The sequence below is a fragment of the Dysidea avara genome, chromosome 5 (assembly GCF_963678975.1).
Source record: "Dysidea avara chromosome 5, odDysAvar1.4, whole genome shotgun sequence".
In the NCBI taxonomy this organism is placed as follows: domain Eukaryota; kingdom Metazoa; phylum Porifera; class Demospongiae; order Dictyoceratida; family Dysideidae; genus Dysidea; species Dysidea avara.
The window spans coordinates 7,073,529-7,361,886 of record NC_089276.1 but is presented as its reverse complement, the minus strand read 5'-3'; the positions used below and the strand labels follow the sequence as shown (position 1 = coordinate 7,361,886).

General features: G+C 37.7%; 6 protein-coding genes and 1 long non-coding RNA gene across 35 annotated transcripts; 6 read left to right on the top strand and 1 right to left on the bottom strand.

The window, feature by feature from the left end:
- The first annotated feature begins 2,633 nt into the window (after positions 1-2,633).
- LOC136255344 (neural cell adhesion molecule L1-like) lies at positions 2,634-71,882 on the top strand. 2 transcript variants are annotated; one of them, XM_066048082.1, is made up of 21 exons: positions 2,634-2,769; positions 5,031-5,297; positions 24,269-24,535; positions 30,492-30,734; positions 43,207-43,452; positions 48,287-48,523; positions 49,614-49,910; positions 50,127-50,435; positions 50,511-50,813; positions 51,861-52,042; positions 53,596-53,713; positions 53,783-54,025; positions 57,107-57,199; positions 57,443-57,754; positions 57,838-58,158; positions 60,013-60,333; positions 61,680-61,794; positions 61,949-62,234; positions 66,552-66,718; positions 66,774-66,924; positions 71,757-71,882. In XM_066048082.1, exons 1-21 carry the CDS (start codon positions 2,685-2,687, stop codon positions 71,781-71,783), a joined length of 4,590 nt encoding a protein of 1,529 aa, XP_065904154.1. In that variant the 5' UTR covers positions 2,634-2,684; the 3' UTR covers positions 71,784-71,882. The 2 variants fall into 2 exon arrangements, with proteins under 2 accessions (XP_065904154.1, XP_065904155.1); XM_066048083.1 differs by lacking the exons at positions 2,634-2,769; positions 5,031-5,297 and adding an exon at positions 23,702-24,004.
- On the top strand, positions 16,448-17,822 carry LOC136255383 (uncharacterized). The gene is made up of 2 exons (XM_066048145.1): positions 16,448-16,844; positions 17,067-17,822. Exons 1-2 carry the CDS (start codon positions 16,530-16,532, stop codon positions 17,448-17,450), a joined length of 699 nt encoding a protein of 232 aa, XP_065904217.1. The 5' UTR covers positions 16,448-16,529; the 3' UTR covers positions 17,451-17,822.
- Positions 71,883-86,071: 14,189 nt separating the features above from the next.
- LOC136255385 (uncharacterized) lies at positions 86,072-88,283 on the top strand. 28 transcript variants are annotated; one of them, XM_066048152.1, is made up of 7 exons: positions 86,072-86,738; positions 87,022-87,126; positions 87,177-87,242; positions 87,348-87,428; positions 87,532-87,607; positions 87,746-87,816; positions 87,876-88,283. In XM_066048152.1, the coding sequence occupies exons 3-7, from the start codon at positions 87,204-87,206 to the stop codon at positions 87,939-87,941; spliced, it is 333 nt and encodes a 110-aa protein (XP_065904224.1). In that variant the 5' UTR covers positions 86,072-86,738; positions 87,022-87,126; positions 87,177-87,203; the 3' UTR covers positions 87,942-88,283. The 28 variants fall into 28 exon arrangements, 8 of the variants coding, with proteins under 8 accessions (XP_065904224.1, XP_065904220.1, XP_065904223.1 ...); XM_066048148.1 differs by having other exon boundaries at positions 86,073-86,456; positions 86,521-86,743; positions 87,022-87,242; XM_066048151.1 differs by having other exon boundaries at positions 86,073-86,743; positions 87,022-87,118.
- Positions 88,284-123,169: 34,886 nt separating this feature from the next.
- On the top strand, positions 123,170-149,923 carry LOC136255406 (uncharacterized). The gene is made up of 3 exons (XR_010700888.1): positions 123,170-123,321; positions 149,500-149,612; positions 149,685-149,923. It is a non-coding gene; the product is annotated as an uncharacterized lncRNA (long non-coding RNA).
- LOC136255388 (uncharacterized) lies at positions 144,727-146,082 on the bottom strand. The gene is made up of 3 exons (XM_066048156.1): positions 146,024-146,082; positions 145,759-145,847; positions 144,727-145,105 (listed from the first exon to the last, which is right to left on the bottom strand). Exons 1-3 carry the CDS (start codon positions 146,065-146,067, stop codon positions 144,912-144,914), a joined length of 327 nt encoding a protein of 108 aa, XP_065904228.1. The 5' UTR covers positions 146,068-146,082; the 3' UTR covers positions 144,727-144,911.
- Positions 149,924-154,192: 4,269 nt separating the features above from the next.
- Positions 154,193-155,453, top strand: LOC136254953 (cytochrome c oxidase subunit 1-like). The gene is given in 3 exon segments (XM_066047672.1): positions 154,193-154,436; positions 154,438-155,093; positions 155,138-155,453. Coding segments are annotated over 3 exon segments (1,167 nt in total). The 5' UTR covers positions 154,193-154,241.
- A 3,854-nt stretch (positions 155,454-159,307) lies between these two features.
- On the top strand, positions 159,308-277,371 carry LOC136256605 (uncharacterized). Its single transcript, XM_066049588.1, has 64 exons — positions 159,308-159,407; positions 161,861-162,109; positions 162,191-167,440; positions 171,679-171,867; positions 171,922-172,113; positions 179,135-179,323; positions 179,382-179,573; positions 180,774-180,965; positions 184,345-184,539; positions 184,587-184,784; positions 186,766-186,954; positions 187,014-187,205; positions 190,927-191,115; positions 191,174-191,365; positions 191,417-191,608; positions 202,323-202,456; positions 203,309-203,656; positions 203,731-204,415; positions 204,471-204,667; positions 208,510-208,852; positions 208,906-209,157; positions 209,212-209,577; positions 209,634-209,786; positions 210,525-210,656; positions 210,710-210,832; positions 210,884-211,003; positions 211,056-211,175; positions 211,246-211,362; positions 213,078-213,266; positions 213,326-213,514; positions 226,040-226,324; positions 226,375-226,647; positions 228,024-228,086; positions 228,138-228,413; positions 228,757-229,019; positions 229,557-229,797; positions 229,851-229,948; positions 230,844-230,951; positions 232,417-232,498; positions 234,522-234,632; positions 234,763-235,042; positions 237,708-237,771; positions 238,716-238,787; positions 243,076-243,208; positions 247,489-247,653; positions 248,097-248,157; positions 248,210-248,315; positions 248,423-248,475; positions 248,524-248,650; positions 254,327-254,427; positions 255,120-255,231; positions 255,276-255,432; positions 255,497-255,563; positions 255,613-255,679; positions 255,727-255,824; positions 256,726-256,852; positions 256,905-256,946; positions 257,951-258,007; positions 259,316-259,364; positions 260,944-261,069; positions 261,115-261,314; positions 266,811-266,843; positions 276,893-277,018; positions 277,066-277,371. The coding sequence occupies exons 1-61, from the start codon at positions 159,308-159,310 to the stop codon at positions 261,303-261,305; spliced, it is 15,423 nt and encodes a 5,140-aa protein (XP_065905660.1). The 3' UTR covers positions 261,306-261,314; positions 266,811-266,843; positions 276,893-277,018; positions 277,066-277,371.
- The last annotated feature ends 10,987 nt before the right edge of the window (positions 277,372-288,358 follow it).

Genomic DNA, 288,358 nt, shown 5'->3' with positions numbered 1-288,358 from the left:
GATAGTCACATGAATTCTTTGTTTTTTATTGCTTGGCATAAAATCTTCCCTTTATAGTGCACTTCCCTGTAAAGTTACCTTCACAATGCATTTATGCCAGTGACAGTGGCAAAAAAGCTTGTCATTAAGTACTTAATGACAAGCTTGGCATAAACTCTTTTCTTTAGGGTTAAAGAATGATTGGCGTAAAATCTTGTCTTTAGGCATAAAGACAATATTTGTCATTATACGCCAATGTATGTATGACCTACGTGTTGTAGACGTTGCTATACTGATCAGTCTATGCCTCTCGTCACGCTGTGACTAATCCTACTAATGAATTTCCAGCAAAATGTCCTAATTCTACTAGCGGATGTCCTAATTCTAGTAGCGAATGTCTTAATTCTACTAGCGAATGTCCTAATTCTATTAGCGAATGTCCTAATTCTACCAGTGAATTTTCCTAAACCAACTAGCACACTACTACAGTAGATTCCTAACCCATTTATATAACTAAATCCAAAACTGGGAATCGATACCCACAATTAAATCTACCATGCTATGCTATAAAAGCAAAGTAAGTAATTTGGCGATTGTGGCAAGGCTTTGAGGATGCCACATTTGCTTTATATGTTTCCAAATCTGGCAAAAGTATTTTTCAAAATTGGCAAGTTTTCTGATTACAGTTTCCAAACTTTGCCAATTTAGTGCTTTCAAAAATTGGCAAAATTGTTCTTTCCAAACTGGACATATTAAAATTTGCCGAATGCGGCATCTCAACAACCTGATTCGGATGGTTCAGACGAAACCCCCTTTCAGAGGCAGAATTTTTTTAAATTACACCAAATCTTACAGCCCTGGAGCTCTCCAGTAGCTACTTGTCCACTGGCGCTCCCCTGTACAACTCTTGGAGTCACATCACATTAATGCTGAACCATTGCAAATCTTATCTATTGCATCGCGTGATCAATTGTGCGTGTGATGCACGGGGCACGAGTGAAATGATGAATGACTGTTCAATGGTTGGTTGAGACATATTACAAGGCAGCGGCTGCTAAACTTGAGTAGTTGTGTTACATTTATGACCAGTGTGACATTCTGTTTTTCATAAAATCAATTCAAAATCCATCCGATCATTTCAACATCCGGACCTTCATCAAATTCTGTCATCATTTTACCAGTCTAAGGTCTTCTTCCAGTAACAAACTTGAACATGTTTTACATTATCTAATCAACAAAGAAACTTCTACTTCAACAGACTTCCTCAAACTTTCAACAGCTTACCAGTAATTGACCTAACTCAACCCTTTGTTACCATTAAATTTCTACTAACTAAAATCCTATGGCAGCATTTTATGAGAAACTTCGATCCAGCCAACCAGCATAGTTTCCATTTTACATGTCCTTGTAGCATCTGCTCCAAACATCCCAAGCCACCCAACTGTGATACACTTAGCAGCTAATTGTAATTATGATAAGTACTTAATTTGAGTTATGGGGTCTACTTACCAGATTACCTTTAGTGCAATTGCGCACGAACTCACTTTTATTGTTGTGCAACACTGTACACCTGTAACATTGCACTATAAAGCTAAATAATTGAATTAAAAATACATGTGTCAGGTTAGCACAAACTGTGAATTGTTGATGTATATTTTCCTGATGAATGGTTTGTTTATTTGCTACGGCATGTTGTGGGCAGTTGATGTCTCGAACATACTGGAGTACAAGTCTGCAAGTCTGAAATTATTGACCATCAACAGGAGGACCAGCTGAGAATAATGTATATAGCTGGAAAGAATTAGTATTGCCAACTAGGGGACTCGAGTGTGGAGGGCTTCCGTGTGGTAGGAAATTGAAGTTGGCTGTCAGTATGCTGTCTGGAAGAGAAGATTTTTACAATAGGTTTATAGTTTCTATAAGCAGCAGTGTGTAGGTTTTAGCTAGTTAGATGCACAAACAGCACCTTTTAATGTTACTGCCTAAGGGTACATTTTTGTGTATGCATCATTTTCGTTCAAACATGGTCTAGGGGAAGCACCCAGGCCTTCCCCTTAAGACATTCCACTACGCTCCTGATCTTGTATAGCTACATATAGCTATAATAGCACATTTTCTACTTGACTGGAGGCCACTATACTGATAGTGATGTTAGCATTTCAGTGATGTTACACAATGGCGGATCCAGGATGGGGCATTTGGGGCAAATGCCTCCCCTCCATTCAAGAAATTGCATACACTGAAGATCGAGATACTCTAATAGAGCAGTCGATTACTCTAATAAAGCAGTCACAATGTTCATGAGGCAGTGTAGCTTACCTATGAAGCTATAAATAGGATTTTATTTTACATAACAGACGGGATATATTTGGTAAAGGATAACTAGCTATTATTGTTGTGACCTTTTTTTTTTTTTTGGTCTTCAACTGTTTTTCCAAGTGTTTTTCAGCAAGGTGCCCCCCCTCTTTCCAAACTCTGGATCCGCCCGTGCTACATGCGTATTCCTCCACGGTTTATTAGCTCCTCTGCATGTGTTGTAATATTTACAGCTCATACATGTTATCTTCGATACACTGGCGCAAGATTACCGCATCACACTATGATTCATTATCGCCGCGGCGAGCGTCACTAGATTACTTTATAGGAATGAACATTATAGTCTAGCTACAAGTTCGTTGAGTCAGTGGAGTTCTTCCAAACAAAATATGACTTTCTTCAAGGCAAATTTTGCTGTTCTGCTCATATATGGCTGGCTAATACACCGTGGACAATCTATCGTCGGATTGCCTGGTAAGTATATGTGAGGGAGCTATATATACTACGTAATAGCTAACTAACAACGAGTATTCTGGACATCAGTGAGGAGTAGGGGCCTACTAGAAACACGGGTCAGTCACGTTAGCCAGTGAGTGCCATGCATGATATTGATGCATTTGACTTGAGTTGACTTCTGCGCCGAAATGCATGCAACCGTCACTCGTGGCGCTACATAATCTGATAGTATGTTTGCTCGAAGCACATGATTGGCCGCCCAAAAGTTGATGCCAGGCAGGAATAGGTCTCGCCTGCATGCATGCATGTAGACTAATACCTACGTATCTAGAAACTAATTTATTAAGTGCGTATGGTGTAGCTAGCTGTGGCAGATGGCGGCAGCTGAAGGTTAACCAATACAGTATAGCTACGTAATTAAAAGTTGTAAGGTTTCACGACAATTATAGTTAGATAGTGAGGGCATATAGGTAATGCCTTATACTACTATACCTATAAGGTACGTATATGGTGAGGGTAGCTCCGACAAGTTATTTTAACACCTTCTAAATGAAACTGATCTCATTGATAGGTATTTCTTAATGAGTTGATAGGTATCTCAGTTGATAGGTTGATAGGTATTTCTTAATCATATAATCCAATCATGCATGTTAATCTTGTGTAGTCATAGCCAGGTCACTTTGTTTTTGTATTTGTGCAAATATGATATGCTCTAAATGTGTTGTACATAACATGTAGCTACTCCCAGGTTCGGAAGCAACATTGTTTTGGTCGAGCAAATTTCTTTTGGGTTGACACAATATTATCTCCAACCTAGTCAGTTTCCACGAATGGACTGTTGATACAAAATATTGGTCAGGCTCTTGCTTGGGCTACCTGGGTGGTTCACCCAGCCCTAAATCCTGTGATGCATGTAATGATAGTTCAGATTTGCATCAGTAGTTTGCAAATGTGAACTATCATCTCCTACACACATCATATACCTCACTGAAGTATAATTTATGCTCATCGCATTAAGTTTTAGAGTTTATTACATATGCACAAACTGAATATACATTTTATATTTTATTGTCGTGTATGATAGTACATTCGAATCAAGATAGGGAGAACAGCATGCATCCTGCAGTAAACAAGAGTCATATTTCATCCCTAATTCAAATTGTAGTCATCCAATAATCAAGATTGTAATTTTATAATAACTGGCTTTACAGCACATCTGTTTGAAGCACTATGTATTTTTAGTTTTCAAGGACTAGTAGTAGTTATAGACGATTACTGAAATACTCATCTCTTAATTGGAAAAATAAAAACATGCGATACACTGTATCAGTAGCTATCTATACAGCATGAGAGAATTATAGCTATGCACTTATTGTTTAAGTAAAGTAAAGTAAAAGTGGCTCATAATAGCTACCATCACTTGTCCAATAATTAGCAGCAATTGCATGCATATATCAACAAGCATGCCAAGAAACTCTCGTTAAAAAGCAATTTATTTATAAATCAGATTTAGTTTAAGTATTGTGTAATCCATGTTCAGTGATCCAAAGTTTATTATCCATACCACAACAAGCATTTAAGGTAATACAAATTCAGAGTTAAAATTCATTAGAAAAGAATGTTATAATTGTTTGGGTAAAACATGTGATGATTGTTCTGATTACTACTAAAAGCATTCATTACCAGTCCATTATCAGATACTTTTAAGTACAATTGTTCTGATAGGCTGTTTCAAAAAGGCTATTTGTGTGGTACACATGCATTGAAGAAATCCCAATTGCTTATTTTGTAGGAACAATATGTCATAATAAAGAATTACCGCGCATCGTATTTAACTTTTTAATACTAATTACAAGAAGTTTACGCTCATTGCTCTCCTTTTCCTAGATCTGGATTTCATGCAATCTAAGGTATAATAATTATCATTGATTATGTAGAATTCATTATACTCACTAATAGTATGAATACAATCTGGTTCTATACTATATAGCAAAGTTCTGTCACGTGACTTATACATCCGATGATGTGATAAAAAGTGAAGAGAATCTACAGTATATAACAGTACTAGCTAGATGATGAAAGATGCCTTATATGTTAAGACAGTACAGTATGCAATATATATGTACAGGGACCTAGACACAGGGGTAGCATAGCCACAGAGTGGTTAGTATACAGGAGCCCTGGAAAGGCTTACACTAATTAAATTGCATCACCAAAATAATTATTTTAATAAAGTTCACATCAAATTTGCATAACATGCTGTGTATTATTTCTAACAGCTGCTATTTCTATGCATCCAATGGATCAGTTTGCTAATATTGGTGACAATGTTAGCTTTACATGTGAAGCTACAGGAGGCTTTGGTCAATTCACATATGCCTGGCTTTTAAATGGTGTTGTATTGATGGCTGATCCTGGACATTTATCAGATGTCAACACCACCACTTTGATGATAACTAATGTCACAGCTACTGATGAGGGAAATTATAGTTGTTTTGTATCTGATGGAAATACCAATCTTACCTCTAATGAGGCTACTCTGTTTAGTAAGTCTGTTGTACGAAACTTCAAAGTGTATTCAAGTATCTTTGCCAATTCAACATAGTCACATTTTGCATAATATAAAATAAATCAATGATGTGATTATGGTCAGTTTGGTGAGTAAATGACAAATTCAAAACTTGTGTGTAAACATTAGATTGTTGCATACCAGTGTATTTTAATACGTGACCAGATTTGTGGAAAGGAGTCTTCCACGCACATCCAATTTACCAACTTTGATGATCCATAGCTTCATATATGTTGGAAAAGCTATCACCTTGAAATTTGGACAGCTTAGCATTAGCTTGTATACCTTAGTTATGGTCTTCCAAGTTTATATATAGAATTGGATGTCCGTAAAAGATCTTTCTACAAATCCAGTCACATATAGTAAGACATCACTTGACAGGTATTCAGATTTCTCACATGTTACACAATATTAAGTAGTTATTTAATGTTAACTGATTTTGCAATTGAATTTAATACAGTTGCTCCATTCAATGCTAAGGGAATTTGTAGCTAGATTTTTGACAAACTGCTACAAACAGTTTTCCTAGTTTTACAAACTGTTTTCTAATAAGTAATGAGACAATTTTGTGTTGCATTAGGTGAACACATTCTTTGAATACTTCATAATCAATGGTCCTTGGGAAAATAGATAAAACATCAGATAGCAATGCTGTAAGTAATAGTCCATTTTCAATATATTACTAAAGCATGCAATTAAGTTTATGGCTTCTTGGTTGCTTTATGTAAACTGAAAAAAATTGTCTCCAATGCATATAGCTATATTTTGCCTTCTCTTGTGTGCAGTCATGATTGATGAGTATTATAAAACTTTAGAAAGTTCTGGACTGTTCATGTTAGTAGTTTGTCCTAGGAGTTCATCAAGTCCTTTGAAGTTACTGTGTAGCTACCACAGAGCATGAAATTAAATGACCATGAACATATCATAAAGCAGTGACAAACCCATACTGTATCAAAGAAAAATGAGGTCTCGAAAGGAGATGATGACCTTAAGAGCCTATCACTTTAGCTGACTGCTTTGAAAAGGTAGTAGTTGTGATATAAAAATGTTTTGAACTTAGGCATGGTGAAGAGGTGGTTTTTACAATGAGGTGGTCTTTATAAAATGTGAATATGAAATGGTCTTAGTAATAAGATCATGAAGTATTCCTTAGCCATTTTGGGGATCTAATTACAATGTGGTGTTTGTGCAGAGGCGGCCACTAAAAGTTATCAGTAAACTTTAGGATATTCTTGTTTTATTTAAACAGTTATAGTCAAGTAAAAGGTTTGTTGATTGGTGTCAATGGGACTGCACATCAGTGACTTCTGCTGAAATATACAATGTCCCTTGAGTTGTACCCTTCATGTTGTAGATCAAACCATTTAACACATTATTATTATTATATTTATTACTGTGCAGCAATCAAAAGATTATAACGCACAGGTGTGATCATAAAAGTTACTTAAATTATTACAAAACTCATTAGGGGTAGAGGCATTAATTTCATCAGCAGGGAGTTGGTTCCATAATTTGATGTTGGGTGAATATACAGCTTATTGCATCATCACTTGACTCGATGTGTTTTGGGAAGACATGCACTCTCTCCAGGGGCGGATTTAGGATTTATAAAAGGGGGGGCTAACTCAAGGTACTAACTAGTCTCTTGGGTAGAGGTGTGCGAAGCACACTTCCCTATGGCTCTCTGAAGCATTTTGCTAATGGAAAAGTTTGGGTAGGTACAGACAACCAAGTACATGATGCACCCCTCTCACTTGCACAACACTGAATGGGTGCATGTTAGAATAATAATGTTGAAAGTGGAAAATTTTGAAATTTGAACAATACAAGGTTGAATCTGAGAGCATTTTCAATGGGAATTGTGTACCTGAATTAAGTATTGCTGTACATATTAACTACACAAGTAGATGCATGAATGAAGCCCTTTAAACAGACTAATGCACTTCATTGTATGTATAAGTGCAGGCAGATTTGGAAAAATTCCATAACAGAACCAACTACATGTTTCCAGTGAATGTTCTATTAGAGTAGTTAGCTGACTGCTCTATTAGAGTATCTCGATCTTGTACACCTCCAATGTTGATCCGGGTCCTTGTTGCATAAACTTTAGCATAAATCCACTGATAATACCTTGGAAAGATGTTTATAAGGTGGTTTTATGAGTATTTGCATCATTAGTGATCATATAATTATGCTAAGACAAAATTTCATTATAATACTCAGCATATTGATCTAGTAAAGCCTAAAATATGAAGGGGGGGGGGGGGGGGGGGGGGGGACTTCAGCCCCCAAAGTCCCCCCCTGGATCCGCCCTTGCTCTCTATTTTTTATCATACACTACGATAGTAGTGTATAGTAGGGACCACAAAGGAGTAGGCATGATCCACAAAATAATAGACTATCACCCAAAAAACTGTCTCAATTTCCCCGAACGATGATCAGGCAGTATTGGTTAGTTGAAACTAAGCCCAAACAAGCTTTCAGATCGACCCAAAACGCTTTCAACAAGTTGCTACGGAATTTTAAAAATAATAATTGTGACTGGATTTTGGAAAAACGATCCAAATCGCACATTAGAAGTTTCGAGATAAACGGTTTTAAAGAATTGAAGCCAGCATAACTCTCCAAGGATAGCAAGCACGCGTATGAAATTTACACAAAAGATGCATCAATCTGTTACCTTTCAAGCCACTTCCAGTACTTGTAGCTGCTTGTACAGTTTCCCGCCAAATAAGATAGAAAATCTGAGCAGTTGGACGAGCGAAGTAGTATCACGAGTGCTCACAAAGAGGTGGAGGCTGGGGGGTAGAGGCTGGGGGGTGGCGGGGAGGGCAAGAGAGAGATAGACCTCAAAATGGAGGCAGGCCACGATTGGAGTCCAGACACGAGATTACAGGGCTGTGCTGGCTCCTTAGTGGCTGATATGTAGCAAAATCTACAGAGAACACGTCTGGCCAACATTACAAGGCTGTCCACCGAGGGGTCCGCCACGCTTTAAATCTAATTTATCTGAGATTCAAATCTCTTAGAATCCCCATGCAATCTACAAGAATCTTCTCAAATCTCCGAATCTCTGTGAAATCTGCCAAATCCATTAAAATCCATGGAATCTTTAAAATCTTCCTAACCTTCGTGACAATCTTTTACAATCTTTAAAATCTCGCTGAAATCTTTGAATCTGAGACTACCACAATCAAATCTTAATCTTCTTGTTAGTAAATTTCAGTAAACGTTTGGATATTTTATTCTAGCTCTTGCTTGTTAACACGTATTCTTGCACCTAGGCCTGTTCGTCCACGCGTACTGTGCGATTATTGGGTTCTTGCAGTCTACGTATATTGCCAGAGATATAGCCAGTTGTTCCCGAGGTTGTTTCTTCTTCGCAACGCCTTTAGCTACTTGACAAACTCGTTGGGACAAGCTAGTTAGTGACCCTGACTCGGATCTTTGTTAGGTGAGTCTACATACTGAATTCACACCTGTGAAAAGAGTGAGCATGGTGCATGTACGGATTCATATTGCTCCTGACATAATAGCCAAGATAAAACTCCAATAGCTAACAGCTACATCTCTTTAGTGAGCTCTTTAGCTAAATCAGGAGTAGCTAGCATGTCTCGTCAATATTCACATTCTTGAAAATCATCATGCAGTAATTATAATCAACACATCTCAATCTCTATATTCTAGATATAGTATAGACCTTGATATAGACTAGCCAACATTCATGCGACAAATGAAAAGTGTAGCTACACATGTGGGATCCCTGCTTTTAGTGATGCGAGTAGTGATATTTGCTATGTAGTTTAATTTGTTATCCCACTCATATGGGACCTCAGCTGTGAAGGCTACACTGTTAAAATTCAGGTGTACCAAAAGCACCTTTAGGGGTGTCCAGTTGCATGTTTAAAAACAACTCCCTTCAGGTGTTAGAAAAGGGTGCTGTGGTGACACTTAGAGGGTGTGAAAAAAGAGTGCTAAGGTGCTGCAAGAAATATAACACCAGAGTGTAAAAGTGCTACAAGAGGTGTAAGTCCAGGGTGTGTGGTGCGGTACACTGTTAATTTCCAACACTTTCGTGGGGGTGGATCTCCTCCTATACCTTCATTTTCATTGATGATATATTTAGGAAACACATATTATGACCTGTGAAATACAGTAATTCAACATGATTACAAGTACACTTACTTGCTTGTCTACACTTTATATGTAAGTTGCAATTTGTACTTATAACGTAACTACCAAAGAAACTTTTAATTGTGGGATTTCATTCACAGAAACATCCTTGCAGGTGCAAAGGGTGTTCCCATTACACCTCATCAATGAAATATAGTTGTATTGATTATCATAATTATACAGAAGTGCAGCACTTCATGCATAGTAAACAAATTTCCTTTAGCACAATGTAAAAGCATTTATGCAGCTATTGTTTGGAAAACCAATCCATATTAATGACCGAATTTGACAAAATAAGGCTTACACGCACATCCACTTTATGACTTTGAAGTACCATAACTCATTCATTATGTAGGAGTATGCCATTAGTTTCCAATTTTGAACTGGTAATTTACTATGCTATGGAAGGACTTTGTGCAAATGTTAGGCCAATAGCTTGCTGAGTAGTCAAGTTACAGCTGGTTAAAGTCAGAAAATTGGATGTGTGTAAAAGCCTCGTTTTGTCAAATCCGGTCACATATTTATTGGTTTAGATTTAAAATTGCCAAAGCACACATATGAAATTACACCAGAGATGCATCTATTTATTACCTTTCAGATACTTGAGTATTCCTGCCAAATAAGAAAGAAAATCAGATAACTTTAATGAGTGAGCTAGCTAGCTCACTACAGTAAAATGCATATTTGTGCATATGTGATGAATTAGATAATGTCTTGATTGGTGTTCAGGGGCTGTTTACAGCACAGTCCACAAGTGCAGTCAGCGACTAAATGTGATATGCATGAAATGTACTTAGGTGGGGTAAGTAATATGTAGGAGATAATAGTTCACATTTGCTATTTAATGAGGCAAATTTGAACTATCATCTCCTACACATCACATACACCACAGGAGTTCACACTATGTACAACATGTTTGGAGCATATCGCATACACATGACACTTCTTTTGTAGTGGAGGTAGAATCACAGCTGCTCACAAAGGAGTGGAAGGTGGGCTGTAGAGGAGTGGGAAATAAAGACTGCAATTGAAATCCAGACATGCATGAGGTTACAGAGCTGTGCTGGCTCCTAAGTGCCTGGTATATATGCAGCAAAAGCAATTATCAACACAGAATATTATGTTGGGCAACTAAAATAGGCCATTCACCAATTCCTGTCAACCCAAGACAGTCAACCTTACCAAGGCCAGAAATTTCCATTAAACTTTTCACACCACCTGCACCATTAAAGCCAGCGTCAAGTAGTTTGAGCTTAAAACCATGAACTAGTATGGTAGTATGGCAATACTCTGGTATTTGATTTTGTCTGATGTGCAATTTGTATCAGTTTTGTAAAATCTGATACTGTTAATAGCTACTATTATATTTCACTTGAAACTGCAGGTGTTTATCTTGCATGATAATTCAGGGCAGGTGCTGTTGTCATGGGGGCCGATAAATCACTTGGCCCATAAATAAATTGCAGTCACGTATTTCTGCCACATTTCTAACAGTGTTAGTAACTGTATGCGATTACATGTACATTACACCCTATCATGAGGTGTTAGACCTCTGTTTAGGGTTTCCAATGAACAATTAAGGGTGTTTACAAAATGGTAACACCCAACAAGTGTGACTATAAACCTCTTATGGTGGTAATTATTTTCAAGGGTGTTGCAACAATACCCCCTTGATTTTTAGAAAATCATAGGTGTCATGGTAGCACCTAAGTTTTAACAGTGTACTGAAAGCCTTTGTCAGTATAGGGAGTCAGAGACATGCTGGCAAGAAGAATACAGAGAAGACTAATAATCCTTGCTATGGCTCCATAACCATAGGCACACGTCTTGATTGTATGTGGCTGTGGATCAAGTCACAACACGGCTGGCTGGAGTCTCTGAAATCTTAAGGTTTTGGTTACAAAGAATTTGCATGCTTTTGAATATTCCTGCACTGGTATCTTGTGCCAGCATCCCACAACATTAAGCTCAGGTATGAAAGCTTAGTCCAATTATAATTAGCTATGTAGCAACATGCACTATGTAATGTGTAAGCTTAACTCTACCATGCCAGCAAGTAATGTGTCCAAATGATATCACACTCTTAGCTGAACAGATTCGAGCAGATTAAATTACTATCTCATCTATTACTGGTTAGTGAAAGATAACAGGAGATGAAGCAGCAACCTCAGGAACTATCCACTACCAGTTTGGAAGTTGATATACTTGCGCTGAACGCATGAACACATCTGATACCTGATACCTTGAAATGCATGAACGCATCTGATACCTTCGCTTAGCTGAGTTTATGTACACATGTATATACATACAATTTACAATACACGCACAAACTTTAACAAGCATGCTAGCTAATAATTTATATCTCAGTGGGTCAATGTCCATATCACTTTGCTAACTCAGGTAGACAGTTGCACTACAAGTTATATTATATATAAGTGTGGAATCTATGTGTAAAATCTAATTGTGTGGTATCTTTGATATCATATTATTCCACATTTGCTGAAGTCAGCTACACCATTGATATGCTGAAGTTCCTGTACACAATTATCGAGACAATTATGCAGTCCAACTGTCAGCAGTTGCAAGAGATGTCTAAATAATGATATAGCTAAAATGTACACAACTTGCATGGACATGGCAAACATGATGATTTTAGACATAGCTATTATTTGATGCATACAGTACTATAATACAGCTATACATGTGCGGCATGAAAATCTAGGGCAAAGTAGTAGTTAATAATAGTATAATTAAGCTTTGCCAACTCTAGTGTGAGATTTACTGAGCTTATGTGCGCATGCAGGGCTATTTGATTTGATTGAATGCTTTAGCTACAGTGACTAGCACTGAAGTAGTTTGCTATGTCACTATCTTGGTTGCTCAGTACAAATGAAGTATGTACAACTAAAGATCTAGGCATTTTTTCATCACTACTGAGATCACTACAAGGAGAGCTAGCTCTTAGTCATGATTACTTACTATGTGAGGTAACTGTATAGATGCATTGGGAACAGTTCCATTAGCTGTAGGCTAACTTGCTACGTGTCAGCGGGCAAAGCCGCCAATTTAACTAGGCTAATTAGCCACATATACTAAGCTCTATTGCTGGTAGTATGCAGTATTGCAATAGCTAAAGAGTAGCCCCTTCAGTAGACTCGTACCTCGACTCATACCAGGCACAGAATACGGCTCCACAGCACTACAACATAGTATTTCAAATCTTAACTGAAATCTTAAAATCTTGTAAAATCTTTTCAAACCTCAGTCAAAATCTTGAATCTTTCTTAAGATTTCTCAAATCTCAAATCTAAGTACTGCGTTACGGACCCCTCGCTGTCCACCGATTCTTGCCAAGCCAGGTCCTTCACAAGGCCTGAAACCGCCATTTGGGCACTCTACACCACCCAGAAAAGACGTCTATTAAAACCAGCCTCGTGTAGTTTGAGTAGTGCTGAGGGTCAAAACTTGTGGTACGATAGTGTAGCTATCCACTGGTGGTGTTAGTTTGATTTTGCCTGATGTGCGATTTGGTTCGGTTCTGTAAAATCTGGTCACAATTTATTTAACGTAATTTTCTACTGACTGAGTAAGTAACTGACTGACTGACTGATGCCTTCAGACAAGCGTAACTCGATAACGGCATGTAACGGCTAAGGCTACGGGCTTGATTTTTTCACTGTTTGACGTCACTTCAGCCTGACAGGTGCCTTTTGGCATACCGCAGTACGTACAATGCATTCTTTATGGACTTGCCAGTGTCCTCCTTTGCGTCCCATTCATCTTTGCTGACAGCGAAAAGCGAGGCGAAAAGTATTAATTTGGCGATAGCACGTGATGGCTTCCCTTCGTAACGGAAACCGCCTGTATTTGTCATAGTTGCTATTTTGATATCAGAGGTGCTTTTCAAACAGTTCTTGATTCATGCTGCTGTGTAACGGGTTGAACATAGCCGACAATGAAGCGTAATGGATACTTTACTTTTCAGACGATAATTGATATATAACTGGGGCTGGCGGCACCATTTCTTTTGGTATGCATGGATTGCAGAGGTGCTTTTCGAACAGTTCTTGATTTGAAATGGGTTGAACATAGCTGACAATGAAGCTTAAATTGCGTAATGGATACTTCACTTTTCAGACAATAATTTTGGGGGATACGGTGCCATTTCAGATGCGGTAGCCATATAGCTATGCATGGGTTCACCAGTCATACTTATTATTTATAAAAAAAAGTTAACAAACAATACACAGAAAAATTTGGAATTTTCAACTAGAGTAGGGACTATAGCACATCGATAAAAGGTACTGAAACAAGCTGGAGTAGTGCACGATATTAAGGCCAATCCAAATAAATTCTCTGTTTCCCGTCCACCACCCGCATCTGGTTACTGTTAGCTCTAAATATTCGTATTCTTCCATTATTTTTCGGTTATTCTTGCATACTGACAGGCTCAGTAAAAGCATCTTGAAACAGTGTAAGCTCATGTGTCAGCAGTGCTATCAAGTTGACACATCGATAAACACAAACTTAAGGAAGGAAGGAACGAGCTAAGCATTCTTTTAAGCAGCCTTTTATGGTTGTGCCGGACAAAAAATGGCTTGAAAAGCTGCCAATCTTATATTGAAATAATGAAAATGGACTCCCCACCCGCATGCAAGTATACCTGAGTCCAGGACGGGAAACAGAGAATTTATTTGGAATGGCCTAAATCAAAGTAAAACTTTAAGAAGTGTGCATAAGAAGTGTTTTATCCCTACTGTGCATTTCTTGAGCACAGTAGGGATATAACACTTCTTACAGTTTTACTGTGATTTAGTATCGTGCACTACTCCAGCTTGGTTCAGTACTTTTTATTTATGTGCTATGGTCCCTACTCTAGTTGCAAATTCCAAATCTTTCTGTGTACTATTATTATGTACTCTTGGCTATAACTATTTAGATAGAACAGTGTAAGTAATCAAGGAGATGGTATGAAAGGAGTCTGAAAATGAATGATAGTTGATGATCTCTGTGAGAAAGACTGCCAAACTAGGGCTTCTATCAAAACTCAAAGGCTTCTGGTAAAATGACTTTAGTTAACAACATACTGTATATAAAAACAATAATATGGAAGTCTTCAGACTCCATGGCTACAGAGAATGTATTGTTCAATCTTGCTGACAGCAGCTGAAAATATGAGAAAATTTGAGCAAAATGCATTTGAATGTATAATTACGTGGAATGCAAAGCTACTATATATTAGAAGAATATGCTTGAGGACACATAAACTTCCCCTTCAAAATGTGCAAACAAAAGTAATATTTAGTACTTTAATAAATCACTACAGTATGACTTCTTTTAATAGCAACCTCTCATCTCATTAGTGACCAAATCCCATGGTAAAACACAGCTAAAATGCAATTTATGGCATCATTTATAAGGCTTCTTTGTTATAGAAACAGATTGAGGCTTCACTGTAATTGCAAGCACACCATACAGCCTTTAACATATAAATTATCACATTTTGTGTAATGTGCAAATCTAACAAAAATAACTTTTTGGCATATTAAGAGAATAAGTAACAATTGCTGGAAAGCAAACAGAAACAAAATCAATAATAGAAACTATCTGCATATATACCACTTTAGCGTGGGCGTTCAAAGGCGCCGCTCGGTGTTTAACTCGCATATTGCCCGGGCAATATCATGGGAAAGCGGTTTGCCAATGACTTTGATACCCAGCCAGTTCAAAGAATCGATGCGCTTTGACTCATTATATTGAGCGACATAGAGCTTTGTATTGTGGGACTCGGTTTTGTAGAGGTTGCTAAGCTTAGTACATAGGCTAAGATAGAGTAGTTGGTTGTTACTAAAGGATAATGAAGGCACAAAATAATTGTTTGGGCGATTGTGGATGCGTATTTCTACCCACCGCGTATCAGCCTTTGAACAGACCACGGAACAGCAAAGCTACTACTGCTACGTTGAAATAGGTTAGTAACTTACAGTTCTAAGTACTTAACTTAATATAATAACTTACTTACTGTCCCAATAGCGAAGTTAGTTGGCTTAACTTAGTACAAAAATGATAACAATATAAACTCCATCCCACAATCGCAAGTTTTCTAACATTGCGTGTTGAAGCATAGTAACGTATTAATGACGTTTTAACGTATGGACAACGTTTTGATGGCTATTAGCCCACACTATTTAAACCACAATCGATCTTCAGATGCTACTGTATAAAACAAATGGGATGAGTTCTCATTAGTTCTTTCACCTATTAGGTGAGTGTGCCCCAAGTGATATATATCACTTGTACCATGGCTGCTTGGGATTTTGCTGACATATACACCCGCAGCCCTCGGGCCTGCGGCCCTCATGCTTTGGGTGTATATATCAGCAAAATCCCTTGCAGCCATGGTATAACTATTACATATTCCTGGATCATTTTAATAACCTGTTACTTAGATATAAACTCACTTAATTACCTCATTAATGACTCTTTTTCATTGTAATAACATCGTGTAAGAGAAATTAGTTATATATTTTGCAGTCCAGTTTCTACGAGAATTGTCACACATCCAATGATTCAGACTGCCCAAGTCAGTGATAAGGTTGTTTTCATATGTGAAGCTGTTGGTCTACTATAGTGATCACCTACATAGGGTTATGCAATGGCACTAAATTGGTGGATAGTACTGGACATATTTCAGTTCAATGTAGGCATCATGTGAAGCTATTATATATGCTCCAAAAATTCAGCGTTATACTTTTGAGCAGTGCTCAAAAAATCACCTATTATGCTTTTGAAAATTGCCCATTATTCCTAAAATTATGCCACCATAATTGGCTAATAATGCCAGTTTATTGTTGTATCAGGCCATTTTCCTTGATGTTTATGCTTCAAATAGTCTTGAATTCTTTAGCTGGTTGCTGTATTAGAGTATTTCATTTCAATGTGACCGCTTTATTAGAGCATAGATAATATACACCCCCATGGATTGGAAACAAATAAGCGCCACCTGTTCTAGGCTAGTTTCGCGCCCCCATTCAATATGGCGGTAAGCTATGAAATAAATTACAAAGATATTTTACGGGATGTTTATGATTCTGAGGAGCTGAAGATTGATTCCCAAAGAAGCAAAAGTATCGCGAAAGTTATTGATCAGTTGTGCGTGAGTGAGAACACCGCCTTCAGCGACCTGTTCAGCTTAGTTAGCAAGGAAGTAGAACAGAAAAGGAAGGAACCAGCTGCTATCCGTAATTCGTTTCAGGCTTGCTATATGTATCAGGCTGAAAGATTACCTGTTGTGCTGCAGCAGCTTGGGAAGGAGCAACAGGGCAGTATGAATGACTCTTTACTGTGGCAGGTAAATGCACTCAGTATTGCATGCTCAATCATAGCCTTCACTGCGTCCTTCTATTCACACGTTATCTATAATCTATTGGTAGAATCAATATCACTTACCCAGCTAGACAATAAGTGGCAGAGCGACTGCTTATTATCATTGCTTTAAGGTTTATGCATGATGTCTTTATTGGTGTTGTTGTTGTATATACTATTGATGAAATCAATGTTGTTACAATTGCAGATGATTATTGAGAGGCTGTTTATGGGTGGCAACGTGGAGCAATCAGTTGAAGAATTGTCTGGTGACCAACGGGAATTTTCGGTAATTGAAGAAAACGCTATATACCATGCTGCTGGATACGTCATCAGAAAGTTGATTAAGAAGTTCAGGAGGAACGGTGGTGAAAATGCATATATGGATACTGCTATATTGTTGCACATGATTGGTGAGGGCACTGTTGGAGATGTGCCTGATAGTACTGACTCATTCCTTGATTACGTAAAGGTATGGACAAACAATATTGACAGAGGAGGATTGAGCCATGCTTCCAATGATGCACAGATTTTTTGTTGCTTTGGAAACTGCTTTTTACCACCTTCTGAAGAGTGGCGAACCCAAGGATAAGATTATTAGTGGGATCATGACTAATGCCAATGTGTTGTTTCTCTGGGAAATTGCTACAGACTTGCCAGAGGATAAGTCAAGACAGTCATTACTTTTGCTCCAGGAAGTAGTACAGCTATGGTACAGCATGAGAGGCTTCTCAATTGCCAACAATTTGCTGGAACAATATAAAAAAGCCATGAAAACTACCACTAAAGGAAGAAAAGGGATTAGAAAGGAACTACATTAGTTTACCTGTTACAAGTAACTGAATTTCATTAAATAATACAAATTTTAAGATCTAGTTGTCATGTAAAGTGGTTTCAATTAAGAATTGATTATAACATAATTATGTACTTCATAGCTTGTTATTTAATATTTTGTTAAATGCAAGTGGTTTATTACCAAAATTCGGTCCAAACCTGCAAACCGATCCTTGTCTGGAGTGAAGATTAGTGAGTTTTTGTTTTACAGCATTATAAAAAACAATGAAATGTCCATGTTATTTATTACTTGACAATTCTTCGACGTTTACACTTGGTCATTGGTCTAGACAAAGGGGAGGTATTTACAGGATAACTCCTTTTCTGTGATATATTACTGCTGCCACCAAGAGCAAGTGACTTCTGCACCATCAGGGCCTGGGTGTTGTGCATGAATTGTGTAACAGATGGATTGTCACTGCGGCCTCCTCGAGATCTCTGTTGGCCAAAAAAGATTTCCACAGAGTCTTGGTTGAAACGTTCAGTGAGAACAAATTCCATTCCATGTGATAGGAGCACTTTGATCATTTCATTCAATGAGTGCGCTATAAATATGGAGTTACTAAAAATGAAATTCTACAGGTGAACTTACCACATATCTGTAGACCTTCAATTGTTTGATCTGGTAAAAGACACATCTTCTTGGAACCATCTGGTATATCTTTGTTATTCGTAACCCACTCCTTCCATTCATTCAAGTAAGTTATCAATGTCTCTTCCAACCACTGCAAAATTCTAGTAAAGCTGTTTTATACTTCACTAAGTTTCACCTGTAGTCTTGGATCATCCACAGAATAAAATGGGTCTATGTCTAGATTTTTTTTAATCTGACTTTCTTTTGTGGAACGGGTATTACAAATATCAAAGAACTTGTTAAAAGTTCGGCAAAACTTCTCCGTTTCAACTGTGTCGGTAGTTGTCAATTTCAGCTCTCTCATAGTCTTGAACCCCTCAGCAACAGTCTTACTTAACACCTGGAAATGCATAGCAATTAAATAACTGGACCATACATATGTACATACTTGAGCAGCCAGCCTGACATTCATACGTGAATAAGAAGTCAAATTTAGGTGCTCCCTTTTGAGGTGGCCTCCAACTATATATAACCCTGATTTATCCACTGCCTTCTCATTTAGCTCCACTAAATGTGCCCATTTAATTTCATGTCCTTGGTTCTGGAAGAGATAGTATCACAGATATTTGCATGGTTTATTAAAAATAGAATAGCATATGCTTACCACTAAATTTCGTGTTCTCTTAACTTGGGAATTATACCAAGCATTTCTCACTGTTTTAAGTAAGTGAGGAGCATCTGCTATGAAGTAAATAAAGCTACCGGGTGAGGAAATATTTGGTGCCTTGTAGGTGACTCCAGATTTCTGATGAACTAGAATCTTGTGTAGCCGAAAAAATTTACGATTACAAGACGCTCCATCAGCTACAACTGAAATCACTGTTAGACCAACCATCTGCAACATTCGGATAGCTCTCCATACAAGTGGCATAAGTTTCTCAGCTGATACTCCTAAAATGGTTCATCAACAACAATAGTTAATTGATATAAGTATAGGTGATGCTTACCTTTTGTAGCAAACTGTGCAATTGGCAGATTGAGGTGAAAAGTCAACCCTCTTACCATCATCGTCATCATGTGTGTAGCCACTTCTCTCTTATCCTGATTTAGCCGCTTGCATTTCTGCTGCAGTTCATTGAATCGCACATTCAGGCTCTCATCACCATAGTCAATGAATCCTGTGATATCTCCAGTCACCTTGTCAAACACTAAGTCCTCTCGGATTTTCATCTCATCAAAGGCCAGAACTACAAATCTATATAAACAGTTAAATAGTTATTGTGCATAAGGGCTATACACAAACCTTTCACACTCAGCCATCTGATCCACCTTTGCTTCCACTTTGAGATAGTTGAACACTTCTGCATTAAACCCTGGTTTTAGTTTAATCCAGTGAGTGTAGTCACGTAAAGTTCTCTGGGAAGGCAAACAAACAAACCCTGAATCCCTCATGATTTCATAGGTTTTACTGGATGTCAGCATAATGTTTAGACACCATCTTATAAATAAAGGGTGCCAGCGGACACCATTTTTGTGTGTCTTACTTGCTGCAACCTATTAAGAAGATTACGTGACTAGATATATATCATTTAATTACCTGCTGCTCCCAAAAAATTCGTTTAAACTCATCTTCCTCAACAACAGAATGAATGTCTGCTACTTTTTCCAAGTCTCTCTGCAATTGTGCATCTACAGATATTCCATCAGTTTTCACTATTGTGCTTAACTTTGATCTTAACTGTTTCAGTTGCCGATTTTTCATCTTAATGCTTTTTCTGAGGGAAATCAAACGGGCTGTCTTCTGTGGGGTTCTCAAAAACCGAATATTGGTGTACAGTGATGGGACACCTGTAATACATCTGCTTAGCTTACAAGCCAGTGCACGAAGGTTATTACGAAATTGATTGCAGGGAACACAAATTAAATCTTTAATTAGTAGATGACATTTCCAGTGTCTAATGGTGCTGTTGTACTGGATTCCTCCAACTTCTACAAAAAAAGACTCATCTAAGAATGCCATCTGTTCACCATTCCTTGATGAAAACCTTCCCTTCCTTAGACAGGCCAAAGTGACAAAACGCTCTTCATAATTCCCAGCGCAAATATTGGCAGTAGAGATTGCATAAATGGTGTTCACAACAAGCTCTGGAGTCATCATCAGTGGTAAATTGTTCAGAATTTCAGATTGTGTGGGAACTAAATGTCCGCCAACATAAATTTGCCAAGTAAGATCGGTGTTTACTAATAACAAACGTAAAACTGTCATCGGCTTGTGAGGGGAAGGCTGTCGAACAACTTCAAAGCATCTCAATTCACTGTTCGATACATAGTTCAAATACCAATTGTCTGGAAGCCCTTTAGCAACAACTGCTTCGTGACATGAGTCCAAGGATTCCTATATACCATATAAAACGTCAGAGTTATATGATTGAATCTGAGAACTGGTATCCACACACACAATTTTTAAAATGCATGGTGATAGCTTACAAACAGATGGTGCAAATAATTTCAGCATTGGGAAAATCTGCTAGCTAAAAGTTTTTAAAATCGTAAAACTAGCCCCAATTTTTGCATAATTGCCCCAAAACTCCATTTGAACTTACCAGAGTAGATGGTATAGCTGCAGGGGAATTATCTAGTTCAGCAACAATTTCCAAGACGATATCTTCTAAATCTGAGGGGACCTCAGGTGACGACTCCTCTAGTTCAGTATCATCACTTGATGCAGCTGGCTCAGGAAATCCACTTGAACCGCTATCTAAATTCAAGGTGTTAGTACATGTTTTCTTCCTCTTCCACAATGTATTCTTGCGTCTGCGCCCAATCCGAGATATACTCCTGGATCCTTTACCACGCTTCTTCCTCTTTCCAGACATCAGTTCGGGCTAATAAATCAATGTTGAAAGGTTAAGCATACCACAAACACAGAAATTTTCTAAATGGAACCCATTGTGTTGTAATACGTTAGAAAAACATGCTAATACAAATGCATTAGTTTTAGGCCACAATATAACAATTAAGAAATAATCCACAGAAATTTCAGAGCCCTCAGAAGACTAGGCATTGAGTACATGTGGTGACAAAATCCAGTGCATAAAATTTTGAAGCAACACAAAACCGAGTACAAAACAGCTTGAAACATACATTAAGCCATGCGTTACAACAACACCGTACTACATATAAGCGCAATTTTACAATGTAAACCTTGGTTTGGCTGATTATGTGGTGACAAAAATGACTCACCACAAGTCGACTATAAAAACGCGCCAGTAATTTGCGGCTTACACAGCCAAACAATCCATAATACCATCTATAATAACAGTTGGTAGCACTTCTACGTGTTCATAGGTTGATACGACCACAATCCAGAGTTTTCATTTCTTGGCGCGCGAAACTAGGGTGGAACCGCCGTTTTCTATAGAAACTAATACGCGCACGTGATTTGTTTCCAATCCATGGGGGTGTATATTATCTATGATTAGAGACAATAATATTCAGTGACTGCTCTATTAGAGTATCTCGATTTTTAAACCAGGCGCACGCCCACAGCCGGCAGAAGGCCGGCTGTGGGCGTGCGCCTGGTTTACTGTAATTGTTTCCGTAAAAGTGTGTGTGTGTAACTATCTATCTACCTATCTACCTATGTTTGTCCGTACGCACCCACGTGAGCAAAATCGTTTAATAACGGTAAAAGCAGCTTTTACGTAAGAAGTAAAAGTGAAATGAAGTCTGTATTAAACTTCTGCACAGGTGAACTTTGCTCTGAGGTGGTTTCTTTTCGGCGGACTGAAATACGGGTGTGGTGACTTTCCTCAGACTACCTTCCCCTTGAGGTTTTCAGGCATTTAGCAACTGAAAAACAACGGTGCAGGCCTCGTACACTGCCAGGAATAGCCTATTGCTTCGAGTTGAAAGGGGGCGTATCCCTTACGTACGCGAACGAAAATGAAGAGCAGCTTTGAGGCTTTGTCGAGGGAATTTGTGGGAAAAAACACGTTAGTCACACTATAAAACAGTTTAGAAGATAGTTTTGTGCGTAATATGTTGGTTAAAGCGGTTTATTTAACAAACGCTTCCTTAGCAGTGCATAGCAACGTAATTGAACGAATTACGAATATTTCATGAATTACGAAATACGAGAAATAGCTAATTATATTATCAAACTACCCTATTGTAAAGTAGTAATACATAGTTGGTTAATTCATAGTAGTATATACTGTCTATAGTTATTCCAGATGAGTTAGCTAGCTGCTTGGCGCCTGGTTTTTAGAAGTAGCACAACATCAACTTGTTTAAACGGAATTCTGCAATTTTCAACTGTTAAAGCTTTATAATCATCTCAAAATGCTAGCATACGTAATTCCTGATTCCCACACATACCTATTATTCCCGAATTATGCTGGCATAATCGTCGCATCCCTAGTTCAATGCTGACAATAACTGGAGGAACCTTGACTGAATGGGGATCTTACATGTGTATGGCCTCCAACAACGAAAACAATGCTACCTCAAATGAAGCAGTCTTATATGGTAAAGTGTTTAATTATAGCCAAAAGCCTTAAATAATTAATCAGCTATCTTTATCAATGAGATAGTTGGTTGGACAATTCACCTAAGAATTTCTGGTATTAATTATCCATGTAAAATAGCCAATTGCAAGCTGTGAAAACAGCTGCACCTTTCAAAATATCCATGGTTGAAAACAACACGTGGCTGATAAGAAATGACTGCAGTAATGTTAATAACTATAATGAAAGAATAAATATCACTTCTTTTTTATTTGCAAGTTCCAAGTTTCAGCATAACTTATATAGAACCTACTTTTATCCTTTTCTACAGGCACAATAGTGATTATTGAAGATGCATGCGTTACTGTATATTTTACTTATTGATTTGTATCACTTTAATTGAACAGATTTCAAAGTTCAGTTACCTGTTTCTGACTTCCTGTATTCACAGGCTTTAGTCTTCTCACAGGTCCCTAGTGGGATAGCATTTAACTAGACAGATGCAAACAGCATCGTGGGGCGAGCCTGAACATATTTAATGGGAGTATGCATAGCAGCAATAGTGGTCATATACAAATCTGATAACACAACGTAAAGCATAAGCAAGCAAACAAAACTATTATGTAGAAAAATCAATGTTATTGTTGTGTGACTGATTCATTATTTTACATACTAATTCTGCCTTCTCTGCTGCAAGATTGTGTCCCTTTGCCGAGCATATCTTGTTCTGAGTATTCTCTGTTTCTCCTTCGTCTTTCTTCAGCTTCTTCTGGTGTTTCTCGGTCCCTTCTCAATCTGTACAGCTGTCTCCTTCTTCTAAGCCGTTCTTTTGAATTCATTTAGCCAACCTTAGGTGATTTTCATATTCACGCGCTGATAAACGTGTTTCATACGCTGTAATCTACGTCGTATATTTCTCCGTGACATGGTCGATGAGACGAACATATATGGAAGTGCTGTAATCTACTTCGTATATTTCTCCGTGACATGGTCGATGAGACAAACATATATGGAAGTGCTGTAATCTACTTCGTATATTTCTCCGTGACATGGTCGATGAGACGAACATATATGGAAGTGCTGTAATTTACGTTGTATATTTCTCTGTGACATGGTCGATGAGACGAACATATATGGAAGTGCTGTAATCTACATCGTATATTTCTCCGTGGCATGGTCGATGAGACGAACATATATGGAAGTGCTGTGATTTACACCGTTTATTTCACGGTAAGTCCATTTATTTCAGGGTCTCCTTCCGATTTCTTCTGTAGTTTTTTGGGCATGGTCGCTGAGACGAAAGTTACGTGGGCGACTCACTACTGTGGGGCTCGCTCAGGCTCGCCCCAATAAAATGGATATATTTGCACTGTGATACATGCATACATTTCCTAATGAAGTGCTCTAGAAAATTCTTAATCTGTGCCAATGTAAATGTGAATTTAGTGCATGAATATGTTAATTGTGTTACTCATGTCACCCTGTTTTTCACAGTATCTCCGAATGGCACTGTTGAGGTTACTCCTAACAATCCAGCAGTGGATCACTTGACTGATAATGTCACATTTACATGTCGATCAGATGGTGGTCCCAACCTCATGTACACCTGGTTGTACAATGATGCTACACCAAACAATGATGATATTGTGATCAATGGTAACCAGTTGACAGTGAACAGTGTAACTTACCTCCTTGGGGGAACTTATACATGTGTCGTAAGCAATGAGGCTGGAGAAGGAAGGGACAGCAGTGTCCTGTATGGTAAGAATAAATTTGACAATGTTCACTACCTGTGTTGAGTTATATAATCCAAAGCAAACACTGTATATTTACTTTTTTGTTGTAAAATAATTTTTGTATGCAAAACTGTTTGTACATGAAAATGATTGAACTACTCTAATAGAGTAGTCATTCACGTAAATCATGCAAAATTATTTTAGCATAAAAATTTTTTGCACAAAAATAAAGTGAAATATGGTAAGCTGTAGAAATGAACAAGTGAACTTGTCTAATTGCTGCTAAGAACTAATTTTAAAACAATTTGTAATTTAACTAAGATGGAGTTGAGAATTAGAGTTGTAATAAAGGTACTCTGTTCTCAATGAGGATCTCTTCAAATTAGCAGTACACAAATATCTTTCTTGAGTAATTAGCTAGTGTACAAAATTCACTTAGCAAGGATGCGGTTGAATAGCCAAAGTAATTCCTCTTACTTGCATTGGTGCTACACATAATGTCAGATTATGCTCTGGTAATAGATGAGAGGTTCACCACTATATTTACAATTATATGGATGTAGCACAAAGAGTGTATAAGCTATAGATATGTCATGCCCCAAAGTGTAACCCTTTAAATATCTAGATCAGCAATTGTGCATATTGGCATTAAGTTAAGGGCATCCATATAATTAATATGTACCTGTAAAAAAGTCAATACAAAAATTGTGTTCTTGGTATTGTTTCTTGCAATAAAGATGACAAGGAGAAAGGTAATATAAGGTGAAAATGGATATTTGTTGGGACTCCAAAGAACACGTGCCATGTGTGTGTGTTATGGTTATTGTTACATAAAATGGAGGCTGTGCAATATGGCACACTAAAAAAATACATGTTTTGATATTTTTATAAACCAGGCACACTCCCTGACTGCATGGGTGTGGTTGGTTGGTTGGTTTCAGACATGCAAAATTTGTTTTCTGAAAATTGTAAGTGTACACATAGTTCTTTTCTGTCCAAACCAACACTTGTACAGCTTATAAGCTTATTTTAAAAGCAGCCAGTGAGAGTGTTTTACTGTAGAAACCCTGTATTAAACTTATTCCAGTTTGTAAGCTTTACTGTGAAGCATACGCTTCATGCCATTCGAAATACTAGTAAAACTGACGTATGAATACATGTAAACAGCTTCCTAATAAACTGGGGGTACTGTAACTGTATTATAATGACCAAATGGGCCTTGCAAGCTACCAGAAATTGTATCCTTTCTATTGAAGGAGTGTCCCACTTGGAAAAGGAGGGGGGGGGGGGGGAGAACAGCCCGAAGGCTTTGTAGAGAGAACTTGTTTAAGATAACACCTACTATACAATAGTTTAGGAAATAACTCTGGGTGTTGTTTATAGCTGTAGTTAAATAGTGTTATAATGTAACTCCATGTATTTCTTAATTCTTTAACTGTCAATTTTTCATTCTAACTCAAGCAAGTCACTATAAATCTATTGCTTGTATTTAATGAACTATTGCCATCATAAGTTACCATTGCGATGATGACAGATACTCTTGTGTTTCTCAGTTATATGCTCTTCCTGTATGGGGCACATCTAGTTTAACATCTTGCTGCAATGTTTGTGCAATCAGGCAATTAGAATTGTACTTGAGGTCTACAAAAGTATGAATAAGATTATGTTTCTAACAGTTGCCATCATCTTGAATGGCTGCCATTTGATTATTATTACTTTTTTATTATTTATCTGATTTGTCAAAAAAAGACAGGGTGACACCAAAAGGCAGAGCCTGTACAAGGGTGTTTCCCTAGAGTTGCTAGTGTAGTACAGTGCGCTTGTTATGATACATCACAAGCAGTATTCCAACTATTTTGGATCCAATCATTTATATTAGCTCATAATGAAACCACACTTTTATCATATCTTTAATTTCAAGACATGTTTCTAAGTTGGAAACATCAGCAGCCTACTTTCACAAGAAATAATATTTTGAACAATGTAGCCTTCTGAAATTAAATCTGTCAGCAAATTTTCCTGGAGTTTTCAAAACCACATCTGAATGTTTTATTTGTGATAAGTAACTGTTCTATTAGAGTATTTGACTGCTCTATTAGAGTATCTCATGCACCAGTATAAAGGAAAATGCATACTGGTCAAGTTATTGCTGTTTATGTATATCTAATCAAAAACAGCCAAGCTGTAAAAAAAGGTGCGGCCCCCAAAAAGGCCATGGTGAAAAAAGATGGGAAATCCAAGGTGGCGGCCAAGAAATGGCTGTGATGGTAGGTTAATGGTTACATTTTAATAACAACAATTCAGGTGAATTTGGTGCCAAGACCAAGCGGCACAAAATTCACCTGAATTGTCGTTATTAAAATGTAACCATTAACCTACCATCACAGCCATTTCTTGGCCGCCACCTTGGATTTCACATCTTTTTTCCCCATGGCCTTTTTGGGGGCCGCACCTTTTTTTACAGCTTGGCTGTTTTTGATTAGATATCACTTCTTTTTGTATTTGTATACTGCAAAGCCAGCCTATGGCTGGCTTTGGGGCTTTTTTAACCCACGTGTTTTTTTCTTTACTACAGGAAGAAGAAAATAACTTAAAGAAGAATTTTAGTACTTCAATTATTTTTGATTTTATTAATAATTATACAAATTATATACATATGTTTATTACAGGCCCATTATGCCCCACAGGATACTTTTTTGCAGCTGATCTCTCTACTGGGTGACTTGAAATGTAGCTGAACTAAATACAGGATGGTTTCTTTGTAGCTGAACTCTCTACAAGGTAACCTCTTCTAGCTGGTCTCTCTACAGGGTATTTTGTTTCTAGCTGAACTCTCTACAGGTGATTTGTTTGCAGCTAAACTCTCTACATGGTGGTGTCTTTGTAGCCAAACTCTCTACATGATGGTTTCTTTGTAGCTGAACTCTCTATAAGGTGACTTCGTCTAGCTGAACTCTCTACAAGGTGATTTTTTTGTAGCTGAACTCTCTGCAGGGTGATTTGTTTGCAGCTGAACTGTCTACATGATGGTTTCTTTGTAGCTAAACTCTCTACAAGGTGACTTCGTCCAGCTGATCTCTCTATGGGGTGATTTGTTTCTAGCTGAACTCTCTACAGGTGATTTGTTTGCAGCTAAACTCTCTACATGGTGGTTTCTTTGTAGCTGAACTCCCTACATGATGGTTTCTTTGTAGCTGAACTCTCTACAAGGTAACTTCTTCTCTATAGGGTGATTTGTTGTAGTTGAATTCTCTACAAGGTGGTTTGTATGAGGCTGAACTCTCTACATGGCGGTTTCTTTGTAGCTGAACTCTCTACAGAGTGATTTGTTTGCAGCTGAACTCTCTACATGATGGTTTCTTTGTAACTGAACACTCTACAAGGTGACTTCTTCTAGCTGATCTTTCTACAGGGTGAATTGTTGTAGCTGAACTATCTACAAGGTAACTTCTTCTAGCTGATCTCTATACAGGGTGATTTGTTTGTAGTTGAATTCTGTACAGGTGGTTTCTTTGTAGCTGAACTCTGTACATGATGGTTTCTTTGTAGCTGAACTCTTTACAAGGTGACTTCTTCTAGCTGAACTCTCTACAGGGTAATTTCTTTGTAGCTGAACTCTCTATATGATGGTTTCTTTGTAACTGAACTCTCTACAAGGTAACTTCTTCTAGCTGATCTTTCTACTGGGTGATTTGTTTGCAGCTGAACTCTCTACATGGTGGTTTCTTTGTTGCTGAACTCTCTACAAAGTGAATTCTTCTACCTGATCTCTCTACAGGGTAATTTGTTTGTAACTGAACTCTGTACAAGTGCGTTTTTGTGGGTGATCTCACTGCAGGTTGATTTGTTTGTAGCTGAACTCACTAAAGGGTGATTTTGCTTGTAGCTGAACTCCTTGCATTGTATCTAGTTTCTAGCTGATCTCTCTACAGGGTGATTTGTTTGTAGCTGATCTCTCTACAAGTTGATTTGTGTGTAGCTGATATCTCTGCAGGTTGATTAATTTGCAGCCGATCTCTCTACAAGGTAATTTGTTTGTAGCTGAACTGTCTATAAAGTGATTTATTTGTAGCTGATCTCTCTGCAGGTTGATTTGTTTTAGCTGAACTCTCTACAGGGTGATTTGTTTGTAGCTGAACTCCTTACATTGTGTGTAGTTTCTAGCTGATCTCTCTACAAGTTGATTTGTGTGTAGCTGATCTTTCTAAAGGTTGATTTGTTTGTAGCCGATCTCTCTACAGGGTAATTTGTTTGTAGCTGAACTCTGTACAAGGTGCTTTTTTGTAGGTGATCTCAATGCAGGTTGATTTGTTTGTAGCTGAACTCACTAAAGGGTGATTTGCTTGTAGTTGAACTCCTTACATTGTGTGTAGTTTCTAGCTGATTTCTCTACAAGTTGATTTGTGTGTAGCTGATCTTTCTACAGGTTGATTTGTTTGTAGCCGATCTCTCTACAGGGTAATTTGTTTGTAGCTGAACTCTGTACAAGGTGCTTTTTTTGTAGGTGATCTCACTGCAGGTTGATTTATTTGTAGCTGAACTCACTAAAGGGTGATTTGCTTGTAGCTGAACTCCTTACATTGTGTGTAGTTTCTAGCTGATCTCTCTACAGGGTGATTTGTTTCTAGCTTATCTCTCTACAGGTAGATTTGTGTTGATTTGTTCATTGCTGATCACTCTAAAGGTTAATTTGTTGTAGCTGAACACTCTGCAAAGTGTTTTATTTGTAGCTGATCTCTCTACAGGGTAATTTGTTTGTAGCTGAACTCTCTCCACAGTGACTTGTGTGTAGCTGAATTCTGTGTAGCTGAATTCTCTAGAGAGTGACTTAATTGTAGCTGAATTCTCTACAGGGTGCATGACTTGTTTATAGCTGAACTTTCTTCAGTGTGACTTGTAATGTTCTGAATCTCTATAGTGATATATTTGCTTAACTCTTCAGATGGTGACTTGCTTCTTGCTGAACTGTCTATAAGATTAACTGTTTGCAGCTGAACTCCCTACAAAATAACTTGTGATGTAATAAAATTCTATAATGGAGTAAATAAATTAGCCGAATGCTCTATTAGGGTGACTGTTCTATTAGAGTATCTCGATCTCGCATTTGCTACACGGAGTTGGCTTTAGAATCATAACTCAGTGGTTTGTAATCCGATTCTTCTGTACTACTGCAAGGACTTTCTATGAAGATTATTCCAGCTATACACCGATTTTCAGCTCATTGCTCTAAGCGGTTTGCCTAGTAGGCGTGAAAACTAATACTTTTTTATTCATAAAAATCGATTGCGTAATTGTGACACAAGTTGGGTTTTGTGTCATATCTCCATGGTCTTTATCTCGATTCCTTTCAAACCACCAAAAGGCACTCCTACGATGGTTACTCCATCTACATAGCAATTTTCAACTCATTCCATGAAGCGGTTTACCCTGTAGGCGTGACAACAAATCGATCTTGTTTTACGCGAATAATCGGTCATAACTCCTGAACCATTCATTGGATTTGTACCAAATTTGATGCTAGGATGCGCCTTTGGACTCCCTTTCTGTGTGCCAAATTTCAAGGCGATCGGAGCACGCGTTTGCTTGTTATAGCAATTTTTGCAAGTGTGCGAAAAGACGAAGAAGAAGAAAAAAAAAACGAAGAAAAAAAAACGAAACTTTGGCAGTTCGTATCTCGGAAATGGCTGGAGCGATTTCCTTCAAATTTGGAATGTAGCCTCCCCTGGCTGGCGGGCAACTGTGTAACAAATTTGGTTCTAATCGGATAAGTGATCACTGAGATACAAAGGTGTGAAAATGACGTTTTCGTTCTTCCTGTCAATATACTCACGGGTGTGGCGCGCCGGCTTCTTGGGCCGCACGACACACTACCGTGTGTCTTGATACTAGAGATTACTTGTTAGCAAATAGAAATTAAATAGTGCAATAATATGGCTTGGCCAACAATGTAGTAACATTCATGTGTTTTGCTCACTTTGCAGTTAATCCAATGATCACGACTCATCCAATGTCACTGTTAAGAGGAGTTGGAATTGGTGTTATTCTAGATTGTCTTGCAGTAGCTTTTCCTTCTCCATCCTACAACTGGTCTACTCCAAGTACCTCCACCAATCTTATGACAAGTAGTATTATGTTCACAGTATTGTTCAGCAGTTTTGGCAACTACACTTGTACTTCCAGTTCTAATGGTGTAGTGGCTATATCTCATACAGCAGTATTAACTGGTAATCATCTTTTTATGCGTAGTATACTTTGTTAATGCATACTTGTAAAATCTGTTTTGAAAATAGGTACATGACTTAAGGTAAATTGTTGATACAACTGAAGTCATCTATTCTGCATTTTGTGCTTTAGCTCTGAACTGTGCATTCACACACTAGTACATGTTTGCATATACGTATGTATATAACCTGTGCCAAAAACAGCCCAGTTGTAAAAAAAGGCGAGGCCAAGAATGCACAAGTACATGTTCATGGAGTAACCAAAACACATGATATCAAAATCTGGCCAAGACAACATTTACAGTATAGGCACTTTTGTGCATTCATTTTCTATATGCTTAACAATATCACATCCAGCTAGCTGTACATGTGTGCTTGTAATATAAACAATACTACTGAGATGATAAAAGATAATACACTTCATTGTTACCAACATTAATTTAACTAAAAATTTACAATTGGTTTCTACTTGGCCATCTTTTTATTTTAATATACAGTGCAAAAAGATGGCCAAGTAGAAACCAATTGTAAATTTTTAGTTAAATTAATTTTGGTAACAATGTAGTGTAATATCTTTTATCATCTCAGTAGTATTGTTTATATTGCAAGCACACATGTACAGCTAGCTGGATGTGATATTGTTAAGCATATAGAAAATGAATGCACAAAAGTGCCTATACTGTAAATGCTTTCTTGGCCAGATTTTGATATCATGTCTTTTGGTTACTCCATGAACATGTACTTTTGCATTCTTGGCCTCGCCTTTTTTTACAGCTGGGCTGTTTTTGGCACAGGATATCACTACTTTTTGTTGACTAGAGAACACACAGCTAGGTATTATATTACATACACTGTAAATCCAGAAGTGTGAAGGTCACACTGTTGGTATGACTCCTGCGGTCGCTTAGTGCTATAGGAGACACTGCATGTATGCATGCATAACTTTCCGAGGTCTGTAACAATGTTGTCACTGAACCCCATCTTCAGCCTCTTTCTGGTGAGACCCTTCAATACAAAACAGCTAATCGTGATGATAACGCAAGGCTTGACATTGCAGTTAATGGTTTTTGGGGAGGACGATTTGAGAGGTCATACTTTTATGTCAGAATTTTTAACCCTAGTGCACCCTCAAATCAACCCCTACACTCTGCATACCGACGTCATGACAAGGAAAAGAGACGTGAATACCAACAACGGGTTCATGAAGTAGAGAATGCCTCATTTACTCCCTTAATTTTTACTACTACTGGTGGAATGGGTGATGCTGTTACTCAGTTTTATAAGAGATTGGCCAACCTTTTGAGTGCAAAGCACAGTCTTTCCTATGGAATAGTGATGGGATGGCTGAGATGTAAATTGAGCTTCTCTTTGTTGAGGTCTGCAATTATGTGCATTCGCAGTGCCAGGTCCAGTTGCGCTGTCCCATTGCTGAGGTACCGATTGCTGTACAGGTCGCTGAGGCCCATATGTAAGATGATTTGTTTTTGTTTATTATGTTCTGTTTTATCTTATGTCATTAATTTGTAAAAAAATAAAAATAAAAAAATAAAATAACAGCTTCAGCAACAGATTAGCTAGCTAAATTAGTAGCAAAAGCTTCCAGGTTCAGTGTTTAGAAGCACTACTAAAAGTGACTTGCTCAGAGAAAATTCATTCAAACTGAAAATAATGTTCAAAATCCCACAAGGACTCACGTGATATCTCGCGTGATGTTTCACGTAAGATAAGAACCGGCAAAGTCGAGGCTACAGTCTTAACTGTTCTTGCTGAAGCAGTGGGTTGGTGATATAACTAGTGTAGTCGAAATCTGTGCGTGGCAAGTGGAGCCGAATCAGCTTCGAGTTGTTGCTGAATGTATGCCTCGGAATGGACATGAAACCTGACGGCACTGAATGCATCACACTATTCTCCAGCAAATTTCCCGGGTAAGTTCGTGTATAGTTAAGTCATTGTAAACAGCTATATAACTACCGTCGTATTTTTAGACAGGAATCTCACATGCCATAGTAGCTTCCTGCAGGGGAGGATACGGGGGGGGGGGGGGGGGGGTCAAACTTCGGGGGGCTCTTGATCCCCCCTCCAAAAATTTTTAGTATGCCAAGATCGAGATACTCTAATAGAGCAGTCACTCTAATAAAGCAATCACAGTATTAGAACAGTGTGTAGTGAGCTATTTAAGGATTTTTATGTACTTTATCAGTTATAAATGCGTGGTTGGTGAGGTGGGCAGCTATTGTCAACTGGCTGTGACCTTTTTTTTTGGTCTCACCTTATCAAACCAGAGACGATGTAGTACCTCAGTTCATTTTTGACTCCCCCTTTCTATAAGTCTGGATCCGCCCCTGGCTTCCTGATTATATACTATGCTTGTGCATGTAGGCCAGAGCAAGGGGGTGTCACTCAGGCACTTGCTGTAGGTCGATCTGCGATCGCGGTCAAACTCTAAGTCAACGATCAAGGCCACAAAATAGCTCTTACAGTGGGTCAAGGGTCAAGACAATACGGAAAATTTGAAACCCACAATCGAAACAAAAAAAAAGTCGCGTAATCCGCAGCTGGACGAGTCGATTTCAATGCTTCTCTTCCCGCTGCTGTTTCCCTTCAAGACTGCCTCAAAAGTCGTTGTACCGTGGCATATAACGGTACCAGTAAAGGCCAGTCCACTTTACTGTTGTAATCAGCTAATTTTTGTATCTGTTTTCCTCTTAGTGTGCGCTAATTAAATATCGTCGTACCTACCAATGTCTACGTCTGGAAATCCCAAGAAAAGACCGTACTCAGATGTCTCTCCAGATAAGTCAGCACTGATACTTAGTAAACCACTTGATGTTTGTGGTAAATGTAATAAGAAGTGTACGTCTGCTAAAGGTGAGTCAATTCAGTGTGATCTTTGTGGCATGTGGGCACATGCCACCTGTGAATGCATATCTCGTGAACAGTTCAAGACTGTTAAGTCACTTTCTTCACTAAGTAACTTTGTTTATTACTGTCAAGTTAATGAGTGTGCCAGTCGTATAAAGAATATCACAATTGACTGGATCCAGTCTCATGTCTCACCACAAATTGAATCCATTGTTTCAGATCTCACCAAAGAGCATCTCTCAAAGGAGTATTCAACTCTACAAAAAGCTGTGTCTGACTTGTCTGCCAAGATTGACAATCTCCAGGCCCAAGAACTAGAACTAAGTAGCAAAATTACTAATACTTCCAATGTCATTGGAAAGCACCCCAGTAAGTCTGCTGTGACATCCAATGATCGCAAGTCTAATATTGTAGTGTTTGGTGTTGAAGAATGTCCTCAGAATACTCTAAGGAGTGCTCGTATAGTTAGAGATACTAAAGAAGTATCAAAGATATTTGGTAGCATTGATGTTCACGTCGAACCAAACCAAATCCTGGACTGCTTTAGACTGGGAAAATTTAAGTCCCAACAAACCAGACCCAGACCGATCCTTGTGAAGTTACACCGTGCAATCGATGCAGCTACCATTCTTGCCAACCGAAGCTCACTGGCATCTCCAATATTTATCAAGCCTGACTTGTCACCTACTGAGCGAGCTATCGAGTCCATCTTACTAAAAGAAAGGTGGTCTCTAATCCAGAATGGTCACTCAAGAAAATCAATCAAGCTTAACAGTCAACGCAGCTGCATTTATCTCAACAACCAACTGTATGGGAAAGTTATCAACTCCCAATTCCAACGTTCTACACAGACAATTCCAACGTTCTACACAGACAATTCCAACTCCACAAAACACAACTTCCCATCCTCAACAGATGGACCAGTCTCCACTAATCAATCTCAGTTCACCAAATCTAGTTACCTCTGATCCCTCCCAGTCAACCACCACCACCCAAGTCAGTAGTGACAAGTGACTAGATCATGTCTGTCTAATCAACATACGTAGTATAGTAAATAAGTTTAAAATTTTCCAGGACTATGTTTATTCAAGATCCCCTGATGTTATAGGAATAACTGAGACCTGGCTGTCTAGCAAAATTTATGATAATGAAATTCTACCCTCGAACTATTCACTGATTCGCAAAGATCGTGGCTCTCGTGGTGGTGGAGTCATGCTAGCTGTCCATAATTCCAAATCATACAAAGTTTTACCTTCTCCTCCTTGTTTAGAAGTGCTTTCAGTTAGTATTGGATCAAGCTCTTCAATTATCTACTGCTTAGTATATATTCCCCCAAACTCCCCTGAAGAGTACTTAATAGAATTTTTTAATTATCTACAGTCACTCAACAGTGCTACTGATAACTTACTACTTCTTGGTGATTTCAGTTTTAGCGATGTTAATTGGGACTCCTTGTGTGGCCTTTCTCCTGCCTCAGCCAAGTTCTGTGATATTATTTTTAATTTGAATCTTTCTCAGCTAATCTGTGAACCAACTCATATTGCTGGAAACATGCTTGATCTTATTTTAACAAACATTCCCGATCACATATTCAATGTAAATGTTCATTCTGTACCACCTCTGTCTATTCCCTCAGATCATTACATAATAACTTTTGATGTGCAAACTCTCAATCATGATGTACATAACCAAGCAACAACATCATTTGACTTTACCAAAGGTGATTACAACAGTCTCTGCTACTTTTTAAGCAATTCTGACTTCTCCCCTTGCCTTGAGTCTGACAATATTGAACATGTGTGGTGCTACATCAGTGAACTTATCAAGGATGGGATAAAACAGTTTATACCCACTGTTAGAGTCAATCGCTACAATCAGCCTAAATGGTTCAACTCTTCTATTAGCCACAATATTAATCGTGTTCGAACTCTTAGACGTAAATACAATAAGCATCCCTCTGAACAGAATAAATTCAAACTTGAAAATAACGAAACACTACTCCAAGCTGAAATAAGCAATGCTAAGGCTGACTATGAATCTACTTTGATCTCTAACTTTTCCTACAGCAACTCTAAAATCTATAAGTACATTCGAAGTTTAACAAATTCCAATTGTATTCCATGTTCTGTTTATTATGACTCCATCTCTGCCAACTCTGACTCAGCTAAAGCCTCCCTTTTCAACAAATATTTTTATTCAGTATTCACCAAACCATCAAGCCATCCTGTCCCCCCTGATGACATTGATCATCATACTATGTTATCCGAGTTTAATATATCTGATAGTGAAGTACTTAACGTTCTTCTTAATTTAGATACCACCAAAGCCATGGGACCTGATGGAATACCACCAATTGTTTTACAAAGGTGTGCCACAGCCCTTTATCAAACTCTCTGCTATTTATTTAATTTAACGCTTCAGTTTTCATACTTGCCTAGAGACTGGAAAGTCCATAAGATTGTTCCAATTTTTAAATCAGGTGATCCCACCTCAGTGAAAAATTACCGTCCAATTTCTCTACTCAGTAATACATCTAAAGTTCTAGAACGTATCATCTACAACAAAATGGTTGATCACATTTCAGCCTACATCAACCCTGCTCAGTTTGGATTTATGCGCAATCGGTCTACTACTCAACAGCTACTTCTATTTCTACACAATGCATTTTCTTCTCGTGACCAATTTGATGCCATCTACTTAGATATCAGTAAGGCTTTTGATTCGGTTTCCCATTCTTATCTATTGTCAAAACTTCATAACTTTAACATTTCAGGTAGCTTGTGGCTTTGGCTTCAAGCCTACCTTAGTACCAGATCCCAGTTTGTTTCTATTAATAACTGTTATTCTGATCTTTTATCTGTTGAATCTGGGGTACCCCAGGGCAGTATTCTCGGTCCACTTCTCTTTATCATGTTTATGAATGATCTACCTATTACTGACAGTGAGGCTTTACTCTTTGCAGATGACACCAAATGTTTCAGGCACATTAAGACACCTCCTGGCGAACAACTGTTACAACGTGACATTGACAACCTCTTTAGCTGGAGTACATCCTCTAATTTACATTTTAACTCATCTAAAAGCTGCCATTTATCTGTTAACTGGAAGTCTCCTACATCATATACTATTAGTGGTAACATAATCATTACTAAACAATCACATAAAGATCTCGGAGTTACATTAAGTGATAATCTTGAATGGAAAACTCATCATAACATTATTTTAAGTAAAGCTTATAAGACATTGGGTCTTGTACGAAGAACCTTCAGTTCATCTATACCACCACTGACTAAAGTTAAGCTATACGTATCTCTAATCAGGTCTCAGCTCATGTACTGCTCCCCTATCTGGCGTCCATATTTAGTGAAAGACATCAGTAACCTAGAACATCTTCAGAGACGAGCCACAAAGTATATTTTGAACGATTACATTTCCGACTATAAAACTAGACTTCTCAAACTAGAGCTTCTCCCATTAATGTACACCTTTGAACTTTCAGACATCATGTTTTTCATCAAATCTATAAAAAATCCAACCAGTAGTTTCAACATTCACCATTTCATTCCCTTCTCTACCAGTACCAGATCAGGAGGCTTCAAATTACATCACAATCCCTCCACCACTAACAAGCAACAACACTTTTACTTTGTAAGGATCTGTCGCTTATGGAATGCACTTCCATTAATTAACGTTAATCTGTCTATTGACACTATCAGGAACAGAGTCAAGTCCCACTTCTGGAATCATTTCATTCATAACTTTGACCCCCTCAACCCCCATACACTGCACTACCACTGTCCCTGTAGTCGGTGTGTTACTGATCATTTCTCGATTAACTACACACTGTTTTAGACAATTTATCATGTGTTCTTTTATTACTATTTTATAATTACTACTTTTGGCTGTAGGAACAAGCCTACAGACCTTTAGTACACCATGTGTATTGTCAATTCTTATATCTGTGTGTGTACCTAAGCTCATGCCTGTATGTGTGCACTATAAAGCATTAATAAATAAATAAATAAATAATAATAAAAAATAATAAAAAAGGAAAAGAAACTATACGTAGCTACTATCAAGTTTACGGAATTATACGTAACTCACAAGAAGTAAGGATCTCCAAGAAGATGTTTTATTGGTCCACAGGCATTTCGCCGCAATTATAATGATTTTTCTCTCCCAGCTGCTGGTAGCACACACTAAAAAAGTATCATACTAGGTTACAAGTGTAGGTGCGTATAGGAAAATAGAGAAATAAGTGGAGGTCAAAAGTTCAACAAGACACGCTCAAGTCACGATGATAAAAATGCTGCAAGTCAAAGGTCAAGGTTGGTCGAGACTTTGACCGCGGTCGCAGATCTACCTACAGCGTGAGCCGACGTGACACCCCCTTGCCAGAGCCTCGTAGCTGGCTTGTTCTAGCTACGTGGGTCAGACCGCGAACAAGTTGAGCTGAACCCTGAGCAGCTAAAGATGAAAGAGGATATTTTCTCAACATTTCAACCAACCAAGATGGTTGGTGATGATAACAAAGATGTCAAGAGCAAACAAGTGCTTCCACCAACAGTTCAGGAAAGACTAATAGGCTATATCCTATAATGTATGGTGAAAACTTTGGCTATAAATAATGTGCCAGGCATTTGAATGATTAGCGGGTAAGTCAATACTACAAATGAGTTAATATTTTGAGGACTCAGCTCAATGCGTACATACAGTAGGCCATAATTGCTATGCATCAATTGATTGATGTGATAATAATATAAGCAGATCTGAGACAACCATGGATCCTACTATATAGTAACTGGGCAGATATATAGAGTTATGTATACTCTGATATAATTGTTGAGTGTTGTAGTTTGCAATAGTAAAAGCTAAATTAACCATTTTAGACAGCTTTTTGTGATGTTGAAGGTGTCAGGCAAACTCCAGTTAGGGGCAGGCAATAAAAGATTATTTTTTAAAGCAGGATAGGAACATGCTAGGCCCACAAGGTACAGGCTTAATCTACTTACCCCAGTAGATGCACCATATTATATATAATGCACATATCAATGTATCGCCGTACTAATAGTCCAGTCATTTTACTGTTTAACCTTTACCTAATTGCAACAAAAACAGTTTCAACTGTTTCTGGTACAGAAAAATGTGCTTTACAACATATCAAAAGTCTTGGTGAGTCTCGTGAGGGGAAAGTGTTTTTTTGTGACCTTTTATGGCCATTTTTAGTTATTTTCAGTTCTACTTCATCTGTGCATTATCCAAACCACTCAAATTGGGTACAAAATGATTGGTCTTACCATAAGCAACAATTTGATACTTGTTTGGTGTCCATAGCTTAATCTGTTTCAAAGTTATAACCATTTTACCTGTCACTTTAGTTTCGCCCACGCATATAATTGAATTTTGTTAAAGCAATTTCTTTCTGGATTAATGATACTTTAACCATGGCAGGAGACAAGTTTTCATAACAGAGGGTCATGATGAAACCTTATATATATATTGTTACCATGGAAACACATAAGTGTGTACTTTTGTATACTTATTGTGATAATTATTGTAAGATATCAACAACACTTCAGATGATATGCATTACGGAGGATGTACACAACTGAGTCTAAAGTAGAATGAGTGCAATACAAATATATTTACTCATATCTTCATCATTATCATCATCATCATCATTGCTTTTGATTACTTCTGAATTAGTACATCCCGACTCTCTGTATTTGCCACAAGCAACAGAAAACGTTTTGCTTACTTATTAATTTATTTTTACTGTGCAGACAGCAATTGCCGATGCACCCAGGGAGTGAAAGACATCACATTTACACAAAACATACAGCAAATGATTAGATAGACAATAAGCAATTGGTAAATGTATCTACGTATGTTTTCTGATTCTATGAGACAGCTACTGGTAACCTGTTCCAATCTTTGATTGTTCTCGAAAATAAAGTGTTGGTAATAACTGGACCGTAGTGGGTTGGAAAAATTGGTGAGTGTGGTGGTGTCTGGTGGATTACTGATTTGACAAGAAATTTGGTGGAACAGATAATCCTGATAAGTTGTTGATCCCTTCATAAAATGTTTGCAGTTGATCAATTCTTTGTCTAGATTCGAGTGACAGCCAATCTAAATCTCTAGTAATTATAAATCAATAACACTGGTAAGTCTATTAGATAGTACACTCAGCCTGACAGTCACATCTGGTTATGCTATCATGCCAGTCTGGAGTCTCAGTCTACTTTTTCTTCCAATAAATGTGCAAAAAAGCTGAACATCAAGGCTATAAATGAGTAATTGGGTCCTTTCTCTTCATGCATTCCTTGGCTGTGATACTACCTCACACCTGTATGGTATCATAAAGTGCACATATCCATCAAGTCATTTGAGAACAAGCCAAACCTGTAATGTTAAAGAGTCAGCTACCCCTGAAGAAATTTCCGTTGCAGAACAAACATTAGATATTTTGTACAATTTGACACCTGGTGAGTCACTAAAATTCTGTGCCACAAACATATCAACAAAAATTTGCCACAAACGCATCTTTTACCCATCCATACAAAATGCTAAGTTTATTTTCAAATATTTGAGTGAAGAGGTAGCTGTGGCAAAATGAACCCCCTACAATGGGCATGAAACTCCATTACTTTCTGATTTGCCACAAGCACCAAGTGAGGCTGACTTTAGCTGGCAGTATGAAGTGTACAACTGCACATGCAAGAAGCACAATGTGAAATGCTCTGTTGCTTATGGAAAGGCCAGGATGTACTAATTCAGAAGTACTTGAAAACAATTCTACTTTAAACTTGCACCAACTCAGTTGTGTACATCTTCTGTAATGCATATCATCTTAAGAATTGTTCATATCTTACAATAATTACAATAACTGTACAAAAGTATGTACTTATGCATTTCCATGGCAACAAATACATCTAAGGTTTCATCATGACCCTCTGTTGTGAAAATGTGTCTCCTGCCATAGTTAAAGTATCATTAATCCAGAAAGAAATTGCTTTAAACAAAATTCAATTATATGCGTGGGCAGGACTAAAGTGACAGGTAAAATGGTTATAACTTTTGAACAGATTAAGCTATGGACACCAAAAAGTATCACATTGTTCCTTATGGTAAGACCAATCATTTTATACCCAATTTGAGTGGTTTTGATAATGCACAGATGAAAAGAACTGAAAATCACTAAAACTGGCCATAAAAGGTCACAAAAAAGCACTTTCCCCTCACAAGACTCACCGAGACTTTTAATATGTTGTAGAGCACACTTTTCTGTACCAGAAACAGTTGAAACTGTTTTTGTTGCAATTAGTTAAAGGTTGACCCATTTTTTTGGCTAAAATGACTGGACTATAACCCCCCCTCCCCCTCGGGCATATATAGGGCTATAGTGGGCACAACCGAATGTTAAATGCCCCATGGTAGGACAAACCTATTGTGTCAAATCCCCACCATTGGCTCCAGTTGCAGTGTGGGGGATTTGACAGCGTAGAAAAAATACTTGGGTGTTTAATGAATGATTGTCAAATACCCCATAGTGAAGCAGCAGTTTCATGTCAATTCGCCTTGTAAAGCCCCACTTACAGGCATTACATCCAAGGGGGGAACACATTGGTAGGTGCATAATGAGTTTACATGTTAAAATTTAGTCTGTCTTGCTTTTTTCATGCTTATAGCAGCTAATGTGCTTGTTCTCAAACAATCAGGACTGGAAATACTACAAATTGTCTTCTACTTTTATCTATCAACTATCCAATCACTGCTAGTTTAATTAAAATTTCCTTTGCTGTTGTGTAACTTGTTTACCATTATGCTATAACCATTAGTCCCTCCTAGTTTATATGTCTCCTAGCAACAAAAATTGTTATGTCAACAATGTAGGTGAGAACCACAAAACAAGTCAAGTAATATATTCCAAAATTGGTCATCAACTGCTGCAGTATGCTGAATACATCTTGAGAATGGCTATGTGGGATGCTCACTTTCACAATAATCATAATAGTGGAATTAAGTATTTGTTGACATGTTAGTCTGACTATATGATTACATGGTTTTAGTTGCTGTGCCTTACCATACTGTATCCCTTTCTGTATATGCAGGGTGGATACTGATGTTGTGACTGTTGGCGGGTGAGTTTATGGTCAATGGACAAATCACGCAAATGGTGGCGAAAAATTAATATGTGGTAGCTACCAAGACCCCACTACTATATTATGAACTCTTGGTGGTAATTCATAGCCAAACGCTAGCGTATCTGGCTTCTTGTGCTATTGTAGTCATTTTTTTAAATTTTATGGGATCATTATAATGTAATCGTTTACTATTACAGTACATTCATGCTATCATTAAAGAGTTTCGGTCTATAATTGTGGGTTACTGAAAGGTGATGCGCTGATGCTGGCTTTTTAAGTGAACACTGAAGTTTCACAGGCACTGAAGGGCTGGGGCGGGATTAAAGACGTGCACGGGTAATGTAGCAGTAAATTACTTCCAACTATATCACTACAGTGGGTATGAAACAGCTATGTACGGCCCTGCATGGGCGGAGTCAAGCTATAACGATTCAGTGCAGGCATACCGTGGCGAATTTAAAACAAATCAGTGACTGGACTCACAATTAAACCAAGAGTTGACAGCACAATGAAATCAGCCAGCGCTCGCTATGGCTAACCAGTAACCACTTTCACACTGTTTGGGTTTGGCCGAGGCGGGCGCCTCACATCTCAACGTCATGGCGGCAAGTTTGAATTTCAAAGAGCACAAAAGCGATCTCATAAACCAACGAACAATTCTTAGCGAAATTAAATGTACCTGATAGCCGCAGCCTTTTTACAATACGACTTCATGGTTGAAAGAAAATCGCTTCAATGGGAGCGATGCGATGACGAAGAAAATGAAAAAAAGAACGATGCACATTTGAATAAATAATTTAATTAATACATTTACAGTTATAATTTTTAAATCAGCATCCATAGTAACCAACTAAAGTTACTTTGTGTGTACTTGGTATAATATATATCAGTAGTTGGTGAAAGGATTGTTTATAGTACAGTAGGACCTCGATTATCCGAACCCTGGATTATCTGAACAGTAGCGGTGACTGTTCTATTAGGACATTTCGTCAACAGGTGTATGTTCTATTAGAGTATTTTGTCACAGGTGTAAGTTCTATTAGAGTAGTTCAACAGAGCTCTGTATATAAATCAATGGGCTTCACAAATTCACTTATCTGAACACTTTTGTGATTCAGCTGGCACACAGGTGTTCAAATAATGGAGGTCCTACTGTATAATTGTATTGGTTTGTAGTCACAACACTAGTCAGTTTGCATTCAACTGGCCCATTGTTCTAATAACTCTTATTACATGAACCAATGTGAAGCTGTTAAAATGCCACAGATTTCTATCCAAAAAGCACTTTGATACAAGCGAGTTATGAGGCTTTAAATTACTGTATGTCATACATTTAGTATGGACAATTTAGGTGCGCCAGTACATAACCATGAGAGTGAGTTTCTCTTTGTGGCAGGCCAGGTGAATTCAAACTGACTATAACTATGCACAACATTGTGTATGTAGTAAACTGTGTTACATTTTAGTATCACCTAGAGGAAGTGTTTTTATATCACCATCGAACATCCTAACTACTGTAAACTCCACAGTGGAAATAACATGCACTGCTCAAGGAGGTCCCAACAATTTGTTTGAGTGGAGGAGACAAGGAGTGGTCATCTCTAATGATTCTGTGTTATCAATTCCAATGGTGACTGGTTCTGATGGTGGAGTGTATCAGTGTATAGTTAGTAATGCTGCTGGAAGTGATACTGCTACCACTACAGTTACTGGTATGCCTGTACATATACTAGATAGACATGTATTGCACAGGAATAAAACTTTTGTGGACAAATTCAAAGTTACCTTTTAAATAAAAGAGTACAAATGCTCACACTGGTGAACCCATTATAATAGGTATGTAATAATAAAACAGATATAAAAGAGCAAACTCATATCTATGGAGAAAAGTGCAATAGCTGCATGTATAGGAGACTTTTATCTAATGCACGGTCACCTGCAGCTGCTAGCATATGTTTCAATGTAATAAATCTGCTCTATAAAAATAGTTTTTTACTGAAGTACATTATATACCTGTATACCATCTGGTGCTTTACACCATTGATCATCTTTATAACATACTTACACTGTACATGTCCGTTAGTCTTTCAAGCACAAACTAATAACAAATCCAGTAGGGGTGCATGTTCCTGTCCCCAACATCCTATCCTTCACAAATATTCATATATACAAGATCTCTCAAAATTCCAGAACACACATGCAGTCACCAAAATTATAAATCCTCCAAGTAGCTACATTCTGATTACAAGTTGATGCTGTATTTTTAAACACAGGTACCAATGCAGTTAATACTATCCAAATAGGAAACATAATGCAGTACTGTGCTATAATTTAGCTGGATAATTAGTAATTTGTCAATTTTGTAATTCATGAATTATTTTGTAACTTATAAATTATTTATAATAAAGTAATTATGTTGCTAAGGAAGCATAATTTGTACAAATTATTCACAAAAGTAACTGTGTATATGTGACCCGGTCTGTGAAAAGGGCTCTTATAGCCTTTCCAATTATCCATGTTTGGCTAATCATAACTCCTAATCTACTAAAGCTATCACCATGTAATTACACCCACAGCTACTGCCAGGTTGGGGTTGTTGAGTGACCAAATTGTAGGCTTGTACCATATTCACCAGTCAAGTTATGGGTTACCATATATATGCAATTGGAAAGGCTATAAGAGCCCTTTTCGCAGACCGGGTCACATATCATGTTTTATAATTGTTTAGAGAAAGTTTCAAGGCTGCCCTTAATTTTCATTCACATGAGTACAGGAAACATCCCACTTCACCTTGAAGAAATTTATTATTCTTTCGACGCTAGATTATGCTATGTTGTAATTATAATTTTTGAATGGGGAGTCCACCCAGTGACCCAATGCTAATTTTCAGTGGAGCCCTGTGAGCAAAAGGAGAAAAGCACAACACACAAACATAACTATAGATACAACACTGATATTAAATATGCACACACACACACACACACACACACACACACACACACACACACACACACACACACACACACACACACACACACACACACACACACACACACACACACACACACACAAAGCAAATACAAAGAATTTATATTAATGCCAATACAAGTAGGTAGCCTCCACAACAGTTGATTGCCACAGAGCACACCCATGATAATATAAGGACCTTTTCCCGTATACACACTGAGAATAAAGAGATGATTGACATTACGGCCAACATGACCAGTCACACCTTAAGAGTATCAAAAATATCTTGTAAATATGATGGAGAAAATTTGTGCATGGTATTAAAAACTTAAATAGTGGCATGGTATCATCAATGCTCTTTAAAGTAAAGGATAATGGAGGCAATAGATGATGGCATTTTCTTAGCAAACATGGAATGCACTCTTTTAGTTATACTAGTCACCAAACAATGTCACAATAATCAAGTAAAGGCGTCACAAAGCAGTAAAAAATACACAGAAAACTACTGGTGGTAGTGACCCATAGCAAAGAATGGAGGCAATTCAAGATCTTACTTTAGAGACCATATTAGAGATGTGTAAGGTCCAGCACAGTGTAGGGTCAATTATTACTCCTAGGTATCGAACAGAATCTACTTGAGCCAGTAAACCAAAACATTAAGCACTTAATTTACAATTTTCTGTTGACATTGAATTGGATTTGACAGTGTTTAAACTCAGTCGAGAACTGCACAGCCCACAAGCCACAGCATTCAAATCAGACTGCAAGAATGTCTCAAGTCTGAATGGCTACAGTGCAATTCAGCACCATCAGCATACATAATGAATGTTTGATGACAATTGACAGGTCATTAATGCACAAAGCAAAAATCAAGGGGTCCTTGGGGCACACATAATGTAAAATTTCATAGTTGACGGAATCAAATGCCTTGACTAGATCTAAAAATACAGCACCAGTATATTTGCTCTCATCAATAATAACATACAATAACAGTGAACACTAGAGGTGTGTGATGACAAATTTAGACATATCTCAATATTTTTTTAAAAACTTATCTCGATTATCTAACATATCTCGATAATTAAAACAATTATTTGTTGTATTTAACTGTCAATATTTTAACCAATAAAGTGAGAAAATTGCAATTTTAAGAGCACAAAAAAGTGAAAAATGTTAGTTATAACAATGTTTCCAAGTAGTAGGAGAGTTGGAGCCCTCAAGAGGTGTGTACACCATCAGATATTCTTTGGTATACGAATAATTTACAGAAGTTCACTATTATCTAGGTAAATAAACCTGTCATCCTTAAGTCTTACAATATCACGGTAATCGGATATATCTAGATAATCGCACACCTCTAAATAACACATCCTGTGTGGAATAACCAGAATGAAATCCTGATTGGTGAACGGTGAGCAAAAAGTAGATCATTTATCAAGGTGTAAAGCTATTTGATTGTGTAAAACATATTCTAATACCTTGGTGACACAGAAATTGGTCAAAATTGAGACAAACTAGTACACTACTTACAAAGTTACACTTGGGGATAGGAGTCACACTCAGAGTCACAGTACGGTAGAGCATCATAGTGCAACAATTGTGCACTTTTTGATACAATTATGAACCTAAGTTGTACTCCTTGTGACATATATTCTTTGATATAGTTCCATTACATATTTGACCTTTAGTGATCTTTACAGCCATTTTTGTATTGAAAATTCATCATTTTTTGACTTATGATGCATCATTCTCCACAGTTTCAAATTAAAGGTGCTGCTAAAATGAACTACTTGGCTTTTATTTGAAGTCAATAGGCAGGGGTGTACCGAGGGGGTTTCCAGGGGTTTGAAACCCCATTGGATTTTACACAGTACTTGAAACACTAAGAAATTGAAGCTTCAGGTTTCCAGAATCTGAAATCTGTCATGGAACAGGACACATTTTAAACTTTTTAAATAATAGTTTCTACCATGATAGCAACACTTGCAGCATTGTTCTGATTCTGAATTATGATTTTGGTGAAAAGCTCGAGATACTCTAATAAAGCAGTCAGGTAATATAAACTACTCTAATATAACAGTCACTTAGCTGTAGTGGAAACCCCTTTTCAAAATTCCTGCGTACGCCCTGATAGGTGATTGCATTCCAAAGTTATGATCATTTATATTAGCCATGAAATTCTATGAATTACTTGACCGTTATTTGCATTCCAAGGGGAAAGGGTTTCATGACCTATAAAAATGATCATAATTAACGTTGTAGTGGAATGAGATACTAACTTCAAACAAAAGTAATATAGTTCTTAGATCAACACCTTTATTTTGATACCATGTTTTAACAGTGTAAAATAATGCCTCAGGGAGATGAAGACAAAAATGATTAATTCTCAATGAAAAAATTGCTGTAAAGGTCACCAAAGGTCAAATCCATGATGGCACTATATCAAAAAACATATGTCACGGGAGGAGCACAATTTGTGTGGAAAGTTTCATAATTTTATCATAAAATGCATAAAAATTAATGCTCATTTTTGGTTACGTCCACTAAAAAGGGACCAAGGAACACTCAATACATTTCTTGAGTAATACATTGATAATTCTCACCATATCAGAATCTCTGATGAATTGAGCTGGAAGACCATCAGCTCCAGTAGTCTTATGATTATCCAGGTTGGTGATAATTGATGACACTGTCTTCTTCAAGTCTTTGTCTTGCACTTCTTTTATGATTTTATACTGTACTTATATTTGCTCTGAGTTAGAATTTTGTAGTCTCTGTACTTGATTAAGAATAAGTATGCCATATCAGAATCGGCTGAAACTTCTTGGGCTGTACTCTCTGTATTGTCATTTTATCCATTGATAAAATAGATTATTAACATGAGCAAACTTCTGAACAGGTACATACGTTTCTATCCTCTAAATGTCTCGCAACAAATTCAGTAGCAGCTACAAGTTTTATGCTCATGTAGCTAGCCAATAGTAAAAGGCATTTATAATGTCTTCAGTAATTCACTTTGCACATATTTCAAGCTGAAACAAACTGATAATCCGCCACAGAGTGAAAGCTTACCTATTAATACTGGTGTTGTACAGTCTTCATTTATTATAGGCTACCTTTACACAAAAGTTTTGCTCACATGGGTGGAAGGACACAGTCACAGACATACATACATTCACAGACACACAGACACACTTGCATTTTTCCCCAAATCAATTACAATAACAGTAAACAAGTGCACTCCCTGCAGCCAGCCTTTGACCAGCTGTGGAGCATGCACCTGATTAAAAGATTCCTAGTAAACACAAGTGAAATATATATACAGTAGACTTAGTAAATCAAAGATTTAATGAGTCATAACTGTTTTTTGCATGCTACAATTGTGAGTCACACACAGTCTAGAATTGGATCATGAAAATTACCAATAGCACTAATCTCTATATCCGCATTTAGGGTCTATACCCCAGAAATCCTGGATCCACTCCTTATAATAACTTATCAAAATAAATTATGGTGATACTAATGAGTTATGTTGCTGCTAGGCTGTGTATATTTTGGATGCGTTCTATTCTTCTACAGTTTCTCCATACAATGCTACAATTACTGAAGTAGTAGTCATCAATATGGTCACCTATACATGTTATGCTGATGGTGGTCCTGGCAATACCTATGAGTGGTTACAACTAAGGGACAATTCAGTAGTGTCTTCTATGCAGGAACTGATACTGGACAGTACAGACCCATCAGATGGTGGTGACTATCAGTGTACCATCACTAATAATGCTGGTGATACCACTATCATGACCACTATTAATGGTAAATATACTATATATGTATGGCTAGTACAGTTTGGCAGTACTTAATAGTAGGATTCACCATAGCCAGGAATGCGCCCACAGCTGGCTATCAGCTGGCTGTGGGCACACACTTGGTTTCCTGAAATGGTTTTTGTGAAAATGTGTGTGTATTATCATTATTATTACTATCATATTAATTGTAAATCTCATAAATGAGTGTAATACAATTAGGGACCTGCTGATTATGCCTTTATTATACCTATTATGCTTTTGAGCAGTGATTAAAAATTTTGCTCAAAATTATGCTCACCTTTATGCCTCAGTTCCTATGTTTGCTAATAAATGTGCACTTTATGAGTAAATAATAAGTGGTTGAAGTAAAGACTATATAGATCTTTGCTTGTCAAAATGCATTTCAGAGAAAAGATCGACATACTCTAATAGAACAGTCAGCTGCCTGATTCTTCTATTAGAATTACTGAATGTTCTATTAGAGTATATCAATATTTCTGTGATTTGTATTTTGACACAAGCAAGTATTTACAGTATGGCACAAGTATTCTGACTATTATTTTAGCACTGTCCTCAATCGGCTGGTCCCTAAATACAATATATTAAATAGTTTCAGTTAATGATTTTAGCATGCTCTACAGAGCAATCACAAGGGGTAATTTGTTCCATTTGCTGATTGATCTTGGGAAGAAACTAAACGTGTAGGGGTCCATGGTGATTGAAGGCATTACAAATTGATGCTGTTTCCACGGTTGACTCTAGGTGTTAATGTGGTATGGGTAATTCAACAAGCTTGTAAACAATCTTGAAAAACATTAAATGTAATTCCTCATGCTGCTGCCTGCTGATGGATTGCAAGTTAAGTGAGTTGATCATGGCTGACAGGGTGCTTGTTTGGTGGTAGTCTGACAACACACAATGGGCAGCACATCTTTATCTATTGTATTGGATGAAAGTGGCATCATAATATTTTCTGCAATTTAGCACTTTTATTTACTATCATAGTCAGTTATTTTCTTAATTAGAGTTTATATAGTTACATGTATAAGCTGTGTTATTGGAGCCTGATATTATTACTGTTGTAATTGTCTTTTTAGTGGCTGCAGTGATAGTGGATAGTCCACAGACACAGAATGTCACAGCTGGACAATCATTCATGCTAACATGTAATGCCACAGGTTATCCAGTTCCTACTATAGAATGGAGACAGAATGGCACATCCTATACCATCAGAGACCCATCGGTGATCTCAATTATACCAACAGATGAACTACGATCTAATAGTAGTGTTATCACTGTCACTAATGCTACTACTAGTGATACAGGGCTATACCAGTGTGTGGCTACTAATGTAGTAGGTGCTGACATAGAGAATGCTACAATTATTGTACAAGGTTAGCAAAGCTTAGTTCAACCTTTTACTTATTTTTATGGATTTCGGTTTCAACTCAAAGAATGACATATCTTTATACCAAAAACAACATTGATTGAATTATCATGCTAACCCATTTCAGGGTTATCAGTTAAATTATCACTACTTCAACTTTTGGCATCTATTATATTGTATTGGTATACTTTGTTTCTTTCATGTGTATTATATTGTGTTGCAGATTGTCCTGATCAACCCATCAATGTTCAGTTTTTAAATGTTACTTCACGTGGTCTCTTCATTAACTGGACTGAACCACATGACAATAATGCTCCAGTTACTGGCTACAATACCACCTACCAGAATCCTGATTGTCTGGTAATGGCACCTAATGATCAACCACAAGATGTGACAGTGACTAGTATGGAGAAACAAACCATGATCACTGACCTTCATCCTGGGGAGAATTATAATTTTATTGTGATTGCCATCAATGATATTTGTCCCAGTGTACCCAGTGTACCAGTTAGTGTTAGAACAATGGAGGAAGGTATAGTATGGTAGCTAGTATATATGTGAGATTCAAAGGTATTTTCATTTTGCTATTTCAACCATTTTTTCTCAGCTCCTGCTACTGCTCCAATGGTGGCTACTCCAGTCCCAACTACTACAACTATTAATGTAACATGGAATGAGTTAGCATGTCAAGATCATCATGGGGTTATCACACATTATGAAGTACGCTACAACACTTCAGACTTTAATGAAGATAGATCACTAACACTCAACACTACAATGGGAGATGATACCAGTTTGTTAATAGAAGACTTAGAGGAGTTTGGTAACTACACTATAGAAGTGAGAGCCCATACTGCAGCAGGAGCTGGTCCTTACAGTTCACCTATGAATGTACAAACATTACCAGATGGTAAGTGTATAATAAGTTTATCATGTTAATTGAGTTAATGGAACTTCTTCATTTTTTTTCTTATTATTATTTTTCTTCCTCTTTTCTCACACTTACAAAAACTGCTATAAAATGCGAACGCCAGTTAATGGAACCCAAATAATTATGATAATGTGTGTTATAATTGGATCATAATTGTAAGTGGCACAAGTGTGATGTTAGTTTTGTATATAGTTTTGCTTAAAATATGTTGATACGATACATATATGTAACCAAATTTGTAATAAAAGTGACCACCATAGGTGCTTTACTATTAAACTAAACAATTTCCACACTGAACTAGTTAAAATGATATGAAGCCTATACAGCTGCTTCCACCTTGCAACTGCATGTGATGACTTATAATAGAGCCAACCTCAACAAATAATATCTAAAATGGTGAGAAACTTTAAAGGCATTATTTGTAGGCACCAACCTATTATGCTTTTAATTTTGCCTATTATGTTATGCTGCAGTGCTAAAAACTTTTGCCTATTATGCTCATAATTAAGCTCAAACTTTTTGCTACAGTTCCCATGTTTTGTTACGTTGTAATGGATAATGATAAACTTTGGCTTATGAACAACTAAAATGTACTCGTTGTACATTAAGAATTTGGCTACATGGTAAACTATAATAACAGTCATGTCAAATATCTGCTTAATGCCTTATGAGTGGCATCGACTGTTCTGTTATTGCAAGTCAACCTTTTTCTGTGGCATGCATTTTTGCTTACAGTATGACAATTATTCTGCCTATTATGCTAGCATTATGCTTGATGCTTTCAGGCACCTATTATGTGCAAAATTATGCCAGCATAATAGGCTGGTACCTAATCATCTGTACTAATAAAAGTTCCATCTTGTTGCCAGGGCTTGTGAATTGACACACTGTAAAGTTTTAACACATTAATTTAAAAGCATCAATTGCCTATGTACATACTCTGACTTGCTTTCCAATATCCAATCACATAAATTCATACATTCTTAATATATGTAATTATACATGTACTTTTATCTGGTCCAATAGTTCCCACTGGTAATGTAACTGATCTAAATGCAACGAATATTGATCCTACTACAGTGGAACTCAGTTGGGGTCCAGTCATGGCTAGAGAACAAAATGGGATCATATTATCATACAACATCTACTATCGACAGTATGATAGCACATCTAATGTCTACATGATGATTATTAATGTGACAGAAATGGTATGTAATTGCATGTGTAATTACCAATACTGTATTTAGTTAATGGGCAAGTAAAGGAACATGTAATGGATGACAGTTGGTTTGCATAAACACCACGAAATACACTCTCAAATTTTTCCTTTACCATCACAATTTACCAGAGTTAAGTAGTCTGCTTTTGCAGCTGCTTGGAGAGCTCTATGAGCAATCTGAGCTGTGATAGAGCTCTTGCTAATTCATGGAGATGGCTATGCAGCTTCATGCTGCTATTGAATGAAGACCTATACTATTAACAGTTTGGTTATATTTTTAAGCCTTAAATAACATAGCCTAACTATTTACTGGACTGGACTACTGGACTGGATTACTGGACTGGATTACTGGATTCACATAAAATTTGCTCAAACACCTTATTCAACCACTAAACATGTATACATAAAATAGTATATCACACATGGAGGGCTCTCCATGTTTTGCCTTGTATATTAGAGGCACATACAGCTAACAGTAATTTAGTTATACAGTAGTGATCTATTAAATGGCATGACTTCATAAATTAATTGTTTGAACTCTTGATGTAGTTAATTTTTTAAATATTTGCAGCCTTAATTAATACCTTCCAAGCTGCCATGTGTACATTGGGAAGTGCCATTTCTCTTAGTCAACTGTTACAGTAACAGCACTCATTGCTATATTTACAAGCATTACAAACCAAAGAGCCAACAAAACAGCACAAGCTACTGAAAGGCTATAGGTGGTGCTATACTGTACATGTATTATCATTTCTTTTTTTGCATAATGTAAATGCATGGTGTAAAACTTATGCCAATGTGTGCTATTTTTTTAATGAAGGCTGAGAATGCATTAGTATACCTATTTGAAAAGTTGTTGCTCAGATTTATTTTGCAACAAACTGGGTCGGTTGGTAGGCAAAAAATAACAAAAAAACAGCTAGCTAATCTCAGACATATTTATCTTTTAAAAGTATCAGTAAGTCATGCACATACTTTCTAGTTACAAGCTACATAGCTAGCTACTGTTAAGGAAAATGTAGCTAGTAGCTCAATGAGTCATGGATGGTACTGAAATAAACCAAGAAGTAGAGGTATATATAGCTAGCTACACTTGGTTTTAACAATTAAGTTTTAAGGGAACTACACCTATAAAGATAAAACAGTATGCATGCACAGTGCTTGTATCATTGCTAGCAGCAGCCAAATTTTTTTATGACAAACTACACTGAGGTTTTACTATAGTGCAATTTTTGTGAGTAATGTGCAAGTTTTATATATGTCTCATGGTGAATGGTGTTGATTTCTAAATCACTATACATAGCCTAATGCATCTCTGTGCATTCCATAATAACCCTTTTCACATTGAGCCTCCCTCAATACATTGAAGTCACAAAAAGCTATAATCTAAAATGATGGATAACTTGGCTATTGGCTATTTGTACAGTAAGGCTAAATTTGCAATTTCATTTGTATGTATACGTATATGGTGTTTTGAGGGTGATGGAATTTTTTGGTAGCATACAACATCATAGGAATAACTAATGGTGACTTTTTGCATAGGAGCATAACATCACTGGTCTGAATGAGTTTGAGGTGTACATATTTACAGTAACAACAAATAACCAAGTTGGGGAAAGTGATGTCAATGGTACCACCATGATTATGACTGATGAATCAAGTGAGTCTACTTGTTTTATACACTGTATGTACGTAGATGTTACTTGTTCTGTTACATATATTGCTCTAGTTCCCAGTGATCCAGTACAGAATGTGGTAGTCACAAATGTCACTGATGATACCATTGCTGTGATGATATCCTGGGACCCTCCATCAGATCCTAATGGATTTATTCGTTACTATCGTGTTGAATTTCAACTAATACTTGATGGTGGTTGTGGGGATGATCCATCAGATTCTGAAGTGATGAATAGCTTTGCAAACTTTAGTGGAACCAGTGAACCCCCTACTATGGTTACATTAACTGGACTGGGTTAGTAGAATGTACAGCGAAGCCTCGTTAATAAGGCCACCTATGGAACCCATGATAAGTGGCCCTATTACTGAGGTGTTCCTATTATCAAAAACCCCATTAATGCAGTCATAAAACAAAGTGGTCTTATTATCAAGGTTTTCAACAAACCGGCAACTGCCTAGTTGCTGTAACAGCAATTTACAATTGATCTAAACACACTATGTAGATTGAGTTTATCACAGAGAAAGGTATGAACATGCACTGTACCAATTATTCCAGCATTACTTGAGACATAATGGTTGGAAAAGCATGAAGTACATGTATACTGCCAAAATAATGGGTACAGCTTTCAGTAGTTAAAACATGCACTTAAGAGTATAGCACATTTTGCAGTGATACCTTGACAGACTGGGCACTCAGCTGGCCTCTTTACTGAGGGAACATTGTATTAGTTTTACCAGTTTGGTCCTGTAGTATGTGGCCAGTGGCCTTAACAATGAGGTGGCCCTATTAACAAAAAATTAATAAAAATTTAATTTAATGTAATATAACAGAAAATATATTTGGACTTGCTGGACCTGGCCACTATAATGAGGTGGCCTCATTACTCAGGTGGCCACTAATTGAGGTTTCACCGTACAGGTAAATTGAAATGGTGCAACTTTTTGGTTTTAAAAGGTGGACAATAAATAGCTGCACTAGTCATAAGGCTAAAAAATATTGACATAAATGCAAATGAATTTATATCACTGCAATCAATTCTGTCATACTCAGTTGATATCACATCTCTTTCACACCAACCATTGCACTGTTTTCAGCTATTTTCCCTTTGTATATGCAAAGCCTTTATATCTGACTAATGATATGTTTCCTTAAATGTGGATAAATTAAGCTTGTGCAAGATATAGTACTGTTTATGCAGTAATATGCACGTTGCAAAAATCATAAAAGAGGATTTAGACAATAAGAAGATTCGACTAACTTGAAGGTACATATATCACTAAATTGGTTTAACACAAATGTCTTGTGAAATTACTCATTATTAAATATTTTAATTCAGTCAAGGCAGGTAAGTGACTGATACATGAAAACTTGTTTGGTTCCTGTACGAGAGATTACATGTACATTATCACTTTTTTTTCAGAAGATAGAATGCTTTGCTTGCAAGCATGCTCCCTACACAGTACATAAAAAACTTTCCTGATAAAGGTCCAAGCCCTCACCCCTCACACTTACAGTAGGCTGCAAAAAAAAGTTTACGTTTCGTAATTGTAATTACGCTGTAGTAGCGTAATTACGAGTTATGCTCTATTGGTAACTATGAATATTATATAGTTATACAACAAGTTATAATGCACTCGCTGCGGTCTGCAGCAGTGCAATATACAAATTATGGCACTGGCGGTGCCTTTGAACTTCCCACGCAGAATGGTACATATTGTAAATATGGTTGGTGACAAACTACTTTTATGCAAAATTACGGATTATGGCCAAAATGTAATTACAGTGCAAACATGGTAATTACTTAGTAATCACACCGTAATTACAATTACGAAATGTAAACTTTTTTTGCAACCTACTGTATATTAAAAATATCAATAATTACAGTAACAGTATGCATAACCAACTGAACTCACTTGATGTACGTAAGGCCACTGACCCAGAGTACCAAAAAAGTTTCTGATATTTCTGAAGTTATTATATTAGCCCATATCATCCCTATTTTCAAATAAAAGATCACTCAAAGCCATTCACCAATCTCTCAGTATTAAGCAACCTTCTGTTCCGCAACCTCCAATTCTACATGATGACACTCCTCTAACTGTCATTGATAAACAGAAATACTTGGGAGTAACTTTTGACAGCAGGCTAATATGGTCCTCCCATATTTCAAAGATTTGTGGGAGCATGTCATATTATCTGATGTTAATCAACTCTCATGTTAAGTATTTACCTTCCGCCATAGTGAAGATGTTGATAGAATCCCTAGTTTTTTCAAGATACACTTATGGCTTACCAGTGTGGGGACCTGCTATTAACAGGGACTCTATGTCTTGGTTGCAACGTATGCAAAATAGAGCTGTGCGTATGACGCGGAAGTATGACCATGTGTCACAGTATAGAGCAAACCTTGGATGGCTTCCCATGTCTGAGTTTGTACAGTACCGAACTATTCTCACCATGTATCTTGGTGAGGGTATCAGCCACCAATAGACTTTGGTCGTAAACATTCCTACAGAACTAGATGTTTATCTTGGCTTGCAGACATTTTTCGATTCAAAAAGAACTTTAGTCAGCGCTTCTTTCAGCATCAGGCTACAGTGTGGTGGAATTCACTGCCACCTAATTTATTTGATGGTATTGCTAATTTTCATGACGGTCTGCTCAAGTACCTACATGACTTGTCTTAATTGTTTGTTCCTTTTTGTAATTTAATATGGTTGTAATAGTTATTTATGTATATTTGTTGAGTGTAGTTTCGTTTGCTGTGTATTATATGTACTCCAGTATGGAAGAACGGCTTTGCTGAGTACTGAGAGTTTAAATAATCAATCCATTAATCACTTATCTCTATTATAAATAAAGTATTAGAACATTCTGAGACACTTTGAATCTACAGTAATAATATCCTACATGAATCTTAGCATGGCTTTAGACATAACTGATCATGTGAATGTCACTTACTCTCATTAGTCCATGAAATGTTGCACAACTATGATAAAAATGATTAGCTAAAACTGGAAAAAATAGTTTTGCAGGAATAGGAATTAGAGTGACCTAAACAACAAAGTTAAAAATGAAACACACTTCTATAGTGTATACCATGAAAGTTGGGGCATACAATTGATAGAGTTTCCATGATAAAAAAACACTGCAAGGTCTTTTTATCTGGAGCTCTGTTCCCCTTCACATTCTATAGCTGTCATTTTGTGCTGCATGTTTGCTCTGTCATTTCTTATACGATGTTACTGTATCCTAGTACTGTCTGAGAGAATCTGTGTTGAACCTTTTTTATGTATCTGTGTGGATGAACTGTGGAATACAGCACCATTACATCATGTGACAATCACATGATTATTTAATGTGTTTTATTTTTAGTTGGCAACAGACAGTACAGATATTCAATATTTCCTGCCACTTCTGTTGGTGAAGGTCCTCTTGAGAATGGCACTTTTTTAACAAGAGAAGACAGTAAGTAACTTTCCAGTATTTCAAAATTGTATGTCTGTATTGTAGGCAAAATTTAACTGCAACATTAATGGTTGTTCTATCAGAGTAATGGAACATTCTATAGGAGTTCATTAAAAACATACATATTAATGATGTTTCAAACTTTACAGTCATTCAAATACCAGATGGAGATCCCTATTACATATGCATGCTACATCATTTATCTTGTATAGCTACTACTTGTATACTTTTTAAATTCTCCAGCTCCACTGGCACCCAATAACCTCACAGTAAACTATCCTGGGATGGTTCGTAACTCAACTACCCTGGTGATCACTTGGGATAGATCATCATGTGATCGAGGTGTCCTCTCTGGTTATGAACTCTGTTATGTCCCAACCTCAGTGGGTGATTGTGTTAGTAATGGAATGAGAGTGAACGTCACTGGTCCTGATACACTGTGGTACACTATTAATGATTTATCTATTAATACTAACTACAGTGTTGAGGTGAGAGGAAGGACTGGAGCAGGCCTAGGAAATCCTGTAATAGCTGTAAACTCCACTGATGAAGATGGTACGTTTGGTCAACTAATGCTACAGTTAGTATGCACTATTATGTAGTCTTACATGTGTATTATTATTGTTTTCTTTTTTCAGCTCCAAATTCAGTTGTAGATTTACAGACAGAGTTCACTCCATTCAATGGCAATACTGGGTCTTATGTTATCACTTGGACACCTCCATCACCAGATAATGGATCATATTATCAAATTTTGTATTACTCATTCTCTTCAGCTTATACTATAGGACCATTATATAATGGCTCATCTAGTATCATGTTGGGCCAAGGACAAGGAAGTTACAATGTCTCTAATGCTCTTTACTATACTAACTATACCATCACCATCACAACTGTTAATATAAAGTACAATATCAGTAATGGACCTGTCCAAATTATGGATCAAACTTCTAGTTCAGGTACAATCCATATACTAGGTTGTATTTAAGTGTATACCACACCACATCAGTAGATCAACTGAATATCACTTTAGTGCATAGTCTGGTGTGTAGTTACTATACAGTGCAATGTATGCTGAATAATTGGCAAGTAATAATAGTTGGGAAATGCAATTGACATTATTTGTATTTGGTGGTGTAACAGCCTGGATGATGATTCGAATGATGACTCATTTGCATGAATGTCCCCATTCTGCAGTGAAACACAGGGGCATGCCAAGGAGGGTTTCCAGGGGTTTAAGGAAACCTTTACTAAAATTGTCAGTAGCAAGCAAGCCCAGGCCATAGTGCTGCTGTTGATTTGTTTGCAAACAAAACATAGCCTAGTATATACATCAATTTACACTATTATAGTGGCAGATCCATGCAGGTGGTGAGGGCACAGCCCCTCCCCAAAAAAATGGTTATGTAGTTGCAAGATATAGATACTCTAATAGAGCAGTCAGTGAAATACTCTAACAGAACAGTCACTGCATGTAACACTTAAAATCCTCTCAGTTGCAAACTTGCATCTGCAGCAATATCCCAATAGCCTGCTAAGATTTTTTTTTTTTGCAAATGAAATGTACATGGTCCTTTGTATGTGATTCTATATGGCAATTTACTTAGGTTCTTAACCAGACTACATAGGTACTCTCACTGTCACTGATTACCATAGTTCTTGATATACTGGGTAAAGTATATTGTAACATTAACTGGTACCCTGTAGCTGTAGCTAATCTGTTGGCTTTAGAACAAGTCATATTATACACATATTTTACTGCACGATATTGAAGGAGGCAACACAATTATAACTGCTACAGTATAATTATATATTCTTTAATATAATACTACAATACAACTACATCAAAGATACAAAGTGTGTGTGTGTGTGTGTGTGTGCGTGCGTGCGTGCGTGTGCATGTGTGTGTGTGTGAGAGAGAGAGAGAGAGAGAGAGAGAGAGAGAGAGAGAGAGAGAGAGAGAGAGAGAGAGTGAGATCAGGCAAATAATTATATAGGTCAGTTCAGTGGCTAAAATTGATTTTATATGTTTATGTATATTAATTTATTATGTACCAGCCAGACTACTGGCTTTTGAATTAAGTTGTCATCAGCATCTGGGGGCTGTTCTCCCATCTACTTTCCAGTGGAAACCCCCTTTGAAAAATCCTAGGCACATTGCTGAAATGTTTTGCTGTATTAGCAGGGCCATTCTCAACAGCATACAGTATATTTTCCTATTCTGTTTTGGGATGTACTTATCTCAATCAACACGAAACAGTAGTTCCAATAGTTAGAGCATTAATTCTAATGATAAATCACATGATTTGAAGGTCAATACTTGGTGACTGTTACACTGCTATATAGCTATTGTAGCTATACCATTCATCGCTTTGATCAAAATTCCCCAGCCATTGCTACAGTATACCCAGCAGTGATTGGGTAATTGTATGACACAGCTGAAATAGTGACCTTTGATTGATTACTTTATCCAATATATAAAACAATCATTAAAATGACAATTCTAAACATTAATTTTGACAAACATTTGTACTGGTTGTTTAGATAAATCGATATAGTAACTCTTTCTTACCAAGATCAATATCAGACTGGAACAATTTAGATATGGAAGATCTTGACAGTATAGACTTACTTACTTTCAAGAACCGTATGCAAAATGCATAGACACTAAAATTTTGTTTTTGTACATTAGCGATTTACCCAATGGGTTTTGCTAATCAATAATAATAATAATAATAATAATAAACCAATCCACAAGTTTTAGAATTGTTACATTAGTGTACTATGTATTTTCTTCATTGGTAAATTTACAGCACCTACAGCTATTCGTGACCTCGGTGCTGTGGCATCTTCCTCAGAATCAATTTACATCAGCTGGAATCATCCTCAGTATCCCAACAGTCAATTAACACAGTATATCATATATCACAGAGCCAACCCACCCATGATCCAAATGTCACCTAACATTTTAAATGATGACTTTATGGTTGTTGAAGTATCTGTGGACATGCTCAGTCTAAATCTGTCTGGATTAGACCCCTTCACAAATTATGCCATTCACGTGTCAGTGAGAGGAGAAGGAGTTAGTAATGCTCCTATAGAAACAGAGATCATCACCAGAACTAACTCAACTGGTAAGTCACTTAAATATAATTTAGATTGATGTTTGTAGGGCTATGAGAAAACCTTCATGCACGTACGCACATCTTGATAAGTGTCAACAGTGAGAGTGACTACAAACTACTACCAGCTCAACCTCATACAAAAATAATCATCATTTCAAGGCATTCCAATCATGGTCCTTTGATGCTACCACAACTTCTCTTTCTCATATATGTGACACAGTCTGTCTTATAGCCCGTGTCAGCAGATTTGATTTTTCACCCAGGACACAAAGCTACATCAATAACCTATCTAATTCTACAATCAAAATCAGCTAGACTTGAGTGGTCTGGTTTTGCTGGCTGCTTTTCCCAAACCCAGTAGTAATCCATACGTGCAGTGTGGGGCCTTAATGGAGCTATGGTCAGCCTGGGGATGGCTGTATGTGGCTGTACAGCTCTGTGGTGTTGAATAAGTACCTCTTCTGTGAATTTCCTTTCATTTTAACCAATTTTGATACCTGAATGGCCCAAAACGTGACCTAATTCATCCCTACACCTTCCTTTTGAATTTTGAACATCATCTTGCCCGCCTTCCAAGCCCCCCACCTCCCACCCCTTTTGGAGCTTTCCTGATACAGTCAACCTCAGTTTAATAACTATCTAAAATGGGGGGGGACCTAGTTGTTGGCTACTTGCACAGTGGATGCTTTGGAAGGTAAGGAATTAGTGTAAAACGTGTGAAAATTTGGTACACATAGCTTCAACCATTGGTGAGCTACAACACGCTAAATACTTAAAAACCGGCATTTCTCAATACTTTTAAATAGGCGATAAGACCGGTTTTTCCAGACTGGGTTACGTATATACCATCTGTCTGCTACATTAATTTAGTGATTATTGAGAAGGTAATCGTTGTAAGAATATAATGTCAACAAATAAATGATTATATGTGACCGGGCCTGCGAAAACAGGGCCTGTAGGCACAAACTACACCCCGTCACTCTACAAGCAATATCTCAGTACTGCAAAAGAATACTCATATTCTGTAACTTACATCATAAAGCCAATTCAATGCTGAACAAGAGCTGAAAATTACATTGCCATAACATAATGGTACAAAGAGTTGTGGGTGACAAAATTTCGAAAAAGTAGGCAAAAATCATGTGCCCACATGCCCTATTTTCTCAGGCCCGGTCACATATGGCCCTTTAGATGTAGACCTTCATTTTACCACTGAAATATATAATGAATAAGTGGCCCATAACATTTGTACTGCATCTGTGTGTATGTTCTGTTATAGTTGTGGTACCACATGTGTATGTGTTTTCCATTGTCATGGAAATTATGTTGCTTGTTACTGAGTGCACTCATTGCAGCACCTCCTGCTCCAATAACACCTCCTCCTACATTATCTCCACCTCGTGCACCTACTGCTACCACTATCACTGTAGTACTACCACCACCTCATCAAATTGAAACTGGAGAGCTGAAGTGAGTTGCTTTATAACACTGTTAGTGTGCGTGATTGCATTGTGGTTATTATGACATAGGAGTTTTGTGTAAAGACTTGCTAGTACTTTAATTACATCTGTATAATTTACAACCAAAATTATACCTAGGATAGTAACAGTGCTTTATGTTTTAGCATGTATGGAGTTGTGGTAGTATCTGGAGATGAGATTAACAACACTCCAAGGGATATTATTACTGGGAATAATGATCAGCTACCACCTCCTTATCCTGGGAGAAATGGTGTCTATACTGCAGCAGTGTGGAACAATATAGAAGATGTACCATTAACATTTGTTGTTGGTGGTGGAGAGATCACTGTAGGACCTGATGGAACAGAATATGTCAACAGAAGATTATCTGAGAGAACTTCATATGGAGTGTTCCACTATGCTAGACTACAATCTGAAACTGAACGTGTGGTAAAAATATGTGTAGTATTACGTAAGGGTTATGAAAGCTGCACAAAAATTGATCAGAAATCAGTTTCACAATGCCTTCTTGGTACCTTGGTAGTATTGGTTAAGCAAGCCCATAAGTGCCTTCAGTGCAATCCAACTACAAATTTTTTTTTTTTCAGTAGGATATATTCACCTCAGTTTCAGTAATTAGGGTATGCATGTATCATAGTTCTGTATAGTAGGGACCACAAAGGTTGGGCGCAGCCCATGAAAAAATATCACCTAAAAACCTGCCTCACTTTTCCCTGATGACGATTAAACAGCATTGGTTAGGTCAAACTATAAGCCCAAACAAGCCTTCGGATCAACTCGAAATGCTTTCAACAAGTTGCCATGAAATTTTTTTTTTTAAGTTTATTAAATTGAATTTTCTACTGACTGACTGAGTAATTGACTGACTGATGCCTTCAGACAAGCATACCTCGAAAATGGCTAAGGCTATGGACTTGATTTTTTCATTGTTTGACGTCTCTTCAGCCGGACATGTGCCTTTTGGGATACTGTAGTACATACAATGCATTCTTCATGGACTTACCAGTGTCCTTCTTTGTGTCCCATTCATCTTTGCTGATGGCAAAAGGTGTCAATTCTTGATTTATAATGCTCTGTAACAGGTTGAACATAGCTGACAACAAAGTGTAATGGAGACTTCACTTTTCAAACACTAATTAGTAGCTGGGGCGTGTGGATCCATTTCTTTCTTTTGATGTGGTATGTGTGGGTTCATCAGTCAATAATTTTATTTTACACAAAAAGTTTACAAATACACAAAAAATTGGAATTCTCATCAGAGTAGGGACCATAGAACATCATAAACAGTAATGAAACAAGCTGAAGTAGTGCACGATATTAAGTCACAGTACACAGGAAAAAAAGTGACATTTCTGGACCAAAATTCAGCATGGAAATGTACAGGAAATGTCACTGTTGAATGTACTATATCAAACCTGGAGTAAATCAGTATACTGTAAATGTCACATGTTGTGACATTTCCTAAAACATTTGAAATCTCATGTGTCTGGACATTTCCTCTGCCAAAAATTTGACATGTTAGATTTCCTACATGTATATTCAGAAATTTGACATTTATGTGAGATTTCCTAAGTCACAGAAACGTGACATGCAGTGAGATTTCCTATAGTATTCAAAAAGTTGACATTTACATGAGATTTCCTAAGTCAAGGACACATGGCATGTAATGAGATTTCCTATACTATTCAGAAATTTGACATTTACATGAGATTTCCGTAGTCAAAGCACAAATGGTATACAGTGAGATTTCCTACACTATGCAGAAATTTGACATTTTTTTACATGAAATTTCCTAAATCATGGATACATATGGCATGTAGTGACATGTCCTAAACTAAGCAATTTTTCACTCATTATATTTCGAGATTGTCACTCCAATTATTGCTGTCATACCTGACTACTGTAATACTTTACAGGTTAGGATAAGGCCTCTGTGTAACCTGAAATGCAATATGCATGGTACATTATAGACTCCACCGTAGGCCAAGGACACATAAGACACATCATGTAAATTTCAAGAAAGCAGGGCACACGATTACCGTGAGATATTTACACGAACAACTAACTCTAATAGAACACACACCTAAAACCTACCATTAAAATTATTCTTTTGTAAAAAGAATCTCACGATACAACAAAACCTATGGTATATTGCTATTCTAAGTAAGTAATCCCTGTTATATTTTAGCAACACCGCATGAAATTTTGCTGAAAATGTCGTATTCTTCTCCTTCTCCTCCTTGGCATACTAGTAAGTGTGAGCCACCCATTTTTTACTCTTACATCTTAGACTGCGATAGTTCCACAGCCTTGGATTTACTCTCACAAGTTCTTTGGCTAGGTAAGTTTCTTCAGTACAAATCTTGGAACTCCACCTCTCTTACAAGAGCCACCTTAAGTAATTTTCTCAAAATTTGATTTACTCCCTCTTGTGCTTTATGGGACAATCTTTGATATGTAATTAAACATATGGAATAGTTTCACTTAATTATAATCTGCCGTTTTCTGGGAAGTGGTGAGTTAATTTCCATAAGTGCGCTCACTGATAGAATAATAACGTTGCCTATGCTAATTGCTAATTTATTTTGTGGTATTTAGAACCCTTTAAGTTGGTGAACTCGGTGCAAATTTGGCTGTAAGCATCAATGCTATGTGAACATGATCAGTATGGTGAACTCAATGAACTTGCTATCACATGTTATTCTCGAAAGTGTTTGTTATTCAGTTGCTATTTAATAATGGGTCAAAAGTAGCTAATGCAGCCCACAATACAGTTTTGTTTGTGCATTTCAAGGGACAATCCAGTATAATAAGAAGTTTGGGGCCACATTCTCACCTGCTGGAAAATGTACTTTACTCAATCTGTTCACTGATGGTTTTAATGGTGCCTATAGAAGCCATACCCTATTGAGGTTGCAACACCGACAAGTACCTGCCTACTTGTACTAAACTACATCATTGGTTTTGCAACTTCATGTCCCAAGGTATGATGCAATACACACAATAACTGTTTAAGCTGTTTTGATAACCAAAGGTGGCTTGTATATGAAACTATTAGCTTTATGCATTGATTTTTTTCCTTGCTCAGTGACAAAAATGTGTGATATCCTAAAACGGAAACAGCCTTGGGGCTGTAAAAAAAGGGTGCTGCCAATCAAAGTAGGATCAATCAAACAAGCTTATTCAACATGACTGGTAAGAACAAGGACTGATATCAAGTTGTGGCCAAGTAAATGCAGTATTACCCATTTTCTTTGTATCTAGCTATAGCTATATAATAAAACTAGAGCAAATACACATGCAACTGTTATTAAACTGTCATTTGGCCGCTTTTTTGTGGTGTGTGATCTTAAAAAGCAGCCAAATGACAATTTAATAACAGTTGCATGTGTATTTGTTCTAGTTTTATTATATAGCTATAGCTAGATGCAAGAGAATAGGTAATACTGCATTCACTTGGCCACAACGTGATATCAGTCTTTGTTCTTAACAGTTGTTTAACAGATTGATCATGGAATATCTACTTGGCCATAACTTGATATCAGTCCTTGTTCTTACCAGTCATGTTCAATAAGCCTGTTTGATTGATCCTACTTTGCTTGGCAGCACCCTTTTTTTACAGCCACAAGGCTGTTTTTGGTTTAGGATCATATTTGCTGGACCTTTCCTACAGTAACAAGAAATGTGATAACCCAAACCCACAATGAAATAGTATCTTGGTAATATAGGTTCTTATACATTTTTCAAACTCTACTATAGTAGGTAAGCTAGCTAGCTAGTTGTAATATACTAGTGCTGTCTGTTTTTTGCTATTTAGGAAATGTCCATGAATGTCATGTGTCCTGAACTGGTGGAGAGGAAAATGTACATTGGCACCATACTGTACTGTGTTTAGGAAATGTGATGATGACACATGACATTTCCTACACAAGAAATTTGCATTTTGACTCCACCTATTCTGAGTGCAGGAAATGTCAAGAAATTTCTAAAAATTAGATCTTTCCTGTGTTTCAGTAATGTCACTAAATTGAATTAAGAAATGTCAAGAAATATCATCAAAATCCTGGTATTAGGGAATGTCTTGGAAATTGTGCTCTATACAACTTCAGGAAATGTGCAAATTTCATGTACACCGGAAATGTACATTTACTGGGGATTTCCGAATACCTGAAATGCAGCTTTTCTTCCTGTGGTAAAACAATAAGAGCTACTGTGCATTTCCATTATGGTATCTTGGGATACACACTTCTTATTGTTTTACTGTGATATTTCCATTATGGTATCTTGGGATACACACTTCTTATTGTTTTACTGTGATTCAATATCGTGCACTATTCCAACTTGCTTAGTACTTTTTATCAATGTGCTATTAAAATAGTCCCTGCTCTAGTTGAAAATTTCACAATTATTTTTTTGTGTATTGTTCAGTGAAAATTTAATTTTATGATATGTCTGGCACTATTCTTTCTTTTGAAACAGTATGCATGGGTTTACCAGTCATACTTACATTACAAAAAAATAAGCAATAAATCTCTCTACATATTTCAGTCAAGGCTAGGGAATTAAACGTCCTTTAATGTATCTGCAGATGTAGGCAACCTCCCTTGTTTCATTTAAATTTTTTATAACCATTTAATATCCTTGGAAACCACTTTTTTATGCCCCTGCATTACTTGATACCTACAGTCCACCACCTTATCCACCAACACAACATAATTCAGATGATGTAATGTGTACATATTACAGGAGGATGGTCCACTGATAGTGGATAATGATTACCTTGCAATGGTGAGGACAGCTTCCTCAGATGATGATGACAACACAGCTGGGATAGCAGTTGGAGTTACTATTGCTGTCATTGTAGTGATAGTAATAATAATAGTTGGAGTGGTTGTATTAATATGGTACTACCAGTAAGTACAACTGATTTAAAAACTTATATTTTTGTCAGCATAAATGGTTCCACAGATACCATAGTGAGAAAACAGCTTACCAAGGAGAAGTAACATACACCACAGAATCTGATGTTATGATGATGAATCCTGTAGTGGCACCGACCTACAATGTTACAGGGCAAACTTCTCCACAATTGGAACAAAGAGACGGAGCCACAGTACAGGTACAGCCCTAGGGGGACGTCTGGATTCAGTGCATGGAATGGAATGGTGGACTGGAATGGCGGAATGGACTGGAATGGTGGAATAGAACGGTACTTACGTAATTTCAATTAGTGGTCACCTCTTTAAAAAGACCACCTCGTTACAAAGATCGCTTTACTTTAATATCTGAATTGTTGTTTTAGGACAGTCTTATTGATGAATTGTGTGCCACATGTTATGTCTAGAAAAGCCAATGATATCTGATTTATGATACAATACAGTAATAGCTATATACCCCATACAAAAACAGATTGGCTATACAAAAAAATATGTGTCCACAAAACTAAAAGCAACTGGAAACTAAAGAGCTAATATCTAGAAATGAATGTTAATACAATATACTGGCAACTAAGTATAATTTACAATAATCTTGGTCCTTTATCATTGACTTGTGCAGTCTGACTGTATTCCTAATTAATTCCCTGTAAATCTAATAGGCTAGTAAATTGGTACCTTTCTCAATAGTCCGTCCGGCATTGTAGAGGAGAAAAAAGGCGGCTAAATTACTAGCCAATTAGAGTTACAGGGAATTAATTAGGAATGAAGCAAGACTGTAGGAGTCAATGATAAAGGACCAAATTTTTAAAAATTATAGCAAGTTATTTGTCAGTATTTCTTGGCCTCACCCAAATAATAGCTCCTTTAGTTGTCAGTTACTTTTAGTTTGATGGGGACATCACTTTTATACAGCCAAACTGTTTTTGCAGAGGGTATATTGCTGTATTACAAATCAGACATCACTCTGACTTTTCTAGGCATGTGGCGCACAACTGATCAGTAAGACCATTCTATGGGGATACACTCTAAAACAACAAAGATAGCAACATTTTAACATTAAAGTTAAACGGTCTTTATAAAGAGGTGGTCTTTGTTAAAGGTGGTCTTTATAAAGAGGTGAACATCAATTGAAATTACCAAAGTACCCTTCCATTCTACTGAATCCAGACACCCAGCCCAAGGGTGGAGTTGTTTACAAATCAGATACAAACTGAATGGGTGTGTTCTGACTGATTTGTGGCATGGGACGTGCACAGATCAAAGGGGGTAGTTGGAAAAAGCGGATACAGTCGGACACGGACGCGGACATTTTCAAAAAGCACTTTTACATTTATATAAGCTATTTTCGAGGTTATTTTTCATACCTAATGCTGTTTTTACAGCAGTTTTCACTTCCAGACCCAGGCGTCGATTTTTTCATAGCACTTATCCATTTATAAGCGCACGTGCGAAGGATAGACTAGCACTCTATAAAGACCATTGTAGTGTTGCATACGTGCTCTAAAAATCTAATTCAGAATCACAGAGATTAATCTAGCATGTCCCAACTTAATCTCGTAGGCCAGGTCCTTGAAACCCTCAACACTCGGTATAAGCGCCTGAACCTTATACTAAAAGGCGTAAAATTGTGGTTTGGCCTGCTAAGCTAAGTTGCATGGGGCATACAAGCTAATCTCTACAACTGTATAACTCTGTATTAGACTTTAGAGCATGTGTATAACACTATATGGTCTGTGGAGTGCTGGTCTAGTCCTTCGCATGTGCGCTTATAAATGGATAAGCGCTATGAAAAGATCAACACCTGAGTCTGGAAGCGAAGACTGCTGTAAAAACAGCGTTAGGTATGAAAAATAACTTACATAAATGTAAAAATGCTTTGAAAATGTCCGTGTCTGACCATATCCGCCTTTCCAACTCCCCGATCAAAGGCGCCCATTTGTAACAAGACTGAATGCAAGGCTAATATTGGCTACCGCTGATCGCTGTGTACAAGGCTAATATTGGCTACCGCTGAGCGCTGTGTACAAGAAACGATTTTACTCACTAATTACTGTATTGATTGGTAGCGCATTTGTTATGCGCGATTGGAGGTGCCATCATCGATGCCAATCACTCCAGCCATTGTGCCGCTTCGCATAATTTAGACGGGTGTAGTTGAAGTGTCTGATATTCATAGTTGAGTAGTGCGCTATAATAACCTTGGTTAGGCCACTCCAATTGGTAATTATGTTTCTGGTCCTTTGAAAATCAGTTTTAGGTGCAGGCGGGCGGAATTCAGCAACAATGAAGTGACTGCTCAATTAGAGTTTTTTTGTGATTTACTGACTGTTCTATTAGAGTATATTGATCCGTACTATACACTCTGCCCATTTCTTGCATGTTTTCACTGATAAAATACAAATTATGGCACTTATTTAGCATACTTGTGCAGCCCAATATTTGTTTCTGAAATCCAGGTTTTTCAACTAGCTGATGCAGGTATTTTACCCATGTATTTCTGAAATTTCACATTCTCCAAAAAAGGATGTGGGCGGTGGACCAGAAACATAATTACCAATTGGAGTGGCCTTAGCTTTCTAAAAAAAATTATTGGCGAACGAGCATGTGGTATAGCCAATACCAACTCAGCCCAGCAGTTGTACTGCTTCCCATTCATTCAGACGAGTGCCTTGTTGCGTGTTCATTCGTTCCAGTGCAATTTACCTCCTTGCCAGTCCTTGATATTATTAGCCTTGCATTGTGACTTCCTGTGTTGGTCTGGTGTTTAGTTTCATTTGAAGTATTTGAACTAATTAGTGGCTATACTGTGTGGCCAAAAGGAGGTACTTAGCCATGTTACAATTATTTGTAAACTGGTTTACAACTGATTTGTAACACTGGCGGCAGCCTTTGATCTGCCCACGCACCATACTACAAGCTAGCTTTGATAATGATACACATATTAATCTTAACATTGATGTTGCTGACGAGAAAAAGGTTGGTTTATGCTGATGTTACTAGGAAAATTATCATACAGTACAATAGTACTGTATAATAGGGATCACAAAGGAGTAAGCGTGGCCCACAAAATAATATCACCCAATAAACAGCCTTAATTTCTCCTGACGATGACGAAGTAGTATTGGTTAGGTACAACTAAGCCCAAAAAAGCTTTCAGATCAACCTGAAACACTTTCAACAAGTTGCTACGGAATTTAAAAGAAAATTCATTTAACGGAATTTTCTAGTGACTGACTGACGACTGATGCCTCCAGACAAGCATAACTCGATAATGGCTACGGGCTTGATTTTTTCACTGTTCGACATCGCTTCAGCCCGACAGGTTCCTTTTGGCATACCACAGTACGTGCAATTCATTCTTCATGGACTTACCAGTGTCCTCCTTTGTGTCCTATTCATCTTTGCTGACAGCAAAAAGTGTTGACTTGGCGAAAGCACGTGATGGCTTTCCTTCATAACGGAAATCATTCGTATTTGTCATAGTGGCTATTTTGATAGCAAAGGTACTTTTAACAGTTCTTGATTCGTACTGCTGTGTAATGGGTTCAACATAGCTGACAAAGAAGCGTAATGGATACTTAACTTTTTCAGACAATAATTGATATAAGTGGGGTGCACGGCACCATTTCTTTCGGTATGCGTGGATTGCAGAGGTTCTTTTCGAACAGTTCATGATTTAAAATGCTATGTAACGGGTTGAATATAGCTGACAACGAAGCGTAATGGATACTTTACTTTTCAGACGATAATTGGGGAGCACGGCACCATTTCAGATGCGGTATATGTGGGTTCACCAGTCATAATAATCATTTACAAAAAAATGTTAACAAACAAGTATACAGAAAAATTTGTAATTTTCAAGTAGAGTAGGGACCATAGCACATAGATAAAAGTACTGAAACAAGCTGGAGTAGTGCACAATATTAAATCACAATAAAACAACAAGAAGTGTTATATCCCTACTGTGCTCAAAAGAAATGCACAGTAGGGATATAATACTTCTTATTGTGATTTATTATCGTGCAATACTCCAGCTTGTTTCAGCACTTTTATCAATGTGCTATGGTCCCTACTCTAGTTGAAAATTCCAAATTTTCTGTGTACTCGTAAGTTTAGTTGTATGTGTTCAAGTGGCAGTCTGTTTGCAAGTTTATGTTGGGCAGCTACCTTTGACATACATAATAGTAGTATTTGCATAAGACAATAAATATTGCAGTTCACACATTTTGTTGTAGAATGAATTTCATATGGAACAATTGTGCAAATTTATTTAAACTATTATATTAGCTACTATACTAATCAACTATGTGGCTTACTGCTTTTAATGCTGTAGCTATTGGCTTTCAACAGCAAAGCATAAATAATGTGGCTGACTTACAACTGAAGGCGCTAGGCTAGCTGCCACTATTGCAGAAGATAAAAAAATAATCTAATAGAATTATAGTAACAACAAATAAATTTTGTTTAGTGTAAATTATACAAGTACTGTAGAAGGAAATATTAGAACTGTTAAGTTCAATATCATAAACATAAAAACGTAGTGAAACAACAGAAGTCATCTACACCTACAGATATACTATAGTAGGCATTTAATCCCCATGGATATAGTAGAGAGGATGACCAGCTGCATCCCTCTCTAAATGTCCTTCCAACACATTCCACTTCAACAATACATACTGTACATTGCATTTGCTGTAGCCTCAAAATGTTCTGAATTTGTTATTGGTAGACACTTACACTGAAAGTCCAAAACTATATACAAACAACAATCCTACAACCGACATACGTGCACTTATAAGTTTGAATATTGATTTGCACTGAAATTACCATAAGGTTGCGTATACCACACACATTAGATTTGTAGTTTGATCAGAAGGACACATGATCAGTTTTTGTAAATTGGTTAGCATCCATAGCATCATTTCAGCTGTGAATGTATGTAGTAAATTGCATGTACTATGCCACGAATACAGCTATATGAACTTTACTGTAAAAATATGCATTTTTATTGCAGGAGGCTGAATCAAGTGATGCCCAGTGATGTGAATAGTATAGCAATAACTAAAAGTACAACATTGTAGCTGTAGTTATAATACACAGTACATATAACTATGTTTGATTCATTTCTTGAATTTTATGATACTACATCATTGGTATACACAAGTGAATACTGATCAATAAATATCAAGCATGAATGACACTGCTTGAAGTATCTTAGTTTACTACAGTGGTATATCCCCAGTATATGGAACAGTTAGTTGTTTGTTATTTTAGTAGTTTTTCAGTAAACCCGCATTCACTGATGTTTTACTGAGAGTTTAAAACTTAGTAAAATAATTATGTTCCATATACTTAAGTTTACTGACACTTTACTATCAGTATAACTACAGTAAGGCATCTTAACAAATTAGTAAACTAAGAACCTTCAAGCAGTGTGAGCAATTAAGTCTTTTACATAATTTATGAGGACATATAATTATATGGTATCTAATGGTCAGGATACCAGTTTGATGCTCAAACCTGGTAAATTATTAATGGCAACTGCTTGTTTATCTAGCTATCCTAGCTCTTTGTTTGTCTGTACTAGGAGTTGCATATATACTGACAAGTTTTTAAGGCTTTATCGTTTGTCCAACAAGATGATTTTCTGAAGCAGCCAAAGAAATAAATATTAAATTAATTATGGGTATATTTGTAGAACTATAGTTTCCCATTAAAAGTATACAGTGTCTACCGAAATGGCTATATGTTATGTGATTGGTCAAATGACAATGACCAAGGCCATAGGTCAAACGTTATCTCAACAATGCTATCAAGAAAGACATATATTTAGATATTGCAAACAGTGAAAGTGACAAGTATCACTCCTTGAGAACTTACAATGGAGGTTGCACAGAAAATATGTAAGTTTAACATGCAATAGTTAATGATTGATTGATTAATACAAATGCTATTGGATAAAACACAGGAAAAATGTTAATTAGCTGATGATGTGCACACAGTGGTTGTAGATGTTAAACACTTGCATCTCTGTATACCATGAGTGAAATGCATTTTTAGTTTCCATTAAATAAGGCTATCACACTACATTTAGTGTTGTAATCACGAAAACACAATGGCATTAATTCTAGATCTGTCCTGTAGTGTAATTTAACATGGTGACTACTCCATTGTCTCACTGACTCCATTCAAGTTCAGTCGCATCCCTACACTGAGTACTCGGGTACAGCATGCCCTGAAGCTCTTTACATACCCTTCTGCCTGTAATAAGAGAAATCTGTTGATATTAGATTGACCCAACTTGGTATGTTGCCATTGATCAAGACACGATAGTGTGTCGTGCGGCCCAAGAAGCCGGCGCGCCACACGGTGAGTATATCAAGACACACGATAGTGTGTCGTGCGGCCCAAGAAGCCGGCGCGCCACACGGTGAGTATATCAAGACACACGATAGTGTGTCGTGCGGCCCAAGAAGCCGGCGCGCCACACCGTGAGTATATTGACAGGAAGAACGAAAACGTCATTTTCACACCTTTGTATCTCGGTGATCACTTATCTGATTGGAACCACATTTGCTACACAGTTGCCCGCCAGCCAAGGGAGTCTACATTCCAAATTTGAAGGAAATCGCTACAGCCATTTCCGAGATACGAGCTGCCAAAGTTTCGTTTTTTTTTCTTCGTTTTTATTTTCTTCTTCTTCGTCTTTTCGCACACTTGCAAAAATTGCTATAACACGCAAACGAGTACTCCGATCGCCTTGAAATTTGGCACACAGAAAGGGAGTCCAAAGGCGAATCCTAGCATCAAATTTGGTACAAATCCGATGAATGGTTCAGGAGTTATGACCGATTATTCGCGTAAAACAAGATCGATTTGTTGTCACGCCTACAGGGTAAACCGCTTCATGGAATGAGTTGAAAATTGCTATGTAGATGGAGTAACCATCATAGGAGTGCCTTTTGGTGGTTTGAAAGGAATCGAGATAAAGACCACGGAGATATGACACAAAACCCAACCTGTGTCACAATTACGCGATCGATTTTTATGAATTAAAAAGTATTAGTTTTCACGCCTACTAGGCAAACCGCTTAGAGCAATGAGCTGAAAATCGGTGTATATCTGGAATAATCTTCATAGAAAGTTCTTGCAGTAGTACAGAAGAATCGGATTACAAACCACTGAGTTATGATTCGAAAGCCAACTCCGTGTAGCAAATGCGAGATCGAGATACTCTAATAGAACAGTCTCCCTAATAGAGCATTCGGCTAATTTATTTACTCCATTATAGAATTTTATTACATCACAAGTTATTCTGTAGGGAGTTCAGCTGCAAACAGTTAATCTTATAGACAGTTCAGCAAGAAGACAGTCACCATGTGGAGAGTTAAGCAAATATATCACTATAGAGATTCAGAACATTACAAGTCACACTGAAGAAAGTTCAGCTATAAACAAGTCATGCACTGTGTAGAGAATTCAGCTACAATTAAGTCACTCTCTAGAGAATTCAGTTACACAGAATTCAGCTACACACAAGTCACTGTGGAGAGAGTTCAGCTACAAACAAATTACCCTTTAGAGTGATCAGCTACAAACAAAACACTTTGCAGGGTGTTCAGCTGCAACAAATCAACCTTTAGAGCGATCAGCAATGAACAAATCAACACAAATCTACCTGTAGAGAGATCAGCTAGAAACAAATCACCCTGAAGAGGGTTCAGCTACAAAAAAAAATCACCCTGTAGAGACATCAGCTAGAAACTAGACACAATGTAAGGAGTTCAGCTACAAGCAATCAACCTGTAGAGAGTTCAGCTAAAACAAATCAACCTGCAGAGAGATCAGCTACAAACAAATCACCATATAGAGAGTTCAGCTACAAACAGATTACCTGTAGATAGATCGGCTACAAACAAATCAACCTGCAGAGAGATCAGCTACACACAAATCACCCTGTAGAGAGATCAGCTAGAAACTACACACAATGTAAGGAGTTCAGCTACAAACAAATCACCCTGTAGAGAGATCAGCTACAAACTAGACACAAAGTAAGGAGTTCAGCTACAGGTAAATTACCCTGTAGAGAGTTCATCTACAAACAAATCAACCTGTAGAGCAATCAGCTAGAAACAAATCACCCTGAAGAGAGGTCAGCTACAAAAAATCACCCTGTAGAGAGATCAGCTAGTGGAAGCCTTGTTATATGAAATCCGGTCACGTATAGAGAGTTCAGCTACAAAGAAATTACCCCGTAGAGAGTTCAGCTAGAAGAAGTCACCTTGTAAAGAGTTCAGCTACAAAGAAACCATCATGTACAGAGTTCAGCTACAAAGAAACTACCTGTACAGAATTCAACTACAAACAAATTACCCTGTATAGAGATCAGCTAGAAGAAGTTACCTTGTAGATAGTTCAGCTACAACAATTCACCCTGTAGAAAGATCAGCTAGAAGAAGTCACATTGTAGAGTGTTCAGTTACAAAGAAACCATCATGTAGAGAGTTCAGCTGCAAACAAATCACTCTGTAGAGAGTTCAGCTACAAAGAAACTGCCATGTAGAGAGTTCAGCCTCATACAAACTACCTTGTAGAGAATTCAACTACAACAAATCACCCTGTAGAGAAGAAGTTACCTTGTAGAGAGTTCAGCTACAAAGACACCATCATGTAGAGAGTTCAGCTACAAAGAAACCACCTAGTAGAGAGTTTAGCTGTAAACAAATCACCTGTAGAGAGTTCAGCTAGAAACAAATCACCCCGTAGAGAGATCAGCTGGACGAAGTCACCTTGTAGAGAGTTCAGCTACAAAGAAACCATCATGTAGAGAGTTCAGCTGCAAACAAATCACCCTACAGAGAGTTCAGCTACAAAAAATCACCCTGTAGAGAGTTCAGCTAGACGAAGTCACCTTATAGAGAGTTCAGCTACAAAGAAACCATCATGTAGAGAGTTCGGCTACAAAGACACCACCATGTAGAGAGTTTAGCTGCAAACAAATCACCTGTAGAGAGTTCAGCTAGAAACAAAATACCCTGTAGAGAGACCAGCTAGAAGAGGTTACCTTGTAGAGAGTTCAGCTACAAAGAAACCATCCTGTATATAGTTCAGCTATATTTCAAGTCACCCAGTAGAGAGATCAGCTGCAAAAAAATATCCTGTGGGGAATAATGGGCATTTAATAAATATATGTATACAATTTGTATAATTACTAATGAAATCAAAAATAATTGAAGTACTAAAAGTCTTCTTTAAGTTCTTTTCTTCTTCCTGTAGTAAAGAAAAAAACACATGGGTTAAAAAAGCCCCAAAGCCAGCCATAGGCCGGCTTTGCAGTATACAAATACAAAAAGAAGTGATATCTAATCAAAAACAGCCAAGCTGTAAAAAAAGGTGCGGCCCCCAAAAAGGCCATGGTGAAAAAAGATGTGAAATCCAAGGTGGCGGCCAAGAAATGGCTGTGATGGTAGGTTAATGGTTACATTTTAATAACGACAATTCAGGTGAATTTTGTGCAGCTTGGTCTTGGCACCAAATTCACCTGAATTGTTGTTATTAAAATGTAACCATTAACCTACCATCACAGCCATTTCTTGGCCGCCACCTTGGATTTCACATCTTTTTTCACCATGGCCTTTTTGGGGGCCGCACCTTTTTTTACAGCTTGGCTGTTTTTGATTAGATGTATATTTACAAAATAGCTGACACCCTTTTTTTCATCAAATCACTCCAACAGATAAGTTTAATATCTTGAACTAGGTCTACTTCAATACTGGATCTTTTGGCACCAACTACACCACAAGACAGCCCATACAAATGCAGCTATGAACTCCTATTTTTTTGCCTACCTAGGCTATGGAACTCTGCCAATAGTTGATCACACACAATCATTAGCTGTGATAAAACAGAAATTTCTAATCATTTTGAATTCTTAGCTAACTTTGACAATTCTACTTGTTGTTTCCATTACCTTTGTCCCTGTTCCCGTTGTTCCAAGAATCCTGCATCTAACAATTTTAACCACTTGTAAGTATGTAGATTATTATTTAATGTATGTTAGGCTATCAGTGTAGGTGGGGTCTATTCTACAGAACAGAACGGAATGATGGACTAAACCACAGAACGGAATGCTTTCTCAAATTGAAGCTTGCAGCTTACCATTGCTGTACAGGTTATCGGTGACACCTCCAGCAGGTAATCAAACATACCACAAGAAAGATAAAATGAATTTAAGGATCGATTGTGGGTTCTTGTTGGTTGTCATTAGTAACGAAGTGCTAATTGTGACTCAGTGTGTTCATCTTCGGATGTATCAAGTAGGGAACTTATACATGACTTGTTTTTACTAGTATGTGAGTTGTTTTTGATTACTTTGACTTTAGAATGTACAGTCTGGCCCAGTCTTTCTAATTGGCATAAATCAGTATAGCTATATGTAGCTACACTACAATGGAAACAAATATGGTGACAAGCTGAATCAACTCAGTCTAAGCAAAATCTAAAGGAATTTTGTGCAGTGCATGAGGAACAAACATTCAGATACTTCAAGGAAGCTATATCATTAACAGTGTAGTGGACAAATGCCAGATATCTCAGCCTGAGTAGTGAGTTGAATCCAGAATGGGGTCTATTTTACAGAATGGAATGCTTCCTGAATCAAAACTTGCAACTTGGCTAGCCACTATCATTGCTGAAATTCCAGTGGAACCTCCAGGAAAATGGAATAGGATAATATTAGAATATTAATAGTTGTCTCATGCAGTGATTATTCTCCTATCTGATATCAAGCAGGTCTCTTCAATTCATTTATTGCTTGACCAAGGCAAGTTTTGTTACTACAATACAGTATAGCCAATTAGATGTCAGTTATTTCTGCTGATCTTGACAAGATAAATACTAAATAGTTACCACTCGTTTTCTTCAGTTTCAGGGCATATAATATCCACAGAGAAATTAACTAAAAAGTTACTGGTGACAGGAAAAGGCTAGTTGATCATGACTTTATTCAGTCTAAAAAAAAAACAGAATAACGATTGATCGAGTGAGGTATCACTTTCAGATGACCAGCGATGAGATGCATGAATTCATCGAATTTTTAATTTGTTGTGGTTAGAGACATTAAATATCCAAAAGCAAACTGACTGTATAATATTAATTCACTTTCTTTATATTTTCTCAATTTTGAGCCTGTGTACAAACAATTAAATTTTTCTTAGTCAATAGAAATCCTAGAATAAGATAGGAGAAAATTTATCTTTGTTTACCTATAACAACTTCTACAACTTCAAAGGAAAATGAAGAAAGCATACAGACAAATCAATAAAATTAGTACAACTACAATAAGGTGATACAGATTTAAATACTTAATATGAATTAGAGCCTTTAGATAATTGTTGTTTAATTCCAAAGCAAAATTGTAGATGGAAAAAAACAAAGACTGGTGAGATCTTGCAATTGGTTACTTAACGACAGTGGTTGGAGATTAAAAGAGTGGTAACTTCTTGTTCTTGAATATGTTGCAAAGTGGAGGTACATATCAAAATGGGATATCAATTTCATTATGAAAAATTTGTATACATAAATAATCTAGCACTCCTGTATTCATTTGTCCTCCACTTAAATATGCTACAACAGTGTCGGTACATTGGCAGTCTACCTTGAAATCTCAACTCTAGAGTAGATCCAACACAGAGCAGCCTGCACTGTAACAAATACATGTGATCCCACTGTAATTTCATGGACCAGCTGGACTGGGAATCACTTGAAAATAGACAAACAAATTTAACCTGTTTTGTTTGAAGTGAAGCATGTGAAATGTTACACTTACATAGGATTCTTAGGTGGTATGTAATCAATGTGAGTGTTCCATTTCAGGTCTGACTAGATACATTGAAATTACACACACATCTTGGTCCAAATCACGTTTGCCTGGTGGCTATGGGCATGGTTTCACATGCATAGAAGGCTTATAATTGAGATTTGGAGTTTTTGGCACTTAGCCTGATTCAAGGCTAACAATCAGACACATTCTTGAATTTGTGCAACAGAAAAAAATCAGCCCACTATTGAATACGGCATTAGTCCACTGCACCGGCTGTTAATAACTCCATGCATACACTTCAATGATGTTTGCAGAATATAGCCTCCTTGCAGTCAGCCAAAATATTTGCTCCTCACACACTACCCAAAATTCTTCAAGTTTTAATTCAGCTGGCTCTTTCCTGTTACCAGTGTCTTCCTGCTTGCTTTATTTGTACACTGACTTATGGCATGAAAAGCTGCCCCAGACTGTTTTCTAAAGTCAAAACAGCTCACATACTATTAATTACTTTGGTAAGAACAAGTGCCCTTCTTGATATATCCGTAGATGAACCATGGATGAACATTACTGATACAGCTTGTCCCACAATTAATACTTCGTTACTAATGACAACCAACAAGAACCCACAATCGATCCTTTAATTCTTTTTATCTTATGTTTAATCACCCACTGGAGGTGCCACTAATAACTTGTAAGGGCAGTTTCACCAATGGTAAGTTGCAAGTTTCAATTTGAGAAAGCGTTCCGTTCCGTGGTTTAGTCAATCATTCCGTTCCGTAGAATAGACCCCACCATCAGTGTACGTAGGTCACTGGTAGACCCTCAGAATTACTATTCTGTAAAGCACTGTTATCCAGACACACGGTAGTGTGTTGTGCGGCCCAAGAAGCCAGCGCACAACACCCGTGAGTATATTGACAGGAAGAAAGAAAACGCAATTGTCGCACCTCCGTAGCTCTGTGCTGCCTTGAGGAAACAAGACGATGTTTGCTGTGGACATGCCCTCCAACTTCAGCATTCCACATTCCAAATTTGAGCGAAATTGCTTCAAGCGTTCCCGAGATACGTGACTTCAAATATTGGCTTAGTTTTTTCGTTTTTTTTCTTATTATTTTTCTTCCTCTTGTCGCACACTTACAAAAACTGCTATAAAACGCGAACGCCATATCCGATTGCCTTGAAATTTGGCACACAGAAGGCGGTATAAAGGCGAATCTCGGTACCAACTTTGGCCTGAATACGATAAACAGGCAAAGCATTATGAGCGATTATTCACGAAAAATAACACCAATATGTTACCGGGCCTGCGAAAACAGGGAATGTGGGTACAAACTACACCCCATCACTCTACAGGTCATATCTCAGTTCCGGAAAGTATATTTCCATTCTGTAACTTGCATCATGATGCCAATTAAAATCATGATGCCAATTAAATGCTTACTACGCGCCAAAAATTGCAATGCCATAGCATGATGGTACAAAACGTTATGAGTGATGAAAGTGTGAAAAGTAGGCAAAAATCATGTGCCCACATGCCCTATTATCGCAGGCCCGGTCACATATGTTGTCATGCCTACAGGGTAAACTGATTGTAATTTTATACATTTAATTTTAAATGTTAAGTTGTACCTATACTTTTTCTGGCTGTGGGCAACCTTGCCTGCATTAAAAAGCAGTTAAAATAGAATAAAAAATAAAAATAACCGCGTATGGAAAGAAGCTGAAAATCGGTGGGTGAATAGGTTAACTATTGAACCTCAAACCTTTTGTGGTTTGAAAGAAATCGAGCTAAAAACCAGGAAGATACAACCATAGATAGTAGAATATATTATCTATGATACAAGGAAAACACCAACAGTGTGTAACAATTATGCAATCGAGATTAGCTAATAAAAAAATGACTACTTCCACGCCTACCAGAAAGACCGCTTGGGGTAATGCTTTGAAAATCACTGTACAGATGGAGTAATCATCTTAGAAAGGCTCTTCAATGGTGCAGAAGAATCAGACTTAAAGCCACGGAGTTATAACACGAAATCCAACTTGGTGTAGCAAGTGCGAGATCGAGATACTCTAATAGAGCAGTCATGCACCCTAATAGAGCAGTCACCCTGAAGAGAAATCAAGAGATCAGCTAGAAACAAGTAACCTGTATAGAGATCAGCTACAAACAATCCACCCTGTAGAAAGATCAGCTAGAAGAAGTAACCTTGTAGAGAGTTTAGTTACAAAGAAACCACCATGTAGAGAGTTCAGCTACAAACTAGTGACCTTGTAGAGACATCAGCTAGTAGCAGTTACCTTGTAGAGAGTTCAGCTACAAACAATTCACCCTGTTCAGAGATCAGTTAGAAGAAGTTTTCTTGTAGAGAGTTCAGCTACAAACAAATCACCCTGTAGAAAGATCAGCTAGAAGAAGTTACCTTGTAGAGAGTTCAGTTACAAAGAAGCCACCATGTAGAGAATTTAACGACAAACTAGTGACCCTGTAGAGACATAAGCTAGAAGAAGTTGCCTTGTAGAAAATTCAGCTACAAAGAAACCATTCTGTAAAGAGCTCAGCTGCAAACAAATCACTTATACAGAATTCAGCTACAAACAAATCACCCTGTAGAGAGATCAGCTAGAAGAAGTTACCTTGTAGATAGTTCAGTTACAAACAAATCACCCTGTAGAAAGATCAGCTAGAAGAAGTCACCTTGTAGAGAGTTCAGCTACAAAGAAACCACCACGTAGAGAGTTCAGCTGCAAACAAATCATCCTGTAAAAAATTCAGCTACGAACTAATCACCCTGTAGAAAGATCAGCTAGAAGAAGTCACCTTGTAGAGAGTTTAGTTACAAAGAAACCACCATGTAGAGAGTTCAGCTACAAACTAGTGACCTTGTAGAGACATCAGCTAGTAGAAGTTACCTTGTAGAGAGTTCAGCTACAAACAGTTCATCCTGTTCAGAGATCAGTTAGAAGAAGTTTTCTTGTAAAGAGTTCAGCTACAAACAAATCACCCTGTAGAAAGATCAGCTAGAAGAAGTTACCTTGTAGAGAGTTCAGTTACAAAGAAACCACCATGTAGAGAATTCAACTACAAACTAGTGACCCTGTAGAGGCATCAACTAGAAGAAGTTACCTTGTAGAAAATTCAGCCACAATGAAACCATTCTGTAAAGAGCTCAGCTGCAAACAAATCACCTATACAGAATTCAGCTACAAACAAATCACCCTGTAGAGAGATCAGATAGAAGAAGTTACCTTGTAGATAGTTCAGCTACAAACAAATCACCCTGTAGAGAAATCAGCTAGAAAAAGTTACCTTGTAGATAGTTCAGCTACAAACAAATCACCCTGTAGAAAGATCAGCTAGAAGAAGTCACCTTGTAGAGAGTTCAGCTACAAAGAAACCACCATGTAGAGAGATCAGCTAGAAGAAGTTACCTTGTAGATAGTTCAGCTACAAACAAATCACCCTGTAGAAAGATCAGCTAGAAGAAACCACCATGTAGAGAGTTCAGCTGCAAACAAATCACCCTGTAAAAATTTCAGCTACAAACTAATTACCCTGTGGAAAGATCAGCTAGAAGAAGTCACCTTGTGGAGAGTTCAGCTACAAAGAAACTACCCTGTAGAGAGTTCAGTTATAAACAAATCGCCCTGTAGAGAGATCAGCTAGAAGAAATTACCTTGTAGATTGTTCAGCTACAAACAATTCACCCTATACAGAGCTCAGTTAGAAGAAGTTTCCTTGTAGAGAGTTCAGCTACAAAGAAACCACCCTGTAGAGAGTTCAGCTACAAACAAATCGCCCTGTAGAGAGATCAGCTAGAAGAAATTACCTTGTAGAGAGTTCAGCTACAAAAAGAAACCATTCTGTAAAGAGCTTAGCTGCAAACAAATCACCTGTACAGAATTCAGCTACAAACAAATCACCCTGTAGAGAGATCAGCTAGAAGAAATTACCTTGTAGATAGTTCAGCTACAAACAATTCACCCTGTACAGAGCTCAGTTAGAAGAAGTTTCTTTGTAGAGAGTTCAGCTACAAGCAAATCAATCTGTAGAAAGATCAGCTAGAAGAAGTCACATTGTAGAGAGTTCAGCTACAAAGAAACCACCATGTGGAGAGTTCAGCTGCAAACAAATCACCCTGTAGAACATTCAGCCACAAACAGATTGCACTGTAGAAAGATTAGTTAGAAGAAGTCACCTTGTAGAGAGTTCAGCTACAAAGAAACCATTCTGTAAAGAGCTCAGCTGCAAACAAATCATCTATACAGAATTCAGCTACAAACAAATCACCCTGTAGAGAGATCAGTTAGAAGAAGTTACCTTGTAGACCGTTCAGCTACAAACAATTCACACTGTAGAAAGAGCAGTTAGAAGAAGTCACCTTGTAGAGTGTTCAGTTACAAAGAAACCACCATGGAGAGTTCTGTAATAAATATATGTATTATATTATAATTGTACATTTACTGATAAAATCAGAAATATTTAAAGAATTTAAAATCTGCTTCATCTTTTCTTCCTGTGGTAAAGAAAAGAAGATAGGTTAAAAAAGTCCCAAGGCCGGTGTCACAGTGATATATGTTTCCCCGGGTAACGTGTTTCCCACACACATATCCCTAGGGATCCGTGTTTCCTCGCACACATATCACTAGTGATCCGTGTTTCCCACCAAAAGTTGTCAGTGATATGTGTTTCCCATAGCGATTTTTTTAATATTTCACCACACACACGTATCCCTAAACTGTTAAAACAGTTGGTTGGAATGTCATCCCAAAACAGGGATAAAGTGGCTGACACATATATAACTATAGTTAGCTAACTAGCTATATAGCTACTATATAAGTTAATACAATAATTATGCTAGCTAGCTATACTAATAATCAGAACTATAGTCATTTAAAATAAACTTTGTTGCTCTTCTCTGGACCTGCTCAATAAGTGTGATGTCCTTGACAGGGGCGGATCTAGGATTCATAAAGGGGGGGCTAACTCAAGGTACTAATCTCTTGGGTAGAGGTGTGCAAAGCACACTTCCCAGCATGCAAAGCATGCTGGAACTAGGGGGGTCTGGAGGCATGCCTCCCCAGGAATGTTTGAAAAATAGATGCTAAAATACTGCAATTTGGAGACATTCCCACGTAAAATTCATAATATTTTCTGCCTGTAGATTATATCCCCCCCAAAACACCTTTGCTGTAAAAAAAGGCACGTCCAAGAAACTACAAGTATCTGTAACCCAATGTAAAACAGATAAGCTGTAGAAAAATACTCCATGAAATTAATGGGTAACTGAAAGAGCTGATATCTAGAGCGGCCAAGAATCAATAATGTTACTACAGCTGACTATGATTACCAAAGAATACCTTGGCTGTAGAACAGGTAAATAAAAGTAACTGGTAACCAAAACAGCTGATATCTGAAGCGGCCAAGAATAAAAGTTAAGTTGATACAACTTACTACAACTATAAACTTGTAACATTGAATCTTAATCATTTAACTGTGTTCTATACATTCACCCTTGCTACATTCTAAATTAATTCTTTGTAACTCTAATTGGCTGGTAATTTGGCCGCCTTTTTTTTCTTTACTCTGACTATTGAAAACTTTACTCTGACTATTGAAAAAGGCAGCCAAATTACCAGCCAATTAGAGTTACAAAGAATTAATTTAGAATGTAGCAAGGGTGAATGTATAGAACACAGTTAAATGATTAAGATTCAATGTTGCAAGTTTATAGTTGTAGTAAGTTGTATCAACTTAACTTTTATTCTTGGGCGCTTCAGATATCAGCTGTTTTGGTTACCAGTTACTTTTATTTACCTGTTCTACAGCCAAGGTATTCTTTGGTAATCATAGTCAGTTGTAGTAACATTATTGATTCTTGGCCACTCTAGATATCAGCTCTTTCAGTTACCCATTAATTTCATGGAGCTTTAAATTGGGTTACAGATACTTGTAGTTTCTTGGATGTGCCTTTTTTTACAGCAAAGGTGTTTTTGGGAGGGGATATCACTAATTTTTGTCAGTTATATAATTTACAGACCCAATGTTAAAGCCATGGAGGGTGTATGATGAATTCTGCCTTGTAGAGGTGTTGCAACCAAACAGAAATCTGCTGATAGGTGGTGCGCGTATAACACACATTCTTTTAGTAGCTATTAATTTTTCCTAGAACAAGGGCCAGTGGAAATTACTGGTGATGCCAAGCAATAATGGCTACAGTCAGGGTAACCAAAGATGTGTGTAAAGCACTTATTTGCAAAGCATGCTTTTTTAGATGATATTGGGAAATGCCACCATCTTGAAATAGCAACTCTGAGATTGCATCTGGGATCTGGGAGTGTTTTCAGACAGAGATGTAAATATTCAGCTATATTGTTCAATGACTGTTCTATTAAAGTATTTTATTGCCTGACTGTTCTATTAGAGTATTTATTGCTTGACTGTTCTATTGGGGTATATCAATCATTCTGTACTTGTCAATGAATAAAACCTGCTATGACCACTGCCATTGTGCCATGAGGATGACCTATCAACTTGGTTTTCCACTCATAGAGTTAGATGCTTTGCTAAGGATTATGAAAGAGATCACAAACATCGTACTATTATTTTTATTTCACTACATACAAACACACACTTACATCATATACAAGCACAAGACGCACACAAAATGTGCAAACACTATACACACATGTTCACAAACATAGACCACATATTGGTTGTACTCAAGTTAATATCACATCTCTTGTGAAATGGTCTTGTAGGAGAGATGGTAGTGCCTTTACTTGGTGCTAAAAAGTTCTTGCAGAAAAGAAAATTGTGTTGTTGATACTGTTTAGTGCAGGTTAATTACACATGTCACTCCATATTTAAGCCATGAGGATATCCAAGCAAGTGTTTTTGGTGTTGCGACTGATGTTCCAAGTTAGTTGTATGTGTGTTTAAGTTAAAGTTAAGTTCATGAGTGCCTGCTTGTTCTTTTACAGGTCTCACTTAACCTTGTGTCGTCATGCAGACATCTGAATATTGTGCAAGCTCTGTGGAACAACCCCAACTCATATACACAATCATTGACAACCGCAAACCACATGCATATGTACATTTAACCAATCTGTTACAAAAGTTGAAAGCCACAACATAAGCTCATACCAGCAAACCACGAACCACATTCCAGCAATTTGTTACAAACTTTGTTGCACAATGGTATGTGCATAATGATTAATTAATGAAAGCCACAACACAAGCTCCATGGTGCATTAATGGAAATAAATACGTTCCACCTGACTGACAATTATCACGTGACCTATTTAGGGGATATCCCTTGGAAAGACCCTGCACAGTAACACTTTAAGTGAAAAAACACTTGATACGTGATTTATATTATTATTGATGGCAGTCCATGTCTTGAGGGAGAAGTATAATATTATTAAACACTAAAATACATTAAAGTACGAGTACCGCATTGTAGAGCCATAACTGAGAACAAGTTCCACTTGACTGACAATGATCACGTGGCTTACTTAGGGGAAATCTCTTGGAAAGTCCCTGTAACACCTCAAGTGAATACACGTGATACACGGTTTACATTAATTATTGATGGCAGTCCATGTCTTGAGAGGACTGAATACTACTAAATATTTGTTGTATTGTAACTGGATTTCAATGGAGTGGCGAAGCGTACTTAACTGATTTGAAACTAAGATACGTAGAGTCTACACCGTTTGAAGAAGAACGTCTAGTGGATATTAAAGAGTCTCCGGCGAGAGTACTGATGTCCTCAGCTCTTCGTGGAGGTTCAGTTATGAGTAACGAAAAGGAGTGGAGGTTCAGTAACAAAACGAGGAGTGGAAGTTCAGTAACAAAAGAAGGTCCAGGAGTGAAGAACTAAGAATGAGGCTAGTGTACAAAGTGCCACATGTATTCACACTGATTGACCGCGTGTATACGATTGGTTTTTAGACTGTCAGACGTATGCACTGACTAGTGCAAGTTCACTGAGACCAAGCTGAAAACTTCTGTGATGGTACCAAGTTGAGTAGCAGCAAGTACCAATATTTTCCTGCTTGAAATTATATCTCATGGATGGATTGTCAACAAGGCGTACTCGTACAGACCAAACAGCTTTCAGTATTGTCACTGTAGTGCCAATTTAGAAGTCCTGGAACTAGGTGGAAGACGTAAGGTAATCTACATGATGCTTGTACAAAAAAATACTCTTTCACATTGCATACTGGTCTTTATGTACAGTGAAACCTGTCTAATCAGGACACTGTGTAGTAAGGTCACTGCTGGGCCAACTTGTGAATCCTTAAACGTATTACCTCAAGGGTGTGATGAATTTTGAGGTCCTCAAATTTTGTATTACCTCAAGATATTATGAATTCCCCAAATCTGTCATTTACATAAAAAGGGACAGATTTTGGCTGTATTGTATTTAATGCCCGCCTGTCAATTTTACAGGTACAGGGTACTTGGTCATAGCATGCGGTTCTCTTACTAGCAGTGCTACATACATAACTTGGCTAGAGCTGCTCTAAACTTGGCAACTAAGATCAAGGTTCGGGGGTACGTAGACAAAGGAATTTTATAATGTTATGTAGTTCTCAATTGTCAAGTGTACGTGGACTGTACACCAAGTGTGCATGGACTGTAGTAACATCAAGGACGTTGTGGATCTTCAGGTCAGCAGTGCTACATACATAACCTGCTCTAAACTTGGCAACTAAGGTCAAGGTTCAGGGGGTAAGTAGACAAAGGAATTTTATAATGTTATGTGTGTTCTTTAGTTCTCAATTGTCAAGTGTACGTGGACTGTACACCAAGTGTGCGTGGACTGTAGTAACATCAAGGACGTTGTGGATCTTCAGGTCAGCAGTGCTACATACATAACCTGCTCTAAACTTGGCAACTAAGATCAAGGTTCAGGGGATAAGTAGACAAAGGAATTTTATAATGTTGTGTGCTCTTTAGTTAGTTCTCAATTGTCAAGTGTACGTGGACTGTACATCAAGTGTGCGTGGACTGCAAGGACATTGTGGATCTTCAGGTCAGTCTGTGTGTATACTAAGAAATTTTTGTATTACCTCAAGGGTGTGATGAATTTTCAGATCCCCAAATCTGTCATTTGCGTAAAAAGTGACAGATTTTTAGCTGTATTGTATTTAACGCCCTGTCAATTTTACAGGTACAGGTACAGGGTACTTGGTCATAGCATGCGGTTCTCTCACTAGCAGTGGTACATACGTAAAGATTAAGGTTCGGGAGAGTAATTTATATAGACAGAGGAATTATATAATGTTATGTGCGTTCTTTAGTTCTCAATTGTCAAGTGTACGTGGATGATGAGGCCTGATAAGATCTTGGCCTTATATCTCAGTTGATTACAATCTTCTGAATTTCCAGGATGAGGCGTACAGTTGCGATGGGACTAACTACAATGGAACCTGTCTTAGCAGCCACATGTATGGAAAGGCCACCTCTTTAAAAAGACCAGCTTTAAATTCCCCTAGTGAGAAGTTTATACACTAATTTACCTGTCTAAAGCAGCCACCTGCCTATTAAGGCCAAGAAATCTTGGCCCAAAGGTGACCGGCTAAGACGGTTTCCACTGCATCCCATTTTATTGTCAGAATTTTATTGTTAATGACACAAACAATTAATGTGATATATTTTGTTATGTAACTTGTGTATTAATTAAATGACATGCATGACGAAAGCCACAATGGGAGTGACTACTTGCTATTAGGGTGGGTAATGCTATGTAGCTAACAAGCTGGTTTGAGCACCACCAGAACACACAATCAATACACCATGTGTGGTGTGGCAACAAGAATTATGCTTGGAACACCTTCTCTAGTGACACTACGTTCTTGACGCTTTCACACTTGTTTATAAGACATCTGCCAATTATCAATGCACGCATGAGGCGTGGCACTAAATGGAGTTTAAAAGATTTCTGCATAAAACACCTTCCCTAGGGAACTTACGGTTCTACACATTTTTACAACTTGTTTATCAGACATTAGGGCTTGTGTCCACATCATGTCTTTAAAAGTTATTGTAGGAATTAGAGATTTGATCAAAGAAAATACACGTATGAACAAACCAGGATTAGATAATGTCAGTGCTAGATGGACTGTACAAACATGGGTAAGTTGACTGGTATAAGGTGACACTAGGTGTAACACAAGGTTGAGAAATAAAGCGAAATATGTCTAAATACGCATTTAATACCGGTCGCAAGAAAACTACTACTACTACTACTACAAAAAAAGATTTTTACATTACGTAACGCAATACAAACCTATAGAGAGATGTTGCATAATTCAGGGCTAATATTGCAAAACCGTCCCTACACATAAACAACTCACAGTAGTGGCCACGCGTCTTAATTGGGCGTGTGCTTTGTAGTTTCTTGGCCACGCGCCTCACTACCGTGAGTCTTGATTATCACATCAATCAATTGATGCATGGTAATTATGGCCTACTGTATGTACACATTGAGCTGAGTCCTCAAAAATATTAACTCATTTGTAGTATTGACTTACCCACTAATCATTCAAATGCCTGACACATTATTTATAGCCAACGTTTTCACCATGCAATATAGGATATAGCCTATTAACCTTTCCTGAACTGTTGGTGGAAGCACTTGTTTTCTCTTGACATCTTTGTTGTCATCACCAACCATCTTGGTTGGTTGAAATGTTGAGAAAATATCCTCTTTCATTTTTTGTTGTTTTCTCAGGGTTCAGCTCAACTTGTTCGCGGTCTGACCCACACAGCTAGAACAAGCCAGCTATGAGGCTCTGGCAAGGGGGTGTCACGTCTGCTCACGCTGTAGGTAGATCTGCGACCGCGGTCAAAGTCTTGACAAATTTTCACCTTGACCTTTGACTTGCAGCATTTATCATCGTGACTTGAGCGTTTCTTGTTGAACTTTTTACCTCCACTTATTTCTCTACCTATACGCACCTGCACTTGTAACCTAGTATGATACTTTCTTAGTGCGTGCTACCAGCGGCTGGGAGAGAAAAATCATTATAATTATGGCGAAATGCCTGTTGGACCAATAAAACATCTTCTTGGAGATCCTTACTTCTTGTGAGTTATGTATAATTCAATAAACTTGATAGTAGCTACGTATAGTTTTCGATTGTGGGTTTCAAATCTTCCGTATCATCTTGACCCTTGACCCACTGTAAGAGCTATTTTGTGGCCTTGATCGTTGACTTAGAGTTTGACCGCGGTCGCAGATCGACCTACAGCAAGAGCCTGAGTGACACCCCCTTGCTCTGGCCTACATGCACAAGCATAGTATATAATCTCAGGAAGCTACTATGGCATGGGAGATTCCTGTCTAAAAATACGACGGTAGTTATATAGCCGTTTACAATGACTTAACTATACACGAACTTACCCAGGAAATTTGCTGGGAGAATAGTGTGATGCATTCAGTGCCGTCAGGTTTCATGTCCATTCCGAGGTATACATTCAGCAACAACTCGCAGCTGATTCGGCTCCACTTGCCATGCACAGATTTCGACTACACTAGTTATATCACCAACCCACTGCTTCAGCAAGAACAGTTAAGACTGTAGCCTCGACTTTGCTGGTTCTTATCTTACGTGAAACATCACGCGAGATATCACGAGAGTTCTTGTGAGAATTTGAACATTATTTTCAGTTTGAATAAATTTTCTCTGAGCAAGTCACTTTTAGTAGTGCTTCTAAACACTGAACTTGGAAGCTTTTGCTACTAATTTAGCTAGCTAATCTGTTGCTGAAGCTGTTATTATGCATGCATGCATACAGTGTCTCCTATAGCACTAAGCGACCTCAGGAGTCATACCAACAGTGTGACCTTCACACTTCTGGATTTACAGTGTATGTAATATAATACCTAGCTGTATGTTCTCTAGTCAACAAAAAGTAGTGATATCCTGTGCCGAAAACAGCCCAGCTGTAAAAAAAGGCGAGGCCAAGAATGCACAAGTACATGTTCATGGAGTAACCAAAAGACATGATATCAAAATCTGGCCAAGAAAGCATTTACAGTATAGGCACTTTTGTGCATTCATTTTCTATATGCTTCACATTATCATATCCAGCCAGCTGTACATGTGCGCTTGCAATATAAACAATACTACTGAGATGATAAAAGATATTACACTGCATTGTTACCAAAATTAATTTAACTAAAAATTTACAATTGGTTTCTACTTGGCCATCATTTTATTTTAATATACATTCTTGGCCTCGCCTTTTTTTACAGCTGGGCTGTTTTTGGCACAGGATACTTATATACTCTATAGTAATTGTACTTTATTTACCTTGTAACAGCTCTGCATGGCATGCCATGGCGATGGGTAAACAGCTGCTGGGCGAGCATTAATGTTGGTCACTTGACTAACCTTTCTTATGTGCCCTTGCTCCTAAGATGCCAGTCCGGTAGAAGTTCTTCGCCTCCCACAAACTGATGTTTGTGGTGGTGGTTTGGTAAATGTACTTTGCCCTGATTGCCATGATTGGTTCTTTAAAATAATTTCTTTCTAGTTTTTGAGGTCAAATATCTAAGGCCCTAAACTTCTGAAACAATTCTCGATACTTGGGCCAGGAAGGGATTTGGCATCCAGAGGCATTCTGTGTGCCAAGTACCTTCCCTTAAGCCACATCTACGTTGGCAATATACTTATAAGTATATGGCAACCATCCTAATTGGGCGCAGTACTATCACATTCCTCCTATCAGGAATGGAGATGCTGCAAGTGCAGCTAGAGCTGCGGGTAAGCTCTGCGTCAGAGTGGCACGACCAGCATTGCCACCATGTGACAGCATGCTGATGCACCCTCTGACATGTGTGGAGCTGACCCATGCTCATGAAGGAGCATGGAGCCAACACTCCAGCTGAGAGACAGCACAAATGCTAGGCTGGAGCTCTCTGTGCGCAAGGTGGTTGATGGTGCTCCCTGAGAGCGGCCCCATCAACACCGCCTTGAAGGAGCTGACATTGACCTATTGGGGAGTCGCACATCGACGCTCCTGTTTGAGTGGAGCTAACCCATGCTCGCAAAGGAGCATGAGGCCAACGCTCCGGCTGAGAGACAGCACAAATGCTAGGCTGGAGCTCTCTGTAGACAAGGTGATTGATGGTGCTCCTTGAGAGCGGCCCCATCAACACCACCTTTGAAGGAGCTGACATTGACCCATTGGGGAGTCGCACATCGATGCTCCTGTTTGTGTGGCCTAATCTGTAGCTAATGAATACAACACAAGTTAGCCATACATATATGCACATATGCATCTGCAGTAAGGTGGAAATACACAGCATAAAATTACCTATTGAGCAACGGTATATGGAAACATAAATTTGTAACAGTGTACCCCATGACAGATTGAAGGTGTGAGGTCCTGATATCAGAAGCACATTGTAATTGCTTTATTTGCTATTATTGAGATTGATTGATTTATAGCAGTTCCGGTACTACCAAGCCAGAGGTATGGCAGTAGGTATGAAGAGGGGGAGGGGGAGGTGTTTTTGTTGTCAAGCGTTAGCGTCAGCTTCTACTACTCGATTACGTGTTAGTGCACATGCGCAAAGTCACTATTCCTATTAGTGCACCTCTGTTCTAATTAGTGCCCGTCGATCCCATTTGCTGTCACACTCTATGGTGGATTGTCTGGTGCTGCTGTCGTTCTCAACATTAACTAGGTTTAAAGGTATTTTAAACATTATTTAATGTTGGTCACTTGACTAACCTTTCTTACGTGCTCTTGCTCCTAAGATGCCAGTCCGGTAGACGTTCTTCGCCTCCCACAAACTGATGTTTGTGGTGGTGGTTTGGTAAATGTACTTTGCCCTGATTGCCATGTTTGGTTCTTTAAAATTATTTCTTTCTAGTTTTTGAGGTCAAATATATAAGGCCCTAAACTTCTGAAACAATTCTCGATACTTGGGCCAGGAAGGGATTTGGCATCCAGAGGCATTCTGTGCGCCAAGTACCTTTCCTTAAGCCACAAAAGGAGACCCTCCGTAACTACATAGAGAGGAGTTGTTTCCTTTACCCAAGTATCAAAGTTCCTGTGTGAGTGCCTGGTATCCAGATGCAGAGGTATGGCATCACCCACAACTGATAACATGTATCAAGACACACGGTAGTGTGTCGTGCGGCCCAAGAAGCCGGCGCATAACACCCATGAGTATATTGACAGGAAGAAAGAAAACGCAATTTTTGCACCTCCGTAGCTCTGTGCTGCCTTGATGAAACAAGACAATTTTTGCTGTGGACACTCCCTCCACCTGCAGCATTCCACATTCCAAATTTGAGCGAAATCGCTTCAAGCGTTTCCGAGATATGCGACTTCAAAAATTGGCTTAGTTTCTTCGTTTTTTTTTCTTCTTATTTTTCTTCCTCTTTTCGCACACTTACAGAAACTGCTATAAAACGCGAACGCCATATCCGATCGCCTTGAAATTTGGCACACAGAAGGGGAGTATAAAGGCGCATCTCTGCACCAACATTGGCTGGAATATGATAAACAGGCAAAGAGTTATGAGCGATTATTCACGAAAAATAACACCAATATGTTGTCACGCCTACAGGGTAAACCGCGTATTGGAAGAAGCTGAAAATCGGTGGGTGAATAGATTAACTATTGAACCTCAAACCTTTTGTGGTTTGAAAGAAATCGAGCTAAAAACCAGGAAGATACAACGAAAAAACCAACAGTGTGTAACAATTATGCAATCGAGATTAGCTAATAAAAAACGACTGCTTGCCACGCCTACCAGGTAAACCGCTTGGGGTAATGCTTTGAAAATCGCTGTACAGATGGAGTTATCATCTTAGAAAGGCTCTTCAATGGTGTAGAAGAATCAGACTTAAAGCCACGGAGTTATAACACGAAATCCAACTTGGTGTAGCAAGTGCGAGATCGAGATACTCTAATAGATCAGTCATCCTAATAGAGCAGTCATCCTAATAGAGCAGTCACCCTGAAGAGAATTCAAGAGATCAGTTAGAAACAAGTAACCTGTATAGAGATCAGCTACAAACAAGTCACCCTGTAGAGAGATCAGCCACAAACAATTCACCCTGTAGAGAGATCAGCTAGAAGAAGTTACCTTGTAGGGAATTCATGCAACTATAGAAAGAGATAATCAATGATTCAGCTAGAAGAAATCACCTTTTAGAGTTCAGCTACAAAGAAACCACAATGTAGAGAGCTCAGCTACAAAAAAATCGCCCTGTAGAGAGATCAGCTAGAAGAAGTTACCTTGTAGAGAGTTCAGCTACAAAGAAACCATCATGTAGAGAGTTCAGCTGCAAACAAATCACCTGTAGAGAGTTCAGCTACAAACAAATCTCCCTGTAGAGAAATCAGCTAGGAGAAGTTTCCTTGTAGAGAGTTCAGTTACAAAGAAACCACCATGTAGAGAATTCATTTACAAACTAGTGACCCTGTGGAGACATCAGCTAGAAGAAGTTACCTTGTAAAGAGTTCAGCTACATAGAAACCATTCTGTAAAGAGCTCAGCTGCAAACAAATCACCTGTACAGAATTCAGCTACAAACAAATCACCCTGTAGAGAGATCAGCTAGAAGAAGTTGCCTTGTTGATAGTTCAGCTACTAACAAATCACCCTGTAGAGAGATCAGCTAGGAGAAGTTTCCTTGTAGAGAGTTCAGTTACAAAGAAACCACCATGTAGAGAATTCGTTTACAAACTAGTGACCTTGTAGAGACATCAGCTAGAAGAAGTTGCCTTGTAAAGAGTTCAGCTACATAGAAACCATTCTGTAAAGAGCTCAGCTGCAAACAAATCACCCTGTAGAGAGATCAGCTAGAAGAAGTTACCCTGTAGAGAGTTCAGTTACAAAGAAACCACCATGTAGAAAGTTCAGCTACAAACTAGTGACCTTGTGGAGACATCAGCTAGAAGAAGCTACCTTGTAGAGAGTTCAGCTACAAAGAAACCACCATGTAGGGAGTTCAGCTAGAAGAAGTTACCTTGTAGAGAGTTCAGCTACAAAGAAACCATTCTGTAAAGAGCTCAGCTGCAAACAAATCACCTGTACAGAATTCAGCTACAAACAAATCACCCTGTAGAGAGATCAGCAAGAAGAAGTCACCTTGTAGAGAGTTCAGCTACAAAGAAACCGCCATATAGAGAGTTCAGATGCAAACAAATCACCCTGTAGAAAAATCAGCTACAAACAAATCACCTGTAAAAAGATCAGCTAGAAGAAGTCACCTTGTAGAGAGTTCAGCTACAAAGAAACCATCATGAAGAGAGTTCAGCTGCAAACAAATCTCTCTGTAGAAAGTTCAGTTAGAAGAAGTTACCTTGTAGAGAGTTCAGCTACAAAGAAACCATTCTGTAAAGAGCTCAGCTGCAAACAAATCACCTGTATAGAATTCAGCTACAAACAAATCACACTGTAGAGAGATCAGCTAGAAGAAATTACCTTGTAGAGAGTTCAGCTACAGTAAAAAGAAACCACCATGTAGAGAGTTCAGCTGCAAAGAAATCACCCTGTAGAAAATTCTGCCACAAACAAATTGCCCTGTAGAAAGATCAGTTAAAAGAAGTTATCTTGTAGAGAGTTCAGCTACAAAGAAACCACCATGTAGAGAGTTCAGCTAGAAGAAATTACCTTGTAGAGAGCTCAGCTATAAAGAAACCATCATCTAGATAGTTCAGCTGCAAACAAATCACCTGTAGAGAGTTCAGCTACAAACCAATCTCGCTGTAGAGAGATCAGCTAGAAGAAGTTACCTTGTAGAGAGTTCAGTTACAAAGAAACCACCATGTAGAAAGTTCAGCTACAAACTAGTGACCTTGTGGAGACATCAGCTAGAAGAAGCTACCTTGTAGAGAGTTCAGCTACAAAGAAACCATTCTGTAAAGAGCTCATGCAGCTGCAAACAAATCACCTGTACAGAATTCAGCTACAAATAAATCACCCTGTAGAAAGATCAGCTAGAAGAAGTCACCTTGTAGAGAGTTCAGCTACAAAGAAACCACCATGTAGGGAGTTCAGCTAGAAGAAGTTACCTTGTAGAGAGTTCAGCTACAAAGAAACCATCATGAAGAGAGTTCAGCTGCAAACAAATCTCCCTGTAGAGAGTTCAGTTAGAAGAAGTTACCTTGAAGAGTGTTCAGTTACACAGAAACCACCATGGACAGTTCTGTAATAAATATATGTATTATATATATAATTTGTACATTTACTAATAAAATCAGAAATATTTAAGGTACATCTGCTTCCTCTTTTCTTCTTCCTGTGGTAAAGAAAAAAAGATAGGTTAAAAAAGTCCCAAAGCAGGCCATAGGCCGGCTTTGGGGTATACAAATACAAAAAGAAGTGAAATCTAATCCAAAACAGCCAAGCTGTAAAAAAAGTGTGCGGCCCTCAAAAAGGCTATGGTGAAAAAAGATGTGAAATCCAAGGTGGCGCCCAAGAAATGGCTGTGATGGTAGGTTAATGGTAAAAATTTTAATAATGACAATTCAGGTGAATTTTGTGCGGCACCAAATTCACCTGAATTGTTGTTATTAAAAATTTTACCATTAACCTACCATCACAGCCATTTCTTGGGCGCCACCTTGGATTTCACATCTTTTTTCACCATAGCCTTTTTGAGGGCCGCACACTTTTTTTACAGCTTGGCTGTTTTGGATTAGATTATATTTACATGATTATTATGTACATTCATACAATTTGAAGTCTGCACTTGGGTAACTCCATAGTATGTATACACTAACAAAAGAAAACTGTTTGTGTAACACTTTAGTTGTACTACTGATTCCCAGTAGCAATTGACTTGGAGAGTTTAGCTACCTCAGTGGGTGGAGGCCGGATATATCGCTGGAAGGCATTGCTTCTCCAGTGACCTAGCATCTGGATGTGGGTGTCTGAGATGTTTTCCAGTGATGCCGAGGTTGCTGCTCCTATACAAAAACTATGGGTATTATAGTGGTGCCTGTTTAACTTCAGTTTCCCCATAAGGCTTTGGAGAGCTGAGCGGAACATAGAGTTTGTCCAGCCTTTTCCTTCCTTGGTGATGATAAGAGGGCCCGGGCGACTGATTCGTCTTGCCAGGTAAGATAGCACTGCTATAACTGGACAAATAGTTGTGTCGGTGGCACCGACGTAGACTTGTGCACCTTGTTTGAATGGGTCCGTCTTTGACTGCTTGAGAAACAGTTGAAGTAGACGGGGTTTGGTTCTGTTGTCAACCGTGACATCTTGAAGTGAGAGGTGGCGGGATGAGTTGTATGAGCCCTTTGAGGGGATTGTGAATTCACTGACTCATAGAAAGCCGAAGAAGGCAAGACAGCACATGGCCCACAGGGTGGTGTTGTCATAGGTGGGTTGTTTAGACAGGAGATGTCTGATTTTTCCGAGTAGCTGAGTGGTGATTGGGAGACGCTTCCTCCTTGAGTGAACATCAGCCTGACGCTTTTTAATGCCTCTCAAGATGAGGTGAAGCCGGGATGTCAGTTGTTGGCTAAAATGGCCGTGCAGTCCTTTACAGATGTGCAGGTGTCTAACTGCTGATAAATACACTTTAATGGTTCCATGGGAAACATTGGAAACTGCCAGGTGTGTTGTAAACAGCGTCAGAGCACCTTCGGATGCAGGGAGTGGCTTAATTCCTGCTGCCTTGCAGAAGTGAAGATATCTTCTTTGACCAGCCATGTAGGTGGATCTGCTTGACTTGGACAAGCCAGTTCGCAGGAGCTTTTGGGCTTTGCTGAGGAGCCCACGGATGTGGGTATTCTGCTGGTGGCCACCTATAGGTGAATGACCAGCAGTGATCTAAAACATTCCCCATGACAGTGTGCCCTTATGCATTTTTATTTTATTTTTTTTTAAATTTATTTATTCTGAATAAGCAGTGTGCACTTAATACATTCTATTATTAACATTCTCAATGAACAGTATGCAATCATACATTTGGGAACAAGGACACCGTGCGGCTAAGTGCAGTATACAGTTATAACATACATTGAGTTATGTGTGAGGTGTTTGTCTTGTGCATTCAGATCACTAGGAGTGGATCTGCAGTCTGTTCACGGTTCGCTTGAAGTGGCGCAGAAAAGAAGGTGAAGTCCAGTCCTGCTTTTGGGGTGATACCAGTTTTAAAAGGGGTGTTGGCATCGTCACAGGGATTCTGGAGACATGAGGGTTTGCCTGAAGAAATTCCATTGCTTTATTTCTTGAGAGCTGGTCCGCGGCAATGTTTACTGCTCCAGGGATATGGGAAGCAACTACTCTGATGTCGAAATGAGCAGAGAAGAACCAGAGACATCGCAGCAAATGCATGGTAACTGGTTCCTTGGAAGAACCTTTGTTAATAGAATCAACGACGCTCCGGTTATCGCACTTGAATTCTACTCTGTAGCCAGATAGTAAAGGCCCCCATACGGCACAGCTTTAAACTATTGGGACAAGCTCCTTGGTCATGATGTCCCTTCGTGACCACTCGTTGCACCACGCCAATTGCATCCACTGAGTCCCAAAGACTGCACCGCAGCCCCAGGTTCCTGATGCATCAGTGAGTATCTCGTGGTCCGGGAGAGAACAATTGAAGAAGCTGCGACCATTCCAAGAAGAGGCAAAGAGGTGCCACCATCTTAAATCAGACTGGAAGGCTGTGTTAAGGCGAGTATAATAAGACAGACGCTTGAGGCGAGCTGCTGTGCGGTACATTCTGGATAAGAATGTCCTCCCTGGGGATACTACCTTAGTAGCATGCTGTAGAAGGCCCACCAATGAAAGTATCACTTGGAGGCGGATTCGTTGTAACTTGTCATCAGGCAAGCATGCCTGCATGCTTTGGGAGTCTAGTGTAATCCCTAAGAAGGTCAAGCAATCTGAGGGTCCCTCAACCTTCTCTAAAGCCAGGGGAATTCCCAGCATAGAGCATATATCCTTGATCTCAGATAGGTGATTAGAGCATGTGGGGGACTGCGGGGGGCCCATCGTCAGGAAATCATCCAAGTAGTGGAGTACTGGTGTGACCTACTGTTGTTCAAGTATCCATGACAGTAGATCCGCCAGAACATTGAATAACTTGGGGGCGGACCTGAGTCCAAAGGGTAGGCAGGTGTCAATAAATATGTGCTGATCCCATCTCATAGCTAAGAGATGGCGGTCTGCTGGGTGAACCGGTAGAAGGCGAAAGGCACTCTTGATGTCTACTTTTGCCAGCAGTGTGCCCTGGCCAATCTGCTTGATATGTTCAATTGCCGAGTCTACCGTAATGTACTTCAGGGAACACAACGTCTTGGGGATTCCTACATTAACACTTCCCTCGATAGGATGAGAGAGGTCGACTATCAGCCTCCACTTGTTAGGCTGGTGGTTCTTAGGGATGACCCCAAACCAACTGACGTGTGCCTGTGGGACTACGGATTTTGGAAAAGGGACAGCTACACGTCCGAGTGCCATTTCCTCAGTCAGATAAGTCTGCACTACGTCTGGGTGCTGGAGTGCACAGCTTAAATTCCGTTTAGCTGACTTCAGTGGTGTTGATTGATCTCTAAAACCGATACGAAACCCCTCAGTTAGTCCAGTGATGAAGAAATCCACTAGTGGCCTGTTTGGGTGGTCTGTCAACATCCTTTTCCAATGGTCTACCCTCAGCAGTGTAGAGATTACTGTGGCCCCTGGTGGAACTCTTACAGTGGCTGGAGTTCTGCCCAAGTGGGATGACCACGCTGAAATCCATTTTTCATAGTTGCAACGCACGTCTTCAGTGTGGACTGCAATAATGTGCTCCTCTGTCATCACTACAGAGGGGGAAGATGGCGATATATACGTGTATATATATATATATGTATGTGTATGTAGCTACTAATTGTATGTGTGCATGCTTGTGCTAATTGAATCTGGATATCTAACATTCTCATGCCGATGCAGCAACACTCGTGCTTTTTTCATATTTAGGTGGATACTCAAATTTAATAAGAAACTATGAAACAAACACAATAGCTACCTAAAGTGGTGTGCTGTGCGAGTAAGCAGAATAGTTCCAGAAAAAACAGACAAACAAAAAAAACACACAGTCATTAGTAAGTTGAGTACTTTACAGCATCAGGGGTCGTCTTTCAGCTTGCTTGTTTACACGTTGGGTAGCTGGGCATTGGGATGCCTTATGCTGCCTATCTTGCTACTTGGGGCTGTGAACACATCTGTAACACACGTGTTCATAACGGCAAGTTGTCTGAGTGCACCCATTGGGGCTATCATTCCAATCTAAGCAGATTGCCATTTTGATATTGTTACAAAGCACCAAAACCTAGTTCTAATCTTGGTTCAAACTAGCTGGCCTTCACGTGAATCCGACCAAATTTATTAGGGTCACACTATTGAGTTAGTGGTTGTGTGTTGTCTTTAAATGGATTTCAAAACTCTTCATGTTTGTATCAACAGTATATATAAACAAATTTAGCAAAGGTAGATCATTCTAGGATGATTGGTTGTTTGATTGTACTATTTAATGCACGCCCAGCTGCTGTTTATCTATCACCGTGGTGTGCCATGCAGAACTGTTACAAGGTAAATAAGTACGATTACTATAGAGTATATAACTAGTTGTACAATGTGCAAAAGATAAATTTTGCTTATTCTGTTATTCCGCAATTCCATTATTCCGTATTTTACTAACTCCCGTCCAAGGAACGGGCTACCAAAGTCTCAGCCTACTGTGGTAAGTAGTTTTGAACAGGACAGTGCATATCTTTAAATGTCAGCATACTTGTATAATAACAAATACACGAAAATTTTTTTGGAATTTTCAACTAGAGTAGGGACCGTAGCACATCGATAATAAGTACTGAAACAAGTTGGAGTAGTCCATGATATTAAATCACAGTAAAATAATAAGAAGTGTTATATCCCTACTGTGCTCAAGATACCATAACGGAAATACACAGTAGGGATATAGCACTTCTTATTGTTTTACTGTGGTTTAATTCATGGACTACTCCAACTTGTTTTAGTACTTTTTATTGATGTGCTATGGTCCCTACCTACTCTAGTTGAAAATTCCAAAATTTTTTGTGTACTTGTTTGTTAACTTTTTTTTGTAAATAATTTTATTATGACGTGAACCCACGCATACTGCATCTGAAATGGCACCGCACGCCCCAGCTATATCAATTATCGTCTGAAAAGTGAAGTATCCATTACGGTTCGTTGTCAGCTATATGTTCACAGAATTTCGAATCAAAAACTGTTCGGAAAGCACCTCTACAATCTTCGCATACCAAAAGAAATGGTGCCGCGCATCCCAATTATATTAATTATCATCTGAAAAGTGAAGTATCCATTACGCTTCGCTGTCGGCTATGTTCAACCTGTTACACAGCAGTACGAATCAAGAACTGTTTGAAAAGTACCTCTGCAATCAAAATAGCCACTATGAAAGATACGGACAATTTCTGTTACAAAAGGAAGCCATCACGTGCTACCACCAAATCGATACCTTTCGCTGTCAGCAAAGATGAATGGGACACAAAGGAGGACACTGGTAAGTCCATGAAGAGTGCATTGTACGTACTGCAGTATGCCAAAAGGCATCTCTCGGGCCGATGCAATGTCGAACAGTGAAAAATCAATCTCGTAGCATTAGCCGTTATAGAGTTACGCTTGTCTGAAGGCATCAGTCAGTCAGTTACTTACTCAGATTCCGTAGAATAAAAAAAATTAAATTCCATAGCAACTTGTTGAAAGCATTTTGGGTTGATCTGAAAGCTTGTTTGGGCTTAGTTTTACCTAACCAATACTGCCTCATCATCATCAGGGAAAATTGAGGCTGGTTTTTGAGTGATATTATTTCGTGGGCCATGCCTATTCCTTTGTGGTCCCTACTATACAGTTACTATCGTACTGTATGATAATAATAATAATAATAATAGGAATTTTACAAGGAATTTGAAACAAGCAGAGACCATTACTTAAGATCATCACTCAAAATGTTAATTTAAACCCCATGCTAATTGATCCCTAATTATTATATGATCAGGAATATAATGTGTATTTCAAGTGGTCACTCTTCTTGTTTTAGAGTTACTGTAGCACTACAGATGCAATACACATACGTACCTTCAAAGGCTCTAGTGCTAGGATATAGATTGGTACTTTACCCTTCTTCCCAGCCACACTACTTGCTGACCATTTATATTGGTGACTAACTTGTGGAATGGTCAGGGCTTTACTGAATCCTCCAATTGGCTGTAAAATTTGAAGTCTGAAATCATCATGGCCAAATGAATCACTGAAGACAGAACATATTTCCCTGAATATTTTTAATTCATCCATGTCTGATGAAAGTTTGATTTTTCCCATCAGCCCATGCTTAGCCAAATATTGCCTGTGCCGATCACCACGTGGGATGGGAATACAGTTACCAGTCATCTTTTTTCTATACCATTTTGGTAAACACACAATGTCTCTTTCATAGGTAAAAATCCTTTCCTGTTTACACTTCTTCTTTGCTGGTTGCCTTGCAAGAAACGATGAAGACATACTTCTCCTACAATAATAATAATAAAACATATATCATAATATACTACAAGACCTCAACATGTTGAGTACAAAAGTAAACTATAATAGGCTCTACATTATACTATATACAGTTAATGCATGAATTATAGTAGAGCCTAAAATTAAGACTTTACAATGTCCTGACAAAATGTCAGAACAAATTCAAAATGGTCAGACACATTTCACCTTGGTCTGCACAGATACACATGTGTAGTGTTGATAACTGTTGCATACAAAAGCTACAAAGTGCGAATCGACACAATCAAGGTTGACAATGAAGCAGTTATCATCCGGCTACTCTAAGAATATTATCACGAGTCCACGTGTGCTACAACGTGTAGAAGGCCAAGGTGTAGAGAAAACTCTCTGACATCCATGCACACTACATAGCTACATGAGCAGTGCTGGTGTTTAATGCTTGGTTTCTGTCCCCGGCATTAAAATGTTTAATGTGGATATCAGTTAAAGACTTAAAGCTAACGTACAAAAAATTACAAACATGTATATAATATGTGTGTGTGTGTCATAGCTAGCTACTAAGTTTCAGCATAACCAGCTGAGCTGGAATAAGTTACGTCAACAGTGGCATATCTATACTCTCTGGGTTGGAGCAAAAAAAAGGTGACAGCCTGCTGACAATGGCAGCCCTCCATCAACTATATAGTATACCGTATAGAGGGAAACTTTGGCGGGGGAAAACTTTGGCGAATTTGGCGATTCGCTACAAATTCGCCAAAGTTTAACCCGCCAATTGCTCATAGCACCTGAGATTAGCATCTTTGTAGCTATGGATTGAGCTTGAATTCGCCAAAGTTTATTTCGCCAAATGCGATTTAGCTTGCTATTCGCCAAAGTTTACCCCCACCAAAGTTTCCCTCTATACGGTACTAGTTTGCTACACTGTTGCCACTTCTCTGAATAGTGTGACTGCTTTATTAGAGTAATTGACTGCTTTATATTCTTTGGTAGGGCACAGGCTTTATTAGAGAATTGATTGCTTTATATTCTTTGGTAGGGTCCAGGCCCACCTAGGCCTACCCTTATAGGTACACCACTGTATGTCAATCTCTGTCACTGAGGAGCAGCTAACCATTGCCACGAATAGCTTTTGGCAATTTGTATACCCTAGTTATGTGTTGGTGACCGTACAAATTAGTGCTGAAACAATTGTTCGGTTATTTGACTATTCGGTTGATATGACACTATTCGATTTGTTAACACACTATTCGAATAATCGCTAGCACTTTGTACACTGTATTCAGAAGGAAAAGTCAACCTTGAAACTTAAGATTGTGAATGAAGTAATGTGTCTATGCTGTAAAAACTCTATTTTAGAAAAGATACTGTAGAAATAGCGCTTAGGCTTTAGCTACCTTGCTCCCTAACTAAAGATTTCAGCACTTATTCAATAAAAGTATCAGCTTAAAGAATAGTCGAATATTCGGTCATTTAGTTCACAACCATTCGAATAGTAAAAATTGCTATTCGTTTCAGCTCTAGTACGAATAGCGCGTAAGCTGTTCGTATGTAGCATCATGAGAATACCTTTATTGCACTGCCGTACGAATAGTACAAGGTGATTTCATAGCTATTCGTATGTGACCGTACTAATAGCACTCGAGCTATTTGTACATGACCATACGAATAGCTAGCAACGGCCTTAAAAATAACCTTATCAAGACACACGGTAATGTGTCGTGCGGCCCAAGAAGCCCGGGCGCAACACCCGTAAGTATATTGACAGGAAGAAAGAAAACGCAATTTTCGCACCTCCGTAGCTCTGTGCTGCCTTGATGAAACAAGACGATTTTTGCTGTGGACACTCCCTCCACCTTCAGCACTCCACATTCCAAATTTGAGCGAAATCGCTTCAAGCGTTCTTGAGATATGCGACTTCAAAAATTGGCTTAGTTTTTTTTTCTTCTTATTTTTCTTCCTCTTTTCGCACACTTACAAAAACTGCTATAAAACGCGAACGCAATATCCGATTACCTTGAAATTTGGCACATGAAGGGGGTATAAAGACGCATCTCTGTACCAATTTTGGCTAGAATACGATAAACAGGAAAAGAGTTATGATCGATTATTCACGAAAAATAACACCAATATGTTGTCACGCCTACAGGGTAAACCGCGTATGGGAAGAAGCTGAAGGTGAATAGGTTAACTATTGAACCTCAAACCTTTTGTGGTTTGAAAGAAATCCAGCTAAAAACTAGGAAGATACAACGAAAAAACCTACAGTGTGTAACAATTATGCAATCGAGATTAGTTAATAAAAAACCACTACTTGCCATGCCTACCAGATAAACCGCTTGGGGCAATGCTTTGAAAATCGCTGCATAGATGGAGTAATCATCTTAGAAAGGTTCTTCAATGGTGTAGAAGAATCAGACTTAAAGCCACGGAGTTATAACACGAAATCCAACTTGGTGCAGCAAGTGCGAGATCGAGATACTCTAATAGAGCAGTCATTCTAATAGAGCAGTCATTCTAATAGAGCAGTCACCCTGAAGAGAATTCAAGAGATCAGCTAGAAACAAGAAACCTGTATAGAGATCAGCTACACACAAGTCACCCTGTATAGAGATCAGCTAGAAGAAGTTACCTTGTAGGGAGTTCATGCAACTATGGAAAGAGATAGTTCAACTAGAAGAAATTACCTTGTAGAATTCAGCTACAAAGAAACCACCACGTAGAGAGTTCAGCTACAAACAAATCGCCCTGTAGAGAGATCAATAGAAGAAGTTACCTTGCAGAGAGTGCAGCTACAAAGAACCATCACGTAGAGAGTTCAGCTACAAACAAATCTCCCTGTAGAGAAATCAGCTAGAAGAAGTTACCTTGTAGAGAGTTCAGCTACAAAGAAACCATCATGTAGAGAGTTCAGCTGCAAACAAATCACCTGTAGAGAGTTCAGCTACAACCAAATCTCCCTGTAGAGAGATTAGCTAGAAGAAGTTTCCTTGTAGAGAGTTCAGCTTCAAACAAATCACCCTGTAGAAAGATCAGCTAGAAGAAGTCAACTTGTAGAGAGTTCAGTTACAAAGAAATCACCATGTAGAGAGCTCAGCTACAAACTAGTGACCTTGTAGAGACATCAGCTAGAAGAAGTTACCTTGTAGAGAGTTCAGCTACAAAGAAACCATTCTTTAAAGAGCTCAGCTGCAAACAAATCACCTGTACAGAATTCAGCTACAAACAAATCACCCTGTAGAGAGATCAGCTAGAAGAAGTTATCTTGTAGATAGTTCAGCTACAAACAAATCACCCTGTAGAGAGATCAGCTAGAAGAAGTTACTTTGTAGAGAGTTCAGTTACAAAGCAAACTAGTGACCTTGTAGAGACATCAGCTAGAAAAGTTACCTTGTAGAGAGTTCAGCTACAAACAAATCACCCTGTAGAGAGATCAGCTAGAAGAAGTTACCTTGTAGAGAGTTAAGCTACAAAGAAACCATCATGTAGAGAGTTCAGCTGCAAACAAATCTCCCTGTAGAGAGATCAGCTAGAAGAAGTTTCCTTGTAGAGAGTTCAGCTTCAAATAAATCACCCTATAGAAAGATCAGCTAGATGAAGTCACCTTGTAGAAGTTTAGTTACAAAGAAACCACCATGTAGAGAGCTCAGCTACAAACTAGTGACCTTGTAGAGACATCAGCTAGAAGAAGTTACCTTGTAGAGAGTTCAGCTATAAAGAAACCATTCTTTAAAGAGCTCAGCTGCAAACAAATCACCTGTACAGAATTCAGCTACAAACAAATCACCCTGTAGAAAGATCAGCTAGAAGAAGTTACCTTGTAGAGAGTTCAGCTACAAAGAAACCATTCTGTAAAGAGCTCAGCTGCAAACAAATCACCTAATAAACAGAATTCAGCTACAAACAAATCACCCTGTAGAGAGATCAGCTAGAAGAATTTATCTTGTAGATAGTTCAGCTACAAACAAATCACCCTGTAGAGAGATCAGCTAGAAGAAGTTACTTTGTAGAGAGTTCAGTTACAAAGAAACCACCATATAGAGAGTTCAGCTACAAACTAGTGACCTTGTAGAGACATCAGCTAGAAAAGTTACCTTGTAGAGAGTTCAGCTACAAACAAATCTCCCTGTAGAGAGATCAGCTAGAAGAAGTTACCTTGTAGAGAGTTCAGCTACAAACAAATCACCCTGTAGAAAGATCAGCTAGAAGAAGTCACCTTGTAGAAAGTTCAGTTACAAAGAAACCACCATGTAGAGAGTTCAGCTACAAACTAGTGACCTTGTAGAGACATCAGCTAGAAAAGTTACCTTGTAGAGAATTCAGCTACAAAGAAACCATTCTGTAAAGAGTTCAGCTGCAAACAAATCACCTGTGCAGAATTCAGCTACAAACATATCACCCTGTAGAGAGATCAGCTAGAAGAAATTACCTTGTAGATAGTTCAGCTACAAACAAATCATCCTGTAGAAAGATCAGTTAGAAGAAGTTACCTTGTAGAGAGTTCAGCTACAAAGAAACCATTTGTGACTGAATTTGACAAAACCCGGCTTCGACGCACAAAACTTCGTTAGGATATATGGCGATTTTAAGTAATCATTGTGTAATAACTTCCCAGTGCCTACAGCTGTGCAAACAAAATTTGCACCAAGTATGCATCTATTTACTAGCTATCACTGAGTGGGTGTATACATTTCTGATATCCAAAATTAGCCCTGTTTTGGGTAGCTTTTCTCGAGTGGGTAATAATATCACAGGTGATAGTAATAGGGTGGGAGGGTGGGGGTGGATGGTAGTCTTAATATACGGGTATAAAATGGAGTAAGAAGACGATTGGAATCCAGAGGCCAAGTTTGGGCTCTCCATGGCCCTCAAATCACTCCAAATTGACCGAGAACACTATTGGTGAGCTCTCTGTGAAGTCCCAGCTCACTACACACCATCATCACAAAGCCATGGCCATTCAATGGCGCCAATCTCCCACTCGTGGCTTTGACAGGGTCGGAAGAAAGCTGCCACAGAAACCAGACTTGCCAGTCCCGAAGGAAGTACAGTGTGGAATGTGATAGTGTATTAGGCCAGCAATCCATTTCTGGTAAAAACGTAAGTTTGATTTTGTGTGTGTGGAAGCCTTGTTATGTGAAATCCGGTCACATTTTGTAAAGAGCTCAGCTGCAAATAAATCACCTGTACAGAGTTCAGCTACAAACAAATCACCCTGTAGAGAGATCAGCTAGAAGAAGTTACCTTGCAAATAGTTCAGTTACAAACAAATCTCCATGTAGAGAGATCAGCCAGAAGAAGTTACCTTGCAGAGAGTTCAGCTACAAAGAAACCACCATGTACAGAGTTCAGCTGCAAAGAACTCACCCTGTAGAAAATTCAGTCACAAACATATTGCCCTGTAGAAAGATCAGTGAGAAGAAGTTACCTTGTAGATACAAACAATTCACCCAGTAGAGAGAGCATCTAGAAGAAGTCACCTTGTAGAGTGTTCAGTTACAAAGAAACCACCATGGAGATTTCTGTAATCAATATATCTATTATATATATAATTTGTACATTTACTGATAAAATATTTAAAGTACATCTACTTCATCTTTTCTTCTTCCTGTGCTAAAGAAAAAAAGATAGGTTAAAAAAGTCCCAAAGCCGGCCATAGGCCGGCTTTGGGGTATACAAATACAAAAAGAAATGAAATCTAATCCAAAACAACCAAGCTGTAAAAAAAGTGTGCGGCCCTCAAAAAGGCTATGGTGAAAAAAGATGTGAAATCCAAGGTGGCGGCCAAGAAATGGCTGTGATGGTAGGTTAATGGTAAAAATTTTCATAACGACAATTCAGGTGAATTTTGTGCCAAGACTAAGCGGCACAAAAATTCACCTGAATTGTCGTTATTAAAATTTTTAACATTAACCTACCATCACAGCCATTTCTTGGCAGCCACCTTGGATTTTACATCTTTTTTCACCATAGCCTTTTTGAGGGCCGCACTGTTTTTTTACAGCTTGGCTGTTTTGGATTAGATATATACAGCTTGGCTGTTTTGGATTAGATATATATCTAATCCAAAACAGCCAAACTGTAAAAACAACAGTGCGGCCCTCAAAAAGGCTATGGTGAAAAGAGATGTGAAATCCAAGGTGGCGGCTAAGGTAGGTTAATGGTAAAAATTTTAATAATGACAATTCAGGTGAATTTTTGTGCCGCTTGGTCTTGGCACAAAATTCACCTGAATTGTCATTATTAAAATTTTTACCATTAACCTACCATCACAGCCATTTCTTGGCCGCCACCACATCTTTTTTCACCATAGCCTTTTTGAGGGCAGCACACTTTTTTTACAGCTTGGCTGTTTTGGATTAGATTTCATTTCTTTTTGCATTTGTATACCCCAAAGCCGGCCTATGGCTGGCTTTGGTACTTTTTTAACCTATCTTTTTTTACCACAGGAAGAAGAAAAGATGAAGTAGATGTACTTTAAATATTTTATCAGTAAATGTACAAATTATATATATCAAGACACACGATAGTGTGTCGTGCGGCCCAAGAAGCCGGCGCGCCACACCGTAAGTATATTAACAGGAAGAAAGAAAACGCAATTTTCACACCTATGTAGCTCTGTGATCCCTTATCCGATTGGAACCAAATTTGCTACAGACGTGTCGGCCAGTTATGGTAGTCTACATACCAAATTTGAAGAAAATCGGTCCAGCCATTTCCGAGATACGAGCGAACAACATTTAGTTTTAATTTCTTCATTTTTCTTCTACTTCTTTTTCTTCATTTCGCACACTTCGAAAAATCCGCTATAAAACACGAATGAGTGCTCCATTCGGGCTGAAATTTGGCACACTTGAAGGGCTCACTACCAACTTTGGTAGGAATCCGATGGACATTCACGGAGTTATGATCGATTATTTGCGTAAAATTTGGTCGAAGGTCTGTCACGCCCACAGGGTAAACCCAACTGTGAAAAAGGTGGGATATAATATGGTATTTCCAGTGGCTTATTGAATACAAATAAGCCTTAATATAAACCCTGTATTATACTCATGTTATACTTTAGTATAATGCGTACTATACTATTACATATATGGTTTCAGTTTATTTACCACATTACCTAAAATAGCTTATATCAAATATAATGCCCACACTATACCATCACATACATGGTTTCAGTATGTTTAATGCGTTAACTAAAGCCTTACATGTGATTGTTAGTATACTACAGGTTATATCAAGCTTTTTTGTATTCAATAAGCCACTGGAAATACCATCTTATATCCCTTATTTTTCATAGTGCCCCTTGAAGGAATGAGTTGAAAATTGCTATGTAGATGGAGTAACCATCGTAGGAGTGCCTTTTTGTGGTTTGAAAAGAATCGAGATAAAGACCATGGAGATATGACACAAAACCCAACCTGTGTCACAATTACGCAATCGATTTTTATGAATAAAAAACTATTAGTTTTCACGCGTACCAGGCAAACCGCCGAGAGCAATGAGCTGAAAATCGGTGTGTAGCTGGAATAATCATCATAAAAAGTCCTTGCAGTAGTACAAAAGAATCGGATTACAAACCACTGAGTCAGGATTCGAAAGCCAACTACGTGTTGCAAATGCGAGATTGAGATGCTCTAATAGAACAGTCACCCTAATAGAGCATTCGGCTAGGTTTATAACTTCCTCCATTAAGGAATTATATTACATTGCAAGGTATTCTGTAGGGAATTTAGCTACAACCAATTAATCTGATAGACAATTCAGCTACAGGCAAGTCACCCTGTAGAGAGTTCAGCTGCAAACAAATCACCCTGTAGAGAGATCAGCTAGAAGAAGTCACCTTGTAGACAGTTCAGTTCCAAAGAAACTATGCACCATGTAGAGAGTTCAGCTGCAAACAAATCACCCTGTAGAGAGATCAGCTAGAAGAAGTCACCTTGTAGAGAGTTCAGCTACAAAGAAACCATCATGTAGAGAGTTCAGCTGCAAAGAAACCATCATGTAGAGAGTTCAACTATAAGCAAATCACCTTGTAGAAAGATCAGCTAGAAGAAGTCACCTTGTAGAGAGTTCAGTTACAAAGAAACCACCATGTAGAGAGTTCAGCTACAAACTAGTGACCCTATAGAGACATCAGCTAGAAGAAGTTACTTTGTAGAGAGTTCAGCTACAAAGAAACCATCATGTAGAGAGTTCAACTACAAACAAGTGACACTGTAGAGACATCAGCTAGAAGAAGTTACCTTGTAGAGAGTTCACCTGCAAAGAAACCATCATGTAGAGAGTTCAACTATAAACAAATCACCTTGTAGAAAGATCAGCTAGAAGAAGTCACCTTGTAGAGAGTTAAGTTACAAAGAAACCACCATGTAGAGAGTTCAGCTACAAACTAGTGACCCAGTAGAGACATCAGTTAGAAGAAGTTACCTTGTAGAGAGTTCAGCTGCAAAGAAACCATCATGTAGAGAGTTCAGCTACAGTACAAACAAATCCTGTAGAAATATCAGCTAGAAGAAGCCACCTTGTAGAGAGTTTAGTTGCAAAGAAACCACCATGTAGAGAGTTCAGCTGACCCTGTAGAGACATCAACTAGAAGAAGTTACTTTGTAGAGAGTTCAGCTAAAAAGAAACCATAATGTAGAGAGTTCAGCTACAGTACAAACAAATCCTGTAGAAATATCAGCTAGAAGAAGCCACCTTGTAGAGAGTTCAATTGCAAAGAAACCACCATGTAGAGAGTTCAGCTGACCCTGTAGAGACATCAACTAGAAGAAGTTACTTTGTAGAGAGTTTAGCTACAAAGAAACCATAATGTAGAGAGTTCAACTACAAACAAGTGACCCTGTAGATACATCAGCTAGAAGAAGTTACCTTGTAGAGAGTTCAGCTGCGAAGAAACCATCATGAAGAGAGTTCAGCTACAAACAAATCACCCTGTAGAAATATCAGCTAGAAGAAGTCACTTTGTAAAGTGTTCAGTTATAAAGATACCACCATGGAGAGTTCTGTAATAAATATAATCAAGAGTTCATAATATATAATATTTATATATTATGAACTCTTGATATAATATTATGTATTTTATATCATATATATAATTGTATACATTTACTGATAAAATATTTAAAGTACACCTGCTTCATCTTTTCTTCTTCCTGTGGTAAAGAAAAAAAAAGATAGTTTAAAAAAGTCCCAAAGCCGGCCATAGGCTGGCTTTGGGGTATACAAATACAAAAAGAAGTGAAATCTAATCAAAAACAGCTAACCAAATTCACCTGAATTGTCGTTATTAAAATTTTTACCATTAACCTACCATCACAGCCATTTCTTGGCCGCCACCTTGGATTTCACATCTTTTTTCACCATGGCCTTTTTGGGGCAGCACCTTTTTTTACAGCTTAGCTGTTTTTGATTAGATAATACATATATTGATTACAGAAATCTCCATGGTGGTTTCTTTGTAACCGAACACTCTACAAGATGACTTCTTCTAGATGCTCTCTCTACAGGGTCAATTGTTTGTAACTGAACGATCTACAAGGTAACTTCTTCTAGCTGATCTCTCTACAGGGTGATTTGTTTGTAGCTGAATTCTGTACAGGCGATTTGTTTGCAGCTGAGCTCTTTACAGAATGGTTTCTTTGTAGCTGAACTCTCTACAAGGTAATTTCTTCTAGCTGATCTCTCTACAGGGAGATCTGTTTGTAACTGAATTATCTACAAGGTAACTTCTTCTAGCTGATCTCTCTACAGGGTGATTTGTTCGTAGCTGACTTCTGTACAGGTGATTTGTTTGCAGCTGAGCTCTTTACAAAATGGTTTCTTTGTAGCTGAACTCTCTACAAGATAACTTCTTCTAACTGATCTTTCTACAGGGTGATTTGTTTGTAGCTGAACTATCTACAAGGTAATTTCTTCTAGCTGACCTCTCTACAGGGTGATTTGTTTGTAGCTGAACTCTCTACATGATGGTTTCTTTGTAGCTGAACTCTCTACAAGGTAACTTCTTCTAGCTAATCTCTCTACAGGGAGATTTGTTTGTAGATGAACTCTCTACATGATGGTTTCTTTGTAGCTGAACTCTCTACAAGGTAACTTATTCTAGCTGATCTCTCTACAGGGAGATTTGTTTGTAGCTGAACTCTCTACATGATGGTTTCTTTGTAGCTGAACTCTCTACAAGGTAACTTCTTCTAGCTAATCTCTCTACAGGGAGATTTGTTTGTAGCTGAACTCTCTACATGATGGTTTCTTTGTAGCTGAACTCTCTGCAAGGTAACTTCTTCTATTGATCTCTCTACAGGGCGATTCGTTTGTAGCTGAACTCTCTACATGGTGGTTTCTTTGTAGCTGAACTCTACAAGGTGATGTCTTCTAGCTGAACTATCTCTTTCCATAATTGCATGAACTCAATACAAGGTAACTTCTTCTAGCTGATATCTCTACAGGGTGACTTGTGTGTAGCTGATCTCTATACAGGTTTCTTGTTTCTAGCTGATCTCTTGAATTCTCTTCAGAGTGACTGCTCTATTAGAGAATCTCGATCTTGCACTTGCTGCACCAAGTTGGATTTCGTGTTATAACTCCGTGGCTTTAAGTTCTACACCATTGATGAGGCTTTCTAATATGATTACTCCATCTGTACAACGATTTTCAAAGCATTACCCCAAGCGGTTTATCTGGTAGGCGTGGCAAGCAGTCGTTTTTTTTTTTATTAGCTAATCTCGATTGCGTAATTGTTACACACTGTTGGTTTTTTCGTTGTATCTTCCTGGTTTTTAGCTGGATTTCTTTCAAACCACAAAAGGTTTGAGGTTCAATAGTTAACCTATTCACCTTCAGCTTCTTCCCATACGCGGTTTACCCTGTAGGCGTGACAACATATTGGTATTATTTTTCGTGAATAATCGCTTATAACTCTTTGCCTGTTTATCGTATTCCAGCCAAAGTTGGTACCGAGATGTGCCTTTATATCCCCCTTCTGTGTGCCAAATTTCAAGGCAATCGAATGTGTTGCTCGCGTTTTATAGCAGTTTTTGTAAGTGTGCGACAAGAGGAAGAAAAATAAGAAGAAAAAACACAAAGAAACTGAGCCAATTTTTGAAGTCGCATATCTCGGGAACGCGTGAAGCGATTTCGCTCAAATTTGGAATGTGGAATGCTGCAGTTGGAGGGCATGTCCACAGCAAAAATCGTCTTGTTTCATCAAGGAAGCACAGAGCTACGGAGGTGCGAAAATTGCGTTTTCTTTCTTCCTGTCAATATACTCACGGGTGTTACGCGCCAGCTTCTTGGGCCACACGACACACTACCGTGTGTCTTGATATATGCAAGCACACATTGTATAAAGTCTATTGTAGGGCTGCACCAATTCTAGTATCGGTATTGGTATTGGGCTGATACTGCTGTTTTCATGAAATATCGGAATCGGCCATTATGTTGTTGCAGATACCTATTCTTATCACGTGCGAGAATAAAATAACGTTCGTTTGTACTTGCTTATTTTACTAGCACAGTGGACGCTTAAAAGCATCAAGTATAACACCAATAGCTACCAGCAAAATTACTGATCTATGCTGAATCCTACGTGTGAAAACACTGCACTCAGAAAAAGATCGATATACTCTAATAGAACAGTCAATAACCCTAATAGAGCAATCAGGTAGAAGTGACTATTTCAGTATTAGAATATTTTGTAACACCATTATGATATTATCTACACTTCTCCAGAAGAATACTGGAATATCCACTGGTTTGAATTTCAGTGACTTCCTTCTTTGTGAATCTTGATTGGCTACTTCATTATAAACATGAACCATACTGAAAACGTGTACAAGAATACCATGAAATTCACTATAAAATGAATGTGTGCACTATGAATGAAGTAGCTACTTTAAGGCACTTGGTATTGGTACTTGTACTTGCAGATACGTCCCAGATGAGTACTTGGTATTTGAAGTATTGGTAAAAAGTGGGATCGGTGCAGCCCTAGTCTATTGTAGTGTAGCTAATCTTCAGACACAAAATAATGCACATACCGATTCCTTTTCACTAGTAGACCGGCCAGGCCTATACTCATTGCAAAGAACCAACCAAAGGTTTTTTTGAGTTGTTGAATGTTTTCCAAGGTGATTTTAGGTGTGCATTCTATCCCTATTATGAACCCGCTATCGTGGTTCGTGATAGGTGACTAACTTTATGCATACAATGTGAGTCTTACCTTCTGTATTCCTGCATAATAGGTAGTGGAGGAGGCAAGGGAGGAACTTCCTCATCACTTGATAGTTGCTGTCCGCCACCAGCATAGCTGCGTGACCTAGATCTATTATCCACACCGATCCCACTTCGATCGGTGAAGTATTGGTAAAGGATCGGTGAAGTATTGGTAAAAAGTGGGATCGGTTAAATTCTGCATCTTGCACTTCACACCGACCACACGTGGCAGCACCTTCCAGCTGTACACCTAAATAACCGCGCGAACTCACGTGGAAAACGTACAACCACAATCGAAATTAAAAGATAGTAAATGTCTTAGCTGTTTAGTAAATGTCATCTGTGTTTAGTAAATGTCTTAGCTGTTTACTAATAAGGCATGTTTTTTTGGGCATACCTACTTTCTGGGACGGGACGGGACGGGACGGAACAATTCCGGAAAATGCTACATTACTACTTTACGGGACGGGACGTAAAAAATAACGCTCTATTGGACTATCCTCTGAACTGACAGATTGAGCGACCTTCATGTACCAATAGTTGGGCCACCACTACGCCACATCTACCGGGAATGTAGCCTCGGTAGCTACTTCGCTAAAATATAACTCAGCGCAGGGCGCGTGGAATAACATGAATAGCGAAGCACGTGTTGACACCTGTAGGTGCAAATTAAGCTCATGGCCACTACTACAACAAATCAAGCAACGAACATAATGCGATATTATGGAGCCTACCGTTCCTGTTCCTTACTGTAGAAGGCGTTGTACGCCCTATACCATAGATTATCGATATATAATCTATGCCTATGCTACCAACGAAGCGGTCAGGGATTCTTTAAGGAATTAGTGGAAGTGACTGGGGTTTGTTGCACACCACCAGTCAAACCAAAAGGCGGAGACGTGTCATATACGTTGCTCAAAGCGAGAGACACATAAGTAAGTAGCTTGGTAGTCGTGTTGGTGGCTGATTAACCCAGCATCCCACTAGACAAGGTGCATTATGCACATCATAAAATTATTTAATTATCCTAGCTAAGCAAGCAGTTATCTACTTATGTTGATTTAGCAAGAGTTCATAACATAAGACCAGATAAAGTTGATTGCTAGTTTCCTGTCTTGGGTATTTTTTTAAACAGATGCAGGTGGGAGGTATATACATTTTCTAAACGAATGCAGGCGGGCTGGAGGTATTGATTCATTATGGAATAAAAAATCAACACTGCTAGAATAGAGCGCAGATTGTTGCACAACAAAACGAGCATATCTACATAGAACTTTATTTAGGTACCATTTATAAATGACATGCAAGAACAATAGCTGAATTAGGAGTAAAATTTCCAACAGATTATCTGCAGGTGTAGGTGACCTCCCTTGTTTCTTTAATTTTTATTTCTAAAATCCCAAATTTTTGTTTGTTTGCATTTTAAATAATATTGCAGTGCCTAGTGAGCCTATGCATAAAGAAAGAACAGTGCCAGACTTCGTATTTTTGTGTGAATGCATGCCTCTACTATCAAATACTGACTCAAAAGTGACTGGCCATTCACACTCTCCAGCTATCAACCTCCTTTTGTGACAATGTTACAAATGATATGGACAATCTTTATTTACAAAACCATAAAGAATCTATCTCCACGGGCACTACCACCAATCAACCAACCAGCCATCAAATTGTGCTGGCATGATTGGTGCAGGCTTGCTGCTGCTCCATTTTACATAGTGGATATGATGAATACAATACTCCTCATATTGTTGTATACCACAATGGACTATTATGCATGCAAGCCCTTGGCCTTTCAACCTTGTAAATTGGTAACCAAATACCGATACAGAGTGATAGAGGAGCTAATTTTATTTTTTTAGCTATACGATAGCTTTTAAATCATCATCCCAATCCCAATATTTTATCACCAACAATGGAATCCTTTACCAAGTCCTGTGTAATAGATGTGAAATGTCCAGAGTAACTATAGAAATTTTATGTGGGACACCTTAATTCTTTAGCTACATACTTACGTGCACTATCAGTCATACTGAGCTGGTGAAGCTCAGTATAGCTATAAATGAATGACATCGGATCAGATTTACACAACACATACTTACTTATGTGTCTCTCATGTATGAATGGCGGTGTACCTGCTAAGGTTACTCCCAACTCCTTTAGTTGAAGAATTGTTGCTACTGTACCGTATGCGTATGTCGTGTACCTTGTGCCAGCAATAAGGCATAGGGATTTTATTTATTTATTTATTGTTTGCTTTACAGCATACATACAACAAGATACATACAGTATAAACATTATTATAGTATGTTCACGTTGAGCTGAATCCTCAAAAACATTTAATAACTCATGGATGCAATTACACACGATCTTGAAATTTGGCTCATTTGTAGTACTGCTTGATCCGCTAAAAATATTTCAAAATCTTGTTGTTCAAATGTTTGACATAATATTTACAGCCAATCAAAATTTTCACAATACATTTCCTATGGAGAAGCCATATAAGTACAGTGTCCATTAGAGCCCTTTCCCGAACTTGTAATGGAGCCAAACTGTACGTGTCTGTTGTTGACACCTTTGCCGTTACCAATAATCATCTGGTTGGCAGAAATGTTAACTCTGTTGAGAAAAAATCCACTTTTAATTTTTAGCTGTTTTTCAGTGTTCAGCTCAACATGAACATACTATAGTCCTTAAAATCTAGTGTATGCTAAAGGTCCACTGGCATCCAGTGCCAGTGGCCAGGAGTAAGTAGTTATTAAGATTAGTTATAGTTACTTATATCATATTATATAAAACTCATTTAAAGCAATGGTTACAGATGATCAAAGTTGGGAGGTTTGGGGGACTTATTACAATTACAACAGGGACAAACAAAAGAAAAAGTGCATGCATTGTCAGGATCAAAATTTAGTTCAAAATGATTCCATAGAAAGTTTGTAAGTTTGTACTTGATAGTAGGTAGGCTAAGATTGTAATTTATTATTGGTAAAACATTCCATATACGAGGGAGTCTGTTGAAATAGAAGTTGCTGCTGGAAACATTAGTACTTCTTAGGCGTTGCAGTTTATAGCTAGATCCTGATTGTGTGTTTCCTGAAGTGAATAATGATATTATAGTCAGTGATATTAAATGCATTTGTAGGGGTTTTAAGGTTTTTTTACAGATGTCCAAAACATACATTAAAGGCAAAATTTTGAGCTCAAGTAGCTAATCGAGATTTATAGTTGCTGGTATAGTCATTCAATATGTACTTCATTGTGCGATGCTGAAGCTGTTCTAGTTGTTTGTTATCTTTTAATAAATATGGTTTCCATAGTGTTGAACAAAACATTAATTGGGATCTGACTAGTGCTATATCAAGACACACGGTAGTGTGTCGTGCGGCCCAAGAAGCCGGCGCGTAACACCCGTGAGTATATTGACAGGAAGAAAGAAAACGCAATTTTCGCACCTCCGTAGCTCTGTGCTTCCTTGATGAAACAAGACGATTTTTGCTGTGGACATGCCCCCCAACTGCAGCACTCTACATTCCAAATTTGAGCGAAATCGCTTCGCGCGTTCCCGAGATATGCGACTTCAAAAATTGGCTGAGTTTCTTCGTTTTTTTTCTTCTTCTTCTTCTTCTTATTTTTCTTTTTCTTGTCGCACACTTACAAAAACTGCTATAAAACTCGAACGCGTTATCCGATTGCCTTGAAATTTGGCACACAGAAGGGGGGTATAAAGGCGCATCTCGGTACCAAGTTTGGCTGGAATACCATAAACAGACAAAGAGTTATGAGCGATTATGCACGAAAAATAACACCAATTTGTTGTCACGCCTACAGGGTAAACCGCGTATGGGAAGAAGCTGAAAATCGGTGGGTGAATAGGTTAACTATTGAACCTCAAACCTTTTGTGGTTTGAAAGAAATCGAGCTAAAAACCAGGAAGATACAGCGAAAAAATCAACAGTGTGTAACAATTACGCAATCGAGATTAGCTAATTTTTATTTTATTATTATTATTATTATTATGCTTGCCACGCCTACCAGGTAAACCGCTTGGGGTAATGCTTTCAAAATCGCTGTACAGATGGAGTTATCATCTTAGAAAGGCTCTTCAATGGTGTAGAAGAATCAGACTTAAAGCCACGGAGTTATAACACGAAATCCAACTTGGTGTAGCAAGTGCGAGATCGAGATACTCTAATAGAGCAGTCATCCTAATAGAGCAGTCACCCTGAACAGAATTCAAGAGATCAGTTAGAAATAAGTAACCTGTATAGAGATCAGCTACAAACAAATCACCCTGTAGAGAGTTCAGCTACAAACAATTCACCCTGTTAAAACATCAGTTAGAAGAAGATTTCTTGTAGAGAGTTCAGATACAAACAAATCACCCTGTTGAAAGATCAGCTAGAAGATGTCACCTTGTAGATACTTCAGTTACAAAGAAACCACCATGTAGAGAATTCAGCTACAAACTAGTGACCCTGTAGATACATCAGCTAGAAGAAGTTACCTTGTAGAGAGTTCAGCTACAAAGAAACCATTCTGTAAAGAGCTCAGCTGCAAACAAATCACCTATACAGAATTCAGCTACAAACAAATCACCCTGTAGAGAGATCAGCTAGAAGAAGTTACCTTGTAGATAGTTCAGCTACAAACAAATCATCCTGTAGAGAGATCAGCTAGAAGAAGTTACCTTGTAGATAGTTCAGCTACAAACAATTCACCCTGTACAGAGCTCAGTTAAAAGAGGTTTCCTTGTAAAAAGTTCAGCTACAAACAAATCACCCTGTAGAGAGATAAGTAAGAAGAAGTTACCTTGTAGATCGTTCTGCTACAAACAATTCACCCTGTAAAGAGATCAGCTAGAAGAAGTTACCTTGTAGAGAGTTCAGCTACAAAGAAACCATCATGTAGAGAATTCAGCCGCAAACAAATCATGTATAGAGAGTTCAGCTACGAACAAATCTCCCTGTAGAGAGATCAGCTAGAAGAAGTTTCCTTGTAGAGAGTTCTGCTACAAACAAATCACCCTGTAGAAAGATCAGCTAGAAGAAATCACCTCGTAGAGAGTTCAGCTTCAAAGAAACAATCATGTGAGAGTTCAGGTACAAACAAATTGTCCTGTAGAGAGATCAGCTAGAAGAAGTTACCTTGTAGAGAGTTCAGCTACAAAGAAACCATCATGTAGATAGTTCAGGTACAAACAAATCACCCTGTAGAAAGATCAGCTATAGAAGAAATCACCTTGTAGAGAGTTCAGCTACAAAGAATCTATTGTGTAGAGAGTTTAACTACAAACAAATCACCCTGTAGAAAGATCAGCTATAGAAGAAATCACCTTGTAGAGAGTTCAGCTACAAAGAAACCATCATGTAGAGAGTTCAGCTACAAACAAATCGGCCTGTAGAGAGATCAGCTAGAAGAAATTACCTTGTAGAGAGTTCAGCTATAAAGAAACAATCATGTAGAGAGTTCAGCTGCAAACAAATCACCTGTAGAGAGTTCAGCTAGAAACAAGTCACCCTGTAGAGAGATCAGCTAGAAACAAGTCACCTTGTAGAGAGTTCAGCTAGAAGAAGTAACATTGTAGAGCTACAAAGAAGCTACCATGTAGAGTTCAGCTGCAAACAAATCACCCTGTAGAGAACTCAGCTACAAACAAATCGCCCTGTAGAAAGATTAGCTAGAAGAAGTTACCTTATAGGGAGTTCAGCTATGAACAGATCACCCTGTAGAGAGTTCAGCTACAAACAAATCACCCTGTAGAGAGTTAAGTTACAAAGAAACCACCATGTAGAGAGTTCAGCTGCAAAAAAAATCAATCACTCTGTAGAGAGTTCAGCTAGAAGAAGTCACCTTGTAGAGAGTTAAGCTGCAAATAAATCACCCTGTAGAGAATTCAGCTACAAACAAATCACCCTGTAGAAAGATCAGCTAGAAGAAGTTACCTTGTAGAGAGTTCAGCTACAAAGAAACCACCATGTAGAGAGTTCAGCTGCAAACAAATCACCTGTAGAGAGTTCAGCTAGAAACAAGTCACCCTGTAGAGAGATCAGCTAAAAACAAGTCACCCTGTAGAGAGTTCAGCTAGAAGAAGTCACATTGTAGAGAGTTCAGCTACAAAGAAACTACCACGTAGAGAATCCAGCTGCAAACAAATCATCCTGTAGAGAGTTCAGCTAGAAGAAGTCACCTTTTAGAGAGTTCAGCTACAGAGCAACCACCATGTAAAGGGTTCAGCTGCAAAAAACTCAATCACCTTGTGGAAAGATCGGCTAGAAGAAGTTACCTTGTAGAGAGTTCAGCTACAAAGAAACCACCATGTAGAGAGTTCAGCTGCAAACAAATCACCTGTAGAGAGTTCAGCTAGAAACAAGTCACCCTGTAGAGAGTTCAGCTAGAAGAAGTCACATTGTAGAGAGTTCAGCTACAATGAAACTCCCATGTAGAGAGTTCAGCTGCAAACAAATCACCCTGTAGAGAACTCAGCTACAAACAAATATGCAGTGAAAAAGATCAGCTAGAAGAAGTTACCTTGTAGAGAGTTCAGCTACAACGAAACCACCATGTAGAGAGTTCAGCTACAAACAAATCACCTGTAGAGAGTTCAGCTATGAACAGATCACCCTGTTGAGAGTTCAGTTAGAAACAAGGAATCCTGTAGAGAGATCACCTAGAAGTATCGCCTTGTAGAGTTCAGCTACAAACAAATCACCTGTAGAGAGTTCAGCTACAAACAAATCACCCTGTAGAGAGATCAGCTAGAAGAAGTTACCTTGTAGGGATTTCAGCTACAAACAAATTACCCTGTAGAGAGTTCAGCTACAAAGAAACTATTCTGTAAAGAGCTCAGCTGCAAACAAATCACTTGTACAGAATTCAGCTACAAACAAATCGCCCTGTAGAGAGATCAGCTAGAAGAAATTACCTTGTAGATAGTTCAGCTACAAACAAATCACCCTGTAGAAAGATCAGTTAGAAGAAGTTACCTTGGAGAAAGTTCAGCTACAAAGAAACCATTTTGTAAAGAGCTCAGCTGCAAACAAATCACCTGTACAGAATTCAACTACGAACAAATCACCCTGTAGAGATCAGCTATAAGAAGTTACCTTGTAGATAGTTCAGCTACAAACAAATCTCCCTGTAGAGAGATCAGCTAGAAGAAATTACCTTGTACATAGTTCAGCTACAAAGAAACCACCATGTAGAGAGTTCAGCTGCAAAGAAATCACCCTGTAGAAAATTCTGCCAGAAACAAATTGCCCTGTAGAAAGATCAGTTAGAAGAAGTTACCTTTTAGAGAGTTCAGCTACAAAGAAACCATTCTGTAAAGAGCTCAGCTGCAAACAAATCACCTATACAAAATTCAGCTACAAACACATCACCCTGTAGAGAGATCAGCTAGAAGAAGTTACCTTGTAGATCGTTCAGCTACAAACAATTCACCCTGTAGAGAGAGCAATTAGAAGAAGTCACCTTGTAGAGTGTTCAGTTACAAAGAAACCACCATGGAGATTTCTGTAATCAATATATGTGACCGGATTTGCGAAAAGGGGTCTTCCACACACATCCAATTCCGTAAATGTTGGAGACCATAACTCAGTGTTCAAGTAACATATTAACCTGAACATTTCACCATGTATTCAGCTATAGTGGTGCTCACCACTGCCCAAATATCAAGGCAATAGCTCTTTCCAATCTGAAGTTATCAATTGTCAAAGTTGGCAAATTGGACCCCTTTTTGCAAATCCGGTCACATATGTATTATACAGTATATATAATTTGTACATTTACTGATAAAATATTTAAAGTACATCTACTTCATCTTTTCTTCTTCCTGTAGTAAAGAAAAAAACATAGGTTAAAAAAGTCCCAAAGCTGGCCATAGGCCGGCTTTGGGGTATACAAATACAAAAAGAAATGAAATCTAATCCAAAACAGCCAAGCTGTAAAAAAAGTGTGCGGCCCTCAGAAAGGCTGTGGTGAAAAAAGATGTGAAATCCAAGGTGGCGGCCAAGAAATGGCTGTGATGGTAGGTTAGTGGTAAAAATTTTAATAACGACAATTCAGGTGAATTTTTGTGAAGCGGCACAAAAATTCACCTGAATTGTCATTATTAAAATTTTTACCACTAACCTACCATCACAGCCATTTCTTGGCCGCCACCTTGGATTTCACATCTTTTTTCACCACAGCCTTTCTGAGGGCCGCACACTTTTTTTACAGCTTGGCTGTTTTGGATTAGATAGATGTTTCTTGGTTGAAACAGAATGTTGTAATAATCCTAACATCCGATAAGCCTTTGATATTATGAGTTGGTGGTGGGGTCTCCAGTCTAAATCTGATGAGATAATGATACACAGATCTCTATGAGTAGTCACTTTGGATATAACATTGTTGCCTATACAGTAGGATGTTTGCAGGTGAGGTTTAAGGACATGGATGGCAGGTTCCATAAAGTTATTCAATCAGGTTTAACTGATGACCTTTCATCTGTATTAAATCATAATCATTCGTTTCAGCTGTGTGCCATGTGCTCTCTTAGCTAGCACCTGCAGGTGTGAGCAGGTGCACAACACGTGCTTTATTATTTCACGTGGCCTCGCGCTGAGTTATATTTTAGCGAAGGAGCTACCGAGGCTACATTCCCGGTAGATGTGGCGTAGTGGTGGCCCAACTATTGGTACATGAAGGTCGGTCAATCTGTCAGTTCAAAGGATAGTCCAATAGAACGTTATTTTTTACGTCCCGTCCCGTAAAGTAGTAATGTAGCATTTTCCGGAATTGTTCCGTCCCGTCCCGTTCCGGAAAGTAGATGGCGCCCCATAAATTCCTTCGTGTCATGGGTAGTGTCTAGTGTTTATCTGGCATAGCTACAACCCATCGGAGCGGCATGCATACTACTGTAGCTACTGCAGCTAGTATGACTTTCAGCAAAGGAACTTTTGTTGTTGTTCTCGTGTATGGGTGGATATTACGCCAGGGGAATAGCCAGAGCGGGAGCGGCCAAAGTAAGTTGATATTGGTAGTTAGATGCTGTATTAAAACAAAATGGGTAGTAGTTACTGATTGGTAGTCATCTGGTTCAGAAACATTTGGTAGTAAATCTCAGTCAGAAAGGTACTATAGCCACTGAGCTAACCAGTCACTAAAATTGTACGGGGGAAAGGCATTGGTTCTGAGAAGCTACTGATCCACTTCAAATGGGCAGTGTTACTGATAGCTACGTAGCTATCTCCGGTAGCTAGATGGTAACTGAGTGTACCTTTTGGGCAGCGGAGGTAGGAGATGACGTCACAACAATTGCGTGACTCGGATTTGAGCGTACTGTACATTTAGCTAAGTAGTTCTAGTAGCTTCTATTCCACTAAATCCCTACCGCATCAAAGTAAAAAAAAGTAGAAGTATATGGTAGTTTAACCTCGGGAATGGTCCAGTAGCTACATGTTCAATTGAAAGAAGTGCTATCAAAAAACAATATATTGAAGCCTTACACATAAAACTACAAAGCCTTACTGACACATTCTTTGTGAACTTGACTGCTTCAAAGTGTGGGATAGAAGTGTACGATACCATAGATAATGGAATAATCTACCCCAGAACATTGTTAATGCTCCCACATACACTGAGTTTTGTAATGATTTGGACACTTATAATTACACCTGTGCATTATAATCTTACATGATTCCTGCACAGTACACAATATAATAAAAAATAATAATAATATTGCAATGGTGACGTCATTTCTGTAAAAACTAGTAATTTCGTGTACGGACAATCCTCATGGGTTTGATTGGTCTTGGTTACGGGCTCAGAATCAGCCTTGCTTCACAAAATATAACCTTCATACAATCTTCAGTCACTATGGCTTGAGCAACCATAACAAAGAAGTTCCAAGGCAAACTACCGTGGTTTGATAACACTAATAGTGAATAGGAAACTGTTGGGGTAAATTCAAGAAGAAACAAAGTATAGTTGGTGAGATATCACCACTCAAAGTCCCTACCCATAACGAGGATTGTCCATAGTGACATCACCATTGTGAATCCCTACTTGTACTATATTATCTATGACGATATCCTATTCGTGGTGGGGTAAACTATGAAACTGGATTTATTGTCAGAAATGGTAATTCACTTGTGTAGAAATCATTTCATGTGTCGAACTTCATTTAGTTTTAGCTACAATGAACTTTGCAAAAGAGGTGTTAGTCTCTTACCCATTGTAGTTAAACAAACACTACAGATGTAACATTATCTAAATACTTAGTTTTAGCCATTCCATCACCTGAGCAAATCACTCATTTTGTAAGTTATTGCATGATACCCTACACATGTGAAATTACCTTACTATAATCATCCATATCTCCTAGCAAAAAAAAGCTTTGGGTGCGAAATTTCACTTTAGGCCACATAACTTAATTATTAGTTTCTCATCCTCCTGCACTCAAAATACTAGTGTGGGAGGGCAGACTTTTATTTTACTTTTTACTAACTATATCCCTTTGGCCCCTATGTGAATAAAGAAAAGTGTTCCGTTAAACGCAAAAGCCAATATATTGGCTTTTGTTACACACATGCATTCAAATACACACATGCATTCAAATACACATATCTCGTAAACGAAATATCCTATGAATATACGGTTTGGACCACGCTACTCTGTGGTTAATGGGTAATATCCTAAGCTTTATGCGAACATTGTAACATGATTGAGCGTGAAATAAGGCCAATATGCGTTTGAAAGAATTTTCGGCCATTTTAAGACGATAATTGCTATGATACTACCTATCATAAAGGAGAGACGGAATAAAGAAGGTTAGTAAAAGTTATATGATGTTATAGATCTATCCTTCGTGAGCAGTTTAACACAAACCACGAAGGAATAGGTTGTTCCTACATGGAATAACAGGAAACCAAATTTATGTCAAAATGCGTATTTTCGTAAAATAACTTTCGTTTTTAAGAACCAAAGCCAAAGTATTGGCTTTAGGGGCCAAAGGGATATAGGTTAATTAACTAGCTAAAATGACTGAGAATGCAGTTTTCTTAGACTGGTCTAGCAAGGTACCAACTTCAAAAGGTGTTGGATGGTTGCACTAAATCACCAGTGGTGCAAAAAATCTTTGATGAAGTAAGAAAAACGGCGATGCGGGCAGGGATGAGAAACTAATAATTAAGTTTATGTGACCTTAAAGTTGCTTTATGCAAATGTGCAAAAATGTTTCAGTTAAACATTTGCTGAAACTTTAATAGGTTTCCTTTGCATATGCCCAAAAGGCAGAGGTAGGACATGATGTCATAATGTGCATGATTTTGCATAATGCAATTAAATTCCAATGATAATTATATGGTGTACCAGCTACCTGCATCATTGTAGATGCCAAAGTCGATTGCATTTATTGACTAAGAATAATAAACAATAGCACAGGTACTTAAAAATAAGATCAGAATATAATGCTCTATTTTGTTATTAAATTGAAGAAAAGTACCATGAACACTTGATTTAACTATCAGAAATATATTTTAGATAGTGGAATTATTTGTCAACAAAGTGATTTGTCACACTTGTTCACTCAGAGAAATCAATGTATTAGCTACTACCATGTATGCTATGAAGAGTTGGTTTGTTTTACATTAGCTAGACAGTAAATTGTCCACATATTTGGACTGCTTCAAAATATCAAGTTAAAACTTAACACTAGACAGATAAACACCAATGCAGTGCCTCATTTTACCTATAAAAGCGATAAAAGGATTCTGCAAGTTCTTGCAAGAAATGACGATGTCTTAACTCCTGAAAATCTCCTGCAGAATTTTGTAGGGTTCCTGCAAAATCCTGCAAGAAATGACTATAGTTTTTTGTGCAATATTCTTGCAGAATTGTATTGCCTGGGATGTGCCCAAAAGGTAGGTCTTCCAAAATCAGGTCAGAGTGTATGTTACTGGTTGAACTAACATAATTATTATGCATTGCAGTACTTGAACGGGTGGAGATACTAAAATTGAGGCAATTCAGTCTCAGGTACAGTATTTATTTAGCACACTTGTTTTTAAGTGTGAGCGCTGGTAGAAAATGATTAAGAAACACAGTAGGTAAAGTGTGACTGTATACTATAACGAGTAGCTAATAGCTAGCTAACTCTTGTTCAGTGATCCATTCTAATTGAAAAAAATCTTTCCAGAGCAATGAGATCATGTGTGACATGGAGACCACTCACTGTATGTGAAAATTCTGGGTGTATAGGTATATATATCTACTGACCCAGTACAGCTATACAACCTTGTGCAGCTTTAATGTCTTACAGTTACTGAAGTGAACCATTGGAATGCCATATAATACCTGTATGGATGTAAGGTTAAATTTGATATGATCACTTTAAGGTAAAAGAAGTCTGTACTATGCATGCTCATAAGAATATACCAGCACACACACACACTGTAACTAGTATAAAGTGTGCTAGTAGCCATGACAAAAAATAATTATAGTATCAAGACACACGGTAGTGTGTCGTGCGGAAGCCGGCGCGTAACACCCGTGAGTATATTGACAGGAAGAAAGAAAACGCAATTTTCGCACCTACGTAGCTCTGTGCTTCCTTGATAAAACAAGACGATTTCTACTGTGGACATGCCCTCCAACTTCAGCACTCCACATTGCTAATTTGAGCGAAATCGCTTCACGCATTCCCGAGATATGCGACTTCAAACATTGGCTTAGTTTCTTCGTTTTTTTCTTCTTATTTTTCTTCCCCTTGTCGCACACTTACAAAAACTGCTATAAAACGCGAACGCCATATCCAATTGCCTTGAAATTTGGCACACAGAAGGGGGTATAAAGGCGCATCTCTGTACCAACTTTGGCTGGAATACGATAAATAGGCAAAGAGTTATGAGCGATTATTCACGAATAATAACACCAATATGTTGTCACGCCTACAGGGTAAACTGCGTATGGGAAGAAGCTGAAAATCGGTGGGTGAATATGTTAACTATTGAACCTCACACCTTTTGTGGTTTGTAAGAAATCGAGCTAAAAACCAGAAAGATACAACGAAAAAAACAACAGTGTGTAACAATTACGCAATCGAGATTAGCTAATAAAATAAAGACTGCTTGCCACGCCTACCAGATAAACCGCTTGGGATAATGCTTTGAAAATCGCTGTACAGATGGAGTAATCATCTTAGAAAGGCTCATCAATGGTGTAGAAGAATCAGACTTAAAGCCACGGAGTTATAACACGAAATCCAACTTGGTGCAGCAAGTGCGAGATCGAGATACTCTAATAGAGCAGTCACCCTGAAGAGAATTCAAGAGATCAGCTAGAAACAAGTAACCTGTATAGAGATCAGCTACACACAAGCCACCCTGTAGAGAGATCAGCTAGAAGAAGTTACCTTGTAGGGAGTTCATGCAACTATGGAAAGAGATAGTTCATCTAGAAGAAATCACCTTGTAGAGTTCAGCTACAAAGAAACCACCATGTAGAAAGTTCAGCTACAAACAAATCGCCCTGTAGAGAGATCAATAGAAGACGTTACCTTGCAGAGAGTTCAGCTACAAAGAAACCATCATGTAAAGAGTTCAGCTACAAACAAATCTCCCTGTAGAGAGATCAGCTAGAAGAAGTTACCTTGTAGAGAGTTCAGCTACAAAGAAACCATCATGTAGAGAGTTCAGCTGCAAACAAATCACCTGTAGAGAGTTCAGCTGCAAACAAATCACCTGTAGAGAGTTCAGCTAGAAGAAGTCACCTTGTAGAAAGTTCAGTTACAAAGAAACCATCATGTAGAGAGTTCAGCTACAAACTAGTGACCTTGTAGAGACATCAGCTAGAAAAGTTACCTTGTAGAGAGTTCAGCTACAAAGAAACCATTCTGTAAAGAGCTCAGCTGCAAGCAAATCACCTGTACAAAATTCAGCTACAAACAAATCACCCTGTAGAGAGATCAGCTAGAAGAAGTTACCTTGTAGATAGTTCAGGCACAAACAAATTGCCCTGTAGAAAGATCAGTTAGATGAAGTTACCTTGTAGAGAGTTCAGCTACAAAGAAACCATTCTGTAAAGAGCTCAGCTGCAAACAAATCACCTGTACAGAATTCACTCAATTCAGCTACAAACAAATCACCCTGTAGAAAGATCAGCTAGAAGACGTTACCTTGTAGAGAGTTCAGCTACAGTGTGCAAAGAAACCACTATGTAGAGAGTTCAGCTGCAAACAAATCACCCTGTATAAAATTCTGCCACAAACAAATTGCCCTGTAGAAAGTAGAAAGATCAGTTAGAAGAAGTTACTTTGTAGAGAGTTCAGCTACAAAGAAACCATTCTGTAAAGAGCTCAGCTGCAAATAAATCACCTGTACAGAATTCAGGTACAAACAAATCACCCTGTAGAGAGATCAGCTAGAAGAAGTTACCTTGTAGATCGTTCAGTTACAAGCAATTCTCCCTGTAGAGAGAGCATCTAGAAGAAGTCACCTTGTAGAGTGTTCAGTTACAAAGAAACCACCATGGAAATTTCTGTAATCAATATATGTGACCGGATTTGCGAAAAGGTACCTTTTCCACACATTTGACATACCAGCAAACAAAATGATGTAACACTTGACTCCTTACACTGATTAACTTGCTCTTAGTATCCAATTGTAGCCAGAAACTGTAGCCACATTCAGTGAAAATTGCAAGCATGTGTATGCCATGATCAAAATGTTATGAAGCTTTAAAGTTCAAAAAATGGGTCAAATTTTGTGTGTGAAAAAGGTACCTTTTCGCAAATCCGGTCACATATGTATTATATAATTATATATAATTTGTACATTTACTGATAAAATATTTAAAGTACATCTACTTCATCTTTTCTTCTTCCTGTGCTAAAGAAAAAAAGATAGGTTAAAAAAGTCCCAAAGCCGGCCATAGGCCGGCTTTGGGGTATACAAATACAAAAAGAAATGAAATCTAATCCAAAACAGCCAAGCTGTAAAAAAAGTGTGCGGCCCTCAAAAAGGCTATGGTGAAAAAAGATGTGAAATCCAAGGTGGTGGCCAAGAAATGGCTGTGATGGTAGGTTAATGGTAAAAATTTTAATAATGACAATTCAGGTGAATTTTGGTCAATTGGCACAAAATTCACCTGAATTGTTGTTATTAAAATTTTTACCATTAACCTACCATCACAGCCATTTCTTGGCCGCCACCTTGGATTTCACATCTTTTTTTACCATAGCCTTTCTCAGGGCCGCACACTTTTTTACAGCTTGGCTATTTTGGATTAGATTTCACTTCTTTTTGTATTTGTATACCCCAAAGCCGGCCTGTGGCCGGCTTTAGGGCTTTTTAACCTGTCACTTTTCTTTACTACAGGAAGAAGAAAAGATGAAGCAGGGTGATTTCTTTGTAGCTGACCTCTTTGCAAGGTGATCCTTCTAGCTGATCTCTCTACCGGATGACTTGTTTGTAGCTGAACTCTCTACAGGGTGATTTGTTTGTAGCCGAACTCTCTACAAGGTAACTTCTTCTAGCTGATCTTTCTACAGGGTGATTTGTTTGTAGCTGAATTCTCTACAGGGCAATTTGTTTGCAGCTGAACTCTCTACATGGTAGTTTCTTTGTAGCTGAACTCTCTACAATGTGTCTAGCTGAACTATCTACAGGGTGACTTGTTTCTAGCTGATCTCTCTACGGTGTAACTTGTTTCTAGCTGAACTCTCTACAGGGTGATTTGTTTGTAGCTGAATTCTCTACAAGGTAACTTCTTCTAGCTGATCTTTCTACAGGGTGATTTGTTTGTAGCTGAATTCTCTACAGGGAAATTTGTTTGCAGCTGAACTCTCTACATGGTAGTTTCTTTGTAGCTGAACTCTCTACAATGTAACTTCTTCTAGCTGAACTCTCTACAGGGTGACTTGTTTCTAGCTGAACTCTCTACAGGGCAATTTGTTTGCAGCTGAACTCTCTACATGGTAGTTTCTTTGTAGCTGAACTCTCTACAATGTAACTTCTTCTAGCTGAACTATCTACAGCGTGACTTGTTTCTAGCTGATCTCTCTACAGTGTAACTTGTTTCTAGCTGAACTCTCTACAGGGTGATTTGTTTGTAGCTGAATTCTCTACAAGGTAACTTCTTCTAGCTGATCTTTCTACAGGGTGATTGTTTGTAGCTGAATTCTCTACAGGGCAATTTGTTTGCAGCTGAACTCTCTACATGGTAGTTTCTTTGTAGCTGAACTCTCTACAATGTAACTTCTTCTAGCTGAACTCTCTACAGGGTGACTTGTTTCTAGCTGATCTCTGCAGGGTGACTTGTTTCTAGCTGAACTCTCTACAGGGTGATTTGTTGGTAGCTGAACTCTCTACAAGGTAACTTCTTCTAGCTGATCTTTCTACAAGGTGATTTGTCTGTAACTGAATTCTCTACAGAGCAATTTGTTTGCTGCTGAATTCTGTACATGGTAGTTTCTTTGTAGCTGAACTCTCTACAATGTAACTTCTTCTAGCTGAACTCTCTGCAGGGTGACTTGTTTGTAGCTGAACCCTCTACAGGGTGATTTGTTTGTAGCTGAACTCCCTACAAGGTAACTTCTTCTAGCTGATCTTTCTACAGGGTGATTTGTTTGTAGCTGAATTCTCTACAGGGCGATTTGTTTGCTGCTGAACTCTCTACGTGGTAGTTTCTTTGTAGCTGAACTCTCTACAATGTAACTTCTTCTAGCTGAACTCTCTACAGGCGACTTGTTTCTAGCTGAGCTCTCTACAGGGTGATTTGTTTGTAGCTGAACTCTCTACAAGGTAACTTCTTCTAGCTGATCTTTCTACAGGGCGATTTGTTTGCAGCTGAACTCTCTACATGGTAGTTTCTTTGTAGCTGAACTCTCTACAAAGTGACTTCTTCTAGCTGATCTATCTACAGGATGACTTGTTTCTCTCTACAGTGTGATCTGTTCATAGCGGAACTTTCTACTGGGTGATTTGTTTGCAGCTAAACTCTTTGCATGATTGTTTCTTTGTAACTGAACTCTCTACAAGGTAACTTCTTCTAGCTGATCTCTCTACAGGGCAATTTGTTTGTAGCTGAATTCTCTACAGGGTGATTTATTTGAGCTGAACTCTCTACATGATGGCTTCTTTGTAGCTGAACTCTCTATTAGGTATCTTCTTCTAGCTGATCTGACTACAGGGTGACTTGTTTGTAGCTGAATTCCCTACAGAATAACTTGCGATGTAATATAACTGAGTAAATTATAAATGCAGCTGAATGCTTTATTAGGGTGACTGTTCTATTAGAGTATCTCGATCTCGCATTTGCTGCACCTAGTTGCCTTTCGAATCATAACTCAGTGATTTGTAATCCGATTCTTCTGTACTACTGCACGAACTTTCTATGATGACTATTCCAGCTACATACTGATTATTAGCTCGTTGCTCTAAGCGGTTTGCCTGGTAGACACGAAAACTAATAGTTTTTTATTCATAAAAATCGATCGCGTAATTTTGACACAGGTTGGGTTTTGTGTCATATCTCCATGGTCTTTATCCCGATTCCTTTCAAACGACAAAAAGGCACTCCTACGATGGTTGCTCCATCTACAAATCAATTTTCAACTGATTCCTCCAAGGGGTTTACCCTGTAGGCGTGACAGACCTTCGACCTTATTTTACGCAAATAATCGGTCATAACTCCGTGGATGTTCATCGGATTCCTACCAAAGTTGGTACGAAGATCCGCCTTAATGAGCCCTTTAAATGTGCCAAATTTCAGCCCAATCCGAGCACGAATTCGTGTTTTATGGCGAATTGTGTGAAATGAAGATGAAGAAGAAAACGAAGAAATTAAAACGAACTTTTGTTCGCTCGTATCTCGGAAATGGCTAGAGCGATTTTCTTCAAATTTGGTATGTAGACTCCCCTAACTGGGCGGCACGTCTCTAGCAAATTTGGTTCCAATCGGATAAGGGATCACAGAGCTACATAGGTGTGAAAATTGCGTTTTCTTTCTTCCTGTTAATATACTCACGGTGTGGCGCGCCCGCTTCTTGGGCCGCACGACACACTATCGTGTGTCTTGATTATGTACACTTGTTAAATTAAGTAGGGATTTGGAGATATATCATATTGACATTACCAACTTCCCACATGGGTGTCCCAAGCAAGGTTATACTGGTAGCTACTAGTCAAAGTTGCATATACTACCATAGTTTATGGTACATCATAGAATTATGTGCAACACTTAGTTTATAGGTGCTGGATCTAACATCATAGCAGTAGCTAGATATGAAACCTGCAACTGCAACATAATGGCTGATCAGAAAGTCAATATTACTTCAAATTGTCTACCCTCACATCAGATAATGACCTACTGAAACCATGGGCTTATATAGGGTCCGCAACGTGAAATTTCGACCTCCGAGAATCAACTACCAAACCACCCACAAATGCTAGGCTAGGTATCACTTAGAAAATGCCAGATTGGAGTTATTTTTCATTAACGTCTTGTCGTGAAAATCGGCGAATATGCTTACAAATTACGAGATTTTTTGCTATATCTTCAAGGAAATATCTTTTAAAGCTACAATACGCACTCTCAACCTTTCTTACTAACTGTACTCTAAACTAAAACCATCAGTGGCTGCATTGTCTGGAGCAATTTCCAGCCGCAGCATCGCGAAAATGTAATTTCGGACTCGAAAAAAGTTTCGATGCCACTGGAGCACACAGTAGCGATGCCAAAGTAACCCTCCCAGGTAAAACTGGTCTGGCATGGGCCCAACTTCTACCACACCAAATATCATCGAATTCCAAAATTGTTTGCCATCTGGCTGAGCTCGACGGCTATCAAAAATTCGTCAAAAATGCCGATTTTATTCACTGACGGAAACTTTTGCTAGCCAGATGTGCTAGTTTACTTCTCAAAAGCTTGCTAGACACATAGCCAGTAGCTTTCATTCATAGGGTTGGTGTGGCAGCTCTTCTAGCGACCTCAAAAACCGCCAAATGCCGATATCCACGAATTTTGCCGATATCGACCAATTTACAATGCGTTAAAGAAATCTTGCACACCAAACGTGATGCTTTGCCTCTCTAAAATCATGCTGCATCCTTGTTTAATTATATTCGTCCATATGGTGGCACTGGCGGCTCTCTTATGGAGGCCAAAATCCATCAAAATGCCTATCTCACCATTTGTCATTAGTTTTAGGAAGTTTTACAGGTCAAACATGCTGGTTTACTTCTCTACATCTTTACTAAACGTTTCAATCACCTTCGTCTGTGTAGGCACCTTTCTTCAGTCTCTTGAAAATGTCAGAGCACGCCAATTAGGCGAAACCATCAACACCATGCACTTACTGTTTATTTTGTTTCATTGATTCCACGAAAATCCAGCAGAAATATTACATAACCCAACTGGAGTTATAGTCTAGTTTTAAATATCCACTCTTCAGAACTCTACACGAATGGAAATTTAGATTGTGGTTTTTGATAATCGGAATTTGCATTTCGGTGATCATTTATATACAAATGTAGAGTACAATATTTAGAGCTAGACTAACTCCATTTGCGCTCTATTACATTTCTGCTGGTTTTCCTGTCATTCTTGCGTGGAACCAATGAAACAAAATAAGCATTAACTGGTATTGATGGTTGCGCCAAATTGGCGTGCTCTGACGTTTTCAAGAGACTGAAGAAAGGTGCCTACACAGACGAAGGCGATTGAATGGTCCAGCAAGGATGTAGAGAGGTAAACCAGCATGTTTTACTTGTAAAACTTCCTAAAACTGATGACAAATGATGAGATGGGCATTTTGATGGATTTTGGCCTCGATAAGAGAGCCGCCAGTGCCACCCTATGGACTAATATAAATAAACAAGGATGCAGCATGACTTTAGAGAGGCAAAGCATCACGTTTGGTGTGCAAGATTTCTTTAACGCATTGTAAATTGGTCGATATCGGCAAAATTCGTGGATATCGGCATTTGGCGGTTTTTGAGGTCGCTAGGAGAGCTGCCAGACTAACCTTAGGAATGAAAGCTACTGGCTATCGGTCTGGCAAGCTTTTGAGAAGTAAATTAGCACATCTGGCTAGCAAAAGTTTCCGTTAGTGAATAAAATTGGCATTTTTGACGAATTTTTGACAGCCGTTGAGCTCAGCCAGATGGCAAACAATTTTGGAATTCGATGATATTTGGTGTGGTAGTAGTTGGACCCATGCCAGACCAGTTTTACCTGGGAGGGTTACTTTGGCATCACTACTGTGTGCTCCAGTGGCATCGAAACTTTTTTCGAGTCCGAAATTTCATTTTCGCGATGCTGCGGCTGGAAATTGCTCCAGACAATGCAGCCACTGATGGTTTTAGTTTAGAGTACAGTTAGTAAGAAAGGTTGAGAGTGCGTATTGTAGCTTTAAAAGACATTTCCTTGAAGATATAGCAAAGAATCTCATAATTTGTAAGTATATTCGCCGATTTGCACGACAAGAAGTTAATGAAAAATAACGTCAATCTGGCATTTTCTAAGTGATACCTAGCCTAGCATTTGTGGGTGGTTTAGTAGTTGATTCTCGGAGGTCGAAATTTCACGTTGCGGACCCTAGCTTATATTAGCGGCATCTTCTCCACTCAGAAAGGGCACACTGGCTTACCAAAACAACCAAGCATATTATGACATCTGTGTGTGTCCATTGTGAGACTATTAATTATCAAACAATTACTGTGTGTGCAGCATACGACTGCATGGATAGAAACTTTTAGTGCCTGAGGCTCTTTCTTTCCAACAGTCTAGAAAATGTTTTGCGCAAAAAGCAAAGTTAGAAACTTACTATAATCAAGAGCGGTTTTAGGGGGGTTTCCTCTGAAATAGTGCACGCCCCTACGATTCGTCTGGGTGATAATAAATTACAAAGAGCTTTACATACTGTATTATATTATGGGTTTTTCTATTGGCAAAACTTCATACTCTTTGAAATCACCTTCACAGTGTTCAAAACTACCTAGTGACTTTTTTTTGGTCTTCAACTAGTTTCATGTATTTTAATTGATCTTTTAATTGTGGTTGTGCAACCACTAGATGCTGTGGTTAGCCATAAAAATGTACAGAAACCATTGGGAAATGGACAACCACGGACAAAATCTATTGTCACATTAAATCTAATGGAAATATCCAAGTTTTTGAAGTAGCACTGTAGACTACATTGATTTCTACGCCCTGTGGTGTTTGTCTGCTGTAAATACGCTAAGCCACTAGCGAGTTATGAGCCAATAAAAGTGATAAAAAATGTTTTCTGGAGATGAAACACACAAGCAGCTGCTTGTTATTCTTGTTTACCAGACATGCAGTACAAAAGCAAGCCTTACTATCACCTGGATGATGTATCTGGGCTCCCTGAACACGCGGGTAGTGATGAAAGCCAGAATGGAACAGAACGGAACCAATAGGGGCATGCGCCAAGCTTTTGAATCGTTTTAAACTGATTATGCACTGTTTCCAACTTTCACACAATAACTATAATTGTGCTAGAATTAGTTTGCTTCTGCTATAGACATACTAGAAGTCATTTGCTTGATGGCTCTATTTAATGCCCACTTCAAGAATGCGTTGTACAATCGTCTAAGCTGAACAATGATCATTTAGCTAAATTGTTAAACTATTTTAGGGTTTCCACTCAAAATAGAAAGATGCTCCATTTTGTTGTTTCTAGAGATTTTCACACAGATTTAAGGCAAACAAGTGCTAATTTGTTATTGGAATGTTTGCAGCAGTCGCTATCAGCACAATTTTAACATATGTAAATATCCAAAAAAATGGTCATGTGACCAAAAATCTCTTCATGTATGATTTCCACTGCAAATAAGATGATGCCTTAGCCTTTTGCATTGTTTCTGATGATTTTCATGCAGGCTGACCTTGAGATAAAACACACAAGTGCTAATATATTATTAAACTGTCTATTACTTTCAATACATCTATACCAGTGCAGTTTTAACTCTAAATCCACAAAAGTGGTCACGTTGCCAACAATCTCATTACAGCTATAGCTAAAGGATGTGCTATAGCACCTAAGGCAAGAAAATACACTAATTGTGACTTCAGTCACCCTAAAATACAATGTTTTTCTAATAAGATGTCCAATTTAACTATTATGATATTTTTGGTCACATGACCACTTTTTACATGTTATTGTGTGCTAAACTTTTGCAGATACCCAATGCCACAAGGAATCCAATAATAAATTAGCACTTGTTTGCTTTATCTTAAAGGTGAAAATCACCAGAAATAACAAAAGGAAGTGCCTTCCTATTTTGAGTACTATTTTTTGTATGCACTGTTAATATAACATAGCTACTGCAGTTTGCTAACTCGTAAATCACTGCCAATAATGGTAGAATTATAGTTGCTTCAGAAAACCAGCGACACTTGTACTAAAAAGGCTTGAATACCGCTACAACATGAAAAATACTATAGTAGTTTACCTTTTGGAATGGTAAGGAAGTACTTCTACAACTAAACTGGATGGATTTATTTACACACACTTTACCACGTGGTGGGCATTTAATAGAACTCTGATCGAACGATTACTAGCACGCCTATAAACAGAAACAAACTAATTCTAGCACAATTCTAGTTATTGTGTGACAGTTGGAAACAGTTTTAAAACTTGATGCACGCCCCGATTGATTCCGTTCCATTCCGGGTTTCAACAGTACCCCTGCAAAATCTGACATTACGAGCTGTAACTCTCAGAAGCCTTGATCCTTTATCACAATACTGGAGTTCAACCTTCCTCTGTGAGTAAGGCCACTCCAAAATAATTCATTGTTTCCCGCCCACATGCAGATTCTCTTCCCGCATGGCCATTCATTATTGCTGTCAGCTGAACATTTTATTCATTATTTATCCTGTGATTGCATAGCAGTATCTAGTTTAGCATTCAGAAAGCCCATTTAGTTAGCTTTTCACTGTTCAGGTTCTTAGTTTAAATATTTCTACTGTATTCTTACCTGTAAGTTATTTATGAATTTCGAAAAGAGGTGGAAATATCTATAATGAATAATGGATAATGAACCACCCGCCCGCATGTAATGAAATGGGAAACAAGGAATTTTCTTGGAGTGGCCTAAACCTTCACCCAAAAGCATCAGTAGTTTGATTGGTGACATAGGTTTCCTGTCGCTGTATCATTTGAGCACAATTTTGGGCTCCAAAAATGGGTTTTTGTCTACGGACACCAAATGATTAATAGTCCAAACTTCCTCACACCACAGTAGTAATCATCCATAAACAAAGAAGTCACATACGAAGTTTGATTGAGTTGTGACATCTCTAACCATCTGGGTGAGCGTGATATAGGGCAAAATTTGCTGGTAATCACACCTTTACTACATAACTTGCCCACTCAACAGTTTAAAAATTGATATCTCGGTGTAAAACAACTGTATGATCCATGACGTATAACTAATAGTGAAGTTATCGTCGCTGCAATTCAGCTACAAACTCACATAGCCTAGTTCAATCAGGCTCATGTGACTAGGCTTGGGTGTGGTCAGTAATGATACACTGGCTACTTTTATTTGTTTATTATTACTGGGTAGGCAATATTTGTATTAAGGAATAAAATCACAGTTGTCGTAGCACTGCATAAGACATCAAGTGTTTAGATGGCAGAAATTACACAAGCTTAATTGTAATTTCCTTAGCGCCATTAAATTTTATTTTACGATTCCTGACGACAATAACCTTATTTCTAGCCGTACTTAATTTTTATTTTTTTTACAAATTAATGACATAAGATAAAACAGTACATAATAAACAAAAACAAATTATCTTAAATATGGGCCTCAGCGACCTGCACAGCAATTGGTGCATCAGCAATGGGACAGCGAAAACTGGACCTGGCACCGCGAATACACATAATTGCAGACCTCAACAAAGAGAAGCTCAATTTACATCTCAGCCATCCCAGTGGCGTAGCTACCATTGAGGCAACCAAGGCAGCTGCCCCGATAAAAAATGCTCAACGATTCAGGCTGAGCAGGCCTGAGTTTTGGCCCCCTATTCAAACGTTACTATAGACAGTATTTAATACTGTACCACACAGATAGAATCTATGGCTGTAGTACTAAGCAGGGCTGGAGCCCACAGTGACACAGTCTGGCATTGGTTGGACCACTTTTCAGCTACTTGGATTTGTATGAAAAAGATCGAGATACTCTAATAGAGCAGTCATCGTAATATTCTCTAATAGAGCATTCGGTATAGACTATAGCCACTGTTCTCATTACACTGCATGCTTGGTCTAAATCATTTACATTTACTTTTCAAAAGTTCCAGTGAGTCAACTGCATGGCATTGCATTGGGCTAATTGATCATGCATATCATGCATTAGCAGTTACAATCAAAAATAGCCATTTCAAATCATATACCGTACGGAGGGAAACTTTGGAGGGGGGGGGGGGGGGGGGAATTTGGCGAATCAAGCAAAATATCACTGTTGGTGAAATAAAATTTGGCGAATTGTTAGCAAAGCGCACGCCGTATTGAATTAATTAGATCACTAATCGCAGGGCCTGAAGCGAGAACTGGAGTGCAACGCCTCTCAGCGATTCGGCGCCTAGTGTGACGTGGAGTCAGCTACCAACAAAAAGATAATACTATATAAACAGTAGAGAATATCGTACTTAACATGGTAGGACTCGCTATACTTGTCATGCCCGTTTCGAGGTGAAGTTTGAGGAAACCACGTGTACAGTAACTAGCTACCTAGTGAGGTAGTCGAGGCAGGCTTGGCTCTGGCGTAATGCCTGGCCCATTATCCCTTGGTCGAGTAGAAAATTGATTAGTTCGAGGCTTGGTTTGGTTTGCTATTTTCTTCGCCACCAAAATATTTGGATGGGCGAATTTATGGTCAATCGCCAAATTCGCCAAATTTTAACGGCGCCAAAGTTTCCCTCCATACAGTATGTTCAAAATTTTCCTTGAAAGAGCATGCTACCAGACTCCCTAGTTTGACATGCTTAGCACATACAGTTGAGCATCATATGAAAGAAGTAATCTCTGACATAAATATCATACCAGATCAATAAAAGTTATAGTGTGCATGACTATGACCTCTGTTGCAGTCCATGGATGGCTTGACCACTCAAAATATCTCCGGAGTAAGTCATTTTTGTGTTGAGTACAATTAAACTAACATAGTATACATATATAAGCTGGAGCATTGCTTATGACATGTAGAAAACGCTCAGAGTATTCTAAAACAGTTTCTTCCATCCAACCCTGTAAATGCTGTACCACCCATGCTTGAAAGTGTTTGTGATCAGTTGAGTCAGACCCTCTCAATTAGGTCAATGTATAAACTTTGCCTCGGTAAAATGTTTTCCTGGCTACGCCACTGCATCCCATCACTATTCTATAGGAAAGACTGTGCTTTGCACTCAAAAGGTTGGCCAATCTCTTATAAAACTGAGTAGCAGCATCACCCATTCCACCAGTAGTAGTAAAAATTAAGGGAGTAAATGAGGCATTCTCTACTTCATGAACCCGTTGTTGGTATTCACATCTCTTTTCCTTGTCATGACATCGGTATGCAGAGTGTAGGGGTTGATTTGAGGGTGCACTAGGGTTAAAAATTCTGACATCAAAGTATGACCGCTCAAATCGTCCTCCCCAAAAACCAATAGCTGCCTTGCGTTATCATCACGATTAGCTGTTTTGTATTGAAGGGTCTCACCAGAAAGAGGCTGAAGGTGGGGTTCAGTGACAACATTGTTACAGACTTCGGAAAGTAAATTGGCAGTTAGATCACGCACTTCATTATGTCTCAGAGAAGGAAACCCACTCTTTGGGCAAGACAGAGCATGCTCTATGGTAAAAGAGTGACCACAGGCACAGGAAGTAGGGCAGGCAGATGGTAGCCAATGATAGCGAAGCACAATTGCATCATGAAAAACAGTTTTATGAAGCACAAAATTATGTGACTTCAATGAAGACAAGAGAGCCAATTCAATGCACCCTTCTCCTGAGCCAACATGACTGAGGAACGCATGCTAGGAGGAAGTTCATCGAAAAAGTGATTGGCAGATTGAAGTTGCTCTTGATGGCTCCTAGAGTGAAACTTGGATCGCAACTGAACCTGTGCATCAAGACAGTCACCTAGTTGATGTACCTGAGAGATAATCAAGCCAACGAGACCAGCATATACTTCTACAGAGCAGGAACGCTGCTGTGACACAACAATCAAAGGATCAAACACACCAAGGCCTCCTAGCCGCACAGACAAGGCAAATAGCTTTCTCTCAACATCACCAGGGATAGTTCGACCCAATAGACTAGGAAGGAAAACAGATTTAACAAAATGTTCAAGAGGAAGGAAAAGCCGTACTTTAGGGATTATACAGTTGTTTTACATCAAAATTTCTATTTTTAAGCAGTTGAGTGGGCAAGTTATGTAGTAAAGGTGTGATTTCCGGCTAATTTTGTAGTGGTGTCACAACTTAACCAAACTTCATATGTGACTTCTTTGTTGATGGATGATTACTACTGTGGTGTGAGGAAGTTTTGGCTATCAATCGTTTGGTGTCCATAGACGAAAACCCGTTTTTGGAGCCCAAAATCATGCTCAAATGATGAAACCTACCTTACCAATCAAACTACCAATGTTTTTAGGTGAAGGTTTACTCACAGAGGAAGGTTGAACTCCAGTATTGTCAAGGACTCTGAGAGTTACAGCTCGTAATGTCGAATTTTGCAGATATATCGATCGATTTCTACCCCAAGAAGGCAATGGAATTTATTGCCACTGCAACTGTATTCAAGTGAGAGTTAGCAAATCATTTTGAAGAAGTCGAATTTTTACATTGGAAACCCTATCTGTCGTGAAAGCTATAGTACTGGTACCCGGCGAGAACCAGAAGGGCGGACTGAGAAGGTTTTATGCTAGTTGACGCAGCCCGCAGTTCTACAGCACGCGTATGATGTCGCAGTTGGTTGTGTATTTTGCGTTGTATTTTCTCGTCCTTGAAGCAAGACACCGTGGATGTTATCTTAAGAGAGTTGCTGTTTTTCGCATTGAAGAAGATCTTTTGGGCTTGTTGGGAGAGACGGTGTTTTTGTATCGATCGACGGGACCACCTACCGTAGTGAGCGTTACAGAATGGAAATACACTTGGCGTCGCTATCTCATCATGATATTACTGCTATGTGGAGACATTTCCGTTAATCCAGGTCCATCTAGTGTTGATTACCCGTGTGGAGTTTGTAACTGTGAAGTATAGGACTCGGACCCAGCTGTCTGCTGTGATTTTTGTGATTTGTGGATTCATGTCTCTTGTGACCAGAAGATTACACTTTCAGAATATCAGGATATGGTGAATCAACCGTCTGAAGATTCGTGGATATGCTCAGTTTGTGAATCCAGTATTGACCGATTGTCTAAAGTTAGTAGTTCAACACCTTGTAATTACTTATCGTGCATTTGTTTTAATGCGCAAAGTATTTTGCCGAAACGCTTTGATCTTATTGCGTGTTTGTGCACGCATCACTTCGATATAGTGGCAGTTACTGAGACTTTTCTTGACTCATCAATTCCTGATGCTCATATTATTCCATCTGGTTATACTATTTTTCGTCGTGATCGTAATCGACATGGTGGTGGTGTCTTGGTTTTGATTCGCAATTCAATCACTGCAGTTCATCGTAAGGGCTTAGAATGTGATTGTGAGATGTTGTGGCTAGAGTTGCACACTTCTCGAGGCATTATTAATTTTGTGACTTATTATCGACCACCTACAGCTACAACAGACTCGCTACGGGATCAACTGCCCGTCAGTACCTAAAGTCGTCTTGACACTCAAGACGACTTGAGTGAATCTTATATTCGCGATCTAAAATTTTGCGATTGACTACCTCGCGCGTTTTATCGATATAATCAATAGTTTTCTCTGAGCACTTCTAAAGCCTCAATACAATATCGTAAGTATACTATGGCTTCAATTTTCCGGTTTCTCAAGACGACTTCAGTTTCTCAAGACGTCTTGAGTTTCTCAAGACGTCTTGAGTTTCTCAAGACGACTTCAGCTTCTCAATACGTCTTGAGTTTTTCAAGACGACTTTAGCTTCTCAAGACGACTTCAGCTTCTCAAGACGACTTCAGCTTCTCAAGTCGACTTCCGCTTCTCAAGGCTACTCGAGTTTCTATAGATGGATTTTAATGGTGGATGTTTTATTAGAGTATTTGACTGTTCTGTGAGATAGAATATTTAGACTTTGAGCAGTTTCTAATATAATTTTTATTTCCTCTCATTGATTCTTCAATAAAGAGATTGGCCATTCCCCTTACTCTTTCCACTGCCCTTGTATGAATTGCACCTGTACTAAACATCTACTAGCTTGCACATAGTAAAATTTAGGGGGAGGGTGGTCTTAGCAGAATAGAACCTTGAATATTATAATATACACACCTTGCCAATATACAAGCATTCTCTAAGTGCGTACCATTGCATGTCTAATTTGCCATGAAATTATTAATGCTAGATTTTGTCCCCTAAAAGTTCACATAATTATATTTCTTTGTAGGCCAGTGAATAAGTGTTAATATCAGTAACCAGTAATGGCTGAATTTGCTACCTTGCATCAGCCTGGCAACTATATACCAGAAATTTTGCTACACATCATACAATAGACAGTTGAGTTGTATCATTATTTGTTAACTGTGCTCTAAACATTAAAATATGAGTGGATGCCATTGCTTATTCAAATTGTAACAAGGCTATATCTCCTCTCCAAAAAGCTGAACAATTAAACTAGTGTATTTACATCTGAAAATTTGCTAACAGCCAGAAATAGATGACTCTCTATATATACAACACAACATCATCTGCAAATAGTTTTAAAGCCAATGAAGTTACTTACAACATTCTGTAAATCATCTATGTATAATATGAGCAAAAGAGGGCCAAGTACAGAGCCTTGTGGCACTCCTGATATAACAGGGAGCCAGTCGGAATAGCTACCATTGATGACCACTCATTGGTATTGGCAAGTTAGAAAAGATCGAATCCATTGCAACAACTGCATGGCCAGTGATGCCTAATGAAGTTTAAGACATGAGGCACTGAGTTGCAAGCTGTAGCAAAGTCCAAAAAGACACAATGAGTGGTGCTGTGACATTCTAAATATGAACTCTAGACATGTATAACAGACAACAGCAGGGTAACAGTAGAATGGTTATCACAAAATCCAAATTGATTATTACTGATACACCCAGACTTCTCTAAAGAAGTACATACATACTGTCAATAGACATCACCATAAATTTTGACCAACTTGCCTCAGACCTAGCCTGGATCTAAAAACGCACCTGTATCATATTGAGTATAAGCTCCTTTAAAACATTGTGAAGGGCACTGTTTACCATGTTCTCGATTTAGTCTTAAGCAAGCCATTAAACCACACAAAAGCCAGGGCCCTCCAACCTGGTAGCGTTGCCACTACTTTTTATGAACATTTTAGAATTTTTTCTAGGGAGTCACCCTAAAGAAATAGTACATAGAGGACAGGGACGGATCCAGAGCTTAGAAAGAGGGGGTGCACAAGGGTAGTAGGTATATATGAACAGGGTATCTATGGGAGAAGCAGCGGGGGGCTGTGTCCCCATAAGCTATGGGCTATAATTTATAATACTGAAATTCTTGTACAGAGTAGTTTTTGTGTACAAATATCTGTAGTAGTAAATTATGCTTTCTGACTGGTATTTGTTAAACATGAGTTTAGTGTAGGGACAAGTTACACAGTGGTGGTTTCCATGAGTAGTTTACAGTATGACTATAAAGTGTTTTGTGTCGTATAGTTATGGTATCCAAAGGACAGCCAATGCTCGATATATACTATCATTTGCAGCACCATGTTATAGGCACACTTGGCCTCATAATTTTTGCACTTAGTTGATTCTCTATAATTGCAGGTGATAACCTGTTTTAGTTCTATTAGAATACTTGATTGTTCTATGTATTAGAGTATCTCGAATTTGAATGAAATATTTCTTTAGTTTGAGGATGGTGAGTAGACACATTCTCCTTGTGCCCCCTACACCATCTTTGAGTCCATTAATGAGTTGCTTTGGTTGAACAGCATTAAACCATGCAATATTTAACATGTTCAAGTATTGGGAATGGTTCTAATGTGTATGAACAAAGGTCCAGTGCATCAGTACACTGGAATTCTTGGCTGCTCAACACACAACATATTACTATTTGTCTTGATTTTCCATCTATAATTTGTGATTTAACCATGTCATTGACCTACGTACAATTATAGATGTATATAGCTGCTACAAGTATGATGCTTCCTTTGAAACCTGCAACCACTAATTGTAGGAAACCATATGCATTTATTCCCCCATAATGACAAGATAAAAAGTGTAGTATAATTTTAATGTGATAATTTCTTACTTGCAGCACAATTTTACTAAACATGTTATATAGCTATGTATTTACAAATCATGGTGACCATTATGTTTGCAAAATAATAGTACGCTTAGCGGATTGTACAAGAATTATTGCAGGCAATGCTCAGATGCTTATGCCATATTAAATTTTAAATTTTCATGACCAGCTATTGCAGCATCCAGTGCCATTTTAAAATGGTGTAGTCTTCAGCTGTGAACACTCCCTTTGGAAGTGACAACTCCGAGCCGCATGTACCAATGGCTATTGCACCATACTCATCAGGTTCATCAAATTTTATCATGACTTTCTTGTTGTAGGTGCTAGCACTCCCTGTTATGCATTCCATGAATTCCTTTAGTCCTGTAATAAATTATTTATATATACATTGACACATAAGATATTATAGTATGCATACAAGAGGCTTCAAGGTATATGTTATGCAAACCAGATGCTAAAGGGGGCTAGCTAGTAGTGACCAAAAGACGAGTTGAAAGAGACTTTGGGCTAATTGTAAATAGTAATGGGGCTAGCTCTAAATCGCAACATTATAGCGAAACTTGAGGCTATTGTGCATGCACTATGTATGTGTGCATAAGCATACATTCAGAGTAAGTACCTATTTAAGATACATAGCTAATACATTTTTTAGCTTCTGAATCATAATACAAAGTATCTATCAAGTTACACGATGGTGCGTCGCACGGCCCAAGAAGCCGGCACGCCACACCAGTGTGTTATTAACAGGAAGAACGATAATGCAATTATCACGCATACATAATCTATGCATCTTGCTTTTATGAAACAAGAAGATTTTTGCAATGGAAATGCCCTCCACCAGGGGCGTAGCAACAAATTTTAAGTGAGGGGGCTGAGAGGCATGATAACTGTTTGATACAGCTTGGGTACATGCAAAGCATGCGTGCTCTATCTAGGATGGGGTGTGGGGGCACGACCTCACAGGAAATTGTAGAAGAGGTCAAAGTTGTTGTAGAAGAGGTCAAAGTATGTTCTACCTGTGAGTGATCCAGGAATGCCAGTTGATGAAGAGCACTGGTTGTCGCATTCTTCAATATCAGTGATAACTATTGCATCATCTTTGGTTCTGCATAATGAAAATATCAAAATTGTATAGGTCTTCTGAAATTAGGCTAAACAATTTAGCATAGCACAATAATACTCTTAGACTACAGAGCAAAGTTCATTGATAACATATAAAAAAGACAACAGCTTTAATATTGCTAACGGGAAAAAGCAAAAAGTATCTTGCTTAGCTCTGACCTTCCACAACTTATCTGCAGCGAATCAGCATTATCAGTTGCCATCTGACTAGTTCTAACATATCCCTGCAAATTGTAATAGGCATGACTATAGACATTTAGAGTAATCAGTATCTAATCCAAAACAGCCAAGCTGTAAAAAAACAGTGCGGCCCTCAAAAAGGCTACTGTGAAAAAAGTTGTGAAATCCAAGGTGGCGGCCAAGAAATGGCTGTGATGGTAGATTAATGGTAAAAATTTTAATAACGACATTTCAGGTGAATTTTTGTGCCGCTTGGTCTTGGCAAAAAATTCACCTAAATTGCCGTTATTAAAATTTTTACCATTAATCTACCATCACAGCCATTTCTTGGCCGCCACCTTGGATTTCACAACTTTTTTCACCATAGCCTTTTTGAGGGCCGCACTGTTTTTTTTACAGCTTGGCTGTTTTGGATTAGATTTCATTTCTTTTTGTATTTCTATACCCCAAAGGTGGCCATAGCGGCTTTGGGACTTTTTTAACCTGTCTTTTTTTCTTTACCACAGGAAGAAGAAAAGATGAAGCAGATGTACTTAAATATTTCTGATTTTATCAGTAAATGTACAAATTATATATATATAATACATATATTTATTACAGAACTCTCCATGGTGGTTTCTTTGTAACTGAACACTCTACAAGGTGACTTCTTCTTGCTGCTCTCTCTACAGGGTGAATTGTTTGTAGCTGAATAATCTACAAGGTAACTTTTTCTAGCTGATCTCTCTATAGGGTGATTTGTTTGTAGCTGAACTATCTACAAGGTAACTTCTTCTAGATGATCTCTCTACAGGGTGATTTGTTTGTAGCTGAATTCTGTGCAGGTGATTTGTTTGCAGCTGAGCTCTTTACAGAATGGTTTCTTTGTAGCTGAACTCTCTACAAAGTAATTTATTCTAACTGGTCTTTCTACAGGGCAATTTGTTTGTGGATGAATTTTCTACAGGGTGATTTCTTTGAAGCTGAACTCTCTACATGGTGGTTTCTTTGTAACTGAACTCTCTACAAGGTAATTTCTTCTAGCTGATCTCTCTACAGGGAGATTTGTTTGTAGCTGAACTCTCTACAGGTGATTTGTTTGCAGCTGAACTCTCTACATGATGGTTTCTTTGTAGCTGAACTCTCTACAAGGTAACTTCTTCTAGCTGATCTTTCTACTAGGTGATTTGTTTGTAGCTGAACTCTCTACAAGGAAACTTCTTCTAGCTGATCTCTCTAGAGGGAGATTTGTTTGCAGCTGAACTCTCTACATGATGGTTTCTCTGTAGCTGATCTCTCTATAAGGTAACTTCTTTTAGCTGATGTCTCTACAAGGTCACTAGTTTGTAGCTGAACTCTCTACATGATGGTTTCTTTGTAACTGAAGTCTCTACAAGGTGACTTCTTCTAGCTGATTTTTCTAGAGGGTGATTTGTTTGTAGCTGAACTCTCTACAAGGAAACTTCTTCTAGCTGATCTCTCTACAGGGAGATTTGTTTGTAGCTGAACTCTCTACATGATGGTTTCTTTGTAGCTGAACTATCTACAAGGTAATTTCTTCTATTGATCTCTCTACAGGGCGATTTGTTTGTAACTGAACTCTCTACATGGTAGTTTCTTTGTAGCTGAACTCTACAAGGTGATTTCTTCTAGCTGAACTATCTCTTTCCATAGTTGCATGAACTCCCTACAAGGTAACTTCTTTTAGCTGATCTCTCTACAGGGTGAATTGTTTGTAGCTGATCTCTCTACAGGGTAACTTGTTTGTAGCTGATCTCTATACAGGTTACTTGTTTCTTGCTGATCTCTTGAATTCTCTTCAGGGTGACTGCTCTATTAGGGTGACTGCTCTATTAGAGTATCTCGATCTCGCACTTGCTGCACCAAGTTGGATTTCGTGTTATAACTCCGTGGCTTTAAGTCTGATTCTTCTACGCCATTGAAGAGCCTTTCTAAGATGATTGCTCCATCTATACAGCGATTTTCAAAGCATTACCCCAAGCGGTTTATCTGGTAGGCGTGGCAAGTAGTAGTTTTTTATTAGCTAATTTCAATTGCGTAATTGTTACACACTGTTGGTTTTTTCGTGGTATCTTCCTGGTTTTTAGCTCGATTTCTTTCAAACCACAAAAGGTTTGAGGTTCAATAGTTAACCTATTCACCCACCGATTTTCAGCTTCTTCCCATACGCGGTTTACCCTGTAGGCGTGACAACATATTGGTGTTATTTTTCGTGAATAATCGCTCATAACTCTTTTGCTGTTTATCGTATTTCAGCCAAAGTTGGTACAGTGATGCGCCGTTATACCCTCCTTCAGTGTGCCAAATTTCAAGGCAATCGGATATTGCGTTCGCGTTTTATAGCAGTTTTTGTAAGTGTGCGAAAAGAGGAAGAAAAATAAGAAGAAAAAAACGAAGAAACTAAGCCAATTTTTGAAGTCGCATATCTCGGGAACGCTTGAAGCGATTTCGCTCAAATTTTGAATGTGGAGTGCTGAAGGTGGAGGGAGTGTCCACAGCAAAAATCGTATTGTTTCATCAAGGCACCACAGAGCTACGGAGGTGCGAAAATTGCGTTTTCTTTCTTCCTGTCAATATACTCACAGGTGTTGCGCGCCGGCTTCTTGGGCCGCACAACACACTACCGTGTGTCTTGATATAACTTGTACATCAGTATTTTTTTGCAATATGCCTTATTGAAGTTACTCCCAGGTTCTATTTTAGTGGACTATTAACATTTCTGAGCCTGAGCTCTATCGCTGCTTAATAAAAATTGATAAACTCTGCATGTAATGAAGGAAGAAGGTATCCAGCCAAAACTAGCAGGTATGGTTATAAGGGTTGCCAAATTTATTCATTATGTAATGCTGAGGTGAGATGATCTTCAAAGTCGAGTACTAATAGTATATATATATTGCTGCAATAACCACATCCAGTCAATTAACTTAGATATATTGTTGGTGGGTCATCATACCAAGAGTTCATAATAGGTATTTGTATGGGAGTATGACCTGTACAAACACACTGTGTTAAGTTCAGATTAATACCTCTACTGGTGATAGAGAACTGTTGATTGGTGTTGATAAGGTCAAGCCTTTATTAATTTTGAGAAAAGACTGAGTTATTTAATGCAGTGTGTTTGGTGAATGTATTTCAGTTAGACCAGACACTCTCTCCTACTACTAAAATTATGAACTCTTAATCATATGCTTCGTTGAATGGTCGATAACTTCTTGTGCAGTCTCAGTCTAACATGCATACGTAAGCAATTCAAAGGTGGGGCCTGGGGGAGCACAGCCCCTCCTGTTGAAAATAAGTTTGGAAAAATCTTGGATAAAAGTTGCAGTATTATTGGTTTTAGCATTTAAATTTGCATTTTTAAAGCCATTTTACATTTAAATGAAAATACTATCAAGGACCACGATAGTGGTTAATAATAGGGATCACCCATGTTTTTTTTGCAAAAACCCTAATAGAACACGCACCAAAAACCACCTTGGAAAGCACATTCTTCAACTCAAAACAACCATCTGGTGATTCTTTGCAAGGAGTATAGGTCCACTAGTGAGTATCGAGTAGAGAGGAAACAGTAAGTATATTTCAGACAAAACTGAAATTTGCCATTTTGTTCATATTGTTGTTATATTATTGTGTTTCACAGGCATAGTGAAGTTTACAAGGAGAATCCCAGGATAAAAAGTAGCAAGGCTTGCTGAATGGATAAGTGTGTGTGTCTGTGACTTATTCTTGATGTTATTTTTGAATTAAAACAGCCCAACCGGGCTGTTTCTTCTTGTCAAAATGCGCAGTCACGTAGATACTCTAATAAAGCAACGAAGTGTATAAAATTGACAGTTATTAAAATAATTATATAAATTCTAGCACATATTAGGAGACTTTGTATACACATATTTCACATTGCAATTCAATCAGTCTCTTGCGTATACCGAAGGTGGCCTGTACGTAGAATACAAAATTGTTCTATCCCCAACAATCTTCATTAATTAATAAAACAAATTGCAAATCCATAGTGGCAGATACTGGTACAGAAATAAATCAAGGGGGGTTGCTGGTTGAGATTTCAGGTTTGGGTCTTTCAAATATTTTGAGCGTTACCATATATAACAGTAAAATTTAAAGATATGAAGTAGGGATTTTTTGCTTAGTACTGTACCATGCTCTAGTCTGTTTGAGAGCATGCCCCCACTCCCAGAAAAAATGAAAATTTTCCCTCCCAGGATTGAATCTGGAAGTGGTTTAGTTAAATGCTGTGCTGGCCACTTGTAGTGAGCACTGTAGCTAAAGAACCAGCACTGGAAAGTGACATGCCATAATATTGGTAGCTATATAGCTAAATGAACTTGTAGTCAGCAAATTGTTGGCATCTGTGTTATGATGTCCAGTTAACTCCAGCTGAAAATGAACACAATTGCATTTGAAAGTTTTACTGCAATGCAAGGATTTAATTTGCCACTAAATGTTGATAAAATATGCTGCATGGCTAAGCATAATTGAGGAATGTGTACTACAAGTGGTTTGTTTGATATGTCTACCACCCATAGAATAGATTATGATTTGGGTTAGAATATCCCAAATTTTACATTTTAAGATGTTAATAGGCATCTTCCACACCTCTGACCATTTTTCTAGCGTAACAATGTAATGTTGTAGTCTTTCAATGGCATTATCATTTGTAATACAGCTATACACTTTGGTGTCATCAGCAAAAAGTAAACAAGGATTTGTTAGAACACTGGGTAAGTCATTAATATACATGATAATGAAAATAGGGCCTAAAACAGATCCCTGTGGGACTCCACACTTTACATTAATGCAGTCAGATTCAATACCATTAAAAATTTACTGATACTTGTTGTTTCCGCTGCTTGAGAAATGATCGTATCCATGTTAATAGTTTTCTGTAATCCCATATGCCTTTAACGTAATGAGGAGTCTCTCGTGGGGTACTTTATCGAAGTTTATTATAAGTTGATATAAATAACATCAACTGGGTTATCCTTTTGAATTTCATCTGTCCAGAATTTCATTACTATTAGAAGTTGAGACATACATGATCTCTTTGGTAAAAAGCCATACTGTGTGTTTGAGAGAAGATTGTAGGCTGACATGACATTAATAATTTCTTCTCTAATAATAGACTCAAAACCTTACATACTATAATTATACAGATGTTAAATTTATTCGATGATAGTTTCCGGGATTAGACTTTTCTCCTTTTTCGAAAATAGGAATTACTTTTGCTGCTTTCCAGTCTTCAGGTAAGAAACCCTCATCTAATGATCGTTAAAATAAAACTGTAAATGGGAAACATAACTGAGCTACAGCTTCTTTAAGAACCCTTGGATGCATACCATATGTAGTGTGATGCTAACGTAGTGTAACTCGCAGTTGTCGCCAATAGATAGTTACTAATGAGAATGATATATAGAAGTACAACACACAATATATATAGAGGCAACCATACAGCTACAAATGATGTCATACATCATTACAGTATAAGTCAATTATAGCTAGCTAATACATACACTTGAAAGGTTACATACAAAGTCTGTGTGCATGTCGTTCAGTAATACATAGTTCACACCACATCTCCCTTTCAAAAGTCTCAAGAATATGTGAGTCTGTTAGGTGGTCTTATCTGTGTTCCAGTTTGAGATCTGGTAACTCTTCTGTTGTCATTGTCTGGTTGGTGTGATTGGGTCATTGCTTCTTCTGAACGTTGCTCTATGCGGTTTCGTCAAATCGCCCCAGATGGCATAGTAACAATATAAGATCTAGGGGTGGTGGCAGTGGTAACAACAGTTCCTGGAACATTTCTGCCTTGTGTGTTTACCCACACATCAGTGTTTTCAGGAAGGATAGCTGCTGTTTTCACCCTGTGACTGTGGTCATAATTCTCTTTTTGTTGTTCTTTGTGCAGTCTATCTTTCTCCACAAAGCCTTGAAAACGTGGCCAGTTAGGAACTAGCTAGTTGGCAACTTGCGGTAGTTCTGTCCTAAGCCGCCTGCCCATCAGGAGTTCAGCAGGACTCAAATGGCACCATGGTAGTGGAGTAGCTCTGTAGCTTAGGACACTGAGTGCCATATCTGAAGTGTCGTGTAGGAGGCCCTTAACTGTCTTCACCACGCGTTCTGCTAAACCGTTACTTTGCAGATAGTAGGGGCTTGATGTTACATGCTTAAAGCCATAAGCTGACGAAAACTCTTTCATTTCAGTCGAGTCATATTGAGGACCATTATCGTTTATGACGGTTTGGGGGATACCATGTCAAGCAAAAATACTCTTTATTGCACTTTCAATACTTGATGAAGTGGTAGAGCTTAGCTTGATCACCTCCAGAAAGCGTGAGTAGTAATCTACTACTAAGAGATAGGATTGTTTGTTCAGTTCAAATAAGTCAGTAGCCACTTTTTGCCGGGGGTACTTAGGTAGCACTGAGCTGAGCATTGGTTCTCTGGCTGGTGGTGTAAGTTTCACGCAAGTAGGACATTGCTTTATAAATTGTTCCAATTGTGAAGATACTACTGGCCACCACACTGAGGTTGCTACTAGTTGACGGCATCTCTCTATCCCTTATTGGCCTTGATGGATTTTGCATAAGGTGTCATGTTGCAGATTTGCAGGGACAACAATACGAGCTCTGAAAAGAAGTAAAGAATCACAAACAGTTAGGTCATTTCTAGCAGTCCAGTATTTGCTAAGTTCTCCAGTAATGGTATGATTCCCAATACTTGAACATGCTAAATAATGCATGGTTTAATGCTTTTCAACCAAAGCAACTCATTAATGGACTCAAAGATGGTGTAGGGGGCACAAGAAACTGCTCAAAGTCTAAATATTCTATCTCACAGAACAGTCAAATACTCTAATAAAACATCCACCATTAAAATCCATCTATAGAAACTCGAGTCACCTTCAGAAGCTCAGTGAGAAGCGGAAGTCGTCTTGAGAAGCTGAAGTCGTCTTGGACGTATTGAGAAGCTGAAATCGTCTTGAGAAGCTGAAGTCGTCTTGAGAAACTGAAGTCGTCTTGAGAAACTGAAAAATTGAAGCCATAAAATACTTACGATATTGTATTGAGGCTTTAGAAGTGCTCAGAGAAAATTATTGATTATATCGATAAAACGCGCGAGGTAGTCAATCGCAAAATTTTAGATCGCGAATATAAGATTCACTCAAGTCGTCTTAAGAAACTCAAGTCGTCTTGAGTCTCAAGACGACTTTAGGTACTGACGGGCAGTTGATCCCTCGCTACGATCACTGCACTCTGCACTTGGTGCTACTTCCACTTCCTTACCACCTATTGTTTGTGGAGATTTTAATACTCCAGATGTTGACTGGTTAACCACATCACCAAAAGTTAAATCTCCAGTTGCTGATAAGTAACTGGAGATGTAATTTTGTATTCAGAATGGCAAATGGATAATCAAAGATTATCCATTTGCCATTCAGAATCCCAAAAATCCCATTATAAATTGGCTTTTTGGGATTCCCTAATTGATAATTTACATTATCAATTTTTGTATTATGAATGGCAAGTTCTATTCTATTGAATTGAATAGAATTTGCCATTCATAACATTTGTATTCAAAATTTATGAAAAAAGATCGGTAAGATTATACGGTCTTTTTGTTATTAGCAAAATTAAGTGAATTAACAAAATCAATTAATACATTAATTGATTTTGTTAATTGCTATTAATGTCAGATATGTTGATGGCAGCTAAATTTGTTGGTGCCGGTGCTGCGACTATTGGTGTAGCCGGTAGTGGGGCCGGTATTGGAACAGTCTTCGGGAATTTGATAATAGGATATGCTAGGAATCCAAGTTTGAAACAACAATTATTTACTTATGCAATTTTAGGGTTTGCAATTTCTGAGGCGATGGGGTTATTTTGTTTAATGATGGCGTTTCTTATATTATTTGCATTATAATTTTTTAAACCAAAATTCAATTACATTCTGAATCATAAAATAGATATAAAGTGTCTATTTTATGATTCAATGAATACAAAATGGACAATCAAAGATTATCCATTTTGTATTCTGAATGGCAAATTCTATTCAATTCTATAGAATAGAATAGAATTTGCCATTCATTGAATACCAAATTACATTCAATTCTTGACTGGAACTTGGTATTCAGGATGTAAAATGTGTATGATAATATCCATTTTACATTCATAATATAAAATAAATGATACGTTGGTTATTTTCTACAAATCATAAGGATATAGGTAGCTTGTATTTAGTACTAGGGGGGGTATCAGGTGTGGTTGGTGTGGGGTTGAGTATGTTAATACGGTTAGAATTATCGGGGCCGGGAAAAATGCTTGGAGATGATCATTTATATAATGTAATAGTGACGGCGCATGCCTTAGTTATGATATATTTTTTTTGTGATGCCAATTTTAATAGGGGGATTTGGGAATTGGTTTTTGCCAACTTATATAGGTTCTCCAGATATGGCATTTCCAAGATTAAATAATATAAGTTTTTGGTTATTGCCGCCAGCAATAATGATGTTAGTAGGGTCGGCATTTGTGGAACAAGGAGCGGGGACAGGATGAACATTGTATCCACCACTTTCAAGTATTCAAGCACATTCAGGGCCTTCAGTAGATATGGCGATATTTAGTTTACATCTTGCGGGTATTTCTTCAATATTGGGGTCAATGAATTTTATTACGACGATTTTAAATATGCGGGGCCCAGGAATAAGTTTTGATAGAATGCCACTATTTATTTGGGCAATTTTGGTAACGGCTTTTTTGTTATTGTTGTCTTTGCCAGTTTTAGCTGGGGGGATAACGATGTTATTAACAGATAGGAATTTTGGTACATCTTTTTTTGATCCGGCCGGTGGAGGAGACCCAATTTTGTTTCAACACTTGTTTTGGTTTTTTGGACATCCAGAAGTATATATTTTAGTATTACCCGGGTTTGGGATTGTATCTCAAGTGATACCAGTATTTAGTCAAAAAGGGATATTTGGTTATTTGGGGATGGTGTATGCTTTAATTTCAATTGGTGTTCTTTATGTGAATTTGTTTGTGATAACTTCTTCAGTCAACTTGTATCTCATCCTACCAGAGGTGACAAAATTCTTGATTTGCTACTCACCACCAACCCAGATCTGATTTCATCAGTGAGGGTTACTGATAGCCTTCCTGGTTGTGACCATGATGCTATCCACTTTATGTTATCCGCCAGTATACCACACCAGTCCACCATTAAACGTGTGTTATATAATTATAAAGCAGCTAATATTGATGATTTTAAAGAAGTTTTGTCCCGTGTTTCCTGGGAAGTTATTGACTTTGAGAATGGTGATATTGAGTTACCATGGTCTCAATGGAAAGATTTATTTTTCTCTGCTGTGGATTATGTGTTTCCATCAGTTCGTTAGAATAAGCGGAAAATGAAGCATTGGTTTTCAGAATCTACAATAAAATTAATCCACAGGAAAAAGCATTTATATCGTGAGTACAAGCGTTCAGGTAATCCAGCCACTCTGAGAAAGTATAGATCTATCAGTAACCTGGTCCGTTCAAAGTGTCACCAAGAGACTGCTAGTCATTCTAATTTAGTGTGTCAGCAGAGCCATACCAACCCAAAGCAATTCTGGAGGTGGATTAATACAGTGAAAGGCTATCGTAATCCCATCCCTCCACTCCATGACTCTGGTAATACAATCACCAAAGACTCTGACAAGGCATCATTGTTTAATAGATATTTCTGCTCAGTTTTCACCAAGGAAAATACCTCTAATCTTGACTCACTAACTCCTGAATCCTCACATCCTACTATCATCGACTCAATCTCTATAACACCTGAAGAAGTTCATGCTGAACTGTGCCACTTGAGTGCTAACAAAGCCTGTGGCCCTGATAATATTACTTCATTTCTACTGAGAAATGCTGCAGATTATATTTCCATTCCTCTTTGTCACTTATTCAACAAATCACTATCAACAGGTACTCTTCCCTTTGACTGGGTTTCAGGAAATATTGTTCCGATACACAAGCGTAATGACAAGCATAATCCTAGTAACTACAGACCAATCAGTCTCACTTCTATTGTAATCAAAGTTTTTGAGCATATTTTGCACCGACACTTAGTTTCTGCTTTGGAGTGTCACCAACTGCTTAGTCCTTCTCAATCTGGCTTCAGAAATAAAAGATCTACTGTAACTCTTCTGACTGAGGCTGTTGATGATTGGTCTCAATGTTTAGAACAACGAAGCACTGTACATTGTCTACTGCTTGACTTTGCGAAGGCTTTTGATTCTGTACCACATGAACGCCTTTTGCTTAAATTAAGCTCTCTAGGAATTCATGGTAAAGTACTGTCATGGCTTAGATTTTTTCTAACTAAAAGAAAACAAAGAGTGGTAATCAATGGTACTGTTTCAGATTGGGCCATTGTTACTTCTGGGGTTCCACAGGGAACTGTCTTGGGTCCACTTTTGTTTTGATTTACGTAAATGATTTGGCTTCTGTTGTAAAACACTCCACTGTTAAAATGTTTGCTGGTGATGTTTTACTTTATGCTCCAGCTGACACTCTCAAGGAATGTTCTTCCCTACAAAATGACCTCACTGCCATTTCTTTTTGGGCTAGTCGCTGGCAATTAAAGTTAAATCCCACCAAATGTGAAGCTTTTATGATTACTAACAAACGCAAACCAATTCCATTTACATACTCCATTAACCATCAACCTATTTCATGGAGTAATCCTGTGAAGCATCTTGGTGTGCAGGTAGATTCCAAGTTAAACTGGTCTAAGCATTGCAAGTATGTTGTCAGTAAGGGCACCAAGTCTTTGAACTATTTACGTAGATCAATGTTTGGTTGCAGCCGTGCAGCTAAGTGTGCTGCATACAAAGCTATCATCCAGCCAACACTAGAGTATGCTGCAGTCGTATGGAATCCCCATAATTTGGGAGATATCCAACTACTAGAGTCCCTACAAAAGCGGGCAGCTCGATGGATCTGTGGGAGTCGCTGGAGTCCATCTACCAGCTCTTGGACCATTTCTTCGAATGATTGTTGCTCCCAACTTCACCTTCCTTCTCTCCAGTCAAGACGAAGTTTCCTTTCGGTCAGTTTCCTCAATGACATGTATCACCAGCAAACATCTATTACATTTAATAGTCACTGTTCATTTAATTCCATAGCATCTACCAGAAGTCACCATCTTTCACTAGTCCCTCCACAGTCCACCATTAATTCTAGGAGATATTCTTTTTTTGTCAACACAACTTTCTTCTGGAACACTGTGCCATTACATATCCTTGAAGACAGTAATCGAAAGTCTTTCCGGCATCACCTTTATAATTACTTATGTGTCAAGTAACTTCTTAATCACTGTTTTGTGTTTTGTTGTGTACTGTTTAGTTTGTAGTGTACTGTAGGTATATGTATGTTTGTTTTTTGTAGGCGGACACCTTGTACAGGCTTTGCCTTTCGTGCATGCCTTCCTTTTTGGTAAATTGATAATAATAATAATAATAATAACCTCCGTACAGTAGCGCGTAGTCTAAGTGCCTTAAATAATCTTGTGGCGTCCATTCTGCTTTATAGAAAGTGTTGATACAGAAAATTAACGCCTCGATATGGTTTCGTTGGATGAAGAAGAAAACTTGATTGAAGATAAAAGTAAAAAGAAAAGAGATAGCTGGAATACGATAAACAGGTAAAGAGTTATTAGCGATTATTCACGAAAAATAACGCCGATGTGTTGTCACGCCTACAGGGTAAACCGCGTATGGGAAGAAGCTGAAAATCGTTGGGTGAATAGGTTAACTATTGAACCTCAACCTTTAGTGGTTTGAAAGAAATCGAGCTAAAAACCAGGAAGATACAACGAATAAAAAAAAGTGTGTAACAATTATGCAATTGAGATTAGCTAATGAAAAGTGACTACTTGCCACGCTTACCAGATAAACCGCTTGGGGTAGTGCTCTGAAAATCGCTGTACAGATGGAGTAATCATCTTAGAAAGGCTCTTCAATGGTGTAGAAGAATCAGATTTAAAGCCACGGAGTTATAACACGAAATCCAACTTGGTGTAGCAAGTACGAGATCGAGATACTCTAATAGAGCAGTCATCCTAATAGAGCAGTCACCCTGAAAAGAATTCAGGAGATCAGCTAGAAACAAGTAGCCTGTAGAGAGATCAGCTAGGAGAAGTTACCTTGTAGGGAGTTCAACTACGGAAAGAGATAGTTCAGCTAGAAGAAGTCACCTTGTAGAGAGTTCAGCTACAAACAAATCGCCCTGTAGAGAGATCAGCTAGAAGAAGTTGCCTTGTAAAGAGTTCAGCTACAAAGAAACCATCATGTAGAGAGTTCAGCTGCAAACAAATCACCTGGAGAGAGTTCAGCTACAAACAAATCACCCTGTAGAGAGATCAGCTACAAACAATTCACCCTGTGCAGAGATCAGCTAGAAGAAGTTACCCTGTAGAGAGATCAGTTACAAAGAAACCACCATGTAAAGAGTTCAGCTACAAACTAGTGATCCTGTAGGGACATCAGCTAGAAGAAGTTACCTTGTAGAGAGTTTAGCTACAAATAAATCATCATGTGGAGAGTTCAACTACAAACAGGTGACCCTGTAGAGACATCAGCTAGGAGAAGTTACCTTGTAGAGAGTTCAGCTACAAAGAAACCATCATGTAGAGAGTTCAGCTGTAAACAAATCACCTGTAGAGAGTTCAGCTACAAACAAATCATATATATACTAGTATATTAAAAATTATAAATTTAAAAATAAAGTAGGAATCCAAGCAATAAAAAGTAGCGAAACAAGAGAACGATGGTAGCCATTACAGCATAGCTCGGTGGGAAATCCATACTTTGGCATGATATAGCCATTATTTTGTGGTCAATGCCAAAGTAGGAATTTCCCACCGAGCTATGCTGTAATGGCTACCATCGTTCTTCTCTTGTTTCGCTACTTTTTATTGCTTGGATTCCTACTTTATTTTTAAATTTATAATTTTTAATATACTAGCTTGTTTAGTTTTTTTGTTAAAGCATACAGCTAGCTATAAACATGTGACTGTTCTATTAGGGTGACTGCTGTGTTTGAGTATCTCGAGGCAGCCTGCAAGATGTGCGCTTGCCCATAAAGGGGCGTGGTTTCAATCGATTATAGAGTATGTTGAGTTAGCCTTCCAAATTGAAGGTGTGTGGTCACTAAAATACAGCTAGCGCAAAAGGGGTGTGTCATTGTGGTTTCAATCGGTAGATCGATAATGCGTAGAATGAAGAATGGGCATGGTCTTGTGACCCATCGTGAAGCTATCCAGCTAGTACCAGTACCTCATACAGTACCCTCCGTCATAGATTATATCAGTAAGGAATATAATCTATTCCTCTGTACAGTAGCGTAGTCTAAGCGCCTTAAATAATCTTATGGCGTCTATTATGCTGCTTAAAGAAAGTGTTGATACGGAAAATTAACGCCTCGATATGGTTTCGTTGGATGAAGAAGAAGACAAGCAGCCTGATTGAAGATAAAAGAAAAGACAAGGCGCAGAGGGCACACACTCGTCGGAACCCCAAAAGGCACATCCCACTGGTGAGTTTGCTAGTGTTTCGTAAAATGGTTGCCGTGCACTGCTTCGTTTGGCCTCTAGGCTTGCGACTGTGATCAGTCAGGCAGTCAGTCTAAAATTCAAAGTTTTGGCGATTTTTAAAATTCTGTATCCGGCCACCTGTAAGCGTTTTGTTGTATTTAATGCTGTTTTATGTATTATATGGACTAGTACTATTCCGTAAAAGTGATTTTCGTCTTGTAAGATCAGGGGCGTAGCCAGGACTTTTTTAAAGGGGGTTCGGATTTAAAGTGGAATGTCTTTCGGGGAAGGCCTGGGTGCTTCCCCTAGTCCATGTTTGGATGAAAATGATGCATACACAAAATGTGCCCTTAGGCAGTAACATTAAAAGGTGCTGTTTATGCATCTAACTAGCTAAAACCTACACACTGCTGTTTATGCAGCTTATAGAAACTATAAACCTAGCTGTTGTAAAACTAACTAATCTTCACTTCCAGACAGCATACTGACAGCCAACTTCAATTTCCTAACACACGGAAGCCCTCCACACTCGAGTCCCTTAGTTGGCAATACTTCTTTCCAGATACATTATTCTCGGCCGGTCCTCCTGTTGATGGTCAGCAACTTCAGACTTGGCTTGTACTCCAATATGTTCGAGACATCACGTGCCCACAACATGTAACAAATAAACAAACCATTCGTCAAGTAAATATACATCAACAATTCACAGTTTGTGCTAACCTGACACATGTATAACATGACCACTCAAATTTATCAGCTGCTGCCTTGTAATATGTCTCAACCGACCATTGAACAGTCCTTTGCCATTTCACTCGCGCCATTTCAACCATGCATCACGTGTGCAATTGATCATCTGATGCAATAGGTATGCTTTTCAATGGTTCAGCATTAATGTGATGTGACCCTCAGGAGTAGTACAGAGGAGCGCCAGTGGGCAAGTAGCTACCGGAGAGCTCCAGGGCTGTAAGATTTGGTGTGATTTTTAATTTTAAAAAATCTGCCTCTGAAAGGGGAGTTCGTCTGAACCATCTGAACCCCCCTGCCTACGCCCCTGTGTAAGATATCTCTAGGATGATTTTAAAGGCGCGATTTTGGGCGGCGCGCAAAAATTTCACATGGATTCCTACTTAAACGGTACGACCGTACCGTTTGATATATATATAATTTGTACAATTTTACTAAATCAGAAATATTTAAAGTATTTAACATCTGCTTCATCTTTTCTTCTTCCTGTGGTAAAAAAAAAAAAAAAAGATAGGTTTAAAAAGCCCCAAAGCCGGCCATAGGCTGGCTTTGGGGTATACAAATACAAAAAGAAGTGTAATCTAATCCAAAACAGCCAAGCTGTAAAAAAGAGTGCGGCCCTCAAAATGGATATGGTGAAAAAAGATGTGAAATCCAAGGTGGCGGCCAAGAAATGGCTGTGATGGTAGGTTAATGGTAAAAATTTTAACAACAACAATTCAGGTGAGTTTTGTGCCAAGAACAAGTGGCACCAAAATTCACCTGAATTGTCGTTAATAAAATTTGTACCATTAATCTACCATTACAGCCATTTCTTGGCCGCCACCTTGGATTTCACATCTTTTTTCACCATAGCCTTTTTAAGGGCCACACTCTTTTTTTACAGCTTAGCTGTTTTGGATTAGATTGCATATTACAAAATGTATAAAGATACTTCATTAGGTAATAATCTTACAGTAACGAGTAGTTATGCGCTACTTTAGTAACTCATTACATATGTGAAGTAACTATCTTTTAGATATTACTAGCATTGTAAATGTAGGTAGCGCGTTATATTACTTCGTTGCTGCATTATGTAATAATACTATGTAACGCGTTACAAAAGTAGCACGTTATGCCCAAGGCTGACTGCATAGGGTTACCATTAAGTAAACCATAATACCACAGTAGGATTCACTGTTTACTAATAAGTAACATTACTGTATACGTGATGTGGTGTGACATTAATTTTTATACTGCCTCAATGCACTTATTATGTCAGCATTTGCTTATTGCTTTTACCCACTTAAAATATATCAAAATTTCCATGCAAATTGCACTTCTCATGACATTTATATTTTGATACAGTACTTGCTTACTTGCTTACAAGCACTACATGCATGTCAAGTACTGTAACAGTATATTAGATTACATGACATATTAACTGAATACAAAGCCTATTAATTTGCCATTGATGAGATATTCTGTGTGATAAACATACTGCAGGTTTCTGTGACCCTAATCCTTGTATGAATAATGGAACTTGTACAGATGGAGTTAATTCTTTCATATGCAACTGTGTCGATGGTTTTACTGGACAGAATTGTACAACCAATATAGATGATTGTGATCCTAATCCTTGTATGAATAATGGAACTTGTACAGTTGGAGTTAACTCTTTCATGTGCAACTGTGTTGATGGTTTTACTGGAGAGAATTGTACAACTAACATAGATGATTGTGATCCAAATCCTTGTATGAATAATGGAACTTGTACAGATGGAGTTAACTCTTTCACATGTAATTGTGTGGACGGTTTTACTGGAGAGAACTGTACAACTAACATAGATGATTGTGATCCAAATCCTTGTATGAATAATGGAACTTGTACAGATGGAGTTAATTCTCTCACATGCAACTGTGTTGATGGTTTTACTGGACAGAATTGTACAACTAACATAGATGATTGTGATCCTAATCCTTGTATAAATAATGGAACTTGTACAGATGGAGTTAATTCTTTCACATGTAATTGTGTGGACGGTTTTACTGGAGAGAACTGTACAACTAACATAGATGGTTGTGATCCAAATCCTTGTATGAATAATGGAACTTGTACAGATGGAGTTAACTCTTTCACATGTAATTGTGTGGACGGTTTTACTGGAGAGAACTGTACAACTAACACAGATGATTGTGATCCAAATCCTTGTATGAATAATGGAACTTGTACAGATGGAGTTAATTCTTTCACATGCAACTGTGTTGATGGTTTTACTGGACAGAATTGTACAACTAACATAGATGATTGTGATCCTAATCCTTGTATGAATAACGGAACTTGTACAGATGGAGTTAATTCTTTCACATGTAATTGTGTGGACAGTTTTACTGGAGAGAACTGTACAACTAACATAGATGATTGTGATCCAAATCCTTGTATGAATAATGGAACTTGTGCAGATGGAGTTAATTCTTTCACATGCAACTGTGTTGATGGTTTTACTGGACAGAATTGTACAACTAACATAGATGATTGTGATCCTAATCCTTGTATGAATAACGGAACTTGTACAGATGGAGTTAATTCTTTCACATGTAATTGTGTGGACGGTTTTACTGGAGAGAACTGTACAACTAACATAGATGATTGTGATCCAAATCCTTGTATGAATAATGGAACTTGTACAGATGGAGTTAACTCTTTCACATGTAATTGTGTTGATGGTTTAACTGGAGAGAATTGTACAACTAGCATAGATGATTGTGATCCAAATCCTTGTATGAATAATGGAACTTGTACTGATGGAGTTAATTCTTTCACGTGCAATTGTGTTGATGGTTTTACTGGAGAGAATTGTTCAACTAACGTAGATGATTGTGATCCAAATCCTTGTGTGAATAATGGAACTTGTACAGATGGAGTTAATTCTTTCATGTGCAATTGTGTCAATGGTTTTACTGGAGAGAACTGTACAACTAACATAGATGATTGTGATCCAAATCCTTGTATGAATAATGGAACTTGTACAGATGGAGTTAATTCTTTCATGTGCAATTGTGTCGATGGTTTTACTGGAGAGAATTGTACAACTAACATAGATGATTGTGATCCAAATCCTTGTATGAATAATGGAACTTGCACAGATGGAGTTAATTCTTTCACGTGCAATTGTGTCGATGGTTTTACTGGAAAGAATTGTACAACTAACATAGATGATTGTGATCCTAGTCCTTGTATGAATAATGGAACTTGTACAGATGGGGTTAACTCTTTCACATGCAATTGTGTGGATGGTTTTACTGGAGAGAACTGTACAACTAACATAGATGATTGTGATCCTAATCCTTGTATGAATAATGGAACTTGTACAGATGGAGTTAACTCTTTCACATGCAATTGTGTGGATGGTTTTACTGGAGAGAATTGCTCAACTAATGTGGATGATTGTGTTCCTAATCCTTGTGTGAATAATGGAACTTGTACAGATGGAGTTAACTCTTTCACATGTAACTGTGTAGATGGTTTTACTGGAGAGAACTGTTCAACTAACGTAAATGATTGTGTTCCTAATCCTTGCATGAATAATGGAACTTGTACTGATGGAGTTAATTCTTTCACGTGCAATTGTGTCAATGGTTTTACTGGAGAGAATTGTTCAACTAACGTAGATGATTGTGTTCCTAATCCTTGTGTGAATAATGGAACTTGTACAGATGGAGTTAACTCTTTCACCTGTAATTGTGTTGATGGTTTAACTGGAGAGAACTGTTCAACTAACATAAATGATTGTGTTCCTAATCCTTGTCTGAATAATGGAACTTGTACTGATGGAGTTAATTCTTTCATGTGCAATTGTGTCGATGGTTTTACTGGAGAGAATTGTACAACTAACATAGATGATTGTGATCCTAATCCTTGTATGAATAATGGAACTTGTACAGATGGAGTTAATTCTTTCATGTGCAATTGTGTCGATGGTTTTACTGAAAAGAATTGTACAACTAACACAGATGATTGTGATCCAAATCCTTGTATGAATAATGGAACTTGTACAGATGGAGTTAGCTCTTTCACATGTAATTGTGTTGATGGTTTTAGTGGAGAGAATTGTACAACTAACATAGATGATTGTGATCCTAATCCTTGTATGAATAATGGAACTTGTACAGATGGGGTTAACTCTTTCACATGCAATTGTGTGGACGGTTTTACTGGAGAGAATTGTTCAACTAACGTAGATGATTGTGTTCCAAATCCTTGTCTGAATAATGGAACTTGTACAGATGGAATTAACTCTTTCACCTGTAATTGTGTTGATGGTTTAACTGGAGAGAACTGTTCAACTAACATAGATGATTGTGATCCTAATCCTTGTATGAATAATGGAACTTGTACAGATGGAGTTAATTCTTTCATGTGCAATTGTGTCGATGGTTTTACTGAAAAGAATTGTACAACTAACACAGATGATTGTGATCCAAATCCTTGTATGAATAATGGAACTTGTACAGATGGGGTTAACTCTTTCACGTGCAATTGTGTCAATGGTTTTACTGGAGAGAATTGTTCAACTAACGTAGATGATTGTGTTCCTAATCCTTGTGTGAATAATGGAACTTGTACAGATGGAATTAACTCTTTCACCTGTAATTGTGTTGATGGTTTAACTGGAGAGAACTGTTCAACTAACATAAATGATTGTGTTCCTAATCCTTGTCTGAATAATGGAACTTGTACTGATGGAGTTAACTCTTTCACCTGTAATTGTGTTGATGGTTTAACTGGAGAGAACTGTTCAACTAACATAAATGATTGTGTTCCTAATCCTTGTCTGAATAATGGAACTTGTACTGATGGAATTAACTCTTTCACCTGTAATTGTGTTGATGGTTTAACTGGAGAGAATTGTTCAACTAACGTAGATGATTGTGTTCCTAATCCTTGTATGAATAATGGAACTTGTACAGATGGAGTTAATTCTTTCACGTGCAATTGTGTTGATGGTTTTACTGGAGAGAATTGTTCAACTAACGTAGATGATTGTGTTCCTAATCCTTGTATGAATAATGGAACTTGTACAGATGGAGTTAATTCTTTCACATGTAATTGTGTTGATGGTTTTAGTGGAGAGAATTGTACAACTAACATAGATGATTGTGTTCCTAATCCTTGTATGAATAATGGAACTTGTACTGATGGAGTTAATTCTTTCATGTGCAATTGTGTCGATGGTTTTACTGGAGAGAATTGTACAACTAACATAGATGATTGTGATCCTAATCCTTGTATGAATAATGGAACTTGTACAGATGGAGTTAATTCTTTCCTGTGCAATTGTGTCGATGGTTTTACTGAAAAGAATTGTACAACTAACACAGATGATTGTGATCCAAATCCTTGTATGAATAATGGAACTTGTACAGATGGAGTTAGCTCTTTCACATGTAATTGTGTTGATGGTTTTAGTGGAGAGAATTGTACAACTAACATAGATGATTGTGATCCTAATCCTTGTATGAATAATGGAACTTGTACAGATGGGGTTAACTCTTTCTCATGCAATTGTGTGGACGGTTTTACTGGAGAGAATTGTTCAACTAACGTAGATGATTGTGTTCCAAATCCTTGTCTGAATAATGGAACTTGTACAGATGGAATTAACTCTTTCACCTGTAATTGTGTTGATGGTTTAACTGGAGAGAACTGTTCAACTAACATAGATGATTGTGATCCTAATCCTTGTATGAATAATGGAACTTGTACAGATGAAGTTAATTCTTTCACATGTAATTGTGTGGACGGTTTTACTGGAGAGAACTGTACAACTAACATAGATGATTGTGATCCAAATCCTTGTATGAGTAATGGAACTTGTACAGATGGAGTTAATTCTTTCATGTGCAAATGTGTCAATGGTTTTACTGGAGAGAACTGTACAACTAACATAGATGATTGTGATCCAAATCCTTGTATGAATAATGGAACTTGTACAGATGGAGTTAATTCTTTCATGTGCAATTGTGTCGATGGTTTTACTGGAGAGAATTGTACAACTAACATAGATGATTGTGATCCAAATCCTTGTATGAATAATGGAACTTGCACAGATGGAGTTAATTCTTTCACATGCAATTGTGTCGATGGTTTTACTGGAAAGAATTGTACAACTAACATAGATGATTGTGACCCTAGTCCTTGTATGAATAATGGAACTTGTACAGATGGGGTTAACTCTTTCACATGCAATTGTGTGGATGGTTTTACTGGAGAGAACTGTACAACTAACATAGATGATTGTGATCCTAATCCTTGTATGAATAATGGAACTTGTACAGATGGAGTTAACTCTTTCACATGCAATTGTGTGGATGGTTTTACTGGAGAGAATTGCTCAACTAATGTGGATGATTGTGTTCCTAATCCTTGTGTGAATAATGGAACTTGTACAGATGGAGTTAACTCTTTCACATGTAACTGTGTAGATGGTTTTACTGGAGAGAACTGTTCAACTAACGTAAATGATTGTGTTCCTAATCCTTGCATGAATAATGGAACTTGTACTGATGGAGTTAATTCTTTCACGTGCAATTGTGTCAATGGTTTTACTGGAGAGAATTGTTCAACTAACGTAGATGATTGTGTTCCTAATCCTTGTGTGAATAATGGAACTTGTACAGATGGAGTTAACTCTTTCACCTGTAATTGTGTTGATGGTTTAACTGGAGAGAACTGTTCAACTAACATAAATGATTGTGTTCCTAATCCTTGTCTGAATAATGGAACTTGTACTGATGGAGTTAACTCTTTCACCTGTAATTGTGTTGATGGTTTAACTGGAGAGAACTGTTCAACTAACATAAATGATTGTGTTCCAAATCCTTGTATGAATAATGGAACTTGTACTGATGGAGTTAACTCTTTCACCTGTAATTGTGTTGATGGTTTAACTGGAGAGAACTGTTCAACTAACATAGATGATTGTGATCCTAATCTTTGTATGAATAATGGAACTTGTACAGATGGGGTTAACTCTTTCATTTGTAATTGTACGATTGGCTTTAGTGGAAATCATTGTGAAACTAGTAAGTAAACAGTGTGATGAGCATGTATCTTGTATAGTGCATGTACTATATATTATTGCAGAGATAGTTAGCTGTTCAAGCCAAGGTCGTGTAGTTGACATAATACATTATGCATCTAACAAGATGCAACAGAAAATATATATGTACAAACCAGCTTAATGCAGCAACCTAATATGTTTCACCATACTGTAGTTTAAATGTAGTGGTCTTTCTGTTGGTCGCTGATGATTTGGGTACCCAGAACTGATTGTGTTTGCCTAAAGCAGACAATCGATTGTGACACTTAATAATAAACAGGTTTCCATGATAACCCAGGCTTGTCCGTTCTTATTGATAATTGTAGCAATTGTTACCTGCTGCCATCCATCACCGAATCCAATACCACAATGACTCCATCTATATACCCACTAGTATATTAAAAATTATAAATTTAAAAATGAAGCAGGGATCCAAGCGATAAAATGTAGTGAAACAAGATATGAACGATGATAGTTATTACAGCATAGCTCAGTGGGACATTCCTACTTTGGCATGGCATAGCAATCTAATCCAAAACAGCCAAGGTGTAAAAAGAGTTCGGCCCTCTAAAAGGCTATGGTGAAAAAAGATGTGAAATCCAAGGTGGCGGCCAAGAAATGGCTCTGATGGTAGGTTAACGGTAAAAAATTTAATGACGACAATTCAGGTGAATTTTGTGCCAAGAGGACCGCACTCTTTTTTTACAGCTTGGCTGTTTTGGATTACATACCTCTTTACAGGGAGACATCTACCAGTGTACACTGAAATGTATTCCAGGAAAGTGGTTGCACTTCTAAAAGAGCAAGCCACTTTCATCAAAGCAAGCATAGCCTTGATGTGGATGAGGTAGTGGTACCATCCTCTGTTTGTTTTATACAAGCTCAGACTGAAATCAATTGTGGGAATAAATCAATGCTCACATGATGATTACTTCTAATTGAAGTGCTGTCACAAGAAGCACTGAAATAAAGGCATTTCAGTATACTTACCATTCTACAAATTTGGAAATGTTACTTAAGGTGAGAACTAGTAATACAGTGCATTCACAAACGTATCTGCACGTTTTTGAATGTGGACATGCCATCATTATGGACGATACAAGTTAACCACTCTATAACAAAGCTTACCCCTTTAGGCCTTTAGTATACGTTGTGATTAGTCTTTACACAATGCGAAAGCATTAAACACCTGTAAATTCCCCAAAATTTGCCTTACTCGACTTTTCTGTGATATCCGTAGAACTCATCCGTTTGTTATAACAATTGTAGATACAACGATACTTGCTGCCTAACCAGAATCAAATCTTTCAGGCATGCATATAAAATGAATCCAGTTGTTACACTCGTATTGGCATCAAGGCTATCAGAAGTATTACATATGTGACCCAGTCTGGGAAAACAGGTCTTATCGCCTATTTAGTAAAAGTATTGAGAAATGCCTCTTTTATGTATTTAGGGTGTTGTAGCTTGCCAATGGTTGAAGCAAATTTTCACACGTTTTACACCAATTCCTTACCTTCCAGAGCATCCACTGTGCAAGTAGCCAACAACTAAGTTTCCCGCCATTTTAGATAGTTTTTAAACTGAGGTTGACTGTATCAGGTGAGCTCCAAAAGGGGTGGGAGGTGGGAGACCTGGAAGGCGGTCAACGTGGTGTTCAAAAGTTGAAAAGGAAGGCGTAGTGATGAATTGGGCCAAGTTTTGGGCCATTCAGGTCTCAAAATTGGTTTAAATGAAAGGAAATTCATAGCAGAGGTACTTATTCAACACCAGAGGGCTGTACAGCCACATACAGCCATCCCCAGGCTGACCAGAGCTCCACTAAGGCCCCACACCACACGTACGGATCGCCACTGGGCTTGGGAAAAGCAGCCAGCAAAACCAGACCACTCAAGTCTAGCTGATTTTGATTGTGGAATTAGATAGTGTATTCATGTAGCTGGGTGAAAAATCGAATCTGCTGACATGGGTGATAAGACTGGTTTTCCCAGATTGGGTCACATATATATTAGCTGTAACATGGGCACTCGTGATTTGCCTATATGTATGTTCTCAGGTTTTGGGCATACGTAACAGGCAAATCACTCGTCCCATGTTACAACTATAAATTGTAACTCACTAGCCCTTATAACGACATACACTGTACAAAATTGTGGATTATATATGGCCTTCCAAGAGTATCAAGTGGTCAAGGTAATCCTAGAGTTTCCCACCAGTTTTTCATGAGTGTTGCTACATCAGGAGTTCAGGTGGAGAGTAAGGGGTAGTGGAGTGGGCAACAGATAGGATTGAAAATAGATGGAACTGAATGCTACATGCTACAGTATTTGAAGTCACCATGCCATAAAATAGCCTGTCAGGGGCACTTAAAGGTAACAATCTCATATGACTCGCACTTTCAGCACTCTTCTCATCTGTTCATATTCACATTCCTGGGCATAGCTGAGCTGTTGACGTATCCAGCAATCAGAAAGTCAGCTGCTAAAAGCAGACCCAACAATTTGAAGGCAAGTTTTGTGAGTAATACCGCAACTTTATGCTGGTCTTATCTGGACTTAGGCTTTTTTCATCCACATGGTTTATTTTGTATATTCCATCACATTAGTGACACGTAATGAGATAAGTAGTAGGGAGATATTTCATTTTTAATTTGAAAGTATCAGCATACACTTTTAGATGGCCTGGATTTTGTGATCGTTTATAGATTATGTAATGTTATAGAACTTTGTGTGGGCCAGATCAAAGGAAAAAGTGTACTTTAAATTTCATAAAGTACACTCTCAGCCGGTCAACAGTGCTTTAATGAACGAATAAAGCACTCTTTGTGGGCAATAAAGCACAGTTTCCCATGTGCCTTAGTGCAAGCTAATAGCCTGCGGGGCTCGTGCCAGTATGACTAATCACCCACGCCGGTGAAGGCTGATAGCCTCGCCGCACTGAGTGATCAATCACCCCAGCCAATAAAAGTTTTACCACTGGATTGCTTTTATAGACGTACCTAAATGCTTCGATGATGGGTGGGAGAAGGTGACGTTTCTGTTACGTTTGTTAATGTAAACGGACAAGTCCTGGAGATATCACGGAATTATTTCACTGTGACTCACAATAAAATTGATTGTGGGTTGCGAGCAAAACCTGCCAAAATATGAGATGAACGTCTACCATGCCAAACTATGGTGAAATACGTGTGAGTTACTTTGTTAAACTAGTTAGTGTGCGTTCAGGCTGCTAATAGTTCGTGCAACGTGTGTTAATTACGAGTCCTAGTGTATGGTGAAGCTACACAACTATAGTATGTTCACGTTGAGCTGAATCCTCAAAAACATTTAATAACTCATGGATGCAATTACACACAATCTTGAAACTTGGCTCATTTGTAGTACTGCTTGACCCGCTAAAAATATTTCAATATCTTTTTGTTCAAATGTTTGACATAATATTTACGGCCAATTAAAATTTTCACAATACATTTCCTATGGGGAAGCCATATAAATACAGTGTCCATTACAGCCCTTTCCCGAACTTGTAGTGGAGCCAAACCGTACGTGTCTGTTGTTGACACCTTTGCTGTTACCAATGATCATCTGGTTGGCTGAAATGGTAACTCTGTTGAGAAAAAATCCACTTTTAATTTTTAGCTGTTTTTCAGGATTCAGCTCAACGTGAACATACTATAGAAAGTTCCATAAATCATTTAAAGCATAGCCTTGTTCGTGCTATATGAAAAATAAAGTACTCGGCGCTTGGCCTCAATGTTAATAAACCACCCGGCTTCGCCTCGTGCTTTATTAGCATCTCGGCCGCACGCCTCGTACTTCATTTTTCGTATAGCACTCACGGCTATGCTTTAACATATACATAAAGTACACATCACTGTGTTTAGTTCTAAAACAGCTTCGTTTAATTGTACTCCTACACATGGTGTGCCAACTACAATTCACTGTGAAGCATGTTAGCTTCAGTGATATGGTTGGTTCATCTTCTGTGCCAGCACCAAGCATGTTAATTTCAGTTTATTGTAACACAATAAATTACATAATTGAGTCATTTACACATACTGTAATTCCTTGCTCAATACCTATGAATGCCAAAGTAGGGACTTCCCACTGAGCTATGCTGTAATACATTCACCTCTTGCTTCACTACTATTTATTGCTACTTCATTAACAATTCTTTTAAAATACTAGTAAAAATTAAGTTAGTTGAGTCATTTTCATGTAGTTACTTGTCCAATGCCACCTAATCCTATGAATGGAATGATCAGTTGTTTATTGAGCGATGATGGAGTTCTTTCTTATGAAGACATTTGTACTGCTACATGTGACTCTGGGTATGTGCTAACTGGTGATGCCATGAGGACTTGTCAAAGTGATGGGATATTTAATGGAACTGAGGCTATGTGTAGTAGAGGTAAACTATACACATGTTTTACACTGTATAGTTAATTCAAGTCTTTTCATTCAGTTCCTTGTTCAATACCCCCTAATCCTATGAATGGAATGATCAATTGTTCACTGGGAGATGATGGAGTTCTTTCTTATGAAGACAATTGTGATATATTTTGTAACACTGGGTATGAGATACAGGCTGGTGATGACATGATAACCTGTCAGAGTGATGGAATGTTTAATGGTACCAGTGCTACATGTGGCAGAGGTATGTAACATATAAATTATCTAATCCAAAACAGCCAGCTGTAAAAAAAGTGTGCGGCCCTCAAAAAGGCTATGGTGAAAAAAGATGTGAAATCCAAGGTGGCGGCCAAGAAATGGCTGTGATGGTAGGTTAATGGTAAAAATTTTAATAATGACAATTCAGGTGAATTTGGTGCCGCTTGGTCAATTGGCACAAAATTCACCTGAATTGTCGTTATTAAAATTTTTACCATTAACCTACCATCACAGCCATTTCTTGGCCGCCACCTTGGATTTCACATCTTTTTTCACCATAGCCTTTTTGAGGGCCGCACACTTTTTTTACAGCTGGCTGTTTTGGATTAGATTTCACTTCTTTTTGTATTTGTATACCCCAAAGCCGGCCATAGGTCGGCTTTGGGACTTTTTAACCTGTCTTTTTTTCTTTTCAACAGGAAGAAGAAAAGAGGAAGCAGATGTACTTTAAATATTTCTGATTTTATCAGTAAATGTACAAATTATATATATAATACATATATTTATTACAGAACTCTCCATGGTGGTTTCTTTGTAACCGAACACTCTACAAAGTGACTTCCTTTTGCTGCTCTCTCTACAGGGTGCATTGTTTGTAGCTGATCAATCTACAAGTAACTTCTTCTAGCTGATCTCTCTACAGGGTGGTTTGTTTGTAGCTGAATTCTGTGCAGGTGATTTGTTTGCAGCTGAGCTCTTTACAGAATGGTTTCTTTGTAGCTGAACTCTCTACAAGGTAACTTCTTCTAACTGATCTTTGTACAGGGCAATTTGTTTGTGGCTGAATTTTCTACAGGGTGATTTCTTTGCAGCTGAACTCTCTACATGGTGGTTTCTTTGTAACTGAACTCTCTACAAGGTAATTTCTTCTAGCTGATCTCTCTACAGGGAGATTTGTTTGTAGCTGAACTCTCTACAGGTGATTTCTTTGCAGCTGAACTCTCTACATGATGGTTCTTTGTAGCTGAACTCTCTACAAGGTGACTTCTTCTAGCTGACCTTTCTACAGGGAGATTTGTTTGTAGCTGAACTCTCTACAGGTGATTTGTTTGCAGCTGAACTCTCTACATGATGGTTTCTTTGTAGCTGAACTCTCTACAAGGTAACTTCTTCTAGCTGATCTCTCTACAGAGAGATTTGTTTGTAGCTGAACTCTCTACAGGTGATTTGTTTGCACCTTAACTCTCTACATGATGGTTTCTTTGTAGCTGAACTCTCCACAAGGTAACTTCTTCTAGCTGTTCTTTCTACAGGGTGATTTGTTTGTAGCTGAACTCTCTACAAGGAAACTTCTTCTAGCTGATCTCTCTACAGGGAGATTTATTTGCAGCTGAACTCTCTACATGATGGTTCTTTGTAGCTGAACTCTCTACAAGGTGACTTCTTCTAGCTGACCTTTCTACAGGGAGATTTGTTTGTAGCTGAACTCTCTACAGGTGATTTGTTTGCAGCTGAACTTTCTACATGATGGTTTCTTTGTAGCTGAACTCTCTACAAGGTAACTGATGTCTCTACAAGGTCACTAGTTTGTAGCTGAATTCTCTACATGGTGGTTTCTTTATAACTGAACTCTCTACAGGGTGACTTCTTTTAGCTGATCTTTCTAGAGGGTGATTTGTTTGTAGCTGAACTCTCTACAGGTGATTTGTTTGCAGCTGAACTCTCTACATGATGGTTTCTTTGTAGCTGAACTCTTTACAAGGTAACTTCTTCTAGCTGATCTCTCTACAGGGAGATTTGTTTGTAGCTGACCTCTCTAAAGGGTGATTTTTTTTGTAGCTGAACTTTCTACATACAAAGTGACTTGTTCTAGCTGGTCTCTCTACAGGATGACTTGTTTCTAGCTGATCTCTCTGCAGGGTGACTTGTTTCTAGCTGAACTCTACCGGGTGATCTGTTCGTAGCTGAACTCTCTACAGGATGATTTGTTTACAGCTGAACTATCTACATGGTGGTTTCTTTGCAGCTGAATTCTCTACAAGGTGACTTCTTCTAGCTGAACTCTCTATAGGGTGATCTTCTCGTAGCTGAACTCTCTGCAGGGTAATTCGTTTGCAGCTGAACTCTCTACATGATGGTTTCTTTGTAGCTGAACTCTCTACAAGGTAACTTCTTCTAGCTGATCTCTCTACAGAGAGATTTGTTTGTAGCTGAACTCTCTACAGGTGATTTGTTTGCACCTTAACTCTCTACATGATGATTTCTTTGTAGCTGAACTCTCTACAAGGTAACTTCTTCTAGTTGATCTCTTTACAGGGAGATTTGTTTGTATATAGTTGACCTCTCTACAGGATGATTTTTTTTGTAACTGAACTTTCTACATACAAAGTGACTTGTTCTAGCTGGTCTCTCTACAGGATGACTTGTTTCTAGCTGATCTCTCTGCAGGGTGACTTGTTTCTAGCTGAACTCTACCGGGTGATCTGTTCGTAGCTGAACTCTCTACAGGATGATTTGTTTACAGCTGAACTATCTACATGGTGGTTTCTTTGCAGCTGAATTCTCTACAAGGTGACTTCTTCTAGCTGAACTCTCTATAGGGTGATCTTCTCGTAGCTGAACTCTCTGCAGGGTAATTCGTTTGCAGCTGAACTTTCTACATGATGGTTTGTTCATAACTGAACACTCTACAAGGTAACCTCTTCTAGCTGATCTCTTTACAGGATAACTTGTTTCTAGCTGAACTCTCTACATGGTGATTTGTTGGTAGCTAAACTCTCTACAATTCGATTTGTTTGCAGCTGAACTCTCTACATGGTGGTTTCTTTGTAGCTGAACTCTCTACAAGATAGCTTCTTCTAGCTGATCTCTCTACAGGGAGATTTGTATGTAGCTGAACTCTCTACAGGTGATTTGTTTGCAGCTGAACTCTCTACATGATGGTTAGTTTGCAGCTGAACTCTCTACAAGGTAACTTCTTCTAGTTGATTTCTCTACAAGGTGACTTGTTTCTAGCTGATCTCTCTAGAGGGTGATTTGTTTGTAGCTGAACTCTGTACAGTTTGATTTGTTTGCAGTTGAACTTTCTACATGGTTGTTTCTTTGTAGCTGAAGTCTCCACAAGGTAACTTCTTCTAGTTGATCTCTCTACAGGATGACTTGTTTCTAGCTGAACTCTCGACAGGATGATCTGTTCATAGCTGAATTCTCTACATGGTAGTTTCTTTGTAGCTAAACTCTTTACAGGGTGACTTCTTCTAGCTGATCTCTCTATAGGGTGATTTGTTTGTAGCTGAACTATCTGCAGGGTGATTTGAACTCTCTACAAGGTGATGTTTTCTAGTTGATCTCTCTAGTTAGTCTGGATGACTTGTTTCTAGCTGAACTCTCTACAGTGTGATCTGTTAAGTTTCTACCTGATCTCTCTATAGAGTTATATCTTGTTTGTATAGCTGAACTCTTTTACATGGTGGTTTTTTGATTGGTTGCTGAACTCTCTCTCCACGGTGACTTGTTTGTACTACAGAGTGACTTGTTTGTAGCTGAACTCTCTACAGAGTGAGTTACTTGTAGCTGAACATTGCTTAAAGTGACTTGTTTGTAGCTGATCTAGATGAACTCTCTACTGGGTAGCTTTTTTTGTAGCTGAACCCTTTACGCAGTGATTTGTTTGTAGCTGAATTCTCTACAGAGTGACTTGTTGTAGCTGAACTCTCTACAAGGTGACTTGTTTATCGCTGAATTCTCTTCAGTGTGACTTATAATGTTCTGAATCTCTACAGCAACATATTTGTAGCTGAATTCTCTACAGGGTGACTTGCTTGTAGCTGAATTGTCTATAAGATTAACTGTATGTAGCTGAACTCCCTACAGAATAACTTGCAATGTAATATAATTCTATAATGGAGTAAGTTATAAACGTAGCTGAATGCTTTATTAGGGTGACTGTTCTATTAGAGTATCTCGATTTCGCATATGCTACACGTAGTTGGCTTTGGAATCATAACTCAGTGGTTTGTAATCCGATTCTTCTGTACTACTGCACGGACTTTCTATGATAATTATTCCAGCCACACACCGATTTTCAGCTCACTACTCTAAGCGGTTTGCCTGGTAGGCGTGAAAACTATTAGTCTTTTATTCATAAAAATCGATCGCGTAATTGTGACACAGGTTGGGTTTTGTGTCATATCTCGATGGCCTTTAACTGGAGTCCTTTCAAACCACAAAAAGGCACTCCTACGATAGTTACTCCATCTACATAGCAATTTTCAGCTCATTCCTTCAAGCGGTTTACCCTGTGGGCGTGACAGACCTTCGACCTTATTTTACGCAGATAATCGGTCATAACTCCGTGAATGTTCATCGGATTCCTACCAAACTTGGTACTGAGATTCGCCTTAATGAGCCCTTTAAGTGTGCCAAATTTCAGCCCGATCCAAGCACGCATTCGTGTTTTATTGCGAATTTTGCAAAGTGTGCGAAAAGAAGAAGAAGTAGAAGAAGAAAAAAACGAAGAAAAAAAACCCAAACTTTGGCCGCTAGTATCTCGGAAATGGCTGGAGCAATTTTCTTCAAATTTGGTATGTGGACTCCCCTACCTCGCCGGCATTTCTGTAGCAACTTTGGTTTTAATAGGATAAGGAATCACGGAGCTACAAAGGTGTGAAAATCGCGTTTACTTTCTTCCTGTAAATATACTCACGGTGTGGCGCGCCGGCTACTTGGGCCGCACGACACACTACCGTGTGTCTTGATACGGTAACATGCTAATTAGTGTGGCAACACCCAGCTGGGTGGTGTGCAGTACACACCCCCAGGGTGTAATAGACAAGACCATCATTTACTGTAGATATCGTATATGTGTACATAAACACAGACAGCATTGCTAATAGTTGCATAGCTATAGAGTAGTCATAGTAGTAGTTAAGATTCACATAATCTTAAACTACTGCTATCACCTATTACTGTGACCCTGATAGTTCACACTATATGACATATGTGTAGGGAAGGTGTAACCTTAGACTCTATTTAGGCTATTTTGGGTGGGTATTAAATCTGATACTCCACCTTGTTTTCTAATAAGTGACCCAGTCTGAGAAAACCGGTCTTATCGCCCATGTCAGTAGATTTGATTTTTCACCCAGGACACAAAGCTACATGAATAAACTATCTAATTCCACAATCAAAATCAGCTAGACTTGAGTGGTCTGGTTTTGCTGGCTGCTTTTCCCAAGTCCAGTGACAATCCGTACGTGTGGTGTGGGGCCTTAGTGGAGCTCTGGTCAGCCTGGGGATGACTGTATGTGGCTGTACAGCTCTGTGGTGTTGAATAGGTACCTCTGCTGTGAATTTCCTTTCATTTTAGCCAGTTTTGAGACCTCATTGGCCCAAAACTTGGCCTAATACATCCCTTGGCTTTCCTTTTCAATTTTTGAACAACATCTTGCCCGCCTTCCAGGGCCCCCGCCTCCCACCCAATTTGCAGCTCGCCTGATACAGTCAACCTCAGTTTAAAAACTATCTAAAATGGCGGGAAACTTAGTTGTTGGCTACTTGCCCAGTGGATGCTCTGGAAGGTAAGGAATTGGTGTAACATGTGTGAAAATTTGGTACACATAGCTTCAACCATTGGCGAGCTGCAACACACTAAATACTTAAAACCGACATTTCTTGATACTTTTAAATAGGCGATAAGCCCGGTTTTCTCAGACTGGGTCACATATACTCCACGTCTTCAGGCACAATAATAGTATAACATATGTTTAATATACAAGTTTATCCAATGAATTTGTCTGGTGCTGCCCACCCCCTTTGTAAAAGGGCAGGCGGCACCAGACTACACATTCCTAACATGCAACAATGCAATGAGGACCGCTAAATTGTGTCACATGAACATGCATGGTTGCCATGGCATTAGTATTATTGTGAGAAAACCAGCCACTTTTACCAATGGTACAGTAGAAATAGCCATGGAAGAGGTAACTAATTTAAGTGCAGTATAAAATAGAGTCTAAAGCAGTTATACGGACACAATGTGGAGTCTATGGAATTTATATACCCTTCAGGCCCTTAGTAGCACCTTTGCTATGCTCGTGTGCTACAGATTCTGGCCTTCGTGGTTTATAAATTCCATAGACTCCACATTGTGTCCATATAACTATTATATAAACTACACTATCCTAAAGTGTCAAAATTTTTCCTACCGTGTGGTAGGCTGCATGATCTTTTCTCTGGAGCATTATAAGTGTTGCTATTATGAGTCTTACGGGGTATTATGAGTCACTGTGTTCATAAGGTCATTATTCCATACTCAATTATATTAAATGTTATTGCAGGCACTGTGATGACAGTCAAAACACCATACTATACAGTCAAATTAGTTATGTGCATTTATAATTTTGCACTCTACTGAGGGTTGCAGGTTGCTAATCTGGGACAGTATTCCTATAGAGAGTAAGGGGTAGTGGAGTGGATAACATATAGTATATGGAAATGGTATCTGAAAACACAATGCCACAAAACAGCCTGTTAGTGGCACTTTAAGGCCAGAAAACAAATATAAATTACCCCTGCTTGTCTGTTAGTAGTTGCGTTCCTAGGCACAGCAGAGCTGTAGATGCACCCGGCAACCAGAAAGCCAGCTACCAAAAGCAGAGCCAACAATTTGAATTTATGTTTTGTGGGGAATTTGTTATCTTGATATTGCAGCACCTTCTTGTTGGTGTTATCTGGACAGGCTTTTTCATTCATATGGTTGATTTTGCAAAGAGCAAAGTAGGGAGATATTTCATTTTCATTTTGTAAGTAACAGCATACACTTTTAGTTGGCTTGGATCTCATGATCTTTAGTTTATAATGATCAATCAGACATCAGTTCTACAAGACGTTTTGTACAATTATACTCCTAAACATGGTGTGCCCACTCCAATTCACTGTGAAGCATGTTAGCTACAGTGGTATGGTTGGTTCTTGTTCTATGCCAGCACCAAGCTTGTTAACTATAATATATTGTAATACTGCAATTACATTTTGTTAGTTAGTTGAGTTATTTTCATGTACTGTAGTTACTTGTCCAATGCCCACTAATCCTATGAATGGAATGATCAATTGTTCACTGGGAGATGATGGAGTTCTTTCTTATGAAGACACTTGTACTGCTACATGTGACACTGGCTATAAGCTACCTGGTGATGCCATGAGGACTTGTCAAAGTGATGGAATGTTTAATGGAACTGAGGCTATGTGTAATAGAGGTAAACTGTGTGCATGTTTAATTTACACTGTTTAATTAATTCAAATCTTTTCCTACAGTTACTTGTCCAATGCCTCCTAATCCTATGAATGGAATGATCAATTGTTCACTGGGAGATGATGGAGTTCTTTCTTATGAAGACACTTGTGATACATTTTGCAACACTGGGTATGAGATACAGGCTGGTGATGACATGATAACCTGTCAGAGTGATGGAATGTTTAATGGTACCAGTGCTACATGTGGCAGAGGTGTGTAACATGTAAATTTTACAGTTACAGAACATGTTAATTGGTGTGGCAAAACCCAGCTGGGTGGTATGCACTTGTAGTTTTCAAGCAATACACACCACCAGGATGTAATAGACAAGACCACCATTTACTATAGATGTGCACGCATAAACACAAACAATTGCTAGTAATTGCATAGCTATACAAACCTCTTTTCAACTGCACCAAGCTCTGTCATTGCCTATTTTTACCTAACTCTAACCACACAACATTTTCCACAAAGCTGAGAAGTATGTGACAACACTAAACATTCAATGCAAATATATCCACAGAAGATCAGTTTGGGGAATAGGTAACTGCAGAAATCGCTAGGCAAAGTGGTAAACGTCTACACAACCATGTTATAAAGCACCAGCCCTTGGCCCCTTGCAACTACACATACTGTACAAAATTGTCTCCAAAAATGGAGTTATTTATGGCCTTCTAAGAGCATCCAGTGGCCAAGGTAATCTTAGAGTTTCCCCCATTTTAGATAAGTTTTTCATGACTGTTGCTGCATCAGACGTACAGGTGGAGAATAAGGGATAGTGGAATGGGCAATAGATAGAATTGAAAATGGATGGAAATGCTATTTGAAGTCACTATATACCACAAAACAGCCTGTCAGAGGCACTTAAAGGCAACAATCTCACGAAATAAATAGATCTCACAATTTCAGCGCCCTGCTTGTCTGTTCATGATTGTTTTCCTAAGCATAGCAGAGCTGTAGACGCATCCTGCAATCAGAAAGCCAGCTGCCAAAAGCAGACCCAGCAGCAAGTTTTGTGAGCAGTGTGGCAACTTCATGCTAGCCTTATCTGGACTTTAACTTTTTCATCCTTATATATGGTTGATTTTGCAACATGCATGTAATGAGTGAAGTGGAGTGGTAGGGAGATATTTCATTTTCAATTTGTAAGTGTCAGCATACACTTTTAGATGGCATGGATCTCGTAATCTTTAGTTTATAGATTATGTAATGATAGATTAGACATCACTGTGTTTAGTTCTACAAACAGGTTGGTTCAATTGTACTCCTACACATGGTGTGCCAACTTCAATTCACTGTGAAGCATGTTAGCTTTAGTGAAATGGTTGGTTCTTGTGCTATATCAGCACCAAGCATGTTAATTTATTGCAATACATTTTGTTAGTTAATTGAGTCATTTTAATGTACTGTAGTTCCTTGTTCAATGACTTCTAATCCTATGAATGGAATGATCAATTGTTCACTTGGAGATGATGGAGTTCTTTCTTATGAAGACACTTGTGATATATTTTGTAACACTGGGTATGAGATACAGGCTGGTGATGACATGATAACCTGTGAGAGTGATGGAATGTTTAATGGTACCAGTGTTACATGTGGCAGAGGTGTGTAACACATAAATTTTACAGTTACAATAACATGCTAATTGGTGTGGCAACACCCAACTGGGTGGTGTACCTTTTACATATATTTAAACAGTGCACACCCCTAGGGTGCAATAGACAAGACCATTTTTTACTATAGATATCATATATGTGCACATAAGCACAGACAGAATTGTTAATAGTTGCGTAGCTATACATACCTCTTTTCCACTACACCAAGGTCTATCATTACCTACTTTTACCAAACTATAATTTTACACAAAGTTGAGAAGTGCATAACAACACTTAATGTTGGTCATTGAATAAAGAATCCCAAACCATCAGCCATTTGTTTCAAGCTGATATTGTTCACCTGTCAACCGCCGTCCAATGATGGTGGTTGTTTTGGTAGTTGTGCAGGGTTCCATGGTTCTCCTATACAATTTTGTAAAAGGACCATTGATATGATCAGCCACAAATTGTGGCTCCCAATTGCATGAGGCTTGGGGACAAAATACCTAGGGGTTCCCAACTTTGAAGCCACAGGGATTTCTATGGCCATCCTAATAACCCTAATGAAACCCTGCACTATCACACCCCAAGCTAGTCTTGGGATGGAAGAGCTACTCTTGGAATGGGAGAAACACTGGACTTGAGTCTACCACACAAGACCCCCTTCAATGCCTGAGTCTGCCACACGAGACTCCCTTAAATAACTGAGTCTACCACACAAGACTCCCTTCAATGTTTGTGCATTTCCCCCTGTGATAGAATAATCCCATACCATAATGTTAACTCCCTCTTCTTAATGAAGTTGTTATTTTATTATCATTCTGATATATTACAGCACTAACGTACTTGGTTTTTTATGTACTCACTTCCAACATATTGTCCTAGTCCTATGGGGTGGGCTATGGGAGGGGACTTTTTGTACCACCTGGTCACCCATCTGGAACGACCCATACACGCAGTATTTTTCCTACGCATGCGTTCATAATGTTTCCAATTAATACCTACTGTTGTATATTACATCTAGTATTGTGATGCAGGTATGCTACATACCTATCTAATGCTGGATAGCTGCAATGTGTCGCTACACCGCCCAAACACACACACAAGTTATCTCCCTCCATTAACTTTGTTTAACAAGTTAAACTCCATTAAACACTCTACACAAAAGAGCAGAATGATAAACATCTGCACTAGATAAGCATTCCATTTGTGACAAAGCACACAACTGAATATATTATAGTCTTATAGTCAGTACGCATTCACCTGAGCCCCCGCCAAATATAGTAATATCAAAGAGGTGAACACGTGTTCACTCCCAATGGTTTTGTACTGGAACAAGCATGTATTCATGTTGTAAACATGTTTGCATGCCTAAATTGTCCATACTAAATGTATGAGATATTTTTAAAGCCTAATACCTCACTTGTTCTTGCCCGTATCAAAGAACTTTTTTGGTTAACAGTTCCGGCATTTAAAGAGCTTCACAGTGTTACTGAATGTTTGGGCAGCTGGCCCTTGTAACAAGAGTTATTAACAAGAAACAGGGGCTTAGGTGAACGCGAACAGACTATAGTGGGTGCAACAAAATAAGTCTTAAAAAGAAATCATACCAGCTTGCAGCAGCTATGTAAGTATCAGTATAATGTAATACATAGCTAGAACCATTGAAGATCTGTTATATAACTAAGTTAATCAATGTGTCTTAAGCAATCAGTATCAAATATGGCCACCCTTAAATTTATTCTCAGCTAATATAAACTAAATATTGGGATTTAACAACAACAATTACACCAATATGATATGTATTTCATACAATTAAGAAACTAGAAAATGGTATGCATAACATGCTTTGATCTTTGGAGGATAATGAGGTCTTTAAAATCCACTAAGAGACCTGCTAGCAGGTTCTTAAAATGGTTAGAAACCTGCTAGCAGAAAAGACCTCAAGCATCACAAACCTCACTTTCGATCATTGATTTGCAATGCTCTCTCCAAGCATATTCAGGTTGATAGCCTGCAGTGGGTGACCAGTCACCCAGTGCAACATGTAGTTAGCCATTCTATTCATTTTATAGGCATGCCTAAAAGAATTCAATTATGGGAGGTGCAATATAACATTGTATGTATGTTTGTTATGATGAACAGAGAAGTCTAGAAATGTCACGGAAAATTCTGTTTAGTGATCATCTGTTTCTAGAGTGTTTTAAAGCTGTTTTCATCTTCTATTAAATTATGGATGGACCTTACTAAGACCTAAATGGGTAAGCTTCCATGTAGAAATGTTATTTTACACTACGTGTAATGTGGGTGGTCCATATTCGAAACCGTGCCTATTCTTCGTACTACCGTGGTGCCACAGAAAGCACAACTTGAGACAACTTGTTCCCATCATATTAATCCAATAATTTCAAGCCGGCTTAGTAGTAGCCAGTGCCTATGGTGTCACAGCAGCGTGCAGAACTTGTGTGTTGAAGAAACAGTTTGTGTGCCATTTCCCAGCTGTGCCAGTTCCAAGTCTAACTTGTGAAAGGAAGCGGTGCAAGCTTCAATTTTTTCAACACGTTGACAAAAACACATTCAGTATTTCATGATTATTTTAACATTGTGTGACGATTTCAGTACGACATATAACTCAATCCCACAATGAATCCACCTATATTCCCATATAAAACACATTCATTTTCTAAGTCGGTTAAAGACCACACTCTCGAATCTTCGTGGATTTTAAAAACCTTTTTGGTTTTCAAAATCCACAAGGATTCTCATGCTAGCTAGGTCTCTAACCTACACTTAGCAGGTAAGTAAGTACCAATTTCATGGTCATTTTTGTGTAGTTATCTGTGAATATTTAATTTACCATTAAGTGATTAGTAGGATTAAATTTGTCTTAGTTCATGCACAAGTAATCAACTCCACATGTGCCTGTCCTCAATCCTAAACTGTCACCTACATCACTAAAATAACTAGATGAATTAAATGTTGGGATTCAACACTATAAAACTATATCCACAAAAATAGTTATATCATGCAGTTAAGTTGTACTTAAATTAGGAGGTAAATAAGTATGATCAATGCATACAATATAATACATGTTACAGGCAAATTATATGGGTAGGACGGAATTTTTGATTTGTAAATGACAGCACCAGCTTTGATCTTGTGATATACTTGCCAAACTGGTTTACAATGATCGATTTGACATCTCTGTGTTTACTACAATCTACAAGCAGGTTGGTTCAAATTTTACAACTACACATGTTGTGTTGGCTTTAATTCGCCATAATATGGTGAATTGCAGCAAAATGAGTTGATCTTCTATACCCACACTAATCATTTATTGTAATGCAATAAACTACTTTTGTAAGTTATTTGAGTCACGTTCATTTAGTTTCCTGTCCATTTCCACCTAATCCTTTGAATGGAATGGTCAACTGTTCACTGGGAGATGATGGATTTCTTAACTACGAAGACATTTGTACTGCTAGTGTTACATGTGACACTGGGTATATGTTGACTGGTGATGCCATGAGCACCTGTCAGAGTAATGGGATGTTTAATGGAACTGAGTTGATGTGCATTAGAGGTAAACTATACAGGTGTTTTATACTGATTCAAGTCCTTTTCCTGCAGTTCCCTGTCAAATGCCACCTAATCCCATGAATGGAATGATCAATTGTTTACTGGGAGATGATGGAGTTCTTTCTTTTGAAGACACTTGTGATATATTTTGTAACACTGGGTATGAGATACAGGCTGGCAATGACATGATTACCTGTCAGAGTGATGGAATGTTTAATGGTACCAGTACCAGTGTTACATGTGGCAGAGGTGAGTAACAACATGTAAATTCAGTTACAGTAACTTGCTAATTAATGTGGCAACACCCAGCTGGGTGGTGTGTATTTGTCATATTCAAACAGTGCAATACATAATAGTGGTACAGTAGGTTGCAAAAAAAGTTTACGTTTCGTAATTGTAATTAAAGTGTGATTACTATGTAATTACACATGTTTGTACTGTAATTACATTTTGACCGTAATCCATAATTATGCAAAAAAGTGGTTTTTCACCAGCCATATTTACTATATATTCATAGTTACCAATAGAGCATAATTTGTAATTACGCTTTTGTAATTACGCTACTACAGCGTAATTACAATTACAAAACGTAAACTTTTTTTTGCAGCCTACTGTATATGTTGAAAAAATATTGGGAAATTCCTGAAAGCATTTTGGACAAAATTTTGAGCATATTTAACTCAGGCCCATCAATTATGTCTTAAGCATTTTACAACGCATATGCCCACACTTAAATTTATTCTCAGCTGCAACCTATGTTGTATAAACCAATTTAACAATTACAACTATACCAATACAGTGGTCTCTCAATTATCCGGTCATTGATTATCAGAATTTTCGGTTATCCGAACTACGGAGGACTGTTCTATTAGAGTACATTGTCTAAAATGTGTGTTCTATTAGAGTATTTGTACAGGGTTCTGTATTATAAATGAATGGGATTCTATTATCCGAACTTTTTGATTATCTGAACACCCTCAGGGCCCAATGAGTTAGGATAAAAGAAGGAGCACTGTATTATGTATTTCATATGATTAAAATACATGTAAATTAGAAGGTAAGTAAGTACCAATTTCATGGTCAACACAAGCATGTAATAGATGTACACCAACACATTTGTGACTGAATACTGGATAATCACCCATACAGACACATTGATTATTCTCAGAATTACGTATCCTAATGTTTTAAAGCATTGTGTAACTCACCACCTTGGCAGCTACACATACACAATTTCACCAAAGATGGAACTATTCTTGACCTTCTAGTGGCCACTAGAGTTTCCTACCATTTCAGATAGGTTTTTATTGAGTGTTGCTGTAACAGGAGTACAGGTAGAATGTAAGTGGTAGTGATGTTGGCCACAGCTAGAATTCAAAATAGATGGAAATGCATTTCAGGGGCAGTTCATAGGCCACAATCTAACAAAACAAATATAATTTATGTCACCTTTCAGCACACCCTGCTCGTCTGTCCATAGTTCCATTCCTGGGCTTCGCAGAGCTGTAGACGCATCTAGAAATCAGAAAGTTGTCTGTGATAAGCACTGTGATAAGCAGAGCCAATGATATGAAAACAAGTATTATGTGGAATTTGTTAGCCTGATAATACAACAACTTCATCTGTACATAGGCTGTTTCATCCATATGAATGATTTTACAAAATCGTGTCTGTGATGTTTGTAAACCCGCCACGTGTTCACTCACCAACATAGAGTGCCATTTTTCAATCAAGATCACAAGATCATACGTGCACATGATTACAATAATTTTGTGTGTCCAATTACAAGGAAAATATTACAATAACTAATAATAATTATGCTACAACGGCACAATGTTACATCTCCTCTCTTCTTAGTTAGCCTGATAATACCGCTAGCAATTTCATCCATATGGATGATTTTACAAAATCCAGTCACATACGTACATGTAAGGAGTAAAGTGGGGTGGTGGGAAACTATTTCATTTTTATTTCTCAAGTGACAGTATACACTTTTAGATGGCCTGGATCTCATGATCTTCGGGTTTATATATTATGTAATGATCAATTTGTGTTTAGTTCTATAAACAGGCTGTACTCCTACACAAGATGTGCCAACCTTAATTCACTGTGAAGCATGTTAGCTTCAGAGATATGGTTGGTTTATCTTTTATGCCAGTACCAAGCATGTTAACTTCAATTTATTGTAATACAATAATTTATGTAATTGAGTCATTTTCGTGTACTGTAGTTACTTGTTCAATGCCCACTAATCCTATGAATGGAATGATCGATTGTTCACTGGGAGATGATGGAGTTCTTTCTTATGAAGACACTTGTACTGCTACATGTGACACTGGGTATATGCTAACTGGTGATGGTATGAGAACTTGTCAAAGTGATGGGATGTTTAATGGAACTGAGGCTATGTGTAATAGAGGTAAACTGTGTGCATGTTTAATTTACACTGTGTAATTAATTCAAATCATTTTCCTGCAGTTCCTTGCTCAATGCCCTCTAATCCTATGAATGGAATGATCAATTGTTCACTGGGAGATGATGGAGTTCTTTCTTATGAAGACACTTGTGATATATTTTGTAACAGTGGGTATGAGATACAGGCTGGTGATGACATGAGGACCTGTCAGAGTGATGGATTGTTTAATGGTACCAGTGCTACATGTGGCAGAGGTGTGTAACATGTAAATTATACAGTAATATCCTAATTAGTATGTAAACACCCAGCTGGGTGGTGTGCACTTGAAAATTTTCAAACAGTGAACAACCCCAGGGTGCATGCAATAGACAAAAGACCACCATTTACATTATTATGTGGACATAAGCACAGACAACATTACCAGTACGGTACTGCCCAAGCGCAACATTGTTTTTTTCGCGAGTGTGCTAGTGAGTCATTATCCCTATAATTGAAGGATAGCAACTTGCTAGTAAAATGGCTAGCACGCCCTATAATTAGTGAGTATTTTAATTGCCCGCACTCATGAGAAATGATGGTGTGCTTGGGCGGTACCGTAGTTGCACCTCTTTTCCACTGCACCAAACTCTATCATTGCCTAATTTTACCAAACTCTAACCACATAATATTTTCCACAAAGCTAAGAGTAAGTGACACTCAATGCAAATTATATCCACAGAACATTAGTTTAGGGAATGGGTAACTGAAGAAATCACTGGGCAGCATGGATAATATATATGTTGCACATGGATTGGTAACACGTATATAAAATGTATTATGAATGGTATACAGTCCTTGTAATACAATGTCACAAGATTTGGTAGTGGAGACTGGTGTAGTAACGCAATTCTCTCACAGTTGCAGAAAGTTTTTGAAATGTTTAGGGCCTTTTCATCAAGTAGTAGTATCTTAGTATCATCCCTAAAGTTGTTTTGTTGTTGGGTGTTGCGTAGTTTAACAGTAAACTATGCTGTTTGTGGTTAGTATGTTGCACTGGTATGTTTGTGTAAGGTAATCGCTGACTAGGTAATGGTGAATGAAAGGATAGTCACTCAATTATTTTAAGAACATAACTGTGTTTTATTTCTTTAGCGACTAAAACCCGATGTAGGATAAGTTACTACTTAATTATTGAATAAATGAAGCACAAGTGTAGCGGAATGTTTGTGTAGGCAAATCATCGCACTGACGAAAGACTGTGTACTTACACACGCTTGGCACATGTGAAAGTGCAGTATCTGTTCTGTTTCTTTAGCAATACAACATGGTGGGTTGACATCGTGTGAAGCTATACCACACTGAATCATTCAGATCCTGGCAACACAAATTACCGGTGTGCACTCACAGAAACCAAGCAGAGTTCTTCATTCTATTTCACTAGAAGAATAAATACTAGAATCAGTTTTGTATAAAACATTGTTTTCCTCTGCGTAAATAGCTAGTTTCACCATGAATTATGTTCCCAATAAACTTTATTACAACTGTTTCATGCAATTTACAGAGTCATATTCAATCCATGTGCAATGTATTTTTTTTTTTCCATGCTGGGCAGAGTGGTAAACATCTACACAAGCAGGATAGATAAGCATTGCATTTATGGCACAGCACACAACTGGATATAACAGTTGATTGTGCAACAATTAAGTACAAAGGAATCATACAAGAGGAGATCACAAAACAAAGTATATCTTTTTAAAGCTTACATGAACAGTGATTGGAATAATTATGGAGTCTGCCCTGGTCTACTCCACCGTTTGCTTATTTTGTATTGCGACTATTGAAGGTCATGTGAAATACCAAATAAACTATGTAAGTAAGGGCAAAAATTTTAGCCAGTATTTAAAGCATGTGCAACCTCAAGTGTGCCAGCTTGCAGCTTTGTATCATACAGTATGATAGTGCTACAGTATCATACAGTACTGTATAGTAGGGACCACAAAGGTTTGGGTGTAGCAAATGAAAAAACATCACCCAAAAACCAGCCTCAGTTTTCCCTGATGACGATGCGGCAGTATCGGTTAAGTAAAACTAAACCTAAACAAGCCTTCAGATCGACCTGAAACGCTTTCAACAAGTTGCTATGGAATTTTTTTAATTAATAAACAGAATTTTCTAGTGACTGACTGACTAATGCCTTCAGAAAAGCATAACTCAATAACAGCTAAGACTACAGGCTTGATTTTTTTTCACTGTTCAGCCGTACACGTGTCTTTTGGCACACTGCAGTACATACAATGCATTCTTCATGGACTTACCAGTGTCCTCCTTTGTGTCCCATTCATCTTTGCTGACATCGAAAGGTGTTGATTTTGCAGTAGCATGGGATGGCTTCCTTTCATATCAGTAGTGCAAGATGGCTTCCCTTCATTACGGAAATCGTCCATATTTTTCATGGTGGCTACTTTGATTGCTGAGGTGTTTTTCAAATGGTTCTTGATTTGTAATGCTGTGTAACAGGTTGAACATAGCTGACAATGAAGCATTATGAATATTTCACTTTTCAGACAATAATTGGTAACTGGAGCGTGTGGCACCATTTTTTTTCTTTTGATGCAGTATGCGTGGGTTCACCAGTCATAATAATTTATTTTACAAAGAAGTTAACAAACAAATACACAGAAACTTTCAACTAGAGTAGAGACCATAGCATATCAATAAAAGTACTGAAACAAGCTGGAGTAGTGTATGATATTAAATCACAGTAAAACAATAAGAAGTGTTATATTTCTACTGTGCTCAAGATACCATAATGGAAATGCACAGTAGGGATATAACACTTCTTATTATTTACTGTGATTTAATATTGTGCACTACTCCAGCTTATTTCAGTACTTTTATCGTTATGCTATGGTCCTTTTACTATAGTTGAAAATTCCAATTTTTTGGTGTACTTGTATTATTGAGGATCATGAAGGTTTGGGTTTTTGTGGCTAAAAATATGTATCACCCAAAAACCAGCTTCACAATACCATCCTGGTGCATTAGCAGTACTGGTTAAGTATAACCAAGCCCAAAAGTTCCTTCTGTACAACCCTAAATGCTACAAGTTTAAGGAAAATAAATTTGATTAAGGATCATAGAAAGAAAGTAGGGAAACAAGGGAGGTCACCTACACCTGCAGATATACTAGCGAACATTTAATCCCTAATCCAGTCTTGGTGGGTATATATAGACTGGATTAGGGATTAAATGTTCGTTAGTATATCTGCAGGCGTAGGCGACCTCCCTTGTATCCCTACTTTTTTTTCTATGATCCCTAATTGAACTAATTTTTCCTTAAACTTGTTTGTTTACTTTTTTTGTAACATTATTATGACTGGTGAACCCACGCATACCACATCAAAAGAAAGGATGGCACCAAAATTAATGGTTTCATCTGAATGCGTGCCCCAGCTATCAAAAAAACTGCTTCGAAAGTGCAGTGGCCAACTGGCCATTACCCTTTGCTTTCAGCTATGTTCAGCCCGTTACACAGCACTACAGTGTATGTCTGTGTATGTCTGTATGTCTGTATGTATGTCTATGTATGTCTGTCTGTGTATGTCCATTACACAGCGCTACAGTGTATGTCTGTGTATGTCTTCTTGCATGTTTGTTGAATTTAGACTAGAACCTTCTGGGCTCTTTAAATTAACAAATCTTCACAGATCACATGGTCGGTAACCCTATACGGTATCAATAGAGTGCACTATTAAAGGCTAATGCCAAATAAGGACTACGATCCACGTGTTGTCAAAGTTGTTGTCACACAAACACTAAGTTGATATGCTGTTCACTGCTGCTTGTTTTGTGCAAATTGGAGCCAAAGCTACTTTAAGCTGTTCATTAGGTACAAATTGTATATGTAATTGTATATGTAATTGTATATGTAATTGTAAATGTAAGTTATATGAAGTACATTTTGTTAGTTAGTTGAGTCATTTTCATGTACTGTAGTTACTTGTCCAATGCCCTCTAATCCCATGAATGGAATGATCAATTGTTCACTGGGAGATGATGGAGTTCTTTCTTATGAAAACACTTGTACTGCTACATGTGACACTGGGTATATGCTAACTGGTGATGCCATGAGGACTTGTCAAAGTGATGGAATGTTTAATGGAACTGAGGCTATGTGTAATAGAGGTAAACTGTGTGCATGTTTAATTTACACTGTGTAATTAATTCAAATCTTTTCCTACAGTTACTTGTTCAATGCCCACTAATCCTATGAATGGAATGATCAATTGTTCACTGGGTGATGATGGGTTTCTTTCTTATGAAGACACTTGTGATATATTTTGTAACAGTGGGTATGAGATACAGGCTGGTGATGACATGATAACCTGTCAGAGTGATGGAATGGTTAATGGTATCATTCCTACATGTGGCAGAGGTTTGTAGCATGTAACGTTTACAGTTAATTGGTCAAATACATTTTATGTAGCTACTTGTCCAATGCCCCCTAATCCTATGAATGGAATGATCTATTGTTCACTGGGAGATGATGGAATTCTTTCTTATGAAGACACTTGTGATATATTTTGTAACACTGGGTATGAGATACAGGCTGGTGATGACATGATAACCTGTGAGAGTGATGGAATGTTTAATGGTACCAGTGCTACATGTGGCAGAGGTTTGTAATACGTAACTTTTACAGTTAATTGGTCATTACCATGCTGATTGGTGTGGCAACACCACAGGCGGTGTATACTTGAGCAGTGCATACCCCTGGGTGCAATCACCACTTACCATGGATTTCATATCTGTACATACAAAAGATACACATGACTATATAATATAGCATTTTCCTAGCTATACACACACCACTCTTCCACCGCACCTAGCTCTATTGCCTACTTTTGCCCATTTCTAACCACAATAACATTTTCCACAAAGTCATAAAGTGTATGCAATATGCAACAACACCAAACAAACAAACATTCATGCAAATATCTACCACATAACACTGTACAAATACCATAAAGTGTACATAACAACACAAAACAAATAAACATTCATACAAATATCTATACTCAAGTACTTTGGGGAAATGGCAAGTAGTAGGGCATAATAACTTTTGCACAGGTTAGGTAGATAAACATTGTGGATATGGCACAAAACATAAATGGATTTACACTTGACCATGAAGCAAATAGGTCTTCCAATAAGTAGTACAAGATTGTAGCAATGCGCAATATATGCATAGCAACACAATGTGATAGCAGCAACCACTGAATAATCATAATTATAAGTTAGATTTAGCGTGACTGATTTGGTTTTGCCATGCACAGATAATTAGCACTTCATTCACCCAAATTCTCCCCAAATTTCCTCAGTTCCCTATCACCCCGTTATAGCAACACTACCATATTAGTTGGAATCGTGCGCACACACACACAACACACACACATACACACACACACACACACACATGGAAAGGGAAGAATGCATATATCCAATGGGAAAATACCTGCAATTTTAAGCCTTAGTAATAGAAAGGAGGGTAAATGGTGAAATTATGCACATTAGGAACATGTAACAGTAATAAATGGTGCTTGTCAGGTGTAGTGCAACTGCTCTGCCAAAGAATCCCGATCTTTTAAGTTACAGATATATTTGGGTACTACCAGGGAATAAGTGTAGTGAGAAACAAAATGCTAGCAGGAATTACAGGGAACTTAAAGGTGTATATCAAGGGTCCATAAGTATCTCTTAGGACAGCTGGTATAGGATATAGTCAGCTTTCATCAGTCATAGGAGCAGATAGGTAGCACAGGACTGATGGCAGGCTGATGTACCTGTTAGCATTCATGGCAGAGTGCAACACAGAGCCAATAAATTTGAAATATTTAATATCACTAGTACATGATGACCTGTGATCACACAGGCTGTATACTGATATACATGAAGAATGTGTAAAAACATATGCTATAGTATGCAAAAGTTGGTAACTGAGGGTATTGGATGACAAAGCAGTTCCACATAAAGGAAATTGTAGATAGGAATGTGCAAGCTATCAAGTTTTTGTATCCCGCAAAACACCAATATGTGATAGCACATATAAAGCTAAATATCCAATAACAGTGGCAATAACATATAAGCAAAGAGGCAAGTGGCAGCCATAATAGCTTGCAACGATAACACACATTATAAAGCAATATGCACATATCACGCATGCAGCAACAAGCATGCAATATCATGCATGCAACAACACACATGCAAATATCATGCATGCAACATAGTGCTTGGTGGTATTGAAATTTGAATACACGGTATTAGTAACGGGAAATTATAGTGGTATATCGGTGTATAGTTAGCTTGTTACAGTAAATATTGCATCATTTCTTGGGCTTATTATAAAGCGGTATGCATCCCAAAACCAAAGAATGCAGTTCAATACAAGTTGGCAGGTGCTTGTAATGTGGCAACCTCGGTGTTTGTTTAGGGTGCGGCTTCTAAACCATCAACAGACTGAGTAATTAAACACCAAAAGCTCACCTTGAAAAAAGCAATCAGAACAGTTCAGCAGTCTGAAACAGTCAAAAAGCAACAGGTGACAGTAAGAGGAGAACATCCTAGTATAGACGGAGTTAAGAAATCCAACTAAGACAAGAAATCTGTGTGCGCCTTAGAACGACACCTGCGCCAGATTACCATCCCACCCTTGACAGTGCTGCCCTGCAAAAGAATCAACATGTCATAAGTGCAAAAAGAAAGGACATTATCAAACACTTTGTAAGTCAAGGGAAAAGGTAGACAACTTAGTCAGTGATACACATAAGGAAGAACCAGTAGACACTTTTCTTGGAGCAGTTCATTCCTCAGAAGGCAAAGCTTGGACAAACCTGTATCTTAATGACACACAGCTAGAAGACCTGGGTGTGACTGCAGTTTCTCAGCGAGCGTAGCATCTTGTAACCCAACTACGATACATTTTCGTATCATTTCCTCACACAAATCCCTGTATTTGCAGTGTTCAACAAGGCCATACAGCAACGTAATGGAATCAACAGATTCTCCTGGGAATTGTCTCCTTTGGTTAACCTTAGCTCATTCATAAATCTTATTATTGAAGTGTTCCTTAAATTTCTCTTTTACCACGTCATACTTCTTTTCATTGCCGTCCAAAGAAATTTGGTACGTCATCTGCTTGGTCCCCCATGTTGTGTTCACTTGAACTCCTGTCGTTTTATTACTTAGGCCGCTAGCTTGATGATACTGTATCTTTCAAACCTTCATATCCACTTTGGCCATTCTTCTGGGTTCGTGAAGCTAAAATTCTCAGGGGTGGAGATTTGAACTGAAGTCACCATTTTCTACTCCGTTTTTTCTTTCCGGTTTGCTTTGCTCAGCAGTAGTAATCATTAGCGGTAGCCATCATCTGTCAGAATCCCACCCAATAATTGTAGTATTAGTGTATGCATGTATGTAATATTAGAGTGCACGTGTGTAGTTTTATTCTATCTAATTGGTGCACATGTGATTGCAGTTGTATTATTACTGAATCGTATTAATCACTTGCATGCGTGTTGGGGGTTGTTGCATGAGTAATATTTGCATGTGTGATATTACATGCATGTTGTTGCATGCGTGATATTGCATGCATTTTGTTGCATACATATTATTGCATGCATGATATTTGCATGCGTGTTGTTGCATCATTATTTGGATGCATGATATTGCATGTATGTTTTTGCATGTGTACGTCATATTTGCATGTATGAAATTGCATGTGTGTTGTTGCATGCATGATATTGCATGTGTGTTGTTGCATGAAGTGGTAGATGCTACAAAGCCTTTGCGAGACTTGCTTCGCAGTAAGAACAAGTGGGGTTTGCCCAACAAAGTGCTTTTCATAATACCAAGAGTATTCCCCAGTTTTGTGCTGTATGATTTCGCATTGCCTACTAAGGTATCAGCCAATGCCTCATCATATGGGCTTGGTGCAGCACTCCTCCAGAAACAGACCAATGGTCAGTGGAAACCAGTGGTTTACAGCTCTTGAGCGATGACCAGCACAGAACAGGAGTACGCTCAAATAGAACATGAAGTTCTTGCTGTGACTTGGGCATGCGAGCAGTTCACCAACATCTACTTGGAATGACTTTTGATATCAAGACAGATCATAAACCACTTGTGTCACTACTTGGCAAAAAACCTGTTGATGAATTACCTCTGTGAATTCAATGATTCAAAATGCGACTTATGAAATATCGGTACAGTATTTAACATGTTCCTGACAATAGTTAGTGATTGCAGATGCACCATCTTGTGTATGACAAAAAGGCACTCCTAATATGGTTAATGTATCCACAAACTGATTTTCAACTTATTCTGTGAGGTAGTTAGTCCTGTAGGCATGACAGAAGTGTGATCATTTACGTGAATAAGTAATCATAACACCATTAATATTCATCAGATTCAGACACAAAAAAAAATTGATACTGAAATTTGCATTTAGAGCCCCTTTAAGCATGCCAAAATTTCAGCTTGATTGGATTACGCATTTATGTTTATAATCATTTCTGCAGTGTGTGTGATTTTTACAAACTTTTAACTCATGTGCCTTTTGGGGTTCCAATAAGTGTATGCCTCTCTGAGTCTTGTTTCTCCTTTTATCTTCGTTCATACTGGTCATCGTCTTCTTCATACAACAAAACCATATTGAGGTGTTAATCATCCGTATCGACACTTTCCTTGAGCAGCATATTTAGATGCCATGAAATTACTTGCAGTGTTTACGTGTTTACATTGCTGTAAAGGTCTACCAAGAAATGTAGTCACTATTTCACCATGGTATTAATACTGCTAGAGCAAGAAGGGGTGGGGTCATCATTTCAAGCAAATAGAGGTGTGGTCTCTGTGCTTGATTATTATTATTAGTCAACCTAGATCATGGTCTTAAACCTATCGTGAAATTACAGGTATCTACCAGGTGTCAAGGTATGATGCCAACTTGAGATACTCTAATACAGTAGTCAGCTAAGGCTAACATTTATCAATACCTTGTTTCCTGTCCCTAGATACCTCTGAACTGGCGAAGGCTGGAGGTGATTATTTAATTAAACTTCACTGTTTACAAACAATGTAGCTAACAATGAAATATTTGTAGCCATAAACTAGAAGACTATGTTGATAATTAGCTGGTCATTGCAATAAAAAACTTATAAAAATGCATAAAAAGGTGTAAGAAAATGAAGAGAAAAAGTGCCAAACCCAGGGCTCAAACTATCTAGCTTTAGGTTTGGAGTATCACACCCTACCACTGTACCACCACAGCTTTCTGCCAACTCCTTTTGTTTTCACACTATTTAAATGTTACAAATCTAAAATACTATATGTCTAACTCATACCCTAACTTAATTGATTCCCTAATTCTAGTTATGCATCCTCCTAACCCTAGGAACGCTCTTCCTAATCCTACATTCTTATATACCCATAGGGATGAACTCCTAATGTTCATAAATGACTGGCTAAATAAATATGTACACTGTGACCAGCGACCATCTAAATATCCACTTCAAAAGTGAAAATATAGGTGTGTGAAAATAGTTGTAAGAGATATTGTTCACAGTTAACGTTTGCTCTTTGTTAGTTACACTGTTCACAGAAAATATAAAGCTATCTGTCTTCAGAGAACAGATATATAGGTTTCATAATGGGTGTTAGCTACACCAAAATCCTTGCATTTTTGACACACTATAGTCACGGAATATTGCCATTATGCTGCAAGGCACTATTATTCCTATAATTTAAAAATTACAAGTCAATGTTACATAGATTGCATGCTTTAGCTCTGAATGCTCATAAGTAAGTTTCACTAGAGTATGAAACATACTAGTATATTTTAAATTTTAAATGAAATAGGGATTGAAGTGATAAAAGGTAACAAAACAATAGATGAATGACAGCATAGCTCAGTGGGAAAATCCCAAACTTGACAATAATTGTTATAACATATCAATGTAGGGATTTTCTCATAGAGCTATGCTGTAATATCTTTATTAATCTTTTGTTCCACTACTTTTTGTCCCTACTTCATTTCTATGATATTTTTTTTTTAAATACAAGTATTGGTGACATCATAAAAGTTAGTGTAAGACATTGATTCCATATTATTTTGCCTTGGTGTCTTGCATGCATACATACTTCTGGGTTATAGACAATCGAGTTCGATTAGATGCAAAGTAAGGTGGAATTCTAGTGTTGTAGGGTGTATGGTTTCCAATCTGTATAGGTTGCACAAACATGAGCATGATATTGATGTAACATATATCTAATCAAAAACAGCCAAGCTGTAAAAAAAGGTGCGGCCCCCATAAAGGCCATGGTGAAAAAAGATGTGAAATCCAAGGTGGCGGCCAAGAAATGGCTGTGATGGTAGGTTAATGGTTACATTTTAATAACGACAATTCAGGTGAATTTTGTGCCGCTTGGTCTTGGCACCAAATTCACCTGAATTGTTGTTATTAAAATGTAACCATTAACATACCATCACAGCCATTTCTTGGCCGCCACCTTGGATTTCACATCTTTTTTCACCATGGCCTTTATGGGGGCCGCACCTTTTTTTACAGCTTGGCTGTTTTTGATTAGATATCACTTCTTTTTGTATTTGTATACTGCAAAGCCGGCCTATGGCTGGCTTTGGGGCTTTTTTAACCCATGTGTTTTTTTCTTTACCACAGGAAGAAGAAAAGAACTTAAAGAAGAATTTTAGTACTTCAATTATTTTTGATTTTATTAGTAATTATACAAATTATATACATATATTTATTACATGCTCATTATTCCCCACAGGATTTTTTTTGCAGCTGATCTCTCTACTGGGTGACTTGAAATGTAGCTGAACTATATACAGGATGGTTTCTTTGTAGCTGAACTCTCTACAGGTGATTTGTTTGCAGCTAAACTCTCTACATGGTGGTGTCTTTATAGCTGAACTCTCTACATGATGGTTTCTTTGTAGCTGAACTCTCTATAAGGTGACTTCGTCTAGCTGAACTCTCTACAGAGTGATTTTTTGTAGCTGAACTCTCTGCAGGGTGATTTGTTTGCAGCTGAACTCTCTACATGATGGTTTCTTTGTAGCTGAACTCTCTACAAGGTGACTTCGTCCAGCTGATCTCTCTACGGGGTGATTTGTTTCTAGCTGAACTCTCTACTGGTGAATTGTTTGCAGCTAAACTCTCTACATAGTGATTTCTTTGTAGCTGAACTCTCTACAAGGTAACTTCTTCTCTACAGGGTGATTTGTTGTAGTTGAATTCTCTACAAGGTGGTTTGTATGAGGCTGAACTCTCTACATGGCGGTTTCTTTGTAGCTGAACTCTCTACAGAGTGATTTGTTTGCAGCTGAACTCTCTACATGATGGTTTCTTTGTGACTGAACACTCTACAAGGTGACTTCTTCTAGCTGATCTTTCTACAGGGTGAATTGTTGTAGCTGAACTATCTACAAGGTAACTTCTTCTAGCTGATCTCTATACAGGGTGATTTGTTTGTAGTTGAATTCTGTACAGGTGGTTTCTTTGTAGCTGAACTCTGTACATGATGGTTTCTTTGTAGCTAAACTCTTTACAAGGTGACTTCTTCTAGCTGAACTCTCTACGGGGTAATTTCTTTGTAGCTGAACTCTCTATATGATGGTTTCTTTGTAAATGAACTCTCTACAAGGTAACTTCTTCTAGCTGATCTTTCTACTGGGTGATTTGTTTGCAGCTGAACTCTCTACATGGTGGTTTCTTTGTTGCTGAACTCTCTACAAGGTGAATTCTTCTACCTGATCTCTCTACAGGGTGATTTGTTTGTAACTGAACTCTGTACAAGTGCGTTTTTGTGGGTGATCTCACTGCAGGTTGATTTGTTTGTAGCTGAACTCACTAAAGGGTGATTTTGCTTGTAGCTGAACTCCTTGCATTGTATCTAGTTTCTAGCTGATCTCTCTACAGGGTGATTTGTTTGTAGCTTATCTCTCTACAAGTTGATTTGTGTGTAGCTGATCTCTCTGCAGGTTGATTAATTTGCAGCCGATCTCTCTACAAGGTAATTTGTTTGTAGCTGAACTGTCTATAAAGTGATTTATTTGTAGCTGATCTCTCTGCAGGTTGATTTGTTTTAGCTGAACTCTCTACAGGGTCATTTACTTGTAGCTGAACTCCTTACATTGTGACTAGTTTCTAGCTGATCTCTCTACAGTGTGATTTGTTTGTAGCTGATCTCTCTACAAGTTGATTTGTGTGTAGCTGATCTTTCTACTGGTTGATTTGTTTGTAGCTGATCTCTCTACAGGGTAATTTGTTTGTAGCTGAACTCTGTACAAGGTGCTTTTTTGTATGTGATCTCACTGCAGGTTTATTTGTTTGTAGCTGAACTCACTAAAGGGTGATTTGCTTGTAGCTGAACACCTTACATTGTGTACAGTTTCTAGCTGATCTCTCTACAGAGTGATTTGTTTGTAGCTGAACTCTCTATAAGGTGATTTATTTGTAGCTGAACTCCTTACATTGTGTGTAGTTTCTAGCTGATCTCTCTACAGGGTGATTTGTTTGTAATTGATCTCTCTACAAGTTGATTTGTGTGTAGCTGATCTCTCTGCAGGTTGATTTGTTTGTAGCCGATCTCTCTATAGGGTAATTTGTTTGTAGCTGAACTCTCTATAAGGTGATTTGTTTGTAGTTGATCTCTCTGCAGGTTGATTTGTTTTAGCTGAACTCTCTACAGGCTGATTTGTTTGTAGCCGATCTCTCTACAGGGTAATTTGTTTGTAGCTGAACTCTCTACAAGTTGATTTGTGTGTAGCTGATCTCTCTGCAGGTTGATTTGTTTGTAGCCGATCTCTCTACAGGGCAATTTGTTTGTAGCTGATCTCTCTACAGGGTGATTTTTTTGTAGCTGACCTCTCTTCAGGGTGATTTGTTTCTAGCTGATCTCTCTACAGGGTGATTTTTTGTAGCTGACCTCTCTTCAGGGTGATTTGTTTCTAGCTGATTGCTCTACAGGTTGATTTGTTTGTAGATGAACTCTCTACAGGGTAATTTGCTTGTAGCTGAACTCCTTACTTTTTTTTTTTTTTTTTTTTTTTTTCAATTTATTTAAACAGGGAAGGTAGCATCAGCAAAGCTGTTTTTCAGCTACGCCCTGTATACTTTGTGTCTAGTTTGTAGCTGATCTCTCTACAGGGTGATTTGTTTGTAGCTGAACTCCTTACATTGTGTGTAGTTCCTAGCTGATCTCTCTACAGGGTGATTTGTTTGTAGCTGATCTCTCTACAAGTTGATTTGTGTGTATATAGCTGATCTCTCTGCAGGTTGATTTGTTTGTAGCCGATCTCTCTACAGGTAATCTGTTTGTAGCTGAACTCTCTATAAGGTGATTTGTTTGTAGCTGATCTCTCTGCAGGTTGATTTGTTTTAGCTGAACTCTCTACAGGGTGATTGCTTGTAGCTGAACTCCTTACATTGTGTCTAGTTTCTAGCTGATGTCTCTACAGGGTGATTTTTTGTAGCTGAACTCTCTACAGGGTGATTTGTTTCTAGCTGATCTCTCTACAGGTAGATTTGTGTTGATTTGTTCATTGCTGATCGCTCTAAAGGTAATTGATTTGTTGCAGTTGAACACCCTGCAAAGTGTTTTGTTTGTAGCTGATCACTCTAAAGGGTAATTTGTTTGTAGCTGAACTCTCTCCACAGTGACTTGTGTGTAGCTGAATTCTGTGTAACTGAATTCTCTAGAGAGTGACTTAATTGTAGCTGAATTCTCTACACAGTGCATGACTTGTTTATAGCTGAACTTTCTTCAGTGTGACTTGTAATGTTCTGAATCTCTATAGTGGTATATTTGCTTAACTCTCCACATGGTGACTGTCTTCTTGCTGAACTGTCTATAAGATTAACTGTTTGCAGCTGAACTCCCTACAGAATAACTTGTGATGTAATAAAATTCTATAATGGAGTAAATAAATTAGCCGAATGCTCTATTAGGGTGACTGTTCTATTAGAGTATCTCGATCTCGCATTTGCTACACGGAGTTGGCTTTCGAATCATAACTCAGTGGTTTGTAATCCGATTCTTCTGTACTACTGCAAGGACTTTCTATGAAGATTATTCCAGCTATACACCGATTTTCAGCTCATTGCTCTAAGCGGTTTGCCTAGTAGGCGTGAAAACTAATACTTTTTTATTCATAAAAATCGATCGCGTAATTGTGACACAGGTTGGGTTTTGTGTCATATCTCCGTGGTCTTTATCTCGATTCCTTTCAAACCACCAAAAGGCACTCCTACGATGGTTACTCCATCTACATAGCAATTTTCAACTCATTCCATGAAGCGGTTTACCCTGTAGGCGTGACAACAAATCGATCTTGTTTTACGCGAATAATCGGTCATAACTCCTGAACCATTCATCGGATTTGTACCAAATTTGATGCTAGGATTCGCCGTTGGACTCCCTTTCTGTGTGCCAAATTTCAAGGCGATCGGAGTACGCGTTTGCTTGTTATAGCAATTTTTGCAAGTGTGCGAAAAGACGAAGAAGAAGAAAAAAAAAAAAAACGAAGAAAAAAAAAACGAAACTTTGGCAGCTCGTATCTCGGAAATGGCTGGAGCGATTTCCTTCAAATTTAGAATGTAGACTCCCTTGGCTGGCGGGCAACTGTGTAGCAAATTTGGTTCCAATCAGATAAGTGATCACCGAGATACAAAGGTGTGAAAATGACGTTTTCGTTCTTCCTGTCAATATACTCACGGTGTGGCGCGCCGGCTTCTTGGGCCGCACGACACACTACCGTGTGTCTTGATAACACAAACCAAGCAAAAGTGAATAAGTTTAGTAACTTTAAAATACAGCTTTTCAATAGTAGCCATCAGTCTTGTTAAGAAAACACATGTCACACTGCATGGTTTCAAAGTCGTTGCAATACAGCAATGATAAACCCCAGACCGATAATGCATGCTGCATGCATTCTTTCTTCCTGTCAATATACCCATGGTGGCTTCTTGGACCACATGACACGCTACCATATGTTTTGATATTATAGAAACCCTAAATCTAATTTGAAAGCTTTAAAGCATCTGTTAAAAGCTATCATTAGTGGGGAAGCTAGTAATATGATAGTTTACTATTCCATTAGTTGTACAGGGTATTATGCTGGAAGTTTTTACAGTACTTAAAAAGGTACACTTAGCTTGTATTAGTCTACAGTTTGACAGATGTTAACATATTTCATGCTAGCCTCTAAAGACATAATGTAATTGCCAATGTAGCTATTCCAATGCTGTTACAATATGCTGTGCAGAACATACAGGTCTTATATGAATATGTAGAGAATAATTATTTACCAACAGGTGTTTTGAAATTTCTGGAGTTTGGTGATAACAGAAAATTTACTACAAATCGTGACAGTCCAGATGCAGCTTCAGAACCAATACCATTGCCATTTGGATTTCCGTTTGGCTCAGAGATCCACACATTAGCTTATGTAAGTGTGTAACATTAATACTCATGTATTTCATGCTATAGGATTAATATTTGGATATGCATTCATGACTCCCGAAGGAGAAGTGAATGTAGCACCTCACTACTTGAAAAATCTGGTAACCTAGCTATATAAGTTATCCCATCACGAGTAGGATATTGTTGATAACAGATATCCTACAAGTACAGGTGTGGTTTAAGTGTCTTCTATCCCACACTTTGAAGCACTTGACTTCATAAATGATGTGACAATTGCTAAATTGAGGTGTTGATATTGTGTTATGACAAGCCTTCCATCCCACACTTTGAAGCATTTGGTTCATAATCAAAGCATGAGCAACACATTGAAATTTCTGAGTCATTGATATTAAAAAATCCAATAAAGTAGCTACTCATTGTTCACAGTAAATGATTATTTATTTCATACAGTATTTTAGTGTTGTTTCCAGATGGTAAGTCTGTTTCATTGCTGACTGATAAGTTTGTGTGATACATGACTAGAAATTGTTTACTACCAAGCTTTCTGTGTTTGTTTATGAACAATCAGACAATGAGTGCACTTTATATAGGAAATCAGCCTTCACTAGACTAGCTGACTCATTAAGTTTACACTTTAATAATGTCATTGTATTCTGTAATATATGCCTCAAGTTCATATTATACTTTACTCAAAAGTGAAAAGAGTACTGTAGCAATCAGAACGTCTAGCAAGTCTGGCATTGCAGGCCACTACTTAAATTTGTAAAAATTGTGATACTCTAATAGAGCAGTCAACTATTCTGATAGAATATATAGTCACTGCACTGCTTAGTATTATAGCTATGTTGATTTCACTATTAGTGTATCTTATATTTAGGTTGGGACTAATGGAATAATCTCATTTGGTCAGCCATTTTTATTCTGGATTCCTGAGCCTTTTCCTGGAGGCATATTCAGTAGAGTGAGAAATTTCCATGTGGTTGCCCCTTATTGGACTGATAACGACATTCGTAGAGAAGGCAATGTGTCTTATGAAGTGTTTCAGCTACAAGCTACTGGACCTTATGGAGACTATTTACTGAATTATGTCAGTAGCTATATAAGAGAGTGCAACATGTCTTCAGATTTTAAAGGAAGTTTAATGATATTGGCAGAGTGGGAAGAAGTACACCCTTATCCTCATGGCAGTAGTAGTGCCTCAGATGATGATCCATTCCTTGTACAGGTACACTATTACAGAATATGTATATTTATCATTCTTGACTTGTGTCACAAATATATCTTTTATGATTTATTTAGACCAACACTTACCAGGCAGTAGTGATTACTAACTTGGAAGAATCCTATGCACTTTTTATATATGAATGTAATTCAATTGAGTGGACTGGTAGATTTGCATTTCCTACAATTGGATTTAACTCACCTTCTACTGCCACCTTCATGAATCATCCCTTTACCGGACAAAGTGATGCTAATGAGATAGCATGTAGAGATAGAAATGTGCTGTACCAAATCAGTGTTTCTCAAAGTTTTGTTGAAACACAAAAGCGAATGTGCGTGGAGTGGTATTCTTCAGATATAGAACGATTTAATGAAAATGTAACTTTACTAAACTTTTTTGTTACACCATCTTGCCCATGTTCTCTATTCCAAACTTTTTTTGACCGTCGTTATTCTCTGTTGTCATTCAGAAATAACTTAATATGCTATTCTTTAAGATTTCCTTCATTCAGATTTCCTTTTGTACATGGTACTGACAGGGAATGTTGTTACACTTTGAAATCTTCCATGTTTGGAGCTTTGATTACTGATCCTGCTGTTGGGGGCTCCCTATTACTCTTTGAGGAGCGCACATTTGAATCATATGAAGAGAACAATTTCAGGCCAAAGTCATACTGTTGTTCTGATGTTGTTGGATTATGTAGCTTGTATATTGAGCGAAGACCATCAGATAATTGTGCCAGATACATACCACCAAGAAGATGTAAGTGAATTTGATTAATTATAACATAATTTGTATTCACACTTAACCTTAATAGCTTGGTTTTGGGGTGATCCCCACTTTACCACACTTGATGATTTCACGTACACCTTCAATGGACTTGGTGAATATGTACTGTTGAGAGCTATGGGAGAGATCGATGTAGAGTTTCAGGGTAGAACTGCCTTAGCAACAAGCTCCAATGCTACTGTGTTTTCTGCTTTTGCTATACAACATGAAGACATTACAGTTCAGGTATAACACATTGTGTCCCATGCATTTTGCTGTGAGAACTGTAATTTCGTGTACCAAGAACATGACCAATTTACATTCTTAGACAGCAATTTACCTATTCATGACTGCAACAGCTATTTAGCAGTTTACTCACAAGTTGAATGCAATTTTGTCATTCTTCCACTGGTATTGTGCCACCTATTCTGAAATGCACAGGTTTTCTGAGGTCTCATCTCATTCACTTTTGCAGATATAGTCCATAACCTGTTAATACTTTTTTATTGTAATAGCAATTTAGATATATTTTAGCTGATATTGTTTTCAAATTCTATAAATCATTTCTAAGCCAGAGAAGATATTTTAGTGTGAATGAGCATAAAAACACTGATGATCATGTGATCAGTTTGTGTAGAAGAGGTGAAGGGGAAGGTTGTCTTTAAATTAGTTCAGATCGTCCATCAACTACTGATTAGAGTTGTTGATAGGCTGTTATTGTTGTGGTACAATCACTTTGTGGTTTTAGTTGTGTAGTAGTTTTACTCAATCTATAGCAATAATTTTGAGGTGTGGTCACTGTGGCTACCAACTAGTTTAGTGTACACATAGTGTTTTGATGAAACCCATGCTGGTAATGACTGACATGTGCAGTGTTGGGTGTAATTCATTACTTAATAATGTGTTATACAATATTATTACTTTAAGTAGAGAACATGAATTACATGTGTGCTATTGTCACTGTGCATTAGGGTCATTCCATACCAAATCTACCAAATAAAATCCGGACCCCTTTGAATTATCATGAAATTTGGTATAGACATGGAATCTACTAAGAAACTTTCTCACACCAAAATTTGGCCCATTCTATAGATCTCCCTTTAAGATATGACCGCTCAAAGTTTATTAGAAAATATTACAGCAGCATACACAGGTTTAATAAAATGGGCATAACTTTGTCAGTGATTGCCACAGAACCTTTCTGTTTAGATTGTTGGAATGCTTATTAAATTCTCTTTCAAGTGATATGTAATGTTTTATAATTACTCAAAGGAAAAGGTCAAACCACAAAAATGTGACTTTTCCTTTGATCTTAGTTTTTTTCAAAAATGGATGTTTTAATTGCTTTTATTTTTTATTCAAATATTCTTCTAATAGCCTTCTTTCATGCCAGTAAGTTTGAAGTTGGGATGGCAAGTAGATTATGAGTTATGGCTATATACGTAATTCTTATTGATGTTTACATGCTACAGGGGGTATAACTATGAACGCTACAATAACAATAAAAACTTTTAAATTCAATAATTGTATGGAATCTCATCAGAATGTGGTTAAGATTACACATACAGTTAGAGGCATAGTACACAGGTATAATCACGAGATTAAACATAAGTATTAATACTCTCCATTGCTGAGGGCATACCAATATACCCATTTTATGGTTATCAATGCAGTTATGATAACTGGTGCAAATACTGTCAAAAGTCCATAGCTAATAGAGATTTTGTACCATATATTAGGAATGTTTGGTGCTTAAGTTTGGTGAAGAAAATAGTTTAACAAAACTGTGAAACTTCATAATAGGAGGGTTTTAATTTGGTAAAGTAACCAAATTTGCCAAACAATTTCTCCGCTAAGCTTTTCTGTTATTATTTTGTAAAGTACTTGTCTGACATGCACAGGCATAGCAACCCGGGGGGGGCAAGGGGGCTGCAGTCCCCCTAATAATTTTCTATGTTTAGTGTGCAGAAAGATCAAAGTACTCTAATAGAATAGTCAGTTGTTGTTATAGAACAGTCATTGTATAAAAGTGCCCTCAGAATTGATATCAGAAGGCAAAATTTTCCTGTGGGGGCATGCCCTCAGACCCCTCTAGAGGGGTTGTGTTTGCATGTTTATACTGTCCTTTACAGCCGCCTGAAAAAGAGCCCCCCATCAAAAAATATTTAGCTACGCCTATGACATGTATAATTTCTTTTGCAGGATCTGTATGTAATGTTTTTTGATGTAACAACTATACTTCATAAAGTCACAAGGAAAACTCCAGATGGGGAACAACACAGACTATAGCATAATAGCATTGCCTTTTCATCAGAGATACTATAGCAATTTAGGTGGTAGAGTATAGACTGTCTGTGTGATCAAGACCTCTACATATTTACTCTGTACATCGGCATGAATTTTCAATAATTTATTGCACCAGTAATACTTAGAAACTGTACCACTGGAAAACTTCATGGACATAAACATAGACAAAAGCATTATTGCATACTTCAAAACCAGAAGATAAATTTGTCAAATAAGCTATGCTGAGTAACTTTTGTACATACAATAATAATAAATATTTAGTGAAAAGAAGTTGGATCCCTATGCAAGTATGTAGTTATTGATGCATATTTAGCTTTTTACATAATTGCTTGCATAGCTTATTCTAAAGCGGTAATCAAAAATGCCCTATAACTTTTTTTTTGTTATACCATAGGCGAACACTAAATGTTGTAAGTGTACTGTAGGATATCTTAAACTGTCACTGACTTGATGCATTTTTCATGAAAAACCAGGAGTTGTAGGTCAGTAATTTACACCTCATACTCAACTTGCAAAAAATCAAGAAAATTGGTTTGCATTATCAGTGTCCAATTGTATGTAACTACTCCAAATTTCATGGTCATAGCACATTCTATTACTGAGTTACAAAATTTTAAAAAAACATTACCAGATTTTGGAACAGTACACTATTCCCCTCTGGAGTTTTCTTTGCATTGGCACTTTCTTGTAATTTTATGAAGTGTAGCCATTATGTCAAAAAACTTTGCATACAAATCTTACAAAACAAATTATACGTGTAAAAGATGCCATACAAGAAGTTTGGCAGGGGAGTTGTTTGGCGAAGAAATGAAAACTAAAACCCTATTCCTTACCAAACTTACAGTAGCATAAGATAATTTACCACCAAACCTCCCCAATATAATTATGGTATACAACCTCTATTATGGACTATTGATGATATTTGCACCAGTTGTCATAACTGCATTGATATACATAACATGGGTATATTGGTGTGCCTCAGCAATGGAGAGTATTAATACTTCTGTTTAATGTTGTGATTATGCCTGTGTACTATGCCTCCAACTGTATGTGTAATACCACTTGACCACATTCTGATGAGATTCCAATCATTCCATACTATAATTGAACTTTAAAGTTTGTATTGTTATAGTAGTGTTCATAGTTATACCCCCTGTTGTATGTAAACATCAATAAGAATTATGTATGTAGCCATAATTCATGATCTACTTGTCATCCCAACTTCAAACTCATTGGCATGAAGAAGGCTATTAGAAGAATATGTGTACAAAAACTAGAAGCAATTAAAATATCCGTTTTTGAAATAATTAAGATCAAAGGAAAAAGTAACATTTTTGTGGTTTGATCTTTTCATTTGAGAAATTATAATGAATTATATATCACTTGAAAGAGAATTTAATAAGCACTCCAAAAGTCTAAACAGAAAGGTTCTGTGGCAATCACTGACAAAGTTATGGCAATTTTATTAAACCTGTGTAAGCAGCTGTAATATTTTCTAATAAAGTTTGAGCGGTCATATTTTAAAGGGAGATCTATAGAATGGGCCAAATTTTGGTGTGAGAAAGTTTCTTAGTAGAGTCCATGTCTATACCAAATTTCATGAAAATCCGAAAGGGTCCGGATTTTTTTTGGTTGATTTGGTATGGAATGACCCATTAAGGCTCTGGTGCACAAAACTTTTGATAGCTTCATGTAAGTATAAAAAGTATTTCTCAAAAGCAATGTAGGCCTGAACATAATTTTAAAGGTAACAAATCAACTATTCATGTTTTTTCATTTAGTTGGGTGTTACAAATGGAGAATTTGATGTATTAATAAATGGAAGTGATGTTTCAACTCAACTAACTATGACTGGTTCTAACATTTCTGATTCTACATATTTCCTTGAGAGAAGTACAAACAATTCCATGTTAGTAGACTTTCCTTCGGGATTTAGTCTCACTACAAACTATTCAAATGGGATACTAAGCTTTGTACTTAACATACCTCCAACACTCAACAGTGCAACTAAAGGATTGTTGGGAACACTTAATGGTAACATTTCTGATGACTTGATCTTCCGAAATGGAACTTTGTTGCCAGTTGAATCAACTGATGCAGAAAAACATGTATTTGGGCAATCATGTATGTCAAATATAATCCACATTGTGTAATGGTTGTAATAACCTTTCCTTTAGGGCAAATCACTGTTGATGAAAGTATTTTCACTTATCCTTCTGGTCAAAGTGCAAGAGATTTTTCAAATCCCAGCCATATGCCACCATTTTTGGATGAAATTATGTCCAGTCTGGAAGGAAATAGCACCCTTGTTGATATCTGTGGAGATAATCCACAATGCTTGTTTGATGTTGCCCAAACTGGTGATGCAAATGTGGGCATGGATACCCTGCAATTTGAAGAACAAGTAATAGAACAAGTTGTGACATTAGGTATTACACATAATTATTATGTAGCCAGTATAATTTATATGTCACTTTCCACAGAGACCTTTCCACCTAATATAACTGCTCCTGCAGTGTTTATGGCCACAGGTGGTACCAACTCTACATACTCATTTATGGTTACTGATAGTACAAGTTTAAATGTCATAGTCAATGGGCAATTTGACTTACCTTCAAATGTGTACCTCACTAATATGTCAAATGATGATTATGTTCTTACATGGATGCCATCAGATGTAGGTGAAGAGTTGAGCATAGCAATCGTGGCAATGGAATCAGGAGGTGTTTCATCAGTGTTCACCCCTCGTGTTCAGTTGTGTGGTTGCATGAATAATGGAATTTGTACTGAAGCTGGTGTTTTAAACCTTGAACTGCCATTTATTGTACTGAACTGTGAATGTCCTTCAGGTATGTACAGTACGGCTCATGTGTATACATTACAATATTAAACTAATTATGTGTAGCTTATGATGGAGACTTTTGTGAAAATGACGCTTATGGTTGTGCCATAACCTCTTGCCCTGAAGGACAAATGTGTATTGACAACACTGCACCAATATCTGGTGCACAGTGTACTTGTCCTGATGGATATGTGACCATTGACTCCAAATGTGACGGTATGTAATTATTGTAGTGTATATAAATTGAAGATGTATATAAAAACCTGTATAGGTTTGCATGTCGGTAGAAGGCCTGGTTTTAAAATGGAAGCATACATGCATGGTTTTCACTCATTGAGCCTCATATTGTATATTGCAATGGCAGATCCAGCATAGGGAATTTGCGGCAAATGCCCCCCCCTGCCCATAGTGGAGGAGCCATACTCTTTTGATTGAAATACTAAATCTAAATCAATTTATAACTCATGAAAGAAATGCATATTACTACATTTATTGTAAATTGGCTCACCTGCAACCAGAGTTACACCAATTGTCAAACAATCTGTTACTTGCCACCACATTCAGGTGTACTAAGTGCCTCTAAAATAATTATTGTTTCTGGTGTTTTAAGACATTAATAACTATAGCCTTGTAAACAGTTTTAAAGACTATCTGAAAAGCCCAAAACGACTAAAATCAACAGTGAGGCATTTACTAAGAGGTGATTATTTCCTGCTTAAAAAATAAAGCAACTAACAACTACCCGCCTACAACCTGCTTGTGCCCCTCCCCTTGCTAACTCCTGGATCCACCCCTGTATTAAGTACTTTGATAATTTAAGTTTTGGAAAGTATTTTCTTGTGTGCTATTAGCTAGACATATTCATTAAGTAAACTATTTATTTCACTACTCAGACTCATATCCATTTTGTATAGCTACTTCAAAGATTTCATTTCATATGTTATTTATATACAGATATTGATGAGTGTACAGATAACACTGACAATTGTACACAACTACAAGAATGTGTAAACATAGCTGGTAGTTTCACCTGTTCTTGTATAACTGGTTATCAGCCTTCTTCAACATCTCCATCACTCTGTGAAGGTAACCATTATTTATAAATGTAGGTGTTTAAAGTTGTGTGTCTGTTTATACAGATATAGATGAATGCGCTATACGAAATGACAACTGCCAACAAGATTGTATCAATACTGATGGATCCTTTAACTGTAGCTGTAGGCCAGGATTTGAATTAAATTCTGATGATACCATTTGTAATGGTAATTATTAATATCAGCAAGACCTGTCAGTCACCAAATGATATATTACAGTCATAGCAGCATGTTCTCCTACCAATAACTGTGACCAGTTGTGTGGTGTTGACAATGGAATGGAAATTTGTAGCTGTCAACGAGGGTACCTACTTGATAATGACAATGTATCATGCATTGGTAATAATTGTGTTATAATTCTCAATGTATTAATGTCATTAATTCTGTACAGATGTTAATGAGTGTGACATTGATGGGGCCTGCAGTCAAAATTGTACCAACACTAATGGCAGCTTTATGTGTTTCTGTAATATTGGTTATACATTGGACAGTGATGGCAGGACTTGCAATGGTAAGTTAACACCTTCTAATTTATGTTGTTTTACTGCTGTAGATCCTTTTTACATTGTTCTTTTGTTTAGATATCAATGAATGCTTAACTCTTCCATGCATGTCGGGTTTGCTGTGTAATAACATTGATGGTAGTTTTGAATGTCTATGTCCCCCTGGAACAGTAATGATGGGCAATGAGTGTTTGGGTAAGCTACTGTACATGTACAGCAATAGATTCACATTGTAAAAGAACACAATGCATACAGGCATACAAATTTTGGAGCAATGCTTAACACTCACCTCTATTACTTTGGTGATCCTTGTACTTGACAATGGTTGGGTAGGTTTATTGGTATACCATATAACCAGAAATTTTGGTAGGAGGAAACTTGATGAATTTGCCACAATAGGATTTTGGCAAGAAAAGGTTTGGCAAATGCGCTTTTAACATATTCAAACAGTGCACACCCCCAGGGTGTAGTAGACAAGACCACCATTTACTATATCATATACGTGCACATAAACACAGACAGAATTGCTAATAGTTGCATGGCTATACACACCTCTTTTCCACTGCACCAAACTCTATCATTGTCTGCTTTTGGTAACCTCTAACCACATAACATTTTCCACAAAGCTAGACGTGTATGTGGCCACACTAAATACTCAATGCAAATACATTACTTTGGGGAATTGGTAACTGAAGAAATTACTGGGCAGTTTGTTAAACATTGATACAAGCAGGAAAGATAAACATTGAATGAATGACACAGCCATACGTAGCTGGAACCATTGAAGAGCTATTATTTACTTAATATTTTGTCTCAAACAATTAGTACACATAAGTCTGCCCTTAAATTTATTCTCAACTGCAACCTCAATAAAATATTTAAATATTGGGATTTAACAATAATGACTATACCAATATAGTATTTCATACAATTAAGGTATACATAAATCAGAAGGTAAGTAAGTACCAATTTCATGGTCAATACAAGCACGTACAACATGTACACCAACACATGTGTGACTGAATACTGGATAATCACCCATTCAGACAGATTGATTATTCTCAGAATTATGTATCTTAATGTTCTAAAACATTGTGTAACTCACCACCCTGACAGCTACACACACACACACACACACACACACACACACACACACAATTTAGCCAAAAATGAAGACCTTCCACTGACCACTAAAGTTTCCCATCGATTTAGGTAAGTTTTTCATGAGTGTTGCTGTATCAGGAGTGCAGGTGTAAAGTAAGTGGTAGTGGGGTAGGCCATAGCTAAAATTCAAAATAGATGGGAATGCTACTTGAAAGCATGATGCTCCAAAACAGTATGTCAGAGGCAGTTCATATAGGCAACAACAATCTCACAAAACAAATCCTTTTAGCATTCTGATTGTCTGTCCATAGTGGCATTCCTGGGCTCCACAAACATCTGGCAATCAGAAAGTTAGTTGCCAAAAGCAAACCCAATGATTGGAGGTAAGTACATGTATTCTGTGGAATTTATTAGCCTGATAATGAAATCTACTTAGGCCTTTTCATCCATATAGCTAATTTTACAAAATTACGTCACATACATGTAATGAGTGAAGTGGAGTTGTGGGAAGGTATTTCAGGTTTTCATTTTTGCAAGTGCCAGTATACACTTTTAGATGGCCTGGATCTCATGATCTTTGGTTTATGTATTATGTAATGGTTGATTTGACGTCACTGTTTGTAGTTCTACAAACAGGTTGGTTCAATTGTACTCCTACACACAGTGTACCAACTTTAGTTCACTGTGAAGCATGTTAGTTTTAGTGATACGGTTGGTTCATCTTCTATGCCAGCACCAAGCATGTTAATTATAATTTATAGTTAATATAATTTATACAATAAATTAGTCTTTTTCATGTACTGTAGTTACTTGTCCAATGCCCACTAATCCTATGAATGGAATGATCAATTGTTCACTGGGAGATGACGGAGTCCTTTCGAATGAAGACACTTGTACTGCTACATGTGACACTGGGTATATGCTAACTGGTGATGCCATGAGGACTTGTCAAAGTGATGGGATATTTAATGGAACTGAGGCTATGTGTAATAGAGGTAAATTCTGTAAATGTTTAATTTATACTGTGTAATTAATTCAAATCATTTTCCTGCAGTTCCTTGCTCAATGCCCACTAATCCCATGAATGTAATGATCAACTGTTCACTGGGAGATGATGGAGTTCTTTCTTATGAAGACAGTTGTACTGCTACATGTGACACTGGGTATATACTAAATGGTGATGCCTTGAGGACTTGTCAAAGTGATGGGATATTTAATGGAACTGAGGCCATGTGTAATAGAGGTAAACTGTGTGCATGTGTAATCAAGACACATGGTAGTGTGCCATGCAGCCAAGAAAGCTGGTGCACGACACCATGAGTATATTTACAGGAAGAAAGATAATGTAAAATTTTCACACATGTATAGCTCCGTGCTGCCCTCTTAAATCAGAATCATTTTTGCACTGCAAACACCCTCCACCTTCAGCACTCCACATACAATATTTGAGCTAGATAGCCTAACACAGTCATGAAATACGAGTCCTCAAAACTTGGCTTAATTTTTTATCTTTCTTTGTTTAAGAGGCTTGGGGGACTTAGATTATTCCTTTCACATACTTTACAAAGACCACTATAAATGCAATGCAGCTTGATTTTTTTGAGCTTTGGTGCACTTTAAGAACTGACTGCAGCAAAATCATGTACCAAGTTTGGTGCAAATCTGATAAATAGTCAAAGAGCTATGAACGATTATTTACATTCAAAAGGCTGACTTGTTGTAATGCCTGCCTACAGGGTAAACCACTTATGAGAATAACTAAATCAGTATGCGTATAGGATAACCATCATACTCTGTAGCTCAATGGTTTTAAAGAAACTACATTGACAGCTATATATACAGTTGCCAGGCAAAAACCAAGCAATTATAAATCATGGGGTCAATATACCCTAGTCACCAGAAGGTAAAAAAAGGCGCATGAAAAAAGTTGAGAAAAAACTTACCAGCATTTGAACCAGAGACCTCCATACTGAACACCCAAATTCTTAACCACTGAGCCATTGCTATCATGGCTGTTCATCTCACTTAGTTTGTAAATGAAAATTCTAACTAAAATCTACTCAATATTAAAGTTATAATTTCATAGATTCATGAACCAATAAAAATCTGTGTATTTCTTCATATTACTAGTTTCAATAACATTATTTCGTTATATTGCATAGTTACCACAAAAGGTAACAATATTACATAATGTGTTACATAAGTAATGCTTTACCCCCAACACTAGCTGTGATATATATCACTCTAGGTACACTCACATGATAGATGAGAGAAGAGCCCTCACCTTGTTTCTTTTATACATCAGTATCTGATGATCGAAAGTGGTATATGCATACCACTTTAGCGTGGGCATTCAAAGGTACTGCTCAGGGTTGAGCTAGCATATTGCCCAGGCTTTAGCATGGGAATGTGGTTTACTCATGGCTTTGATGCCCAACCAGTTCAAAGATACGATATGCTTTTACTCGTTTATTGAGCAAGACGGAGCATTTAATTGTGTGTTTGGGTTAACAGGCTAGAGTGTAGTTGCTACGTTTTGACCATTTAACAGTTACTAAATGAAGAATGATCAATAAAAATACTCATTTGGGCAATGTGTGGATACGTATTTCTACCCACCATATGTCAGCCATTGAGCAAACCACAGAGCAACACAAGGAAGATATCTAGATTAAATAAATGAGTAACTTACAGTCCTACTGTAACTACTTAACTTAATTATAAAAGAACTTACTGTTCCAATAGCAAAGTTAGTAGATTATGTAGTTTAAAACCCTAAAACTAAAACAGATCCAACAATTGCAATTTTTCTGGTGCTGTGTGTAAAGCATAATTGCATATGAACAAAATTCGAATGGCTATTAGCCCATGCTATTGAAACCACTATCGATCATGGTTAATAGTGATGTAAAAAAAGCAGGATGAGTGCTCTGTAGTTCTTTCACCCATCAGGTGAGTGTGCCTACCGGTATGTGTCACTTATATGATACATAGACCCTTACCTTAGCCCTCGGACCTATGGCCCTCATGCTTTGGGTGTATATATCAGCAAAATCCCTCACAGCCATGGTATAGCTATTATATATACCACTCAGGTCTACTCACCTAATAGATGAAGGAAGACAAACCTGCCTTCACCACACTACTTTTATACAGAGGTTTGTAAACATCAGGTTTAAATTGTGGGCATAAAAAGAAATGATTGTGGGTTTTGCTGGTTGTAGTGATAGCATTTCTAACCAAATTACCACTTTGTGGATGCCTAAAGTAACCTAAGGTGCTAAAATAAGTAGAGGTGTACCAATAATCGGATCGGCTATAATATCGGCCATCGATATGGTAATTTTTACCAATATCGGTATCGGGTGCAGGACAGCAGGAGGACCGATATCGCTACCGATTTTTATACAGTAGCTGTAGTCTGTACATAAACGGATTATTTCTACATTATCCATGTGGCTCTTTAGTGCCCTATTGTTCACTCTGAAACAAGGGCTATGCTACGAGAAGCCATATAAATACACATGATTCTAGTGTTTGTTGCTGGAAAGCTTATTGCAGTCTTTACAAATGAAGCAGTTATAGAGTACCTTGTATAACTGCTAGGGTCACAGATAACCAAGGAAACTTGCTGTACCAGCTTTCTCACAAGCCATTAGAATGCGGAGTAATGCAAAAATATCCGTTTAAAGCTTCATGGGAGTATACACAAAAATGTTTGTGGGTGCCTAATTGTCTGGATTGCACAATAGAAACCCAAGCTGGATATCACCACAGGCAGAGTACAGCAATGAATACATACACATGTTATAGGGTAGGTAAATGTACACTTTTAACTATAATGCAAATATCGGATCAACTATCGGTTATCGGCTTCTTTTGGTGGCATCAATATCGGACATCGGGACATGCTAAAGACCCATATCAGTACACCTCTGAAAATAAGTACTTAGGAGTATAGGTTGAAAATCTTGTCATATGTTTGAAATGTACTGTGTAGAAAAATGATCTTCACATTGCAAAAATGATTATTTAGTGATGCCTAGTAACTGAACTGTACAATGCTGACTCACTCAATTATTTCCTTCAAGAGAATGCTTAACCTAACAAAACCAACATGCTAAACTCTAACCCACAATGCAAACCTTTAAGTAGCTCTATATAAAGAATCAGAGGGAACTGGTGCTTTGTAACTGCCTTGCATCAAAGGCAGTTGTAGTCAGGGCTACATCATGATATCACCCTGTTGGTCAGGACAATACATGGAATATAGCCTTGTGGTTTCCTTTGATCTGAGGCGTCAAAGTGGTATATGTATAAGTGTGTGAGCCATGGTTCATGTAATATATACCATATGTCTAAACAAACTAGCACTACAGAACATACTAACAACCCATATGCACTCAAACTAACTACAACTTACACTTAAATTCACCAGGAAGACATGCTGGTAGTCTTGCTATAATAATAATAATAATTATTATTATTAGCACTTTACAGTGACCAGCACTGAAGGTCTGACAGCAACATGTGCTGCAGCCTTAGGATTACCTAACCTAATTTCAGGGACTTAGACCTAATGACTTGACTTACTGACTGACTGAAAAGGTGTAACAGAAAAGGGGCCAAAGTAATGAGTTAGGTTGCTCAAAATGGTAGTGCCAATCAATTGTGGGACTTAGTAATCTCCGTATATCCCCAGGACTTTTCCGTTCATATCAACAAATGTGACTGGATCTACGAAAACCGTTCTTATCGCCCAAGACAGGAAGTTCGATTTTTTCACACAAACACAAAGTTTAATGAATGCACTATCAAGTTTCACTGCCATAGTCGACCAGAGTAAAGTGGTCTGCTTTTGCTGGCTGCTTTTTTAGAGCACAGTGGCAAGCCATACAAGTGGTCTGGGGTCTTAATGGAGCCCTGGCCAACCAGGAGATGGCTGTGTGGTGGCTGTACAGCTCCGTGGTGTTGGACAATGACCTGTGCTGTAAATTTCCTTTCATTTTAGCCAGTTCTGAGCCCTGAATGGCCTATAATTTGGTGTAATTCATCCCAGCACGTTTCTTTTCAATTTTTGAACACCATCTTGCCTGCCTTCCAGGGCCCCCGCCTCCCACCCTTCTGGAGCTCGCCTGATAAAAAAACAACTTCGGTTTAAAAACTATCTAAAATGGTGGGAAACTTAGCTGTTCACTACTTTTTCAGTGGATGATCAGGAAGGTAAGAAGTTGTTGTGAAACGTGTGAAAATTGGTATGCGTAGCTACCACCATTGGCCAGCTACAACACACTGAATATTTAAAACCGACATTTCTCGATACTTTTAAATGGGTGATAAGACTGGTTTTCCCAGAGACAGTCACAAATGTAGGAGCTATATTACCTGCTGCCACCCATCATCGAAGTCATGACAGAGGTATGTGTCTATACATTGGTTGGATTCTTACTGGCTGTGGTGATTGATCACCCAGTGCGGCAAAAGGCTATAAACCTAATCCAGCTTTGGCAATTGATCATACTGGCACTCGCGGAGGACTACTAGCTTGCTAATATGCATGACATGCATTAGTGGCCTCAAACCACAGATAAGTATGTATATATACTTACCTAGTGAACATTATTACTACGTTTCGTTCACATATACAGACGAGTCTTAGTAATATCATGGAAATATGCTTATTAAGTACCACAATCAAAAACTTTTAGTCATTAAGAAGATGGACTAGACTCATTCAATTCCACAAAAAGATTAATGCAGGAGCAACACAGGTGCATTGCCTATTCTACCAATGATAAGACTACTCCGTGAGTTTGGTGTGTCTTGTGTGTCCCTCACATTACCATTCTCTATACCAGTTAAAGCACTGCCTAGCTATGCAAACACAACCAATAAGACTAGAATCACTGGAGTTAATTTATAGACATACTTGAAGATTTCGATGATGGTTGCTAGTGGTCAGCAGCTAAAATATAGCAAGAGTGGTCTTGAGACAAAGTATAGCACTCAGCTTTACCTCATGCTATACCATATAACAATAAATATTAGTGAAACTGAAAGCTGTTGATTTGCTACAAAATTGCAGTTGGCAAGATTTTAATTTGGCAATATGCTGTCACTGGAAAATTAATGGTGCACCATTGCACACGAGGGTGTATGTGGTGTAAGCTGACAGAAGGACAAAGTGTGCATGCTGTAGCTACAGTCCTCTTTGTGTTGAAATGCTTTTCTCATGGATTCAGTCACTGCATGCATCTGGCCGGGTTGCTTTCATTACTGATATTGGCTAGGGTCATTCAAGTCTGACCCACTTTAAAGGTCTACTGCAGCCTAGTTCTTTCATTGGCCACTCCTTCTTATCAGGATCATGTGTTTCTGTCTGTAGTCACACATAGAGCCTCATCTATTTATCAATGGCTAGTATATATATATATATATATATATATATATGTAATAGTTATGCCACAGGCACAAGTGCTTTGCCTGATATATACACACACGCCCAAGGGCTGCAGGCCCAAGGGCAAGTGCGTAGATACAGGCAAAGCACAACTGCCCATGGTATAACTAATATGTTCTACTTTAGCATGTAGACTTACCTAATTGGCAAAATCTTTAGTTGTTATGCCCTTCTCTTATAAAGGGAACCAAGTAAGCTGTGATTGTGGGATTGAATTTTGCCAAACAAGCTGTGATTGTGGGATTCAATTTTAATACATCAAACAGTAGTTTGATTTTAAAATAGTAATTTTAACTAGTGTTTATTATGTTTCTGTAATTGCTACATTTACAAAAGTAAAAAGTAAATTAACAAACTACCGTTGATGTATTAAAATTAAATCCCACAATCACATGTTTTTGGCAAAATTCAATCCCACAATTACAGCTTGCTTGACTCCCTATATTAGAGAAGAGGACAACAGTGTAACATCAAAGAAATCTGATGATTTCTGGATACAGTGTGCATTCCTATTAGGTGTGCAATGTCTCGAGTTAAAGAGATCTAATCCAAACAGCCAAGCTGTAAAAAAAGAGTGCGGCCCTGAGAAAGGCTATGGTGAAAAAAGATGTGAAATCCAAGGTGGCGGCCAAGAAATGGCTGTGATGGTAGGTTAATGGTAAAAATTTTAATAACGACAATTCAAGTGAATTTTGTGCCAAGACCAAGCGGCACCAAATTCACTGAATTGTTGTTATTAAAATTTTTACCATTAACCTACCATCACAGCCATTTCTTGGCCGCCACCTTGGATTTCACATCTTTTTTCACCATAGCCTTTCTCAGGGCCGCACTCTTTTTTTACAGCTTGGCTGTTTTGGATTAGATTTCACTTCTTTTTGCATTTGTATACCCCAAAGCGGGCCTATGGCCGGCTTTAGGGCTTTTTAACCTGTCATTTTTTTCTTTACTACAGGAAGAAGAAAAGATGAAGCAGGGTGATTTCTTTGTAGCTGACCTCTCTGCAAGGTGATCCTTCTAGCTGATCCCTCTACCGGATGACTTGTTTGTAGCTGAACTCTCTACAGGGTGATTTGTTTGTAGCTGAACTCTCTACAAGGTAACTTCTTCTAGCTGATCTTTCTACAGGGTGATTTGTTTGTAGCTGAATTCTCTACAGGGCAATTTGTTTGCAGCTGAACTCTCTACATGGTAGTTTCTTTGTAGCCGAACTCTCTACAATGTAACTTATTCTAGCTGAACTCTCTACGGGTGGCTTGTTTCTAGCTGATCTCTCTACAGGGTGACTTGTTTCTAGCTGAACTCTCTACAGGGTGATTTATTTGTTACTGAACTCTCTACAAGGTAACTTCTTCTAGCTGATCTTTTTACAGGGTAATTTGTTTGTAGCTGAATTCTCTACAGGGTGATTTGTTTGCAGCTGAACTCTCTACAAGGTAACTTCTTCTAGCTGACCTTTCTACAGGGTGATTTGTTTGTAGCTGAATTCTCTACAGGGCAATTTGTTTGCAGCTGAACTCTCTACATGGTAGCTTCTTTGTAGCCGAACTCTCTACAATGTAACTTCTTCTAGCTGAACTCTCTACGGGTGGCTTGTTTCTAGCTGATCTCTCTACAGGGTGACTTGTTTCTAGCTGAACTCTCTACAGGGTGATTTGTTTGTAGCTGAACTCTCTACAAGGTAACTTCTTCTAGCTGATCTTTCTACAGGGTGACTTGTTTCTAGCTGAACTCTCTACAGGGTGATTTGTTTGTAGCTGAACTCTCTACAAGGTAACTTCTTCTAGCTGATCTTTTTACAGGGTAATTTGTTTGTAGCTGAATTCTCTACAGGGCGATTTGTTTGCAGCTGAACTCTCTACAAGGTAACTTCTTCTAGCTGACCTTTCTACAGGGTGATTTGTTTGTAGCTGAATTCTCTACAGGACGATTTGTTTGCAGCTGAACTCTCTACATGGTAGCTTCTTTGTAGCCGAACTCTCTACAATGTAACTTCTTCTAGCTGAACTCTCTACGGGTGGCTTGTTTCTAGCTGATCTCTCTACAGGGTGACTTGTTTCTAGCTGAACTCTCTACAGGGTGATTTGTTTGTAGCTGAACTCTCTACAAGGTAACTTCTTCTAGCTGACCTTTCCACAGGGTGATTTGTTTGTAGCTGAATTCTCTACATGGTAGTTTCTTTGTAGCTGAACTCTCTACAATGTACCTTCTTCTAGCTGAACTCTCTACAGGATGACTTGTTTCTAGCTGATCTCTATACAGGGTGACTTGTTTGTAGCTGAACTCTCTACAGGGTGATTTGTTTGTAGCTGAACTCTCTACAAGGTAACTTCTTCTAGCTGAACTCTCTACAGGATGACTTGTTTGTAGCTGAACTCTCTACAGGGTGATTTGTTTGTAGCTGAACTCTCTACAAGGTAACTTCTTCTAGCTGAACTCTCTACATGGTGACTTGTTTGTAGCTGAACTCTCTACAATGTAACTTCTTCTAGCTGAACTCTCTACGGGTGGCTTGTTTCTAGCTGATCTCTCTACAGGGTGACTTGTTTCTAGCTGAACTCTCTACAGGGTGATTTGTTTGTAGCTGAACTCTCTACAAGGTAACTTCTTCTAGCTGACCTTTCTACAGGGTGATTTGTTTGTAGCTGAATTCTCTACATGGTAGTTTCTTTGTAGCTGAACTCTCTACAATGTAACTTCTTCTAGCTGAACTCTCTACAGGTTCTAGCTGATCTCTCTACAGGGTGACTTGTTTGTAGCTGAACTCTCTACAAGGTTAATTTGTTTGTAGCTGAACTCTCTACAAGGTAACTTCTTCTAGCTGAACTCTCTACAGGATGACTTGTTTCTAGCTTATCTCTATACAGGGTGACTTGTTTGTAGCTGAACTCTCTACAGGGTGATTTGTTTGTAGCTGAACTCTCTACAAGGTAACTTCTTCTAGCTACCTTTCTACAGGGTGATTTGTTTGTAGCTGAATTCTCTACAGGGCAATTTGTTTGCAGCTGAACTCTCTACATGGTAGCTTCTTTGTAGCTGAACTCTCTACAATGCAACTTCTTCTAGCTGAACTCTCTACAGGATGACTTGTTTCTAGCTGATCTCTATACAGGGTGACTTGTTTGTAGCTGAACTCTCTACAGGGTGATTTGTTTGTAGCTGAACTCTCTACAAGGTAACTTCTTCTAGCTGACCTTTCTACAGGGTAATTTGTTTGTAGCTGAATTCTCTACAGGGCAATTTGTTTGCAGCTGAACTCTCTATATGGTAGTTTCTTTGTAGCTGAACTCTCTACAGGGTGATTTGTTTGTAGCTGAACACTCTACAAGGTAACTTCTTCTAGCTGATCTTTCTACAGGGTGATTTGTTTGTAGCTGAATTCTCTACAGGGCGATTTGCTTGCAGCTGAACTCTCTACATGGTAGTTTCTTTGTAGCTGAACTCTGTACAATGTAACTTCTTCTAGCTGAACTCTCTACAGGATGACTTGTTTCTAGCTGATCTCTCTACAGGGTGACTTGTTTGTAGCTGAACTCTCTACAGGGTGATTTGTTTGTGGCTGAACTCTCTACAAGGTAACTTCTTCTAGCTTATCTTTCTACAGGGTGATATGTTTGTAGCTGAATTCTCTACAGGGCGATTTGTTTGCAGCTGAACTCTCTACATGGTAGTTTCTTTGTAGCTGAACTCTCTATGATGTAACTTCTTCTAGCTGAACTCTCTACATGGTGACTTGTTTGTAGCTGAACTCTCTACAGGGTGATTTGTTTGTAGCTGAACTCTCTACAAGGTAACTTCTTCTAGCTGATCTACTTTTCTACAGGGTGATTTGTTTGTAGCTGAATTCTCTACAGGGCAATTTGTTTGCAGCTGAACTCTCTATATGGTAGTTTCTTTGTAGCTGAACTCTCTACAGGGTAATTTGTTTGTAGCTGAACTCTCTACAAGGTAACTTGTTCTAGCTGATCTTTCTACAGGGCGATTTATTTGCAGCTGAACTCTCTACATGGTAGTTTCTTTGTAGCTGAACTCTGTACAATGTAACTTCTTCTAGCTGAACTCTCTACAGGATGACTTGTTTCTAGCTGATCTCTCTACAGGGTGACTTGTTTGTAGCTGATCTTTCTACAGGGTGATTTGTTTGTAGTTGAATTCTCTACAGGTGATTTGTTTGCAGCTGAACTCTTTTACATGGTGGTTTCTTTGTAGCTGAACTCTCTACAAAGTGACTTCTTCTAGCTGATCTATCTACAGGATGACTTGTTTCTAACTGAACTCTCTACAGTGTGATCTGTTAATAGCGGAACTTTCTACTGGGTGATTTGTTTGCAGCTAAACTCTTTGCATGATTGTTTCTTTGTAACTGAACTCTCTACAAGGCGACTTCTTCTAGCTGATCTCTCTACAGGATGACTTGTTTCTAACTGAACTCTCTACAGTGTGATCTGTTCATAGCGGAACTTTTTACTGGGTGATTTGTTTGTAGCTAAACTCTTTGCATGATTGTTTCTTTGTAACTGAACTCTCTACAAGGTAACTTCTCCTAGCTGATCTCTCTACAGGGCAATTTCTTTGTAGCTGAATTCTCTACATGATGGCTTATTTGTAGCTGAACTCTCTATTAGGTACCTTCTTCTAGCTGATCTGACTACAGGGTGACTTGTTTGTAGCTGAATTCCCTACAGAATAACTTACAATGTAATATAGCTGAGTAAATTATAAATGCAGCTGAATGCTTTATTAGGGTGACTGTTCTATTAGAGTATCTCGATCTCGCATTTGCTGCACCTAGTTGCCTTTCGAATCATAACTCAGTGATTTGTAATCCGATTCTTCTCTACTACTGCAAGTACTTTCTATGATGATTATTCCAGCTACATACTGATTTTCAGCTCGTTCCTCTAAGCGGTTTGCCTGGTAGATACGAAAACTAATAGTTTTTTTATTCATAAAAATTGATCGCGTAATTTTGACACAGGTTGGGTTTCGTATCATATCTCCATGGTCTTTATCCCGATTCCTTTCAAACCACAAAAAGGCACTCCTACGATGGTTGCTCCATCTACATATCAATTTTCAACTGATTCCTCCAAGGCGTTTACCCTGTAGGCGTGACAGACCTTCGACCTTATTTTACGCAAATAATCGGTCATAACTCCGTGAATGTTCATCGGATTCCTACCAAAGTTGGTACGGAGATCCGCCTTAATGAGCCCTTTAAGTGTGCCAAATTTCAGCCAAATCCGAGCACGCATTCGTGTTTTATGGCGAATTTTGCGAAGTGTGCGAAATGAAGAAGATGAAGAAGAAGAAAAAAACGAAGAAATTAAAACGAAATTTTGTTCGCTCGTATCTCGGAAATGGCTGGAGCGATTTTCTTCACATTTGGTATGTAGACTACCCTAACTGGGCGGCACGTCTCCAGCAAATTTGGTTCCAATCGGATAAGGGATCACAGAGCTACATAGGTGTGAAAATTGCGTTTTCTTTCTTCCTGTTAATATACTCACGGTGTGGCGCGCCGGCTTCTTGGGCCGCACGACACACTATCGTGTGTCTTGATATACACACTGGTGGCATTGCGTATATCTCATTAACATTTTGAGTCAGTGCAATATGATATATATGTGATATATATGCACTGGCTTTCCTTTGATCTGAGGTGTGAAAGTGGTACATAATATATATATATATATATATAAGTAAGAGTTTAGACACTGCTGCGAATGCTACATGTTGAATATAGCACGTAAAAGAGTAGGTGAGAGACAAATACCATACAACGACAAAATTTGGTGATAAACTAAATTTGTTAAATTGGTGATTAGTCACTAAGCCACCAAATTTAAAATTATTTTCATATCTTGTGTCCAAGCTTTTGATAGCAGTTGTTAAGTAGGTTCAAGAAACCAAGTGTGGCTTTGTAGTTCATACTACTTAAACACACCTTACTAATAATAAATTAGCATGGCTCCAGTGTGGGTCACAACAGAAGCTGCCTGCTGTAACTCTAGACTAGAACTCACACTCATTTAGTGGGTATGGCTACACATAAGTTTGCAGACAGCATGGATTCATGCATGACATCACAAACAGTAGCAAGCACAATAAAATATTCTGGTCTCCAGCCAGACTATTCCAGAACTAATCATTTATTTGGCTTCAGAACTGTACATAGACCATAATCATGTGAAGCTTCAACAAGCACCCAGTTATATATTAGGCATGTACCTCAAACCACAGGTATGCTCACCTAATAGGTGAAGGAAGATAAACCTGCATTCACCACATTATTTTTTTATACAGAGGTTTGCAAACATCATTTGTGAGTTTAAATTGTGGGCACAAAAAGAAGTGATTGTGGGTTTTGCTGGTTGTAGTGATACCATTTTAAACCAAGTAGATGCCTAAAGTAACATAAGGTGCTAAAATAAATACTTAGGCGTATAGTCATGTGGTTGAAATGTGCTGTGTAGAAAAAGAATTCCCACATTGCGAAAACAATTATTTAGTGATGCCTACTAACTGAACTACATTTAAATGATACTATAGTCAAGCTGTAAATGAATGTAGTAAACGAAATATTTGAGAAACTTAAGATATTATACCATGGTTTGTGGTGTCCCTTACTGACACTAGTTTGCTTACTGTATGATTTCCATGCATTATTTGGTAATGAGTTTGTATTTCATATGTGAGACTATAATTATCGTTAATTTTGCATGAGAGAGCAAACACATAGCTCCAACTGAAACCCACTTAATTACATATATATTTATGCATTACCATATTTCCTCATTTAAAATCCTGGGCTTTTATCTGCAAGTAGGATATTTATTTGAGACTGAGCATTTATTTTGAATAGATCCAAGTGACATCCAATATTTAATTGAACATGAATTGCGGTAAACAGCAATCATTGTAGCAGTAAGCATGGAAAACTTCATGCAGCGTGTTGTTACTATAAACAGGTGTATATAGCGAAGGCCTGAAGTGATTGGAAAACATGCATTTCGGATGCATATGGACTTGCACAGATTGCTCATTTGATTACTAGTAACATCCTCATTCATTAACCTTGAAGAAACAACTGCAGCAGGGAAAGAATTAAAATCACCAATAGATGCCTTTAATATACCAGACCCAGGCCTATAGTTGAGACCAGATAATAATTTTCCTTGGCCCTCAGTTAATAATCAAAACAGGTGTTTATTTGAATGTGGCTTTGTACCAGGAAATATGGAATTAGTTGTATATAGAAATATAGTATTTTTGTGCCATTGTTTAATGAAGGACAATTTACATCAGGTATTGTTATCATCAGTGATGGAGGAAATGTTGAGAATCAGTCGATAGTTAATGATTTTAGTAATAATGACACGTTAACCTTAACATGTACCTCCGATACTATGCTTGATATTGTGGAATGGATAATGATCAATCAGACTGGAACTGTTGAGAGACAGTACACAAATGTACTTAATATCTCATCATTAGCAATGTTTATAAATCCAAGTAATGATTTTATGTCATATCTAAGATGTCGGTACTCAGATCACAGATATCTGTACAAAGATGTGTTTATTACTAAAGGTAAGATAGTCATTTAGTTATGTAGGTCTGAAGTGATGACAGTATTTCAGAAAATCCTTACTACTCATTGTTAACTAACCAGAGTTTGGTGGTGCCATTGGGTAGTAGTCCAGTCATCAGTATTATCATTTCAATTGATTCTGATGGTACAAGATCTCAACAGGATATTGTCACTAACTCTTTAGTGTTCACTCATACCAATAATAATGGTGCTGCAGTAGGAGTGGATGGACTTGAACAAGATCCTGTTAACTTTCAGTTGTACCATTACACATTTCCACCAGTACAGGACGGTGATGAGGGTACGTACACAATTACAGCAGGTTAGTATTACTACAAAACTAGTTACTGATTCCACTGACTTTTTACGTAGGGAATACAGTCCAACATTTATGCAATGTTGATTTAATTAATCTAGTGCATGCATAAGTATGCTCAAATTTTCATTATAGAGACTTTAGTAAATGTTTTGTGCATTACATACTCTTCATATAACTGTTGGTAATACTCTTCATAGCATACCTGCTCTATAGAACTGTTGGTATTTGTATTCGTCTTAAACAGTAAGAAATGTTGTGAGTTTAGGAGCATAATTCAACACAGCGATGGATCTAAGAGTTTCAGGTTTATGTATGTAACAGATGTTGATTAGGGAGGCATTAATAAAAGTCACTCAACAAGCTTGATCTAGGACAGCCTGGGGACATACTCCCGCTTAAAGTTTAGCCTTTTGAGATTGGATTTTGGTACCTGCATGATAGGACAGTTACTACTAGCACTACACAGTTTTGTGAGATAAACACAGTATATATACTACAATTGCTTTAGCTTAGCTATATACATGCCGTTCTTGTAGGAAATTTATTCAATGTGGAGAGGATCCTGCATGTAGGGCAGTTACCGGTGCCAAAGTATATAATAAGCCATAATTATTGTAATCATTCTAAAAAGTTCTCAAAAATTAATTTTCACCTGAAAATATTGTTTAAAATATTGTACTTTCCACAACATCTCCTGGGGCACAAAATCAAGAATTTCAAGTGATGAATGTGTGGATGTGTGGTTCATTTTACAGCTAAACATACTCTATGATACATCTGAATTGCAGTATTAGAATGGCTGACTGTTCTATTAGAGCATGGCTGACTGTTGTATTAGTCTACAAAATACATAGTATAACCCATCCCCTGCTCCTTAAATTGATTTTGAGTATGCACTCTATTTTTGAAAGGGGTCCCTGTATCTTCTACAAAATCCTAGTGCCATTTCAGAGCTTGATAATAAAAATTATGGAGACTTTTATGCAAACATATCAGCATCTGGATGGTGGGATTTATTTTATGCTAGATTGTTATTTTAGGCTTCAAAATGGTGAAAGTAGTGACTCAAAACCCAGCAATCCTTCAAAAGCATGTTATAAATCAAATTCATATAGTTTAGTAGCTATTTTTACTAATTCACCATTATTTTTGCAGTGCTCAAAAGCCTGGTCTCTTGTATACCTTCATCAAGGCAGCAATGCTCATGCAGGCCAACATAAATCCTTGGGCCATTACTATGCAGACCAAACAGGCTTATGGCACTTGTATAATTATAGTGTAGTAATTTAATGTGATAGTGAAGTAAAAATCATTAGCTTTGCATATTTAACATTTTTAGTATTTCAAAACATGGTTGCAACAGTTTAACTTTTTTATAGATATAGATGATGATGTACAACTTCTGAATGTGGACATTCAGCTTATGATAGCAAGAGAAAAAGGTATGTATATAGTCATATTTTTTTAAAACTAAATCAAAACTTTGCATTCAGTTATAAATCTCACAAGATCATTTTCATCAATCACTCTACTGGAAGGAAATACCATTACCTTATCATGTGCTCCATCTGTAATGGAAGTTGTTCTGTTGTGGACTCACAATGGAGCAGATGTTATACAAAGTGATGATATTTCATTTTCTCCACCACTACTAAATCATAACTTAATGATTGTCAATCCTAGAGTGGAGGACAGTGGTGTTTACACTTGTCGTGCTGCCATTGAAGATATATTGGTTGAGCAAAACATTACAGTAAACGTTATTCCAGGTAACATAGTGCTTAGCTAGTTGTGTGGTGTAAATCTATGTACATATATACAGGAAATTCTATATGACTGTATTTTTGCCATATAACAAAAACTATTGGCAAGAGTCCCCACTGTTATTAGCTCTTGCTATTGGGTTTTAATTAAATAAATAACTTTATTTAAAACTAAAATCACTATTACAGCAGCTGGTGTACTGAAAAAAGCTATCAGCACCCAGAATTAAAAGTTAAGATTACAAGGGAGCAACTGAACATTACAAGTAAACTAATTAATTAATTAATTAACAAAGGGGTAATTAGGGTGGAACTGCACTTGTGGCAAGGATATCTCTCTCTTTTGTAGCATGTGTAGATGACTTTGCCGGAGGTTTATTATGGAGCAACAGTAGACGAAATGTATCAGTCACTCAACCTTGTTCAGAATTGCATCCTAGTTTTCGTTCTGGTGTGAACATTGAGAGACAATGCCTAAATAATGGAAGTTGGTCATCAGTTGATATGAGTAATTGTACCATGTTCAGGAATTCCTATCCAGTTGTAGTAGTGTACTTTACAGTGACTACTGATAACACATATACAGGGGACTCAGCAGCCATCATCAGCAATGTTAGTATTATAATCCTACATATAAGTAGAATTTTAGTTCAGACTACAACAAAATTACTCACATTCTTTTTAGTGCCAATTTTTTAAATGCAAACATTGCTTGATAAATCCAGTATGTTGTGGTTATGGAGATGCGTTGTGTTTGTTGAACCAACATATTATAAGATTGGTGATCACACAACATTGTTTACATGTCTATATGTATTTTTGGTGTATGCTATTATCCACACAAAATAGACAAATTGTGAAATAAGGTTCAGCCTTGGGTGATAAAGGTTGTAAAATAAAAGGTGGCGGCCAAGAAAATAATGGCTGCAGTGATGTTAATGCTAATAAATTTTAATGATGGCTGTGTGTGCGTTGTTAACATTTATTACATTGCAGCCATTTCTTGGCTGCCACCTTTGTCTGACAACTTTTTTCACCCAGGCTATAGAAGGCCACACCCTTTTTGCTCTTGAATAATATGTTAAAATTTACAGTCATTTGTATAGTATCATTATTCATCGCTGTGATATGTGTATGTGTTATTTTCAGGTTTATAGTCAACTTCTAGTAAATTCTACCATTGACATAATTAATAGTGTCAATATGTCCTGGAGCTACAACTCACAGCTAATAAGTTTTATGTTATCATTCAATGTTCAGTTAATGTCAGTTACTTTCAATAATGTGGAAGATATTGAAAACCGTTTGAAACAAAACACAGCTACAATTTTCCCGGTTGGTGTTGATCTCACTGATGAAGGATTTAATGTGGTAGCTTTTCAGCCAAATTGTAAGTGCATTTTGTGAAAATAATGTGTATGAATTTTTGTTAAATGTATACAGCAAGTTGCTCCTGTGTTCTAAGTGCTGAGACTTCAATACAAACAGTGTGTACTGGACCTAGTACCCCACCATGTTTGTGTAGTTCCCAAAGTTGTATAGTGAGTATACTCAGGCCCGTAGCCAGGGGGGGTTCGGGGGGTTCTGAAGAACCGCCCTCTTGGAAAAAAGGTCCACAATTTCAGTAAAAGGTCCACAATTTTAGCAAAAAGGTCCACAATTTTAGTATACAAGTCCAAATTTTCAGGAGCAAAAGCCCATTAGCTACAGTTTACTAGATACCACTATAATAAGAGGCTAAAATAAGTGCTCCGAGTAACTCATTCAGTGCTTGCATTAAATGCAATGCAAGATCGAGATACTCTAATAGAGCAGTCAACCACTCTAATAGAACAACCACTCTAATAGAACAGTCACAATTACATTTTCTTTTAAAAGCTACTTAATTTACATGTAGATTGTCTAAGCCGAGCTTTCATTAAAATATAAGATTTTGGTGGACAAGCCCCTCCATGCAGAGCCCACGAATAGCATCCATGCTTCAACTCCATGCAATGTGTAAATTTCATTGTTTAAGACACCCTTTGTTCTGCTACACTGCCCCTGTTGATCATGGCAGAGTGCTCAATCTTTCCCATTCTTATTCATTGTGACATTCCAATATATTATATTTAGACACATGCATGTGCAGATGGTATAATTACAGTAGCAGTAGAGATATTATTCCAGATATCATTCATACAGCTGGTCTTCAGTTTACCTAAAAAAAATTGTTATTTTTATTGACTGAAATGCCACTAAATTCAACCTTTTAGTATCTGTTTTCAAAAAATTTTCTGGGGGGGCATGCCCCCAGACCCCCTAGATTCAGTACCTTTATTAATCATCATGCAAGTAAAGGTCCACTTTTGGTCAAAAAGAACCCCCCTTTCAAAATTCCTGGCTACGGGCCTGATACTTCATCAGTTAACACCTAAGTCATGTTATATTTTATAGTGTAACAGTCCCACTTATGTTGGTGATGGTAGTGTGTGTGGATTAGACTCAGACAGTGATGGATTTCCTGATGTCAGCTTGGGCTGTGATCAACCTCAATGTGTACAGGTGATTGCAGTGGCATAACTACACCCGGGAATAAAAAAATGCCTGAGCATCACTTTCACTTTGCCCAGGCATCAGAAAATGGTTGGGTCACACAGCCACTCAAAATATCATGTTTAGCACATTAATACCATACCTATTTCACTGCCCATATAAAAGTCTCAATAGTAGCAGTGAAATTTATCCCGTATTTCACTGGTAGCAGTGAAAAAGTTGTAATTGCAATTTCATTGGCTAGAATTTATGTTAACAATGTAGCACCAATTAGTGTTTACGCATGTTTAGTACATAGTGACAAATTGCGTACACAACAACGCTAATGCACAGCATGTATATATGCAGCGAGTATGGTATTAACTGGGAATAGCATGGGTATAGCAGTGAAATTTGAGATAAATACCACGAGTGTTGTATTGGAAATGGGGATAAATTTCACGAGGCTTCGCACAAGTGTTATATTGGAAATGGGGATAAATTTCACGAGGCGAAGCCGAGTGAAATTTATCCCCATTTCTAATACAACACTCGTGGTATTTATCCCAAATTTCACTGCTACCCATGCTATTACTAGTACAAATCCTCCCCCACCCTCATTACCATTAATTTGCCGACAGCTTCTGCCTCGGGTTCTGCATGCCATCAACTCTTGCACCAGTACTGACTTGCACCCTCTCTAAAAAGGGTGCACCACAATATGAAACAAATTAGCAATATGAAACAAATTAGCGCTGCGTGTTCAGTTAAAATCAGAAAATGGCACCGCTTGTTCTCCACGTGTGAGTGTTCACAGTTGGCTGTTAGTTGGATATTGTTTGATTATTGTTTGATGGTGCGAGGTCCATAATAATGCACTAACCAGAGTCCTCTAATAGCTCCCGAATTTATTTAGATGCAACATGACACAAGGGGAAACAGTGTGGAGCAAGGTGTGGAGTCAGATTTAGGAGTGGAGTGTGATGTGAGCTATTATTAAAACACAATTGTATTAGTTGTAGTGATAGGAGATCATCAGGATTTTTGCCAGTTTTGCCGCCATTTTTTTGTAGACCTGAGTTCACTGAAGCAGAGCCAGTCAGTGGATGAATTGTCATGTTTAGTGAATGTCACATCTTCAATGGAGGAATTATCACACAAGTGTGTTGTGGCGCTGCACGTGATTACTACTACTACATATAAATCCCACAATCGATTAGTTAGCAATCATTCAGTAGTGATTAGTTAGATAGGCTGTATAAATGCTTACGTTCATGCACCATACAAATAGAGTTAGCAGCTATACAGAATAGCTAGCTATGCTTTGCACTAAAAACATATTTTTATGAGTGTACATATGAACATCCCACAAGTTGCTCACTTAGTTGCTTGCAAGGTTAGTGGTTTGCCCGGGCATCACAATTGGTCTAGATACGCCCCTGGGTGATTGTGTAAACTAATAATATTGCATTGAATAAAAATTATTGTTCTGTAGGATCTCTGTCCTGACATATATAGTATCACTAGTACTGGTGAACAAAGTGGATCATTTTGTACTCAGATGGATAATACTACAGGTCAGCAACATCAAGAGTGAATAGTAAGATACATGTTTATAGTTTGAATTGGCATCCCAGTAATATTTTGGTTCACCAAAGTTGTGAGATCATGCCATTACCTGTTAGTAATTTATTTATTGAGCACTGTCTGATCTCAGCTTGTCACTTAGTGTCATAGAGTGCTACTCAGACACTCTATTAGGATAATAATATACATTTCTATAAATGAAAATAGTGCAGAATTCAATGCAAAAATACACAGCATTTAGGCTGAAGCACATGCATGATGCTTTGAATCTCTTTTCCAAAACTTGGATTGAAAATATGTTAGGCGATAACAAGCAACTGGCATGCAAAATAATTAAAGCAGGCTTGATGTTATAAAGTTGTATATCAACTGGTTACAAGTGTGAAATGGCAGGAAAATAATAGCACCAAATGTGGACAGTACCAAATACAAGAAAACATAGATAACTGTACAAAATTGTTAGTAGAACTGCGTATCGTTCAATATAACGAGTCAAAGCATATTATATCTTTAAACTGGTTAGACATTAAAGCCATGAGAAAACCACATTCCCATGACAATATTGCCCAAGCAATATGTGAGTTAAACCCCAAGCAGCACCTTTGAACACCCAGTATATATTTAAAGTAATAATTGTCAATTGCACTAGCATAGAAACAACACACTTATATAGAAACTGGTGCACCTGTAAGTGAATCCATAACTTTGTTCACTGATGGCGATATATTTTGCCAGACTGTCAAACAAGTTTATTAAAATTTGAAAAAACAGAGTGCAATAGTACTTGTAAAGAGACCGAAATAGTAACTTGTGAAAAATTAGGTTTCTAGTACTTGTAATGGCAGCTTGGAAATTACTTACATAAATGCCATAAATTATTTCAACAACTAAACAAGCTATTCACAAATACCCTCTCATCACTCCTATCCTTTAGATCTTGGAAGTGTGTGAAAATAAAAATAAATAAATAAATAAATCCTCATGCTTCTGTGTTTGTATGATTTTTGGCTAGAAATTTTCAATGAGTTACAAAGAAATACTCGTATTTCCACCATGTACTGTAAATATTTGAATTCTATTAGAATTCAAATATTTGACTACATTACTCGATAGACAGTTGATGCAAACGACATTGGCATAAGAAAACTGCAAGTTTATTTGCAAATGATGTATTTCATTTAATGTATCCTGTCCTGTAACCTTAAGAAAACTTCACAGTGCTAACATAGTTTGCACTTGCTTTTAACTGTATGTATGTATAACTGCATGTATATTTAATGCTAAATATGTACATAGGTGCATACTGATTGACTGCCTGTTCAACTACAGCAATGCACACACAACCTATGGAGTGTTTTTGAAGTTCCACATTTAAACTATCTGGTGCACCAGTGTAGATACCATGAGTACATTGTCAATGTAGCAAGGGTGGTATTTATCCAAAATTCACTGCTACCAATACTTGGTTGGCAAACAATGGTTGTTAAAGTGTAATTTCTATGGCTCAACTTGTAACCACAGATAATAGTGGCAATTGCTAGGCAACAGTACCATGTTACCTATACAGTGGAACCTCAATTATCCGGACTCCACTTATCTGGATTCTTGGTTAACTGAACTACGGAAATGGCTGCTCTATTAGAGTAGCAGCTGTTATATTAGGGTAGTCGATAATACTAATTTTTTAAATGTTCTTTTTACTACTTTGAGGATATCTATACATGGTTTCAGAGATATGGACTTTTCAGGCATATGGACCACCCCTGGTCCCAAGGTGTTCAGATAATTGAGGTTCCACTATAATAATTATTCATTTCAATGATGATGGTTTCTAAGACAGAGTGCATTTTGGGTGATAAAAACTATGTTTTACTGATATTTCACTACTGCCAGTAAAATTTGGGGTTAATTTCACTGCTGCGCATAATTTATGTGATTGACACCTGTTTGCTAAATGCTGTATAGTTGGATTTTACTCTGAATCTGTTTGTTTTTGAATTTATATTGATACAGTGTTCATTGGGTGTCCACTTGAACAAGATGCCACATGGAACATAACATGGCCGGAAACTAACATTGATGCAGTAGCACAGCAAAAATGTCCTGGTGGAAGTGAAGCTGAAGGTAGAGTACAGTTGTATGCTAGCTCATATATGGTATTAGAACACTTAATATTGACTTCATACTTATGTAATACTTTGCATATTGCATGTAAGGAAACTAGACAGACTATACATTCTTACTTTTGTAACAGGTTTTGCTACTAGACGATGTCTTGATGATGATCAGTGGAGCTCTCCAAATGTGTCACAATGTAGAACAGTTGAGCAAATAAGACTTGAAATGAGAGCTGAAGAATTGGCTGACGTTGTTGAGAGTAGATTTGTTAATGAGGATAGAGACTTGACACAAACATTCATGCCAGAAGTTGTGGAGGATATTGCTGATGAACTACAGGAGATCACAAACACTACACAACCTCTTCTGCCAAATGATGTGTACTCAGCTGCTAATACTTTAGATTCTATCATTGAGTAAGTGGTCAGGTTCGTAATTGTTCTATTTATATATACATCAGACTCCTGCACCAAGCAATTATAGTTATTGTAAGTTAATTGTTAGATAATTAGTTAACTACATAGGCTACCAGTGCTGGTGCATTATAGGCTCTCAAAATTGTATGTCCTTTGCAAGCCAAAGTTTTTTCGGTATGTGTAGCTGTACCACAATTCTGTAAAGCAATATATTATTAGTATCATTATGCTTATACATTAGAATCAAGGAAATTTTAATTGCTCCGTTATAAACTCAGACTGTCCTATCACTGTATCTCAATCTCTTAGTACTAATAATAAATTCAAACTGTATGTCTTATTGCTAAAACAATTGCCTTAGTTGCTTGATACATAGCTATGACGCTCTATGAATGATCTAGTCTTAGGGAAATATTGTGATTTTAATTTGGAAGAAAAGCATCAAATTTACTACTATAATATGACTTTACTATTTTTTTGCCATCACAGATTTGACATTTGGTAGCCATTTTTACATTGGAAATTCATCATTTTTGTTCTTATCTTAATACCACAGAAACTTTTTGTTTTTTGTTACCAGAAACATGACCTATTGAATCAAACAGAAACACTGATTACACAATAATACATATTATAATATATATATATATATATATATATATCCACCCCAAAAACACCTTTGCTGTAAGAAAGGTGTGTCGAAGAAACTACAAGTACCTGTAACCCAATGGACCTCATAGAAGTAATGGTAACTCAAAAAGCTGATATCTGGAGCAGCCAAGAATCAATCTTATAATACAACTATAACTGCAATTACCAATGTTTTATCCATGCAAGAACACCTTGGCTGTATAACAGGTGCACCCATTGATGTAAAAGTAACTGGAAACCAAAACAGCTGATATCTGAAGTGGCCAAGAATGAAAGTTGATATACAACCAATTGCAATTAACAAAAAATTATCATTGCATTCAGCTGTGTTTTATATTCACTTGTTGCATCCTAAATTAATTCCTTTTAACTCTAATTGGCTGGTAATTTGGTTGCCTTTTTTGCCCTATACACTGACTATTTAAAAATTATTTTCCTGTGGGTGGCAATCAGATGGTTTGCTTTTAAGTCAACTTAGAATTGCCACTGCTAGATTTGATAATAAAATAACACCATGCAGTAATTCATATAGCTAGTGTTTATTCAATCAAAAGCGTTACCAAATTCAATCTCAGAAGACTAATTTTCCATGCCCAACACCCCCCTAGTTGGAGCATGCTGATTGTGCCACACTTGTTGAGTGACTTCCACTAATGCCTACATACTGTACCAGATGTCCAAACCCGAAACCCCCTTTGAGAATTTCTAGATTTTCCACTGATAACAGCTGGGTTTTTTTTCAATCAAAAATCACACCGAGCAAACAACAAATAAAGTAGAATTGAAATATGCTCCCCTTGCTCTACTTTTTGTACAGAAATTCTTGCATAATACTACAGTATTTCAAATTCACATAGGCTTGTCCTACCCCCTGCGTTTGAAAAATCCTGGCACTACAGACTGAAGTAGAAATTACCATAATATGCTTGTAAAATAATTTCGTATGCAAAAACTTGCATGAAAATTTCTTGCACGAAAATATTTACATAAGATCGAATTACTCTAATAGAGCAGTCACTCACATAAATCATACAGAAATATTTATACACAAAAATTGTTATCACGAAAATTTTTTGCATGAAAATAAAGCAAATTATGGTTAATGTCCACTAATATATGTGCAGATGTAGCCTTGTTCCATAACTTTATTTCTATAATCCTAGCCTTAATAGAACTAATAATTTTGTTTTCCTTGTACTTGTTTGGTTCCTTTTTTGTGACATAATTATGACTGATGAACCAGCACCTAATGCATCAAAAGAAATTATGGCACCATACATATTGTAAAATTAATTGTGTTTCTAAACACACACCGCAAATATAATAAGTGAAATCACCATCACACTTTATTTTTAACTATCTTCAGGCTGTTACACAGCATTACAAGTACAGAACAGTACAAAAAGTGCAATCCAGTCAGTACAAAACATAATTATGGAGGATATTCCTGTTATAAACATGATAATCAGCACAGGAAAGCCAAAATATGCACTAATAATGACACTTGTACTGTGATAAAAAGGAAATGGGACACAAAGGAAGTCAAAGGTAGGTCTGTGATGTGTCCATTGTACATAATGCAACATGCTAAAAGGCATCTGTTAGGTTGAAGCAATTAATGTCTGCAGTATACTGCAATAAAAAATTAAGCCTCAAATAGTGCTGGTCTGAAGGCGTCAGTCAGTCAGTCAGTCAGTCAGTCAGTCAGTCAGTCAGTCAATCAGTCAGTCAGTCAGTCAGTCAGTTAGTCATCATCAGAAATTCCACTAAATAAAAATAGTTGGGTCACACTGAAGACACTTTCAGATTGGTACCTAACCAATACTGCCAAGGCACTATGAAAACATTGTGATTGTGAAGCTGCTTTCTGGTCAATATTTCTTGTGAAGCACCCATGCACTACTGTACTGTATTATATCAGTGTGTGTATGTACAGTATGTCAAATATATAATGCCACAGTATCTTATGGAGTACACTTAAATACTTGAATATATTTATTTTTGTAACATACAGGGTGACTACAATTGTCATTGAATCGGATGAGCTGGATCAGGCTGTGCTAGAGAATGTGGTTGAGGTTTGTTCATACAGTTGTAGTGTTTTAGTTGTGTATATATAAATGGCCATCCCATCTATCACCTTTTGGAATGGTTGAAATCCCGGCTTTCTGTCACATTTATTTATTTCTTCTCCCATACTGGAAATTATGGCTACTTAATTATACTGCTTCCTTGTACCACATAGATAGAATAAATTTCTATATAGTCTGTACTAACTTGTATTGTGACTTAATGTTTATAGAGAGATATTGGATTTATATCCTACAGAGAAAAAAATTTTAAGCAAAAATATCTATAATTTTTGCAAGCTATCTTCTTCATAACTCCACTTATGGACTTAAAATACACCTAAAGAAAGGTTTAGAATTGCACTAATATCCTATAGAGCAAAAATATTACTATAGCTTCTAACATTGTGCATATTCAATCAAGAGTAATGATGATGAAAGTCTATGGACCTTATCCGCAATGACATCATGATTGACAAAATGGCCATGTTTAGTGTGGGAACTTCGTACGTAATCACTAAAATGAGCTTTGTTTGCGGATTTCACGCCATGGAACTATTGGATAATAAAGGTAAAAGGCTAGTTAGCATGATGTGGTGATGCAAAATAGTCCCATCAGACGAAACCAGACTTAAGTTTGCTATCAACACAAAACCACACGCATTTGTCTTGTAATTAAGTATGTATGCCTCACCTTGCCCCTTGCTGCAGTATGTAAACGTTAACATAGCGAACAGCCACCTCTCCCAATACCCTCTGTACAAAAGTGCCTACACTATTGGCCACCATTTTGTGCTTTGACGTCATTGCGGATAAGGTCCATTGTTGCTACATACTAGGTAATCAGACAGCTCCAGCTAACTAGGTATATACCTGTATTTTGTTGTTGACATAGTTACGTGACTGACTGATTCACAGTAGTGGTTTGTACTTATTAGTTATTTCTGCTTCAGGATGCCATAAATGTGTTGGACAGTTTGTTTGATGAAAGAAATGATGTTTCATTTGAGGAGATGATAGATGAGGTTTGTTGAAATTTTGAAGTTCACAAAAAGATAATTATTATTGTGTACATATACAAGTATAAGAAAAAAATTGGAATTTAGAAAAAATTTGGAATTTTAAATTAGATTAGGGACGGTGTATAATGCTGCAATAAAAAGTACTGAAACAAGCTGGATCGGAGTAGTACGTAATGTCCAAATACTGTAAAACAATAAGAAGTGAATATCCCTACTGTGCTACACTCAATGCACAGTAGGGATATTCACTTCTTATTGTTTTACAGTATTTGGACATTATGTACTACTCCGATCCAGCTTATGTCAGTACTTTTATTGCAGCATTATACACTGTCCCTAATCTAATTTAAAATTCCAAATTTTTTCTTATACTTATTTGTGAAGTTTTTTTGCAAGCTCATGACCACTAAATATCTGCTGAGTTACTCACAGCACTATTATACTAGATTATGACTCATACAATAACAACTGATCAGTGGGCGTGGCTCTACATAAGCCTGCAGACAATAATGGACGTGGCTACTATATGTATACAGACAGTAATTTACATAAGTGGGCATGGATTCGTGCATACCTACACACTGATAAATGGACGTGGCTACCATATGTCTACAGACTGTAATTTACATAAGTGGGCGTGGCTCATGGAAGCAGAGCTACACTATGACGTGTAGTAACACATCCACATTTAATTTAGCACGTGGGGTCAGACCCAAATAATCTGTAAAACAGAACCTGGATGACCCGAATCAGTTTAACATTGTTACTAAATAAACTATATTTGTGACCAGATTTTACAAAACCGATCCGAATCGCACATCAGGCAAAATCAAATTAACACCACCAGTGGATAGCTACACTATCATACTACTAGTTTTGACCCTCAGTACTACTCAAACTACTCGAGGCTGGTTTTAACAGATGTCCTTTCTGGGTGGTGTGGAGTGCTCAAATGGCAGTTTCAGGCTTTGTGAAGGACCTGGCTTGGCAAGAATCAGTGGTTTACTGGTGGACAGCCTTATAATGTTGGCCAGACGTTTTCTCTGTTGATTTTGCTACATATCAGCCACTAAGGAGCCAGCACAGCCCTGTAATCTCGTGTCTGGACTCCAATCGTGGCCTGCCTCCATTTTGAGGCAAGAATCAGTGGTTTACTGGTGGACAGCCTTATAATATAATGTTGGCCAGATGTTTTCTCTGTTGATTTTGCTACATAGCAGCCACTAAGTAGCCAGCACAGCCCTGTAATCTTGTGTCTGGACTCCAATCGTGGCCTGCCTCCATTTTGAGGCAAGAATCAGTGGTTTACTGGTGGACAGCCTTATAATGTTGGCCAGACGTTTTCTGTGTTGATTTTGTAACATATCAGCCACTAAGGAGCCAGCACAGCCCTGTAATCTCGTGTCTGGACTCCAATCGTGGCCTGCCTCCATTTCGCTCATCCAACTGCTCAGATTTTCTATCTTATTTGGCGGGAAACTCTACAGACAGCTACAAGTACTGGAAGTGGCCTGAAAGGTAACAGATTGATGCATCTTTTGTGTAAATTTCATATGCGTGCTTGCTATCCTTGGAGACTTATGCTGGCTTCAATTCTTTAAAACCGTTTATCTCAAAACTTCTAATGTGCGATTTGGATCGTTTTTCCAAAATCCAGTCACATTTATTGACTTACACATTGCTTTATAGTTTGCCGTGAGTTGCTCTCTCTGATCGATATCAACGAGTCACGTACACGTGTGTTTTTGGTGCAATCGGCGACCACATGTATTCAAATACTTTGATGCAATATACACTGGTATGGAAGCCATACTGTAGTCTATTAACACTCAGCGGTAGAACCTTGACTGATGGCCATGGTAAAGAAGAATAAAAGGTAAGACAATAGCGCAAGCATTGTATGCTTATCAATATACCAAAGGTTTTTTCTTAAGCAAACTAGAAATGTTTCTGCGAAAAAATTAGGGCTGTAGCTGTAGCCACTTTTCTGCTATGCTTCAGGCAGGCAGGCAGGCAGGCTGGCAGGCAGGCAGGCAGGCAGGCAGGCAGGCAGGCAGGCAGGCAGTAGAAAATTCTCTTGAATAATTTTTTTCTAAATTCTGTAGCTACTTGGCGCAAATGTTTCGGGTCGATCTGAAGACACTTTTGGGCTTGGTTTTACCCAACCAATAGGCCATGACAAATAAATTTTATGTTTCACGGATGCGGCGGGTCACAATTTCCGGTTTCCAAAAATAAATTTAAATCATGTGACCATTTCAACATGGCTGGTGAATGTTCTTTGTCGATAAACTCGTCCTTAAATGAGTGGTTGAGTGTTGTATTAAAGTAAGGCTTAGTAATTATTAAGAATAGAGTGATAGTACAATGTTCCTGCGAAGAAACGTTTGGAGCTCTTGTTAGAAAAGTCGCACCGGAATTGGAAGAGGAAAGAGTGAAAAGGGCGGTGATTTCTGCAGATGAAAAGTTTGTTGACGTCCACGAAGTAGCTATGGAGGCACCTATCAGTGTTTGTAGGTTATTTATTTGTAAACATTGCTGTATATGTGTTCTGACATGTGACGTTAACTTATATTAAACTTGAATTTGTTAATACCTTTAATTCCACACATGGATGGATCTAACTTACATAATATTATATTCGATAAACAGTATAATTATGTTTCTAGCTATACAATGTAATCTGAACTGTTTTCTTGATGCCATCATTGTACTTGTCATCCCTATAGCCTTATTATTTACTCCATGTGCTCATGATCCACTTGAGGCTACAGCATATGATAAAATCAATATTATACATAAACTCTAATTCCGTTAGTTTATAAACTTGACAGGCACCATTCTTTTTTCCTTTTTTTATTTTTCGACCTGCCGGGTCACCTTTGAGGGGAAAATAATCCATGAAACATAAGATTTGTTTGGTATGGCCATACTGTCATGTCATTGTGAGGAAAAATCGTGGCAGGTTTTTGGGTTATATTATATCACAGATTGCCCCCACACCTTCGATGTCCCTAATATACAGTACTATCGTACTGTATGATGTGACTGGATCTGGGAAAACCAGTCTTATTGTCCATGTCAGCAGATTCAATTTGATTCGATTTCAGCTGCCAGCAAAAGCAGACCACTCAAGTCTAGCTGATTTTGATTGTGAAATTAGACAGTTTATTCAAGTAGCTTTGTGTTTATGTAGATTCGATTTTTCATTTAAATCAGTTTCTTCCTTGGAGCTCGCCTGATACAATCAACCTCAGTTTAAAAACTATCTAAAATGGTGGAAACTTGGCTGCTAGCTACTTGCACAGTAGATGCTCTGGAAGTGGTATAGAATGTGTGAAAATTTGGTACACATAGCTTCAACTATTGGCAAACTACAACACACTAAATACCTAAAATCGGCATTTCTCGATCCTTTTAAATAGGTGATAAGACTGGTTTTCCCAGACTGGGTCACATATGTGTGATTGTTGTATGTAATGCACGTAGCATGGGATAGCATGGGCTGTATAGACTGTCATGATGTAAATTGTGCTTTTGGATTCAGATTAATAACTCCTGCATTTAGGGAATCATGTTTCAAATCACAGAATGTGGAGGTGTTGCTAGTGGGTGGGAAGTAAATAAATAATTAAATAAATATAATTATATAACAATAGAAAATGCAACAGAAAGATAATTGAAAAATTAGCATTCCAATATTCCAACACGACAGACATATAGGTATTGAGAGCTACTACATCAAACAATTAAATAGTTTTACAAGTACATAAATAATATAGCCTCTCATTTGTGCATTCTGTGTATAGTTCTCCATAGTTAAGGCTGTAGAATTGACAGAACATACATAGCTGCATTATGTGCTGGTAATATTGTGGGCACATATTTCACAGTGCAGTTTTAACCAAATACATACATCTGGTTTACTTTGATGGAGTTTGGTAATGATAAATGATTCTACAAAAACTTGTACAAACAAGTGTAAGAATTATATTATAAGCTATAGGGATCGTTGTGATAAACAGTGTTGAAACAAGGGAAATTATACCTGATATACAAAATTGATTTAATCTCTACTTTAACCATACTATGTTAAATTTGCATGTCGAATGATGATCTCCTTTTTGGCATTCTTTGTTGTAACAGTCCCTATTCAGTTTACCTAATTTCCTTACAATTGTATGTGCTCTTAGCTGATGGCTAGGTATTAGTCTTTGTTGCTAAACTAGCACAGTAGATAAAAATAATAATAAAATATTCATTATTATGTTACTCCGTGTTTATTATGTAGCAACCACAAAATGCAACACAACCAGTTTCAGTTGGTGAAAGACTGCTGATGAATACAGAGGAAATTGGAGTTCTGTTTAGTAGAACTATAAATGATACCGGCAATCAAACTATCAGAGCTACTAATAATATTGGTAATTTACATGTACCACAACATTTATTAGATATTATCAAGAGTATATTATACTCTTGATAATAGCCAAGCTGTGAATAAGGGTGCAGCCATCAAAATAATCTAGTTTGAAAAGGTGTGACATCCAAGGGTGGCAGCCAAGAAGCTGCTGTGACATTAATGTCAATTAATTTCTAGCAAAAACATCACAAACTAATTGTGATATTGTAATCCAGCAGGAAGGAATACAAGGCCCAGATGCTAATTTGAAAAAAGATGTGGTAGCAAAGGGTGGTCGTCAAGAAATGGTTGCAGTGATAATTATAAATTCATGTGCTAAAAGTAGAGCTGTGCACCTACAAAATTTTGATCACCAGTTTATTGGTCACCAATAATTGACAATAATTGGATTGGTACAATTGAATTCCACTATTTAGGCATGGCTTTATAACAGTAAATATCTCGAAGCACATGTGCTTGTGTGATTGACATTAAATTCTTATTGATTTATGTGGGTGACTATTGATGCATAACAAAATGCATTATACCAAGACCCAGTCACCAAATTACAGTGATTGGTGTGTTCAGCACTCAAAAGCTACTCAAATGTTAGTGTGTATTTGAGTGAAATAATTGGGAGCCAATTATCGGTTATTTAATATTATCACTGGTTATTGAAGTTTTGGAAATCTTAGATCGGGCAGTGAAAGCAAGCAGCACTGACTAAAAGTTCACAAAATTTATCACTGATGGTTCACCAAAATTTGTTAGAAATCAGACTATCAGATTGCTTTTGATGGCTTCACCCCTTTTCACAACTTGACTGTATTTGATTTAGTCTTTTAGTTGTATATGTAATCCCCAAAGCCTGCCTGTATATGGCTTGCTTTTCATTATCGTATTACTTTTCTAAATGTAGGTGAATGTACAATTCCACAGGTGAATTTTTAGCTACTGCTGTGGCTGTTGCTGCTTTTACCTAACAGAGCATTGTAATATTAACCCCTGATTGAATGGGTTTATTATGGAGCTGAACCTTCCAATAGCTTATACTACCTAGCTGAACTCTGTAATAGGTTAGCCAAAGGTGCACCATGGCCAGACTAGTAGGTATCTAAATAAAGCAGGGGATCTGGGGGGCACAGCCCCCTAGGTACACACTTTACTTGTTTCAGGACTGAGATTTTGATGTAGAGTGGTTTTATGCATAATTCTAATTAATCATACTTTCTAAGTGTTCTACATTAATCAAGAGCTGCATGTAGGGATCATGACTTTAGCTATGACCCTAAATTAATTGTCATTATAAGAATGACATATGAAGGACCAAGACTTAGTGAATTTTATTTTGGAAAATTTTCCTAGCAGGCTGTATAGCTTAGTGTGCCCATGGTTGGTGCTACAGATGCAAGTACAGTAGTGTGAAATGACAATTACAAAATTCACATAATGTAATAGAACAATCACCAATATGTTGTCAGCACAAGAAGATGCCATTTTTATGCACCTATAAGTAAGAAGCGAAACTAGCTGTTTTTCTGGCATATTTTGATCCAGAGGGGGGGGGCACAGGAGGCATGTGCCACCCCTCCACTAAAAATTACATGTAATAGAGCAGTCAGTATATACTCTAATAGATCAATCACCATGTATAACACTATTAAGATTCTTCTACTAGAGTATTTACTGACTGCTCTATTATGTGTAATTTTTAGTGGAGGGGTGGCACATGCCTCCTGTGCCCCCTATGGATCAAAAGATGCCCTACCCCAAGGGGTATGCACAGTAAAACAGCTAGAGATGCATAAAAATGATATCTTCTTAATTAGTTCCGGTATGATGCACACTTGTCTGTCACACACCCACACCAACTTTATATACTTGGATGCACAACACACTGTTGATGCACAACACACCATCATGTATCATGATCACGTTTTTCTGGCCCTTGCAAATAATTGTGTCACATCCAGCTATGAGACAAAGCCAACCTGTAGTAACCTTTCACATACCTAGATTATTAATACTAATTTTGGTAATTACTGATTTGTCAATTTTAATAATTCTTTCAATTAGCCAATTTTGGCATATATCAAACTAGCAATTATTGTCAAAGTTGTCAATTCTTGAACAAGCCAATTCTAGAAATTTCTGATTTAGACTAATGTCAATATATAGTCTTATAAAAATTGCTTGGTTTTATTATTCAAATTTGGTAAAATTGTTCAGCATGGGTGGCAATTCTCAAACTAACAATTCTGACAATTTTCAAATTGCTAAACTGAACATTGCAAATTTTTTGGCAACTATCAAAACTGGCAATTTTGGTGATCCCAGTTTACTACAGTGTATTTCAGTCATTCTTCAAGTGAAATAATAGAGATCATAAGTACCCATCCAATGGACATTTATAAGCTTATTTGAGGGAGGGTTTGGGTAATGAGACTGTCAGTTTGCATGGATTCCTATTTACTGTATTTCATTTTAAATTGATAATTTACCAGTTCATTTCCTTGTTTCAGGATTTCTAATTGTCACTGTAGCACCAATCAAGTGCTGGTGTGTCAGTCATATAAGCAGTTGGAAATTTTCTAGGCACACAATAATAATGTCTTATCACTATCTTTGAGGTAGATCTCTACTATTAAGTATACTTAATACACTATATGTACACTCAGTCAGCCATGACCTTTTAAAGACTCTAAAGCTAAACTGGATAAACAATCAGTGAATGTATATTTGTATACACAATGTCTTTGTGCACATATTATAATACATATAATTATAATGGAGCTCTTTTATGGCAATATTTTACTTGCCTAAAGTTTCTGTTTTTGTAACTTTCCACAGTTGGTAATTTCAGATTTAGGAAATTTTCAATTTGGGCAATCATGCACTTGCACTTTTAAAGCTGCCTAATAGTAAAGTTTACAATAGATCTACCAATGGAAAATCTAGAACATTCTATGTGCATTCTATTAGAATTTCTCACAAAATGTGCAATCTATTAGAATACACATTAAATAACAGCCACACATACAATATGAAAATAAAAGCATGAGGGCATGGGCGAGAGACTAATAAAGCACAAGGCAAAGTCAAGTGCTATATTAGGCTTGAGACCATGTCCAAGTGCTTTTATTTTCATATTGTACAAGCATAATAGTACTTTAACTGGTTTAAAGTATGGTCTTGTCATCTTGTTCAGAGCTTTTTTATTTTGTGAACTCAAACCATATTGATTTTCAGTCATCAGACAATCGGTAAGTGTCTATGTACTGTAGTACAGGAAAACAAATAAATAGTATCTTTTGAGCTACTTTTGGCAAACAGAAATTAAATGTTACGCACATGATATTGTTTTCATAAATATTTTGTAAACAATGTAACTGTTCTTTGTTTTGCAAACCAATGCATATAACTGTATTTTATTGTGACGCAAAAGAAAAGTAAAGCACACTTGAATGTATTATGGGAAATAAAACACACTTTTGCTTAGATCTCACCCACGCAAAGTACTTTAAATTACAATAAATGCTAAATTTATTTGCCAATTACCCAAAATTGACCAGATGACCAAGCTTGTCTTGTCTTTGATTTTTGTTGTTGTTTTTTTTGCAACTTTTTGCAACTTTTTGATGTGGTACACTACGTTTGACATAGCATGTCCATGAAAAAACAAAGTTAATATATAAAGCTAGTGCATCTTTAATTTATAAAGAATATTTTGAGTGTTTATAAAACACGAAAACTTTTCAACAGATGTAAAATAATTAATATAAATGATTGTATGGTGATTGCACAATTCATTCAACAAAAAAAATGATTAGGAAGGGAACCAGAAACATATAATTAAATTTTCGTGGCCAAAACTTTAACTTCTGTCTTCAATAATCATCAATGTGTCTGTAGATATGTAGAAATTTGGGAAAAACAAACCCCAAAGCATAGGCTGGCTTTATGGTCATATAAAGTACAAAAAGAAATGAAATTCACATAAAACAGCCAAGGGGTGTAGCCTTCTAAAGCTTGGATGAAAAGATTATGAAATGAGAGGTTAGGTGATGTTAATGCTAATAAGGCACAGGGATTATTAAAACTAACATCATACCGTTGATTTCTCACTAAGGCTTTTGAAGGCCGCACCCTTTTCACAGATTGGTTGTTTGTATGGATACTGTAAGTATATTAATACTAGCTTGAAACAAATTGTGGGTGTAGCAAATAAATTACTGGTGCATGCCATACTATAATTATTTACTGCCAACAGATCTAGTTTTACAGTATTTCTATTATTACTAGTTGTTGGAGCACAAATTGCAACTCAAGAAAATTTGAAGAATGTCAGCACTGTTGAGTTTCCTCCACCTGACTCATCTTCTAATAGTGTTTTTATGATGTTTGGAAACATGACACCTATGATTCAAATTCCATCCTCTGTTATTACAAATCAGATTGCTGAAGAAGGTGTGATAGTATAATACAATATCCTTAGACGATCTCTTTTCATTGCAACAGAACATTTACTAGTGATTAATCAAAACTATTCCACATTGCAAAAGACTTAACTTAGTCCTGAAATCTAAATTTTTAATCATAAAACTGTTATCTAGGCAAAGTTTGTTGCATTGCTGGTTCAGTCTTCTGTGGTCGTGTTTGTGTTTATCCGTGTGACAAGTCTGTTACTGTAAATGGTAGCTTATGCATCATTGTTCATTATTACCTATAGCAAATTCTGTACTTATTTAGGGTACACAAATCCTTGATGGTCACCCATTATTTTACAAGTTATTAAAGCTTCACCAAATTTAAATGCTTAATGTAATTATAAGGCTGATCCCAAATAAAGAGTTTATTGGAATCTTTGTAACCCCCTACATTGTCTTTAGTGTGGATCTTTATTTTCCTAGGTACCAGTGTCCCAGTTATCTTCATTATTGCCAGAAATACACGTCTACCAACTGATGATGGGTGTGTAGCTGTTATTTAATTGTCACATCATGTTTGATATTTACTTCTGTAGGGAAAGGGTAGAAAGTTTCTTATTATCCAGTCAAATATCTAATCAAACACAAACCAGGACAGATCTTGGCGGTGAAACAGTACTACTGTCTTTTAACATTGGTCCAGTAAGCATAACTTTCATGTGTGACAACTAGACTGAATATAATAAAACTGATTTACAATGATATGGTCTGTATAATATAATCCTATGTAACTCTTCTTTTACTTTCAGCCAGGAAACCAAACTCGCTTTAACCCTCGTTGTGAATTCTTTGAGTTTTCTAAGTATGTGTTTGTGTTGTTTTGGGTAAATTGTATATTATATATTTATAGTACTGCTGACCAAAGTGGAAGTTTTTCAACTGATGGTATTTCTCAGCTCCGCACAACTAACAGAACATTTGTTCAGTGTAGATCTGAACACTTGACTAGTTTTGCTGTTCTAGTGGATGCAACAGGAGTAAGTGTCCTTATAAATTGTGACTTTATATTACTGTATCATACAGTACAGTAGTACTGCATAGTAGTGCTGAAATGAGTAGTCATTTTTACCATTAGAATAGTTGTGAACAAAACGACCGAATATTCGATTATTCTTTAGCCTATACTTGTATTGAATAAGTACTGAAACCTTTTGTTTGGGAGCAAGGTAAAGCCTAAGAGTTATTTCTATATTTTCTAAAACAGAATTTTACAGCATAGATACATCACTTCATTCACAATCTTAAGTTTCAAGGCTGGATTTTCCATCTGAATGCAGTGTATGAAGTGTTAAAGATTACTTGAATAGTGTGTTAATGAATTGAATAGTGTCATGCTGACCAAATTGTCAAATAACCGAATAATTGTTTCAGCACTAGGGATTATAAAGGTTTACATTTTTTTGTTATCAAAAATATCAACCAGAAAAAAAGTCAAATAAGTGTTAAAATTACCTGAAATGCTTCAAAAAACTTATTTGTTGGAAATGTCTAATGACTGACTTGCTATCTAACTAACCAACTAGCTCACTTGGAGTGTTGGGAGTAATGCGTTACATATGTAACGCGTTATGTAATATTATTACTTTTGTGGTAACTAAGTAATATAACGAAATACGCTATAAAAACAGGTAATATGACTCAAGTTACTTTACTTACAAATGTAACGCGTTACCTAAGTAATATAGTTACTGTAACGAATCCAATTTTATGTAATAATATTACTACAAGTAACGAAGTTACTAATCTCATTAGTAGTCCACTGAGTAATGTCTAGCCACAACGAAGTGATGAAGCCTACTGAATGAAGCTTATTCACCAGCTTCTTACTTATAACCAAGATTCGCACATTGTCCAACACCGCAATCATGTCACGTGATAAAGCGGTAGTTTCACACGTGACAGCTTAAGGCTGTGGACACAAATAATATAATATGTAATATTATTACAATTAACATATGTAATATGTAATATAATAATATTACATATTATTAATAATATGTAATATAATAATATTACATATTAGTAATAATATGTAATATAATAATATTACATATTATTATAATTAATAATATGTAATATTATTATAATGTAATATGTAACTCATAGGCGGCGGGAAAGGGGGGGTTAGGGGGCTGAAGCCCCCCTCAGAAAGATATCACACGAAATTAGTCTTCTTGGAGTGGGGCTGAAAACGGTGATCAAGATCGAGATACTCTAATAGAGCAGTCACTCTAATAAAGCAATCATAGTATTAGAGCAGTGTGTAGTGAGCTATGTACAGATTTTATGTAGTTTATCAGTATAATTCGTAGCTGGTGAGGTGGGCAGTTATTGTCAGCTGGTTGTGACCTTTTTTTCTTTTTTTTGGTCTCACCTTACAAAACCAGAGACAATGTAGATCATTTCCATAAGTCTGGGTCAGCCCAACCCCCCCCCCCCCCCTTCATATCAACTACTTCCTCCGCCCCTGATGTAACTGTAACTAAATAGTTCAGTTGCAAGTAATATGTGTAATATGTAATATGTAACTAGTTACTATTAAAAAGTAACTTGCCCACACTGCTCACTTGCTTGCTTACTAACTATGCCTTCAGAAAAGCATAACTCAATAATGGATGATGCTAAAGGGCTGATTCTTTAACATAGATGCAAGGGTGGAGAAATAGGAGGGGCAGAGGGGGCAACTGCCCCCCCCCCCCCCACTTTCAACAGTGGAGGGGCAGTGTCCCTTCACTTTTTTCAATTCCCAGTTGCCAAAGTAAAGCAACCACTGTAGTCATTAGCCAACTTACTTTAGCTTGATTTACTGGGATTTGTACTAACTAAAGGTTTTGCATGAATGGAATACTGCATGAATCAGTGCTGAGAATGCAGAAGATCGATATACTCTAATAGAGCAGTCACCTAACTACTCTAATAGAACATTCAGTGGAATCAAATGAGTTGGTCCTGCTATGCAATTAATTCAATATATCTTCATTAACACATATATCTATACGTAATCAAGAGCATGAGCCTATCTGAAATGCCTTCAATTACTGGTGCATTTAATTGTACAGTGTCTTAATGATAGTCATTGCCATATTCAAGTACACATATACCACTGAAAATGCTCTCAGATTCAATCTCAAAGCATTCAAATTTCAAAATTTTCCTGTGGGGGCATGCCCCAGACCCCCTAGTATTGACATACTTTGCATGCTAGTGTGCTTTGCTAGGGTCCGCAACATGAAAAATCGATATCTTCCAATCAACTATCTAACTATTGTCATGTGTTAGGCTAAGTGTAACTTAAATAACACCAGCGTGGCAGCCAAGTTTGTCACTTTCTTCTGGTAGAAAATGGTACAAATGTCTTAAAATCACGTGATTTTTCGTTGCAGCAGTTTGTAAGGTTCTTTGTATGCCACGATATTCACTCTCAACATTGTTCAAGTAGTCTGTCATCAACTCAAAGTATTGGTGGTTTGATTTTATTAGTCAGTTTCTGGTGGCAGCACGATCTGTGCAACTTTTTGGCGACAGACAAAATGTTTCTTCCGCTGGAGCACAGGACAAGCAGATCAGCAACTGCGCCGTGGGTCAGCAATGACCAGTACTAGGTAAAGTACCTGCATGCGGAGCATGGTTATAATTGAAGCTTGTTAACCATCTGGCTGAGCCATCTATATGCTGAAATTCGGCCAAAACAACGCGATTTGTGCAAACAAATACCAGAATGGTTGATACATCAGTGAGATAGTCTCCAACAGCAAGGATACAAAGCTTATAAACACCTAACAATACGGTTATCTCTTTCTTTTCTTTTTTTTTTACTCTAATTAATGACATAAGATAAAACAGTACATAATAAACAAGTTATCTTAAATATGGGCCTCAACGACCTGCACAGCAATCGGTACCTCAGCAATGGGACAGCGCAACTGGACCTGGCACCACGAATGCACATAATTGCAGACCTCAACAAAGAGAAGCTTAATTTACATCTCAGCCATCCCATCACTATTCCATAAGAAAGACTGTGCTTTGCACTCAAAAGGTTGGCCAATCTCTTATAAAACTGAGTAGCAGCATCACCAATTCCACCAGTAGTAGTAAACATTAACGGAGTAAATGAGGCATTCTCTACTTCATGAACCCGTTGTTGGTATCCACGTCTCTTTTCCTTGTCATGACGTCGGTATGTAGAGTATAGGGGTTGATTTGAGGGTTCACTAGGGTTAAAAATTCTGACATCAAAGTATGACCTCTCAAATCGTCCTCCCCAAAAACCATTAGCTGCAATTTCAAGCCTTGCATTATCATCACAATTAGCTGTTTTGTATTGAAGGGTCTCACCAGAGAAAGGCTGAAGGTGGGGTTCAATGACAACATTGTTACAGACCTCGGAAAGTAAATTGGCAGTTAGATCACGCACTTCATTATGTCTCAGAGACTTTGGACAAAACAGAGCATGTTCTATGGTAAAAGAGTGACCACAGGCACAGGAAGTAGGGCAGGCAGATGGTAGCCAATGATAGTGAAGCGCAATTGCATCACAAAAAGCAGTTTTATGAAGCACAAAATTATGCGACTTCAGTGGAAGACAAGAGAGCCAATTCGATGCACCCTTCTCCTGAGCCAACATGACTGAGGAACGCATGTTAGGAGGAAGTTCATCGAACAAAGGATTGGCAGATTGAAGTTGCTCTTGATGGCTCCTAGAGTGAAACTTGGATCGTAACTGAACCCGTGCATCAAGACAGTCACCTAGTTGATGTACCTGAGAGATAATCAAGCCAAAGAGACCAGCATTTACTTCTACAGAGCAGAAACGTATAGAGCAATCCAATGCATGAAATAGACACTCACGTGATCGAAATTCAAATCGTAACGATACCCATGAAATTGCTTTCATTTCTGATGCAGTGTGCTCCTTTTGTAAATATTTCTGCTAATTATTCGCTCGGGCGTGGTCTGGGCCAGTGCAGGTGTGTGTTATGCTGTGATGGCATCATAGGGAGAGTCTTAGACTGGTGGGCTAATCAAGATACTGAACGTAATGCACATAAACTGATTGTCACTTGATTCCAAGTGATTTTAAGGTCATTGAAATAGATTGTGGTTGTATTTTTCGAGATTTGAATATCGATCACGTGAGTACCTATTTCATGCATTGGGCAAGATAGCCGTATTGTTAGGTGTTTATAAGCTTCGTATCCTTGCTGTTGGAGACTATCTCACTGATGTATCAACCATTCTGGTATTTGTTTGCAAAAATCACATCGTTTTGGCCAAATTTCAGCATATAAATGGCTCAGCCAGATGGCTAACAAGCTTCAATTATAACCATGCTCCGCATGCAGGTACTTTACCTAGTACTGGTCATTGCTGATCCACGGCGCAGTTGCTGCTCTGCTTGTCCTGTGCTCCAGAGGAAGAAATATTTTGTCTGTCGCCAAAAAGCTGCACAGATCATGCTGCCACCAGAAACTGACTAATAAAATCAAACCACCAGTACTTTAAGTTGATGACAGACTACTTGAACAATGTTGAGAGTGAATATTGTGGCACACGAAAAACCCTACAAACTGCTGCAACAAAAAATCATGTGATTTTAAGACATTTGTACCGTTTTCTACCAGAAGAAAGTGACAAGCTTGGCTGCCACGCTGGTGTTATTTAAGTTACATTTAGCCTAACACATGACAATAGTTAGATAGTTGATTGGAGGATATCAATTTTTCACGTTTCGGACCCTAGCTTTGCACACTAAGGTACAGTTAATGATTTTAAAACACTATGTAACTTACAGCCACCCCACATGACTTTCCCCCCCCCCCACTTTTGAATACTGTTCTCCGCCCCTGATTAGATGTCTATTCCATTTAGTATACCACAGGATGTACAACTAATACATCACCTTTGCCCTTCATTGTGTCCCATTTCTTTGCACATAGCAGTGGCGGATATAGGGGTTGCTATGGTTTCAGCTGAAATCCCCTCTAAAAATAGTGCACATGCCCCAAATTTATTTATGATTTGTATGGGTGATAAAATCACCAAGAGTTATGCACAGTGTATTATATTGGGACTTGTTCTACTGGCCAAACGTCATACTTTTGCCTTTGAAATCGCTGAAAATGCCATTACGGTATCTAAGCATGTTAAAAATAATTATCGTTTTAATGAGTATGAGTGCTGTTTTGCTTCTAAACTTTCTGCGAAGGCCTGAATTGGTAAGATTCAACTGTGAGGCAATGTTGTGGAGTGATGTTTACTGATTCATTGCTAGTTTAAATAGTTTACACCATAGATCTAGCTATAGGCCATTGAGCTATCAAGTTAACATTCACCGGGGCCCAGTCTGGGATTACAGTTATTGAAAACTTTCTGAACCAGAAATCCCCTCTGAAAGTTTCTAGATCTGCCACTGCATAGTGTGTAGCACTTCAGTGATTTTGTATGTTGTGTATTACACAAAGAAATTTTCTGTCATTTTTGTACCCACTTCCAACAACTTGATTGAAGGCTCTAGTATTTAGTTATGATGTGGCTGATGATGTATCCTGACTTGTAAACTCATTCAAACTAATTGAGCAGATAGTAGTGTCCATACATTTTTGCACACATTGCATACCATAATAGTAATGCATGCATTGTTGTTATAATAGGACACAACAGGATCAAAAGCACTGTCTATTGTCAGCTACATCGGATGTGGAATATCAATTGTCTGTCTTTTATTTACTATTATTGTTTTGATTGTGCTAAGGTATGCTTTACTCCATATATTATATATTGTAAAGTCTGGTTGTAAAGTGCATCGTACTAATAGAACTTCCCAAAAGATATTAAATGTAATTGAGAACAAACTCATGCGGGCAATAAAAAAACATTGTAATAAGCGTTTATGGATTCCCTCTCTTGGGGTGGTGTGATTTGTAGTCACCACATGCACAATTAGGAATTTACAGTTCACTTATGGTTCATGGATGTGAAAAGTAGTGAAACAAGTGAGGTCACCTAGACCGGAAGATAACCTAGTCAAAGTTTGATCCCTAATTGGGCCTTTTAGGGATCATGGGCATGGATTGAAGTAGAACAATAGTAAAGGATATATTCAGGCACAGGCGGCCTCACTTGCTTTACTGCTTTTTATCTCTATGATCCCTAAAACTCCTAGCAGTTGTATTGTTTAAAGTACAAAATGTTCCTGTGTAAATCTTTCATGTGAAGCATGAGTTCCATACTGCAGAAGACTATTTGCTTGGTAAGCATAGTGAAATCATAGTTATTACTGGCCATGTTCTACATGAAATTTGTGCCTTGCACAGTATACAAGGGACAAGTATACACTTAATATATAATATGCCCTTAAATAATATGTGCACTTATCAACTAGACACTACAGTACTGTGTGTAAGAGCAGCTTTATAACGTTCTGTGGATACACACTGTGTACAGGAAGCAAGTTTTTAATCAAGTACATCATTTCGTCCACTTGAATCTTTCTATTGCTTTACTACTTGGACTTCTAACATTTGTTAGTGGAATTGAAACAGCCAGTGAATACAGGGTAAGTACATATCAATAGTGTATGGGTTTTACCTCCATTTAAAGGCTAGCTGTCTCACCGTTGCCATCTTACTTCACTACTTCTTCATGGCTGCATTCAGCTGGATGCTGTGTGAAGGAATCCTGCTTTTTGTAACATTAAATTTTTTGTTTTACCAAGGACTTCTTAAAAGTAGGACATTCTTTATGATTTTTGGATGGGGTAAGTTCAACTGGCATGAGTTGAATCTTCCAGAATTAATTTTACATAACCATACATTTTTTAGGACTACCTATTCCCATTGTTGCTGTATCAGCAGCAGTATCACATGAGCAGTATGGTATTAATGACAGGTACTTAAGATTAATTATTATCTAATTAATTGATACGCTTTTGTATTAGGTGTTGGATATCTGAAGAAAAGGGAGCAATTTGGGCATTTATTGGTCCCATGTTACTGATAATATTGGTGATTCATTGTTGTAAGAATGCATTATTAATGCTTAAAATACACAGGTTAATTTATTTTTCTTATTTATAATCCTCTACAATGTATTTGCAAGTAAGCGCAGAACGCTGAGTGTTGCTGAAGTGTCTGCATTGGAAACAGTGAAGTAAGTATTAATCTAGACACATGTATTGTACTTCTGGTATGCATGTGACATGTGCATTATCATACAGTAAGATAGTACTGGGATCACAGAAGTTTGCAACTTTCCACAAAAGAAATACTGACCAGAAACCAGCCTCACAATACGTTGATAGTGCCTTTATTGGCAGTATTGGTTAGGCATAAACAAGCTCCAGAGTTCCTTCAGTGCAACCTGACAAGTTTCCAATAAATTTCTACAATGTTTTTTAAAATTTTGTGATGACTGGCTAACTGCATGATGCCTCATACAGTAACAGTTAAGGCTAGGGGCTTGATGTTTTCACTGTTAAATGTCACTTCAGCCTGAAAAGTTCCTTTTGGCATACCAGAGTACATACACTGCACACATCATGGACTTACCTATGTGTCAATTTGAGGTAGTGCATGCTGATGGCTTTCCTACATGTAACAGGAACTGTCCATGCATGTACTTTCCATAGCAACTGAATTGATTGCAGAGGTGCTTCTCATAATGTTATTTATTTGTAATGCAGTGTAACTGGTTGAAAACATAGCTGAATGAAGTGTAATGGTCACTCTTCACCTTTCAGTAATTGATAATAAGAAACATGTGTTCAGACAAAAGCATTATAATTCTGGGGTCATTCTTTCTTTCGATGCGGTACATACAGGTTCACCAGTCATACAGTAATTAAAGTAAACAAACAATTAAAATTTATAAACTCCACTTACAAATGCAAGCATAGAGTTCACATAGGCAAAGTCTGATATTCAAGTAGCATTAAATTCTTTGATGGTTTTATCCATTATTCGCTGAAGGTTTATCAATATTTATTAATCTCAAAAGAGATACACATGTTATGAAGAGAAGAACTTGTAATTTGCTCTATGCATTCCAACAGATTGTTGATTAAAGCAGCTATAATAGTAACTCCTCTACTTGGGATCACATGGGTATTTGGACTATTGGCTGTCAATGAAAGTGCAGTGGCTTTTGCATGGATATTTACAATACTGAATTCACTACAGGTACACATATGTAAATGTGTAACTATTAAAATTTACCTTACATTTTCTACAGGGTTTCTTCATTATGTTTTTCTATGTGCTGAGAAATGAAGCGGTAATTTATATTAGTACAGATGGTCTTGTAGTATATATTTACCTATTGGATGGTTTAAAAACAAATGATCATTTTATTAGAATAAGTGAGGATTAGCAAGAGAGTTTGCAAGAGTTTTAAGAATTTGGGGAAACCACCTTTGAGAATAAATTTCTTACAGCAGGATCCATTAGCTTGATAGCACAAAAGTACTGAGAAACTGCATGCAGTGCAGCACAATTTGTATCAAAATGTCTTTGCTCAGAAGGATCCAGAAAGAGGGCATTTTTGAAACAATGGGATACTCTAATAGAGTAGTTAAATTACTTAGCATTCATATAAATATCCATGTAGTAAGGAACCTACTGTTGTAAAATGACCATAAGAGTTTTAATTTAAGGGCTTTGCATTTCCCTTGGGGAATGGTTATATATATTTAGACAAGATGTTTAAAATTATAGGCCATTTAAGTAAAACTGAGGCTGGGATTATACTGTTAGTCAAGCCATGAGTTAGTCAAGCTACTGTATACTGTTAGTCAAGCTACTGTATTTATATTACTTGAATTGAGTGCATAAAATGATCCTTGATAGAAACTAAATCAATGATTATTTTGAGTGGCAGATTCTGGTTTTGTCAGTACATGTATGTGTGTGTGTGCGTGCGTGTGTGTGCGTGCGTGCGTGTGCGTGCGTGCGTACGTGCGTGCGTGCGGGCGTGCGTGCGTGCGTGCGTGCATGCGTGCGTGCGTGCGTGCGTATAGCTCCACTAAATGGGTAATGTATATATAGTTTTACCATCATAATAATACTACTGTTGTTTGTACATACATGAAAAGGGAAATCTGTCGAAATATAAAAATGTTCAAGGTTGAGGGCTGCACACCCAGACCCCTGCATCAGTACTTTAATACTGTTGCTAGGGATCCCTTTAAAAATCCCTTGTGATAGGCTTCTGATAATGGTTTGTAATTGATGATTAAGTTTTGTGTGTGTATATAATACTATTTTAACAATCATTTTCAGTTTTTGAAGAAGATTAAACTTGGAGATTCTCCATTATCTCGTGCATATTCTACTTTTGTAAGTAGCTTAATGTAAAGTATGAAGCATGTGTTACAGATAAACATCAACTGTTGATACTATATACACGTAGTATTAATATTCAGCCTTTTGCACTGATGCATAATGGGCCTTATACAAAACTCCAAGACATTTTCATTATGTTACCATCATTAACTTTTTACTTGCTGCATGTATTTGGCCCATTTCATTTTAGTATACTTTAAGATTTTGCTTAGGCTCCTAGGCTGGTAGTACAGGCTTTGCCTTCTGTTTTTGCCCTCCAGTGCCTAACTGGTAAACTTGACAATAAATAATAAATAAATAAATATGCAAAATACTACACAGTCTACACATCATGTAGCCACACATTTCATGCCATTACAATATTTAAATAATGGTATACATACTATATTATGCTTTGACCTTTGAAAGTAAATGTAAAGTCCACAAAGAGACCTGCTAGCAGGTCCTTAAAATGGTTGGAGACCTGCTAGCAGAAAAACCTCAAGCACTGCAAACTAATCTCACTTTTGATCATTGAAATGCTATGCTCTCCAAAGTATATTGCGGGGTAATGGCCCACAGCGGGCGACCAGTCACCCAAGCTGTCATGAGTTTAACCACATAAACATACCTAAAAGCATTTTGGGTTATGAGAGATAGACTCTATCATTGTAGCTGCATTAATTTTGTTACAATGAACAGACAAGTCCTGAGATGTCATGGGAAAAAATCTATTTAGCACCCATCTGTTTTCTAGACTATTTTAAGCTTGTTTTGTCTTTTACTAAACTTTACCAAATATCTAGATGGGTAAGCTTATTTTGCACTATCTGTAATGGGGGTATGGTCAGTATTCAAAACTGTGCCTGGTCTTCATTACTGCTGTGGCACCAAAAACAACGACTTGTGACAACTCATCACCATCACAATCACCTCAAGCCGTATCTTCAAAAACACCTGTTTTTACACTGTTGTGATGCCAGGAAACTGGTAACAACTTGTCACCATGAATTTTTTTGTTGACTGGCATTGTCTTCACTCTCACTGCTTTAACACTGTGATCCAAGTTTCTCTTTAGGGAGCACCAAATCCAATCCCACAATGACTCCACCTATATTCCCATATAAACACCCCATCCTCTAAGTTAGCTAGAGACTGTGCATATATTGCATTTAAAAACCTCAACAAACCTTGGTTTTTAAAATCCACAAAGATCCTCATGCTAAGTCTCTAACCTGCACTTTTAGATGAAAACTACAAAATGATATGCGAATGATACAATATTCACAGGATTGTATGTAAAGTTTATATTTTTTTATACAGACGAAAGGATCCACATTGAAAAGCACATTGAAAAGTACAGAAGGAACATGTATGTTGCAGGAATTATATTTTATCTGTTATATGTTTATGTTTTGGTATTGTTATACAAATTAATGTTAGAGAACTTTGTTAAAATCTAAAAAAGTTTTACAGTAATATTTGGAGTCTATATAGATAAGGCATGCGAATCCAATAAAATAATAAATGTAACAAGTACAAGGAATAATCCAACAAGTACGGATCATAGAAATAAAAGTTAACAAAACAAGGGAAATTACTACACCTGCAGCTATATAGTGGACATTTAATGCCTACTTCAGTCTTATAGCTTGTCAATAGTATATATAGCCATGACTGAAAACTTCAGGTGTATTGTTATTATTTTGACAATCCCTACTCAAATTTAAATTTCATAATGTTTCCTTGTACTTGTTTTTTCCATAACATAACTGCAATTGGTGAACCTGTTCATACTGCATCAAAGGAAAGAATGATGCCAGACGTGTCACAAAACAAACTGTTCTTCATTAATTTGTAGCACTGTATAACTGGCAAAACATGTAGCTGAAACAAAGACGAATGGTCACTTTCCTATTTAATCAATCCAGTCAATACAAAAAGTTAGACACTTTTTCCTAAGTCAGCATAAAAAGTTCATTGTGTGCTGCCTATGAATCAATACATACAGAAAAATTGGAGACAAGGGTGGACAAACATAAATTCATGATGTATCCACTTTAGCTACTGTGGTAGGTGAAAAGCACGTCATGACCCTAAGCAACATCAAACAACGAAGAAATCAAGCCTATAGCTTTGGCCATAGTCAAGTTATGCTTGTTTGAAGGAATTAATTAGTCATTTAATTAGTTAGCTAGCTAGCTAATTAGTTAGTCAATAGAAGATTCAGTTAAATAGAAATATTTTAAGCTGTGATAGCAACTTGCTGAAAGTTTTGGGGTCAATCCAGAGGAAGTTTAGGTTTGATTATGCCGAGATATGCCTTTTTTTGCCTACTGCTGTAGCCACAATGCATGTGTTATGGACTTATTTTTGTCCTCTTTTGTGTTTCATTTCTTTCTCTGCTAATGCGTAGGTGTTGATTTGCAGATAGTGCATGTAATGGTTTCCTTGTGCTGACTACAAATAATGGAAATTGTCAATAATTTCTGTCAGTAGTAACTGGAGAGGCATTTTTCGTTCATTTTGTAGTGCTACAGCATGTAGGATAGCTGAAAATGAAGCAGAATGGCCACTTTGCTTTCAGTAATTAAAAGTTGAAAGGGGGGAGGGCATTCAGACATGAAACTGGTTTATGATATGCCTGGCACCATTCTTTGATACATTATGTGCAGGTTCACCAGTCACATAAGAAAGTAAACATGAATAAAATATGAATTTTTAATTAGAGTAGTGGTCATACAAATAAAACATAATTGTTGGAAAAGGAGATGGTGTACACCCACAGCTATACTAGTGGACACTTAATTCCTACTTTATCATTACTGTACTATTTACAAGCTCCAAGATTAGTTCAAAAGTAGGGCTACGCAATCTCCCTTGTTTCATTACTGTTTATTTCTATGACCCCTACTTGATTCCTTGTATTTGTTTTATCTGTGTATACATAGTTCCTGAGAATATGGATGAGAAAACCAGAGCACATGTTCTGGCACGTTACAGTAATGTCATTTGCAATGATTATACAACTCCAACATCTGTTGTCATTCCAAGACCTGAACCACCAAATACCATTTGTGAGTTGTAAAAATTTCCCAAGTATTTTATTATACTTTGTACAGTTAACACTCCTGGTATTGTTGATGAGTATGACTTTGATGAAATGGATGAAATTCACTATACATCTCCTTGGCAACACCATCTTACACGTTCTACATCTCCTCCAATATCACCATCACAGTATTTAAAGCACCAGAAAGAGGCTGTGCTTATACAAGTCAATGAAGATGCTGTAGAAGACACTAGCTTGTAATCAATAAAAGTTTGTGACTCAATTAGTTATGTACTTATGCCAGCCATATTTCTTTTCTTTTCTTTTCTTACTTTTTGTATAATTTGTACAATGTAACTTGTAACATTTTCTTCTAGATATATATATATATATCTCTATAGATTTTGTTACAGTTGTTATTGCTTAACAGTTACAATCTAAGTGTAATAGTTAGAATTCAGGTCTCAGAGGTCTACGTAATTTAGTAACCTGATGGCCCTGTGTTGTGGTGCCTGAGCAAAGTGAAGGCACTACTACAGCTCATTACATATAGGCCCCTGTGCAGGTCTGAAGTCTAATTTATTTAGACCATTTATTTAGACCCTTTGTTTAGTTGTTGTGCCTTAACACTCTCCACAGCTTCTTATAACAGAGAAATGTAGTAGAAACAAGTCATCACTCCAATCATGACAACAGTCACTGGCTTATAAAATTAATTTTCAGGTGGTGATGCTTTGCCAGCGCTACCAATGTTGGTGTGCATAATAAACAAGTAAATGGTCTAAGTAAGGGTCTAAGTAACTTAGATACCTCCCAAAGGGTCTATGTGTAAGTGTTGTGGCAATAAATGACATACCATCCTGTAATACATTGTGCAGCTTTAATTACATTACGATTACACTGTAGGATATACATGCACTTCAAGTATACCAACCTTTGCCCAAAGTAGTAACAGGCACCTGCAAAATATCTTTCATGTGGTTACAGTAAATATATACCATACAATATGGTACTGTAGTAGTGTATATTATGGATCATGGAGGTTTGGGTTTTTCTGACCAAAAATATTACCCAAAACCCAGCTTCATGAGCATACAGGATATGCTATGATCATTGCAATGATCTTTGGCTGTTGTCTCATCCTGAAGGTTGTCATTTTGTGTTGCAGATTTAGTGCTACTGAGACACAAAATTTAAAGGTGTGCATGTATTTGTGTTGTAAAAATTAATTGTAAAATGTAAGCAAAGTTCATTTAGATTAGCATATACCATGATAGCATGTATTTTACAGTGGAATCACTATCATGATAGTATAAATTTTTTGGACATTGGACCAGGGTAAATTTTTACTGCTATTCAGCTCTTATAAGCTCCTGATTCGGATAATTTCAAGCAATTATATGCCATGATCAAAAAGTTATGAAGTTTTAAAGTTCAAAAAATGGCACTGCTTGAAGTATCTTAGTTTACTAGAGTGGTATATCCCCAGTATATGGAACAGTTAATTGTTTGTTATTTTAGTAGTTTTTCAGTAAACCCGCATTCACTGATGTTTTACTGAGAGTTTAAAACTTAGTAAAATAATTATGTTCCATATACTTAAGTTTACTGACACTTTACTATCAGTATAACTACAGTAAGGCATCTTAACAAATTAGTAAACTAAGAACCTTCAAGCAGTGTGGGTCAAATTTTGCGTGTGAAAAAGGTACCTTTTTTGCAAATCTGGTCACATATTTAGACCATGACATGCATAGCATGCTTTGAAGTTTAGTCGTTAATGAGGTATTTAAAATTCAATAGATACCCGCGGTTAGATATCTAAACTGATTAGATACCCAGGACAGACTTTTTGTTGTGTGTGTCACGTGCTTTGCTGGATTCCAGTCACAACAGCCATCAGAAATCATCACTAGAGTATAAAGAAAACATCGCTGGATTATAAAGATGATCATATTCATCTAGGAAGCCTACCTGTGAGTAATTTTAGCACTAATTCAATCAGGAAGTCGCCATTACTGGTAGTGACCAGACCGGCACGAGCCATAGTTTACTATCAGTTATTGCACAAATCCATGGTATCTTTGCTATTTTAGAGACCATTGGAATGGCACATAATCACCTCAGACTTTGCCCTTGGTGATTATTGGAACATTCCTCAGGTCTCTAAAATAGTGAAGATACCTGGATTTGTGCAATAATCTACTGTATACTGGTGTTTAAAGGCTACAAAAAACAACAGGTTACTGCACTGTTATTGGTAGCTACAGCCAATACAACTCTGCAGCCTTAGAATATCCAATAGAAACTGAAGTGCACTATTGGAATGCCAAGTAACAATAGTTGAGATGTGCAACTTGTACATGTACTTCTAACATAATTACTTCTATTCATAAGTATGGCTTTAAGAGAAACTGTATATATTATATCTTGTCTTTTTAATAGTAAGACACCAGATACCAGCATCAGTCTTTGAGGTATAAATATGCTGAGTATATACATGGGAGGTGTTGGAATGATGTAACATGGAAACTGAGGCAGAGCCTAGGTTTCTATTGCATTGTTCTAATACCTCCTACAAAGTATTTATGAAGTGGTACCGGTTTAAAAGCCTGAACAGCTATTCAACTGGAAGACACTAGTTGTGTGAAGGAAAGTTTATGGTTAGTTCGAGGCAAACTAGAGGAAGAGGATGCAAACAAACCCTAACTCGATCACCTTGAAATCACCTTAAACTTATTTCATACAGATGGTGAAAGATATCATTGTGACCATAATTTTACCTTGTACAGACAGTGAAAGATACATTATGTGTAACAGGCAAACCTCAGTTAGCACTAGGGTTAGGATTAAGCTCAGCTTTGGTTTCTTCTTCACCTTTGTTAATTTGTGACTGGATTTGACAAAACCAGGCTTCCACACACATCCAAATTTGCGACTTTAAAGGACCATAACCAGTGGCGGATCCAGGATGGGGCATTTGGGGCAAATGCCCCCCCCCCCCCACCTTCAAGAAATTGCATACAAGATCGAGATACTCTAATAGAGCAGTCAATTACTCTAATAAAGCAGTCATAATGTTCATGAGGCAGTGTAGCTTACCTATGAAGCTACAAATAGAATTTTATTTTACATAACAGACGTGATATAGTTGGTAAGGATAACTAGCTATTATTGTTGTGACCTTTTTTTTTTTTTTTTTTTGGTCTTCAACTGGTTTTCAGCAAGTTTTTTTTGGTCTTCAACTGTTTTTCAGAAAGGTGCCCCCCCTCTTTCGAAACTCTGGATCCGCCCCTGATAACTCAGTATAGGAGTAAGCTATCACTTTCAAAGTTTGACCTGTTATTATTTAATGCAGTGAAACACTTTTGTGAAAATTGTAGGTCAATAGCTTACTGAGAGGTCAAGTTACAAGCGGTTAAAGTTGAAGAAATGGATGTGTGTGAAAGCCTGGTTTTGTCAAATCCGGTCACATTTAGTTTACTTCAGTTTCACATTTATATAGAAACTTAGAGATAGGTAGCTGGCAGCACTATGGTACAGTATAGACTGATGAGTGAGAGGCCCAGGTTTGATGAGTAAAGTTCAAGCTTACTGTACTGGTGCATTTATCTGTGCCTTTATTTCTGATTTACTAAAAAAAAATGTTTAACCCAAGCGCATGCCCACAGCCTGCTACATGCACCTGATTTCCTGAGATTGTTTCCAGAAACCTCTGTGTGTGTGTGTGTGTGTGTGTGCTTGACTTACATGCTAAAAACAGCTTGTATATGAGATTCCTTTAAAGTGAAAGGGGGCTTGTGCCATATTCATGCAATCGAAAATGAACTGGAGGGCAGCCTTGAGGTTTTCTCTAAGAATTTGCATGAAAAACATGACAGACTAAGACACACCATAAAACAGTTGAGAAGATACTTCTGTGCATAATTTGCATAAAGTGGTTTGTTCAAGTTACACTTCCTTAGCATGTGCAGTGCATAGCAACATAATTAGCAAATTACAATATTTACAAACTGAAATCTATCTAATAAAATTAATATTACCACAGAATATATATGTGACCCAGTCTGAGAAAACCGGTTTTATCACCTATTTAAAAGGCTCGAGAAATGCTGGTTTTAAGTATTCAGTGTGTGTAGCTCGCCAATGGCTGAAGCTACAAATACCAATTTTTTACACCAACTCCTTACCTTCAAGAGCATCCACTGTACAAGTAGCCAGCAGCTAAGTTTCCTGCCATTTTAGATAGCTTTTAAACTGTATCAGGGAGCTCCAAATGGGGTAGGAGGCGGGAGCTCAGAGGAGGGTCAGAGATTGTTTAAGAATCCTAAAGAGGAAGGCGTAGGGATAAATTAGGCAACCATTCAGGTCTCAAAAACTGGCTAAGATAAAGCACATTTACAGTACAGGTCTTTATTCAACACTACAGTGCTGTACAGCCACATGCAGCCAACCTCAGGCTCCATTAGGGACCAAGACTGCTCATACAGATTGTCAGTGAGTTTTAGAAAAGCAGCAAGCAAAAGTAGACCACTCAAGTCTAGCTGATTTTGATAATGAAATTTAATAGTTTATTCATGTAGCTTTGTGCATGTTATATTGGTGAAAAAATAAATCTGCTGACAAGGGCAATACCGGTTTTCCCAGACCCAGTAACATATATAAATAGCTATACCATGGCTGCAAGTGATTTTGCTGATATACACACCTGAAGCTGGCCCGAGGGCTAAGGGTGTATATATCTGGCACAGTCATGGTATAAGTGATATAATTCTAGGCACACTCACCTGATAGGTGGAAGATCTACAGAGCAGTCACCCTGTTTCTTTTATACATCGGTATCTCATGATCAATTGCGGTTTTAAAAGCATGGGCTAATAACCATCAGAATGTTGTTCTCACGTTATTATGCTTTACACACAGCACCAGAAAAATTGCAATTGTGGAATCTGGTTTTTAAAACTTCAGTATATTTTGTAACACATTTAGACTACTAACTTTACTATTGGGACAGTAAGTAAGTTACTGTAAATAGTAGTTAGGACTACAAGTTACTCACCTATTTAAATCTAGTTATCTTCTTTGTGTTGTTCTGTGGTCTGCTCAGTGGCTGACACGTGGTAGGTAGAAATATACATCCACACATTGGCCAAATGATTATTTTATTGATCATTCATCATTTTTAATCTGTCAATTATTCGAAACCTGATCATTCATCATTAGTGACCAGATTTTACAAAACCAATCCAAATCGCACATCAGGCAAAATCAAAATAACACCACCAATGGATAGCTACACTAGTTTTATGCCCTCACCCTCAGGCCTGCGGCCCTCGGGCTTGGGAATATATATCAGGCAAATCCCTTGTGGCCATGGTATAACTATTAAATATATGCTAATAGCAAGAGTTCATAATATTTGTATGGGGGAGAGTGTCTAACTCTCAGTATGGCCTGTACAAACACCCTGCGTAAAGTTCACCAAAGTTCACCTTTTATCAAATCAACACCTTCACTGGGGATAGAAAACTGTTGATTGGTGTTGATTAGTGTTGATGAAGGCAAAGCCTTTGTTCTGAAATAAGGCTGAGCTGTTACTTTACGCAGGATGTTTGGTGAATGCATTCAAGTTAGACACTCTCCACCATACAAATATTATGAACTCTTGCTAATAGTACATATGTGTACATATGTGTAGCTAAAAATGGAAAATTTTATTCTTATGGGTATCATTTAACATTCTGTTATGTGCTGTATTTTCTGTAGTTGGCCCAACCCCCACACCAACACCAACATCTGGTATGATATATGCATTGCTCTTGTAATTATTCTTTAACTAAATGTGCTGTATTTATGTAATCTGTCCCAATATATACACTCAAAAGGTGTAGCTCAGAGGTTTAAGTTTGGAAATTAAATATTTGCATGGTAATGTCAATCGATTTTAGTGATGACTTAGTTACGTGACTGGTATCTGCATTGTAGCAATCTTTTGCCACAACAGTTCATGTGGGTTATAGAAAACTGCACCTTATAAAACCAGGTGCTTGCCCCACAGCAAGCTATTGGCTGGATGATGGCTGGTTGTGAAATGGCATGCGCCTGGTTAATGAAAATATTATTGTGTGTGTGTGTCTGTACATCCCCACATGAGCAGACAGTTTTATAATAAACCACAGTAGTAGGTTCATACAGTAATAAGGATCACAGTGGTATTAAAGTAAAAATGGTGTATATAGGCAAAATTTGTGGACATTCAAAAATTACAAATTTGAATATCGTCATGATCATGCATCCATCATCATCATCATCATTCATTATGAAATTAAGTCACAGCAAAAATCTATATATATAAAGTTGAAAAGCCATCTGTCTGTCTACATTCCTTTGATGTCAGACGGTTATCTCACTAACTGATGCATGTGTCAAAACGGTTGCTGTGTCAAACAAAGCACTCATTATCTAAGAATTACATCATTTTTAAATGAAGCTTCTAACTACCGTTGTTCATCACTTACAGCGCGATTAGTGCAAGGGTGTAGACAAAATTCACTTAAATTATTTCTGTAAACCACATGCAAACTGCAAGTAAACAGCTTTCCATTCAACTTAGGCTGGCCTTTATAAACAACTTAAAGGCTAAAGCAGATCACAGATCACATTTGGTCAAAGCAGTAGAGCGTTGAACTTGCGGGTGTTCAGTCTCCAGTTCAAATCCCAGTGGAGGTATTACTCTTTTTTTACCTGACCTTTTTGGCTACAACTTTGTTTTGCTTCAACAACTTGCTTCAACAATTTTTTTGTTACAACTTTTCTTTACATTTTGGCAACCTTTTCAGTTACACGTTTTTATGTTACATGTAGCTACTGCCATACTATACCATTATTCTCTCACTTGGCACCTGCTTACCTGTTCTCAACATTGTTTCTTTTTCAAGTGTTTTTCTGCTTGCAATCGACACAGCTTACAGTTTACTGAGGAAGGTGTTGAGGTGATGATAAAGATAGTATTGTTTTAGTACATTATATAGACTAACATTAATTGCTTCAGTGCTTTGGCCCATTCTTTTTTGTTTCACCAAAATCCTTACTACTCATTGTTAACTAACCAAAGTTTGGTAGTGCCATTGGGTAGTAGTCCAGTCATCAGTATTATCATTGCCATTTATTCTGATGGTACAAGATCTCAACAGGATAATATCACTAACTCTTTAATGTTCACTCATACTAACAATAATGGTGCTGTAGTAGGAGTGGATGGACTTGAATAAGATCCTGTTAACTTTCAGTTGTACCATTATACATTTCCACCAGTACAGGATGGTGATGAGGGTATTTACATAATTACAGCAGGTTAGTATTACTACAGAACTAGTAATTGAACACAAGTATGCATGTACTAGATTAATTGAAGCAATAATATTATAGCATGAATATTGGATTGATTTGATTTTGATTTATTATTTTATACTCACAACAATCGGCACAATGCCGTTCCTCCGTGTTAGAGTGATGCAAAAACAACGACAACAACTAACTAAGCATACAAGAAAATACAAGATAGACACAAAGCAAGACAATAGCATACATTACACCACCCACACATACAAGTACACAAATAACAGTAAATTACATAGTTGACAAAAAATGACTTTTTGCACAGCCATGAAAATCTCTAAATGAATGAAGTTCTTTAATATCAGATGGCAAGGAGTGTATTTTATATTTTAAAAGCTGTTGGAAAACACTATATAGACTAGGGCTGAGCGATACTGCCATTTTAGTATCACGATCGATACTAAAGTCACTATTCACGATACTGAATAGTTCACGATACTTACAAACAAGTCAATCATAGCTGGTGCCACATAGCTTATTGCTCAGCATTCCTGTAGGAAGTCCTTATAGGTGATAGCAAACTAGCCACTATCATCCTTCTTTACAGTAACAGTTATTGTAACACATGCTTTGAGGTTGTTATGGTGTTCACACCTCTCTGCAGGGGAAACCAGATGGGTGGACTTTATCATTTACAAGGATTCTTAGCCAAGTACTGCATAACAAATGGATTTTTAATGACAGTAATGTACAGGCATGGTATCACGATAGTTAATAACAAAATATCGCGATATCGATACTTTCAAAATATCGCGATATATCGCTAAAACGGTAGTATCGCTCAGCCCTAATATAGACTGCAAAAATACTTTGTACATTACTCACTAAATCAGTACACTTCATAGAACTGTTGGTACTGCATGTGTATTCATCTTAAACAGTAAGAAATGTTGTGAATTAGGAGCATAATTCAACACAGTGGTGGATCTAGAACGTTTCAGATTTGTGTAAACAGATTTTGCTTAAGAAAGCATTAAGTCACTCAACAAGATCTATCTAGGAGGTTTGGGGACATGCTCCCACATAAAGTTTAGTCTTTTCAGATTTGATTTTGTTACCTACATGATAGGACAATTACTACTAGCACTACACAGTTTGTACCTGTGAGATAAACGCAACATACCATACTACAATTGCTTTAGTTTAGCTATATACATGCAGTTCTTGTAGGAAATTTAGTCAATGTGGAGAGGGTCCTGCATGTAGGGCAGGTACTAGTACAAAAGTATATATGTGACTGGATTTTGGAAAAATGATTCAAGTCACACATTGTAAGTTTTGAGATAAATGGTTTTAGGAATTCAAGTCATCATACCTTGCCAAGATAGCAAGCATGCATACGAATTTTACACAAAAGATGCACCTTTCAGCCAGTACTTGTAGCTGCTTTTAAAGTTTCCCATCAATAGAAATACATGTGACCAACATTATCAGGCCATCCACCAGTAAACCACTGATTTTTACCAAGCCAGGTCTTCACAAGGCCAGAAACCACCATTCAAGCTCTCCACTCCACCCAGAAAAGACATCTGTTCAAACCAGCCTTGTCAATGAGTAGTTTGAGTAGTACTGAGGGTCAAAACTAGTAGTACAATAGTGTGGAGTTAGTGGTGTTAGTGTGGGGGTAGTAGTATTCACTGCTGGTGTTAGTTTGTTTTCATCTGATGTGCAATTTTGATTGGTTTTGTCAAATCTGGTCACATATAGTTATTTAGCAACTATTCTGAAAAATTTATATTCTGGCCTAAAATGCTGTGTTTTCCACAGCACCTCCTGGGGCACAAAATCAAGAATTTGAAGAGATAGATGTGTGGTTCATTTAAGCTTCATGTCAACAACAGCTACACATACTCTCTGATACATCTGAACTGCAGTATTAGAATAGCTGACTGCTTTATTAGAGTAGACTGCGCTACTGCAGTATCTCAATCTTGGAAAGTGGATAGGCTTTATCCATGTTGATTGCATCTACAAAGTCTAGTAGTGATAGTCATGCGTCACTCACCCAACCCTGAATGGATATATGCGAAAGGCATGAAAGGTCTGTGTGCATGGTTATAACCATAGTGAATGATGATTTCAAGCAGTGCTTTTACTAGTACTAGTCTACAAAACCCATACTATAACCTGTCTCCCTACTTCTTAAACTAATCTTAAGTATTCACTCTATTTTTGGCCTTGTAGCTAACTGCTACTAAAGCATAGTAGCATTGCAGAGCTTTTTTTTTGCATTTTGTGCAAACATATAAGGATTGGATGATTGGTTACATAAGTTACTATTTTAGGCTTCGAAATGGCAAAAGTAGTGATGGTGGCCTCAAGACCAACTATCAGTCCTTTAAAAGCATATTATACATTTATACAGTTCAGTAGCTACTTAAATTTATAATATACCCACCCCAATTATCAATTGCTGAATGCAAGTCACTACAAAAATTTTGGACATTAATTACTTAGTCAGCACAAGGAATTCATTACATGCTACCTAAAAATTGACACCTACTCAGTAGTGGAGGAAAATGGGACACAATGAAGGGAAAATATGAATCCATGATGCATCCACTGTAGCTGCTGTGGTTGGTGAAAAGGCATGTTAATGTTACAGCCTTGCATTTTTGTATGTTATTGCCCAGAAGGGGCAGTTATTTGCCCCCTCACATTAACAGTGTGGAAAAACTACAAACTTCAAATTATCATACCTTATGACCTACACTATATATCAAGACACACGGTAGTGTGTCGTGCGGCCCAAGAAGCCGGCGCGCCACACCATTGACAGGAAGAACGAAAACGTCATTTTCACACCTTTGTATCTCGGTGATCACTTATCTGATTGGAACCAAATTTGCTACACCATTGCCCGCCAGCCAAGGGAGTCTACATTCCAAATTTGAAGGAAATCGCTCCAGCCATTTCCGAGATACGAGCTGCCAAAGTTTCGTTTTTTTTTTCTTCGTTTTTTTTTTCTTCTTCGTCTTTTCGCACACTTGCAAAAATTGCTATAACAAGCAAACGCGTACTCCGATCGCCTTGAAATTTGGCACACAAAAAGGGAGTCCAAAGGCGAATCCTAGCATCAAATTTGGTACAAATCCAATGAATGGTTCAGGAGTTATTACCGATTATTCGCGTAAAACAAGATCGATTTGTTGTCACGCCTACAGGGTAAACCGCTTCATGGAATGAGTTGAAAATTGCTATGTAGATGGAGTAACCATCGTAGGAGTGCCTTTTGGTGGTTTGAAAGGAATCGAGATAAAGACCACGGAGATATGACACAAAACCCAACCTGTGTCACAATTACGCGATCGATTTTTATGAATAAAAAAGTATTAGTTTTCACGCCTACTAGGCAAACCGCTTAGAGCAATGAGCTGAAAATCGGTGTATAGCTGGAATAATCTTCATAGAAGTCCTTGCAGTAGTACAGAAGAATCGGATTACAAACCACTGAGTTATGATTCGAAAGCCAACTCCGTGTAGCAAATGCGAGATCGAGATACTCTAATAGAACAGTCACCCTAATAGAGCATTCGGCTAATTTATTTACTCCATTATAGAATTTTATTACATCACAAGTTATTCTGTAGGGAGTTCAGCTGCAAACAGTTAATCTTATAGACAGTTCAGCAAGAAGACAGTCACCATGTGGAGAGTTAAGCAAATATACCACTATAGAGATTCAGAACATTACAAGTCACACTGAAGAAAGTTCAGCTATAAACAAGTCATGCACTGTGTAGAGAATTCAGCTACAATTAAGTCACTCTCTAGAGAATTCAGTTACACAGAATTCAGCTACACACAAGTCACTGTGGAGAGAGTTCAGCTACAAACAAATTACCCTTTAGAGTGATCAGCTACAAACAAAACACTTTGCATGGTGTTCAACTGCAACAAATCAGTTACCTTTAGAGCGATCAGCAATGAACAAATCAACACAAATCTACCTGTAGAGAGATCAGCTAGAAACAAATCACCCTGAAGAGAGTTCAGCTACAAAAAAATCACCCTGTAGAGAGATCAGCTACAAACAAATTGCCCTGTAGAGAGATCGGCTACAAACAAATCAACCTGCAGAGAGATCAGCTACACACAAATCAACTTGTAGAGAGTTCAGCTACAAACAAATTACCCTGTAGAGAGATCGGCTACAAACAAATCAGCCTGTAGAGAGTTCAGCTAAAACAAATCAACCTGCAGAGAGATCAACTACAAACAAATCACCTTATAGAGAGTTCAGCTACAAACAAATTACCCTATAGAGAGATCGGCTACAAACAAATCAACCTGCAGAGAGATCAGCTACACACAAATCAACTTGTAGAGAGATCAATTACAAACAAATCACCCTGTAGAGAGATCAGCTAGAAACTACACACAATGTAAGGAGTTCAGCTACAAATAAATCACCTTATAGAGAGTTCAGCTACAAACAAATCACTCTGTAGAGAGATCAGCTAGAAACTGGACACAATGTAAGGAGTTCAGCTACAAGCAAATCACCCTTTAGTGAGTTCAGCTACAAACAAATCAACCTGCAGTGAGATCACCTACAAAAAAGCATCTTGTACAGAGTTCAGCTACAAACAAATTACCCTGTAGAGAGATCAGCTACAAACAAATCACCCTGTAGAGAGATCAGCTAGAAACTAGTCACAATGTAAGGAGTTCAGCTACAAGTAAATCACCCTGTAGAGAGTTCAGCTAAAACAAATCAACCTGCAGAGAGATCAGCTACAAATAAATCACTTTATAGACAGTTCAGCTACAAACAGATTACCTTGTAGAGAGATCGGCTGCAAATTAATCAACCTGCAGAGAGAGCAGCTACACACAAATCAACTTGTAGAGAGATCAGCTACAAACAAATCACCCTGTAGAGAGATCAGCTAGAAACTACACACAATGTAAAGAGTTCAGCTACAAATAAATCACCTTACAGAGAGTTCAGCTACAAACAAATCAACCTGCAGTGAGATCACCCACAAAAACGCACTTGTACAGAGTTCAGTTACAAACAAATCACCCTGTAGAGAGATCAGGTAGAAGAATTCACCTTGTAGAGAGTTCATTTACAAAGAAACCATCATATAGAGAGTTCAGCTACAAAGAAATTACCCCGTAGAGAGTTCAGCTAGAAGACGTCACCTTGTAAAGAGTTTAGCTACAAAGAAACCACCTGTACAGAATTCAACTACAAACAAATCACCCTGTATAGAGATCAGCTAGAAGAAGTTACCTTGTAGATAGTTCAGCTACAACAATTCACCCTGTAGAAAGATCAGCTAGAAGAAGTCACCTTGTAGAGTGTTTAGTTACAAAGAAACCATCATGTAGAGAGTTCAGCTGCAAACAAATCACTCTGTAGAGAGTTCAGCTACAAAGAAACCGCCATGTAGAGAGCTCAGCCTCATACAAACCACCTTGTAGAGAATTCAACTACAACAAATCACCCTGTAGAGAAGAAGTTACCTTGTAGAGAGTTCAGCTACAAAGAAACCACCATGTAGAGAGTTTAGCTGCAAACAATTCACCTGTAGAGAGTTCAGCTAGAAACAAATCACCCCGTAGAGAGATCAACTGGACAAAGTCACCTTGTAGAGAGTTCAGCTACAAAGAAACCATCATGTAGAGAGTTCAGCTGCAAACAAATCACCCTGCAGAGAGTTCAGCTACAAAAAAATCACCCTGTAGAGAGTTCAGCTAGACGAAGTCACCTTATAGAGAGTTCAGCTACAAAGAAACCATCATGTAGAGAGTTTGGCTATAAAGACACCACCATGTAGAGAGTTTAGCTGCAAACAAATCACCTGTTACAGAGAGTTCAGCTACAAAGAAACCATCCTATATATAGTTCAGCTACATTTCAAGTCACCCAATAGAGAGATCAGCTGCAAAAAAAATCCTGTGGGGAATAATGAGCATGTAATAAATATATGTATATAATTTGTATAATTACTAATAAAATCAAAAATAATTGAAGTACTAAAATTCTTCTTTAAGTTCTTTTCTTCTTCCTGTGGTAAAGAAAAAAACACATGGGTTAAAAAAGCCCCAAAGCCAGCCATAGGCCGGCTTTGCAGTATACAAATACAAAAAGAAGTGATATCTAATCAAAAACAGCCAAGCTGTAAAAAAAGGTGCGGCCCCCATAAAGGCCATGGTGAAAAAAGATGTGAAATCCAAGGTGGCGGCCAAGAAATGGCTGTGATGGTAGGTTAATGGTTACATTTTAATAACGGCAATTCAGGTGAATTTTGTGCCGCTTGGTCTTGGCACCAAATTCACCTGAATTATTGTTATTAAAATGTAACCATTAACCTACCATCACAGCCATTTCTTGGCCGCCACCTTGGATTTCACATCTTTTTTCACCATGGCCTTTATGGGGGCCGCACCTTTTTTTACAGCTTGGCTGTTTTTGATTAGATATATATATGCTATCCTTTTATAACTTGGAGAGGTTACTTTAGTGTACCACTGCTCCTTCACTAAAAGGAAGAGACATTAGTGGTCAACATAAATTGGTTCTAATAGTTGTGGTCACAGTCTCTTTGGTAATAGCTAGTTCAGTAAAAAATGTTTAGAATTACTTCATCATAGGAACATTTCTAACCTCTTGTTTGTTTACTTTTTGTAACAGAATTATGACATGACTGGTAAACCTGCATCAAAAGGAAGATGGTCCAAGATTAATGTTTTGTCCAAATGTATGCCCCAACTATCATAGGCGGCAGAAGGAGGGGGGGATAGGTCTGCTAAGCCCCCCTCAGAATGATATCTCACCGAAAATGGGTAGGGCTGAAAACCATTAAAAGAAGAATGCTCAAATACCCTAATAGAGCAGTCAAAATACTTTGTAAAAACATGTTTCTAAAAATAGTCTTAAAATGACTAACAATTTTTGCTTACAGTGGGATTTGAACCACCGACCTCTTACTTGAGAGACTTGGTGTACTACCACTGTACTAAGGTGTCTAAAGGCTATTCTGTACTGCTTATAAATGCTTATTAACCCTGTAGTCAACATTGCCAAAAGAATTTTATAAACTGCTGTTTTGACTAAAAGTTTGTTTTTAGTTGGTAAATTAATTCTGGTGAACTTTGAGACATTGTAAAACCTAACATGGCTACCACTTCTGGGGTGCTGTGCCCCCAGACCCCTGCCACCAGAGATTCTATACTCTGGTCATCCCCCCTTCACATCAACTACTTCCTCCTCCACTGCCAACTATCAATAACTGAAAAGTGAAGCAGCCATTACAGTTGTTTTCAGCTATGTTCAGTCCATTACACAGCATTACAAATAAAGAACAGTGTGAGAAGCATCTCTGCAATCAATCCAGTCACTACAAAAATACAAAACAAATCCCATTACAAATGTAGGGAGCCATCACGCACTACCATGAATCAACACCTTGCACTGTCAGCAAAGAGAAATTGGTAAGTCCACAACATGTACACTGTATGCATATGTGAGATCTATTAGTACAAAAATCTCATAGCCTTAACCATTATTGAGTTTACACTTGTCTGAAGGTAATAGTCAGTCAGTCAGTCAGTCAGTCAGAGCAGGTAGGCAGGCAGGCAGGCTTTCCTAATCAAAAATATCACCCAAAATCCAGCCTCACTATTCCTTTGCAACAGCTTGGTAGTATTGGTTAGGCTTAATCAAGCCCGTGCCCTCAAACACTTTCTATGGAATTTTAATTTTTTCTACTTAAATGAATTTTCTACTAACTGACTAAGCTTTCAGCCAAGCATAACTCAACCATGATTAACACTACGTGCTTTGTTTGACATACTTTCTGCCTACCACTGTAGCCAATGGATGAGTCATGGTACTTTTGTCCTCCTTTGTGTCTCATTTCTTTCTCCACTACTGCTTTGCAGGTAGCGATGTGCAGTGGACTCGATTGATTGCTGTGGCATTAACTTTTCACGTTTCTGTTCGTTTGTAGTGGTATGTAGCATAGCTGAAAATGAAGTGGAATGGCCACTTTGCTTTCAGTAATTAAAAGTCACAGATTAGGGAGGGCATTCAGACATGAAGCTGGTTTTATGATCACCTGGCACCATTCTTTGATGCAGTACAGGTATACGTACGTGCAGGTTCACCATGTCACACATCTTTGTTACAAAAAGGCAACAAACAATTGCAAGAGAAAAATTATGAGTTTTAAATTTGAGTAATAAAATGTAATGAATCAAAGGAGGTGGCCTACACGTGCAGCTATATTAGTGGACATTTAATCCCTACTTCAGTCACTGCCATACTATTGACAAGCTATAAGGCTCACTCAGAAGTAGAAATTAAATGTTTACTACATGTAGAATAGCTGCGGATGTAAGCAATCTCCTTTGTCTCATACTTCTTTTATGACTCCTAGTCAAATCTAAACTTTCTAATTTTTACTTGTACTTGTTTTTTCTGTGTATACATATAGTTCCTGAGAATATGGATGAGAAAACCAGAGCACATATTCTCAGACGTTACAGTACTATTATTTGCAATGATTATACAACTCCAGCATCTGTTGTCATTCCAAGAACTGAACCACCAAATACCATTTGTGAGTTGTAAAAATTGCCAAGTATTTTGTTATTATACCTTGCACAGTTAACACTCCTGGTATTGTTGATGATTATGACTTTGATGAAATGGATGAAATTCACTATACATCTCCTTGGCAACACCATCTTACACGATCTACATCTCCTCCAATATCACCATCACAATATTTAAAGTACCAGAAAGAGGCTGTGCTTGTGCACATCAATGAAGGTGCTGTAGAGGACACTAACTTGTAACTCAATAAATGTTTGTGGCTCAATTAGTTATGTAGATATGCTAGCCATATTTCATATATCTTTCACTTTTTACATTATTTATACAGTGCAACTTGTAGTATACTGTATTTCTAGATATGTATGCCTGGAATCTAATATAGGTGCAATTACAATCTTACAATTACACATTATTAATCTTCTGATGAAAGTATTAAGTGCTGGGGTAAGGAATGGCATACCATCCTGTAATATGTTGTGTATATCTGTTAGTTACATGTACGTCATTAATGCTAGCAATATAATATGACACTACTAGTATTACATTACTTTTACACTGTGACCAGCCTTGGGATCTACTGTAAGTATACCAACCTTTGTCCAAAGTAGTAGCTGCATATGTATGCACCTGTAAACATCTTTTCAAGCAGTTGAGGTAAATAAATCTAATCAAAAACAGCCAAGCTGTAAAAAAAGGTGCGGCCCCCATAAAGGCCATGGTGAAAAAAGATGTGAAATCCAAGGTGGTGGTCAAGAAATGGCTGTGATGGTAGGTTAATGGTTACATTTTAATAACAACAATTCAGGTGAATTTGGTGCCAAGACCAAGCGGCACAAAATTCACCTGAATTGCCGTTATTAAAATGTAACCATTAACCTACCATCACAGCCATTTCTTGGCCGCCACCTTGGATTTCACATCTTTTTTCACCATGGCCTTTATGGGGGCCGCACCTTTTTTTACAGCTTGGCTGTTTTTGATTAGATATCACTTCTTTTTGTATTTGTATACTGCAAAGCCGGCCTATGGCTGGCTTTGGGGCTTTTTTAACCCATGTGTTTTTTTCTTTACCACAGGAAGAAGAAAAGAACTTAAAGAAGAATTTTAGTACTTCAATTATTTTTGATTTTATTAGTAATTATACAAATTATATACATATATTTATTACATGCTCATTATTCCCCACAGGATTTCTTTTGCAGCTGATCTCTCTACTGGGTGACTTGAAATGTAGCTGAACTATATACAGGATGGTTTCTTTGTAGCTGAACTCTCTGTAACAGGTGATTTGTTTGCAGCTAAACTCTCTACATGGTGGTGCCTTTATAGCCGAACTCTCTACATGATGGTTTCTTTGTAGCTGAACTCTCTATAAGGTGACTTCGTCTAGCTGAACTCTCTACAGGGTGATTCTTTTGTAGCTGAACTCTCTGCAGGGTGATTTGTTTGCAGCTGAACTCTCTACATGATGGTTTCTTTGTAGCTGAACTCTCTACAAGGTGACTTTGTCCAGTTGATCTCTCTACGGGGTGATTTGTTTCTAGCTGAACTCTCTACAGGTGAATTGTTTGCAGCTAAACTCTCTACATGGTGGTTTCTTTGTAGCTGAACTCTCTACAAGGTAACTTCTTCTCTACAGGGTGATTTGTTGTAGTTGAATTCTCTACAAGGTGGTTTGTATGAGGCTGAGCTCTCTACATGGCGGTTTCTTTGTAGCTGAACTCTCTACAGAGTGATTTGTTTGCAGCTGAACTCTCTACATGATGGTTTCTTTGTAACTAAACACTCTACAAGGTGACTTCTTCTAGCTGATCTTTCTACAGGGTGAATTGTTGTAGCTGAACTATCTACAAGGTAGCTGATCTCTATACAGGGTGATTTGTTTGTAGTTGAATTCTGTACAGGTGGTTTCTTTGTAGCTAAACTCTTTACAAGGTGACTTCTTCTAACTGAACTCTCTACGGGGTAATTTCTTTGTAGCTGAACTCTCTATATGATGGTTTCTTTGTAAATGAACTCTCTACAAGGTGAATTCTTCTACCTGATCTCTCTACAGGGTGATTTGTTTGTAACTGAACTCTGTACAAGTGCGTTTTTGTGGGTGATCTCACTGCAGGTTGATTTTTTTGTTGCTGAACTCACTAAAGGGTGATTTTGCTTGTAGCTGAATTCCTTGCATTGTATCTAGTTTCTAGCTGATCTCTCTACAGGGTGATTTGTTTGTAGCTGATCTCTCTACAAGTTGATTTGTGTGTAGCTGATCTCTCTGCAGGTTGATTAATTTGCAGCCGATCTCTCTACAAGGTAATTTGTTTGTAGCTGAACTGTCTATAAAGTGATTTATTTGTAGCTGATCTCTCTGCAGGTTGATTTGTTTTAGCTGAACTCTCTACAGGGTGATTTACTTGTAGCTGAACTCCTTACATTGTGACTAGTTTCTAGCTGATCTCTCTACAGGGTGATTTGTTTGTAGCTGATCTCTCTACAAGTTGATTTGTGTGTAGCTGATCTTTCTACTGGTTGATTTGTTTGTAGCTGATCTCTCTACAGGGTAATTTGTTTGTAGCTGAACTCTGTACAAGGTGCTTTTTTGTAGGCGATCTCACTGCAGGTTGATTTGTTTGTAGCTGAACTCACTAAAGGGTGATTTGCTTGTAGCTGAACTCCTTACATTGTGTCCAGTTTCTAGCTGATCTCTCTACAGAGTGATTTGTTTGTAGCTGAACTCTCTATAAGGTGATTTATTTGTAGCTGAACTCCTTACATTGTGTGTAGTTTCTAGCTGATCTCTCTACAGGGTGATTTGTTTGTAATTGATCTCTCTACAAGTTGATTTGTGTGTAGCTGATCTCTCTGCAGGTTGATTTGTTTGTAGTCGATCTCTCTATAGGGTAATTTGTTTGTAGCTGAACTCTCTATAAGGTGATTTGTTTGTAGTTGATCTCTCTGCAGGTTGATTTGTTTTAGCTGAACTCTCTACAGGCTGATTTGTTTGTAGCCGATCTCTCTACAGGGTAATTTGTTTGTAGCTGAACTCTCTACAAGTTGATTTGTGTGTAGCTGATCTCTCTGCAGGTTGATTTGTTTGTAGCCGATCTCTCTACAGGGCAATTTGTTTGTAGCTGATCTCTCTACAGGGTGATTTTTTTGTAGCTGACCTCTCTTCAGGGTGATTTGTTTCTAGCTGATCTCTCTACAGGGTGATTTTTTGTAGCTGACCTCTCTTCAGGGTGATTTGTTTCTAGCTGATTGCTCTACAGGTTGATTTGTTTGTAGATGAACTCTCTACAGGGTAATTTGCTTGTAGCTGAACTCCTTACTTTGTGTCTAGTTTGTAGCTGATCTCTCTACAGGGTGATTTGTTTGTAGCTGAACTCCTTACATTGTGTGTAGTTTCTAGCTGATCTCTCTACAGGGTGATTTGTTTGTAGCTGATCTCTCTACAAGTTGATTTGTGTGTATATAGCTGATCTCTCTGCAGGTTGATTTGTTTGTAGCCGATCTCTCTACAGGTAATCTGTTTGTAGCTGAACTCTCTATAAGGTGATTTGTTTGTAGCTGATCTCTCTGCAGGTTGATTTGTTTTAGCTGAACTCTCTACAGGGTGATTTCTTGTAGCTGAACTCCTTACATTGTGTCTAGTTTCTAGCTGATGTCTCTACAGGGTGATTTTTTGTAGCTGAACTCTCTTCAGGGTGATTTGTTTCTAGCTGATCTCTCTACAGGTAGATTTGTGTTGATTTGTTCATTGCTGATCGCTCTAAAGGTAATTGATTTGTTGCAGTTGAACACCATGCAAAGTGTTTTGTTTGTAGCTGATCACTCTAAAGGGTAATTTGTTTGTAGCTGAACTCTCTCCACAGTGACTTGTGTGTAGCTGAATTCTGTGTAACTGAATTCTCTAGAGAGTGACTTAATTGTAGCTGAATTCTCTACACAATGCATGACTTGTTTATAGCTGAACTTTCTTCAGTGTGACTTGTAATGTTCTGAATCTCTATAGTGGTATATTTGCTTAACTCTCCACATGGTGACTGTCTTCTTGCTGAACTGTCTATAAGATTAACTGTTTGCAGCTGAACTCCCTACAGAATAACTTGTGATGTAATAAAATTCTATAATGGAGTAAATAAATTAGCCGAATGCTCTATTAGGGTGACTGTTCTATTAGAGTATCTCGATCTCGCATTTGCTACACGGAGTTGGCTTTCGAATCATAACTCAGTGGTTTGTAATCCGATTCTTCTGTACTACTGCAAGGACTTCTATGAAGATTATTCCAGCTATACACCGATTTTCAGCTCATTGCTCTAAGCGGTTTGCCTAGTAGGCGTGAAAACTAATACTTTTTTATTCATAAAAATCGATCGCGTAATTGTGACACAGGTTGGGTTTTGTGTCATATCTCCGTGGTCTTTATCTCGATTCCTTTCAAACCACCAAAAGGCACTCCTACGATGGTTACTCCATCTACATAGCAATTTTCAACTCATTCCATGAAGCGGTTTACCCTGTAGGCGTGACAACAAATCGATCTTGTTTTACGCGAATAATCGGTCATAACTCCTGAACCATTCATCGGATTTGTACCAAATTTGATGCTAGCATTCGCCTTTGGACTCCCTTTCTGTGTGCCAACTTTCAAGGCGATCGGAATACGCGTTTGCTTGTTATAGCAATTTTTGCAAGTGTGCGAAAAGAAGAAGAAAAAAAAACGAAGAAAAAAAAACGAAACTTTGGCAGCTCGTATCTCGGAAATGGCTGGAGCGATTTCCTTCAAATTTGGAATGTAGACTCCCTTGACTGGCGGGCAACTGTGTAGCAAATTTGGTTCCAATCAGATAAGTGATCACCGAGATACAAAGGTGTGAAAATGACGTTTTCGTTCTTCCTGTCAATATACTCACGGTGTGGCGCGCCGGCTTCTTGGGCCGCACGACACACTACCGTGTGTCTTGATATACAGTATGCTATAAGTGTGTATCAACAAACCAAAGAATAATAATGCTGCTAATGCAATATATTCAAATTTACCCATGTAACTTATGAGATCACTGAAGAGTGCAATTGTGCTTTTCAAGTAGTTACATATATGATATGCATCTACTTGTGTGTAACCATACTTTACTATAATCATTGGTCCACATACAGTAATACTTCAAATTTTAGTCAATAGTTTAAACTTTTGGTTTTGCAATGGATGTGATATGAATAGGATCATTTTCTGAGTATAAATCCCCATTATGTACTCCTGCTAATGTACATGGCCAAATGTTAAGTGGGTGTTTTAATAATCCATTTTACCTATTATGCAGACATTACAGAATAGACACACTTTGTTATAGAAGCATAGTTGCATATGCTACAATTTATACTGTTACCACCACAACACCTTAATGGAACTCCATACACAAGGCCACAAATGTTGGGGCATGACATTTGCCCCAAATTTTCCCATCCCGAATCTACGTTTGAAAAATAAATGAAGCTACATATGTTGCATCATGAGTGTATACTTCTTGTTTGTCCAGTGAGCTAATACATTCAACAGGTGATGTCCATGTGCTAGGAATGTAGAATGTGAAATACAATTGGACAAATAACTAACTACTTATGAGAATCATAATGTTGTGAAAGGTATATACAACATGACCAAAAGATAACTAGCTGTTAGCTATAAACACTCCAATTTTATGTAGCACTGCATGTGATAGTAATTCCACTTTCCATGTTCATCATTGCAATGACATTGCGTAAATGTTCATACTAGCTATAGGCTACACATTTTGCTTTAGACAGATTTTCATAGCATTTTCACTATCCTTATATATTTGTCAATAATGGCATAATAGTCAAACCCTCAAATTTAACAAGGACCAGAGACAGGGATGCCACTTGGTCCTGGAATGCCTAATAAACAAACTGGCTACAGCTTGATTATGTAGTCTCACATCATAGGGTTTATGATGCATGAATTGGTGATCATTACTGATTCACAAGCCTCTGTGGTGTGGTGTTATATATGTGCATGTGTGTATGTGATTTATGATTATCCTGTTGATTTGATTCAGTCTCAGTGGTGTGCTTTTAATAGAAGAAATAATGTGTATTATTCTCAGTTTCAGCTTTAGCAAACTAAATTGCATCACACCACCTGGATTTCATGTTCTGGATGATGCAAATAGTCTGATGCAATTCAGTTTCTGGGCTTGCAAGCTACAAAAGAGCTCTACAAGCTTAGTATCATGCATTTTAGCTATGTTTTAAAATGAGATTGTTTCGAACACTGCTCACCATGGAACCAACTGTGACCTCAGTTTTCCACTTCATCATGATATGTCTTAGCCTACTAACTGGTGAGTAGAGCAGAACTGCTAGGTAGCTATAAAATCAGTTATTAGTGGACCATGTAGGGGGACAGAGCACTAGCTATTTGCAGCAGTCATGCATAGCCATGCTATTTATGTATACCCTGTCAGCATAAAGACAAGGCTGATTTACAAGTTATATGTGGTCATTGCTCATTATGAAGAGTACTATAGTTCAGGTATGTAACAAAATGTATATGTTCCTATACTATACTATACTGACTAACCATGGCACAAGTGTAATGCTACTTGACTGCATGTGACCATTCAATATAATTTGCTCATGTCCTGCTCATCTATGATGAAGATGGTCTCTCCAAGATAGCTACTGGTGGAGTGAATGGAAAGCCACATGCAATACACCAGCATTAAAAAGAATTCTATGATCTTACAATGCATGAATTTTCATATAGTACCTTGGTTGCACCAGAATGTTTGAGAATTCACGACTGTTGTATTAGAGTATCATAATGCTAGTCCCTTCTTTTCTATACATATTTGTGTAAGTTATTTAGCTACAATTTGCAAGTGGTATTATTTTATTTAGTACATAAAGACATAATGAAAGTAATATTATAACAAAATTAAATTAGAATGAGGACAAACTGCGAATTAAATATTTATAATGGCCATAGTGTATATGTGCGCAAAATTGTTATGTAATGTACACTGTATTGTATAGCTGTCTGTGTAATGAGCTATCCAGATTTATTCTATCTATTACCAAACTGATAAACTCCACAGTACCATATATGGTAAATCTTCCCACTATGGGATAGCTACATCCGGCCATTCAACTGTAGTGCCTACTTTTCTGTATTGATAGTTGTTATTTACATAAATTTGCATGTAGTTAAAATTGTGTGCTTTTATAGTGACCTCCTGTATCTGTCTACAATTACAAAGTACTTTTAATACTAGCTTGAAAATTCAAGGTTGACTGTAGTATAGAGCAAACTTATTAGCAATGGTTTTACACAGCACCACTGCAAACTCATTTGCAACATTCACACATGTACAATGATAGGAATATGTGTTCCATGCAGTACTAAGCCAGGTTACATGTAGTATTGTATGCATAGGTATGTGTTGATTATGCAACTGTAGTTATAATGGCTTATTCCTATATAAGGTTCCAGCATTTGATGGCAGTTAAAACATTGCTACCACCATGTTCAGTTTAATCTGGTTTTTAAGACTTCAATTATTTGAAGAAAATATAATTTTAAAATGAGTCTGCAGTAACTTTTTGCATAGTTAAAGAGAATATTATGCTTTTACCAATGAGGCTTACAGACATTAAACAACTGCACTCATAAGCTACCAGGGATAGCAAATTCCTTTGAGTTGAAAAGTTGTGTACATGTGTCCTTTTGCACACATATGCAAGTACTCAGTGTTGGGAAAGTTACTTAAACTAGTTACATATTACATATTACTTGCAACTGAATTATTTAGTTATAGTTACATATTACCCATAAAATAAAGTAACTATAATAATATTACATATTATATTACTTTGTGTCCACAGCCTTAAGCTGTCACGTGTGAAACTACCACCTTATCACGTGACATGATTTCGTTGTTGGGAAATGTGCAAATCTTGGTTATAAGTAAGAAGCTGGTGAATAAGCTTCACTCAGTAGGCTTCATTACTTGTTGTGGTTAGGCGTTACTCAGTGGATTACTAAAAGAATAGTAACTTCGTTACTTATATATAGTAATAATATTATGTAATATTAGATTCGTTACAGTAACAATATTACTTAGGTAACGCATTACATTTGTAAGTAAAGTAACTTGAGTTATATTACCTGTTTTTATAGCGTATTTCATTATATTACTTAGTTACCACAAAAGTAATAATATTATGTAACGCGTTACTCCCAACACTGGCAAGTACATACAAAAATAAAGAGCAACCTTAAGTAGAGCTTCTTAGGGAAAATGAACATTATGCAGGGTTTTTTTTGTTTGTTTCTTTTTCAGTTAAGTTTTCTTAACACACAACACTTGACAATGGCATAAGCAATATTTAACAAAATAATTGTAAAACAACTTCAATAGCTTAACCATTTGATAATGTTATAAAAGACTTAGCAACTATGTACTGTGTAGCAACAATTGATATGGAATCTACAATGGTTACCTAGTGACTGTTGCTAATCAACAATACCAATTCCACATGCGAGATGTCCATCATAATGATGACAATTGGACATGTGCTTCCAGTAGAATGACATCCATACCGTTTTAGCCAATAGAATTTGTAAAACAGATTTTTGTCAAGTAACTTTGACAAAACTAATTCTATTAGTTAATTATTTGCATTATTTCAAAATAATGTTCTACTGTTAGGCTGCACCGCTGTAATGCAGTCAATTATTAGATTAAGTATAGTCACTACTCAAAAACATATATACACTCAATCAATTGATATCTGCCAGCAGGAGTGTACACAGGAATTTTGAAGCGGTTTCCACTACAGCTAAGTGACTATTATATTATAGTTTATTTTACCTGACTGCTTTATTAGAGTATCTCAATACATAAGACCATGGTGCATATATTGTAGCTATGGTGTAAGTGAAAGGCAAGTCTCAGGCTTAAGTGATGTCACACAGTGAAGAAATAAGTTAACCATACATGGTTGAGGTATGCTTGTCTGAAGCCAGTTAGTAAAAAGAAAATTTGATTAAGCTTAAGTTTAAATTAATGGCAACTTGTCAGAAGGGTTTTGGGTTTCCCTGAAAGCATTTTCAGGCTTGATTTTGCCAAAAAATTATGTGATATGTTAGCTATGACAAGAAAGTGCCAATCTTCATCATCCCTACTGTACAGTACTAGCATACTGTATGATTATTTACACATATTATATGACAGAGAACTCAGTTTGTGTTACAACCTTTGTTGTCTTATGTACAGTAGGTGTCAGTGCTCAATACACAGCCACCATAATCAGTGATCCAGCTGGTACACCAGTTAGTGGATCTACTAACACATTTGACTATCCAATATTGAGTAGTGTCACTCTGAGATGTGTGGTGAACCCTCCTACAGATGTTGATTTCTACACATGGTTCACTAGAGGATGTTTTACTAACAGTTTTCATGACACTCCAACATGTTTTCCTATTGGTCAGACAGGACAAAGTGTAACTGGTAATAATCTACTTGCAGAGGATGCTGGTGCCATCCATTGTAGAACATTCTTTGGTTCTTTTACCTTTGTTAGTAGACCATTTACACTTCGCATATCAGGTATACATTCAGTTATATATACACATATTTGTAAATATTGCACGGCAATGACTGAAGCATTGAGTATTAGGCAGTGGTTACTGAACCAAAAGTCAGTTCAATAATGTTAACGTACTGGCTATTGAACCGACAGTAAAACTTAGACAAAAATGTTACAATAAATATAAAACAAAAATAAAAAGTACAGCATCCAGGGTTGGAACCCTGGACCATCAGTGTGATGGTCCCGTGTGCTAACAGCTGTGCTACCACTGCAACTATTCAACTATCTTACTTTTCTATCTTATGAATGTGACCCAAGACATAAGCTGTATAATTATAGTAAGAAGAACGTAACCTAAGGTGAAGAAGAAACCAAAACTGAACCCAATGCTAATACTACTTGTCACATTCCCTAAAGTTAAATCCTCATGAGGCAACTGCTAGACACATGCCATGAAGTCAAATACTCAGGGCATACGAACCCTAGCATACAACTAGTGGGGTGTGTGGATTCAGTGGAATGGACTGGAATGGAATAGTGGAATGGTGGACTGGAATGGAATGGTGGATTGGAATGGTACTTTGGTAATTTCAATTGGTAGTCACCTCTTTATAAAGACCACCTTCTAACAAAGACCACCTCTTTATAAAGACCGTTTTACTTTAATGTTTAAAGTGCTGCTATCTTGTTGTTTTAGAGTGTATCCCCATAGAATGGTCTTATTGATCAGTTGTGCGTCACATGCCTAGAAAAATCAGAGTGCTATCTGATTTGTAATAAAATTATAGCAATATACTCCATGCAAAAACAGTTTGGCTGTATGAAGTGACGTCCCGATCAAACTAAAAGTAACTGACAACTAAAGGAGCTATTATTTGGGTGAGGCCAAGAAATACTGACAAATAACTTGCTATAATTTATAAAAATTTGGTCCATCATCATTCACTTGTACAGTCTTGCTGCATTCCTAATTAATTCCCTGTAACTCTAATTGGCTAGTAATTTATTATTATTAGCACTTTACAGTGACCAGCACTGAAGGTCTGACAGCAACATGTCCTGCAGCCTTAGGATTACCTAACCTAATTCAAGGACTTAGAACTAACTGCCTTTTTCTCCTCTACAACACCAGACTATTGAGAAAGGTACCAATTTACTAGCCAATTAGATTTACAGGGAATTAATACAGTCAGACTGCACAAGTCAATGATAAAGGACCAAGATTATTGTAAATTATACTTAGTTGCCAGTATAATTATATTAACATTCATTTCTAGATATTAGCTCCTTTAGTTGCCAGTTGCTTTTAGTTTTGTGGACACATATTTTTTGTATAGCCAAGCTGTTTTTGTATGGGGTATATAGCTATTACTGTATTATATCATAAATCAGATATCACTGGCTTTTCTAGGGGACATAACACAATTCATCAATAAGACTGTCTTATAGGGCTCTAAAACAACAATTCAGATATTAAAGTAAAATGGTCTTTGTAAAGAGGTGGTCTTTGTTAGAAGGTGGTCTTTTAAAAGAGGTGACCACTAATTAAGATTACCTAAGTACCGTTCCATTCCATTCCACTGAATCCAGACACCCCAACTAGTGTGCTTGATACTCACATATATGGATGACTGCCAGTGATAAAAACCCTTCGGTTCAGTAACCACTTCCTTAGTATTGTTACAGAGTAACCATTGCTAATTTGTTACTCAACTTTTACACCTGATGCAAT

Coding starts and splice junctions, on each gene's coding strand:
- LOC136255385 (XM_066048152.1), top strand. CDS start 87,204: ATGGACTGTAGTAACATCAAGGACGTTGTGGATCTTCAG. Junction 87,243..87,347: donor AGGACGTTGTGGATCTTCAG/GTCAGCAGTGCT, acceptor TGTGTTCTTTAG/TTCTCAATTGTCAAGTGTAC. Junction 87,608..87,745: donor AGGACATTGTGGATCTTCAG/GTCAGTCTGTGT, acceptor TCAATTTTACAG/GTACAGGTACAGGGTACTTG.
- LOC136255388 (XM_066048156.1), bottom strand. CDS start 146,067: ATGGCAACTGATAATGCTGATTCGCTGCAGATAAGTTGTGGAAG. Junction 145,848..146,023: donor CTGCAGATAAGTTGTGGAAG/GTCAGAGCTAAG, acceptor TTCATTATGCAG/AACCAAAGATGATGCAATAG. Junction 145,106..145,758: donor CATTCCTGGATCACTCACAG/GTAGAACATACT, acceptor AATTTATTACAG/GACTAAAGGAATTCATGGAA.
- LOC136256605 (XM_066049588.1), top strand. CDS start 159,308: ATGCGTAGAATGAAGAATGGGCATGGTCTTGTGACCCATCGTGAAGCT. Junction 210,657..210,709: donor ATCTCCATCACTCTGTGAAG/GTAACCATTATT, acceptor CTGTTTATACAG/ATATAGATGAATGCGCTATA. Junction 254,428..255,119: donor ATTGTTTTGATTGTGCTAAG/GTATGCTTTACT, acceptor CACTGTGTACAG/GAAGCAAGTTTTTAATCAAG.
- LOC136255383 (XM_066048145.1), top strand. CDS start 16,530: ATGGCGGTAAGCTATGAAATAAATTACAAAGATATTTTACGGGATGTT. Junction 16,845..17,066: donor ATGACTCTTTACTGTGGCAG/GTAAATGCACTC, acceptor TTACAATTGCAG/ATGATTATTGAGAGGCTGTT.
- LOC136255344 (XM_066048082.1), top strand. CDS start 2,685: ATGACTTTCTTCAAGGCAAATTTTGCTGTTCTGCTCATATATGGCTGG. Junction 48,524..49,613: donor TATCATGACCACTATTAATG/GTAAATATACTA, acceptor TTGTCTTTTTAG/TGGCTGCAGTGATAGTGGAT. Junction 50,436..50,510: donor TGTTAGAACAATGGAGGAAG/GTATAGTATGGT, acceptor ATTTTTTCTCAG/CTCCTGCTACTGCTCCAATG.